This window comes from Cyprinodon tularosa, unplaced genomic scaffold (genome assembly GCF_016077235.1).
Source record: "Cyprinodon tularosa strain WSP-4 unplaced genomic scaffold, ASM1607723v1 ctg789, whole genome shotgun sequence".
Taxonomy (NCBI): Eukaryota; Metazoa; Chordata; class Actinopteri; order Cyprinodontiformes; family Cyprinodontidae; genus Cyprinodon; species Cyprinodon tularosa.
This window is the reverse complement of record NW_024039550.1, coordinates 981,754-1,270,111: the sequence shown is the minus strand read 5'-3', so window position 1 is coordinate 1,270,111 and position 288,358 is coordinate 981,754. Positions and strand designations below refer to the sequence as shown.

Below are 288,358 nucleotides of genomic sequence, written 5' to 3'. Positions count from 1 at the left end.
GCCGAGCTGAATGCGCTGGTTTGGTCTGCCGGCTTCCGTAGCGTCGTGAGCGCGCATGTGCGCGCTTTCAGGAAATCCTATACACTACTGTTTATGCTCTAAAAACATTCTAAATGACTTCGTTTCGAGTAAATTCTGGATGCTACCCACTCAGGACACTTGGAATACATTGGACGAGCAGTATGGAGGAATATTGACACTTTTTTTGTGGACTTTTATGGACCTTTCTGTCTCGGTCACCATAGACCTCCATTATTTGAATGTCAGCAGACAGCAAGAAGCCTCCCAGATCTCCAGATGCATTTGAGATATCAAAAAAGTACTCCAGAGTGTTGTTCAGCATGGGGGTGAGTAGAAAATGAAGGCTAATCATGTTTTGGGTGTACTATTCCTTTAATTGCTAATTCCATTCTCCTGTCTATCTCTGCCCTGTTGCTCATTACCACTTATCTTATCCACCTGTTTCCAGCTCTTATTTATGCTGCCTGTTTTCCAGCCACCAGTGCCAGATTATTCATGCCTAGTGTGAGATACAGTAGTGCTGTTTGACTACCCGATCCTGACCTGTTTCTGCCCTTGGATTCCTGAGTTTAGGTCTGCCCCTGCTTCGGTCAGTTTTTGGCCGGCTCCTATCTTCAGACTGCTGTTTGTACCTTTGTTACCTGCTCTGCAGTCTGCCTCTGGACCCTCCTGCTCTTTAGCGTCTGTTGGCTGCTCTGCTCCGCTCCTGGAACTCTCAGGGTGGCTCCCGCCACATGTTGTGGAGAAGTCATCCAACTGACTCCCACTCCTCCCACTGGACATGAACTGAACTTAGAACCATTTTAGTGATTCACATGCTCGTTATAGTTCCCTGTCTCAGTCTAGTAATCACTAACCTGAGTTTCTGTTTCTGCAGAGAATCCAGCAAGCTGGTCCCAGCTGATGCCTTGCAAATCCAGAGCTTTTTTTAATAAAGCAACTTTCCTTTAAACTAACCTGTTCTCTCTGTCTGAATTCTGGGTCCAATTGTCTGAGCCATGAGAAAATTTAACTATTAAATGTCAACTGCTCTTTTTAACGATTAATTTTAAACAGAAATAGAAATAAGAGTAATACATAGCAAAACAAACAGGAGGAATAACAACTAAAGGAGAAGTGTGTCTGTCTTTCTGAAGCTATTCTGTCTCTAAACCTGCCTTATACTCTCTACATTGTTTCCTCCAACATTTATACTCAATAACTCTTTGATATAACTCTGGAAAATTAAAGCAACACTTAATTTCCCATTTGTCTTAATAAAGTATTATTTTTGACTTTCTCCAAACAATTATGAAATCTTAAATTCTCAAATGCTTCCAAGCATTCCCTTTAGCCAAGTCAATACAATGTGTGAGTGTTTGCAATCTGGAAAAATATGTGTCATGTCGCTTAGTTTCCACACAACAGCTGTTTGTGCTGCAGAGGGTGGTGGCGCTGAAGGATCTGAGCATCACTACAATGTTCACATTCTTTTTTAACCTAGATTTTAGCTGTAACCCAGCCAGCATTCCTCAAGGCTGAGGGGGGGAGTACGAGACCCACTTTGTAGTTAAATGTCAAGTATGTCTGGGTTTTACAATTACAAACAGAGAAAAAAAAGAAAAAACGTGATCAAAGCCTGTGCATAATAGATTTCTCCTACTGCAGATTAAACTAAATATACACAATAAATAATATGATGCAGCACAGTCCTTGGGTGGAGCAGTGGAGTTAAAACTTTGGTGTTTAAATCAAAGCTTTAAACAAAACCCAGGAAATCTTCTTTTGATGAACTAAAAGAATAATCACAAGTAATTTTGTTCCTAACCACACCTATTTTTTATGAGTGCTTCATCTTATTGTCCTTTGCAACTCAAATAACGCTTTGTAACTCATCAATAATCATGATGCATTAACTACATTAGGCCCCGGAATAAAAGGATGCAAGCCAATAGATCTAAATACGCCATACAGTTGCAGAACTGAACCACATGTATGCAAAGGTTAGGCCTATCACTAGTCCTGACCTCCTCGAAAGGTTATTAGTTAGAACAAGCAGCAGCATGGCTGCATTCTATTGGCTTAGAATAAGTGACTTTAGCTTGCAGTATGATCTACTTTTGATTTCAGTAGTTTTTTTTTCTCAACAGATTTTGTAGCTTGTAACTTTGGAATGGAGGCCAGAGTTTCAAAATTACTTTTTAATATGTAGCTCCAGGTCAGCAATGCGTTCCCTGCTGTAATGCTCCTTTTTTAGGGAAGCCTTGAAACAGGTTATTTACTCTACAGGCTTAATAAGCAAAGGGCCTTTCTCACTCTGTGCCAATTCTTGGTTCATATTCCATCACCTGTTCATATTTATCCTATGGCTGTGAGGCACAACAGTGTGTTGGACCTTATATCTCACACCTAAACTAAAGAAACACAAATATCAGTACAAAAAAAGTTATTGATAGATGGATAGCTATGCTAGCTAGCAGTCAGACAGTACCTCATGACGACCACCAGATTTCCAGATGGAAATCTTTTATTTATTTTATTGTTGAATCTTGTCCTGTTTAACCAATCATATCATTTGCGTCTGTAAGGATTTTCTTTGCAAATAATCCTGTAGAAATGGTGACTCATTGTTCCTTTCAAAACGTAATCCTACAAAACAAAGTCTGCAAGTCTTGACTTGTTGACCATGACCAATGTTCTGTTGGGTTAAATCAACATATGGTCCAATAATGCAAACCACACAGCCACTAACTGGCAGCTATGGAGCCATTAATTCACACTGTACCATACAGTCCCAACCTGTTCAGTCCCAGTTTAACTCAACATTAATCACCCCAACATGCAGCTGATGAGGGTAAACAGTTGAGGTGGCACTTTAGCTCTAATCTGTCCATCCGTTTGTTGAGTTAGAAAAAAAAGTTAAAATGTTTTTGTTTTACTTTGAAAACATTATTGTTTTAAGAGAAACCTCGGTCTACAAATAGTCTTGGACACATTGACAATCTCCATTGTCCCCTTCAATTAACCACAAAAACCTTTATAGAGAATCTCAAACAACCATCATTAGCAAAACCAAAATTCAATTCAATTCAATTCAGTTTATTTATATAGCGCCAAATTCACAACACATGTCATCTCAAGGCACTTTACAGTTCAACCAGATCATACAGTCAAATTGATACAAAGTTTTCTATCTAAGGAAAACCAGTTGATTGCATTGACTCATTGACTCAAATACAATCCCCCACACTAAGCATGCTTGTAGCGACAGTGGAGAGGAAAAACTCCCTTTTAACAGGAAGAAACCTCCAGCAGAACCAGGCTCAGTGTGAGCGGCCATCTGCCGAGGCCGACTGGGGTTCAAGGAGACAGAAGCAGAGATACAAAAAGCAGCTGTAAAAGGCGGCCCCGTCCAGGAAACACACAGCCAGGCAGACGAGCTCCAAGGCAGCTCCCATGCCAGAGGACGAAGAGAGCACATCCACTCAGTCACGGTCAGAGAAACAGGACCACACTGGAAAACAGGCCGATCTCCAACATCTATTAACAAGGGTGTTGATAGAAGCAGCACAGCTGATGTTTTTTTCCAGGATGACGTCACAGCCAAACAGGAACAGACGAGGCAAAGCTACTCTGAGGAAAAGCAGAGAGAGCAGAAGGTTAGAGATTGAACTAACAGATTCTGCAGAATAGGAGAACAGAGAGAGAATGAAGCAGAATGATGAAATGGGGGTCCCTATGTCCTCCAAAAGTCTAAGCCTATAGCAGCATAACTATAGAGATAGCTCAGGATAACCTGAGCCACCCTAACTATAAGCTTTATCAAAAATGAAAGTTTTAAGCCTAGCCTTAAAAGTAGACAGGGTGTCTGCCTCACGGACTAAAACTGGTAGTTGGTTCCACAGGAGAGGAGCCTGATAACTAAAAGATCTGCCTCCCATTCTACTTTTAGAAATTCTAGGAACCACTAGTAAACCTGCAGATTGAGAGCGAAGTGCTCTGTTAGGAACATAAGGAACAATCAGATCTCTGATATAAGATGGAGCTTGGCCATTTAAGACTTTATATGTGAGAAGGAGGATTTTAAATTCTATTCTTGATTTAACAGGAAGCCAATGAAGAGAAGCCAGGATAGGAGAGATATGATCTCTCTTTTTCATTTTCATTAGAACTCTGGCTGCAGCATTTTGGATCAGCTGAAGGCTTTTAACTACAGTTTGTGGACTTCCTGATAGTAAAGAATTACAATAGTCCAGCCTTGAAGTAACAAATGCATGGACTAGTTTCTCAGCATCACCCCTGGACAGGATATTTCTAATTTTTGCAATGTTCCTCAGATGAAAGAAGGAAATTCTAGAAACCTCTTTGATATGGGATTTAAATGACAGGTCCTGATCAAAAATAACACCAAGATTTTTTACTTTATTATCTGAAATCAGTTTAATCCCATCCAAATGAAGTGACTGGCTAATCAGTTTCTTTTTCAGAGACTCTGGTCCAAAGACTATAACTTCTGTTTTGTCTGCATTCAGAAGCAGAAAATTAAGAGTCATCCAGGTTTTTATGTCTTCAAGACATGCCTGTAATCTATGTAATGGGTTAGCTTCATCTGGATTTATAGACAGATATAGCTGGGTATCATCAGCATAACAGTGGAAATTAATCCCATGCTGTCTAATAATTCTACCAATTGGGAGCATGTATAAAGTAAAGAGAATTGGTCCTAGCACTGATCCCTGTGGTACTCCACAGGTAACCTTTGAGCGTGTTGAAGATCTATCATTAACATGAACAAACTGAATTCGATCAGATAGATAAGATTTAAACCAGTCTAGTGCTGTTCCTTTAATTCCAACAAAATATTCAAGTCTTTCTAAAAGAATATTATGGTCAACTGTATCAAATGCAGCACTAAGATCCAACAGGACGAGCACAGATACAAGTCCATTATCCAAAAGCAAACATTAGGACAGCTAAAGACTTCCAGATGCTCGGACTAAAGTGCACATACAAAAACCTCCACTGTCCAAGGTTTTTTGCCTCCATAGTCAAACGTAACAATTTTCAAAATTACTTTGGACATATTCCTATATATCCCACACTTTCTGTCAGTGGGATGAAGGGGAATTCACGGTAGCTATGGTGAGCTAGTTTAGTGTCAGATGACGTTTCTTCTGTCAGAGATGCACACAGTGGCTGAAACACTTTGCGTCCTCCGTCCTGCTCAAAGCAGCGCCGTATGTCAGCAATGTGTCACATTTCCAGCACTTTTAACACCATCAGATCAGCACTGCTGAGGGGGGAGCTGGAGGACGGTGGCATGGATAGACTTCTTGCTGCTTGGACCATCAACTACCTCACCGAACATCCTCAGTATGTGCGGCTGCACAACTGTTAGAGGTGGCAGTCAGCACTGCCAGCGCCCACCAGGGCACCATTCTGGCCCCGTTACTCCTCATTATTTACACCTCGGACTTCCCCTACAACTTGGACAGCCGACATTTCCAGAAGTTCTCAGATGACTCAGCCATTATATGCTGTGTTTCTGAGAGGAACGATCTGGAGTATCAATTGGTCATCATAAACTTTGTGGACTGGTGTTAGAAGAACCACCTGTGTCTTAACACCAGTAAGACCAAAGAGACTGTGATCGACTTCAGGAGAAGATCCCCACCTCACTGCCCAGTGAACATCAAGGGTCAGGACATAGCAACTGTGGAGCATTTCAGGACATGATGCCAATGAATACAGTGAGCTCAGAGGGCTTCGTCAGTCTGATCAACAAGATCGTCCTGGAGATGCCACCTCCTGTCATTTACTTATAGATGGATAGATACGATTGATTAGTCAGTCACTTAACTTTGATGTGATTAAATTGATGTCAGGAAATAAAGTAAAATATCTTGGTGTTATTTTTGATCAAGACCTGTGTTATGGTTCTTATTTGTTGTTACTCTGAGTTTTCAGTTTTCTGTTATCAGTTGTTTTGTTTTTATTTTCCATGATTTTCAAGCATTCTTTAGTTACTCTCTGTTGCCCTCTTGTGATTGTTTTCTTTTCCCTTGGATTCCCTCTTGCCAGTTCCACCCACACCTGCTCCCCATTCAGCTCGTTAGTCTATCCTTTTGTTTGGTTGTCCTTAAATACTCCACCTCTGCAGTCACTCAGTGCTGGTTCCTTCTTGTTGCTGTGTTGTCTACTCTGCTCGTCTCTCCCCGGCTCCTCAGACTCGTCTTTACACTGATGTCTCCATGATTTTGGTTTGTTTTATATTTTGAGTTGGATTTCTGCCTCTGCTGCTTTTTGGTCTACAATTAAACCTTTCAGAACACATCCCTGCTTCACTTGTCTCTGCATCTGGGTCCTCAAAGCAACCTCACCACCCATTGTTGACAGAAGGAACCAGCCAACATGGACCCAGCAGAGTCAAACTTGGCAGGAAGCATGACACACTTCATGGATAACTGTCGGTTCACACTGGACAGGATTGCCACTCTCAGCCCTCCCTGGAGACGGTTATGTGCTGCAGCCGATCTAAAAAAGATTTTAACCCCCGAAACAACTCTCCTGTCATTCCTAGGGTTTCTGGACATTTTAGAAGAGGTGGAGTGGAACCACAAGGCGGCTTTAGCCCAGCTATTAAATAAACTTCCTCCACCTCAACCACAATCACCTGCAGCAGCTGCCTGTTCAACCTCTGTTTCTCCCCTGCCAAGTGCTCCCTCCAGGCGTAAGGGTCGCCGGGGGAAGAAGTCCACTCCCTCTCCGGCGGCTCAGCCTGATGCCTCCTCTCCCTCTCCGGCGGGTCAGCCTAACGCCTCCTCTCCCTCTCCGGCGGGTCAGCCTGACGCCTCCTCTCCCTCTCCGGCGGGTCAGCCTGACGCCTCCTCTCCCTCTCCGGCGGGTCAGCCTGACGCCTCCACTCCCTCTCCGGCGGGTCAGCCTGACGCCTCCACTCCCTCTCCGGCGGGTCAGCCTGACGCCTCCACTTCCTTTGGTCAGCCAGCTGCTAGCCTTAGCTTCCCCCATAACCAGGTCAGTGTCTCCCATAGTCTCAGTCGTCACCTCTATGACAAACAGCTAGTCCCATCTTCTAAAAAACTCAAACCAGGTCCACGTATTACACCCCCTGCAGTTAGAGCTCCCCATATTGAGGAGTCTCAGTTAAGGCACTACTTTTATGGGGAGAGGGAAGATCTTTTTCCTTTCCTGCCACCTCCATCAGCTCCTAGCCAGCCAGATCCCCTAACTCCAGTCCCCCTTAGCGGTCCTGTTTCCCTAGCTCCAGTCCCCCTTATCGGTCCTGTTTCCCTAGCTCCAGTCCCCCTTAGCGGTCCTGTTTCCCTAGCTCCAGTCCCCCTTAGCGGTCCTGTTTCCCTAGCTCCAGTCCCCATTAGCGGTCCTGTTTCCCTAGCTCCAGTCCCCATTAGCGGTCCTGTTTCCCCAGTGCCTGAGCCCATTAGCGGGGCAGCTTCCCCAGTGCCTGAGCCCATTAGCGGGGCAGCTTCCCCAGTGCCTGAGCCCATTAGCAGGTTGTTTTGCCTAGCGCCAGAGACTCCTGAGCCCATTAGCGGGCCGTTTTGCCTAGCGCCAGAGACTCCTGAGCCCATTAGCGGGCCGTTTTGCCTAGCGCCAGAGACTCCTGTGGCCATTAGCGGGCCGTTTAGCCTAGCGCCTGGGACCCCTGAGCCCGCTCAGAGTCATCCTGATATCCCTGAGCACACAAGTAAAAGGCTCTCTAAAATAAAGCTAAGCGGGCACTCCAAGCCTCCACGGCCCCTCAACGGGCACTCCAAGCCTCCACGGCCCCTCAGCGGGCGCTCCAAGCCTCCACGGCCCCTCAGCGGGCGCTCCAAGCCTCCTCTGAGGCTGTTCCTGTGCCGCAGTCGGCGGCCCCCTCTGAGGCTGTTCCTGTGCCGCAGTCGGCGGCCCCCTCTGAGGCTGTTCCTGTGCCGCAGTCGGCGGCCCCCTCTGAGGCTGTTCCTGTGCCGCAGTCGGCGTCCCCCAAGGTTCCTGCAGCTGCGTCTGAGACGGCGTCCCCCAAGGTTCCTGCAGCTGCGTCCGAGACGGCGTCCCCCAAGGTTCCTGCAGCTGCGTCTGAGACGGCGTCCCCCAAGGTTCCTGCAGCTGCGTCTGAGACGGCGTCCCCCAAGGTTCCTGCAGCTGCGTCTGAGACGGCGTCCCTCTCCAAAGGTTCCCCTTCTTCAGAGACAGTGTCGCCGGTGTTCCCCAGAGGCCCACCTTCGTCCTCGCCTCCGGCCCCACGGCCGGCCTCCAGAGGCCCACCTTCGTCCTCGCCTCCGGCCCCACGGCCGGCCTCCAGAGGCCCACCTTCGTCCTCCCCGGCCACACGGCCGACCTCCAGAGACCCACCTTCGTCCTCCCCGGCCACACGGCCGACCTCCAGAGACCCACCTTCGTCCTCCCCGGCCACACGGCCGGCCTCCAGAGACTCCCTCTCCTCCCCGGCCACACGGCTGAATTCTAGAGACTTTAGGTTGCCCTCGCCCACCTTTTGCGGGTTGTTTTGTTTTTGGTTTCTTGCCCTCCTTCCTGGTTTCCCCCTCCGCCCACCCTGGGTGGGTTGTTTTGTGTTTGGGCTCCAAGAGCGTCTGGTATCCGCCCTTGAGGGGGGGGTACTGTTATGGTTCTTATTTGTTGTTACTCTGAGTTTTCAGTTTTCTGTTATCAGTTGTTTTGTTTTTATTTTCCATGATTTTCAAGCATTCTTTAGTTACTCTCTGTTGCCCCCTTGTGATTGTTTTCTTTTCCCTTGGATTCCCTCTTGCCAGTTCCACCCACACCTGCTCCCCATTCAGCTCGTTAGTCTATCCTTTTGTTTGGTTGTCCTTAAATACTCCACCTCTGCAGTCACTCAGTGCTGGTTCCTTCTTGTTGCTGTGTTGTCTACTCTGCTCGTCTCTCCCCGGCTCCTCAGACTCGTCTTTACACTGATGTCTCCATGATTTTGGTTTGTTTTATATTTTGAGTTGGATTTCTGCCTCTGCTGCTTTTTGGTCTACAATTAAACCTTTCAGAACACATCCCTGCTTCACTTGTCTCTGCATCTGGGTCCTCAAAGCAACCTCAACACCCATTGTTGACAACCTGTCATTTAAATCCTGCATTAAAAGGGTTTCTAGAATTTCCTTCTTTCATCTGCAGAATATTGCTAAAATTAGACATATTCTGTCCAGGTGTGGTGCTGAGAAACTGTCTGGGGGAGTCCTGACTGGTCAAGTTTACTTGTGTTACCAATTATTTTCAGTTTTATTTTTTATGGGCTTCACTTCCCCAGTTCCACCCTGCAATCAGGATCTGCCACACCTTAATGTCATTTACCTGGAGTTGTCATTCTCCTTTGTTGTTGGCCTATTTATTTCTCAGTCATGCAGCTTCTCTTTGCCAGTTTGTCTTTGTCCTTGAAAGCCTCTTCTGGATTTGAAATTTGCTTTTGTTATCTCCCTTTCATCTCCTCTTTCATCTTTTCTTCTTTTTTCTGTTTTTCCTTTCCTGTTCTACTTACATTGCAGTGTCCACATAATCTTTAATACTCCCTGCATGAGTTATAATAAAGATTTTATGTATAAATCAAGCGGAACACTGTGGCGATAGCCGTACTGCTCCACTTGTGAAAGCAAAATCTGTTGGGCTCTCTTTTTGGCATCAAGACAATTATTCTTATTGCCACATTGAAAGACAGGACACACACAAAATAAAAAAGTGAAATAAGAGTTTATTAACAAAAATCATTCAGCTCCAAGTCAAACATATTTCAGTTTAAAACTCTTAACTAAAAAACTCAACTAAACTACTATGTACAAAGAGGAAGGGAAACATGGTTGAAAACCATATTACAGTTTAAGATGGATTTAGTGTGTAAAACCAAAGCTTATCTGGAAGAATTTGGGATATGATCAAATTAGCTTTTCACTAATTTAAAGAAATTGGAATTTTTCTGACCAATTCAATGCAAATTCATGAGGTGAATCAACATTATTTGGCGAAATAACATTTTATTAAATGATTTGCTTAATTATGAACCAATAACCTTCAGTTAATGATTCCTTACCCTCTTTGAAATAGCTAGCAGCGAATAGACATGAGGATTCCACTGAATGACTCTTGGTCATACTTGGTAATGGAAATGTAATGAGCATATGAGGAACACATGAACACTAATGTTATATGTGTTTAAACCCTTAGTAAAATAAAGCTTGTCCAAGCTTCAGCAACAGCTCAAAACGTGTTACTATAGCATAGAATAGCATAGTCCATCATGTTAGCTTTGTCTTTATCCATCAGTAAACACATGAAATGATCAACATCATAAAAAGACATATTGTTTGTTCTGTTCCTAATTGTGCCAGACCTGCAAACCTTTTGTCCATTTCCATTTGGGAAGGCTTGAGTTTAATCCAGCAGCAGCTGTGACACAACGCTATGATGCTCAGCAGCTTCGCTCATTGTAAACCAACCAATCAGCGCACAGCTCATCGGCGTCGCCAGACCCCATTTACTGGGGCACGTGCCCCAGTATAAATGAGCTGTGCCCCAGTATAAATCTCATGAATATCTGCAACAGTATTACATTTTTTTAATGCATCAATTTAGATATTTCTAACGGGAGGAGACGTATATTTCTACTCAAATGCGGAGCAAGTGTGTCGTTAACTCCAAATTGAGGATGTATTAGCGCCCCCACGTCAGCGCATGTCACTGCATGAACTGCAGGTAAATTAACGCGCTGCTCTCAACTGAGTTGGATGGGACACTGTGCGGCCACGACGCATTTTTAGTTCTGGTAATGTTTCTTACCTGTCAATTTTATTATTTTCCCAGTGAAACCAGATGATTTATAGGCTACTAACTGAAAATTACTGCATTGGTTTGTAGATGGATATCAGGAAATTCCTCACACGAAGCAGAGACAGGGAATCAGTAAAACAAGATGAGAGAGGGAGGTAAGGTCCCGTAATGAATTAGTGATTTAATGTAACCAGTTACATTAGGAACGTTATAAGTAATATGATAGATATTTACATAATTATAAATTTACGTTTTTTTTATGTTTGCTGTAGAGAATGAGAATGCAGGTGCTGGAGTAGGAAAGGGAGGAGGAGGCGAGACTGACAGGCAAGAGACAGGTGAAGGACAGGAGAGACAGGACCATGAAGGTGATGAGGATGCAACAACCAGCTTCCACAAACAAGAAGGGAACATTAGTGACTTAGGGGGAAAGCATGATGGTCCTAAACAAGTGAAGTTGTCCCACCATCCCCAGCACAAATTTGGAGTAAAAAAACATTAATTTAATTCAAAATGGTTTGAGCTTTTCCTGGTTAAAAAAGAAAGCCTTGTTATCAAGGATATGCAGTGTGTTTTCAACTTGCTTGATAACATCATATTCCCAACACTAACGCAGGTCATCCAGATCTCCCTCACAATCCCAGTCTACAGCTGGAGTTGTGAAAGGTCTTTCAGTGTGTTGAGAAGGCTCCACACTTGGCTGAGGTGCACAATGGGACAAGACAGGCTCCATCATCTTGCTATTTTATCAGTTGAAAAGGAAGAACTTTCTAAGCTGAGTCACAAGTGATTGACCACTTTGCAAAAATGATAAATATGAGGTACACTTTAATGTTAAAAAAATAAAAGGAAAACTTAGCTCAGGACGAGTTAAAATTTCCCCCGAACTAAAACTCTGTAACCTAGGAATTAATGATTACTTCAGAATGTGTATAAGGAAACTTTTTATTTGTCAAAGTTGTTGATGTCTTATTTTTTATAGCTGCAATGTTGAAAATGTTCATGTTTGTTAAAACAAATATGCTCTTATACTCATTAATATCTCAACTGGTAATTTTGGTAGGAATGTATCAGGGTTGGGCAGTGTGCTTGTCTGTATTTATGTATGGAAGGAGGGGCATATGCGGTAGGGGGCCAGTGCCCCAGTAAAGCTTTGTGCCTAGCAACGCCCCTGGCACAGCTCATCTAAATATTCAAGAGCATTCCATACAAGTAAGTAAAACCTGTAGTTTCATTCTTGGGCTTTTAACCAGGCTTGCATTAGGGCTCACAAAACAGCAAATATGCCCTTTTCAGTCCAACCAATATTACACACCCTATTTAGAGACCTTAAGGACCAGCACCAAATACCCTATAGAATCATTCTATGACTCCTTTAAATGTCAAATCATTCCGACTTAAACATGTATATAAATGTACTCTTTATCAGACCATATTGTCCCAAAATATTAGAACATTTTCATAAAAAAAAAAATCCTGTCTTGTAATCTGTTTTTTTGTTATGTTATGCAGGCCAGTTAGTTATACGTCAGCTTGTACACCTAAATTTGGCCAATCATGTATCAACGGTCATCTATCAATCAAATTTTTTTGTTATAGCATCTTGATTGATATGTCGCAGCTAATATACTCAACGGTTGAAATAAGAATAATTTACTTTATCATCAAGTTCCGTGCCAGTGTTCACGGGGATGGATGTCTGTGTCTTCAGCAGGCTTAGAGCTAACAGAACTGGCAGCGTTGCGAGGCAAGGGCTGAAACATGTACGGCTGGAAGCCTTCTACACCAAACCAAGCTTCTGCCACCCTGGCGTCCTCTTCCACAACATCTTCATCCCCGCTTTCCTCTTCTAAATAAAAAATGTATGACAGAGGAGACTCATCCACGACCTCCAACACAAAACTCTCCTCATCTTGCCCTCCCTTCCTTGACAGTGTCGTTGCTATTTGGGCCCAATGGAATTTCCCATTGGGAACCTACTAGCACTAAGTTGCTAACTGGTTAGCAAGATGCTTCCGACAAACCGGCACAACCAAACATGTTTGCAAACCTTCTGCCACAACAATCCCGCTCCCTTAATAACCAATCGATTACATTCACTTTATTCACTTGTGTAAAGTCGGGCATCACTCAGGAGAATTGGTAAATGCAACAGTTGGAACAGCCATTTCCCTACAACTTTAAGTAATTTTAAGGAAAAACAATAATATAACACAATTTGGAATAATTCTATAACATAAAAACTCTGGAAAATGTGAAGAGCTGTGAATGTTGTCTGAATGTAGTGTATTTATTTATAGAACACAAGAGATATAATAAGCACAATGTTAAGCAGTGTTTTCTATTGCAGGTTTTGCTAATATTGTGCAGCACTAGAATCCATAGAAGAAAAACCTTAAAGTAATTGTCAGAAAAGTATTTTCATCTGTAACGTTCAGGAACTGGACCCAGAATTCAAACCAGCACAAGTCAGTGAAGTTTGAAACAAGCGTTATTTAAAAAGCACACAAGAGGAGGGAGTCAGGGCGAGCTGCTCGCTCCTAAACAGGAAATTCCCTGTGGCAGAGACGACAGGTTAGTGATCAGCTGATATTAACGGGCTAGTGTGAGAGAAGCTGGATCACTAACTTGATTGTAGGACCTCAGAGCCTGGGGAATCAGCTTTGATGTCAGCGATCTGGTCCGGTAATTGATTTGACTAGGACCGGGCTTTGGAGAGGAAACCGTTGGGCGACCAACAAGCAGGCAGGTACTCCGCTCAGGGTTTTCCAAGGGCTTTATCCAGAGGGGACTGGGTCCGATCCAGATAATAACAGGCAGGCTCAGAGATCTTACACAGGTTAGGGAGAATCTGGTATTCACAGACAGGCAGGGTCAGGTAAATGAGAAGGCAACACTAGGTCAGGCTGGTAGGCAGGTCCAAGGACAGAATCAGGTCAGGCAACAGTCAAACAGGCAGGCAGTCAGAATGAGGAATGCTCGTGTTGGTGGCTTGAGTCAATCTTGCACTTGCAGCTGATCTGAACGGGTTTTATATGGGTGAAAACAGGAGAAACCAGTAAGTGCTGATTGCAGTGAGGGAGGAGTGGAACAGGTGTGCTGAATAGTGGATCAGACCAGTACCAGAGCCGAGACTATTCCTTTATCAGTGAAATATTGAAGAAAGAACTGCAGAAAAGAGTGAAGAAGATTCTTTTAATGGTTTCAAAAGGCAGCACTTAAATATTAACCTGACAACAGCCAGATGCATGTCTCGCTCCGCCTAGCTCCATTCACATACATCTGGGAACTTGCTCATTGAAAGTGATTTCCCCAACCGAATTTATGGTCTGTCCAATCAGGACGCAGGGCGGGTGTGTCCTGGAGTGGAGAAGCGACCGTGAGATTCCAAAAACAATGGCGGCTCGCATTGAGGAAGCAAGCGTTAGCATTGATGCTGCTATTTCTTCTGTGTTGTCCAATCTATCTGATATTGTTTCATTAAAAGAACATCAGAGAACGGCTTTGAAGGCTTTTGTTGGTGGAAACGATGTTTTCGCCCTTTTCCCGACCGGATTTGGCAAGAGCTTGATCTACCAAATGGCTCCTCCTCTCACAGCGTCACGGGTTAGCTTCGGTGTGAGTGGTTGAAATAGCACATCAATAAAGATGACAGACAAGTGGCTTATCCAATCATATGCAAGGAGTTTTGATAAGGCCCAGCCTTCAGTAAAGGCAATTCCTATGGCGGGTTCACAGATGTATGTGAGTGGAGCTACAGTAGGCGGAGCGAGACATGCATCTGGCTGTTGTCAGGTTACTTAAATATATCTTCTGGTCAGAATTCAAATGGGTTCTGGTCTCATTTTCTCTGTATTTATGCATTCAAACCATCTATCAGTATCTCTGTTAACAGTGGTCATACAGTGCAGAGTGTGACTAATTTCATGAAATGCAAATTGTCAAACATACAAAAAAGTAACTACAGTAACAACAGAAACATTTAATATTTTTAATATACTGAATTTTTAACATTCAGGATGTTTTAAATGTGCATCAGCTATAAGGTTATCTATCGTCCAGACCTTTGACTTTCCACCTTAGGTCTCAAATCTTGAGTTGATGGATTGATCAAAATGTTTCTTCTGTTTGTACATTTTTTAATTCACAAACTTACCTTGGGTCAAAGCATATAAGACAACAAACCTTTAAGATCTCCAGTTGACCTTGCAATTGTTTGGGACATAGGAGGAACGACGTACAAAAGCTCCTGGTTAAAAAAACTTTTAATTATCAAGCGTTTGCAATAACCATTAGTTACAACATGCAACACTAGCAAAGCTCCATGAACTCAAATTCATCCAATATTTCACCTTTGAATTGTTAGAGTTTGGCAGCTTTGCATTTTTTTTTATTATAAAAAGATTTGACAGTTTGCTTATTTAACATTTTAAATCAATTTTAGTACATTTCAGATTAGGAGTTTCTTCTGAATCCTGGTCTACCCTTTGTCATGAAACATGCCTCCGTTCAGCAGCTCCCGCTGTGGGGTCCCCTAGAGGTGGGGGGGAGATGGACTCTCCTGACCTTACTTCTGTCCCTTCCGAGTACCATGATTTGGCTCCTGTCTTCAGTAAGGTCAGTGTTACATCCCTTCCACCACACAGACCATATGACTGTGCAATTGAGCTATTGCCTGGAGCACCCCTTCCCAGCAGCAGACTTTATAATATTTCCAAGCCTGAACGAGAAACCATGGAAAAATACATAAATGAGTCTTTAGCTGCCGGAATAATTCGCCCATCTTCTTCTCCGCTGGGTGCAGGGTTCTTTTTCGTTGGCAAGAAGGACGGTTCTCTAAGACCCTGTATAGATTACAGAGGCCTGAACCAAATAACTATTAGAAATAAGTACCCTCTCCCACTACTCGCTTCAGCTTTTGAACCCGTTCAAGGGGCTACTGTTTTTACCAAACTCGACTTGAGGAACGCTTACCACCTTCTCCGAATTCGAGACAGAGATGAGTGGAAAACAGCCTTTAAAACTCCCTTGGGCCAATTTGAATATTTGGTCATGCCTTTTGGTCTAACTAATGCCCCTGCATGTTTCCAAGCCCTAGTTAACGACGTTCTCAGAGACTTCCTGAATGTATTCGTGTTCGTTTACATTGATGACATACTCATTTATTCCAAGAACCTGATCACAAGAAACATGTCCGCCTAGTCTTACACGACTACTGGAAAATAAACTTTTCGTCAAAGCTGAAAAATGCGAGTTTCATCAGTCTTCAGTCACCTTTTTGGGTTTTGTGCGCGAGGGTGGGCAGATTAAACCTTCAGAAGATAAGATAAAAGCAGTCTTGGATTGGCCTGTGCCCGAAAATCGAAAACAATTACAGAGATTCCTGGGTTTCGCCAACTTTTACCGGAGATTCATCAGAAATTACAGTCAAACAGCTCTCCCTCTAACCTCCCTAACATCAGTCAAAAGAACCTTCCAATGGACCCCCGAGGCGCAAGCTGCATTTGTTAAACTTAAAACTTTGTTTTCCAGACCTCCAGTGCTAATCCAACCCGATCCAGCTAAACAATTCATCCTCGAGGTTGACGCTTCCGACTCTGGAGTGGGTGCTGTGTTATCACAAAGACTTGACTCAGATCAAAAGGTTCATCCATGTGCCTATTTTTCTCGTAGACTTTCCTCCGCAGAGCATAACTACGACGTTGGAGACCGAGAACTTTTGGCCATAAAACTGGCATTGGAGGAATGGAGACACTGGTTGGAAGGAGCTGAGCACCCGATTCTTGTTTGGACTGATCACAAGAATCTAATTTACATCCAATCAGCTAAACAAGCCAACCCTCGCCAATCCAGGTGGTCCCTATTTTTCTCTCGCTTCAACCTCATTATTTCCTACAGACCCGGATCCAAGAATGTCAAACCCGACTCTCTCTCTCGTCTTTACTCCGTTGATCAACCCGAGTCGCCTGAACCTGTCCTACCTGCATCCTGCACTGTTGGAGTGGTTACATAGGAGATCACCGATCTTATAAACTCAGCCCTGGCTTCTGAACCTGACCCAGGTAACGGTCCTGCTAACCGAACATATGTCCCCTCTTCTGTTAGATCTCGCCTGATACAGTGGATGCATGCAGCCAAATTTTCCGCTCATCCGGGGGTGAGCAGAACAGTGGCATTAATCTCTAGACGTTTCTGGTGGCCTACTCTACATATAGATGTCAAGGAGTATGTCTTAGCTTGTGCCACCTGCGCCAGAAACAAAGCCTCTCACCAACCACCTTCAGGTCTGCTGCATCCTCTTCCAGTCCCCTCGCGCCCTTGGTCCCATATCGCTATCGACTTCGTCACGGGTCTACCCATCTCCCGAGGTATGTCTACAATCTTCACCATTGGCGACCGATTTTCAAAGTCCTGTCATCTGATCCCTCTTAGAAAACTTCCCACGGCTTTCCAAACCGCCCAGCTTCTGATCAAACACGTCTTCCGGTTACACGGGATCCCCCAGGAGATCCTTTCAGATCGCGGACCTCAATTCATCTCCCAAGTCTGGAAGGCCTTCTGCTCTGCTCTCAATTGTAAGTCCTCGCTAACCTCTGGCTATCATCCACAGTCTAACGGACAAACAGAACGAATGAATCAGCAGCTCGAGTCCACCCTTCGCTGTTTAACGTCTAGTAACCCCACCGACTGGAGTCAGTGCATTACCTGGATCGAGTACGCCCACAATTCCCTCAAATCAGCTTCCACCGGACAATCTCCATTTCAGGTCAGTCTTGGCTATCAACCACCTCTTTTCCCCGCAGACGAAAGAGAAATTTCAGTTCAGTCCGTCAACCAACACATCCGTCGATGCCAGCGCATTTGGAGAGAAACCATCACCACTCTCAATCGCTCCTCCGAGACAACCAAACGCTTTGCCGACTCTAGGAGACGTCCTGCCCCGGAATACTCAGTTGGACAGGAGGTATGGCCATCCACGCGGGACATCCCCCTCAAGGGCTTTCTCCCAGATACATTGGTCCATACAGGATTACCCAGGTCATCAACCCATCAGCCATACGCCTACAACTACCTCCGACTCTCCGTATCCATCCCACGTTCCACGTCTCTCAGGTTAAACCTGTCATCTCGAGTCCCTTGTGCCCACCATCCGACTCCTCTCCACCCGCCCTGGAAGTCGATGGTCATCCTGCCTTCACCGTCCGCCGGATCGTGGACTCCCGTCGGCGAGGTCGCGGTTGGCAGTACCTCGTCGATTGGGAGGGCTACGGTCCGGAGGATCGCCAGTGGGTTCCTGGCTCCTACATCCTCGATCCTTCATTGATCGAGGAGTATGAGCGCTCTCTGCCATCAACGTCTTCCGGACCGCCAAGAGGCGCTCGTTGAGGGGGGGGTACTGTTGGGAGCTGGAGAAGTACCACCTTCCTCCAGCAGAGCCCGCCGTGGATCCTCCTGAGCCAAGCCTTCGACGCACCTGTGGCTCGTTTCATCATCAGAGGATCCACAGTATAAAAGCTGTCTTCAGACCTTGCCTCGACGCCGCAGTGTTGAATCTAGTTGGTTAGCACCTGAGCCAAAGAACCTTCTGAGAATCTTTTATTGCCCTCTGAGTCCTGCTTGGATTCTAATCCTTTTGTGTCTCTGTTTCCAGGAAACCAGTTTTTCTCTGTGAGCTCTGGAAGAGCTTAGACTGCCGAGCCTGCCCTCTGAGCCAAACCCGAAGACTCTTCTCTGGATTTCCCATGCAGCTCTGGATTAAGAGCTGGAAACTCAAAGCCAAGGTCGGTGCCCTCATCAGAAGTAAGACGCTGAAGCAGTTATTGGACTCTGCCGAAACAAACCTTCTCTGGACCCAACAGTTCCTCTCTCTGAGCTCAAACTGGAACCCACAAGGTATAAATCTGAACTTCTCCAAACCCAAACCCAATTGCTCTCAAAGCTAACTGCTCTGTTATCTACACAGACTCCAGTGAACCAGTCCCCAGGCCTGAACCAGTTCCAGTCAATATTCCATGTGCTTGTGAACAATAAACATTGTTAAACTTTTACTCCTGTTTCCGTCTCCGTGGTGTTCTGCATAACTGGGTCTCATCAGTGAACCAATCATGACACTGACATTAGTAAGGCTAAGATTCATTTCTTAAATCTAAATGAAGCCCATCTCTAGTGTCATGTTTGGCTTAATTTGCCTAACCCACATGCAGAACACTCGGAGGCAGAAGAAAAAGTTCAAAAGGTTTATTGAACAACAAATGTGAAACAATGGATCAGGTTCAGTTAGAGGGTTGACTGGTCACGAGAGAGTTCTGTAAAGCACACAGGTTATTCAGATCCAGGAAGTGGTTTGACTGGTCAAAAGTGGGTTCACTGCAGGGGAGGACAGAGAAGATTAGCGGAGGTCCAGGAAATATTGCAGGTTGAGAGTGTGTCAGGGCTGTACCTGTTCTTGAGTGGAGCAGAACTGCAGAGGGGGGGAACCTTGAGGGTCCAGAGGCTGACGGCAGGCAGAGGGCAGAGGCGGAGGCAGAGCTTACTGAGTGCAGGCAGATCACTGATTGAGTTTCCGGTTATCTCCTGAGAGCGGGCAGGCAGATCTTTGACAGAAACTGTTCTCCAGAGAACCTCTGAGAACGGACAGGCAGATTACCAGCAGAGAAACTCTCCAGAGTTTCAGGTTTCAGGCAGGCTCAATCTGAGGAGCAGAGAGGAGAGAAAACAGATCAGGTTCAGATCTCAGGGGGTCAGAGTTACAGACAGGCTGGTTGGCTCAGGCTTGCTAACTATTACTGGCAAGCACTCTGGCACTGGAGTGAAGCCCTCCGCCTCCTTAAGTACGGATCTCCTGATGAGCAGATGAGGAACAGGTGGTGCAATCAGCCCCGGCTCCAGGAGATCTCGTACGCCCTCTGGTAGAGAAAGTGGACAGACCTCCAGATCCCAACATCTAGATTTAGTCTGTTTGCAAGAAAAGGCTAAGTTTAAGGTTTTTTTTCTCTTAGAGACAAAAGAGATAGTAACAAAACAACATTTGCACTAAAATAAAACTGTCATATAGAAATAAATAACTGTAGAAATTAATATTTCAGTCTATTAGTGCTGAACCTGGCTGCAGATATATGTGCCTGGATGGAGCTTAGATTCATCATGCAGTGGTTGGATTGAATATGCCAGGATCAGTTCACTCTCTCTCTTACCTCTTTATACAACCATTCAAGGTCACTTTAGGACTTTCTGACGATTGTGCCACACTCTGACATTTACCAACAGCCTGTTCCTGCTTTTAACAGTTGAAAGAGGAAATCAACAGAAGGAAAAGTTAATAAGGATTCTAAAAAAAAAACCAAAAACATTCTTATAAAAGCAGAAAGGGAAAATACATTCAGTAATAAGCTTTCTTAAAGGTTAAGTCCAGCAGGGCATCAGTCTGTCACAAGAACAGTCTCCCTGTCATTGTACTGGTTGACAATTTTAACACTCCCATCAGAGATGTCCAAAGATAGGATAAGACAGTTTGAGTTTTCCTAAGATGAGTTGTCATAACCATTGCAATAGAGCAATGCTATCTAATAAAGATGATTTCCGCCAAGCAGTGAAGTCTCTGAGCTATGGTCCTTGATCTGGTTAATCTCCACTGGGATACGATAACAGAATCCTCAGCAAACTTTAAAATGTTGCCTGGACATGCTGGCTGCAACAATCACAGGCCAGAAATCAAGTTCCTGCTGAGCTCCAAACTTGAAGGACTGAACTCATCTCCTCTTTACAATGAGAGCTTTGAATATAGCTGTGAAGCACCCTGACTGAAGGTAAAGCTGTGGTTTGGCTGTATATCATACAATAAAATAATGATGCAGATGCTGAGCTTGCTATCCTATTTATGCATGTATAATTTGAATCATTCCAGATAATGCCCAGATGCTGCATGTTGTTGTTGTTAGATGTATTTCCTGTCACCATGGTGAACACATGTGACTTTTAATAGAGGTTTAATCTATTTTGGAAAAAGTTCATACATTCCATTTGCCTATTAATCTGTTATCTTCTCAAACACAGTCTCCTCCCATTCCAGTGTAAAATGGGCTTTATGTCAACCTATCATGAAGTCTATTTCGGTTTTATTTGATAAATGATTTTGTGTTTATAAAGAATCTTTGTTTATGCCCCGCAGTCTTTTGGCTCACTCACATGGTGGTTTGGAAGATATTTATCTACACCTCTGCTCCAAAATATTGATGTGAGTTCCTCGATTAGCTCTGAAAGCAACTATTGTATCCCACACAATGGGCTTCTTTGGGGTCATCTTTGGACACTTCCCTGGACTTCATGCAGGAAAGCCCCTTTCAAAGAACAAGCTTCATTATTCTGTGTCCGTGGGCTTCTCTAGACAAGCCAAAACAAAAGCTCTTTTAATTGGAGTTTTATTGAGGATTAAACCTTCAGGCCGTATTTTACACTTGAGATTTCAAAGGCTTAAGGGACTGACAGAAGGCTGACCAAGCAAAGGTTTGGTGTCCTCGTTCTGCTCTAATGTTCTGCTCAACAGGAACATTCTCCTTGCTGCCACAGGAAATAAGCCTTAATTAAAGCCACACTAAAATCTTCTACATTCTGCTCAGCACAGCACTTCAGTTGCTTTCCCGCTCCATTCTCGGTGACACAGATTTTATTGTGTCCTATGGTATGGCTGCAATATGTTATATCAGGAGAAGGGAGATAATTCTTTTAGCTCTGTCCTTAACAAGCCACCATGCAGATTTTATTTCCTGTTTTAAGATTACAAAGTCAGTGTTTGGAGTATTTCAGCAGATCTGGATTACAGATGGACAGTAAAGGGGAAACCACTTGTCATCTTAATGGTCTTATTATCTGTTTGAGACAGGCTGGTGGCCAAAAAACTCAACCTTTTTTTTTTTTTTCCAACAACAATCTAGGTTTTGATTTGAAAAAAAGATTTGGTGCGAATGTGTGCACCTCTTACATTCTTCTGGCGCTGCGTAGGCATGTTTGCTTTTCTTGTTTTTACTTTCCTATGCTTTATATGTTGGAGCAGTAATTGGAAGAAGGTGATGAAATAAAGAAAACAAGCAGATTCCTTACTGGTTATGGAACATGAGGAATTCATTGTCAAAGCTTTTGTTAATAGAAATTTAAAAGGAAATGACTATTTAGAAATATTTTTCTGTCATGAGATGCTGGTTGCCTCACTTTCTACTTCAAAGGTTTTCATGCTCCATCAGAACATTCAAGCTTCCTTAGAGATCACCCCATGCAAAATATACTGCGGGTAAAACATTGTTGATTACTCTGCTGCCCCTAGCCCTGATGCTCTTCTTTGCTAAACTATACACACTTCAGGGCAAACCAACTTGTTTTAACATTTAAAGATAATTTGCAATGAAGTGGAGTTCTGAACTAATGTTATGCTCTAGAGCAGGGGTCTTCAACGTTTTCCAGGCCAAGGACCCCCAAACTGATGGCACGATGAAGCAGGGACCCCCATATTGTATAAAATTGTGTTCTATCAAACTGCTCCTATAGTCACTATAGTACAGATGGAGTAATGTAACGAAAGTAATTTCTCCCTGGGATTATTAAAGTATTTCTGATTCTGATTCCTCGTTGATGGGACAGGTGTTGTGAATGAAATGGTGCCCAGCTTGAAAGAGTGTTAATGTGTATTTAAATACATTCAATTAGTGGAAAAAATTGGAGGGTGGAATATAAAAAAAAAATAATTCTATTCAACCAAAACTTGACGTGACCCCCATGCAGTACCTCTGTCGACCCCCTAGGGGTCACGGACCCCTTGTTGAAGACCTCAGCTCTAGGGTTATGGGCACTGCCATTTAAGAAGTAGTAGAGGACTCTCAATGTCGTATGTTGATGCTGAAATAAGCAAAATATGAATTCATGGGGGTGCACATCACAGACAACCTCACCTGGACTGTTAACATCACGTCACTGGTCAAAAGGGCACAGAAGAGTTTGTACATCCAGTGGAGGATGAGGAGAGCCACCTGCCCCCACCCATCCTCATGACCTTCTGCAAAAGCACCACAGAGAGCGTTCTGACCAGCTGTCTCACTGTGGGGTGTGGAGGCTGCAGCGCCTCAGACTGAAAGAACGTGAGAAGAGTGGTGAGAACAGCAGAGAAGATCATTGGGGCTCCTCTTCCCTACGTTAAATTTAAAATAGAAAGGAGAGCGTCTAGAGCAATTTTATTGTGTGTGATGGAGAGAATTTTACAGTACGCTGGGCTCCTCTAGAGCAGTCATGTGACGAAACACAACTGTGACGCCAGTGTAGTCAAACGTGCTCGAGCGGGTGTCATGAACCACTACTTCACGTATTGCAAAGCACTCTGAAAGGATGGTTAAAACGTCATTACAATTGTCTATTGTACTGCTGCCAATTGCAGGAAAGGCTTTGGGTCAGGAAAAGGAATGTTTAATTATCTGGAAGACTCGGTTTTCTGACAAATTTTGATCCGTAAAGTAAATAGATTAGACAAAAATCAACAGGACAATCTGTGGCGTCCTAGCCGATACAGAAAACTATTTTCCACCAGCAGAAAAATAGCCTTTTCTACTGGTAACACATGTCTTATGTATTTGCATACGGAAAAACGCAGTCGCTTAAGTAATTGAATGTCAACTATGCAGCATGGAGTGCCCTAATTCCTAGTGAAGATTACAAAGCTCCAAACATTGTGGTTTCAAATCCGGTTGTGTTGGTAGTGGCTGAGGTATAGTGGTGGCGAAAAAGGGATAGAGGTTAAAATTAGGGGATGTGTTGGGATTGGACCGAATGCCAAGAAATTAACACCCTGTCCTGTCATTTGAGGAAGAATCTTAGATTTGTCCAGGTTTTTTCTAGGTAAGATAGAAATTATTTGCAAAACATCTACATCCGTAAGAGAGCTCCTAAAGTGGAAAAATGTTAGGAGTGTTGAAGAGCAGAGGTGTCCAAATGAATCACATTCTTTGATTAAGTAAAAATACAAATACCTGTGTAAAAATCAGAAGTACCAACTGAAATCCTTTACTGGGGTGAAGTAAAAAATACAGGTTCTACATTACCTAAAAGTAAAAAGAAGTTTTTGCTTTAAATGTTTCAAATTAACCTTTAAAAAATAAAAGAAAAACAATAAACAACAAAACCGACTCTCTCTAGTTTTGTTCTACATTAAAATTTCAGACAGCATATTATAGAACGAACTGAACAGAAGTCATGCATCAACAGCTGATTAGTTTCAAAGCTCTGGTATCTGCAGAATTGAGATTGAAATTGAAGCATAAATAGCATATAAATGTAACATACAATAAAGCGGGGATCAGGGATGCCTTATGCCTCAGAATCTGATCCATCATGTCAGTGTTTCCAGCCCCATACCTTCATCCATTTCTCTATCAGTGTGCTCAGATTCTCTTCTCATGTCTGTTTTATTGCTGCTGTTATATCATGTTACTGTCATTATGTTTGAAAGTAATGAGCCCGTTCCCAGAAAGTACAATAAGTAGTAAGTACAAAAGTTTGTGTTAAAATCTACTGAGTTACAGTAAACAGTCCTAAAAAAAAAAAGTATAAACACAACAAAAAACAACTAAATTACAAGTTACCAAGTATTTATACTTTTGACACCCCTGGAGAAGAGGACTCTTAGCGAATTTAAGAAAAACTTAAGCAGAGAACTTTATTGAAAAAGAGTAGCACTGTAAAGTGCCTTGAGATGACTTGTGTTGTAAATTCGCGCTATATAAACTACCGTTCAAAAGTTTGGGGTCACATTGAAATGTCCTTATTTTAGCTTCTGTAACGAGCTAAACTGTTTTCATATGTGTGAACATGATCGCACAAGGGTTTTCTAATCATCAGTTAGCCTTCTGAGCCAATGAGCAAACACATTGTACCATTAGAACACTGGAGTGATAGTTGCTGGAAATGGGCCTCTATACACATATGTAGATATTGCACCAAAAACCAGACATTTGCAGCTAGAATAGTCATTTACCACTTTAGCAATGTATAGAGTGTATTTCTTTAAAGACTAGTTTAAAGTTATCTTCATTGAAAAGTATAGTGCTTTCCCTCAAGAATAAAGACATTTCAATGTGACCCCAAACTTTTGAATGGCAGTGTAAATAAACTGAATTGAATTTAATTGAATGGTTTACCACCTAAAAACTAGAATAAATGAGCTATGTATATACATATACATATATATACATATATATGTATGTATATATATGTATACATATATGTATATATATGTATATATACATATATGTGGTGGACACCGATAGTAAGGGATGCCGTCAAGCTGAAGAAGGAGTCCTATCAAGCCTGGCTGGCTTGTGGGACTTCTGGAGCAGCAAGCAGGTACCGTGAGGCCAAGCGTGTCGCGGCCCGGGCGGTTGCAGAGGCAAAATCTCGGGCCTGGGAGGAGTTTGGAGAGGCCATGGAAAAAGACTATCGGTTGGCCTCAAAGCGATTCTGGCAAACCGTCCGGCGCCTCCGGAGGGGAAAGCAGTGCTTCACTAACACTGTTTTTAGTGGGTGTGGGGAGCTGCTGACCTTGAAGGAGGATATTGTCGGGCGGTGGAAGGAATACTTTGAGGATCTCCTCAACCCGACAGACATGCCTTCCGTGGGGGAAGAAGAGACGAGGTGCTTGGGGCTGGGTTCGTCCATCACCCAGGCTGAAGTCACCGAGGTAGTCAAAAAACTCCACGGTGGCAAGGCTTCGGGGGTGGACGAGATCCGACCTGAGTATCTCAGAGCTCTGGATGTTGTCGGGCTGTCATGGTTGACACGTCTCTTCAACATCGCGTGGAGGTCGGGGACAGTTCCCCTGGATTGGCAGACTGGGGTGGTGGTTCCCCTCCACAAGAAGGGGGACCGGAGGGTGTGTTCCAACTATCGGGGAATCACACTTCTCAGCCTCCCCGGAAAGGCCTATGCCAGGGTGCTGGAGAGGAGAGTCCGGCTGATTGTCGAACCTCGGCTGCAGGAGGAGCAGTGTGGTTTTCGTCCTGGCCGTGGAACGGTGGACCAGCTCTACACCCTCTGTAGGGTGCTTGAGGGTTCATGGGAGTTTGCCCAACCAGTCCACATGTGTTTTGTGGACTTGGAGAAGGCATTCGACCGTGTCCCTCGTGCTGCCCTGTGGGGGGTGCTCCAGGAGTATGGAGTCAGGGGCCCTTTATTAGGGGCCATCCGTTCTCTGTACAAGCGGAGCAGGAGTCTGGTTCGCATTGCCGGCATTAAGTCGGACCTGTTCCCGGTGCATGTTGGACTCCGACAGGGCTGCCCTCTGTCACCGGTCCTGTTCATAACTTTTATGGACAGGATTTCTAGGTGCAGCCAAGGACCGGAGGGGGTCTGGTTTGGGGAACAGCGGATCTCGTCCCTGCTTTTTGCGGATGACGTAGTTCTGCTGGCTCCCTCCTGCCAAGACCTACAGCGTGCGCTGGGGCGGTTCGCAGCCGAGTGTGAAGCGGCCGGGATGAGAATCAGCTCCTCCAAATCCGAGGCCATGGTTCTCGACCGGAAAAAGGTGGCTTGTCCCCTTCGGGTTGGAGGGGAGTCCTTGCCTCAAGTGGAGGAGTTCAAGTATCTTGGAGTCCTGTTCACGAGTGAGGGAAGAATGGAGCGGGAGATCGATAGACGGATCGGTGCGGCTGCTGCAATAATGCGGACGCTGCACCGGTCTGTCCTGGTGAAGAGAGAGCTGAGCGAAAAGGCAAAGCTCTCAATTTACCGGTCGGTCTACGTTCCTACCCTCACCTATGGTCATGAAATTTGGATCATGACCGAAAGAACGAGATCCCGGATACAAGCGGCTGAAATGAGCTTTCTCCGCAGGGTGGCTGGGCTCTCCCTTAGAGATAGGGTGAGGAGCTCGGTCATTCGGGAGAGGCTCAGTGTAGAGCCGGTTCTCCTCCACATCGAGAGGAGTCAGTTGAGGTGGCTCGGACATCTTCTTCGGATGCCCCCTGGACGCCTCCCTCGGGAGGTGCTCCAGGCATGTCCCACCGGGAGGAGGCCCAGGGGACGACCCAGGACACGCTGGAGAGACTATGTCTCTCGGCTGGCCTGGGAGCGCCTAGGGCTTCCCCCAACAGAGCTGGAGGAGGTGTCTGCGGAGAGGGAAGTCTGGGAGTCTCTGCTTAGCCTGCTGCCCCCGCGACCCGGTTCCGGATAAAGCGGGAGACGACGAGTACGAGACGAGTACATATATGTATATATACATATATATACATATATGTATATATATGTATATATACATATATGTATATATATGTATATATACATATATATACATATATGTATATATATGTATATATATGTATATATACATATATATACATATATGTATATGTATATATGTACATATATATGTATATATATATATATATATATATATATATATATATATATATATATATATATATAATGAAGAATGACAGCTTATTTCTTTCTGCATCTCAGATCAAAGACGTTTAGCTGTTCTTTGGACTCACAGTAAACCAGACTACTACTTTTTCCATTAAGGAGTTTTTGACATGTCAAATGAAGACAAAGCCTTTACATCCCAGCTACTGTGAGGACATGATGGTGCATGATGCGTACTGTATGTGCTGCTGATAAACAGGAGGCCCTGCTGATGTGAAAAGGGTCAAAGCTTTGTGTTGACCCTGAGGTTCAGGGACTAGAGCAGCATAGGTCGTGTGAATTGTCAGTACTCATCAACACAGTCAGTTGGAATCTGATTGTTCCATCCCAACAACATGGCAACATTTCATGACGGAGTTCATCATTGGCCGCACCATTAGTGGTGCACTCGTCAGACCTCAGCAAGGCACAACCCTAAATTATTACAAAACTGACCAGCTAGACTTTGATGCACCACCCCCCCCCCACCACCACACACTCTCACACACACACACACACACACACACACACACACACACACACACACACACACACACACACACACACACACACACACACACACACACACACACACACAGCTTAAGAAAAGGGAAAACCTAAAAACTCTTTCCAGAGTTGCATAACTAGGAGCCAAAGTTGGACATTTCGAACTCCCCACCCAAATTGTATGAAATCATTGCTCAATTACTATGACCCCAGGCTGCTCTTTGTGAATAATTGGGCTAATATCAAGCAGAACATTTTCACCTTAGCTTCATAACCAAACAAGACCCTTGAGACCTCTGTTATGCAGAAACCTGAAGGATTGAGTGACTTGTCATCCTCCCTTTGAAACAAGAGGGGTGAGGCTGTTATCCCCATGGCATTTATTGGTTGCTGTGGATTTATGTACAAAACTTACAACAGGATTTCACAACGGATTTTTTTATTTTATGACACAAGCACATGCTTAACTTGTTTCAATGTTACATTTTTGTTTCTATGTGACTTAAAGAAATGACTTTATTGCTGCTGACATCACTATAACCAATAAGCGTAAAAACAAAAACATTTGTGGTTATGAATCATTAATGCAGGAAACCCCAAAAAAACATTCTAGATTTGTGTAAGAGTTACATCATAGGTGTTAAAGGTTGTATTTGTCAAGCCAAATAATATGCCAAGTTGCACTTTTTTTTGCACATGCCTAATCCCTGTTTGAAGTGCAAACATTTAAATGCTCATTTACAATATATACAGTTGTTATGAAAACATTGACATAATAAAAGCTGGACATTTCATATAAAGAAACAAAAGCAGTTCTATTATACTATCAATCAAATTATGTAGGTACATAAAGAATACATTTTTGTTCAGTTTAATCAGCACATTCCTCAGATTGCCTTGTATGGTTAAGAAAAAGTAAGTATGAGGCCAGGATGATAATCAAGCTGATTCATATAAAAAGTGCGTGGTGGCAGGATGGAGCTGATGCGCAAATGATAACAAGACTGATATCTGAGCTTTGCAAGTGTTTCTCAGAAACATGCCTGCTGTAAGAGGCTGAAATAATATCACAAGTTGAATTTGATGCCAAGAAGATAAAAAATAAAAAAAGATTAGCAAGAAGAACAAAGGTTATTAAAGCCGACACCTCTCTGGATGAATCTAAACAGCAACAGGGAAGGCTGATTATTTAGTTAAATAAACAGAACCTCTGGAAAAAATTGACTCAGCACATGTTGAATGCTTGGGGTGTTATTTTACTCTGAAGCAAAGTACAACAAAAACTAAAAGGTTTCCTTCTTCCATAACTGTTAAAGTATTTCCTACCCTTGTACTTAAACCATGACTTACACTTATACCGGTACTTATATAACAGAGTTGATCATCAAAGAGGTTGTTTTGTGGATTTCTAAGGACTCAGGTTTCATTAAAGGTTCCCTGCAGCCTTTAGAGTCAGTGTTGAGACCCCTTCTTCCGAAAAAACAGTATTTCTATTGCCTGAGGGGATAATATGATAAGTTTAGAAGAAAGAAGAAGAAACAAACTAAAGTGATATGGCTGCAGCCTCGAGACCTCCCCCCTCCCCCACAGTATCATAGTGCTTATCTAATGGTGCTTGTTTGGTGAACTTAAGCTGCGTTCCCTCAGTGTTTACATCCCAAAATAAAACTCTTATTAAGTATCATCCTTTTTGTCAAGTGATGAAATGTACATTGTTACACCATATTCTGTGACTCAGCCATCATTTTTGAAGGAGGTGCTGTTGAAGAATCTCCTCACTAGTCTACTATGTACTGAACCAAACAAGACTTTTAACACAATCATCAGAAAATCATCCTTTGACTGACGGTTGTATGGTTAGTCCTGCCATGCACGGTAAGTGATTAGTAAAAAGGAAAAACATCAAATTACAGAATGGTAGCTAGTAAATAAAAACCAGGTTTGAGTCGAATCTGTTTTGTTTTTGTTAAAAACACACAAAAACCCCCCCAACTAAAAACGACTAAATGGCATTAAAGGACATTTTAATATTTTCTTACTGTGCTTGTATTCAGTCACTTGTCGGTTGAACGGTAAAAATTCGGTAAAATAATGTTTTCAGGTTTTTGTCATAGTTTGTTTTTCGAAACTCTGCAAATAAGTGTAGGGTTCAAAACTCTGTATGGAAACCTGTTTTGAAAGATATTACGCAATGCGAAACAAATTTAAATCAAGTAGAAGGTGTTAGATGAGTTCTTGATATTAAAGCTACATTCCATAATTAACATTGCGTGTAAATATTTTCTCTTTTAATTGTTTTCAATACAACCTGTGAGATGATTTCAGCTTGATCCTGCTTTTTGATCTTGTCACACTAGTTTGAGGTCAGCTAAACAATAACATAGCAGTCCTGTTCCATCCAATAATGTGGGCTTAAAGGCTGGTAAATACTTAGAATCCTGTAATTGGTTGCCATATTGGCAGGCCTACAGACACATAGGACGTGTTCACTCCTCAATGAAGTTTACCTGATATGTGACCTGATTGCCATTGTCCCATGCGTACAAAAGCTTATCCTTGGGGTTGTAGTCGATCTGGGTGGTGAAGGAGTACTCATTGGTGAAGGGTAGGCGTGGGATTGCCTCAGTATTTGTGTGGGTATCATAGGCATAGTTCACCTCTGCTTCTTTCTGGTTGTGCACATCGACAGCGTAAAGGACGCCGCAGATGATGAAGCAGTTTCCATAAGTGTTCCGCTTGAGGCTTGTTCGGTAGGTTGTTTCCTTTTTCAGGGACAGATCTCCAGGATCCAGTTTACTAATCACAATCAACTCTTGCTGATTGTAGTCATAGTCCAAAGATGGGTAGATTACCCACAGACCACTTTCGTCTATTGCAAAGTCAATATCCGAGTGTCCCCTCCATTTCCAGGGGGTGGTATCCTCGTAAACGACATCATGCAGCAGCGTCCAGGCGGCCACATATCGCATCCGAAGGTCATACTTAATGATGTTCTTGGTGAAGGCCCTGTTGTAGTAGAAAGCTCCGTTATAAACCACATGGCCAGTCCCAATCCAGTTATAGGGCAGTTTGTAAAGGTTACTCCAACGCCCTAGGACAAAAAAGACACAATATTAGTTTTTTGCCCATTTATTGCAGCCTATGGTAATACTTAATTCTCATATCACCATTCAATGCATTTTTCTTCCACCAGTGTATCATTCCTGATGTAATCTGCCTGAGTGATAGCTAATTATCTCTATATTTAAGTTATCTCTGGTGACTGGTATACTGTGATCCAAGAAAAACCATGCCTTTTCAAAAATATTTCTCATACACTCTTTTGTCATCTTCCCAGCCCCAGGCGTGCTCCCTCCCTTATTGTAATGCATCTCCTGAGACTGCAGGGCCTGAGTTCAAGTATGAACACCCGAAACCAAAAGTGATGTGCCAACACAAATGCAGTAAAAATATTTGCACATGCCCACTCATTCGATATAAAAAGATTATCTCTAAACAAATTAGGAATAATCCCCTCCTTTGGCAGATTCTTCCAATACATCAGCCTGTCCTGAGCCGAACTGCTCAAACATGTGTCAACAAGTTAACAAATTTGTGTTAAATTTAGATAGAATGCATAAGATAGAAGTTCTCCATAGAGTTGCTATTTTATTCCAAACTAACCCCCGTAAACATAGCCATCAAATTCAAGCACATTTTTTATTGCCTTGGTTTGGCTTCCAGAATTTTCTGCAGGGAATTACATCTGGCATAAAAACTCTCTGAGTGTGAGTATGTATCCTATGTTTGGATGAAGCTGAAGAAATCAGGGCCAATCTCAGTGTGAAACCATCAAATTATTCATCAATATATTTCAGAATTGGTCTGAATTAACACCTGAATTATATTAAAAGTGTAAACAGTAAATTCATTACTTAGGCCAAGAGAATGACAGGTCTTAAAATCCTTTTTAGAGACTAAAAAGAATGTTTTTACACCTTCAGTTAGTAAGATAAGACAAGACAAGACAAGACAAGACAAGACAAGACAAGACTTCATTGATATCAGAACGGAGTGTCTCGTCTAAAAGCAGTCATACAATAAATCAGACGGTCTAGTTGATCGTTACCACTAAGGAAATAATAGACTGACATTGCAAGCAAAGACATATTTTATGCTTTACTCACTAAGAGTTGCAAACATGGAGCTTCCCTTGCTAAGCTAATGTTTTCACAATACCAGACTGTATGCACACAGGCTTAGTGTAACAGTGATCATGTTAGTTTAGGATTCCACCCTTTAACTAACACACTTTGTACTATAGGTGTCATTTTCTAATCACATCCCATTTCCCATTCTAACCCTCAAATCTCAGGAAGTCAGATGGAGATAAACTGAGGCCTGTGAAGAACAAAAACAATGTGCAGTAGAATCCCCCCCCCAGCACCACTCACTCTCTAGCCACATCCCTGAGCATAACCGCCTCTCTTAAAGGAATAGTACACCCAAAACACGATTAGCCTTCATTTTCTACTCACCTCCATGCTGAACAACACTCTGGAGTACTTTTTTGATATCTCAAATGCATCTGGAGATCTGGGAGGCTTCTTGCTGTCTGCTGACATTCAAATAATGGAGGTCTATTGTGCCCGAGACAGAAATGTCCATAAAAGTCCACAAAAACGTGTCAATATTCCTCCATACTGCTCGTCCAATGTATTCCAAGTGTCCTGAGTGGGTAGCATCCAGAATTTACTCGAAACGAAGTCATTTAGAATGTTTTTAGAGCATAAACAGTAGTGTATAGGATTTCCTGAAAGCGCGCACATGCGCGTTCACGAGCCTACGGAAGCCGGCAGACCAAACCAGCGCATTCAGCTCGGCAAAGAACTCATGCTCTTCCTCAACACTGAAGTCCTCAGACATTTTTCTTTCGTTGTTTCTTTCTTTACACAGGTAAACAGCACATTTCTTCTATTACGCTTGCATTATCGGCAGAGCAGACTCGAATGCGCACTTTCATCTGGTTTAGTCTGCCGGCTTCCGTAGCGTCATGAACGCGCCGGCGCGCGCTTTCAGGAAATCCTATACACTACTGTTTATGCTCTAAAAACATTCTAAATGACTTCATTTCGAGTAAATTCTGGATGCTACCCACTCAGGACACTTGGAATACATTGGACGAGCAGTATGGAGGAATATTGACACGTTTTTGTGGACTTTTATGGACCTTTCTGTCTCGGGCACCGTAGACCTCCATTATTTGAATGTCAGCAGACAGCAAGAAGCCTCCCAGAACTCCAGATGCATTTGAGATATCAAAAAAGTACTCCAGGGTGTTGTTCAGCATGGGGGTGAGTAGAAAATGAAGGCTAATCATGTTTTGGGTGTACTATTCCTTTAATCCCTTTCTGCTGGATTTAGTTCAAAAGGAGAGGCCAAAGCACGTCAATAAACAGCAGGAATCACGTTACTCACCAAGATATCTAGTCATCCACACACAGCTGTGCGCTCACAACTTTACAGACCTCCTCACATGTAAGGGCGTATTAGTAAACCCATTTCCCAAAGATATATAGATCAACAACTCATTCCAAACACATGCAGATCTTCCTCCCACTTCCAAAAAGGGAAATCCAATTCTTCAGTTTATTTAGACATAGAAGTGGACTCTCCCACCCAAAGAATCTCTGAATAAAACAACACTAACGATTTCACACCTCTGCTTGGTTTTCTAAAGCATAATACAGGACTGGTTTAAATGTTCATGATTATTCTTGTTGCACAAAACACAAGTATGTGTTTAAACACAGTGAAGGTTAAACTGATGTATTAGAAAAAGGATTCAAAAGGAACTACATCCAAAAGATGGTATTTTAGGGGTGTGTCTGTTTGAACCCCTTTTTGAGGTTTAACACTGTTAAAAAGTAATTTTTTGTGGGGTATAATACAGTTAATGTGTTGTATTTTCATCTAATTGCAGAGGCAGGTCATCCGGGAGGGACTCGGAGTAGAGCCGCTGCTCCTCCACGTCGAGAGGAGCCAGTTAAGGTGGCTTGGGCATCTGTTTAGGATGCCTCCAGGACGCCTCCCTGGTGAGGTGTTCCGGGCACGTCCCACCGGGGGGAGGCCCCGGGGAAGACCCAGGACACGCTGGAGAGACTATGTTTCTCGGCTGGCCTGGGAACGCCTTGGGGTTCCTCCTGAAGAGCTGGAAGAAGTGGCTGGGGAGAGGGAAGTCTGGGCCTCCCTTCTTAAACTGCTGCCCCCGCGACCCGACCCCGGATAAGCGGAGGAAGATGGATGGATGGATGGATGCAGAGGCAGATAAAACTTTTATCAAACCAAAGAGAAATTCCGCTAGGTTTGTATAAAAAGCCAGGAGAATGTTTCTTTTTTCAGTTTTTGGTTTTTACAGCACTAGTGGCTCATTTTTAGGCTGACAGGAGAGTCAATATCACTATGAAGTGCCTTTGGTGTCCTCATCAGACTCACTCAGTCATCATGAAAATGTAGCAGAATAATGAAAGTCTGAGGTCTTATTATAAGTGGCCAAACACTTGCACACATATCAGTACAATGACAAGTCTCTTAAAATTTGTTTCCTTCATTTTATACAATTTCTTTTTATTGGATGTACGTGATTTTGGTATGTCCCACACACTGCTCGGCTAACTACAGTGTGTGTAATAAGTGGTTAAATAATACTAAATCAAAAAAATGTTTACATGGTTTTATTGTCCACAATAAGTTATTTGATAAAACAAGTCATTTTGTTAATGTATATTGTATTTTCATAAATATATTGAACATTTTGCATGTGTCCCTGAAATTGCGGTCCACCCTGTCATTATGGGGTAACTGTCCCTTTAAGAAACCCACTGATGTTTTCAGTGACATCACTACAAGCATTTTTTCTTTGTTCAATGGAGGCTGAAGCAATGGCAAGTTGCAGAGTAAGTATTTACACTTATGTTTCTTAATTTTTATCATATTATGTGTGTAGTTGGATGTTGTCAAGCTTAACATGTCCACCCTGTCATAGTGAAATATCAATTGATAGAAAAACCTATCAAAACTTTGAAATATATTTGTAAATCAGTACATAGTCAGCTTGCTGACTGTAGCATGTTGCGAAGTGAAGGTCCACCATGTGCTCATTAAATGCTAAGATTAGCCAAAAATGTCCACCCTGTCATTGTCCACCCTGTCAGCAAGCCTTCCATGACAGGGTGGACATGGTTCATGACAGGAAGGACATGTGCATAGTTTAGACCACATGCTGATAATGTTACACATATTACAACAGGTATTACACACATTTTATAACAGTACATGCTATACTTTGTAAAATTGGACAATTTGGAAAAAATTTTGGCGATATCTGTATCACCAAGCCTAGTTTGATAAGGCAAGCCTATTTTACAGGGACTGCCAATTAAAATGTGTAACGGAACATTTTGAATCGTCTTTTTCAAGGAATGAGATCAAAAGGAGCTGAGATAGCAAGGAGATATCGGGAACGTCGTGATGCTGGCCCAGACAGAAGAAGAAAGTACCTTGAAAAAGAAAGGGTCAAATGGAAAAAAGACAGAGAGACTGGAAAGAAGAAGGGTGTCAATGACCTCAGTGAGAGAGTGAAGAGGGCAAAAAGAAAGAAATGGAGAGAGGCAAAAAGACAAACCAGAGCCAGAAACAGGGCCAGTGCTTTGCTACAGTCAGAGACACCACCCAACTCCCCTGCTGAAACTCCTGAAAATCAGCGTGAGCCAGGCCCCTCCAGGTTAGATCATTGGAAGTTTAGCTGATGAGACTTATTAGAACGTTTAAATTTATTTGAAGGACAATTATCAACTGTTTATGTCCCCATAAAATGACATATGAAGGGTTCAGATGCAAAAGCCTCTAAATGCCACCTACGTCAAAAATTAGATAAAGATGGTGAATGGATGCTCTCCACACATAGTATAACCAGTATCGACAAAAGGGAAATTTCTTCTACCTCTCAACGGAACCCTACAAGTATGGCTTCAAAGAAATAATATGGAATTTCTTTGAGGCTAATCATGGGAAGGGGGCACCAGACGGTGTAGGTGGGGCCCTCAAGAGGTCAGCAGACCGGATTGTAGCCCATGGAGGTGACATTCCTGATGCCCAGAGCTTGTATGACAAGCTGAAAAGCCTGGACGTATCTGTCAAGCTGTTCTTCATCCCAGAGAGGGATATTGAATCAATGCCTGAGATACCTGCAATAGCTGCCGTAAAAGGCACTATGAGAATCGACCAAGCTATCAGTCTGACACCCGGCCAAATGAAATACAGAGACATTTCATGTCTATGTAAAAGGGAGAAAGGTATTTTGGACTGTCCCTGCTTTAATCTTCAAGAGGTCACTCTAGCTAATGTTCCTGTTTCATCTGACAAGTCCCCAGCATGTGGAAAGACACCAGATAATCCTAGGAGACCAGAAATGATTGAAGTAAAGCACATTGGAGAGTGGTGCATTGTTAATTATGACAATGAAGCATACCCAGGTATCATCATGGATGCAGAAGGGCATAGTGTGAAAGTTAAGTGTATGCAATGCCATGGCATAAACCAGTTCAAATGGCCAGGTCTTCGGGACGACATCTGTTGGTACCATGACTGGCAGGTACTTTGCCTAATACCAGAACCACAGGCTCTGAACAAGCGCTCTTTACAGATTGAAGCGTCTGCGTGGAAGTATGTGGAACAGCAACTGCAGAACTGAGCGAGCCATGTCTCTTCAGAAAGGAAGAGATTGTTTGGAGATGCTTCCAAGTGATCTTTCTCAAATATTCTGTTTTTTCAAATCACCTGTTCTCCACTTAAAAATTGTTTTCTTTTTGTTCTACAGTTGAATGTTTGACTTTCACTGTGCAGAGTTTAACGCTAGAAGGCCACATTAATGTCTAAGTTTGAGCATCTTTATTCAGTGGCTGCATGCAGGTAGAGTGGATCAAAACTAGTCTGTTCGACCAGTACATGGGAAAAGGCATTTTTTACACATTTTTTACACAATTTTCTTGCATTGTTCCTTGCATTTATGGGGCAATTCAATGACATTCCAAAACATGTCCACCCTGTCATGCCCAGGGTCCACCCTGTCATGTCTCTGTCCACCCTGTTATTTTCATGTTCTATGAAAATAAACAAATTATTTCCACACGTTAGAAAAATCTTTTGTGTGATTCCTTTATAAGCAAATAAGGGCCAAATAGTATTGTTTGAAAATTTGACCAGATATCTTTGTTGTTAGATTTTATTTAGAAAAGAAAGTGCAACTCTCGCAGATTTTATAGAGAAACAAATAATTTTCCATAATTTCATTATTATCCAAATACTTTTCCCATTAACTAAAATGTATTGTTGAGAAAGGGACTAAATAGTTTTCTGAAAATTTACATTTTATAATCACTATGTAATTACAATGTATTTACTCTGTTTTAAAATTGTCCATGACAGGGTGGACATATTTTGCTTTTTGCATGTAAATTGTCTGCTTGCAGTTAATTTATAAAAAGTGTGGGAGCTTGACCAATATGTATTTCTAACAGCATAACATATACTTAATATAATATATATGAAGTTCAATGGAAAGTCATATCTTTTTTGGGGGGGCCAGGGGAGTCTCAAAGGCACCTTATGGTGATATTGACTCAGGAAAGGGGGTATGAGAGGGGGAGAGACATGCGGGAAAGGACCACAGGCTGGATTCGAACCTGGTTGCTGCGTCAACGACGTAGGCCTCCATACATGTACATGGGTCATGTGTGCTAACCATTGCGCCACCAATGCGCACCCCAAGAGAGTGTTTCTTTTTCACATACAAGAGGGAATGAGAGTGCTTTGACCACTCTTCTCAAATATTTTCTTACTGGACTATGGCAAAAAACTGTTTATAGCTCATACCTACTTTCATCTAAAATGTTAAAGGAATAGTACACCCAAAACATGATTAGCCTTCATTTTCTACTCACACTACGGAAACATTTTTCTTTCGTTGTTTCTTTCTTTGCACAGGTAAACAGCACATTTCTTGTTCTACGCTTGCATTATCATCAGAGCAGACGCTGAATGCGCACTTTCATCTGGTTTGGTCTGCCGGCTTCCGTAGCGTCATGAACGCGCCGGCGCGCGCTTTCAGGAAATCCTATACACTACTGTTTATGCTCTAAAAACATTCTAAATGACTTCGTTTCGAGTAAATTCTGGATGCTACCCACTCAGGACACTTGGAATACATTGGACGAGCAGTATGGAGGAATATTGACACGTTTTTTGTGGACTTTTATGGACCTTTCTGCCTCGGGCACCATAGACCTCCATTATTTGAATGTCAGCAGACAGCAAGAAGCCTCCCAGATCTCCAGATGCATTTGAGATATCAAAAAAGTACTCCAGAGTGTTGTTCAGCATGGGGGTGAGTAGAAAAGGAAGGGTAATCATGTTTTGGGTGTACTATTCCTTTAAAAATTGCTGGCAAAAATGATTCAATTGAATATTCTGGTACTTGCATTTTTCACAACCAAACACTTTACATTCATTTCCTGCCACTAGGAATGGAGGTAGAACGTGTCCAAGTGATTGCCCAGATTTGGGAGCTGTTACCCGGGATTCTCAGTGCCATGGCCTGCTGGGGTTTTGCTGCTTGAAACAACTATAGAATATTTAAATGTAGGTTCATAATCCTGGGGAACTAACTGCACTGATGACATTTTGAGGTATGCTTTCTCTCTTAAAAACACTTCTTACTTAAAACTACTTTTTTCTCACTCATAACAGCAAATAAAGTAAAACCATTCTCTCGATTGCATCTGCCATTGCAGAGACTTGAGTTAAGGACTGGGCCAGGTCTTAACACTCCCAGTGACAGCAACACAAACACAGAGGCCAAGCACGGAGAACTTTTGTGATGGAGGTGACTGGTGCAGAGGAGCAGAGGTGTCTAACTGTAGAACGGGACTAGATTAAAATTATTGTAGCATTTTAAATAAAAGATAAATTATAACCATAAAGCAAACACAAATACGTATTCAAGATCAGATGCAGTACACTTAATAAACATTGGAGGGCATCAAACAGATACTTTTGGGCCTAAAAGCAGGAATGCAAATGTGTCTAACAATTTAGACAAGGGGTATCCATGGATACAGCTTTGTGATTCAACCATAAGACTGTCAAAATGACATGTATGGCAGAGATTTAAAGCTAAACCAACGTAAAAATCATCAGAAAACATCATTATGATTATTTACATATAGCACTGACTGATGTGTAGAAATAGATTATCTTTATGTGAGTGAAAATTAATGTCTACATTTGAAACCCTATAAGATTTTAAATTTTGGTGAGCTTTTGGACAAAAGTGGTAACAGGACCAAAACAGACACAAAATACTAAAAACACAAGTTAAATTAAACTGAGAAATGATGGAACATTCATCAACAGAAACACAAACAGCTGAGCTGTTTTCTGAGAGTTCAAATTTTGAATATTTTGGATGGAGAAGAAAGATGGCTTGAGAGAGGAGTGAAAAAAAGTCTTTCATATTGATAGAAAACAACTCCAAATGGAGTAGGAGGCCTCAGATTTCAACTTTTAGCCCAGGATTTAGCCTGATGTCAAGTCAGTTTCTAACAAATTCACACCTTCCAGCAGGCAACCAAATCATTTCTCAATCCTTCACCAGCTCTGAACCTAGTAAGTACTTTGCACAAACAGCAGAAACTCTTGTGGTCCGGTTGTTTTGTATTAAAACTAGGGCTGGGCAACTTAACACGTTACTTTCACTTTAATTCATTAAAGCCGAGATTTACTTTATCACATGTTACAATGCTATTAATCACGTTTAATCAGGCATATTATGCGATTAATTGTGATTAAAGATTTTAAACATTGTCCAGCCCTAATTAAAAACTTTTTGGATTAGTGAGAGGAATGTTATACATCTTTTTAAGAAGACCTGAATGATACACACCTTGTTTGAAGTTATCCAGGTTACGGAACTCCACTAGGTTGTTACCATAGTAGTAATTAGTCACATAGATCTTGGAGTCCTTAGCCAAAGGATCCTTCATCCAGGCTCCTTCGTTGCGCCCATAACTGTGTTGCTTCTCTGGTTGCTCTATGGATGCCAAAGTCCCTTCACAGTTCAGGATCTTCCCTAGAAAAACAAGCAGGAAAATAAACCTCCTTGTCAGAGTAACAACACAAAAAAAAGACTTGCAAGAAAATGAGCTTAAATGGATTTAATCCCTCTGCATATCTTTGCAGCCATAACCAACATGCTTTCTGCTGCTTAGTAGGCCAGTTTTACTGTACCTGCACATTGCTGAACACTGAAATAAACTGAATTGAATTGATCTTTCTCACTGCAAAGACGTACCTGCTCGGTGGAGACTGGGCCGACTGTTGTTGTTGGAGTTGTCCAGCACAAGAACAATAGTAGGAGCAGGCCTTTCAAACAGGGGTTTACTTTGGGTTGTAGTGGTGGTGGGTTCTGAGGGGGTTGAAGTGGTGGTGACGGTTGTTGTGGTGGCAGGGGTAGTAGTGGTAGTGGAAGGAGTGGGAGCTACAGTGGTCTCAAAGCGCTCAGCCACAGTTGCCTCAAGAGGTTCTAGGATGGTTTCAGTCCCTCCTTCCTCAGACTCGTGTTCTGTGAGATGATGGACCGGGTGTGTTTTCACTGAGTGTTCTGATTAAGAGGAATCAGAAGAAAAGAGCAATGAAGACAACAGAGACAGTAACTGGAACAAAAAGTCCTGAGGAGGAGTGCTGTCAAACAAGAGAAAAAGCTTTTAAAGCTACAGTGTGTAACTTTTAGCGACATCTAGCGGTCAGACTGCAGACTGCAGCAACATGAACATCTTCCCCCACCGCTTCTCCCCCCCAACAGTACGGCGAGCGTTACGGGACAAAATGTCTTCCACGACGTCCGCATCACCTACCTTCTCAAGTGATGAGGTTTGTTTACATAGATAATTTTACAAATAGTATTTCATTAGTCTGTGTAGGGTATAGATTTCATGTAGACTTAAGATAATAAATATACCCATTATTTTTTCTACATCGTTGTGACGTTTTGGCGATCTCGCAATCGCTAGTTTGTTGGCTCTGCGCTGCCGTAGCGCAAAGATGTCTGCCTCCATGGCTGCGAGACCCGCTCCTATGTAATTATAAATAACGAATTCTAAGGCAACGCAAATATTAAGGTTAAGAGGCTGAGCTCGTAGATGATGATAAATAACATAGTTATGTATAATATATTACATTTCTGACTGTATATCCCTATAATTATTGCACACAGTAGCTTTAACTTTTGTTCACTAATATTTAAAGAGAGAAGGGGTCAAGCATAATGGTTGGTAGGTACAGAGGTTTTTGCTCTACACAAATATTTGGACCAAAAAATATCAGGAGTATATTTGTATGAATATTTACCAAATCTAACATTTTTTAGGCGCCTTTTCATCCTTCCCCTAAACCACGAGAAAAATATTGGGATTTCATGTTGAATGGCAATCTAAGACTTGTTCAGAACCAGGGCCTCAACCTCGGAGGGGCTAATCTGCTAATATGTCCTGTGTTCAAATCTGAAGCCATCCCAAACTAAATATCATCTGTCCTGTGGTATTACCCAGAGATAATGAACAGAATCATTGGCAAAGGGTCTCCCTGGTAGACTCTGAAAATTACAGAAAACAAGTCTGACAGTGGTATGAACAAGCTTCTCTTAGTACAGTTGTGCAAGTACCGATGACTCTTAGTCAGGTTCTCTGAAGAGATGGTTATCAAGAGTGAAGTGGATTACATAGGCTAACACCTTTAACATGCAATAGATACCTCATAATGAAGTGCGCCACAGGATGGACCTCAACCATGGCCAGTTTTATCAGCAGTGTTATCACTTTTAATTAAAACTACTTAAAGGCATTGCTGGTTGTTGTGTCACAGGCATTCCAGTTTATCAGAAACTAAAAGGTGTTGCCACAAATACATTGCATTTTTATCCAACGTTTTTGCCACATGAAAACATTGGTAAAAGCTCTCAGGTCTTCTTCAAGTTAGGAAAAACTATAAAGAGTGATTGGCTGTTGGGGATGATGTATACAACTTATCAAATATGAGCTTTTAAGCTGTTTAAGTACACCTAGAAAACCTGCTGGGGGCAGTGATGGAGAGTATACATGCTGGGATACATGCATTAATCATAGAGCCTGAGGCTCAGAGCATTGACATCTATAAAACCACATGCAAACTTGATAGAGTGCACAAAATTGATCTAACCAGCTGCAATAGGAAATTAGTTTCTAAAATGAGCGTGAAAAAGGGGGAAATTTGTAGCTGCTTGTTTTATATGCAAAACAAATGCTCAATTCCAAAACATCTAAACTTAATAGGGAGTATGCAAATATAATTTATTAGTACAACAAAAAATTACCTACACCAAGGAGGTTATGTTTCAAGTTTGTATGTCTGTCTTTCTGTCTGTGTACTGGGTAACTTGAAAAGTTATGACCAGATTTTAATGACATTTTTACCAAAGGTGCACCTGAATCCAAGGAACAATAAAAAACATTTTTAAGAACAATCCACATCATAATTCTGATTTTTAAAAAGGATTCTTTAACATTATTTGGCGTAACAAGCAGTTTCCCTATAAACTAAAGGTGGCCAGCAGTGACCGTTGACAGCTTCAACATCAGACTCAATAAAGTCCAGAAGTATCATACTGAAGACAAAAACACAGGGAAGGTTCACCATGTCGCTCGAACTTTCAGTCTGCTCATCAAAGAAGAAAGCAGAGTGAGTAAAGTAGATGAGAGCAGAACAAACACCAGAGGCTGCGGAAACACGCTGTGCCTTATTTATAAACTTATGAAAGGATTTTAAGGAATTGTTACCAAAGGTGCACGTCATGCCAACTAACAATCGATTAAAATTGGATAATGATCCAGATCACAAGCAAGTTTTAGCTATAGGTGTAAGTCAGAATATCGAGGGAAATATGCTGCTTGGTGGAGGTCTACACTCTCTGGGTGCTTTTCCAATCTAACAATGATTTATGTTATGGTTCTCCACTTTTGGGACTTTGATTGTTTAGTTTCTGTATCTAAGTAATTCTGTTTTGTTGATCTATGGTTTATTTTCCATTTTGTGTTATATTTAAGCCAGTCTTTAGTTACTCTCTGTTGCCCCCTTGTGCCTGTCTCCTTTCCTTTAGCTCCCTTCTAGTCGCTTCCATCCACACCTGCTCCATATCATCTGATTACACCAGTCTTTGTTCTGTCTCCCATACATACTATCTCTGTGCAGTTCGTCAGTTCTGGTTCCTTGGTGCTGTTTTGTTGCTTCTTCATCTCTGCTCCCCACATAAGTTTTCCCTGATCTTTGCTGGTTTTTGGTTCTAAGTATTTTTTGTGTTTTTGGATGTTTGCCTCAGTTTTCCTCCATTAAACCTACAAGAACTAATATCTGCCTTACTCATATCAGCTTTTGGGTCTTTAAGCAACCTCACCCCCACATTGACAATTTAACAATTAAAATCTGAGAAAATATTTGTATTGTCAGAAGTACTAGTAGTCTTATAAGAAAGGGTAAAAACATCTGTGAGGACAGATTAATGCAGCGGGAGAAAGAAAAAGACAAACACCATGACCAAACCTAAATATTATTAGATATTTATAAACAAAACAACACAGAACATTAACAGTCACCAAAGAAGAAACCTCCATGAGGTCAGTAAAGAGTTCACATCGTGCAACTCAGGTCTAAGTTGTTATGTCTCCTGATAAAAGTCAACAGTCTGCATCACAGGCAGCTTTTTTCAAGTTCTAAACTATTTGATTCAACCTGCGTAACAGATGTGTGAGGGAATTACAGCTGAATATTTTTCTGACAGGCATGCTGGGACCACATGGACAGCAAGAAAAAAGCAAATGGTAGAAAGATTTGAATTGATAAAGCAATCATGGTTTTTAATGGTTCTTTTATTGAGGTTTAGAAATTATTTCAGAGATAAGAGGCAGCCAAGCAGCAATATGAATGTCAATATCAGAACCAAATACAAGAAGCTCAAATGATCATGTTTTAAGGGTCTGTTTAAACCCAATCTGTTTAAACTGCTATGGATTAAATTTTTGTACTAACCGAGAGAAACCCACATCTTGTTTACAGCTGACTGCATGGAGACAATATACCAGCTAATAGTTGATGAATGGAACAGCAATCTGTCTTCAGTTAAGCACATGCAAGGGACATTTTGGAAATATGTTTTTCATAGTACAGATCAAAGTCTTTGGCACAATAAAACTTTTATTATATTGTTTTTTTGCATAACTTTAATCATGATGTCTGCCTTCTAGTTGCATCACATTTTTTTTTTACATTTCAACGGTGGAAATAAATTATTTATTTATTACAGATTTCTTAAAAAATAAGCCCAACCAGAGCAGTTATATTGTCCCACAATCCATATGATGTGTTGTTAGTAAGCTTCAAAAGAAAGGACAAAAATGCCAAAAAAAAAGACTTAAACATGTTTTGTTTTGATATATCCAGGAAAGATTTCTGCACTTAAACCTGGTACCCTTTTCATTTTATTTCCTTTTGTTTAGATGATATAGATTAAATGTTATTAGGCTCTAACTACTTTTTGGAGGGATTAGATTAATAGATTAATTGATTTTATTTGTACTGTTTTATATAACATCCTTTCAAAAACAGCATTTAAGCAACATGAAGAGAACAACAGGAGATGAGCAATATGAATGTGAATGGGACAAAACAGAAACTGGAAAGAATAGATTTAAGATTTGACTATTACTATTAGACTGTTGATATAATTTTGGGCTCTACAGTAAAAAAATAATGAATTTGAAATGTCTAAAATTACATTAAGTTATGTTCTGCAATGCAATCAAATATCTACTGTTTCTACATTCTCATCCAGGAGGAACGATACTATTCAAATTGTTTTACTATTAGATCCTTGTTGCAAACAGCTGCAGTTTTGTATAATAATTGCAGTTAACAGACATTAATAAAGAAGATAAGAGAATTTAATGAATGGAGATTTCCAGTAGAGGATGATGTCTGGCTTGAGAACACTTACGGTATTTCTATATAGAGTGTCTGCTGCTCATTTTCCGGTTGTTTAACCCCGAAAACAGGCTCCTTTTTATGTAGTTATGATATCGATAATGAGGACATTATTTTCTGTGCAAATTTAGATAAAGAGCCATGACAGGAAAGGAATAAAACAAAGCCTAAAATGTAAAGAGGAATAATTAATCTAGTAAGATTATTTCCAGCTGTGTTGAAAGGCAGATAAAGCCAGAGAGTTAAGAAATGAGGCATCATCCTTAGTAATAGGTGAATGAGTGAATAAGTGAATAAATAAGTTCGGAAAAAGGCGCCATATAGGAACCTTTCTAAATAAGAACACCAACAACAATCTGCAAAAAGAAAACAGATTTTTATTTCCTTCAGCTGCATTGTAACTGTTACAAAATGTAAGTTATTTAACATTTTTGAAATTACACATGAAAGGAATGAAAGGCTGGAGCGGTTCTGCCTTTCCTGGCGATTTTAAGGGTCACTGCATCTTGTTTGCAGCAAAAGGAGCAGGTGCAGAGATTTGACAAGGATGGCTGGGCTCTCTTAGATTCACATACATGGCAGAACATAGCTTCTGACAGAACTATACATGCACACTGTGAAAACGCAGCAGGCCTAATCAGCTCTCTACAGACCTAAGGGGAGTTTAGGAAATGTTTTCTCTCCAACATAAGGTCCCTCTAGTTCACTGTAAGGAAAAACGCAAAGGATTGTCATGAACATTCAGACAATCAATTTTAGCTCCAACTATATTGGTAATAAAAAAGGGTTGATTTCCCGCACATAATAAAAACACTAGAACTGTTACAACTACTACTATTCTAAGAAGACTCTTCTACTGTTCCCTGTTGGTAGAAACCTAGTAAATATTGACCCCTGACTGTTTGCCTGCTGCCTTATGATTCAGTGTCATGCGGACTTAGAGACTATTTTAGATAAATTTCAACACCCACCATGGATCAGGCACACATGATTACAGCCACTGGAGAGAAAAAGAAACTGATTGCAGAACGTTTTCACTGTTGCTCTGTCATGATCTGCCCTTATAGCTGACCTTAATTGTTCATTTCACTCACCTGCCTCACTCTGCCCGGTCTCTAATTATCAGTTATCCTATCCACCTGTGCCTGCTGCTTCATATAGGGCTCAGCTCAGCTATCAGGGAAAGATCATCGTATGATGTTTGTCAGTTTGTTTCATTAGTTTTTAGTTTATTTCCAAGGTTTGTGTCCTTGTTCCTGGCAGCCAGTAGGTTGAGAGGATTTAGGGTTTGTCTCATCTCCTGGCTCCTAGGTGAAGACCAGTTTAAAATACTGCAGTAATCCCGGTACCATGTCTTGTCTCTGTCCCTCAACCACTCAGCATGCCTGTCTGCATCTGTGCGTTTCTGTCTGAGCTTGTTTCTCAACACATGGAACTCTGAACCTGCCTTCATGCTCTGTGAGTTCCTGGATCCCTGGATTTGTCTGTTCCTGTATGGACCAGAACCCCTGACTGGGCTGCGGACTCCTGGATTCCTGAACTGTTTCTGTCGGATCTGTATCCCTGACCTGGAGTGGATTCCTGCCTGTTCACTGGGGTTTCTGCGTCAGGGACACTCCGGGCGGCTCTGCGGCGCAGCTCATTTTGCAGTCCATCGGCTGGATCCTGCCTTCCCCGGATAGGATGGACTGAACTGTTTAATGAGGTAAGTGACTCACACAGATAATCATCTCCTGTCAGATGATCCTGGTCACTTAGCTGTGTTTGTCCCTCCACAGTGTCAGTGATTGGGTGGTACCCTGCCTCCTCCACTGCAGCCGCTGCTATCCACAGCTCTGCTCTTCTGTTCTGTTATGTTAATTTTAATAAACGTTTTGAACTTTCCCACAGCCTGTCTCACATTGAATACTGGGTCCATCTGCTCCATGACAAGTTCGCCATGATCTATGTTTAGAGAGACCAAATTTGAATCTCTTACCTCCTCTTTGGCCGTCTTCGTTCATTCTAGAGGCCTTGTAGTACGTGATGCTCCTCACGATGCTAGGCTGGTGGCCAACCACCTTAGATTTTGCAGTAGGGTCGGGCTTAGCTGGTTTTCCAGCCTTTGTGACCTCTTTCTTGGGCTTGATTGGCTTCTCTTTGGGTATCTTGGAAGCAGGGGTCTTTTTGTTTGCTACTTTTATTGCAGGCTTGGCTTTTTCATCACGAGTGTCCTGTGAAGAAAATAGGAGGGTTGTCAACGGTGCCAAAGGTAACATTGGGAATCTTAATTTGTTTGTTTACCAATTTATCTAAAACAAACAGAATATTTTGAAAAGTTAAGGTTTTTTTGGTGTTTTTTGTGCAAAATCATTATGGTTAACATATCTAAAGTCTTTGTAATTATTCTATATAATTTATTTCACTTTGTGCGCTGAGTTACTGTAATAAGTAAATGTTTCAATAATATTTCAATTAATTGAATATGACTTTAACACCAATGGTTGCTAATTTAGGATAATTTGTCTTTTGTAAAATATATTCAAACCTTTTTTTTACAGTTAGCATTCTCTTACTTACACAATGTAAAATCACCTCTACTCCTAATATGACGTCTCGCAGCAAGAAAGTTGAAAGATATTCTTTAAAAAACTGTTAAATGTATTCTATATATAGAGCAATAACTAAGAATCTGTATCAACAGATTTAAACTTGAAATCCTTAGAAAGTAATTCATTTTCAGGTAATAAACTGCACCTTTAAGATAGGAAATTGAAAAAAAATAAAAATAAATAAAGTTTGGTTACTCATCTTAACATAACTTTAGATAAAGGGGTGGTTCCAAATTGTAAAATCCTTTTAAACCATGTTTTAATAATTATGATAACAGATTAACACAAATGCAGTTGTGGTATCTTCTGTATGTGAAATATTTTGAGGTGTTTTTTTAATGATCTTAAAATATATTAAAGAAACAAATTAAAGAAGTGATAATATATGTTGAATATTAATAAATAAAGATGACTGAATATTAAAAAATGTTTAAAAATATAAAAAAAATAAGAATTGTTTGAATAATGGACATTAAATGCATAGTAAATTTTGCTCCTATCATTACCTACATGTAAAACTTAGTAAATTTGGCTCCTATCATTACCTACATGTAAAACTTAGTCCTCTACCGCTAAAAACTATTCATGTCAGGAAGGTCTCGTTTTATAAAAAGCTTAAATTGTCACTGAGCTGCTTCAAACCTGTGCTTTGCTCTCAGAGGAGTCTTTCTGCAGCAGCTGCAGGCTTAGTGAGGAGATCTCCTTCTTGATGCTCATCATGATGTTGGAGTAGTTCTCATATTTTTTAAACTGGTTGGTGAGGCTCATCATGCTGTCCCGCACATATTCGTTGTCTCGAGTTAGGTTTGCTTTGATGGACTGTAAGACAGTGGTTATAGTTTGCATTAAATTAACACGTTTTGTTAAACCCCTTCACTCTGTGTGATTGTTCTTTGTTTCCTACCTCTTCAAGGGTGTTCATCTGAGAGACAACCTTGTTGATGTAGGAGTGAACCTTTAACATATCCATGCTGTACAGAGTTCCCTCCAGGAGGTCCACCATAGACTGCAGCTGGTGAACCAAACCATAAAAAAACATCTTCAATCCTTTTTACATCATCTAAACCCCAGGTGTATATATTTATATGCAGAGATGGGAAGTAACGAAGTACAAATACTTCGTTACCGTACTCAAGTAGATTTTTCCGATATTTTTACTATACTACTTATTTTTATGGTGACTTTTTACTTCTACTCCTTACCTTTTTACACAAATATCTGTACTTTCTACTCCTTACATTTTAAAAAATTGGCTTGCTACTTTAGTTTTGAATCATTTCAATGGAGTTACCGTTATTATTTTTCACGTCATCAATACCAAATTCAATCTAATTGGATGGGAATCTACGTTGCATTTGACGCACCCCTACAAGATGAATCGACAGATTTGGCGGTATTCATTCGCGGCAAATCATTGCAGCTTGGTGGCGGTGGCGTTAGCATAGTAGTATGGACGACGACATGATTGAAAATGAACACAACGGAGATCTAGTCCTATTGGCAGACATCCATTTAAAATATAGGCAACGGCATGAAAAAAGTGGTTTCTACTTTTACTTTTATACTTTAAGTAAATTTACAAGCCTGTACTTTATTACTTTTACTTGAGTAAAGAAGTTTAATCAGTACTTCCGCTTTTACCAGAGTATTTTTTAACACAAGTATCTGTACTTTTACTCAAGTATGGAAAGTGAGTACTTTTGCCATCTCTGTTTATATGTTTGCATCTAAAGAACACCCTGCAGTACTCATGGATCACTGTTTAGTTTAAATTTTATTATTTCTCATATATCAGCCTACTGAAACTCAGAAATGTTGGTGTACTTCAGACCAGAAATACAAAGACGTGTATAATAATTTTTTTAACAGATTTGTTATCCTCACCCCAGTCCAAATAAATAGTTTTTTTTTTTTTTTTTGTTTCGGTCAATGTATGGAGGTATTCTTTTCTATTCTCTATCTAACTGGTAAATTATGGTCTCTAATTTTAACTATGGGGAACTGAGAGCTGCAGTGGTTGAAATGTTTGTTCTGGGTTATTTTGTGACATTCTGAATGAGTCTTTAAGGATAACCAATTTCATCTGTAGCTGCAAATATAAATTACAAGGAAATCAGATCTCTACATGTAACTCATCCTTCTAGGAGCAACAGGCAGAGTGAAGGAGCAATCTAAGGCTAAGGGTCCTGCTCAGGGACCCTGAGTGGCAGGCTAGCATATGCCCTCATGGAGGAGTTTTCGTTATCTCCTGAAAAGCTCTATCACTCTTCCTGCTTATGCTCTTTGGTTTCTCTCTTTTTCATCTACCCTGAACCATGTTGTCAGATATGATCTAATCATATAATTAGATCATATCTGACAAAAAGTTATGTAATTACTTGATTCTGCAGGTTTGACAGAAATCATGACAAGATGAGGTCATCTTTTGACAATGAAGATGATTTTAGTTTAAATTCAATATCGGTTTGGTGACCTGAAAGTTTCAGTGTAATAAAACAGCAGAAAGGGAAGCGATCTGTGAGGATCTGCATAAATTATTTCCTAGTTTACCGATATATCATTCATTACTTACATTTACAGTATAGAACAGATTGCAGTCGTACCCTCCAAAGGTGTCATTAATTATAATTAACTAAGGCAAATGCAGATGTGCTATGTTTAGTTTTTAAGATGTTTGGATGTTCTTTTTTTCTTGCTCCTTTATGAAAAACTAGATTAAAGGAGTCATTACCTAAAAAGAACTGTCCTTCATGTGAAGACATGTTGGAGTTGGGCATTGGCTAAAACCTGTTGGACAATTAGGAGTGTGAAAGTGGTTTGGTTGTTTCATCTTTGTTTGAACCAGAGAGTAATTTTGGTCTTCTTTATTGATTAACGTAATTTGTGGAAAGGTGCTAAGATTAGCCAACCTTGCTTTTATGACTCCAGTCTGTAATCCATCAAAACAGGCAATTCCACCTATCAGAACCTCACCTGCAGGCACCCAGTAAGTGTTGCTGTTTGTGTAATTTTTTACTTTTTACTAGAGAGAGAAATGATGACAAACCAAATATGGCAAACTGCTAATGTTTCTAATGCTACATCCAGGTGAACACACATAAAATCAAGCTAGATTCCTGTGCAGGCCTTTATGATAAAGATGAAATCTGAATGAGCTCTATTTATTTTTTCTATAAAAAACATGAATATAAGGACAATTACTGTAATATTATTGCATAACATTGCTTCGAGTAAAATGTAGTTTATTTAAATTTTTGCTCAACCTGCAACCAAATCTAATGTCTTTTATTGTTTTTGTTTTTTTTCCCAATGTCTATTCTGCTTTGCTTAGTCTTCCAGCAAATACTGTTCCCTTGACCTCGGCTGGATGAGCTAATGCTGATATAAAATTATCCAAAGACAAAACACAACATTCCTCTACACTGCATCCTACAAACAGCTTACACAAGCTTTAATTTTTTAGCACATGTTGGAAGCTTTTCAGCTCCACCACCAACCTACACTTAAAGACAAAAAACAGGTTGGGTGTAAGGAATAATCTCCACTATCAAAATGAATGAACAATGCCTCCACAACGCCCATTCATTTCTGATAACAGAAACCTGATTCCATATTATCCTGCTTATACCATAGTGACTTAAACAAAACAAATGTTTAGTCAGCTATTTATACATTATTATATTTTTTAACTTTCAACAGTAAACTCCTGTTTTTCACAAAAAGTGACTATGCATTTAACAGACGTTGATGTAACATGTTGCCAAGGTAACCGTCTCTGGCCACAGAACCTGCATCCTGGTCAGCAGCTGTTATTGTCTTCTGGAAGGTCATTACCAAGTAGCGTTTGAAAAAGCGTACAAGCTATCTGACAGGAACCCTTCAGGGGACATCCTAGCCTCGTGAGACCATCCTGATCTCGCAAGCTTTCAAGGTTTCACTAGCAGATCAGTCTGGAGACTCTCCGTTGAAGAAAATTTGGAGCCGTTCACCAAACGAATGTCCAATCAGCGTTGGCTTTGAGGCGGGTTGAGGTGTCACCCAACGAGAAGCGCAACAGTTCAGTCTAAGGAACATGGCGGCTTCAGCTGATGAAACTAGCGTTAACGTGGCTATCCAGCAAGTTTTAAGTATTTCTTCACTGAAAGAAGAGCAAAACACTGCTCTGGAGGCTTTTCTCAGAGGAAAAGATGTTTTTGCTCTTCTCCCAACTGGTTTCGGCAAGAGTTTGATCTTGTGGTTGTGTTTTCATCGTCGCTCTGTTAGTACCTCATATGCTTCGTTGATTTGATTGGTTTATTTGGCCCGTCTATCACCAACATAGGCCAATCAGCTAACCAGTATTTTCGCCCCTTCCCAAAATTATTTCAACGGAAGTTTTCCAGATGGATATGCGGAGCAAATCCATCTGGCGGAGTCAGGTTAGGAACATCCTGCTACCAGTCAGAATTAAGAACTTACACAGACACAGTATAAACCAAGTGGTGACCTTAAAACCTAAAAGTATAGCTTTATCCAAGCTGCCCTGATCTAATCTTGGTGTGAGTGGTAGCTTCGATTCCCCAGTTTTCAAGGTAGGCGCCGTCAGCTGTTGTAGCCCATCTGATTGAAAGGTTTTTTGTGTTTGTTAGTGAGAAACAGAATGGATGTACTTAAAAAAAAAGTAGCCAAGTGTTTAAAGATTTAGAAAACACAACAACAGACAAATTAGAGAAATGTTACAAAAAGAAAAGTTTGGAAAAAATCTGGGTCACGTAAAAATTACAATTAAGGCTCCTTTACAAAAGAATAAAACAAATAAGAAGAAAAGCATGTCCCTGAAGCTCCGCCTTCCTCACCTTTAATAACTCTGGGGCCTGTTTCTTCAGCTTCTCCATCTTCCACTCATTTTCACACGGGTTTAGGGAGGAGGGTGGAGCCGTGCATGAACACTTACAGTCCGATCCAGAGCTGACCGTCTCTACCGTGTAGAAGTCCTCCACCCGCACGGCGCCGCTGCGCAGCCGCTGGCAGGCATCTTTGCTCAGGGGCCGCATGATGCACTTGCAGCGGCAGTCGGAGCCCTCCGACGTCATCCTGACAGGCTCAGTCTCCCCAAATATCTAAAAGACACAATGTTTGATTTTTTTTAAACCATTTAGTAACTCGTAAGAAGAATGGAGTGGAAAAGTCTGAATGGCTAAGTTTACTAAGAGTATAAACTAAGGTGTTTTGTTCTCTCCGCAACAGAAGACCTGAGGTGCCTTTCCCAGTCATCTGAAACAGATGAAGGAAGGAAGGTGATTCTGAAAAATAAACACATGCTTCCTTTCTTTTGAATGTAAGCTGGTGTGACTCAGACAAAATCCTTAGAGAAATATATAATTAAGTCAGCCTCCCCACCAGCTGGCCTGCAGCGGTTGATGACAGGCTCTTTGGCAGACCATGGCCTACTTAATAAACAGGAGGAAAGGCATTGCCATCCGAACACAGCCTTCCTCACATTTCCTATGTTGGCATGAAGGCTTACAAAAAGTGAAGAAACCCCCTAATTCAGTTTATTGCAATGCCCCAAAAAAATGTTGAAGGGATGATTCTGCTGTAAAATGCTCCAACTAATCTGAACAATCAATCTCTTTATTTAGACACAATTATGGACCATGAACAGACAGGCTAAATTTATTTTTAACCTAAGTAGGTGTTTCCTGAATGAACCATAGTGAGCTTGGTGGAAACATGATTTTGGAGTCAGAACAAAGTAGAACAATGCACAGCATTTGCCCTTTTGGGAATCCATTGTCACAAAGCATTTACTCCCTATTGAACGTCTAATCTAGACATCAGAGAGCACGAATCAAAAGCTGAAGTATTAGACAGTTTGATCTAATATTTCAGCAACAAAACATGGTAGATTTGCTTGCAGAAAGATGTAGGTCCTAATCTTCATAAGGTTTGCACATCGTAAAAGATGTGCGAAGTGGCTCTTCAAAAAAGGTGCAAAGTGATTTACGCTTTCAAGTCAGCAAACAGCAAATGAAAACCTTTTTTTTCCTACATGTTTGCTTTGTATGCAGATCATACTCTAATAACCATAATGTACAAATTAACAGATGGAGAATAAGCAAATGTAAACATTCAAAACATACGAAGTGATTTTCTAAATCAGAAACTGGCTTCAGATGCAGTTTTTTGCCCCTCTTTTAGTACTCCTCATAGTTAGGTACATTTTTCTGCCAAAAAGTAAGCATTGGTGTGACAGCAGATGATGGAGAGATATTCTGGGTACATGTAAATCGATTTGGACTATCAAAAAGTCCCATAGTAGAATAATATTAATAAAGAAAAGAAAAAAAGGTATACACATACTGGCATAAATAAACGCAGCAGAAGAGCAAAATGACAAACACTGCATCAAAGAGGCGCACACAGACTACAGAGATTGTCAGGAATCCAGTTTGTGTTGCCTGTTTTTGTTTCCTTTCCTCCTCCACCAGGTGGTGCCCCATCCTCATTGGGCCTCCCTGCACACCTGCAGCTTGTTGCCTCATTACCTGCACACCTGTACCTTGTTGCCTCATTATCTGTGGAGTGTTACGTCCACCTGGCTTGTTAGGTGGGGTAACATTAATGGAGACCACACAAGGATTTTTAGAGTTAATGAAAAAGGAAATTTATTAAATTATATTAAGTAAAACCTGAAAAAGGATTACCTGAAATAAGAAGCCAAAACAAATTAATGCAAAACCCTTAACCAATTAGAAATAAACAAACGCAAAACAAACCTAACAAAACTCAATCATAAGGTACAAACCAAACCAACTGGGTTCTGAAGAGGGAGAGGAGGAAAAAAGCCTCCTGACTGCTGCAGCATGACAGCTTTTAAAGCAGAAGAGCACCAATCAGGGAAAAAACATAACACCTGCAGAAGGCCTGCCTCCAGGACCCTAAAAGAAAAAGCAGAGACCCACTGCAGCCGTAACACAAAGCTGCTGACTGCCACTGCCTTGGGTCCAGAGTGTTTGCCAGTTTGGGGTACTCTAGCCATGCTTAGTTTAGCAGAAGTAAGTAGCAGGAAGTCATTAGCAAACTGGATGTTTCGGACCTTCTCTCCCCTGGAAGGATCTTCTGAGAACCAAACTGAGCTAAGGATTCAAGTTTGTGGTTTGGATCAACTTTCCCCCCCAAGGATTGTCTGGGGCTTCTCTCTGAGCAGGGGATTCATCTCCACAATACCCCGTTCAAGGACCGCAGGAAATCTAAGTGGCAGTCAGTAGTGATGGGTCTGACGACACTGAAACCTCGGCGCATGCGCCGAGCAAACAAGGTGAAGCCCCGTGTCGGTGCGCGTATCTCTTTAAGAAAAACCACGTGACCGATACAGTTCCTGTGTCGCTTGATTGTGAACGCGCCAAATTGTATTTATAAACAGAAAATGTATCGACACATTTGTGGGTTTTGTTGGATGGAGATAGTTTGTGTTGTTTGCTTTACATTGGTTTTTGGCTTGTCATCTAAAACTATGGATCAATCAAGGAAGAGGAAGTTTTCACCCGTGTGGGATCATTTTGATCTTATCACTGAGAATAAGGTAAATTATTATTCCTTTCTTGTTTCCACCATTGATCATTCTTCTCTTGGTTATTCTAATTTCTTTCTGAAGAATATTTTAATTAGTTTACATGGATTAACTTTTATTTCTATTGTAGGTGAAATGTAGGATTTGCTCCCAGGTGCTGTCTTACTCTAACCGGAGCACTTCCACAATGCTGAGGCATTACCGTGCCCGGCATGAGATGGAAGAACGAGTTAATACTCCCGTGATTAGCCCTGGTGCTTCCAGAAAGCAGGCGATTGATGAGGCTGTAATGAACATGATCATTACAGACTGTCAGCCGCTTAGCCTTGTGGAAAACAAAGGGGTTCCGAGAGCTGGTCCAACTCCTTGAGCCCTCATATGTTCTGCCATGCAGAAAGGTACGTGAAACTAACTGTTATACATGTTAACAAAGTATATGCATGTTATTTGATATCAATCATTAAGCTACTCCACTTGTGTTATTAATTTTAGGCTATCAAGACCATGATTAGCCAGAGGTATGAGGAGAAAAAGGAGCAAATTAAAAAAGAACTGAAGAGTGCAGCTGCAGTCAGCCTAACAGCTGACATGTGGACATCCATGAACATGGAGGCTTACCTGGCTGTGACCTGTCACTATGTCAACAGTGAGAACCATACACTGTGTACATCAATGTTGGGAGTGGAACACTTCCCTCAGCAGCACACTGCTGAAAATATGGCCCAAGTAAAGAAAAACTTAATGCAGGAGTGGGCCATAGCAGAGAAAGTTACATGTCTTGTCACAGATGCGGCTGCAAACATGGTTGCATGTGTCAAAAAGCTCCAAATCAGGCACACGATTTGCATAGCGCATTCTTTGAATTTAACAGTTCGAAAATCATGTGACCAAATTGAGACGCTCACTGAAATCCGAAATAAAACAAAGCACATTGTAACATACTTTAGAACCAGTACTACAGCCAAAGAGAAGCTGGCACAAGTCCAGCTACAGATGGGAGGACCAGTGAAGAAATTAATCAATGAGGTGTCAACTAGATGGAACAGCACATATTTAATGCTGGAACGCATGGCGGAACAGAAGGAGTCGGTGTTGGTATCACTAGCTTCTTTAAAAAGTGATATACCTCAGCTCACTACAAATGATTATAAAATCATAGAGGAGACACTCCGTGTGCTTGCTCCATTTAATCAAGCGACAGTGGAGCTGTCTGAGGAAAAAAGAGTGTCTGGATCAAAGGTAATCCCAATGCTCAAAATGTTGCACCTCTCACTGCAACGCAATGCATTAAATGTAACCACGGAAACCGCAATTAATCTTGTGGAAAACCTAAAAAGAAGACTGCTAGAAACTCTGTGCAACCTGGAGTCATTGAGTGTAATGACAATGCCAACACTGCTGGACCCTCGGTTCAAGACCATGGCATTCTTAAGTGCGTCAAAAGCCAATGATGCAGTGAAAAGACTAAAATCAGAGTGTGCAGCAGTAATGAGAAACGCTATACCAACACAAATGGAAGATGCCCAAGCTGGACCTTCAACTCAACCATCTGATTCCAATCCAGGTATGTATGATTCTTAATTTTGTTCATTTGTATTTTAATGTTCATGCAAATCATTCCATGTGAATACTATGAATTAGTAACACAGATGCATTTTATTATTTCCTCAGATGACAACCTGTGGCACCAGCTGGACATAGAAGTCAAGGAGAGCAAGGCCAATTCAAATGTCACCACCGATGCCATTATCGAGGTACAAAGATACATCTCCGAAGAGAACACACCAAGATCACAGGATCCACTACAATACTGGAAATCGCAAAGACTAAATTATCCTACGTTGTACAAACTTGCAATGACATTTTTATGTACGCCGTCATCATCAGTGCCCTGTGAAAGGGTGTTCTCAAAAGCAGGAGAAATGGTTTGTAAGCGGCGCAATCGCCTTGGCCCAAAGATGTTAACGCAGCTGATGTTTCTAAATAAAAATGTGTGAAAGAACCTTGTTCAGTCTGTTTCCAGTCTTTATTGAAGTTGCCTGCAATTACTTTTTAAATCCAGCAGATGTCGCCATTCAGTGATACAGCAAAACAGTTTCAACACAGTGTCGACACAGTTTGGGAAATGTGCCATACACCCAATGGGGCCTCATCTGCCCATCACTAGCAGTCAGCTTCTCCGTTCACCAAGGAACAACCGCAATCTGGGTAAACCCTGTCCGCCCTCCATCAACAAGACAATCATTGGAACATCCCACACAGACTGGATTCATAAAAGACACCTTTTTCTGGAAACGTGAGTCTGCAACCTATTCCTCCTCTTCAAGTCAAAGATTCTAATTTCCCACTGAGCCTGAACTAAGCGCAGTGTCTTCCCCTCACCCTCCAGTTCCAGTTTGACGGTGTTCAGAGCAGCACTGGACTCATCTCATTATACTAAATAAACCCGTTAAACTTTTCCCTGGTCTCTCTGTTTGGTCTTCTGCATTTGGGTCAGATCTTTAATTAAATAATGACAGAGATAATAGTCTATGAAGCTATAACACCTTTTTTTTTCTCCAAAGGCAAAGTTCACATCTACTCTAATGACACAAAACCAGAATCTTTCAACTAGGACCCAAAAATTTAAGCCTGATTACCTTTGGAGATACACTGTGTAGAGATCCCTTAGTTTGACAGCCTTGCTTTCCATCCAAAATATTATTGGTTCTTGTGATTTCAAAATGTATTTTGTATGAATGAAAGCAAATGCAAAACAAAATATATTTATGTATTTTCATACACATAAGAACCACAACTATACATGAAGGAACACTAGAAAACTTTAGCAAAATGAGAAAACATTCAAAGCAAGTCTCTCTTATTAGAAAGAAGGGAATCTGGATAATTTAGAGCTGAACTATAACACAACAGAAATTACATGATAATCTAACCTTATTTTGATGCAACAATTGGCTCATAAAATGTGTCTCTCTAAATGTGAACTGAAAACAATCTCACTTGTGTTAATTGGCATGTGACTGAGAAACCTTGGCTACAGCAACAGCTCATGGGACATGATCTGGCTGAGGCGAGATGAACTGCAGGACAGATGTTGATGTGCTATGAGCTCAATGATAATTTTTATAAATGAGCTGTGCTTTCTTGACAGTCAACTTAAGCTGTACGCTTTAATCTGTTTCTCTTTAAAAATACTCAAACATAATGAGGACATTTAATGTAAATTCTAATAACATTGTGTCTAAAAACATGTAGTCATATAACACAGGCAAAACAATCCACCAATCATGCAGGAAAATATCATGTTCTGTTCTAATCTGACCTGGATCATTTCTGAGACAAGGTTAGTTGTTTTGGAAATTCAAAATGAGACATGAAAACTGTGGGGGGAATTCTGTGGCACAGGGCCTGATAAAATAACAGATAAAGAAATTAGGGCCTCTACACTGGGGCTATTGTTTATTCACATATACGGAGCCTAGAAACAGAAAAGACAAAGTGCAGATGGGATGACAATCCTTCCACAATCATAGAAAAATCTTTGAGGACCAGCGGACATACAGTGAGGAAAATAAGTATTTTAACACCCTGTTATTTTGCAAGTTCTCCCACTTAGAAATCATGGAGGGGTCTGAAATTGCATGTCCAGGTAAAGGTGCATGTCCACTGTGAGAGACATAATCTAAAAAAAAATCCAGAAATCCCAATATATGTTTTTTTTTTTACTATTTATTTGTATGATACAGCTCCAAATAAATATCTGAACACCTGAGAAAATCAATGTTAATATTTGGTACAGTAGCTTTTTTTTTTGCAATTATAGAAGTCAAACGTTTCCTGTAGTTTTTCACCAGGTTTGCACACACTGCGGGAGGGATTCTGGCCCACTCCTCCACACAGATCTATTCTAGATCAGGCAGGATTTTGGGCTGTAGCTGAGAAACACAGAGTTGGAACTCTTTACAAAGATTCTCTATTGGGTTTAGGTCTGGAGACTGGCTAGTCCACACCAGAACCTTGATATGCTTCTTCCAGAGCCACTCCTTGGTTATCCTGGCTGTCTGCTTCGGGTCATTGTCATGTTTGAGGACCCAGCCTCCGCCCATCTTCAATGCTCTAAGGAAGGAGGTTGTTCCTCAAAATCTCCCAATACATGGCCACGGTCATCCTCTCCTTAATACAGTGCAGTCGCCCTGTCCCATGTGCAGAAATACACCCTCATGCTTCATTGTAGGGATGGTGTTCTTAGGATGGTACTCATCATTCTTCTTCCTCCAAACACGGTTAATGGAAATATGACCAAAAAGTTCTATTTTGGTCTCTCTTTCTCCCAGGACTCCTCTGGATCATCCAAATGCTCCTTGGCAAAATTAAAACGCGCCTTGACAGGAGCTGGTTTAAGCAGGGTAACCTTCCTACCATGCATGATTTCAAACCATGGCGTCTTACCGACAGTAACCTTGGAAAAGATGGTCCCAGCTCTTTTCAGGTCATTAACCAGCTCCTCCTGTGAAGTTCTGGGCTGATTTCTCACCTTTCTTCGGATAGCCAGATAGTTCCTTTAAGAAGACTTTTTACAAAATCAAACCAGGGGAAAGTAGGACTTTTTCACTTGAGGAGTTCTGGATAGAGCTTACTGACAGACGAAAATGTTTTTTTATCTTAAATGCAAAATGTTTTTTTACATATCTTTTTTGCAATTTTGGTATAATTACTGCTCTAATTGGGTTGCTCTGTCAGCTAAAGGCATGTTTTAGAGTCTCTATGTATACTCCAGTTAACGATTGACCGGTTACTAAATTAATTGATGATTAATTCAATAATCGATGCATTGTTTCAGCCCTAAAAAATCATATATTGTGATTTCTTAATTTTTATTTGGTCTCCCTCACAGTGGTCATGCACCTACGATGAGAATGTCGCTCCTCTCCATGATTTCTAAGACCTTGCAAAATAGCAGGGGGTTCAAATACTTATTTTCCTCACTTAATAAAATGGGGATGTGGGATATCAGATTTGATCAGTTTCCAGTTTCCCAACTTTTCACAGCTATTGGGTTTCTTTGGTCAGAGCCGCTGTGGGCTTAGTGAAAGCAAAGTTATGATAAAGGTGGTGGAGGCTCATTAGTGCAGGAATGTGGACCAACTGACAGGGGAAGGTGCAGAGGGTGAGGTGCGTGCTGACCGCTCTGCTCCTGCAGACGTATCGAGAGGGGGTCCGCCGTCAGACAGAAGTCCTGATCCACGCTAAGAAAAATGGGACGGCTTAACAAATACAACATGAAATAATGTGAATCACCTGATTAAACTTTGTTAAATAATGCTATAGGTTCATTCGGGTGAGCTATATTGTTCAGACATTCCATAGCTTTCACATTAGGAAGAATCCAACGAGATCTACATCGTAGTCTTCCATAGACTTTGCAGCAGCTAATCAGAATGAATCAGAATTATCTTTCCATCAGACCGGTTAGTTCCTCATCCTGTCAAATCACATGTACCAGTAGGCATACCTAATTATCCCACATCTCATGCCAAGCTGACCTACCAGCATGAGAACAGGCAACACAATTTAGAGCGGCATTAATTAAGGATACAGAGTATTTAACGCATGCTTTGAGCTTTGACCCCTAAAGTGCAGTCAAGTTTTAGGTCAAAAAGCACACAGCTCAATCTGCGCAATGAGAGGAAGAAAGCCTGCATGCTGCGGGGAGCTCTATTAGATCAGCCACAGCAGCCTTTAACAGTTAACCTCCCCTGACAGGCTGTGAGGACAAATCCCAGCACAAAATGCACTGCGCTTTGAACAAAGAATGTTTCTACAACCAGCAACCTGTTGAATCTGCAGCCTTTTTTAGGCAATCAGTGATATCTTCTATCAGAGTGTTGCACCTGCTGAGAATCTCAGACAGTTATGGTAGCAGTACAGAAACTGTTTAAAGTTGCTGCCTAAGGTTTGCGTTGTCTGTTCCCAATGCAGTGCTGTACAATGAAAGATATGCTGGTGAAGATTCTCAGTCATCCAGGTGATAGTCATTCCAAAAAAGGTTGAAAAAAAGTATAAAAAAAAAACAATCTACTGGACTTTGCTTCCAAGTTTGAAGACATTTAGCTTCCCATTCAGGAAGCTTTTTCAATTCAAAATTAAAAACAAGGCTTTGTTTTTAGTAGTGTTGCGCCGATGCCATTTTTTGTTCCCGATACCGATACCCGATACCTGATTGTGCAGTATCGGCCGATACCGATACCATAATAATGTAAAATAATTACCATCATGGCTTTGTCAAGCTGCTGCCTACCTTTGTGAAGCAGGAAAAAATCTAATACAAAGTGAATCCAGTAGAACTTTTTATTGCCTACCAGGAGTGGGTGACAATAGTTGAATAAACTTATGGCTCTCAAAATGGTGTCGGTGCCCTATTTGTTGGTACTCGCCGATACCGATACCACCGTTTTAGGGCAGTATCGGGGCCCCGTCCGATACTGGTATCGTCCACTGTATAAAGCCTTAGTCCACTGTATAAAGCCTTGAACTCAGCACTGTTTCTGACATTTTGAATTTAAAAAGCTTCCTGGATGGGAAGCAAAACATATTTTCAATTCAATTCACTAAGAAGGAAATTCTATCTTCAAACTTGCAAACGAAGTCCAGTGGATTTTTCTTTTTTTACTTTTTTGTAACGCACACTGAAGGACAAAAAGCACAGACCAAAATAGTGGAAACTAAGGCAAGATTAAAGGGTCTCTTCGATTGTGTCTTGTACTTCCAAAATAACTCTGTTAAGCACAGAAGGGTGAAAGAAGGATATAAAACACACATTCCATGCACATTAAGCATGTTTATATAAAACAAAAACAACTTTGGCACGGTTCCACAGAATAATTTTACTTAAGTAAATGTTCATGTTCAGTTTATGATATGATGGTAGGAAAAAGTGCTATTATATTTTTAAGTAAAAGCATTCAGGTCATGCTCATCTTCTTACGCTGATTCAACATCCATCCATGCATCCATTTTCTGACACGTACATTTGATTAAACATAACAACAACATTTCTATTCTAAGCTATCATACCATTAGAGGCTCACACCAGTCAATACATCTCGCTTTAGGTAAGATGAGAGTCATGGATGGGGAAGGCTGTTTCCAAGAAAAAAGTATTTTATTTAGACTGCATATTCCCTGATGAACAATATAAATACATTTCCATTTAGCAAGTAAACCTAATCAAGTTTTGCGAGCGTGGATGCACAACCTCTTTAAAATCCCTCTCCCACTGCCATCAGATACTGACCCAAACATTCAGTTTGATGTCTAATCTGGGTAACAATGCCAATGATGAACAGCCATGGTGTAAGGGAGGAATCAGAAACCCAGCTCTGGTGATGAACTCTGAAGTCAGACCAAAACCTCTGGATTTAACACAGGGCTGTAAATTAGCCAAAGACAAAGTTGATCAAGCTCTCAGTGATTTAAAAGCAAACATCTACATTCCAACAGAGTCTGTTTATGGCTCCAGATACAGTCTGAAACTTTCACCATGCAGGATGCCACCAAGAAATGCATCCTGACTCACCTGACATCAGATGTGAAAAGGCACCATTCAATAATGGTGTTATGGTACTTTTCTGATGTAACAATCACTGAATTTAAATGTCTGCTCACCAATGTTTTCTCTCATTTTTTGTGTATCTGATGCAACTCTTTAACTACACTGTTATATAATAGTAATATAATTATATAATAGTATAATAATTTCATTAATAAAAAATCTTATGAAAATCACTAGAATATTTTTTTATATTTTTTCAGATCTTTGGTTCTCACTTCTCCAATGGATGTCCAGATATGCCACTTTCTGGATGCTGTTTTGATATGCTTCATTAAACCAGATCTTCTTTCACAATCAGCACAGAATGTACAGGAGTAAAAATATCAACAAACTGTGAGATCTACTTTGGCTTGTCACATCTAAGCACTGCAGCCATCTTATCTGACAATGTGCTGATTGACTCTTGATTATGATTTTGTTTCATCTTCTAATTGAATTTAGCAAAAAGTCAAATGGAGAATTGCACTGCATGGTGAACATGGGCGTCTAGAAGTGTTTGTTAGGTAGCAAGGCTGTTACACACTGGTGAGTTTCATTGTTCTGGAAGCCTAGAATGCCAAAAGATTTGGGCCGCCTCATACTCTTCTTCCTGTGAGATTTACTTGTTCAACTGTAGCTCTTTGATGGGCTAAATAAGGACATTGCTGCACTTTTTTTTAAAGGATACTGACATTCTTTTAAACATATTCATCCATCTATTTTGGTTAGTCCTGTCAGGGTTGGTGCCTATCTCTGGCAGTCTATGGGTGAGAGGCGGGACAAACCCTGGACAGGTCACCACGCTGCAGGTCAACAGAGAGACACACAACCAGACCTAAAGACAATTTAAAGAAGCCAATTAACCAAACATTCAGGATTTTGGACTGTGGGAGGAAGCCGGTGTACCCGGAGAAAACCCACGCATGCACAGGGAGAACATGCAAAAAGACCCTGGGCTTTTAATCGCACCCAGAACCTTCTTGCTGCGAGGCAACAGTGCTACCCATTGCCCCACCTCGCAACCTTAAACATATTCAACTTCAGATATTCATATCCAAATCTTAAATGTTTTATTCTTTACTGTAAACCTGATTTTATCAGGATATATAAAACTGCCATTCAAAAGTAGGTAGAACATACACCAGAACAGTTAATTCTGTTTAATTAATAAAACCGGTTTATGGCCATACCATCCTGAACATCCCCGATCTCGTCTGATGTTGGAAGTTAAGCAGAGCCTGCGATGGTTAATACTTGGATGGGGGACCCCCTGGGAATACCAGGTGCTGTAAGCTTTGATTGCTCAGTGGCACAGTGGGTAGCACTGCTTGTCCTTAGGTGTGAGTGTGTGTGTGTGAATGGTTGTTTGTCTCTGTGTTGCGATGGACTGGTGACCTGTCCAGGATGTACCCCACCTCTCAAAAGTAGACAGCTGGAGATAGGCACCAGCACCCCTCGCGACCCCAGTTGGGATAAAGTGTGACAGAAAATGGATGGATGATGTTATAAGCGGCCAAGCAAAAAAAAATAATTATGATGAATGCATCCCCTTTTCAATTTTATCATTAGTATGTGGCAGGTTCTATGTAAACAGGTAGTTAGGGAGGTTTTTAAAGAGAGCTTCTGAGAAGGTTAGTTTTTGTCAGGTACCCTGATTGAGAGACAGATGTCATGATGAAGTGACGAGTTTGTTGAAAAGGTTTTTATTGCACCAATCAGGTAACATGCAGCCTTCTCCGTAACAACAGCTGAGACGCAACATCAACCTATTCAATATTAGATCTGTTTCAGTTGGACATATTTTCAGCGAATAAACCCAACTTAAACAGAAGTTTAATTATTTACATATCAATTACTAATATTCTTAAAATAGCTTTTTGAGTCAAATTAAGGCTCTCAGAAAATAGAACTGGTTTTTCCTCTCCACTGTCGCTACAAGCATGCTTGGTGTGAGGGATTGCTTTTGAGTCAATAAGTCAATGCAATCAGCTGGTTTTCCTTAGATAGAAAACTTTGAACCAATTGGACTGTATGATCTGGTTGAGTTGTTTCTGTAAAGTGCCTTGAGATGACACGTGTTGCGAATTCGCACTTTATAAATAAACTGAATTAAATTAAAACTAAACTAGGCTTAAGTAGAGATCAAATAAAAATACAAAAATACAAATCAAACCATCAATTTGGCTCCCAAATAAAAGCTACATATTGTAATAATCCTGCCATAAGCACAAAAAGATAGCGCCCTAATTATGAGTGCGTGTTTGGTGACCTCAGCTATGAGAGGAATGAATTAAGCTGCCAATGCTGTTCCCCTGATGATGATGTCTTCAAACAGATGTTTATTAAATCTGGCAAAAAGCTGTGGAGCTCTTTGCAGCTACAGATACACACTCCATAATTCATTCCCAGACGGAAATTAATCAAACTGACAAAGGACCTTCAATAAACACATTGAGCAACTTAATGAATTATTTTGTTTTCTCAACAAAACCACAAACGTTCTCATGATTCTGTCTTTTCCACTGATTTCTATCTCAACACTCAACACACTTTACATTATACCCATCCATTTTCCTTTTTGGATTTCTGTTGTCTGCTATTTTCTTATCAATGGAAAAAAAGAATCAGAATACAAAATAAATGCAGAAATCTAAGAGATAACTTTTACGTTATGAACTGATGGGTCTGAATGAAACTATGAGGGCGCGATAGAAAACAAAATGACAACTGCAACAAGAAGAATCAAATTGAGGGCTGCCTATACCCAATCTTTCCCAGAAGCATGATCCATTTTTCCATGCGCAACCAGATATACATCTAGGTTTACATAAATAATATCATTAGGGTAATAAAATTACTTATTTTTATCCTTAACTCGCTAAAGAATGCTAATACTCAGTTTTTCTGAGACAATTTTGATGCTTTTTACATTTTCTGACGTCATCATCAAACTATTTATCATAATGTTAACGCAAAAGGAAAACATAAAACTCAAAAAGATTAGATTTATGTTTAAATCCAAAGCTGAAAAAGTTAGCTCCCGGATGTAGTGTAGGATCCCATTTCCAATACAGATCCTGCACAGATGAGTGATAAAAAAGAAAGGATTTTAAGGAATTTATATTTTTTTAGGAAATATATTATTAACCTTTAACACATTATAGTTTAGTATAGCTTACTATTTTTTGGGGAGGGAAAAATGTAATTTAGGTTGTTTTTACATCATAAAATTGAGGGCAACCCGGAAGTATATCTGGTTGCGCAAATGAGCTGATGTTATGGATTGGGTAGAACTAGGAGTTCCAAACTGACAAGCAGGAAGTGAAAGCTGATGAGATAAACACAACATTGAGGGGAAAAATAGGGAATAAATTACAAATTTGAAAATTCCTTTCCAAACTAAATCTGAAAAGTGACTTTGTAAGAACATATTTTTGCAGAACAACCCTTTGAAACTATTCCAGCTGATGGTTTATGGATTCCATGCGTACATCTAGAGATATATGTTGCACATTCAATTCAAAGATCCCGCTGTGTACAGGCAAGAGGCAGGGTCCACCATGGACAGGTCTCCAGTCCATCGCAGGGCAACACAGAGACAAACAGGACAAACAACCATTCACACACACACCTAAGGCGAATGTGGAGAAGACAATTAACCTAACAGCAATGTTTTTGGACTGTGAGAGGAAGCCAGAGTACCTGGAGAGAACCCATGCATGCTCAGGGAGAACATGCAAACTCCATTCAGAAAGGGAACCCAGAAGGGAATCAAACCCAGAACCTTTTTACTGCAAGGCAGCAGTGCTACCCACAGCTCCACTGTGCAACACTTAACAGATTTGAATTAAGTGTTGCCCAATATTATGGACTATAAATATTTGAGGAATAAAAATACATTATTTATACATTATAGTTTATTTTTATTTTTAAAATCTTTAAAATAATCCAATGTATAAACACTTATGCACTGAGTATATATATTTTTTCAGTTTATATTGATTTGCTGAAACTCTCCCAGAAGCATTTTACCAGGAGCACATTTTTCAGATCATGTTTTTATTTTGTTTAGTTTTGGCTTTCAAATCTGAAAATGTTTCATTCGTGCAACCAGAAAATAGCCACACACTGCATTGCTCTTAATATTTCTTTCACTGCGTTTGACCTTCCTCTTATAAATCCTGCCTACAAAGGAGGCCAGCTGTTTATTGGACATGCTTTACCTTCTTCTTACTTTTCCTGCAAACTATGCTTAAATATCACCGGTCAAACAAACAAAAGCTGGTGTCTGTGGACAGAATCTCCTCTGTCTGTTGCTTCTTAATACCACTGATGGGTATTTATGAAGACTTTGTTTATGCAATACATCTTTTAACTTTCTGTTTCTAAATTCAGACCAGCTTGAGGTTTCTATGTTTAGATCTGAACATTGTAGGAATTCAGTACTGACCTGTCAGGGTACTGCGGAGGATAATTCTGAGGACATTTGACTTTTAAACCTCTTCAGAAGTAGTTTGGAATTATTTTAACCTATGATTTTTTCTTTTTGCATATAAAACAGATTCCCCTTTGCTACACTGCAAAACTTGGGATGGGGGAATCATTTCCCAAAGTGACGCAGGCAAACTGCTTTACTTATATAGTCCCTGTTCAACTCAGGTAAAATTCAACCATTGATACACTGATTTTGCCAAGCTACACTTTAGCCGCTGCCGCCTGGGAAGACACAGAGACACGGGCACCATATGGCTTCTGACCACAATATGGCGTGTGCCTTGTCTTGGGTGTCTTTCCCAAGGACGGAGCGGGGGTTTGACCCTGTTATAACAGGACAAACCTCAGCACGCTATGCCACTGTTGCCCCAATGGATTACTTAACTCCTGACTACTTATATGATAGTTTTATGACACAATAAAAGAAAGCAAACGCCATAAGATTTCAGAAATTTTGTCACATTTCTTTTTCATTTACTTGAAGATAAAGTAGAAAAGCTGCATTCTGTTTAAATTTGATTACTTCAAGATCTAGGTTTCATCTTCACCACATAAACACAAAATAGCTAGAAGTCTCAATTAATTGTCGTTTTTAATCTTATTTTTCTTGGTTAGCTCATTATAATAAGAAAAGGGTCCAAATCAGAGCTTTGAAAATAAATAAAGTTAGTACATTTTATAGAAATAGGGATCCCTAACAAGCACCTCGAGCAAATTGTCGTATTTCTGTCATTTTCAGACATTCTAATCCCCACTTGAATTTTATATTTTCAGGGAACACTATACTGTAATCATAGGTGATTTTTTACTCAAAGAAGGAAAATGACTTCAGACTCGGGGGAAATCAGCAGCCATGACCGATGATCAATGAATCACATGCATTAACCTTTAACCTCTCTGACAGAGGGAATGCTCTCATCACAGTGTTAATGTCAGAATGGTTTACGGCGTTTATCTACCGATGCACAAACAACATTAACCAAAACCACAAAGAATGCGTATCACAACCAGATTTAAAGGAAAAAGGAGCTGAGACGTGGCGTGTGTGTGCGCATGGGTTCACACATGGCTGTTATTACTGCATGCTTCATGGGAATACGTTACTTTGTCAATTAGAAATCGGATAATGATACAAGTTTCCCTAAAGAATTAAGAGGGTTAACATGGAGACAGCCATAGTTGCCTTTGTGGCCAACTTCTGGAGGAGGTACTGCGGCAAACACTCAGGAAAATAAAAAAAATAAAACATTAAGAAAGTCTAAGAGGGAATGCCAACCTTTCTAGCGTTTTCTAGAAAGAATAATAGGCTTTAAACAGATCCATGATAAGATTTAACAATAGACATTTGGAAATATTTATATTAAATGTAACTACAATACAGTAAAAGCTGTTTACATTTAATACATTGTAATAAAATATGCAGATGTTGCCATAAATGCTTTCATGCTTTCTGAGTAAATTAACTCCGGTTTCTAACTGAGGCAGTTTACATTTAGCAACGGGATAAAAGCGTTTTCTAAGAGATCTTAGAACAATGCGTTACACCAGTGACAGACACTTCACTGTCACTTTAAAGTGTCCATCATTATTTTTCCACAGTGTTTTGATTTAACATAATAGGTATTAGCTCTAGGTAATATAGTAAAGAGTAGATGACAAGCCGATAACATTTTTTTATTTCAACAGAAAGCCTATGTTTGACAGCTAATAGAAACTTTCAGAGCAGAGCGACATTGCGGCATTGTCTAAATTTAAACCAGTCAAAAACTAAATAACTTGGATATTGTTGCTTTGTGTTTATTCTGTACGCTCTATTCCAGTGAGGACCAACCACGTCATCAACCCAGCATGCACAGGGCAGGAGAAAAAATGGTGACCATCAAGGATGAAACATATAACAAGGAATTTATAATTTTTTAACTTAGACAACTTTTTGTTAATGTTATTTGAAATTTCGTTTTGTACAACTTTCATTACATTTCCATTTCTTAGAGTGCAGCAGTGATCAAATGTAAACAGTGTGAGAGAAAAAACATGGTGCAAAAACGCACTGATATGGAAGTTCAGAGCATTGGATATATATGGTGCAAATATGCAGTATTTTGGTTTGGTGTTATCAGTGTGATGCAGAGTCTGTGACTTGATAGAGATTTTTTTCAACAGTTCAGTTGTCTGAAAGCAGCGGGGAAGAATCTGCTGGACCTGCATTGAATGCTGTGAAGGCAACAGTGACAGTCCATAGTGGGGGGGTGAGGGTTAATTGACGATGTTACGGGCTCGGGGCACGCAGTGCTGGGATGAAATGTAAAGTAATTCTACTTTTTTATGTATCACACATAGGGCTGGGCGATATAGAAAAAAAGCTTATCGATAAAAAAAAATGCAGATTGATCGATATCGATAATTATTGAAAAGATTTGAAACCATATTTTATGTGCAGCTCTGCCTGGACATTTTATGATATTGCTAAATGATTTAATTTTAATAAAGAACACAAACACAGACTTCCAATTAAATGTTTATTTAACCAACTTTTTTAACCATAACAGAATTGTTTTAAAGAAAAATAACTTAAGAGACCTGAGTTATGTTATTAAATCCTGACAAAGAATAAACTAAAGTGACCAGAAAAGTGACCAAAATAAAAAATAACAAACTGGTTCAGCTTAGTTTCCTGCTTTTACCTGAGTTATTACTTTGAAGTTGCTGGCCCCACAGCATTTTTCTCTCAATTGTTAGAACTACATGGGAAACTGCCCAGAACTGAATATATATATATTATTTCCCGAAATTCCCGAAGATTCCTCGGAGGAGAGCCGCGCCGGGGATTACACAGCTCGTACTCCTGCGGGTGTTGGTTGTGTTATCGGACTTCGTTTTCACTGGTTCCCGACACATTTTACAGATGACTGTGGTTTGTTTTTTGTCCGACTTGCCATAACCGAAATACTGCCAAACTGGCGAACTACAAAAACCCTTCTTTGGAACAATTTCCTCCGCCTCTCCTTGCTGCGACATCTTCATGTGCTCTGTGTTGTGGTTTGAGAGGGCAGCGCTTTGTGACGGCGTGCCTGGGTCCGCGATTGTGATTGGTTGGGAGGAAGTAGTGACTAGCATAAACCTACATGCTAGGCTACAATGAGAAGGAAGGAAAACTGCGTTTATTTATCGAACTTTTATCGACGCTCTTTTTTTCTATTGTGCCACACGTCTATCGATTGATATATATCGTTATTGAATTATCGCCCAGCCCTAATCACACATGGCAAATTTTTAGTCAGTAAAATTAAAACACATTTAAGTCAACATGATCAACTAGTAGTGGATCCATTAAAATCCAATCATTGCTTTATTCTGGTGTTTTTTAACAGTCTTATAAGATTTGACCTAGTGAACAGTCTGACCTGAACATTTCCACTTTCCTGATAGCCTTTCTTGAAAATGAAGTCGATTTTCACTTTATGTCTTCCTTTTTCCTCTTTGACATCTTCTCATGTATCCTCAGTTGCACCTGTCTTTGACAATCATGTCTTCTACTTGCACATGACCAGCATTCGCACTAAACCATTAATAATGCCAAAATCTACTTTGCTAAAATTGTTTGCAGCCAATCTTTCCTTCCAAAGGCAGATCCACCTCTGACTCTTCATAGCTACACGTGATGTCTAGAATCATTTGAAATCTTGTTTCTATTACTCTATCAAGGCAGAGGCTGCATAACATGTTAGAGCACCTGTTTGTTTGATGCCTTTATCAACATTCAACTCTGTGACTCAGGATTTACCATCCCAGCACGTTCTCTATGTCCTCATGCACAGCTGGATGCATTTTGTCCTTCATACTAGGAAAGGGGAGCAATGACCAGAAGTGTAAAAAATGTTAAGAAAAAAACTTTTGTGGTTCCAAAGCAGGTAAAATTTTCACTCATGATGTTTAAGTTTAAAATATCTATTTAATGAGACACAAGAGAAAGAATGTTCTGGTGAAGATCTCAGTCATCAAGTTCATAGTCATACCAAAAAAGTTTAAAAACAATACACTGGACTTTTTTTTTTCCAAATTTGAAGATGTTTCACTTCCCATCCAGGAAGCTTTTTCAATTCAAAATGTCAAATTAGCGTTAATTTCCAAGCTTTATAGAGTAGCCCAACAAAACCTAGTTATGGTTTAGAAAATATGCAAACTGAACCGAAATAACAAGTCCACCCCTTATAATGGGGAGTCGTTAGGGCAGGCTTGGACTGTAATCTGCGATACCGGGCATTTACCCAGTGGGCCGGTCTTAATTCTAGCGTGAGAGGGCTAGCCCTCCTTAAATCATACCGGCCCCAACACTTACTCTCCAGGAGCTCAAGAAGTAATACAATGTTAACTACCTAAATTATGCATACAGTATATGTAGCCCTTCTTTGTCATGCACATCCCGGTGACGGTTGGCATATGGTGAAATTTTCTATTTCTTCAAACTGTAGAATCCTTTCAACAAACTAAATTATAATGCAACTAAAATGCTTTCTTTAAACCAAACTATGATGTTCCTCTTATATTTGGCGAATTTATGTTTGAATATTTTCCAAAAATATGTTGCGGTGCATGATGGATTTAGCATCTAAAGGCTAACGTTTCCCGTCTTACGTGCATTGTTGCCAGGTTGGGATGTTACCCGATCTGGCAGTTTAGGATGGCCGTCTATGGGTACAAAATGTTTTTTTTAGATTAACTACCTAAGAGATCAATAGACTTTGGTTCAATTTGGGTGAGATTTCATATATCCAGGCGGTTTATAAAAACTTTTTGTGCTGGAAAATGTAAGTCAGTAACACCTGGCAACCCTGCTGATGTGGTGAGTGTGGACGTTACGCAGCAGCAGTCACTGTCCCGTCGGTGTTAATAACCAAAGCCATTAAAACCGTATTATAGAAGTCTCGGTGATGGTTGCCGTGTGATGTCGGGTGATCGGTCAATCCACAATGTGTATTCGTACTGTGTTTGACATTTGAGACGCACATGTTTCACTGTGCTTCTATTCTTGTTTTGGAGGGGTTTCAGGGAGTCCATATGTGAAAAATGCCAGGGCCGAAAATCGTTCCCGGTCCGAGCCTGCGTTAGGGTCATTGTTGGTGTGGCTGACCAGTTGTTTTGGTCCCCTGCATGGGGTTGGAGGTTGAGATGATAGGGTGAAGAAATCAACACTATCACTACATTTTAGGTTTTTGAGAGCTGGAACCTGAGAACACCCCCTCTGTTTAAGGTTGTTTTTTCTCTCTTAACATAAATGGCTTCCTTCACACCCCTTTCAAACCACCTGTCTTCTTTTTTTGTAAACATTCTGTTCCTCAAACGAATGTCTTTTGTCTTTCAGGTGCAAGTGGACAGCAGAGTCCTGTCTGGAGGAGGTAGCCCATCTGTATTGAGCCATGCGTCTGTGGAGAGGTTGTTTGGTTTCTCCAATATAAAGATCAGAGCATTCCTCACTGCAGTGAACTGCATACATCAGTCCCCTCATCTTAGGTCTTGGGGTTGTATCTTTAGGATGCACAAGCCTCTGTCTAAGAATATGGTTTGGTTGGAAATGTACTGGAAATTTGTTGTTTTGAGAAAACATTCTTGGGTTTTTCAGAGACTGTAGCAACCAGAGAAAGAAGCAAAAGGGACTGGAGTTCTTTGTGGGGCAGATTTAAACACAGCAAGTTGTCTTTGCCTCATTAGGAAAAGGGACAAAGTTTCCTGTTTAAAAAGATTTCTGGTTGTGTAAACACAGACAGCCTCAGTGTGAAAACAAATGAGAGTCACCTGTCACTTTAATCAAGGTACAGCTATTTTAAAACCATGGTTGGAAGGAAACTAGTGGTCGACTGCGTGTTTTGTAGACTTTTTAGACTTAGACCATTTTTATTGTAATTTTTTTTATTGTAAAAAGCAGAATTTTGTTTTGTACAGCTTTCAGACAGTAAATGAGCAGCAGCTTATCAGTGAAATGAACATTTCAATTTCATAAAGTGCATCAGTGATCAAATGTAAACAGCGGAATAATAAAGCATGTTTTTATAATCAATATTTTATTCTATATTAGAAGATTTTCATCCTTTAAAATTAGACCATGTTAAAACCAGCCTGAAAAATACTTTTTGTTTCTTTTTTTAAGCATGCACAGCTGTTTTCTGGTTCGACAGGGATGACCAGAGTAGAAAAAGCAAACTAGTTGCCTTTATTCTCTGCAAACATCATGGCAAACAGCAAACGGCTGCAAATTAAAGCAGATTTATATTTTTGAGCAGCCGAGTCCAGAGTTGAACTGAATATGTCTGACAAGAATTTTACAAATGTATGTTTATAAAGAACACATGTCAAGAAAAATAATGTATGTGTTGAACACTGGCGGAGAAAGCACAGACTTGCAGCTGTAATTAAAGTGAGAGGTGGTTCTGCACTGTGTTCACTTAAAGGGGCTGAAAAAAAATATTGAAAATGTTATAATAGTATGATTACTTTTGAAAGGTACAGTAGGTCATGCTTTCATGTTTTTCAACAAAAAGTTACATCTTAAGGCAGCTAAGAAGGCTCAGTTCAGACTGGAGACAGCTGTCTCCTTTAAAGAAAATATCATGTCTAACAAATATTGTCAGAACATCCTAAAGCTAAGTTTATGAGGAATTGCATCCTGATGGGCTCTCAAGCACATTATAAAGATGTTCCCCTCAATAACTTTGCAAACAGTTAATCATTAATAAGAAGAGAGATTGTCTTTGATCCAAATCTTATCATTTTTTTCCATTTTGATTTGGAGAGCACATTTTTTTTTTCAGAGTAGAGTAATGAGTGCATATTAACTACCCCCATTGTTCATTTTAGATTTTTGGCATGAAGATTTCTTGAAACTAAAACTTTTGGGAAGAGGCGATGTATTAGCACTAATGTTTTCCTGCAAAGCGCAAAGTGCACAGACCCCCCAGTCATAATGAGAATGCAGGTTTAGATCAGATGTTGACTCTGGCCTGCAGAGAGGTTTCCATCCATGATCAGAGCTCAGTCACAAGAATCCATGTTTCTTCACAACAAACTTAGAAAGTTATTATAGCGATTTGGGAAAAGAACAGAGTTTAATTATAAGCCTGCAAACGGTGCAGTAAGGGCTTTTAACTCTTTACTGACCTGCAATGAAGCTTATTTAACCTCCTTAATTAGATCTAAAGCAGATATTGGCCACCAGCAAACCAATGTAATATGCAGTCCATGCCCCCCCCCCCCCCCCCCCCCCCCCCCCTGGGTGTGTGTGTTTTATTGTAGCTGAATCAGGATGAGGGAGAGTGAGGGGTTACTGCAGCCCAGCAGCTGTACAAACACAGCCAGCCTGATATTGCACTAACCCCACTCTGTGTGCCATCACTGCTGGCTCCGGGCCTGCGCACAGTGGAGGTGTTATTATTTGTATCAGTGTCTCACAAAAGCTCTCATTGAGGGATTTTCTATTAACACAAGAAAAGACTCACAAACAGAAACATCTGCTGGGCTTAAGCAGAAAATGTGCAGGTGAGGAGATGTTTGTCCGCTTTGACACCGGGAGGTGAGGCAGGTGAGAGGTGAGGAAGCGTGTCTTTAGTTTCTAACATACAATCAGGAGTGCTGGCTCTGGAATAAAAGCTTTTTTCCCCCCAGTTTTCTTACCTTGCTCTGTGAGGACGCGTCCTTACACAACACCAGCAGACAGACCAACAAGTTCGCGTATTTCCACATTTTCTCAGGGCGTGTAGACATGAAGTGCAGAAAGTTAAAGTCACAGCGGTCAGTCCACAGGCTGGAGCGACGCGTCTATCTGAACTCCATCTCCGCTTCATGCAGGTGACGCTGTTTCAGGCGCGCGGCGCAGATCTCTGCAGGGCTCTGATGCGCGCTCTGAAGTGCGTCTGCCTTCATCCGGGCGCTTCCTCCATCAGCCGCTGTTCTCCACAGAGGGGAGGGCTTTGACGCACCGCACCCCCCTCACACAAGGTTCAAATTCTAAATCGACTTTGCGCTCTTAGATCGACTTACATTCATTTTAGTTATTACTGTAGTTATTTAGTTACTGACCTTTTCCCAAACTCTAACCATTACCAGTATATCCCTAACCGTGCAATGGGGGTCCGCCACATTAAGACCAAATTTTCACCCCCATAAGGCATGTATGGCCTCAGATGTTTAGTAAATATACCAAACGATCCTAAATATTTAACGTAAACAAGTACACACACCCAGGGCAGCTGCACACTGCTGCATTTAGGCAGTGCGCAGCAGATAAAGTAAGAAACTCATGACAAACTTCATTTTTGGTCTATAGACAGCAGCGTGAAGTGGCCCGTAGGAACAGTAATAATTATTTTATGATTTGAAAAGCTCAGGAAATATTTAAACGCCTGGAGTTTCCATTTTAAAGACATTTGGCGCCACCATCTGGCCAATTTCCAGATTACAAGAACAGATCAGCCCGCTTCCGATTTTTTGCAGTTAAAAGTTTGAAGTGAAGGCTTCGTGTTTTGTTACTTTTGATAAACATGGTTGCTTAAAAATCTAAATTTTGGTTTCACAGACAATTTATATAGAGGTCTGTAGATTTGAATATTACAGAAATATCTTAAACAGAGAGATATTTTCTTACTGCTATATTACAAACATGAGCACCAACTTTGCCAGACCTCCCCTTCCTTCCTTCCTTCCTTCCTTCCTTCCTTCCTTCCTTCCACCATTTTATATCATTTTATTATATCCTTATCGATAATATAGATGGATCCAGCAACACCGATGCATGGGCAAATGTATCAAGCTGTAAACCCCGTGCTGGTGTATCGTTTCAAGAATGTCCCATGACCAATACAGGAGCTGTTTCGAACTGACAGACGCACTAAACTGTGTTTACCAGCACATCTGTCAACACAAACCATCTGACAAATTAATCAAAAATATGGAGCAGCCCCAAGGAAAAAGAAATGTTTCAGCCGATTGGGACCATTTTGATCTGATATTTGTTTAAATCTTCTTGTTGTGTCATCCTGTTCCTCTCAGTTATCACTCAACTTGTCTAAATTTCAAATTGACTCTTAGTTTACTGTTCTTAATAAAACAAAAAATCATAGTCCACAAACATCCTTATTCACTTAAATGTTCCTGTTATATGTTCACATTTATGGCTTGCATCTACAAATATCACAATTATTTTCAATTCAAATTGAGATATTAAATAATACATCAGAGATTATTATCTAGAAAACAGGTCCCAGTGTTTAAAATGTGAGGGACGTTGTTCTGAATTTGTTACTGTTCACAAAGGTGTGCCACAAGGTTCTGTTTTGGGCCCCCTCTTATTTATCTTGAACATCAACAATGTTGAACAAAATTTCTCTGATGCTAATATGCATTTTTATGCTGATGATTCCATTATTTATTGCTTTGGGTCATCTCTTGACCAGGCTATTTATTCCTTACAGAACGTTTTTGTTGTACAGTATTCATTTATTAGTCTTAAATTATTTCTTAATGCTGACAAAACAAAGTTAATGTTGTTTTCAAATAATAGGACGGTGCCTCAAACCTTTCCAGTGGTGTCCACTCTGGAGGGGAATGTCATTTAGGTGGTACATGAATATAAATACCTTGGAATTGTAACCTTCAAACCTTTTATTGATAAACTTGTTAAGAAATTAATAGTTAAACTGGGCTTCTTCTTTCGTAATAAGATATGTTTTTCTTTTGGAGTAAAAAAGCGCATTGTCTTGCCACGTTTTTATCGAGTGTTTACCATGCTTCATTAAGGTTCATCACAAACTGTAGAGCCATGACATCACTGTGACCTGTACTCTCAGATGGGATGGCCTTCCCTCTCTACAAGAAGGCAGTGACATTGGTACAATTTTTATTTACAAGGCCCTTCTTGGATTACTGCCTCCTTACATTTGTACCTTACTTACACAGAAAAGCATGGCTTCTTATGCCCTGAGATCCAACCATCAGCTGTTGCTCACTGTTCCGTTTGCTCACACAGAACTAGGGAAGAAAGCCTTTAGCGACGCACCTCCCTGTGCATGGAATTGTTTACAAAGAAACTAGAAGTTCACTGAATTTTTTATCTTTAAATGCTTTTAAGTTGAAAGTGAAAGAATTTGAAGCAGCTTCAATAATCTGTAATTGTGTTACTTGATATGCTTTGTGTACCTGTCATTTAATTTAATGTATCTCTGTTTTTTATGTAACTTTGCTGCCTCTTGGTCAGGACTCCCTTTTTTAATCTCAATGGGATTTTTTTCCCATGGTTAAATAAAAGTTAAATAAATAATAAAAAAAAAAAAGAAAGAAAACAATGACTTAAATCACATTATATGTCATCAAATGTGTCAGTTTAGTCTGTCAAAGAGGCTGCCTGTAGGAATGTCAAATGTCCAGCAGGTGTCAGTATTCAGTAACACAGTATCAATACAGTTTACCCATGTGTGGAAATGCTTCATGACGCCTCATGAACCCATCACTAAATGCGGACATTCGGATGCCCACTCAAGTGTGGTTCTTATGGCTATTCAGCAGATGCTGCTGTTCAGAACTTTATAAAGTTTTGGCCAATTATGTCAAATTGGTTTATTGGGTTTTAAAATTGCCATCACTAGTCAAGAGGCAGAACCAAAGTATCTGACAGGGGCAAGGAAGGCAGGAGAACAATAGGTATGAGACTGGTTGATATCAGGAGATCAACACTAGGAATGCTGCATGGTCTCACACAAATGGCTTTCAAAACTCTGGAGTTTACCCATTTGGTAAAAGCCAGGAATATATAGGGCTACTCCCAGGTCTGCAGTATTGATAAGTGACGATTAAGAACATCAGATCCAGCGGTCAAGAAGAGCTAAAAGCCTTTATAAAAACAACCTTTTGTTGCTGATCACCACAGCAATCAAAGGAATGATTTATGCAGAAGGGGCACCAAACAAGCACCTTGTGCACATACAATAAAGCAAACACTTGTTTCAGGCCACATTTCTGTAGTAACACATATTATTTATTAATGCAATCACACATATTTTGGTATAGAGCTGTCCATTTTTCATGCACTGTTAAGGAAAGCTCTGTGTGTTTGCACCTTGAAGCTTTCTCTTCCTGGTTCTTTTCCTGAGAAGAGATCATTTGGGACAAACTCTTTAAACAACACTTCATAATTTATAAGTATTGAATAGCAGTGAGACATGACAACAGATTTAGACAGAAATTATAATCTTACTCAGACTGGATAATTTGCTCAGTTTCAGAAGGGTTCAACATTTCTCACAGTTAAAGAAGCATTTTATACAACCATACATCTGCCACATCATCACATCCTAACATCCTACACGTTTGTAAATTAGGAGACATCCATAGCTACAGTCTCATCAAAAATAACCCTATTTTTAGATCAACAATGCCTTATTAAAATACCAAATCTTTGCCACGTGCATAATGAAGATGACTTTCATTCCTGACAGAGGAACTGTCCAAATTAGATAGACTACTTGGGAAAACATTAGTTCTAACAAGCAACAGACAGGTATTATTTGGGTTTAACGATCTCAAACTTAATCTGTAAATATAATCCTAAAAGTGTCTATAGGAACAAAAAGGTAAATTTAATCTGATTTCACACAAACCCCAAGAATCAACAATCTTCTTGTTCCACTGTAATTTTGGACACAGTGTTCTAGCCCTATCATATTTGAGGGATATATTTTCCAAATAGTGGTTTAAATATCTCTATGCATATGTTTAATAGGATTTAGTCAGAACTAAATCACCAAAAATCTTTCTTAGTCTCATCTGGCCAGAAGGAATTTCCCCAGAAGGATGGAGGTAGTGTTGTAGTCAAGACCACAAAACAAGAGATGAAGGATTACAAAGACTGAGATAAGACCAAAAGCTTTAGAGGCTTCTAAATATCTTGGTCTTGTCTCGGTTCTCCTTGGTCTCGGTTGGTTTGGTCTTGACTACAACACCAGATGGAGTTTTATTGATATTAATCTTGGCAAATTTTTATGTCTATGTTTTAGCAGTGGGGTCCTCTTGGTCCTGCCATAGTGTATCCTCTCATTTAGACATCAACAGATAGTTTTCCATGACACTAATGTACTCTGAGCCTGTTGGACAGCTGGAATATTTTTAGAAGCTGTTCAGGCTGTATATACAAAATTCTTCTTCCATCCACTTCCGGGGCCGTCAGCTGTAGTGCTATGGATTGTAAATTTCTTAAACACACTGCAGACAAAGAAAGATTGAAATCTCGAGATGGAGACTTGTAACCTTGATCCTGTTACCACAATTTGGGTTCTCAAGTTGTCTGACAGCTTCCTTGTCCCCTTTCAGTCATCCATGCTTAGTATGGTAGGCAAAGAAAAACCAGGAAATGAATCAACTTTTCCTCTTTTTATCTGTTGTCAGGTGTGATTTTTGACATTGCCCACACCTGTTGCCAAAGTTGACTTTAAACAATCCTGTTGTGCTTAAAATAAAAGTTAGCTACCCAAAATTTTGAAAGAAGATACTCATGCTGTATGGCCCATTTTCTTAGTTTTGAATGAAATTATTTAAAATTTGCCATTTCCTCTGTTTCTTTGTGCTGTACCAATACTAAAAATGAGAATTAACAGATTTATTACAATATATGTGTAATTGTACTAACTTTCTGGGAGACAGAGCATGGTCACATGCACTTTGTTCTTGACTTTGCAGCAAACCCTCATACCAAATATGTGTGTAGCAACAATGGAGAGGAAAACTCAGTAAGAACAAACCCCTAGAAACATACACACAAAAGGAACTCAGGAGTGCTGGCCAGTACTGATGGGTTAATGAGGCATTTTGAAGCTTTTCGACACTTGTATTAATACTGTCACAGAGAATACTGACACCTGCTGGACATTTAAAGACACTACAAGCAGATTATTTGACAGGCTAAACTAAATCTATTTGATGACCTAGTACAATGGTATCATTTAAATTATTGTAGGTTATATTGTATTATGTCATATCTATCTTTAAATTCAAAATATATTTGATATTTTAATAATAATAATAATAATAATAATAATAAATCTAAACATATATCGTAACGTGAACATTTAGGGGAAAATGTGAATGAGGATGCTTGTGGACTAGGATTTTAAATCTTATTTTAAAAACAATAAGTACAATAAACAGTACATAAACTAAGAGTCAATTAGAAATTAACTTTAATTCAGATAAGTTTAGAGATAACTAAGAGGAAACGTTTGACACAAAGAGAAAATTGAAATAAAAATGCAACGGCTGAAACATTCCTGTTAGGTTGCTCTGAAATGATTGATAATTTTAATAATAAGCCGCAAAAGATGAGACATTTTTTAGCAGATGCATCATGTTGACAGATACGTTCTATGTGCTCAACGCAGGCACCGACGCATTGGTGTGGCTGAACCCGCCTCTACTGGTAAGAAATACTTTCTACATGAGAGAAAAGTTTTTTGTTTTTTTTGTACTAGTAGCTTCTGCCATTTTTTCGTCTAGGAAAGATAATGCATTTAAGAAGATGAATTCTGAGAAGGTTTTTAAGTCTGGATGTTAAAAAAAGATTAGATAGTCCTTTGAAACAATGACCTTTGGACAAGCAAGACCAAAATAAAGATGTCTAAGAATAATCTAAAGGGATGTGTTTGAGAAAACTACTCAAAGCAGATTATCACAAACACTAACTGCCAGGAGGAGAGGTAGAGAATTGATATTTTGGATTTACTTTATTTTGTTATTGAGTTGACCATGAACTCCCCTGTGTCCCCATAGCCACCTGTCAGACAGCTGAATTTTTGCTAAATTTAGGTCAGCAACAGGACAATAAATCTGAACACAGCAGCTAATCTTCCACAGCAAAGCTGAAAAAGAGAAAAATAAATAAAAATGGAAAAACAATTAGCCATACTGACTTAAACTTTAGAACTTAAACTGAATCAAATATTAGAGAGAGTGATGCATTAAGTAGCCCTTGTAAACCTTGGCTTAACTTTAGCAACATTGGAAAGAATTGTGGGACAGTATTCGTCTACAGTGTAAAAGACTGATAGAATGCTAACTTGTGAGCTCTGATTTTTAGCTGCTTAGTCTCAATATTTTGTGTTCTGTAGAAGTTAAATAAAATTTTGATAATGTGCTTCCAACTATCACATATCTTAATTCTTTATATACATTAGAAGGTATACCCCCCTCCCCCTTTTTTCCCTTCCATGTCTATATGAGCTGCAGGATAAGTTTAAATAATCAAAGTTACTGATTCTTTCAAGCTTATGTTAGAACATTTTATATTTTTGTAAAATATTGAATAAGTACATACACAAAGTTATAAGTCCTCAGTGGTGGTTCTAGATCAAATTTACAAGGGCAGCCAGTCAGGGTTGGTCATTTCTTTTTAATGTAAGCAGAGAGTAAATTAAGGAAACTAAAAAAAACAAAACAATATGTCATTGTTTAATCCAGTGGTTTCTAAAGTGTGGGACACGCCCCCTGGGGAACTCAGTATAATTACTGTGGGCTTAAAAAAAATTATACATTTTAATAGGTAATGTAGAAAATACATATTGATAGTATAGAAGCAAATTGTGTTGCCTTATGTTATTGTGACCTTAAGCTCACTTGATAACACAGAGCAAGCAGGATTGGAAGTCATGCGCCAATCTTTGCAATAACAAGATGTTTGCGAGCTGGAAGTCATGCGCCAATCTGGCAATAACAGGATGTTTACAAACTAGAAGTCACAAGTCTTGACAAAGCAGGGTCTTTTAGGCCCACGCGCATGCAATCGGGTCACAGGACAAGAACTCCCAGAAGGTTCTACAGAGCGTCCAGTCGTGCGCGTGCATCCACACAGTGCAATGTTGAAACTATATAAACGCCCAGATTTGAATGAGAGTTGAGAAAAGGTCAGATGTGTTCTGTTGAAATGTTCAGCGCTCGATAAGTGGACAGCCTGTCAATTTGATCTTTGAAATAAATGCTTCTTCTCCCGTCCTGGGGAAATCAGATGATCGACTGAAGGTGTCCTGATTTTTGACTTCTACCATTGAAAGCCACAACATTTGGTGCATTGGCCGGGAATCGAACCCGGGTCAACTGCTTGGAAGGCAGCCATGCTCACCACTATACCACAATCGCAATCCACTCCAGAAACTGTGGTGAAAAAAACCACTGGAGCCAGGGGACCAGGTTTTTGTTAAGCGGTTCCGGCGCAAGTGGAGTGACGTGAGATGGGACGGTCCACATGAGGTCACGCGAGCAACTCCAACCGCAATACAAATAGAGGGGAGTAACGTTTGGTACCACCTCAGTCACTGCACTAAAGTTCATACGAAAGACGAAGTGAAGAAAGATAGAAGTGAAGTGTGTGAACAAACAGGTGGTGACGATGAGGATGTTACTGACACTTGTTCAACTATGGGTGTTGGCAGAAGTGCTGAACGTGGTGACAGCGAAGGCAGAGATGGACTGTCGCAGTGTGCAACAGCCACCACGGAACCAGCCAATCTCGACTGAACGACAAGAAGTCCCGATCCTGAGACCTGACTACAGAAGACCAAAGACCAAGACGCTTCTCGCCAGACGACGTGTGATGACAGCATCACAGGAGGGATCCATCTCCAAACAATTAGATAAGTACAACACACGCAATGACAATCCAGACAAGCACATGCCACTATCTCTGCCAGCCAAAATAGAACATACTAGTTTTAGCCAAGGTTCAAACAGTCCAATATTTAACCATAAAATACGCACGATTAGACAAGCAGAATTAAAGTGGATATGGAAAGCTGGGATATTTGATACTGAGGCTGTCCTCGACTCTAACACTCTTTTTGAAGCAGAAGTAAAACATGACTCGAGGGTATTGTGTGGGAGAGGACAGGAAGAAGACAGAGAAGTAAGGACAGCAGGTCCCTGTAAAATCACGTTTTATATAACGGACTTTGGTTTTGATATAATAGTAAAAATAGAACCCAGGTTAGCATATGACAACACTTATACTTATAACATGTTAATGACTAACCCTAATACAAACGCGAAGGTACAAGGAGAAGGTGAACTAACTCACATAAGGATCACTGATTTAGACCGTGAAGTAACTAAGGTAAAAGGAAGAATAATGATAAAGGTTGCAGATAAAGATGCAGACTATGACCTATCAAAAAGAAACTTCATAATTTTTAGCTTGTTGCCTGGCGTTAACAGACGCCAAATGTGTGGTTCATTTGCATTCCCTGATGAAAAGATACAGGATGAAAAAGGTATAAACTGTAACCTAGGGGTTAGAAGGACCAATTGTGGTGTGTTTGTTGAAGCAGATGCGATAGCTTTCCTGGTAGGGAAGGAATATGAGTTAAGAGTAGAATCAACAGATGGTGAGAGAATAGAGTCCAGTCTTCTATGGGCAACCCCAGAAGATGAGACTCTTCTAGAGGACAATACATGCTCTCCAAATCTTCCTCCAGAGGACGACATTTCTGTGACAACACCAGGACATGGAGATCAAGTAAGACGTATAAATGCAGACCTTCCAAATTTAGAACAGCTCCCGATTTCTAGTGAAGTGCATGATAAAGGCCCATCACCCCGAATTCCCGCCAAAATAGATGACCTTCTACCTGAACGAGACGCACCTACCACAACTAGGGCGACAACCACAACCTTTAAAACAACGCCTTCCCCAAATAAGGAAGGGAGGAATGCTAATGATAATATAGATAGGTAGTATAATGATAATATAGATATAGATATAAGCAGACAGAAGTAGATCATCAATCAACACGCATCTCAGCAGATGATGTCAAACCGGAAGAAGGCGATGCCAAAACATCTCAAAACAATAACCAACCGAATAATGTAGATGACCAATTACAATTAAAAGAGGAGACTGTAGTGGTGACACTGCCACCTGTAGAAGAAGGAACAACCAGAAAGGTTGGGGGATCAAACAAGTTTGGTTGTTCTGAAAATCAGGGCTGTCGCGATTATCAGGGAGACCTTGATACATTTTATAATGCACGCCATACAGATATTGCTACCCCAAGATCTGTGAATAGATTACATGACATTAGATGGTATGGGTTTAGACCAAGAGGTGATGCTCTATGGCAGAGGGCAGTTCAGAATACATGGTATAATTGGTTATGGTATACAGCTAAGGAATTAACAGCAAATGATTGTTTAATCTGTTCCGGTGCTCCTGGAGGAGCCCCGATTGTTATTCCAGAAAATACAATTCTGTAGAATGTGCAGAGGTGCAAAGAAGTAAATGTCAAAAAGGTGAGTTTACTCCCGGAAGTGATGTTGTGTCATTCTTTAGATTACCTATGTGCGGGATAAGTTGCAGACTATTGTATGGTTCACGAAATTCTCATCAATACTTGGAAAACTGGGAGGGACACAGATTTGAGTCTTTGTGTGCTGAATTTAACCTCAGCATCACACAAGGTGCCCCACCTACTAATTATGAAATTGATTATAGTGCAGAATACGAATGTTTCGCCAGTGGAGGTTTTGCAGACAATGGAGGAATCAATGTAGGTAATACTACAGTGAAATGCAATACAACATGGGTGGTGTCATGGTTTAAACATGCAAATGTAACTCCTGTTTTTGTAGAAAAACCCATATGGTATGAAAACTTTGACTATGCGGAACAACAATGTGAAAATATAACTATGACGATCCCAACTTTGTTTTTCTTAGGAGATCAAACATACCCAGTAGCAGACAGTTACTGGATGTGCAGTGAAGATATTCTGGTAAACACCTTACCCCTTAAGTGGGTTGGACTCTGTGCCTTAGTTAGAATGAAGGTACCCATTACCCTAGTGTATGAAGGAGTTAAAGACTTAATTGGGTTAGAGAGCAACAAAACAAGATCTCGCAGAAGCATACAGAATTACAGACTTAATGAAGAGGTTTATTTGGATTTAATTGGACAGCCTAGAGGTATCCCAAATGAATTCAAAGCACGACATGAGGTCATTGCAGGACTAGAATCCATTGTGCCTTGGGTTGCAATTAATAAAAACGTTGAATGGATAAACTATGTTTACTATAATCAACAAAGAATGGTTAACTTCACAGTGGAAGGATTTATGGCAATAGGTGACCAATTACATGAGACCAGTAGAATGGCAATTCAAAATAGACAAGCTTTAGATTATATTTTGGCCAAAATGGGAGGAGTTTGTCATCTTATTGGTACCGAATGCTGTACTTACATACCTTTGAATACTGCACCAACAGGAACCTTTCACACAGTATTAGCTAAACTAAACAAGCTAAAAATAGAAATGCAACAAAATGCTGGCCATAGTGGTTTGTCCTTAAAGAGCCTGGAGCAAATTTTAGGAGAATGGGGAGCACTTGCAGTTAAGACTGGGGTGATTGTGACAATTACACTGATTGTGTTTTTTCTGCTTGTGTGTTGCATCTTGCCTATTATGAGGAGATGGATAACGATGACGGTTTACAAATGGATGACGACCGACCCGGGACCAGGGACTGCCTAACTATGAACCATCCAACAGCCGCTGCAAGAATGCTGAAGGCGTGAACGCGTACTCCTGTGTTCTTGCTTTGAAGGCCAGGGATGAGCCCTGGTAGTGAAAGAACTATATTTTTGAAAGAAGAAATCACCAACATAAATCACTTTGTATTCAGTAAAATAATCCTGACGATGTAACATTCCATTATCCTGCATTATAATCTGTATTATGCTATTATTATCCTGCATTATAATCTGTATTACTGTCTTATTATTTTACATGGTAAGCTATACATGGGCGGCTGTTTAGAGGACTGGGGACTCAGACTGACTGACTGACTGACTTACTTATTCTTTTTTCTTATTTTTTTTGTTTCCTTTTATTTACCTAGCCTTATATACTACAATACACTATAACTAAGTTCGAGTTATTTGAAATGTTTTGAATAGTTATCTTTCACATATTAAGTAATATCAAGATTAGGTTGAAGGGTTCAAACAGTGTTGGTTTCACAGATCATCGTGAGTAGCATGGTCAGGATGCGATTTGTGCTACGGCCGACGCCGAAGGAAGGATGGATGTTTGGGGGAAGCATGGGTCGATGGGATAGTTTCCTCTTACATGAGTATGAAATGAAAGAGTAAGATGCCCACAGGACGAAAAAGGGGTTTTCGATCCCATACTAATCGAATCATGGCCATGTGGAAAATGATGATCTTTCTTTGAAGGTTCACTAATATTCACTTTGTTTTGTTATTCACTTTAGTTTTGTTATTAATCATGACACTTTACTTTTCATTTAATTTGTTTTTCTCAACTTGCATCCATACTGGCCTGCGTCGGTAACACTTAGATACCGTTTCATTTATACTTTACATTCATGTAAGTGCACTTAGTTGCGTAATATTACCACCACTATGCAGCATCTTGTTGGTACTTCATTTTCAATGAACTACAGGAGGGAATATAGAAGCAAATTGTGTTGCCTTATGTTATTGTGACCTTAAGCTCACTTGATAACACAGAGCAAGCAGGATTGGAAGTCATGCGCCAATCTTTGCAATAACAAGATGTTTGCGAGCTGGAAGTCATGCGCCAATCTGGCAATAACAGGATGTTTACAAACTAGAAGTCACAAGTCTTGACAAAGCAGGGTCTTTTAGGCCCACGCGCATGCAATCGGGTCACAGGACAAGAACTCCCAGAAGGTTCTACAGAGCGTCCAGTCGTGCGCGTGCATCCACACAGTGCAATGTTGAAACTATATAAACGCCCAGATTTGAATGAGAGTTGAGAAAAGGCCAGATGTGTTCTGTTGAAATGTTCAGCGCTCGATAAGTGGACAGCCTGTCAATTTGATCTTTGAAATAAATGCTTCTTCTCCCGTCCTGGGGCAATCAGATGATCGACTGAAGGTGTCCTGATTTTTGACTTCTACCATTGAAAGCCACAACAATAGGAATGTTGAATTTTGTTGCAAAGTAAAGAAATCACTTAAACTTAAAACAATTACACTTTAAAAGAGGTAGTTGAGTGGCAGCTAGTGGTTAGGACATAAAGCTCGGATTCCTGAGGTTCTGAATTTGAGCCCCACTCCCATAGTCTGCCAGTCCCTGAGCAAGACCATTAATCCCACACTGCTCCCTGGGCATCGCACAATGGCAGCCCACTGCTCTTCAAGGTGATAGGTTAAATGCAGAGAGGGAATTTTGTTGCTCTGTACTTGTGAGGGTGTAATGACAATAAAAGCTGGAAAAAAAGGTTGTTTCATGGTTTTAAGGAGATTCCAAAAAAAGTTAAGAAAAAACCACCGGACTTTGTTTTCCAAGTTTGAAGATGTTGCACTTCCAATCCAGGAAGCTTCTTCAATTAAATTTTAAGGGGATTGTAGTCTGTTTTACTACAGTTGACTTTCTTGTTAAACTGTCAAAAAGGTCAATCAGAGGCGTGTTTGAATGCTGTATTTTAAATCCGGGGGTGGCACCACGAAAGGTGTGATTTAAAGTATGAACCACAGAGTCATTGATTTCTTGAGATAACGAGATGATTAACCTGTATGAGTAATGAATGAGGCTGACCATCAGCCCTGGATTCCCAGTCCCTCCATGCCTGCGGTGCATGTAGTTGTGCAGTCGCAGGCAGTACTGTATGTGCGCAAATAATCAGCTTTTCAATTTCCTTGTTCTTTTCACTCATTGTCAGGTAGTGGTGGACGATTGGATTGTATGGAATACAGTAGAAATAAATCTGTTTTTTAATGAAAATCTGGACTCATTTTGGGTTTGGGGGTAGGCTGCCATGACTTATACTTATAAATCCTCTCCCGCTGTTGTGGTATTGAAGGATGTAATCAGTTTTACACACAGCATTCATCTCGTAATGACAAGAACATTGCTTTTGTTATCTTTAGATAATGAGAAAATTCACTTGTTTTTCTTGTTCGAGATAACCACTGTAAAAAAGTATCCAGGGACATGACCGCTCGGCTTCAGTAGTTACGGCTTCTATCCGCGTACATTCCATCATAAGAAATTGATGAAGTATTTTACCTTCAGTACAGGGGCCATAACACCAGTCAAGACCAGTTCTGCAGTGGTTCTGGCCCCCGTTGATTCCTGTCTAGAACCGGCCACACTGAAAAAAAAGATACTTTGGATGAACTTAAAAAAATTACTGGAATTTGTTACACCTAAATTTATTACTTTATCTCAAATTAACTTTCTGATGTGGTTGAAACTATACATTTTGATTTACTAGAAATAGATTTTTTACCTTAAACCAAAGAAAGAAATTGCATTCATACCAAGTAAAACTTTAATTTATGACAAAGACTATAAACAAGTTTTATACTTCGTTAAAACTTAATTTTTCAATTTGGAAAAAACAAATTTTTTACATTACAAATAAGTATAGATTCACTTTGGAATAAACCAATTGAAATGCTGTAATTTTGTTACATGAATTTTTTTTAAGTTTTTACAACTTAAATTTCTGAATCAACACAAAGTCAATTTTCTGTTGTACCTTATTAAAAACATTACATAGTCCCAAGCTAAAGTGTTAATTTAGGTCAATGAGATTTTTTTTTTTGCCTTTTATAAGTGAAAATGTCATGACATTACAAGCCAAATTCCCAACAATATAAAACTAAAATTCACTGAAATGATTCACTGCAGATACAAATTAAAAACAGAAAAGTCTCTTTTAAATGCCATTTATTTTTGATGATTCTGAAAATACCATCTTTCAAAAGGCCAGTGCATATTTTACACAAAGATTAGGGAAAAGAAATTACATGTAAAATTAAACTAAATGTGGGTTTTTCCTATTTTCAGACCTAATGAAACTGCAAAAACATAAACCTACACATCAACATGAAAAAATACTTTCTTCACCTCTTTAAAACTTCAGAGATCCAAAGTGAGAGTATTAAAACAGGATAAACATTGCTGTCATTGCTAACATTTGAAATACCCATTAAGAGTATGAAAATGAACTTTGAACCATTACAAAATTAGGAGACCCAAAAAATTAAGAAAAAAAGGGGCTGTGCGTTAAAATATCAATAAACGCAGTTAAAGAAAGAAAAAACACAGCTAGTGCTGATGTGACTTACTGAATTTAGTATTCACATTTCAAAGGTGATATACATGCCACAATATTTCTACAACAGAAATGAATCCAATAATACAAAAAAAAAAAAATCACAAATTAAATATTTTGAATTAAATCTAATTTTTCCCTTGGATTAACCTGCAATGCCTTCGAATACAAGCAATAAAACTGCACATGCATCCAACCGTCTTTCTTTGACCAACCCCATATTTAGAGCTTGACACTCAGACTGCACACTCTGCGTGTCATTCTCTTTGGTTCAGTCTCCATGAAGACTTTCTGCAGCGCATCAAAAGTGTGTCTGAGCTCACAGCCGGTCGAAGACTTCGATGCGAGGGAGCATTAATGGCTGACTGCAAAGTCGAAAAATGGGGTTTGATGTGACGTCACGCTGTCACGTGACAAGAAAACCTAAAGTGAAACCTAAGTAAACCTAAGTGAAAATATCATTTATTTTGAATTGTTTTATTTAATTTTATCCAGGGGGAATGTCGTTTGCTTTGAAACAAACTGGAAATATCAAATTCAAAACGGAAACCACGATTTTTCATTCAACCAATTTAAAAATGCACTTTGAAGGAATGACAAAGTCTTTTCACTTTTTTCAGTGCATGTAAGTCCTCCTGGCAGACTTAATAGTTAAAAATGAGCAGTCATTGGTCATTCATCAGCATTGGTCCATAAGTTTCAAGTTGGCTCTGCACAGGGAAGAAACTGGTGGCCAAAACAGGATATAAAACTCCCCTTCCCATAATTCACTTGCCTTTGCCTGTGTTGCCTTCCAGTTAAGCAGGAGAAACTAAAACCTTCAGCGTCTCACAGCTCAGTTTATCTAAATTTATAGGACACAACAATACAGCACAGGCCACAGTGGTTCTAGAAGTAAAATTCAACAATTTTCTTTATTGTAGTACAGTTTTCTGAGTTAAACCCAGCAGTATTTTGAGGTTTTGAACTAAAAGGAATTAGATTTTGGCATCAACAGGTCTGACGTGTTTTAGTATTTACCTGCAGGTTTTTATGCCTGTAATCAAACAGATTACACACAAACACACAGCCTTTAAATCAAGCTTAAAAAACAATCCCTACAGCTTCCCTTCAATGTTTTATTCAGAATATGAGCTGAAACATCATTTTATTAAGAATGTGAACCGTTTTTCTTTATGTTTTATAGACGTGAACATTTTTATTGTATTTTTAATGAAGAACGTTTATTTACAAATAAGTTTCTTGACTTTTATTTGATCTCCCAAGCTTTGGCCTAACAACAAGCCAAACTACTTCAGTATGCAGGCCACTTAAGTCCGCCCTCCCCTCAGACCTCTAACGCACCATTCCTGGAGGGGGGTGTGGATCCAGTAATTCCCTGCTGACTGGAAACAGTTTGCTGAAAGGGATGGGGCAGCAGTCCGAGCTGTGACACAGCAAAGCTGAAGAAAAGCTTGGTAGAAATCTGAGCAGCGCAAACATTACTGTCAGCTCCTCCGGCTTCATCCTCCTGCTGCGCGGCGGAGAGGAGCAACCCTGGGCTGACTCCGGACCGGCCGGGTCCCTGCTGGAGGATGGAGATAGACAAGAGGACGAATGGGTTCGACTACCCGGAGAGAAGCAACGCCAAGTCGGTGAACGGTAAGCAGAGCGTGGCGCTCCCCACATAAACACATGGCTGCGTGTTTGGTGGCGCTCCATCAGGATCCTGCTGCTGCGCGCTCACTGCTGCGCGCTCACTGTTACCTGCTGCTGTTGCGGGGAATAAATGAGGGATTAAAAGCTCCACTTTATCTGTTAGGATTCAGTTTACTTTAAATTCATCAATTAATAATTTTTCATCTAGGTTTTTTTAAGAGTAAATCTAATAGATGCGTTTTGGTTTGTTACTTAAGGAGAGAGTAAGGAGATGAATTGGTTTTATTATTCCAAACGGTGTGTGTGTTTACTTGTTTGTTGTGTGTGTGTGTGTGTGTGTGTAGCTGCTGGGAACAGAGGTCGGAATGTTTTTATTTGGAGGTGGTCAGTCAGGCCCGAGGAGATCGTAAAAGGTGAACTTTTGAACTTGGAGAAGGCCCTGCAGCCATTAGCCTGCTAGTCGCCTAAATCCGGGCTGACATGAGTGGGGGGGGTGGGAAGCTGGCCCCTGCTCTCAGCTCCTCGCATGGAACTGATTCACCGTTTGCGAGGAAAAAACAAACCAAAAAAAAAATTTCAACACCCCCCCCCCCCACCCCCCATAATCTCCTCTTCTCTCATATCGCCGGGAAAGATTTATTGCCTCTTCATAGGACATTGTCCGGTGGTATCAGCTCCCTGCGGCCCTCAGCGGCAGGCGCCAGGTCCATGTCGGGCCCCCATGCTGGGAACTCTGAATTTATCGCCACATCCTGGATTAAAAGTGCCCAAAACACTTAATCACTGTGACACAGAGATTGCGCATGCCCGTTACGCATTTGTTAATTGTTATATTTGTTTGTGTATTTTTGTTTTTTAAAATTGAATTTCATAAGAAACTAAAACCGAGAGCCTGGTAGGTTTCGTTGCAAATGTAAAAAGATTAGAAGTTAAAATAAATAGAAATTAACATTACAGACAGGTGAAAATTAGCTTAAAAGATGCAATTTAGCTAAAATTCAGGAAAAAAAATAATATATAAATATCTATATCTATATAGATATAGATATTTATATCTATATCTATATAGATATAGATATATACCATTCTTTTCAAAATGGTGCGTTTTCTTTGCTTTTTTTCTTGTTTAACCAAATGTTTGCTCTCCATTACAGCTGATTTCCTAGGCATTCTTGCATTTACAAACTTTATTTATCCTATTATTTTATTATCAAAACGTATTTTTGGAAAAAATACCTGTTTTTTTTATTTTAATTGATGTTCTATCTATCTGAAATGCCACATAACCCCTCAAATTTTTAACCAGCTGATTAAATTTTTGCTGTTAATTAGATGATATGAGAACAATTGTCCACAGATTTCAGAAGTTTTCTGGCTTCTCGACTTTCATGTGTCAGGCTCTCAACTCAGCCCTGGGATCTTCTCCACTGGTGGTTTTATATTATTTAGAAAAATATGTAAACATTTTATATTTTTTTTATTTAAATAATCTCAATGAAAGGATCTCAGTTTTGTTCTATAGAGAAAAATAAGTCAGTCCAGGTACGATCAATATGGTGGAATAGCCCTTTGGTTAAATGTCACTTTTTTTACATAATTCATGGGACATGTAGATAAATCAAAATGCTGTACTAAGTTTTCAAAAATGTTATTTAAACTGGTTTAGCAAAAGCTAATAAATTAAAGTCCTGAAAAGTGTATGTTTTTTTTTATAAGTAACAGGAGCACTGAGAAATCATTTAGATGTTACAAACAATTTAATATCTTTTCTTATGAGAAACAAATAAATCTCTGAAGAAGGAAATCTTTTTGGCGGCTTTTAAATATTTAAAAAATATCCAAACTTAAAGAATAAATAATGAAATAAGAATGAGATCAATAAAGAATAAGAATAAAATGTGAAAATAATTCTTTTATCATTCTTTATCCCTTTACATATGTCAAATTAACAATTATGTTTTTTGCATAAACATTATTTTATTTATGAATGCTTTTATTTTATGCTAGTTTTTTTAAAACAAAAGTCTGTTATGAAGAGTGTTATCTCTTCTGTCTTCATCTGTTTAGGTTGCAGCATCTGAGCAAACGACATAGAGAAAGTTAACAAGCTGCTTGACTAAAGGCTGGTTCTGTTCGAGGAACTTCTCTAGAACCTTTGGAGATGATTTTACAAAAGCAAAGTTATCTATAGAATGAAGTACGCTAAGCATCCTCCACATTAGTGTCTTCAGTCAGAGAATTCTCCAGCACCGCTGTAAGACAGACAGCTGCAGGAGATGCTTGCCTATAGCCATCAGTATCTACAACAAAGCGCTAAAGAAACATCTTTGTGTTGTAACAACATTTAATTTCCCTTTAGGATCAACAAAGCATATTTGAAAAGTTTTTTTGATTGCAATTGAATCATTTTTCATTGCTTTTGTTGCAAATCTATCAAACTGAGAGGATGACTGAACGTCCTGAAACTTGAAAGCCAAAATTTCTCCCTTTTCAAAATACATTAAAGTCTCTACTTTTTTCCCCCTGTCTTTTCTCCCTCATTCAGCTGTTGATAAAAATAACAAGACATGTAGATTTCATACCAATTAGAAAGTAAGAACCTGAAGCTATCAGCTTCTTCTTTTCCTGACGATTTATTGGCCAAGAAAGAGAGAGCAAGCCTTCTTAGCAAAGAGATGCTCCAGATGTTTAGGTCCAGCTGGAAAAACCAAAAAAAAACTCCCGACTGCTGAATAGGATTGTTGACTGCTCCGGCCTATTTACCATCTTCCTCTATTGTTCAGATGAAACAAAAGCAACTTAAAGCTCAGGGCTGACTTCAGCTCTGCTCAGAGTCATTCCCTAACCACATTTAAGAAACAGACCTGATTTCTATTGATCCCTCTTCACACGGGACACAACCTGGCCTGAAGCGGGCAGATTTTGATGCATCTAAAGGCAATGGAGGAAAGAGACAGGTTTGGTTTGGCCTTTTGTTGTGTTTAGAAGTAATCTAGGCTGGCACACGCAGGGAAAGTGCTTTGTCAGCCTCTGCTTTGGCTCTGTGGTGCCGGTGAGGGCCTGCATGTCCCCTGGGACAGGCTGAGGAGGATGGCAGGCAGCGAGTGGGACAGGGACAGGATGTGACACCCACTCTTTCCTCCTCACCCCCTGCTGTGATGATTGAATGATGAGCGGTACAGTAGAATGGGAGTGGGTTTCTTTTGCAGCTGAAGGTGGGGGAGCGCTGTAGGGTGAGGGGGCAAACGGGCAAATGTGATCCATCATTCGTGTTTTCTTATCGACTCTGGAGTTTTTTCACGAAAGGATCATTAGATTTTCACCTTGATGTCTCACAAACATGAAATTAGTGATCAGTCAGTTCAACAAAGCTCGACAGTTTTCGAAATTAAAAGCTTAACAAACGTAAAACTCCACACTTTGCACCATGACAGTGGTTCATATTAGGGCTGAAATAATTAATCGGATTAATTGTGATTATATGATTATGGAAATAACATCAACTAATTTATTAATCAATCAATCGTTAACTGAAGTGTAGATGAGCAGCATTAATACTAAAATTGTAAAAAAAATAAATAAATTTGCATTTAAGATAAAAAAAAAAAACCCAACAACTTTAATCTATCAGTATGCTCTATAGAGAACTTTTTTAAGTTTCACCTGGTTTAATTTCGTAAAAACTATTCTTTAAGGAAGCTTTTGCTATCAGATTATTAATCGATTGATTGAAAAAATAATCAATGGATTAATCGATTTGCAAAATAATAGTTAGTTGCAGCCCTAGTTAAAATATTACCTCAACTCAGATTCATGTATTAGGACTGCAACTCACAATTATTTTGCAAATTAATTAATCTGACATTTCTGTTTTTCGATCAATCAATTAATTATTGGATAGCAAAGGTTCCTGCTCTAAGTGGGTCGTTCTATCAGCTAAAGGCATGATTTACAGTCTCTATACTCCAGGTAACGATTAATCGATTAATAAATTAGTTGATGATTATTTTTATAATTGATTAATCACGATTAATACGAAATGAATGCATTTTTAAAAACCTTTTTGGATCATAATAAAAACAAAACAAAAACAAAAATTAACTTATGACATCACAAGGCTTTTTAGACATGCAGAAATATTTAACAGGGTTTATTCTGGGAAGATCTTAATGATAAACAAATAAATTTACATGTCTCACAACCTTAGTCATATTCATATGTTATTGTATAGAATTATACTTTGATTTTAAATAAAATTAGACAAAGATTCAGAGTAAGATCTATGCATCATTTATATGCCATAGTTTGGAACCTTTAAGAATAGTAATTCATAGCATGATGAGTGCACAGCTGATGGTGGTGAAATTCTTCATTTTCTGTGGCCACAAAATGTTGACAGTTAAACTTGATTAAACATGTTAATGTCTGTAGAGACATCGAGAACCAAACTGTCGTCAAATCCTTCTGAAATTTGAGCTTGGCCTCCTTGTGTTAAATTCATTTCGGTAGAAAACTCACCATTTTAGATGACACACATCAGAGAATTGAAAGTAGAGCTTAGGACTGAATTAATTGGATTAATGGTGATTAATCAATTATTGAAATAATTAACTAATTTAGTCATCCATCAATCTTCAACTGGTGTATAGAGACTCAAAATATTAGCTAACACAGCGACACACTTAGATCAGTAATTATACCAAAATTGTAAAAAAAAAAATATATATATATACATTTTGTATTTAAGATAAAAACTTTTCCGTCTGTCAATATGCTTGATCAAGAACTCCTCAATTGGAAAAGGTTTAGTTTTGCTTGGTTTAAGTTCGTAAAAAAATCTTAAGGAACTTTTGGCTCTCTGATTATTAATCAATTAATTGGAAAAATGATCCACAGATTAATCGATTTGCAAAATAATCGCTAGTTGCAGCCCTAGTAGAGATCGACCATTACAGGTTTTCAGTCTAAACAATTACTAATATATCCTGAGTATTTAAAAGTAATTTTATATTTAGGTGCCAATTCCTGAAGATGAAATTGCTTTGCTTGTTTTACATGATTAAAATAACACATATCAGAAGTTGCTCAAATTTTAAACAAAAGTAAGCTATATATAATCAAATAATACATTACTAGATGATAGCAGATGGAGGGAGGTGCAATGCGTGAATAACTGCTTCAGCTGAGCGGATGCATGCATGTATTTGCCATTATGATATAAAAAAAGAATGCAAACATCAGTCAAACATAACATCTAGCAGATGTATGATACTACCTCTAAACGAAAGGCTGTTATTGCCTCCAACTCTAAATGTCACAATCTCAAAAGAGTATGAGATATTTACCATTGCCCAGTTTTAAGGGGGGGTTATTGCTAAACAACCTTTCTATCTGATAAAATCAAACCAAATCTCCATTCAGATCTACATAAGGGCCACCCATTTAAAGTTAAAAGGAATCAATTAAAATTTTATGTTCAAAACTGAAAAATTACAAAAAGAATATATATGAATTTCTTTGATTCAACAAGCTGCTGTGAGAAGTCGTACTGGCTAAGCTAATTTAGCCAGACTTTTAAGGTCTGGATTCATAGTTCTAGGCTCGGAGCCATTCCCTTTTAAGATGAATTAGAGCTGTTAGGTAAGACATTGTGACTTCCTCGAGCCAAAGACTTACCTGTTACTACCTGGATGCCATTATTTCTCATACTAAGGCTTTCTAATTCCAGGTGTAGCAGCATCATTCTGCAGGTACCCAATGGTGCCATTCTGGCTTCCTTTTCCTGTTCTGGTTTCTTTGATCATAACCATGAATACATATATGCTGCTGTTTCTTGACAACGCATATGTGAGGTCAGACTGATGATGCAACATTAGGGCAGATCAGCACTGAGGCCAAAGCAGATTACAAAGACTTAATGTTGTGGCAGTTATATATATTTTTTTAGTACTTTGATGTATCAGTTTGTTAAAAACAAATCTTTACAAGAGAGAATTTAAGTAGGCTACATGAGACCGGAAAATATTTACAGAATTTGTCCGTGAATGAGGTTAATCTAAATGCCTATCGGTTTTAATGTTCTATAATGGATGTAGAAATGTTGTGGTCGTGTGTGTCTGCTCGTATGTATGTGGGGCCGTGACATGTGACACATGGGGTGGGGAAGTGGCAGGTAGGTGGTATTTGAACGATGACCAGGGACAGTGGGATGTTGCTCTTGAGGCATTATTGCGGCTGCTCTCCGCTGACCTCAGCATAACCCAGCAAAGTATTTACAGCCTCCACTTGATCCGCGAGCTGCAAAGGGCCGTCCCAGCTTGGTTCTGGCAGAGATGGAAAGGCTCGAACAGCTGCTAATGGGCCGGGGGGGTAGTTCGGACGATGAGAGAGGAACCCATGTACCTCTAAGACTGTATTATATGTTTGGATGTATGAAAGGGGTGGATATGATGACACAATGGTGCTTGATCTGTAAGTTGGGCTTTTGTCAGGCTTCTGTGATATTCATCACGGAGCCAAGCTAGAGGCAATAAATGTCTTCAGTTTGAGTTTGAATTTGGGTGGAGGATGAGTTTATGGGCAGCTGTAAAACTCTGAACTTGGTATGTAGTGCAGTGAGGGCCTTCCTGTGAGGCTGCAGCTCTGATGGATACAGTTGTTGGGCCGTGGGGGTTATATAAGAGCAAGTTTGGGGTTTAGGATATTTTTTATTGTGGACAAAAGGAGGCCAGCTAAGTTTCACCTCAAAGTCTGAGTTACCGGAGAAGCGATCAGCATCGATCTACAGTTTTTATAAATGTAAACACGCTTTCATACTGTAAGTGCTGGAACCTGCTGTCACTAGCAATATGTTTGGACCAGGTTAAACAAGGCAGTATTTTTAAAGTCCACAGAAAAGGCAAATGTGTAAAAAAAAAAAAAAAAAAAAAATGCACTGATATTTTTTTGTTTTGTTTTTTCAGATGGATCTGTTGTACAGATGAACAGATCTCTATAGATCTGTATGAGTTTAAAGGATACTGTGTGATGATAAAATAGAATAGAAATAAAATAGAAAATCCCTTTATTGTCCAACATTGGGGAAATTCTTGTGCTCTTGTGTTTACAGGAAAAAGATCATAGAAAAATATGTCCCACAAGGTGGACCTTTATAAAAATGTATAATGTATAATACTGAACATTGTTTTAACTATATTAAAACACTGCACCTGGAGAATAACCAGTATACAGCTATGGACATTTTTACAGTAATGGATATTTGAAAATAGCAGAAACATCAGAGATGTGCAAAAGGACAACAGCAGGTTATTTATTTGTTGTTATTTAACTGACTAAAGTAGAAACTGTACAAAAATCAAAGGAAATAGAAAAAATAAGGAAAGTGTGGAGAAAATTTTTAATAATCAATTTCATCTTTATAATATTTGCATCAAAAATGTATAATTACCAGGAATGAAGTGGTCTGGTTTAAACTGCTGTTTTCTTAAGATAAATACCCAGAATAGCATCTTTGGAAGGGTTTAATAATTAACATTACAAATTCTACATGTTTGCTATTAAATGTATTTTTTGATAAATATAAAAATAAAAATAAGCATTTTTCCCTGACAATGAACATTTCCTCTGGTCACCAGTTAGAAACCAAGTAAGAACCATATGGTTTGATTTTTATAAAATCGATGATTAATAAAAAAACAGGGAAGTTTCAAAATTTCTGAGATTTTTGTGATATCGATTTAATATCAGAGTTGTTTGGCTGTAGCCACCTTTTCCTTGGACAGTCTTTTGGCTGCATGGACAGATTCAGATCAGATCCAGCTGATTGGATGTTTTTTTTTGCTCTGTTTGAGAGATAATTCTAATCAGATGGCTGCTGTAGTCCTCTGCTTGCTCTGTGCTATATACGGGCCGGCTCTGTGAAGCAATAAAACTCTGACCCCTGGTATGATGAAAGAGAAGTTGGTCCTTTGAGCATGTCAAGTCATGGTGATAGAGTCCCTACTCCACCTCCACCCCCACCTCCCTGACCACGGCGTGACCCAGAGCCCAGTCACGCATCAGGATCAACACTATTAATGTTGATTGGATGTATGGAACCAACAATGACGACACAACAAAAAAGTCATCTGTTGTTTGATGTCTTCAAGGGGCGAACCAAATGGCTTGATCTACACTGATAGAGGTGTTTTTTTTTAATGGGAAAATGATCTCATTAGAAAGAAATGGGTGTCGAATCAATGTCCTTTATGTTTTACTAAATAAAACAAAAGTTGTTGAAATCATAGGATTTTCAGAAAAAAACATTCAACAGTTGAATAAACATTAATTTAACTTTTCTTAAATTAAAAAATATCCATTATCTCAATCAGATAATCAGTCACTTTTTATGTAAAGCACATTTTATACAGGAAGTAAAAAAAAAAAAAAAAAAAAAAAATGCCTTGAGTAGAAATGTAAAGAAAATGGAAACCAAAACAAACAATGAGCCTTGGGGAATAAGGGGCAGAATTTGTGATAAGAGATGGATTCGGCAGATATGATTCTGTATTTGATGATGAAGAGGAGATTATTATGGAGGAAGACATCCAAATTCTAAGAATCACAGATTATGAATTTTGAACAGTGTGAAACATCAGGGTAAATAAAATGGAAAGAAAGATATTATTGAATAAAAAGAGGTTTGGTATAAACAAAGGCTGAAACAATTAAACGGGTTAATCGATTATCATAATAATCGTCAATTAATTTAGTAATTGATAAATCATGTATTGGAGTTTAGAGACTGTAAAATATGCCTTTAGGTGACAGATCCACCAACCCCTGAACAGCACATATACCCAAAAAATATAAACATTTTGAATAAAAAGCTTTTTTTCGTCTGTCAGTATGCTCTATCCAAAACTCCTCGAGTCGAAAAGCTTAAGTTTCACCTGGTTTAACTTTGAAAAAAGTCTTCTTTAAGAAACCTTTTGTTATCTGATTATTATTCGAATAATTGAAAAAATAATTGATTTCAAAATAATTACTTCTAACCCTGGTGTAATCTAAAACCAAACAAAAAAATCAGTTCATGATGCTACTTTGAATTAAAATGAAGACTCACTGAAAAGGAACGTATGAACATTTGGCGAAATTAGAAATGAATAATCTTCAAATCTTCACATTAATGAATATAAATTAGTTTTTGGGAAACGAAACAGAGATGGTCTGCTTTAAAAACAATAATAATATCAGCCTCGTCTCAGGTCTGCAGCAAGGGACAATAAAGAAAAAGACTATTTACGGACTTTCTGCTTTAATTTTAGTGTCAGCAAAAAAGCATTTCATTTCATTTCATTTATTATTTGAAAGGGGACAGTGTACATTAATAAACATTAAAACAATGTAAATATACCCGAGTTAGCTAAGGAGTGCTAATTTTCATCGGTAGTCCCCCAGCCAGATATTAAAAAGGCAACCTTAAAAATAAACACAAGTATAAAATCACAAGATTAAATTACAATACCAATTACATAAAAACATTATGGTTAAGAAGTAAAATGTATGTAAAATTATTAAAAATATATATTGTAAAATTATTTAAATACACACTAAAATTTGGCTCTCTACAATTATTTATATATATATTTTTTTTTGGGGGGGGGGGGGGGGGGGTAGATGGCTTATCATAAAGGTAAAAAGATCTGATGAGAAGCTTCAATAAAGACCATTATGATCAGCTGGATTCTGGACTTTTTGCATACTCAGATACTTTACTGGGAAACAATAATGCGCATATTTGCATAATTTCAACCTTTCTTGTTCTGTACGATTACATCATGTTTGAGAAGTTTCTGGAAAAAAAACACGAAAGCAAACAAAGAATCATTGTTTTTGTTTAAAAACCTTGGCTAAATGACATGAATATGGTTCAAAAAGCAGTTTAAAATGTTATCTTAATGTTCAGGGAGCCATTGAGAGACCCTGAAAGGGAAATAATGACTGTTGTCTATCTGGCAGCATTTCGGACAGAAATCTTTGATGGTCATAGACAACTAAATTAATTGTTGCTGCTGAGATTGTTTAGCTTAAACATGAATGTTAGTTGTCATTGTTTCAAGGTTTACCACTGCTATTCGCTCAAAAAAAAAAGATAATTGTCAGATTTTTCTATTTTTTTTTTCTTTTGAGGGAGCTGAATAAACTCTTTGCCATCCTTAGACATGTATAGACGTATCAATTATTAGGGTTATTTTTGCGTAGACAATCCATACATTTCCAACCTGTAATTTATGTTCTCTGATGAAGATTATATGGTTGTGTTTTTTTTTCTTAGTACTTCTAGGAAAGCAGTTTTGCTCCATGAACTTGACTGGTTCTGGGAGGCTAGCACCATGTGGCCACTTTTTTTTTTCTTAGACCAGAAACTCAGGGTATGACAGCACTGACATGTGGATCTGTGATGCTGTGCTGTGTTACACAACAAGGTCAAGGGTCAGATGTTGAGGTCAACTAATGACGGCAGAGCTGCCTGTTGAGTCAGCCCCTGAGTTCCATCACAATCTGTCAAATCTTATATTCAGCAGCGTGTGCTCGGGGCCTGCCAGTTCTTGACTTAAAGGCAGGAAACTTATTTGGATCCATAAATATAATAAAGTATATATTTTGTTTTTGCTCAAAACTTCTTTAATTTTAAATTTTTATTATTTTCCAGTTTTTCTTATTTTTTTTTTTTTTTTGCTGGAATTTGAATTTCAGTATTTTCTTTTAGTTTTGTGGTGAGATGCAACTAGTTATCATGGCTTATCGCCTGCCAACTTTTCTCTAACCAGTTGTTTTTAAATTTGCTTTATCATAAGCTGGACTTGACAAACTGTTAGGACCAACAGATATATTCACATTAGGGCTCAAGGAGGCGAGGCACCCTCCTTCTGTTCTAGGCCATATTACATGATTTCACGGTTTTTAAACATTATTTATTGAACAGCTATACTGCTGTTGCTTTTTTGCTGGCAACTCACTTAGGAACTTGTTTTGAGTAAAACTGTTGGTATGATTAAAACATAGGCAGCACAAGATAAGGAAAATATGAAATTAAGATTAAAGATGCACTGATCTGCTCCCTGGATCAGATATGGGAGATCCCATTCAGTGCGTTTTACATGAAGCTGTTGTTTCTATTTCCATTTCCTTTTCCGCTAAACTAACATCAGATTATATCAGCCTGCATTTAAAATCTCTAATATTGGTATGCTTATAGATGGGTATCTGGATCTGTTTTAATGTTAATCGAACCCATTGTTCTTTTTTTTCCTTCTTTCTTTATTGTCATTGTCATTACAGTGTCACATACGGTGGCCGACAGGTGCAAATGCGCAGCAAAAGAGAAAACATGCAAACAAAAAAAAGACACGCTCACAAATTAAATGCGGCAAACAAAAAGCAAATAAAATGCAGCAAACAAAAAAGAAGACACCCCCGAATGAAATGCAGCAAACAAAATGAGAGACGCAAACAAAAAAGAAGACACCCCCGAATGAAATGCAGCAAACAAAAAAGAAAACACCCCCGAATGAAATGCAGCAAACAAAAAGTGTTGAAAACGGAAGTGCTCCAGACCACTAGGGGGAGTCAAAGAAAATAGTATTCATTTCTATGGGACCAGATGCAAGATTCAGAGAAAGATATTTGAAAGAAAGTAAAGGTACGTATTACTATATTTCTTTTTAGATACGCCGTCTTTTATAATATTACAGAATAACAGAATAATGTATGGGTAGCGTGATAGACTTTGTGTCAGTCATACCGTTAGATAGATAGATAGATAGATAGATAGATAGATAGATAGTGAATTCGATTTACGCTTTTAACTTTCGTATTTTTATCTTTTTTTGATTGCTCTTATTTTTTCACAGTGACTCTGTGAAGTATTATCCTCTATAATGAGGTATTTTTCGGGGAGGTTCTGTGCTTTTTTGTGCTGTTTTTATCATGCTGCTCCCACCGGGACACGCTGCCTTTGTTTACTCCAGAGAACAGCTGATCGCTCTAATGCCGGCCGGCGTTTTAGCCAGACAGCTGGAATACCACCCGAACTCTGGAGGAAAACACGCCGTGGTTGCAGAGGAGGAAAACAACATTATCACTTTACTTGGATTTATCACTTTAATTGGACTTTTCACTTTATTTGGATTTAGTTTTTACATATGCATAGATATACGTACAGATATATATACAGAAGAGCTATATGTGTATATATATTTTATCTCTGTTTATTCTTATTTTTTATCTTTATTATATTGTATAGTTGGATGTGTGTATATATCATGTAAAACTGTAACTGGAGCGTGTAACAAAAGTAATTTCCCTCTGGGATTATTAAAGTATTTCTGATTCTGATCTACCTTTTTTAGGTGGCCATGTTTTGCTGTTTCTGTGGACAAAATCTAGGAACAATTCAAGTTTTCTGTTTTTCATGTGGGAAGAATGTGCAGATCTTGGCACAAGCTCAAGACACTGGTAAGCAGTGATGGCATAGTTACTTGTAAAAATTAACTTTAATCGATTACTTATTACTACTTGAAAAAGTAGATTAGTGATTACTTTTTTTGGAAATTCACTAAGTTACATTATTTATTTTTTTTCTCCACCACTTGTGAAAAGCTTGAACGTTGCAAATAATTAATTGCAAGTTATTTAATTATAGTAATATCAAGTATGTATCTCCGCTTATAAGGTTGAACTGAACGGGAGATTAATGGTTACAACAGCACCCACACACTCACACACACACATCTACACACACACACACAGTGCATCAGCAATATTACCTATGCTAAATAAAAATAATAAAAATAGATTAGACATATTAATGTTCTTTCTGTTACTGAAAAATATCAGCTCTTTTGATAATAATTAAGGTGATTTCTGTTTCAAACTTTTTATAGATTCAAGGATGGCCTTTCAACACTGAACTTCCAGAATGCTTTGGAGCAGCATGCTTCCATCTTCAGGCCATTTATGCGTGCAAGAGTGGAACAGCTGACATCCAAAATATTGGAGGAAATATTTGAGGTTCAGCTCAGTGAAAAGGGTAGCAGCAGACGACATGAGGAAACAAGAGTGCTAGAATTCTGGAGAGACTTTCTCCTTGACGCAGAAGGAGGACTTTAAGATTTATTGCTATATTCTGGTGTTATTGTAATATCTGATACATAAACTCATTGCTTCTTTTCTAGAACAAAAAACGGGTTTCTCTCTCCAGGACGTCCTGATGTTTGCCACCGGCTTGAACACACTACCTCCATCTTCAATTCTGCCACCACCAAAACTGATCTTTCAGGCCACTTCTCGTTTTCCTGTCAGTAGCACCTGCTCCAACACTATCAAAATACCAATGTCCAAGACGTATCATCAGTTTAAAGAAGACATGGACTTTGGGATTCAAAACTCCCCTGGGTTTGGGCTTTATTAAGGTCAAATGCATAACAAAACAAAATGCTATCTATTTAACTTGTCAAACCTGTTCAGTTATTATGACACTGTTTACTGTTTGTGTGCGACCTTCAAATTTGGATTCTTGTTTGTTTATAAGTCCACCATGTTTTTCAGTTTGATATAGTTTTCGACACATGATTCCCAACTCTGTGGATGTGCTAGGCCACACTGTCTCTGGAGGTTCTCAAAATGTGCCTGAAGGTGTTCATCTCCACATTGAATGTTGTTAGTCTCTGTCACAAACTGTCCGAATGGCTCCTGGGAAACTAGGAAACCACAGTCTGTTCCACCAAACCTAGGAATAGAAGAAACAGGAAACATTTAGTTATATTTACATTTCTTCACTAAACTGTTACTGCTCTGACTATTGTTATAACCTGTCTAAATGATTAATTGTATTTAAATTTACATTTTAGAAATTGTCATCTGAAATTGTTAGAATAAAAAGTGACATACTGTTAACACATTGTTCATTATTTTTGTTTTGGCAAATTATGTTTTAGAGTTCCCAAAGAGGTTTTAAATTAACCAGATGGTGAAGACAAAAACAACAAAAATTACCTGTGAGGTAGATGATACATCAGATCTGGTTTACCAGATGGACAGCAAGATTGTTTAACAGGTCTTATGGTATGTTTATGCCACCTGTTCTTGCATTCATCAAGATCTCTCTGTAGCATATCCATGAAGACAAACCGCACAAGGCATGTGTGCTCATGACTTCCATTGAAGAGATGTCTTTCCTTCAAATCGTTCATGAGATCCATCCAGAACTGAGATCTACAATAAACCAAAATTATAAGATAATTATATCAGCAGAAAGTAATAGGACTAGTTTCTATGTCATGAAAATAGTTAAATATATGTTGACCTACAAAGTTAAATATAAAGTAAGCAGACATCAACTGTTATACTTTAAATGTTGAGCTTCTGATTCATCCATATCAAATGTTAAACTATAAAATTAAGTTGTATATAGCACAAAAACATAATGGTCATTAAGAGATATGCAAGTACTTCATTTCTTCTGACAAAGTAGAGGTAATCGAGTAAAATTTTGCATTAAAAATTTGAAATGTTTGCTTATCCAAGAAGACTACTAAATTTATTCACCTTTTCAAGGTCTACTACTTGGTATTTATACAAAAATTACAATAAACTGTTGACAAACTCACCTTTGTTTTCTGAAATATGACCACCAGCTTTCGATGCGTTGGTTGGCTGTTGAGGAGCCATACATATGGCTGGCAACGCTCAAGCTTTTCACAAGTGGTGGAGAAAAAAAAAAATGTAACTTAGTAAATTTCCAAAAAAAGTAATCACTAATCTACTTTTTCAAGTAGTAATAAGTAATCGATTAAAGTTAATTTTTACAAGTAACTATGCCATCACTGCTTACCAGTGTCTTGAGCTTGTGCCAAGATCTGCACATTCTTCCCACATGAAAAACAGAAAACTTGAATTGTTCCTAGATTTTGTCCACAGAAACAGCAAAACATGGCCACCTAAAAAAGGTAAATCAGAATCAGAAATACTTTAATAATCCCAGAGGGAAATTACTTTTGTTACACGCTCCAGTTACAGTTTTACATGATATATACACACATCCAACTATACAATATAATAAAGATTTTAAAAAATAAGAATAAACAGAGATAAAATATATATACACATATAGCTCTACTGTATATATATCTGTACGTATATCTATGCATATGTAAAAACTAAATCCAAATAAAGTGAAAAGTCCAATTAAAGTGATAAATCCAAGTAAAGTGATAATGTTGTTTTCCTCCTCTGCAACCACGGCGTGTTTTCCTCCAGAGTTCGGGTGGTATTCCAGCTGTCTGGCTAAAACGCCGGCCGGCATTAGAGCGATCAGCTGTTCTCTGGAGTAAACAAAGGCAGCGTGTCCCGGTGGGAGCAGCATGATAAAAACAGCACAAAAAAGCACAGAACCTCCCCGAAAAATACCTCATTATAGAGGATAATACTTCACAGAGTCACTGTGAAAAAATAAGAGCAATCAAAAAAAGATAAAAATACGAAAGTTAAAAGCGTAAATCGAATTCACTATCTATCTATCTATCTATCTATCTATCTATCTATCTATCTATCTATCTATCTATCTATCTATCTATCTATCTATCTATCTATCTATCTATCTATCTATCTATCTATCTATCTATCTATCTATCTATCTATCTATCTATCTATCTATCTATCTATCTATCTATCTATCTATCTATCTATCTATCTATCTATCTATCTATCTATCTATCTATCTATCTATCTATCTATCTATCTATCTATCTATCTATCTATCTATCTATCTATCTATCTGATTATGATTAGCATTAGCATAATTGCTTTGCTAACTCGGGCAAGCATCTACGAGACCGAGCCCAGAACGGTATGACTGACACAAAGTCTATCACGCTACCCATAAATTATTCTGTTATTCTATAATATTATAAAAGACGGCGTATCTAAAAAGAAATATAGTAATACGTATCTTTACTTTCTTTCAAATATCTTTCTCTGAATCTTGCATCTGGTCCCATAGAAATGAATACTATTTTCTTTGACTCCCCCTAGTGGTCTGGAGCACTTCCGTTTTCAACACTTTTTGTTTGCTGCATTTCATTCGGGGGTGTTTTCTTTTTTGTTTGCTGCATTTCATTCGGGGGTGTCTTCTTTTTTGTTTGCGTCTCTCATTTTGTTTGCTGCATTTCATTCGGGGGTGTCTTCTTTTTTGTTTGCTGCATTTTATTTGCTTTTTGTTTGCCGCATTTAATTTGTGAGCGTGTCTTTTTTTTTGTTTGCATGTTTTCTCTTTTGCTGCGCATTTGCACCTGTCGGCCACCGTAGTCACAAGTACAGAGCAACAAAATAAATTCTCTACATTTAAATTATCCTCTAGGGGAGCAGTGGGCTGCCATTGTGTGGTGCCCGGGAAGCAGTGTGGGGTCTTTCTCTGGAAGCCAGAGTGGCAGTCCATGGGAGTGGGTTTCAAACTCACAACCTCAGGAATCCAAGCCCTATGCAACCACTTGGCCGCCACTCTTTTACCCGTTGTTGTTGTTTGCTGTTCTTTGAGTAATGTCACTGCTCAAGCCCTGCTAAACACGCAACACTACAAGGTAATCATACATACTTAAAAGTATGTATAATTCATGCTGACATTGTATCTGTTCAATATCAGCATCAGTAAATAATTAATTTCAATTTAATTTGGTTTATTATATAGTGCCAGTTCACAATACATGTCATCTCAAGTCACTTTACAGAGATAATTCAGCCAGATCATACCGTTGAACTGATTCAAAGTTTTCTATCTAAGGAAAACCAGCTGATTGCATCGACTCAATAACTTGAAGGCAATCCCTCACAATAAGCAAGCTTGTAGCGATAGTGGAGAGGAAAAACTCTCTTTTAACAGGAAGAAACCTCCAGCAGAACCAGGCTCAATCAGTTTCACAGGCGGCCTCTTCCAGGAAACACAAAAACAGGCAGACAAGCACATCCAGCCAGTAACAGTCAGAGAAACAGGACTACACTCTAAAACAGGCAAAGCTCCAACATCCACAAACAAAGGCGTTGATAGCAGCGTCACAGCCGACAACCCTCCCCAGGATGGAGTCACAGCCAAACAGAATTAGACCAGATGAAGCCACTATTAGAAAAAAGCAAAGGGAGCATAGTGTTGGAGATTGAAGTTACAAATTCTGCAGAATGGGAGAATGAAGATAATGATGAAAAAAGGGTGCTATATCAGTATTGTATTAGAAATTATAAAGGTGTACTGGTACTCCCCTATATTTTGGTTTTCTAATGCGGGATTTATTTTAGAGGCCTCGTCTCTAAAGTAACTCCATAAATTCTTAATTATCTTGTCCAATGTGGTCTACTATCAGATTCCAAGACCTGAAGGGAGACTGTTTAATATCGAGACAGTTGCCGGTTACTTTTTTGGCCGCTAAACCTAGACCAAGTAGACCAAGAGAAAGATGTGTGTCTGGCCACTCAGAAAAAACTCAATGATAACTGGCACTGAGCACTGCCAATTGACCCGTGCAACTCTAATAACTAAACCCCATTTCCACTACCCTCTGAAAACCGATGTCAGATCGAGCTTTGATCAGTTAACAGCTCCAAGCTTGGTTCCTTCCAACCATTTACACAGCACGCTAGCGCAGTTCCTCGCGAATAGTTTGCCCTCAAAATCGAAGGATTGACTGTTCAAGCCCCGGCTCTGACTTTCAGTGTTGTTGTGTCCTTGGGCAAGACACTTCACCTGCATTGTCTACTTGTGGTGGTCAGAGGGCCCGGTGGCGCCAGTGTACGGCAGCCCCGCTTCTGTCAGTGAGCCCCAGGGTAGCTGTGGCTACAATGTAGCTTACCACCATCAGTATGTGAGTGTGTGCGTGAATGGGTGAATGACTGAATGTAGTGTAAAGCGCTTTGGTCAAGTCTCCTGACTTGAAAAAAGGCGCTATATAAGTACAGGCCATTTACCATCCCAGTGACGATCTACGGTACTACTGCTCTCTAGAGGTAAACAAGCAAATCAACATGGCACCGCCCGTAACATACAGGAAGTTTGGTTATAATTGTGATATTTCGTTGTTTACGGAGAGTCAGGCGAAGAAGGCAGCCTTTTGTGAATTTACTTGATAGAGTCGGCTTTTTGGAATAGGATACGGCTAACGATAGTCTAATAAGTGGCATAAGTGTGGCACTATAGGGAAGCTAGTATTTTTATGAATGTCTGAAATTTTATGATTACGGAGGCTGACTGTAAGGAGATGACATTGTCTGCTCATGCGCTCTTTGTTATCAGAGCACGGTTCGGTTGTGTCTGGCATGGTCCGCTTCAGTTATGCATGCCATTTACACTCAACAGTTATCTCGGTTAAAGAACACTGGTTCTAAGCTTTTGTATTAGGCTTTTACTGGGTTTTACTCTTCTGATGCTAACAGAGGCATAAACTATCATCATTTTTGCCTGACCTGCCAAAGTAAATCCTAACACAAGGCCTGTTGTCCCTTAGATCTGACAAACTATGGACTAGTTAAGCAGAGAAAGAGTCTAAGAATGTTAACATCCTGCTAAATGTTTGCTTGCTTTGCATTTGCTGCTAAATGGCAAGTATCATATTAAAAAATGCAATAGTTTTCATTTCCTTGAAGTGTGCTTTAAATGTGTAGGACTATATTTCTGCTGCCGTCGGCAATAATATTTGATATGATAGAAACTGAAGATGGGTTTCATGATAAATTTCTATACTTTTATGATATGCATCAAAAACAGCAACGATTCATTTCTCTCCAACCTTTGTTAAATTATAAAGATGCAGGAAAAGTACAATTTTATGCATGTGAGCAGAAGCATAGAACTGCAACACACCAACACTTTCTGATCCCTTGTTGTCAAGTTGCCTTCACTAGTTTAAGCCAATTTCCGTTAAGTTTATATGCAAATTAACCGCATAATTCTTCTTTTGCCTCAGGTTCTCTGACTTTATTTTTTCACTGAAAGATAAAAGTGGTCTTTGAACCTTTTTTCAACAAGTGTTAAGCTTTGACAACAACAAGCTGATCCAGCTTTAGTCTTATCACAGCCAGGTGGTCGCATTACTGGCGGCGACATCTCCCCTCTTCACTTTGTTATAACCCCATCTGTTCCTCCAAGACTGTCTGAAGCAAACTGAAACTCCTTACTGTCATGCATGGATGTCTTTATTGGAGGGGGCAGGGGGATAAAGTGGTGCCCAAGGGGTAGAGAAACCCTCTCTACTCTGACCTCTCAGCAAGCATGGGATTCATTATGTCCTGCTGCTGCTGCTGCCAGTGAAAACAATGATCTATCTGTAGCGCTGCTTCCTCTCATCCATCTTGCGAGTGGGAAAGAGTGATTGATTAAGCGCAGAGCTGATGTCACACAACTAAGACCTGTTATTTTGACCTTTTTTCACCCAAAGTAATGGTCCATCTTCATTCTCTGTTCTACATCAGACACTTAATACCTTTGTGTTTTTTGTCACTGTAACAGCGCCATTAAAAAACCTGTAACATGGAGATATATGCGTAAAATGGTTCTACTCAGGTTGCCTTGTTTTCTGTTACATAGACAAACAGGCTCACACTGACTTTCTCCTCTTTACACTATTTACACAAAAGACAATGTTGGCAATACGGTAAGGTTTTGATCAAAAGATTAAATTAGTTTGTGTGTTTTTTACTGTCATTCGTCGTGTGATAAAAGACTGAGACATGTTCAAGCTGTTTCTTCATTATAAAAAGCAAGATGAGAGATTTAATCTTGCTACAACTGGCTTAACTAGGAAACATACCTGTTTGTATTGGTATCTGTCCCCCCGTGCACAGGGAGCTGATGTCACTGGCAAGCAACAGCTTCCTGTTATGGTTTTAATTAAACCCAATATTGTGGCTGGTTGTTTAGTCAGTTAAGTGTTTTTTATTTAATATGAAAAAGTATTTTATATCTAAATGATGAAAACTCAAATGTCCCAGTAAAATACTTTAAAACAATGATTAAAACGTTCCCTCTTCATGGTCTCCTCCTGCCGCTCTTATGCATGTGGTGCAGAATCCATTCCATAGACTGTTAACACTAGGCCTGCTATAGACTATTTATCTGTCTCTAATATATGTAGCCCACACTTGATTAGTTCATCCTAAACTGTTACAGTAGAAAACTGATAAAGTGGATCAAATGGATAGGATCTGTGTGTGTTGCCATGTTTCTGTTTCCTTGTGGGGAAGATTTCCAGGAATTTGGTACAATTTGGGGACTTAGGTATATAGTTTATTCCAGTAAAAATTAAGGGAGGCCACAAATAAAAGAAAAGTTCCGGAACCACTGCTCTAGGATTTGCATTATATTATAAGAATTAATATTTTGGGCTGCATTTTTTCTTCATTTAGAATAAAACAGAATAATCCTCCTTACAGTGTGGAAGTGCAAGTAAGTTATTTTTAGGGATGGAACGGTTTATGAAAACCGTCCGAACCGTTCGGTTCGACTGTCTCGGTTCGGTTTGCGTGTGTTGCGTTCGGTTCATGCGCTGCTCCTTTTTCTCATAGGTGAAGCGTTTACACTCCAGAGCAGAAGGTGGCGGTACTGCGACCAAAGCCAACCACCAGTAGTAAACAAGAAGAAGAAGCGAAGCAGCGTAGCCGGGTGTAGCAGAAAAAAATCAGTTGTTGTGGAGAATTGTGTGGGTATGGCGAGTGGGAAAGAACAGGAGTTGGAAGACGCGCCAGCAGTCTGCTGGTCTGCTGTATGGGACCACTTTGCATTTAGAGTGACCTACGATGACGGCGGAAAGAAAGTTGTGGATAAAAGTGCAACAGTGTGCAAGCATTGTGCAACACGTTTTGTTTATGCTAACAGCAACACAACCAACATGTCAGGCTAACAATCAACATATACCGAACCGAAAACCATGACCACGAAACCGTGAACCGAACCGAACCGTGGATTTTGTGAACCGTTTCACCCCTAGTTATTTTAGACCTTAATTACTTGATCAATTATTTTTTTGATTGATAAAAAAATACTTTTAGTAAACCTTTCTCAATAAGAAAATGTTTTGAATTTGGAAAAAAATTAAAAAAGATTCTCCAATATAAGCACGCTAGATAGACACTTTGTTGTAAAGTTCGTGTAACCGATTGGATGATAATAAATTATGGGTCATTTGTTCTCATACCTATTGCTTTTGACCAATGATGTTTGAGTTATGCCACTCATCAAGTCTTTTCTAACATTCCACACTGAAAAATGGAATATAAGTTCGTATCATCTGTGCTGATATCATACCTGGTTTTTATGGTATTGGTCAATACGCAACACTGCAATAGCGGTGTGGTATCAGAAATGAAAAGGCTTCCAGGACACACCATATCCCTCCATTTTAATTAAACGAATTAGGTCTTTTTGATACTTAATTCATTTATTAAATATCTTATATGAAAACTGTTTTTATTAGATAGTTGATTTGGCTTAAATTCTGCTCTAGGTGGGTTATTCTTTCTGGAAATTATGATTATTTCAATAAATGACAAATTGTTTGACCCTAATCTCCTGCAAGTTAATTAAAAAAAATGACAGCAGAGGAAAATATGCTGCATAGTCAATAAAACGCATGTAAATTGGGCTCTCTAAAGTTGATTTAAATTTGTCATTTGTTGTTTTGTGTCATAAACAGCATGTGGCAGCTTAGTCAGAGTGGGATAGAGAATATCCTATTAATGCACTTATGCATGGTAATTGGATAGATCAGTGGGGGTATCAAAAGGTCAAAGAAATGCATTCCTGCTACCTTTACAAACCGAATGGATTTTAAGGTTGGTGTTAAAATCCATTCAGCTGATTTGGGGTCTTCTTTCTCTTGGTGTCTTTTGGTTTATTTTTAAAAACAAAATTAGCCTCTGGGGTAACTGGTAAATAGTAATCATTTGGATTTTACATTTATGATCAGAGCTGTCCAGTTGTGGTTTAAGAGTCGCTGCTGGTTTCATTAGATAATCAGGCTGATTGTATCCTCATTTTATCATTAGCCCCTCACCTGAAGAAAAGACAAAAGGCTTTAATCATGGCTTTAAACCCCCCTAAATACTCTACAGTGTGTGCCAAGAGGAGGAAAAAATCAAGCTGACATTGTAAAGTGCTGATTCTTTATAATCTACTAGTTAGATTGTTGTTGTAACATCTGTAACTTTATTATAAGCTCTATTTATATGTTTAATTCACAATAAAACTCTGTTCAGTCCTTCTTGGAAGATCATCAAAATATGTAGAGATGATGAACTGCTACAGTGTTGAAGTATTTCGTGGTAAATGGCTCTCACTAATCTTGCATAGTATGTCCCAGTCCACAAGGAGGGAGGCGGGGGGGGGGGGGAGATGGTATGTTATTTTGATGGTGAGCTGATTGTGCTGGAGGTTGCAAAGGTTTTAAAGGTGAAAGGTTAAAGATGCAGCCTTCCTTTGTCAACAGACAATGGGCCACAGTGGAGCAGGTTCTAGCTGTATTGGCTGCTGCTGGAAACCTTTCCAGCCTCAGGCTATGACGGTCAATAAGCCGTCATGAGGATTAGTGACAGAGACCACACACTCCAGAGCTCCATTCTTTTCTACTGTGGGGCGATTATCTGTGAATATTGAAGCATTGGAGTATGGACTGAAAAAAAGACCTTGCTCTGATCTCAGTAAATTCTTGATTATGAAAACCATTAATCCAATCAGTCGCCTATTGAAATAATAGTCAACAAATGTACTAATCGATTAATAGTTAACTGGAGTGTAGATTAGCAGCAATCATACCAAAATGATAAAAAAAAGTATGTAAAATTTTTTTTGCATTTAAGATAAAAACATTTTTTTTTCTGCCAATATGTTCTATCCAGAACTCCTCAAGCAGAAAACTCTTTCTTAAAAAGTATTTTTTAAGGAACCTTTTGGTTTTAGATTATAATCAAAAAATAATTGACAGATTAATCAATTTGCAAAATGTTCATTGTTGCAGCCCTAAATAAGAGATGACCAGATAGCAGAGAAGAATAGGGCGATCCTCACGTTAAGCAGTGAGAAACTAGAGATGCGTAGAAGGCTTCTTTAGTTTTCTCCTGCTCTCAGGTAGCAAAGATCCTCTGTAACTTCAGAAAAAAAAAAAGATTCTCCTTTCATAACTCATTAGAAAATTCCACAGTCTCCATTTATACCGACTGACGACCTGCAGAAAATACAAAGATATCATTGGTCTACATTCTATAACCTGTAAATTTAGGTCAGGATGATGAGATCTTTTCTAGTAAACTAGACTGTCCACTAGAGTTGCAACTATCGATTATTTTGCAAAGCGATTAATCTGTGGATTTCTTTTTTCGCTTAATAATCAGATGGTCTAAGATTCCTTAAAGAAGACTTTTAATGAAATAAAACCAGGGGAAATTCAAACTTTACAATTTGAAGAGCTCTGGAAAAAGCATATTGACACACGCATTTTTTTTTATTTTAAATGCAAAATGTTTGTATATTTTTGCAATTCTAGTATATTAACTTCTCTATCAGCTAAAGGCATGTTTTAGAGTCTCTATACTCCAGTTAACTATCAACTGAATAATAAAATAGTTGATGATTATTTCAATAATTGATTAATTACGATAAATCTGATGAATTGTGCACCTTCATAATACACAAGCAGTTGGTGCCCAAGGACATTTGCACTTGTGGCATTATTGTTGCATGTCTTTATAAGTGTGTGTCTGTTCAGATGGAGAATAACCGAGGCACGTGTGTGTTGATGTATGCTCCAGGGAGAACATATGCTGCTGTTGACTGTGGGGCTGGCTTTAGGGAGGAGGAGGGGTGCAGCTGGCGTGTGTCGGGTCAGGGGTCTACAGCTGTTGGTAGCATGGAGGTACACTGACATATCGGGGGAGGTGAGTAGGTTGGTGGAACTAATACACCCATTGCCCGGTGGTCAGCACCAGTCTGAACATGAATGATGTAGCTCGCTGGGCGCTGTGTAAGTGAGAAGCTGCTACTTGGTGGCAGCACAGATGGCTGTACAGCTAAAGGATGTGTGATGGCGGGAGGGGGGGAGCGGGTAAAAAATAAAAGTTCTGGCACAAAGAGAGTAACTGATATGAAGAAAACAGATTGTTCTGCAGTTATGGGAGTCAAATGATACATCAGGATGGGTAACTGAAAATCTGGCTGTGTGGTCCATGGGCTTATTGGTCCATTAGCCACTATAGATTGGGCAAACTGTCCAGTTTTTTTATGTTAAAGTTAGAAGTGCGACAGAAGCTGTTTTTTATTTTGGTAATTTTTAGAAATGATCTATAAAACTATTCACTACAGGTACTAAAATAATGACAAGAATAATGACCTTCCTTGAATTAATAGATAATACAGGTGCTGGTCATAAAATTAGAATATCATGAAAAAGTAGATTGATTTCAGTAATTCCATTTAAAAAGTGAAACTTGTATATTATATTCATACATTACATACAAACTCATATATTTCAGATGTTTATTTTGTTTAATTTTGATGATTACAAATGACAACAAATGAAAATCTCAAATTCATCATATCAGAAAATTAGAATATTGTGAAAAGGTTCAAAATTGATGGCCCCTGGTGCCACACTCTAATCAGCTAATTAACTCAAACCACCTGCAAAAGCCTTTAAATGGTCTTTCAGTCTAGTTCTATAGGCTACACAATCATGGGGAAGACTGCTGACTTGACAGTTGTCCAAAAGACGACCATCGACACCTTGCACAAGGAGGGCAAGACACAAAAGGTCATCGCTAAAGAGGCTGGCTGTTCACAGAGCTCAGTGTCCAAGCACATTAATAGAGAGGCGAAGGGAAGGAAAAGATGTGGTCGAAAAAAGTGTACAAGCAAGAGAGATAACCGCACCCTGGAGAGGATTGTGAAACAAAACCCATTCAAAAATGTGGGGGAGATTCACAAAGAGTGGACTGCAGCTGGAGTGAGTGCTTCAAGAACCACCACACACAGACGTATGAAAGACATGGGTTTCTGCTGTCGCATTCCTTGTGTCAAGCCACTCTTGAACCACAGACAGCGTCAGAAGCGTCTTGCCTGGGCTAAAGAGAAACAGGACTGGACTGCTGGTGAGTGGTCCAAAGTCATGTTCTCTGATGAAAGTAAATTTTGCATTTCCTTTGGAAATCAAGGTCCCAGAGTCTGGAGGAAAAGAAGAGAGGCACTTCATCCACGTTGCTTGAAGTCCAGTGTAAAGTTTCCACAGTCAGTGATGGTTTGGGGTGCCATGTCATCTGCTGGTGTTGGTCCATTGTGTTTTCTGAGGTCCAGGGTCAACGCAGCCACATACCAGGAAGTTTTAGAGCACTTCATGCTTCCTGCAGCTGACCAACTTTTTGGAGATGCAGATTTCATTTTCCAACAGGACTTGGCACCTGCACACAGTGCCAAAGCTACCAGTACCTGGTTGAAGGACCATGGTATCCCTGTTCTTAATTGGCTAGCAAACTCTCCTGACCTTAACCCCATAGAAAATCTATGGGGTATTGTGAAGAAGAAGATGCAATACACCAGACCCAACAATTCAGAAGAGCTAAAAGCCACTATTAGAGCAACCTGGGCTATCATAACACCTGAGCAGTGCCACAGACTGATCGACTCCATGCCACGCCGCATTGCTGCAGTAATACAGGCCAAAGGAGGCCCAACTAAATACTGAGTGCTGTACATGCTCATACTTTTCATGTTCATACTTTTCAGTTGGCCAACATTTCTATAAATCCTTTGTTTTTATTGGTCTTCAGTAATATTCTAATTTTCTGATATGATGAATTTGAGATTTTCATTTGTTGTCATTTGTAATCATCAAAATTAAACAAAATAAACATCTGAAATATATGAGTTTGTATGTAATGTATGAATATAATATACAAGTTTCACTTTTTAAATGGAATTACTGAAATCAATCTACTTTTTCATGATATTCTAATTTTATGACCAGCACCTGTAAGGTGGAAAATGTTCCTCTTGAATTGTGTTCCATCGATTGGAAGCCTCACTTGTAAACGTATCCTAAAAAAAACACGTTTGTGTTAATTTTCAGTCATCCTGGTCATCGCAGCCACAAAATGGGCTTAAATTGGAAGGTAACCGAACTTTCCCTTTTTTAATTTTTTTTTTGAAGATGTCTTCACCATCCAGAAGTCTTTATCAAATCTCTTTACCTACACCAGAGCAACCTGTTTATTATTTAAGCAGGTATTGCTTAGTTTAACTCTGATCCCCTCCCCAGTTTTAGATGATTAATCTATCCCTTGTACGGAGATATGTGCCACATGCTTTTAAGAGTAATGTTTTACAAAAACATTCTCTCAATCCAAATGAGTAAACTTTTATCTAATCTTTCTTACTGAGATGATCTTGAGGTTCTATTTGGGAGTTACAATGAAGATTAGATGGATGGAGGTGGTTTAGACTTTGAAAGTACGTTGGAAGAAGGATGTTAAGGGCCGGATCTGCTAGTCAGCAGGTCTAGAGAAAGATAAAGGAAGAGATTTATGGATGGAATTAAAGACGACATGAACGTAGTTGGTCTGACAGAAAAAGATGCAGACGATAAGATAGAGACAAATGGTTCTGTATGGGGACTCCTGAAAGGGGAAAACCAAAAGATCTAATCTTCCTTTCCTGAAAAAAAAAAAAAATTGCAAAATAGCTGGTAATAAAATGTGAACATTTGCACCATAAGGACCAATGAGGTTTTAGGGCTCATCATACCACCAAAACGGCACTGGTTGAAGTCACTAATGATATTCTCAGACATGGAAGCATGAACTTGTAGTATATCTGCTCTTTCTATTAGATCTCTTTACGGAATCTTCTTTAAGGATCCTTTGGCTGTCTGATTAATAATTGGAAAAAATAATCAATATATTAATCAATTTGCAAAATAATTATAGTTGCAGTCCCAGTTAAAGGTATAGTGGAGGATTTTCGAGAATTTTTGAAAAGACCCGCCCTCTCCATTTAAAGAAAAAAGCACCATCACAGCCCTGTACCCCCTACAGAGAGGGAACGCCTATTAAAGGCTTGGGAAAGCGCGCACAAGCTCATTTCTCTTTGTGCACGCCCTGTTTAAAAGTTTCTGTTCTCATAGCTCATATAAGCTTATTGTGTACAAATGTCCTCTTTAACCTCTAAATCCCTCAATCACTATATAGAACGAGGACTATATAGTGGACTTAATATTGAACTCGGTTAACTGACCGTTTGGACAGATGATCACTACTCTTTGCTCACTGTTAGTCATGAAAGTCCTTCACTGCGTCTTCTGAGGCTTTTCTTTTCTTCTCATTCACTTCATACACTTTTTGTCTTATGACCCTCGCCATTTTCAAATAACTGCGGTGATAAAGGTGAGCTTCAGTGACTGTCTGATCTGATCATTTAGCTCAAACAACATATGTATAATAGGTATATATGTTATACTTATGATAACATAATATGTTATAAGTATAACATATATATATATATATAATTTAACTTGGGACATTTTCATTGGGGCTTATCTCTACACACTTGCTTCAGCCTCCTTAAGCTGCTAATTATTAAAAAAAACTGTTTCTATGTTGGCTCTTAACTGTAAAGGAGGGGGAAATCTCACTAATATTGTGGCAGATTCTTTCATGGTCTGGATGTTGACAGCATCTAATTCTTAGGTTTATTATGCTGATTAGCCTGATTATAAGTTATAATATTTATATTTTGTCTTTCAAAATGTTCCTTTTCCAGAACAGTGGCCCATTAGGACTGACTTTGGACATGCATAGAGTGACGGCTTTGTGCCAAGTAGTAAAAAGCAACTCCACCTTTTTGTGGAGGTTAATTCACTAAAGCAGCTTCAGTTCTGTGGGTTTTGGCGCCAGAAGAATATATATTTTTTGCAGATTAAACATCGTCTCAAACTTGTTTATTTTGATTACTAAAACTTTCCCCATGGACAATTGAAGCACAGCAGCATTTTTAGTAGTGTTTCTCAGTTCACCTCTGGCAAGCACAGTGACTTTTGTTCTCGCTCTGCAACCTTCTTTTTCTGTAATGGATTAATGGGAATAAAGCTGTCCAGATTCCCAGCCCAGGCTGTCATACCTTTTCTGTGACTGGCTTCATTCTTCAGTTTCTCAATGACTTGGTACAGTTGAACTTGCTTAAAATGGGGCACAAAATATTGAATAAGCCAGTATTTATTTCTTTTTTTAACTCCTCAAGGCTCACTGCCCTGCATGTTTTTAGATGTTTATCTGCTTCAACTCACTTCATTCAGATGATTGTAGTTCAGTAGAGCCGGTTAACCTATCGGTTTATATCAGGTGTGTGAAAGTTGGGAAATACCCTTAACATGCAGGGCAGTGTGCCTCTGGGACCAGGGTTCATAAATTACATATGGTCTTCTTTACAGATAATAAAACAGACTTTACATGTAAAAACTTCTCAAGCTGCTTTATGGTTGTACAAAATAAAAGAGGGATAACACCTTTGTCATAGCCACATGTTTGATGTATATGTATATTATTCAGCATTTCTGCAAACCAGAAAACAAGTTGAACTTGAAAAGCACAGCTGCGTAAATCAAATATTCTGTTTAAACCGTAAGAAATTGAGAACCGAATCCACAAACTCTTCTAGCACCTTTTAGTTGGAATTAGTTAATCTGACAAACTGCATATTTTCCTGTGTAGTTTTTTCATTTAGATTTACTTTGCATTCGAAGTTTGCTTTAAAGGGAGTTAAACCTTAAATTTATAAAATTAACGTTTTTCTTTTTTAAGAAAAAGATAAGCTGTAATTATTCCTTCTGATGCTAAAATAGTATATATATTTTGGGAAAGAAAGCCAGATTCCTGTCATTCCATAACATCACCTCCTTCGTTCTCTATATAACCCACTTCCCTTTGTTCCCTTGAACAGCTCATGAAATATCTGTTTCACACTTCTGTAGGTTTCTTTCAGTCAGCATGAAGCAGCTAACTGAGACGGCCTTAATTTTTTTTATTGAATTTAACAATTAAACTGGATTATATGCATAATATCTAACAGTTATTCTCCCTCTGTGTGCCTTCTCACCAGGTTTTTACAGTGACCATCCACTGGAGACAGAACCTGACAGCATGGGTAAGTTCAAACATGGATGTGCTAATATTAGTTAATTAACGTCTGGTCTTTATTGATCTACAAAATTAGGTTATCTTCTCTCCATCTTTGTTACAACATCACATGTATGTGGTCAGCACTGATAACTGGTCAGAATACAGTTTTATCATGATTGATAAGGACTGTCTTTTAAACTATTAAAGAAAGAGCTCCATCTAGTGGCAAATTAAAGTTTATAAATTAATAAAATGGCTGGATTTCTGGTTATATCCACAAGAGGGCAGTATGGCCCTAAACCCAGTAGCTTCTCTCTCTCTCTTGGGAAGAGCTGCAGCTCCGGTTTATCTAAATTTATAATCCATCAAGTGAAACTTGACTGAATGTTTGTGTCTGGAAAAATACCAACTTCAATCAACGTTAAAAAGCTTCGGTGGCAGAATCACTAATGTCTCAAACACTGAGATGTGGGGAAACGAGTTAAGCAGAGGGTCTCTGCTGTAAAGGAACTGTGCACCATAGGGATCGAGGTGAGGCAGTGGTCCAATGTTAAGGTCCAGGTTCACATGAAGTTCACTTTAGACTCCTGAGTGTCATTTCGGCACCAGGTGGCACTGTAGAGAGGGTCAGAGGTCGGACACAGTTGAGAAGCAGCTGACCTCGCCGTGACTCCTCTCTGACCTGATTGTGTGTCGTTCTCCTTGGATGTAAGCCTTCTGCTCATTCTTTCCAAACCTTTGAGAAGTAAGAGGAGGAGAAGAGGTTTGTTTCTAGGCAGTGGAAGAAAGCTGAAGAGGAGCTATTAAAGCTGCGCACACACTGAATGACCAGCATTGTTGGCTTGTAGCAGGATGAGGCGTAAATTTATGAGGCAGTGCCTGATTGGGTTGTAAACGTGACAAGGTAGGCTTGCTGCCAGGGCAGCTTTCTTTTTCTCTTTTAGGCTCTTTATGTTCCCAGGATTCCTCAGTGCAAGCTCTGGGCAAGGGTGATACTGAGGTCAAGGGAGGCTGAGGCAAGGCTCTCTGGGCCTGTAAATGCTTCTAACAGGGTGGGAATTCACAAGCCTCCATTCAGGGCCCAAAAACCCAGGTCAGGGGCCAAATAACTGAGCTGCCAACAGCTGTTTTCAACACTATGCCTGTAGATGTAATACCTGCGTTAACTTGGATATCTGGGAATAGATCGTGGAATGTGTGATTAGATTCAGGTGATAAAAAAAAAAAAAGTGCTTCTCTGATTAATCTTTGAGGCTGATGCTGTTTATGCTCCTAAACTCTGCTAATACCTTTAGTCATGCAATTATTTTCCTCTCATCTGTCTTCATACCATTTCATTTCTTTTGTTTATAGAAGATGAAAAGGTTTCAAATCATTCAAATTTTTAAGTTTTTTTTAATCCAAATATTCAACAGCTGGATGGATGGATAGATGGATAGATAGATGACATACACACACAAACACAAACACACACACACACACACATGTTGTGTCACAACATCCTTGTGGGGACCTTCCATTGACTTCCATTAATTTCCCACTAATTTATATGGCCTAACCATGACCCTTGCCCTAACCCTAACCATTACCGACACATACCTATCCCTAAACCTAACCTAAACTCAATTCACACCTTAGTCCTAAACCTAACCCCCACCCCAAGAAGAGAAACTTTCCTTGTGGGGACCAGTTGTTGGTCCCCACAAGTTCCTATGAGTCCCCAAAATGTAGCATATTCCTAGGAAATTGTCCCCACCAGGTATTAAAGACATGGCCACACATACACACACGTAAATGTTTTTTAAAGTGCAGATAGTTCATATTTTTTCCTCAAAATCATTTCCTGAAATATGTAGTTAAACTTTCTAACCATTTGGTACAGCATTTTTTTCTACTTTTAAGATTCTTGAATTTATCTCTAACAATGAGATTGTTGGTGGTTGTTGACAAATGAATGAAAAAAAAGTTTTTGTCTTATGATAGTTTTTTTTATTAATTTAGCATTAGGTTCTATTCGACTCCTACATAAATAATAAAATAGATTTACACCAATGTTCTAAGTACAAATACTTTTGTTTGTTAAATTCTTCCTTTTTTGCTGTGTTTTTTTTTTTGTTATTGTTGTTGCTTCTTTAGCTCCTCGCCCCTCCACACCCCGCTTTGACCCCACTCCAGTAGTGGGAGTGAGGTTGTCATGGTAATTTGGTTGCTGCATCTCTTCATGGTTAATCATTAGCAGCTTGAATTCCTAGTGGATTTTTTCACTGGATCCTGTTTTTAATCAATAAAATATTATTAAGAACCCTTTTCTTTAAATGATCACAAGTAAACATCATGTAGGGTTTGTCTCATTTAAGAAGGATCTTTAGTTATTTTATTAAGTCTTTATTTTTCTTAGTTGTCTTTATATTTTAAACACTCCTCCTCTTGTAATTTTGTAATCAACTTAAACACATGGTGACGTATTCAGTGTCCTTGATGCACTACACCTCTTCAGCCATTGGGTGGCAGCCTGTTCCTACTGAACCTCCTGCTAATGTTTGCTGCCACATGCAACCTGGACCCAGTGAACTCAAGGCCCATATGGAAGTACTTGGCCTGAGCCCAGCACATGCCTTTTCTTTGTCCTCACATAACTGGGCTGACTTCTGATGGCGGCATCCAAAATTCTTTCAAAGACCACCAGGTTTTTATTTCTCTTCGTGCTGCTCAGCGCAGCTGCTAAACTCTCAACACCTCCACAAATCGCCACATCTCTTTATTCCTTTGTGCCATTTATTTGACATTTAAAAGTCAATCTTACTGTTAAGCTCAAGGTGCAGTTTAACCAAAGTGAATCTTTAGTTAAGTTGATGAATTATCAACATATGAAACCAATTCTTTCCCTTTTCTCCTCCTGCGGCGGGCCCTGTCTTTTGCGCTGTAAATTTAGCACGAATGCTGCGTGTCATCCAGGAGCTGATGCCGCTGACCTCTGTGCTTTCTTTTCATTTTAGCCTTTAATAATTCATGATTAGCCTAGATATGAGTCAACGTCCCTTTTTTTTTCTTCTTCTCGCATGATTCAACTCGCGGTGGCGTTAGACTTGGGGTCAGCCTGCGGAGTGTTTCCAGGTCAGGGAGAAGTGGGTCACGCTGTTCCCAGTGTCAGTGCCTATAACTTCACAGTGTGTGATGACAAAGCCCAACTCCACAGGGATAAACACACTGAGGCTTGTGTGGCCCTAATACACTTTACGCAGAGAGCCATATCTACCCGCTGCTTCCAGATCTCTGCAGATACCGTTTCCTTCTAAGCTCTTTCTCTACCCCTCATTTATATCAGTGATGTGTTATTTCTAGATTTTAGAAATGCCGCTGATAATAAAAGCTGTCATTTTATAGCATGCTGAGACGTGAAAGCGGATTTCAAAGCCTGGATTGGGGATTTTTTCATTTATTTTGTCAGATACTGGTTTTGTATTACCTCCCTGTTTCACATATATGAACAGAAAGACTGGGAATCGTGCTCGTTTAAAAAAAAGGAAAACATTTTCAAACCATTACGCTTCCCGTTTTGACCTCAGACACCAACTGTCAGCTGAGGTCTGCTCAGAGAAACTTCTGTAGGTGTTAAAAATGTCTCACCTGGTCACATTATTCCCACAGGGCAGTTTCTCCTCCCCAGGCTCACTGAAACTGAAATATATCTGCTACTTTCTACCACTTTCAGAAATGCCCATATTATTACAGAGGGTGGATTAAAGCCAGGATTGGTTTGTCTAATTAAACCAAACACCAACCCACACAGACGCTTTCTATTTATCTGCAAACGTGAAGGTGATTTTATGAGGAGCAGTAAGCGTCTCATTGGAAGCCTCCAAATTAGTTATTTTAATATTCTTTGTTTAGGCCTGTTTTGCACATTTCCACAAAATGGAATCTGATTAAAAAGGAAAGAACAGAATTGCATAAAGGAGTCCCAAGCAGAGGGCTGAGACGTGTGACTGAAAAGCAGAGTGGAGATGTGGTATTTAACATCTGGTTCATGGTGGGAAGCTGCTCTAGGCAACTTGCAGCACTGAGGCCCCCCCACCCGCTCTGCCAGCCAGTAAAATAAGGCTGCACTCTATAGAAAGGAGTTCAATGTAGAGGTGGGCAATTTGGCTAAATAATAGACTCGAGGGCGGATTCAGGAAATTTGGGGCCCCAGGCGAAGACGGGCATGGGGCCCTCTGAGTTGAGAAGACAACACATAAAACAGACCAATTATACAGATACAGAAATTTTAGTAGAATAGACATCCATTATTTGTTCTAGGTTTTGTCCCTCTCTTCTTGTCCTTTTTCTTCTTGTTTTGTTTTGTACTCAGCTGACTTTTCATGCTGTCTTAAAATTAAAGGTTTTTTCCAAGCACTAAGCTCACTTAGCTGATTGCTCCTTCCTGTGTTTCCAAAAAGGCCAAAGTAAATACCCCAGTCCTTCTTTTCACTGTAGACAAGCCATGATCTGCTTATCTGTTCTCCATTTTTCATTTGGATGAAATAATAGCTGCATGAATCATGACAGCAGACAGGATAGAAGAGAGCAGGAGGCGGGGTTACCAATCTACTTGCTCTGGAGAGCAGAGTTTGCTGCTTTTAGATGTTGTCTCCAAAGTCTCCAGTAGCAGAAAAAAGTCACTAGATTTGGTGCAAGGAGCTTTTTTGAAATAAAATTGCTAAAAGAGAAAAGACTAAGTTTGCAACACTCCTCTTCGCATCGTTTGTTTTCAAATGGTTTGCTGCCATCCGTTGCAGCAAATAGACTGATCCAATGTGGTGGACACTGAAGGGGGGCTGAGACACGCTTAATCTTATAAGTGTTCTGATGGCACTTTAGCGAAAGGATTTTTTTGTTAAAAACAAAATTAATGTGCATGTAAACAAAGTTTTATGGGGCCCCCAGGAACTGCCTAGTATTGCCTAATGGTAAATCCTGCCCTGATTAGGCTTTTATTTCATTTTTTCAATGTAAAATAATTGTGATCACTTCATTAAGCTGTTTAATATTTTTAAAGATCCTCTACATTTCGATATGATTAAAACCTTTTGGATCAACTGATTTCTTGAGCGCCAGATAGAAAAGTACATTTCTATTATTAATCATTTTTGGCAAAATAACAATGACTCTTAATGCATATCATGTATGTAACTAGATGACAATGTTTATCAGTCTAACCTAAGAATCAATGTTAACTTCCTTGTTTTTGTTTTTTTTCTCTCATCACTCGTTCAAAACCTCCTCTGTGTGACTTTATACAGTCACATTGAAAATGTTGACCTTTAACAGGTACTGAACATGTTTTTCATGAAGCCTACATCTCTGTATTGAATGTTTTTTTATTTTTCTGATGTAGTATTAAAATCTTAAATGTTTGTTTTCATTAGCTGTAAGCTGAAAATCATCGTGAGGATGAAGGCTGTAAAACATCAGTTTGATTGGTATTCATTTCGATAACCTGCCTCACCTTGGTGCCTGAATTATTGAAATGATTGAAGGTTGAATCTTTATGTATAAGGAAGAAATTGCTGCCCTAAAAGCACTGATGCTGTTGTTTTTATGAGAAGAAATAAATAGATATTCTAAACTGTTTTATTTACTTTGAAATATGCTGTTTAAAGGTCAAAGAACTTTGTGACTCTGAAGTTTTCCCTTATTAATGTTCTCAGTTTATTCCTGTAATGCGTGAGGCTTTGCTTATTTTTTTATTTGCGACTTCCTGACCAGGCATGTCAACGAAACTGTCTCTTGTAGAGAAAATAGGGACCAAAACACGGTAAAATGTCAACTTTTAATGGGGTCATTTAATCATAGCTACGGCTGTGCCAGATTGATTCTTAAACGTTTTCGAGGTTTTCAGTAGCTGCACTAAAATATGGAGCAATTGTTTTGGTTTCTCTAAATTTTGTTTATTAAATACTCATAACAGATTTGTCTTTTTAATCAGGGATGTGTTAAAAAAAGGTTGAGTTATGAGTCGATATTAATTCTTAAAGGTTGATTAAAAAGGCATTTTCCACAGTCCATACAACTGCCATTAAATACTTCAGTAGCTGCTTTTGCTTTATTAATTTGGTGGTGAAAGTTATATTATATTTTTTTAAGAATTTATTTATAATTTATTTATTTATTTTTTTTAACTTTTACGGAATTACTTATATTATTATGTTGCTTGTTTCAGGTAATCAAGGTAAATGGATTGGAAAAAAAATCTTAATCTTCACAATCTAATAGATTGTTAAAAAAAAATTCATACTGCGCCCTTTTCTTTATATTGAGATAATTTTGAGCAAAATTTTTATTTGATATTTTTTTCTTCACAGATTATTGAGGTATACTGTAGTGGTGATCTCATGTCTGTTTACATTTTGATGTCAGATATTTATGTCACTTATTTAAAGAGAAGATTTAATAAGAAGTAGTAGTTGTTCAACTGCAATAGACAAGTCATTGTTGAAGAGGACTTTGGTTTCATTTGGTTTGGTTTCAGCATCATGAAAATAATGATTTATTTTCTGAAATGAATGTCTCTAATTAGAGCACTAATCCTTTGAATATCGTGTGGACTATACGAACAGCCTTCTGGTTATTTTTAGTCTAGAACTCCATGATACAGTAGTTTGTTTTTTTTCGTGCAAAAGCAGTTTGTGAAATATTCCCCTGCTGCCATATTCGGTAGTATATTCTGTTTAAAGAGCCAACTGCTCAAGATGACAACAGTTAATTAGTAGCAATCTTTGTAGCACCTCCTTGTTGCGTAACACCTCCGTCAGACTGATTTTGAGCATGCGCCCGTAGCACCAAAGCTCGAAAGATGAGATGATCTTCTTGGTCTGCTTCGTCGGGGAAAAAACACTTTGAGCCGTAGTGGACTAATGAGAAGACTAGGCTTTTGAGCATTTTCTCTTAGTGGTTTAATTGAATATTTTCAAGGTGCAATTGTCTATAATGGGCAAAGAATGTGGTCGAGGGATTGAAAGTCATTCTCCGATTTCAAGTGAAATCTCTGATCTGAATTACTAACCTGAAAAATAAAACCTATGTTACCTTTATTTCTTGAAATATCCATCATAACTGATCTACTCTATGGAGTGCTGATTATACTTATAGAACTCCATGTTTTGTCTCTGGTCTGTCATAGCAGAAATTAGGGTATTCATCCATTGTTTTGTTTTGCTTCGGATTTTTTTTAACCTATTTGACATGTCTGTGAGTAACTGAACAGAAGCAGTCCTGTGATCACGGGAAGTCTACGTTTCTCTCTGGCTGCATTTTCCTTGCATCTGTTGAGTCCAGGTTAAGCTGTGTCTGGCTGTAGGTGCAGCCACAGACATGACGACTAGTAGTCATGACCTGCCGGCATATTTGCTCTTTTTAAAATGGAAAAGGAAGAAATTTACTGGACTCTTTGGTGGATGAATAATCTCATTAGGACTTTTACTGATTTCTATTTGCATCTAAGGGAAAACATCTAAGGTTGTATATTTCACTGGAAAACAAAAAATGTTGCATTCTATTTTTGTAATTAGCATGTTTACAAAATTTAGTTTTGTAATTTTGCCTACATTATGCAAAATAAACTTTTTTGAGCTTTTAATTATGTTTACTGCTATTTTCACATCAAAATCCTGCACAAGGTGGTATTTCGCTTTACTCATGCATGAATGAGTAATCCTCATGAATTCGGCTCTCTGAGCAGAAGCCCTTATCAGCCCGGGAAAGAGGTCTACATAGAACTGTCATTATCTACCCCCTCTCCAGGAAGCACCTGCCTTGACTGCGCCTGCCCATTATACTACAAGCCCACTTTCTTTGATCAACAAGCAGTGATTTGAGGCACGGTGCGATCATTTCCGCTCAATGTTTGGTCAAAGTGACTATTTTAGCACTTAATCTGCACAGCGACAGCAGCTGTTCCTTTTCAGCTAATGTCTAGGCCATAAAAATGTCTGTTTAAAAAAACAAAAACAAAACAACTGTTAAACTATACTGCAGAAGCTATAGGAGGACTTTATTAGATGAGTAGCATATACAAGGAGACACTGCAAGTTTTTTTTCTTCTAGGGTGGAAGAAAATTCCCAATATTTTACAATAAATAAATACACTGTAGCCCCTAAGACAATATTTGGTCATATATATTTAGCCATATAAATTTCTATACTTGACCTTGTCAGGAATATATGACCAATTGACCATTAACCACTGTAGTTCTAATAATGCTAAAAACCATTGGGAAATTACCAAATTAAAAAAGAACTTATCAAGTGCTTAGAACTGTAAAACATAGAATGTTACTAGCCTAGCTTGGGCAGCCAGACTGTCCTGAAGTGGTGCAAGTCAGTCTGGTAAGGTTAAGACTCTCTGGTCTAAAATAGACCAGCGTAGGACCTGGGCGCATATGGTAACAGGGCAATTCTGTCAAGTTTGCTGCTGCAATGAAGGAATTTAACACTGCCTTTTATTATATCCAGAAAGAGCTGGATATATGTTTAAAATTCCAGTGACTGGCTTTCCCTTAAAAAAAAAAAGATGTATTTGAATCACACCCACACTTGTGATTGTTTCTAACCTGTTTAGTCTGGCTGTGTTATTCCTGCCTTTTAATTCGGACTCCCTCATTACCAGCTTCTTTCTAGACTGATATGCCACAAAGGGCTGGTTGAGTTTGATAATCACGATTTATTTGACTGAAATTGAGATGTTGGTTATTTAACACAATTATCCATAAGCATTAACATGAAATGATTGAACATTGACAGCGGCTCTGAAACATACGTTATCTTTTCAATGTCAAACTTTTATAGACACATTTCTCGAATGGGATACAATGTAGTGAAGTTTTTCTTTGACAGCGATTCCCTTTGGATTTTTTGTAAAGAAGGTGAGAGTGGATAATATTCGATTATAATTACTTGCGGACTGGAAGGTTTGCCTAATGGCTGCACTGGCCATGATGTCCTGATGAGTGCTTCCTCTATTCCATTTAGCCTCTGGTTTTATGACCAGCGGTAACTTTGATTCAGTCTATATAAAATGTCTAAGTCGTGCAGAGCTATAGACACAAAAAAATCAAACATTACTTTTCTTGAAATGTAGTTTTCAAAATACAGAAGTAACTTTAGGGAATTGTTTTTGATGATGTAGATCCAATGCAACTAAGTGTTGCTTCATTCTAAAGAATGGCTTTGATGCATGGAAATAAAAATTCAGGAAGTGAAAAACATTTAAATATTCCAATGCTCTGCATAAAACTTCGAAATTCAGTTTAGTTTGTTTACAAAATGCTTTCATTTCTTTTTTTTTTTTTTTTTATAAATCAAAAATCCATATAAAAAAAAAGGCTTCAGGCACTCCCAGGCCAGCTGTGAGATATAGTCCCTCCATCGTGTCCTGGGGCGTCTCTTGGGTCTCCTGCAATGGGTATGTGCCTGGATCACGTCCCAATGGAGGCATCTGGGGAGCATCAGAAAAAGATGTCAGAGTCCCGTTAGCAGGCTCCTCATGATTTGGAGGAGAAGCGTCTCCAAAACGAGCCTCTCATAAATGACTGAGTTCCCCTCCCTATTTCTAAGGGAGTGCCCATGCACCTTGAGGAGAAAGTTCATTTTAGCTTGACGTGTCTGAGACATCCTTCTTGTTCTGAAATCTGGTCGTGATCCAGATTTCATGACCATAGTTGAGGGAAAAAAAGGAGAAAGACCACCACAACAGACCAGTGCAGCATCTGCATTATAGCAGCAGCCACACCGATTAAATATCTTGGGATCCTGTTCACGAGTGAGAGGAGAATGGACCAGGAGATCAATAGTTGAAACTCCACTTGAGGCAGGAGCTCTATTTCTGAAGGGGGCAAGCAACCTTTTTCTGTTGAGGGCCATGGCCTCGGACTTAGAGGAGCAGATTCTCATCACAGCCGCGTCAGAATCTTCTGCGAACCGCGCCAGGGCATGCTGTAGGTCTTTGTAGGAGGTAAATCGCAGAACCACCTCATCCGCAAAAAGCAGGGATGAGATCAGCTGGTCCATGAACCAGAACCCCTCGGGATCTTGACTGTGCTTCAAAATCCTCTCCATACAGGTTATGAATCACCACAAAGTCTGCTAATCCAGTGGCACTGTCCCTGACCTCCAAGCAATGTTAAAGAGGCATGTCAGCCATGGCAGCCTGACAATATTCAGAGCTCTAAGGTACTTAGGCCGTATGTCATCCACCCGTGAAGTCTTACCACCAGGGAGTTTTTTTGACCACCTCAGTGACTTCAGCATGGGTGATGAATGCACGTAGTCTCTTCTTCCACCACGGAAGGCATGTCAGCCGGCTTTAGGAGATCCTTTGACTGCCCAATGCTGCCTTTTTTCAGGGTCAGCAGCTCTACTCCAACTGAAAAGTGTTAGCAAAGCTCTTCTTTCCCCTTCAGAGGCGCTGAACGGGTTTCCCGAATTGCTTTGAGGCAAACCAATAGTCTTTCTCCATGAACTCTCAGGAACTCCGGCACATTTGACCTCACTATAAGTGCTTACTGCCTGCAATGGGGATGTGAATGGAGGCAGAAAACACGGCCCACCAAACCTCCCGTGGAATCTGGGAGAAGCTCTCCCAGAGGTGGGAGTTTAACATGTCCCTGGCCGAGGGCTCCACCAGATGTTCCCAGCAGACTCTCACTACTTATTTAACCTGCCAAGTCTGTTCGGCTTCCTCCTCTTCCAGCGTATCCAGCTCCGCACCAGTCTGTGATGGGTGGACAGTTCTGCCCCTCCCTTCACCCAAGTGTCCAATACATGCAACTGAAGGTAAGAAGATATGACTACAAAGTCCATCATCAACCTCTGGCCTAGGATGTCCTGATGCACACTGCACAGAATATGGTTGAACATGGTGTTCATTATGGACAACCCATGACTTAGAGTCCAACCGCTTTCAAAGAGTGATGTTGAAGAGGCCAGGCTATGTGTAGAAGCAAGCATGACCATTTCTGGCCATTGTAGCTCCACCCATAATGAATACCCAAGGAGGTGGTGGGCCCACTGAGGGATGGCGTTGTCACATTTTCGAGGTGGGCCTGGTGAGGTCCCACGAAGAAGAACCCAACCACCAAATACTCCCTGATAAACCCCCTGCCCAGCCTTGGCTCCAGGATGGGGTCCCAGCTCAGCCGTACTGGGGAACGGCATATGCCTAGATGTCTTTGTCATCCTGGGGACTTTTTGGACCACTCTTTGTCTGACCTGTCAGCCTCTGGGCGCTGAAACCCCTCCGACGCCTTATGGTGGCAGTTCAAGGAGGGGAGCTCTTACAGAATTGGATTCAGATTCAAAGGCGGCCTATATAAAGAAGACCTGTTAATCGACTCTTTTACTGATCTTTATTGCCTCAGACCAAGCAGACATCCAAATGACAGCAGAATTCCCTATTCTATCAAAGAAGCCTCAAACATTACCTCGCATAGCTTTGTCATGAACGGCTTGGGAAGAAGAGGTGTAATATGGAAATGGAACACAAATTGAATGACCGCTGGATCGGGTGCTTCAGTCTCACCCCTACATATTTATCTGACCTTCAACGTTTCTCCATCCCAATTCACTCACTCAGATCAGCATCCCTTAGATAAGGTCCCTCTGGTGTAAACTTTTTTTTCATCAGTAATTTTCTGTCTTATCTTAAATGTTTGATTCATTGTATCTTGGCCTTTAACTCTTCAGGAAACTCAAGGACACTTTAAGATCCTTTTGAATAAAATGTATTACCATATCTATGCGTTTTTGCAATACTGACGTTTTTTTTGTTTACTTCTATGCGCAGCCTAACTGTCAACCTGCCTGTAAGAGACTGAAGCACTTGGGCTATATCTATAGTTAGATACTGTAAGAAGTAGGAAAGTTATGGATGCTTCTTGCAGGATAGCAAGTCCTGCCACCTTCACAGCTCTGGGACTATTTTAATGAAAAAAACACAACTATTTTAGCATTTAGTTGGAACATTTTTCCAAGGTAAAACTCTGTTAAAGATTGGGGAGACAAAAATGATATTGTATAATTACCATGATTTGTTTGCTTCTTTAAAGGATCAATCAAATGCTTTTGCAGCTATATATGACTTGTGTTATGATTTCTGTGATGTAACTTGACCATCTGAGGTGAAGAGGGAAACTCTTAAGAGGTAAACGCTGTTTACCTCTTAGAACCAATGCTAATGATTATCACTCAGCCAAAACTTTGATATATAATCCCAGCTGCATGCTCTGAACAAACACTTTTTATGCTGTTTCTTGGCTGATCAGCTTTTCTAATTTGAATAGATAAAGTAAACTGTAATGTAAAAGGATTTGGTTATTATCACAATGATTGTCAGAAATGATGCAGAATGTAATAATTAATATAATTAGTTACTCTTTAAGCTTGGACTGGATTCCAATGTAAGCGCACCATGAATTTAAAAGGTAACACCTTTAAATAAGCTCAAGGTTTAAACCATCTACAACATTTCTCACATCTGTTTGAGAAGAACTTGCTGGAATAAATATTTACTACAAGTTCCTGGAGTTTTATTTATTTATTTTTTTTGTATCGTCATACATAGTTCTTCTCCTGCGTGCAATTGTTAAATACATAACTAGGGCTGCAACAACGAATTGATAAAATCGATAAAAATCGACTTTTAAAAGCGTTGGCAACGAATTTCATCATCGATTAGTTGTGTCGCGCGATTAATGCGTCATCCGCCGCCGTCGTCATCACTGCCACTTGATTGAAACGCGGGAAGAAAAAAAAAGTACGGCAGAGCGAGCCAGCGCCACAGGTGACCAAAGGCTGTTTTCAAAAGGCAGTAACGTCAACTGTTCTAATGACCAATACCGCAAACCTAAGCTGCGTCTCAATTCGCAGACAGCCTGCGCTTTGTAAAGCGAAAAAAGTCGTAACATGCAACTTTTGTAAAAACAAATTAACATGGCATGGAAGCACCACTGTTATGATGCAGCACCTGAAAAGGAAACACGTTGGAGCCTTCGATGGCAGTGAAGAGAGCTGATCAGTAGGGTGAGCGGCCATGTTTGCTTCGTTTTAAAGTGGGGAAACGTAACGTTAGTTTCTCAGGTAGCTCATCTGATGCTTTCCTTACCTTGTTAATAGGTTACGACAGTGATAAGGTTGGCTACTTATTTTACTTTTAATTTCATTTGAATTAGCTTAAGCAGCGTTTATATTTTCTTTATAAATAAATTAACTTGCAAATTATGAGGGCAAGGATTTTAAAGTTTAAATCTTCTGGCAAAGATAAAGTAAAGAAGATCCTGCAATTTATGGAAGTAAAGCAGAATAAAATCCAGCAAGATCAGTAATATGTCAATTAATTATATGCCACATTCCCATGTAAATATCTGTCTTTGGAGGATGTGTTTTTTAGCACCCCTAGTTCTCTCATTTTTATTCCAAATACAATTTATAATTTGAATCACAGGGCTATTTTTATCTCTATGGTTAAGTATTTTCTCAATTAGCAACTTTAACTGCTATACTTTCCTGTCTTAAAAGGCAGAATTCTTCTAGTAAAAAAAACAACTAATTTGTTGAAATGGGGGACCTATTGTTTGAACCCCTTAGGGGCTTTTAAAAACAAAAATGCCTGTCTTTTTTTGCACTTTATGAAACAAAGTACCCTATATTTTGTGGATGTACAGCTACATTTCTCATGTAAGTTTGTGTAGTTTTAACACAAACATTTATTTTTCATGTTGCACCAGTACAGTTAATGAGCAACCTGTACTCGTGTGCTTGTTTGTTCTGTCTAAAATGTTTATTTTGGAATAAAGAGGTTAATATAAAACATATTTTTTGTCCGATTCATCGATTAATCGAAAAAATAATTGGCCAATTCATCGATTTTTAAAATAATCGTTAGTTGCAGCCCTATACATAACCGTATCTTTGGAATTATATTGCCCAATCTCTAAGATTCCCATACAGTTTTCTAACCCCTCCACAGTTGAGATTGCAGACTGTGACTCCCTGTCTTCTGTATTGAGGTATATATATTAATAGAAACCCAAACAAGACATTTATTGCTTTGATAAAGATTTTATTATAAAATCATATTAATTATGTTAACATATTTGTTCATCTAAAAAGAAAACAAATGTACGAACATTAATTTTATTTGCTTCTGCAGGCACATATAGATTTCAATCCATTTCTTCCTCCAAATGCATGTTTCCCATTTAGATAAGACCTTTTAATCTCAAGTTTACTTTGAAATTCATGTATGAAATTATGAATTTAACAAAAAAGGAAATTAATAATAAAATACATGATGTTTGACTAGATAACATGAAATGACTGAAAGCTGATTCTTTACACAGAAACTTTCCACTCATGCTCCACTTAACAATCTTTACAGAACATTGTGTTCACAGCTGCTTCTCTACTCTGATGTTTAGGCCTGTGTGATTAAACTAAACAGCTGAGCTCTGCCGCTACTGATTCAGTCCTCCTCTGATATGTCTGCCTATAAAGCCTATATGCTCTTGAAACTGGATTTGTTTTGTTTCCCACTTTATCCTCTGGAGATGCATCATCAACGGGGGTATTTGAACCGCAGTCTGCATTCATTGATCAGTGAGTTATTTTTGTGCAAACCCACCGACAGCAATGAATGTTTATTGCAGCCTTAAATGTTGAGCGTCTCTGGTTCTTTGAGCTGTGATGGTTTTTAAGGCATCAGCTGTACTGAGGTGTCTCTCAAGGTACAGTCAACGGTCGATGGTTTCCTCTTAGCACAAACTCACCGACAGCGTTGAATGTTCCCTGTGGGACCTATAGTAGCTTTGTTTGATAAGCAGCTCTTAATGTTCATTAGAAATTAAAAACATAGAAAATATGATTCATGTAAGTTAGTTTTCAGTTGTCTTAACCTTTTTGTTGCTGCTGTACATCGTCACGAGTGCAAACCACAGAATCTCCTGCCGGTCTTTGGAAACTATTTTCAGAATACATATTTGTAAATGTGTGCAGGTCTGATTAAATCATATTCTGATTTCTACAAACCTGCTCTAACTTGTCTTGTAGTTCCCCGACAGCTATCAGATTATTTGTGCTTTAAATGAGGAAAAAAAGGAGATGAAGACAGATAAATGTGCTCCACATGTTTGATTGCCACTCTTTGTCTTCCTGTGCACTTTGGAGCTGCAGCTTTGGCACGTGTGAAATGGTTCCTTGCCAGGATGTGCTGCCAGCCTTGTTCATCGCAAGAGGAGGTGATGGTAAAAAGGTTTGATTTGCTTCACACAGTCCAGCAGACATTTGAAATGCCGTCATCACCTCCTGCAAAAACTGCAGAGAAAATTCAGGTTGCTTCACCCTGCAGCACAAAGAAACAGAAGGGGAATAATTAGAAGGAAATAAGACCAAGACAGGCACATGGAAGGAAACGAATTGGTACACGTGTGATCAGAGGACTCTGCTGTGCCCCAAAGCTTAAACAAGTGAGCAGCAGCGTTGAGCTAGTTAGAGATTACTGTTCCCTTTACCCTGCTCTGAACCTCAGCTACTGCTCTGGGAATGCGGCTTCCTGTCTTCTGCCTCTTTGAGGTTGGAAAATCATCCAGTCATGTTTTATTAATGCACTCTCTGTCTGTCTGTCTGCTTTTCTGTCTCTGTTCTGCCTGCTCCCTTCAACACTGAAACAAGGATTTGGAACACCGCAACTCATTTGCTTGCTTCCTCTGATATTGAAACCTGTTTTCGAAGGCGTCAAGAACACGATGCAGTTCAATGTCATGTTGTGCGCTTCAGTTCTGGCGGATTTAGGTAAAAAGTGCAAGAAGAGGGGGGAAAAAAATCTTTGCAACCAGTTTCCTGTACTCGACATACTTTGAGAAAACCCCTGTGCTATTCTCCTTTCTACATAATAAATGATCACTTTAAGATGAGGGGCACAATTCACTCTCTCCCACTTTGACACACTTCACTGACCATGGAGGAGGCATTATTAATACCGCTCACTGTATAGAACTGCAACATTCATCACTTTCCTGTGTCCCATGAATTATGGATCAATGTTCTAATGGATGCACCATGCAAACAAAGGCAAACAAAATAGCCAAAAGAATTCATGCTAAAGTGTTTCTTTATTGCAAAGCCATAAGTAACAAAAGCCAAAGAATTAATGGACAATTGCTAAACTATTTGGTAAAAATAATTGATTCACATTAGCCTGGACACTTTGTCACATGGGAATATAATCACAATTTTAAAAATCGTAGTTATTAAATAGCAGAGAAGTTTTTTTAGTCCTATTAACTAAACGGGAGTAAAACGCATTTATTCTCACTCCAGCCCTTTAGGTGGCAGTAATGTGCTTTAAGTGGCTTTGTTGCTACACAGAAGGGAAAAGAGATTCTCGAATGAATGAGCTGGAGTAGGCTTGTCATTACCCGATCCGTACCGGAAGCACGATCCGTACCATCAGCTCATTTGCGCGTGCGCCAACAGAATAACTTCCGGTGGCAATATTTCCTTTTTCTTACTTTTTTATTCTTTTGTATTTTTTAGAGGCATGGGTTTCTTTTTGTATATCTTTGTATTTTCATCAATATTGCATTTTCTAAAAATAAAAAAACTGAAATACATAAAGTTCAATCGCCTTGTGATAGTTACTTTGACTGCTCTGAGCATGCGCAAATATACGTCACACAGCGTATATATTTACATTTGTTTAAATATTTGATTTACTCTGTACTTAACTATGCACTCCAGCAGTACTGATCCCACAATGGATTCATTTGCTACCTTTCGTGACCTGCAGTTTTTCATTGATAAGGGAACATTTCCCGAAAATTTGGATTTTTATTCCAGAAAAATGGCGTCAAGCAATACAATGGATTGAATTTAAAAAGCATCCATTTCTTCCAGAAAAGTCTTCAATATTGTCTTTACGATGTAGTTTAGTACTCTTTAATTATTTAAGGATATAAATAAAGTTTTTTCAGTACCGTAATTACATTATTTTTTGGCGACCCGGAAGTTATTCTGTTCGCGCAGGCGCAAATGAGCTGATGGTACGGATCGTGCTACCGGTACGGATCGGGTAGCGACAAGGCTGAATTCAAATTCAGGGGCTGCATCCTCCGAAGGCCAGATTTGTAGGCCGATTACGTCATAGTGCGGCATCGAGGCCTGGTTGGATTTAAAGATGACAAATGCATTCTTCTTTTTGCCCGTTTTGAAGGACGGGTCTGCTGTATCTTACGTAGCTTGGATATCCCATGATTCATTGCGAGTTCAAGCAAGCCGTCTCCTCCGTGATCAGAGGACAAAGGTACTTGGCGCCAAACAGTGTTGAAAATTGGAAGTGCAGTTTCTTCTAACACAAGTATGTGAATAGTTTAGTCTGAAATTAATGAAAATAGTTGTTTTAAACGGTAACTGAGTCAGATATGTAGCAGTTAATGTTTGGTTTATCGAAAGATTTTTACCTGTCCCTGTCCAAATGAGTTTACCTATAATTTACCTATAATTTAAACAGAAACCGTTGTGAGAAGTTTTTAGCTATTCATTCTTTTCCTGCTTTGTGTGTCGACTGTCACAGTTGCTATGCAACAGAGCGTAAGGTAAGACCTGTTGGAATTTGCGGCCAAAACTCTTCCGGACCTCAAAGGATCCAGTCCAGGTAGACCGGGTCTTTGGAGGATGCAGTCTTTAAAATCAAACACACCCTTTGACACATTTAGTCTGCAATGGCAGGCTCTGGTCAAGAGAACATTTAAAGGAACGGGAAGTAGAAATGACACCTCTTGCTTAAAAACAAAAATGGAACCAGAGTATGAAGGATGCGGTTTTTTTAATTGCTCATGCGGATGCTGAATATTTTGACATTAGTCTATCTGATCCCTGATTTTTCGCTGCCATGTTTTGGTGGGGATGATTTTTAAAGCTGATGCTGCTTTCTCTTCTTGCACATGGATTGGACACAATAATTGATATACAAGTCCCAGTTTAACAAAAATCCATTTTTTTTAACTCTCAAAACATCCATGTTGAATTCTCTTAAAGAAAAGGTGAACACATAAACACATTTGTTTGGTATCAGCTGGTTTCTCTAATCGGAACAACACCATCCCTATTGGACGGTGTCATGCAAGTTGGAAAATCAGGAAATATGAGAAGTAGTTCTGCTCTGTACTTCTAGGTATTAAAGATGAAAGAACTTGACTAAAATGCTGTTGATGGAAAGTTCTGGTTGTAAAGGAATTAAACTTTCATTGTGGGTGATAAATAGAAATAATTTTGATTAATTCTACAGTAAATTTCTTACTTATTGATCCTTTAAGGCCATGAAAAAATTAACTTGCTTGTTGACCAGTAACACTTTCATTTAGTGCGTATTATTATTATTATTATTCTAATAAATGTTCGGTAGTATAAGCATTTTATTAGATACCATTGAAACTGATGCAATAAATAGAGTTTTTGTGTTCAAGGACTGATGTTTAAACCAACACGCAGTTCTGTTAAATCTGTTAAATTTCTTTTGTAATTAGACCTTATCTAAAACCAATATATCCTATGAACAGATTGTGTCCTATGTGTAGCACATATTGGTTGCTTGTGGTCAGCGCAGAGAAAAATCCAAATAAAACTGAAATTTTGGTGTTAAAAACAACAAAAAACTACTATGGAATTTGACTCTTGGCAAAATTACAAAAATTGCCCTACTTTTCATGATATTTTTCTACCTCGATGAGGAGATCCCAGTTTCCTTGTATCCTGTTCCAAACAGACACGGTAAAAATAGTTTCGTAATTGTTTTCTTTTTTTTCCCGGTTTCAGCTTCAGTGGGTTTCCTCCTTGACATTCGTAGCTCTTGGCTGTTTGCCAGGCACAGACAGGCTGTTTTTCATTCTCAAATTGCTCCCTCTCCTTTTTTTTTCTTTTCTCAAACTTGACTGGGCTGACTTGACTTCCGCTATTCCTCTCGATAACTGGGCTTTAGGGAAAAGTTGTGGGAAATGCATGGTAGGGTGCAAACAATCGTTTGAGATGTACACGAGCACTGCCAGAAACTTTGCATAACTGACAAACTTAAAATACGTGTAATGTGCAAAAAAAAATAGTTGGGCCAGCATGAGAGTCTGACTGTGCCTGAGGCGAGCGGTAGCAGCAGCAACAGTGGGACTGAACCAGCATGAACCCGGCGTCGTCAGCACATTCCAGGGGTTGGACAATGAGAAGCACACTGTGTACTCTCCATCGTATTGCCTTGCATATTTGGCTGCTCTGTGCTGCCTGAAGCTAGCAAGTACAACACAGATGTACTTGCTATGAGGCTTCCTTTGGTTGGATTGATCCTTGTAAAAGTGTAAAAGGCTATAATTCTAACCAATATATGAAGAAGTATGTGTTGGAATTCATTTTCAGCCTACAGCCAAGAAACAGAAGTTTTAGGTTGGGCCAGAATCAGCCCATGTTTTGCTTGAGAACATATATTTTGTCATATTACACAGTAATTAAAAAATTGCATTCATATTGATATACAGTGAAATTGCATCTGATATTATGGATATATTTATTTTTGACCCTAATAAAATCAAAACATTCTAGATTTAGTAATACTTTTGGGGACATTGTAAACTATACAAGTAGTTTTCTTTGCTTCTTTATAGTTAAAAAGGGAATTTAAGTGGCTAAATGAAATATTGGTCGTTTTTCAAAATGTGTACTTTTGCGTTCTCATTTGCTCGTGTATTCGTGAAACGTCATCATCTAAGAACAGGAGACCAAGAACGGAGAAGTCTTCGGATGTTGTTCTCGCCCCTCCCTATTTACAGAGTATGCATCGGAGCAGACTTGTCTGTTCTTGAGATTGACAGCTGTCCCATCATGCACTGCGGCAGCAGCAGCTTTCAATGGAGCGCTCACAGAGCTCAGAGTATAAAGCGAAAAGTTCTCTTTTCTGCTGCAATTGTTCAATAAAAGTACCTTTTAAGATCATTTGAGGCGAGAACATTATACTTAGATGGCCCATTTACAGATTTAATGCGCAATTTAGCAGCCAGTGCTAACCATAGCCCGTCTGTAGCAGCCCTCCCTCGGCATAGACGTGTGTGAAGGACCGCTGGCTCTGATGGCGAGTTTTTTGTTTTATTTGGCAAAACTTTCATTTAATTTGTGTTTATCTGTGTTCATTTGTATTCCCCCAATAAATGAAAAAAGTACAGATTTATTATTATCTAGAGATTATTAACAGGAGGTGAAATGCAGCTGCGGACAAGCCGAGCGTGTGATGACGTCACAAGTACACTTCTGTTCCAATTGACCCATATTTATGCAGCATTCTCCCCGAGTTCAGAGTTTCCTGCATTCTTCTCGTGGACATGAGTCCGTACTCATGTTCTTGTGAATTGAGAAACGGCTATTATTAAACCATGAGATTCTTCTCTGACTAAACAGGTCTACACAGCCAAAGAGGACTAGTCACTTTGGCGCTTTTCTATGCTTGAAGTTAATGATGGATAAGATATATCACTTTAAAACTGTAGCTTTTAAACTTGCAATAGGTAACTTTAGTAAAAACCTCAGCTGGCACAGCCAGACTGAATTACACAGAGCCTAATTTAGTCCAGCCAGATCTGGCTAGACCAATCACAGCAAGAGGGATGTACTTTATGATGCTTCAGTCTCAGTGCCTTAATACAATTTTGCTAGCATAACAGCAAGATGGTGACTGCAATGGAGAAATGTTTTAGCGATTCCCTTTCTGATGTCTTAAGTTTTATGCAAAATCAAGACCTCAACAGACAGTTTTAGTGCCATTTCTTTTTAAAAGGGACGTTTTGGCTATTCTCGGCTTGACATGTTTCACGGACTACGAAATTACAGAAACAAAGTGCGGCGGTTGGAGTTTTTGGGTCATAACCATAGTTATCTGATTGGTTCTAACCTGATGACGCAGACTCTGTTAGTCCCATATTTAAAACTGAGCTATAACTGCTCGTTGCCAGACTGATACGCCATGTGTTCGTCGTATTAGTTTGGTGGGCCAGGCTAGTAAAAACATTTCTGGCATCTGCAAAAATATACAGCTTTAGGGCAGAAGCAATCAGTCAGAGCCAGTGGGAATGTCTTAGCATTGCACTGCTCACACCCCTCCCCAGGACATTGGAAATCTTAAGCTTGTACGATGGTATGCAATGTGCTGCAGCTGGGGGTCAACTTGAAGCATATGATTGAGGTTTTGTTCCTACCAGGGAATGTCCTGGCTCCTTATCCACAGGCATTGGTGGCCCTGCCTACTAGCCGAGGTGTGTCCCCTGCAGGCGCAGCTGTTAAGGGAGGGCTGTAGTGCAACACAGACTGATGGGGGAGCTACTGTACTTGTAAGCTCTCCTTGTCCAAATTCTTAGACTTAATTTGCGGTTTTCTTCAAGCTCCCTACTGCACTTCTACAACCTTGATATATGTTGGTACTCATTACCACCTTATTCCCTGTTGTATAAGAGCAATTGTGCATTGTGTTGTAGTTTCCTCTAGTTTAACTGTTTGGTTAAATGCTGCCACAAATGTGCATCGAACCCCATCATAGTCTCCATATACTATGAAAAGGACAAAATAAGTTTAAGATTTGTATTTATACCTTGTCTACTCATTCTTACATGTTCAGATGTTTCATATGCGAGAATACAAGTTTGGGAGTTAAAAAAATTATTTAAAAATTACAAACAAACACAAACTAAGCTGCTAAGCTCCTTACCAGTCGGTGGCGGTAATGTACCTGAAAGTTGTTTACCAACCAATAAACAAGAAACGGAAGTTGACAAAAATAAAACCATCAATTGAAAGCCATATCTTTGCTGAAATGATTTCAGTGCCTGCACTGCATAATGTTTGATCGATGAACCCATCCAGAGGATTTACTCAAACTAATTACTGTAATGCATCAGGACTTTTTCTTTTTTCTTTCACTTTGTATTATGCAGTCTGACAGTAGGTGAGGGGAAAGGCACACTTTCAGTTCCCGAACTTACTCAATGTCCTCTCATTCCCACTGATGACACAAATACCATGTTATCAAGTGTGTCTGTAGTCCATCCGACACTCGCAGCAACTCGTATGCCTGCTCAGAAGCACTCCAGCTGGGCCACTGCCAGCCCCTGCTCTCACATGGTTTCACCATCCTTACAATCATTATTGTACTGTATGCTGGTGCGGTGAGGCATCCCTTAATGGAAGAATGCACTCAGATCACATCTCTAAAACCACTCATGCCATGGGCCACCCTCTTCACACTAAAGCTCAATGAGATTTAGCAAACAGGCCTTAATTGCTGTGTCATTCTTAAAACAGGCTTTGAGCCGCATCGGGCAGTTTTAATATCTGCTCGCATTAAGAAGTTAATAATGAGATTAAGTGGTTCAGCTGGGTCACTTATCATCACACTACTGCTTTTTCTGTCAGCCTTCAAATGGAGGATAGACTGTTTAGCTTTTTCATACCAGTGCTGGACGGCAGCAGCCTGCGGCAGAAACTAGATATGTTGATAAAAATGTTACTTCAAAGATATTTGTTTTTTTTCTTCACAGGGATAAGATGTTTAACTAGGGCAGCAACCAACCATTACTTTGCAAATCAATTAATCTGTCGATTATTTTTTGAACGATTGATTAATAATCTGATAGCCAAAGGTTCCTTAAAGAAGACTTTTTGCTAAATGAAACCAGGTAAAACTCAACCTTTTCTACTCGTCGAGTTCTGAATAGATCATATTACCTGATTATTTTTTTCAGTCTAAACCTTTAATATCCAGGATTAAACTGCTCTTTACATCCTTCCTTCTCTTACCATTGACTACAGGCTCATTTGCAGGCTCGTTCTGTGACCAGGCTATCCCCGTCTCTGCTCCCAGCGCCTGTCTTAAAGTCAACCCTGGCTCTTCCGATTAAATGTCTTTCATTGGTATTTTCAGGCTCTCTCCACTCTCCTACTCCTTATACCAGTACCATCCAGCTATGAGTGACATGTCTTTGTGCCGGCTCTAGTTTCTCTCATCTTTTCCCCTCTCTGCTCTGCTCCGTTGAACCCAACCTTGACTTCATTGATCACCTGACATCTCTCTGACGCTGGTTGACTTATCCCCTCCCTTGGCATGTGTGAGCGCACTGCAAGGTATATTTTACTATTCTTTTCTCCAAAGCTTTGTTGGCTCATTTTAGAGTGCTCAGACTGATAAATATGTAACCCTGGCTCTTTTTTTGCCAGTATAAAGGATCCCCATCAAAGCATTGTGAGAAGGCCCTTTGTGGTTGTCTCCCAGGATTTAAGCGTGACGTTTCTCTGGGGCCGGCTGATGCTATTATTTTCTCTGCAGCAGTCTTCATCCCGGGTCAAACTCCCTGCCACAAAGTTCACACCAATTAGCTTGTAAATTGCGTTAAAACAAATCATAGCTCGTTTCATTTCTAATTGAGAAATCTTTATAGATCAGAAACATGCAATAAGCCTATGTGGCAGCTACTTGGTACATGATGCTTTTTGTCTTGGCTTAAACCATCTAAACACGCAATGATCTGATGAGAATGCTGATGCGCGTTACTATCAGTTTCCCATTTTACCCAGTGTTTTGTAGGCCATGATCAGACTTTCCCCATCTCACCGATCTGTTCAGCCGTCAAGAGAAAGAGAGCCGGTGGGGCCAACATCACAAGCACTCATTTGGATTGAATGTTTCTATTATCAGTTTATTTAGTAGGGTGAGAAATAGAGACTGACCTGGATACTGGTTAACTTTTATTCTGTACTACAGACCTTTTGTAGACTGCCCAAAAAAAAAGGAAGGGGCTGTGGTGTGTAAGACAGAACAGGCTCCCTACATTAGTTAGAAGCTTCTAGTAGTTGCTTCCTGATTTTACCTATCTGTCAGAAGTCCACTAATATCCCCTGACTCAAACAAATGGCCAGAATACGATAGACTTTTCAAACGGTACCTTGTCATTTGCGCTGATAGGTCTAGTTTGTTGGAATCCTGCTGGGAGTGCTGCAGAGTCAGCGCCAAAATGTCTATTATTGTCATTTCCTCATTCAGGAGGATCCTTCAAAGTTAATGACTCGCTGCAATTGGCTGTGATCCCTTAGATATGAAACTTAACCCATCAGATTATTTGATTGAATTTTCTCTGTAAAGCATCTTGAAATGACCTGTGTTGGCACTGTATAAATTCAATTGACTTGAACTGAATTGTTTTTGTAGCCAGACTACACAAAATGTTTTTCTCGAACTACGTTGCAATAGAGCCTTTTCAATCCCATGAAGCCACATTCTAGTTCTAAAGCCTGGTTTTTGCGTGATGCATCCAAGAGGTCCCGTGGCCAAATGGCCTAACTTTAGCTTGCACACACCTCTGCACGGCCTGATTTTCCGCTCCGCCAACCTAAAGAAATCTGTAACTGCCCGATAGCTCCGCTGTGAAAGACATGGTAACCGATTGACGGCTCCTACTAGCGAGGGTTCACAAATATTAACAGCTATATATATCTTGTGATTTGGCCCATAATTACGATCAACAGATTGTGGAAAATCTTAATGAGTAAACTGTAATGAATATTGTCACTCCTGGGAGATGAGAAGAGGCTTTGAAAATGTTGGGAACCGCATTATTTTGTTGTGTTGTAAACTTGCAGTCTGTGCCGTAAACCTCTCTGCACGTCTCCTTTTAGTGTAGATTTCATGCATCAAGCATAACTGATCCTTTAGAACATGGGTGGGCAATTCCAGTATCCTGCAACTATTAGATCCAGACTTGGTCCAACACACCTGGAACAAATGGCTGACTTACCTCCTCAGTTAGCAGTCAGTTCCTCCAGAGTCTTCTCAATCATCTAATTACTTTATTCAGGTGTGCTGAACCAAAGGCACATCTAAAAGATGCACGATACTGGCCCTCAGGAATTGGAATTGCCGTTTCCCGTGCTTTGCTCTGCACAGGAAACTGAGACCTCTTTGATAGTTTCTACTCTGCTGATCGGATGCATAAACTGTATCGATACATTATGTCCCAAAGTTTAACAGCGCAGCGGCTTGGATCTGCTGATCCTCTGTGCAGCATAGTTGTTGAGGATAGTGCTTTAGAGAGTTTCTCTTCAGAATCAACCCCTCCCTTCCTTCTCATGCCTTCCCCCCACCGTTACACACACACACACACCAGCTGAGGAAAATCTCTGCTGAATTCATGTCTTCTTTCACATTTCTAAGAGGCGTAAAACCTTTCTGGATTAAAGAAGGTAATCTGACAGGCAGAAGATTGTATTAGCTGAAATGTTGGCACAGCTTTTAATTTCTCGTACTTCCACCTCCACCAAGCCGCCACCCCCCTCAGCCTTCCTCTGCTGCTGACCTGCCGGATGGTATTATCATGTTTTGCTCTTGAATTACAGCAAAAAAAAAAAGGCACCCAAATCTTCCCTGCTCTTCAGTCCCTCTCTCTCTCATGTTTTCTTTCTCATATCTCCTTCTTACCTCTCTCTAGGCTCTCCCAGCTGTGACAGCACACACTCAAGTGAACCAGTGAATTATCATTTGCTAATCCTTGCTGATTACGGAGCTTTCCATGCAGCTCTTATCTGCTGCTGAGCCCGCTTTTCACTCCGAAGCTGCCAATTATTTTTCGGGCAGCCCGGAAAAGGATAGATTTCTTTCTGTCAGCCAGCTGCACTTCGCTGCCAGTTTCTTCTTCCTTCCACCTAAGCAAGCTGTATAGGCACGCATGCGGCAGGTGGGCTGGCTGAGGGTATGTATTTTAAGCCCCATGCGCTTGTTGAAATATCATATTGGGAGATTGAGTTCAGGATTTGTTTGCAATTGAAAACGCCTTAATTCTGAACACCCATTCATCTGTCTAGAGAGAACTTTGAGTATTTAAAAGGTTGCTGAAGAGGAAGGTTGTTAAATAATCCCAATAAGCCATCCGTATCACACACATTTGGGTTTTTTGGTTTCAAATAGTTAAAAAACAATCCACTGGACATGTTGCTTCCCTTCCAGGAAGCTTTTTCAGTTCAAAATTTTATAAATTTTTTATATCAGTACCAAGGCCAACATTTTGTTTGCGTTCTTCCAAGAAGCGGAATGGCAGTGCAGCACTGTGACTCATCAATGCTCCTTGTGGGTTGGTGCTTGGACCATCAGAGGGGTACAGGACGGAGTGAGAGGCCTTGCCCAGGGGGGAGGGCAAGCAGATCACAGCATACTCAGCTGATGCGGCAACCAATCGTCACAATAATGGGAAGTGACGTGCACATCAGAGCAATGTGGGTCAGAACGCCAGACGACCAGCCCGCGGCCTGTATCTGCTCTGCCTGTCTAATCTCCTGCAGTCCGACCAGACGGGGCTCTATAATCGACCCTGATATTCACTGAACACACATTACCATCGCCCATCGCACTCTCAAGCACAGACACGCACGAGGAGCTCCCAGGAATCTCTGTGTGGTGGAAGTGGATCGGTTTGGATTCATCGGTTCTGGATGTCCTTCTGTTTGTGCAGAACGCCTTGTCGAGGCCCCACAGACGTTCCGGGCAGACCCGAGCTAAATTCAGTTTGCTTAATGTGCAACGAATTCAAATGTTACCCTTCACTTCATTATGGTCGCTCTTTGATGTGACAACTGTTTTTCCACCGTTATCCACGCCTTTGTGGGTTCTGACATATTTATGAGAACGGCTAAAAATAATTTCAGACTTCTCTGTATCCGCAGTGCGATGCAGACACTGAGCTATGATTTTTTCTCCCTTTTTTTTGTGTGTGTGTGTGTGTGGGGGGGGGTCAGATGGACACGGAACTTAATAGGATTCCCATGAAATGGTCAGAGGGCTGGCGTTGGAGGGGTGGAAAGATGGGAAAGGCTGGGGAGGGGGCAGCAAGCAGCAGTGAACTTTTGTGTTTGCTTATCACCTGGGTACTGATTTTATAATCAAAAGGAAGCCCAGAGGAAGTGACAGATCAGGCTGTTGTTGTGTTTTTCTCCACTTTTTTGTTTAAGTGTAAGAGGAGCTCAGAAGTTCCGCCTTCCCAGAATCTGCTTCTCCCTGATCAAAGGCTGTAATTTCCTGTTCGTTTCAGGACCCCATCCCCCAACTCGGGGCTCTAGTTTGCTAATCCCACCCCTCAAAACTACCCTGTATACACACACACACAGCCACCCTAGCCCCTACTATGGGCCCCTCCTGCTGGTGTCCCGCACGCCTGTGCTTATAGGTCTGCTCCACTCTGGGGCCAGGGACCAGGAGGCTCTATGCTTTGTATCAGAAGGGCCACGACTGCGCACCAACAAATCCTCATTGTCCTGCGTTAGAGTGACGACCGGGGAGGAGGAGGGGAGATGGACGGCAGTTGGGTAGGCCAGGGAGGCATCTCTGTCTGGTTTCTATTCAAATCCAGGTATCCACTGTGAGGATAGCGAGGGGGGTGCAGAGGGGCTTACACGTCTCTTCCAAATCGAGGAGCAAAGTTCAAGCAAGCCTTAATTCTGGGCATTCTGGGCCTGCATTAACTTCTGCTTGTGTCGGGGTCTCAGAGTTCCTTTTCTGAACTTAACAGCTGATCAGATAGTGATAGTGGATTTCTCAAATCCACGTTGGCCCTTAAAACGCTGCACAGGCATGTCGGAGACAAAATAACATAGAGACCCTCAGTTACCTCCATAAAGTCCAAACATTATCAGTCTGTCAGCAACGGACTTTGAATACCTGCTTTCTTTCAATAAGCAATCGCTCCTTGAGAACACAGTGTTTTTATCCAACATTTAAAGACAAAACACTCAATACGTCCTCAGCTGTCTGTGAACTGTTGTGGTCCCAAAGGCTCTGCAGACTGGAGCCCAGGAGTGCATGACTTCAGAAAGAATCCAGGGCCGGTCGGTGGTGAGGGCTTGAAATATTTCAGAGTAACAAGACTCTACATGTACTGGCATTTCAGAGGGATTCAACATGAAAGCGTTAGAAGTGCAACATGCTTTTTTTTTTTTTTTTTTTTTTTTACTCCAGTTTCTGACTTCATGTAACTAAATCCATGGCTTCTGGAAATCTGCTGTTTACTCATGACTAATTATAGAATAAAAATATCCGCCAAAGTTATTATAGTAGATTAGTTTGGTGTGTATTGTTTTTACACTCGGCGGCAGCAGCATCCTTTGTGAACATCTGTGATGGGTTTTTGTTGGTTGTTATTCCTTTTTGCGCTTAGCTGTTTTTCTCCCTCTAAATTTTAGGAGTTTACGTTCAGCTTTTGTCCAAACCTCTCAAAGAAGACATTGGCATTTCCCAGCATTTCCTGTCTCAGAGAATATTCCAGACCTATTGACCACCACATAAGCCAGTGGGGGAAACCAGAGAAAAAGGGGAATAGAAAATGACAAGCTCTGTGAAAATGTCTGTTTCTCCTATTCTTCCTCTTTTGTCACGGTCTTTATTTAACCTCCTCCTACGATGAGGCTTTCTTTGGTTCTCTTTCTTCTGCGTACCCAAACTCCTACAAGTGAGTTCTGTATGTTTTAAAGAACACTTTTGTTCTTCGTTTACTTATTTAAAAACTGCTGGGTAAAACTGTTGCTGACATCATTGATAATGAAGAAACTCATCAGATTTAACCATGTTGCCAGAGGGGTGGAGGGAGCGGGGCTTCCGAGCATGCTGGGAGTTCTCATGAAGCGAAACGTGGTCACCCCCAGAATTCCAGTGGCAGCTCCAACCTTGTGCCACAGTGTTAAAGGATGACGCCCAACCCCTCACCCCCCCGCCCTCTGCTCACAGAGCGGGGCAGAAGCTGGCTGACCTGTCCCTCCGCTGCAGCCTCTAATGGCTGACCTGCCCCGTCTGGTCGGCCCTGCTTGCTTTTGTCTACTGTCTGGCTCAGTTCCTCTCCAGTCACACGTCGCTACCGGCTACCGCAGCCTGCATTCCCACGGAGTGGACAATGAACAGACTCAAAATCCAACACTTCACAGTTTCACTGTCTTTTCACACATATAACCTTTTTTAAGTGTCCCATGTTTGAGTTCTTACACATACTGAACATAAACTCTCGTTACAACACACACACACACACACACACACACACACACACACACACACACACACACACACACACACACACACACACACACACACACACACACACTCTTTCACTCACAGTAGGATAAGTAAAAACATTCCTGCGGCAAATAGAGATGAATTTCTCTTCATTAGTTAACATTGGCAGAGATCAATGAAGCTTTTTTATATTCACTAAGACAGTGAATAGGTTTCTTTTATGTAGAAATGCTGCTGTAAAAAATTAAGAAGTGATATCTGGGCTACATTTTCTGGCATGGAACAGAGAAATAAGCCTTGAATAAAAGCAGTACAGATACATACCTAAAGAGTGGCAAAAAGTTCAGTGTCTGGAAACTGGCAGTGGGACGGCAGAGAAGACGAGCGAAAAGTGTCCATATTCAGAGGGAGACCTCATGTACGACCTGCTGAAAAGTTGCCGCTGAAATGGGTTGAACGGGTTCCTCTCCCTTCCTCCCTCCCCTTTCCCTCTCTCTCTCTCTCTGTCTCTGCGTTTCTCCTCTCAGATGGGCGAACACACACACTCTGTTGCACACACACACACTTCTGAAATGCAGGCTCTCAGTCTGATCTCTCATGGCTCTAGTGGGAAGTCAGCCAGTAGTTTGCAAATACAACTGCCTTCCAAACCTCTATTTTTCTCTCTGTCTTTCCCTCCCCCCCTTATTGTCATTCCTTATGTACATCTACATAAATAAACAAGCAGATGCATTCCCACATGCACTACCTCCCACCCACGTATAGACGCACACTTTTACTCACAAAAGTCTGGCTACAGCTCAAGTTATTGAACTGGCCCACATTTTCTTGCATGCACTATATATGAGGCAGTTGACTGACAGCCGCACACATAGTCATGTGTGGGTCCAGGGCTGCTGTGATTGGTTAGAAGCCTGGGAAACTGTGGCGCGAGGGGGGAATTGGGGCATCCTGTGATTGGTCTGAGCTCAGACCATTGAAAGCAAAAAGCTTCTCCTCTGAATGGTTGCCTAGTTGGGTGGAGTTAGAGGGGTGCTGTTGGAAGGTGGGGGCCAGATTTGCTTAACAATCCTGACAGCTTATCATCTTTAGAAGAGCGTTAACCGTTATGGATGGGCTGATCAAAGGCTTATGTATATGCACTGCAGGTGTATTCTGTTATATGATAACTGGGAGAGAAAATGACCCCATTTTCTTCTCACCTGCAAACAGGTAGATTAAATTAGGAAGCAGCCGGAACACTAGCTCTTCAATAAAAATGATGAAAACCAATTGGTCTTAATGTAATGAATCTACCAGAGTCTAGAAAAACAAAACAAAAAACAAGCCTGAACATTTTTGGTTGGGTTGAGCAATTATCTCCTGTCCTTCTGAAGTAAAGGATCATAAGATATTTAATTGTTAATGGCTTTTCTGGCACATAATATTAAAGGCTTAATAAAAATCAAAAATGAGGTCATGATGCTTAGTATTATAATGAGCTTTGATGATCCCTTTCTTCCGCAGAAACGCATAGATCCTTTTTTTTCCAACAATACGTCTACAAGTATAAATAACCGTGGGCTTAGTGTTTCGTAGCAATAACCAATCATATTCATCTTTCACTTCACACAATATATTTTTTATTCTGGTCCATAATGTAGTTGCCATTTACCCTTTAGCTCTTGGACAGTTCTAGTAGTATATAGACTTTATTGTTACTGCAAGGTGCCCTGGAGTCACCTGCTCCACGCAGCCCTGAACCACCATGCATGGCAGTAGGAGGTTTTGGTGCTTATGTCATTTTGGATTTTCACCAAATGACATAGACATTGGTGTACTTAGTTTACTATCCACAACCCTTCTCGTGTTGTTCTGATCTCTTCAATAAATTGTGGCTAGTTCTGTGTTTCCATCCAATTGTCATGCAAATTTTGAGCAAACTTTTAAAATGTTGTAAATAGGGGTGTAAATAATTATCGTTTTGTATCGATGCATCGATCCAAAAGCCGACGATCCGATGCATCGATACGTCCGCAAGATAATCGATACATGTTTTTTTTTCCTCAGTCCTATTTTTATCCATTTGCTCCTGGACGTAATTCTCCCTCCCGTGGTGCGGTGGCGCTAAACCTATTTTGCCCTCCTACCTCGCTTCCTGGTTATACTCTTACAGCAGTGTGTTGCAGCAAGCTTGACACAGACATTTTTAAATTATGCTCATTATTAAAGCGTGGTCTGTGCTACACATTGTGGGTCTAGATACGGCCGAGGCGGCGAGGAAGTGGGGACGAGTTTAGTCCGACGACGGAGGGACATGAGGGCCAAAAAGAGCGGAGATCCAGGTAGAAAAAGTGTCTCAGCGTTCTCGCGCACCTCGCTCTTCCAGCAGGTCAAACTTCACGAGTTGTTTTCCGCAATTTCGGTCATAAAAACAAAACAAGCTGGCCTCTGCGGCGCTGTTTGCGGTCAGCTACAATTTGGAAGAGGAGCAGCGGAGCGTCTCTCAAGGGGGCGGTGACGTCGACACTCTGGAGCCGAGGTATTTCATTGAACTCATTACACTAATTTATCTATTTTATAGAGTATTTGTAGAGTATTTTTGCAGTATTTTTTGATGCAACTTTACTACTTCTGTTATTTGCTGTTGTTTCTAAAAAAAAATGCATAACGATATTACAACTTTCATTGATTTATTTCAAACTTGAAACTTTGTTTAGCCTGTAAGGTGTAAAAAAAATAATAATAATAAAAAAAATTTTTTTAACCGATTAATCGAATCGAACCGTGGTGTATTCTTGAGTATCGAAAATAATCGAATCGTTGGGTCACGAAATCGATACTGAATCGAATCGCCATGATGGATGTGATTTACACCCCTAGTTGTAAAGCCGGGTGTACACTATGCGATATTTTCAATTGATTCATGCAGCTACAGCTCAAACAGAACCGCAGGGTTTAAAAGTTTACAGCTCACAATGAATGTTCTCACACTGTGCGGCCCAACGCCTTGATGCGATCTTACGATGGTAGACTGAATTCCAAACATGTTTGATTTTCTTCTGACCTACTGATTCCTGATCGGGAGTTGGTTCTAAGAGGCTAATTGTCCCTCATTACCCCCTGTATACTACACGATGCACAATGAGGCTGAAACTTGAAACGATCAAACAATTCTTGCATGACTGGATAATCGGCCTGAAATGGCAAAAAAATCTTATAGTTTATACCCTGCTTAAGAGAAAATGCAAATTGAATGTATTTACATTTAGCTTTTATGAGCGAATTAACTACAACACAAATTGTAATTTTGTCAGAAGTTGACTTTCCCCATGTCTGGGATAAACATTAAGCTAGTTGTAAATAGGGATAGGTACCAAATTCAGTATTTTTATTGGTACCGACCGAATTCTTTCTTTGCTACAAAGTAACTATTCATATAAAATGAAACCGGTACAATGTTCCAGTACCTAAAAACATCAATATGACAGAAGAAGAAAAGGTGTGTGTTCGATTTCAGTGGCTGCATCGTTTAAGGACCCCGTCTACCTGGACTGGGTCCTTCGAGGTCCGTGGAAACAAGGTGGAAGAGTTTGGCTATGGATTCTAACAGGTCTAGCGTTCTCTGGCTTTTACCGTCCGTACGCACTGTTTCCTAGCAAATGTTGCAGTTGACACACAAAACACAACGTCTCACTACTGTTTTGTGTGCTAATAGCATTTTTGAGGAGCTTCAGCAGCAGTACCGTTGTTGTGAATATCAAAGTCCCCACACTGCACAGGTATTAGAATCTGTGCTTAAATGTCAGCTAAACCCATTTGCACAAGGACGGACAAAACATTTCCATAAATCAAACATTACCCCATATCTGACTTAATAACCATTTAAAACAACAATTTTCATTAATATCAGACATAAAGATTTACATACGATGAGGTGGAAATCTGAAGATAATTAAGTCCTCTCAGACATCCAACACCACTTGATGTAAAACATCAGATTCAAAAGGGTCGCAGTCACAAGGCATTAATGCGACCAAAGGAGGGCATCAAGGAAGTTCGGCAAACCCTACACTTTGTCGGGAGAGATGAACAAGCTAGCTGAGCAATTTATTTACAATACCAATAGGGAACACCAAAATGGTGGAGGCATGGCCATATATATGTGCTCTGCCTTAGAAGTGGGGCGATGGTGGCGTTGGATGTAGGAGTTTGCCCTGAAATCGAAGGGTTGACGGTTCAAGCCCCGACTCTGACTTTCAGTGTTGTTGTGTCCTTGGGCAAGACACTTCACCTGCATTGTCTACTGATGGTGGGCCCGGTGGCGCCAGTGTACGGCAGCCCCGCTTCTGCCAGGGCAGCTACAATGTGAGTGTGTGCGTGAATGGGTGAATGAATGTAGTGTAAAATGCTTTGGTCAAGTTACCTGACTTGAATAAAGGCGCTATATTCAATTCAATTCAGTTTACTTATATAGTGCCACATTCACAACACATGTCATCTCAAGGCACTTTACAGTTCAACCAGATCATACAGTCAAATTGATACGAAGTTTTCTATCTAAGGAAAACCAGTTGATTGCATTGACTCATTGACTCAAATACAATCCCTCACACTAAGCATGCTTGTAGCAACAGTAGAGAGGAAAAACTCCCTTTTAACAGGAAGAAACCTCCAGCAGAACCAGGCTCAGTGTGAGCGGCCATCTGCCGAGGCCGACTGGGGTTCAAGGAGACAGAAGCAGAGACACAAAAAGCAGCTGTAAAAGGCGGCCCCGTCCAGGAAACACACAGCCAGGCAGACGAGCACCGAGCCAGTTCCCATGCCAGAGGACGAATATATAAGTACATGCCATTTACCATTTACCAAGTAAAAAGAATACAAGTATGTCAACAGCAGTGAGCAATGTTATGGCATGTATCACTGTGAATATTGAGATGGAAAAAATTATTAGCATAGTATCTATGGAGTACCATATTCAAAAATAGAACTCTTCATTGATGCAATGGAAACCAACACAAAAAGAGTAAGACATCTCAATACAGATGTTTTAAAGGCAAAAAGGCATAGTCCTACTCAACAGTTTATTAATTCAATGTATAGTGTGATACTGTATCAGAGAATAACAAGACCAACAAGAGTTACCACGCACAGTGCTACAATAATAGATAACATCTTTACCAATCTAATCCCTGAAAAAATTTTGTGGAATTCTTACTAACGATATAACGGACCATTTATAATTTTTTATGTTCCTAGCGGGCAAGCAAAAGAAAACTTATAAGAGTTCAAATGTAGGAAAATACAAAATAGTAACAACTACTGCAACCATATGTGCCCTGAAGCAAACCCTTGAATTCCAAAACTGGGAAAATAATTCGTAAAAATTATGTAAATATTGCCTAAGTTAATTTCCGGTCTGCCCTTGAATCATGTCTCAATGAACATTGTTCTATTATAATACAAAATATAGTCAAACAGAAAATCATACACCATAAATACCATAACCCATGGATGACAAACGGCTTATTAAATGCCTGAAAAAAGAAAAATACTTTGTATAAAAAACAATTAAAAACAGAATGAAATAATCTGAAAATAGGTATAAAAAATACAAAAATAAACTAGCTGATATTATGAGGAAATGCAAGAAGTTATTACAGAGCTTTACTTGATAGCAAAATAAAATAAAAACAACAAAGAGCTTTTGGAGGGTTCTGAATTAAATAATCAAAGGAAAGCTTAAAAACTCAGCACGAGTGGTTTATTATACTGGGCAGATATGAACACATCATTGCAAGCACAATGCATGTGATGACATCATAAGCCGCTACAGTAAATAAAGCAAGCATGACTAATAGAAAGCCTTTGAGAGGAGGGCTACAATTAAATCTGAGGAAGCATCTGGTTTATCGCAGGATTTTTCACAAGAATGTCCAACTTTCAACAGCCTCAGCTCCAAAGCTATAACTTCATTCTGCACAGCTAGCATCTGTTAGCAGTTCGCAACATGAGGCAGCATCATAATCTTTCTGTCCCACATAAACGTGCCTAATGTTTTAGATGATATTTGCATTGTACTGAAAATAAGTTGTGTTAAGTACCAACACTGATTATTAGGCACAAGTTATCGTACCGTATCGGTTCAAATGTGAATGGTATTATTCCTAGTGATCTTATTTTAACTTTTAGTGGCAAAGTTAAATGCTCTCAGGAGATAGAGGAAAAAAATTGTAATTCTGAAAGATTCCGACAGAAGCTGATCAGTTCCGTGAGGTAAATATTTTCTACGTCAGAACTTATTATGGAAATTTGTTTCCATCTACCATTTAGTGCAATCATTTAATTTTACCAAAGTATATACCATTTTCGATACAACAAGGATAAAAACAAAGACTCCAAAATTCCACAGAAATATTTTCATTAATAAATAAAATACAATAAATAAATAAAATAAAGGTTGTATGCTGTGCACATATTAAGCAAGCTTGATAAAAAAACTTATAAAATTAAAATTAAGTGTTCCTTCCTTGGCTATGCTTTGCACGCATAACAATGACACTAGCCAAACCAGGTAAAAAACAAAAATTATTCTCAGCAGCTGCACCTGTTACAGAAAAAAGTCTGAAACCGAAAAGTGCACAGAATTATTCAATCACACTTTCCTCTATTTTCCTCTATTCTGCACTTTAGATGAATGACTGCTTAGGTGCCACTGATGGTGGCACTGTATCGATACTTAAAAAAAAAAAAATATTGTATCCGGATACAACATTTGAGTATCGATACTTTTTTGAGTATCGATACTTTTGACAACCCTAGAAGATGCGCCAGCAGCACTTTATAGGTCTGCTGTATGGGACCACTTTGCATTTAGAGTGACCTACGATGACGGCGGAAAGAAAGTTGTGGATAAAGGTGCGCAAGCATTGTGCAACACGTTTTGTTTATGCTAACAGCAACACGACCAACATGTCAGGCTAACAATCAACATATACCGAACCAAAAACCGTGACCACGAAACCGTGGCTTTTGTGAACCGTTCCACCCCTATTAGCAAGTGTGAAAAGTTATTGGAAACGCTGCCAATTTGGAATCATTTTTGGTTATTACCACACACCCGAAACAAATGGCTGAATTACTCCCTCAGTATGCAGCCAAGTTCTCGAGAGTTCTGCTTATTTTTCAACTCGGGCTTGTTGAAGCAAAGATGCATCTTAAAGGAGTCGGACACCAGAACTCAAGGGTTGAAATTGAGGAATCTTGGTCTGGGACAATTGTTCCCAACTTTTTTGGGCGAGCAACCTCCTATACCTTACCCAGGCCCCTTAATTCCCCCCAAATCAAATCAAAAGCTTTTACATAGTTTTTTAATCATAAATTTTCTACAAAATTATGACTAATTTTAAGACTTTAATGTTCACACAAAACACTAATTTATAAAGCTGTAGAGAAAAGTTGCAGCCGAGTCAGCTTGCATTTACGCGTTGTGACAAATTACTGTGATCCCATTTTCAGGCTGTAGGTGTTTGGTTTTAGAAAAAGAAATGATTTTACGTTTGTTTTCATATGTTTTGGCAATACTGTATTGCAGCCATGTCAACAAAACAAACTTGTATTGAAAATATTTTAATCTGTGTCTGGATTCCTTCAGGTGAAGTCTGATGAAGAAATATCCCTCATGTAAATGTTTAACCACTGCAATAACGCTGTGCTCAAGGTGTATCCCTGAAGAGATCATTCATTTTCCAGTGTTTACACAGGAAATGATGTGTGGGTGAAATATACATGATACTCTGACGTCCTGTTCTGCTGTAGACAGCACAGAGTTGGCAAAAACTGGAAAGAGAAGAACAGTAACAGCTGATACAGCTGCTTTGCCATGCATATTTTAATTTGGCAGACCCCAGTTTTAGTTTAAAGTTGAAATAGTTCAAAGTTTATGTTGTATAAACTATACTATATACATTACTATATTGGTGCATATTTGGCATACATTTTACCTTCAAGCACACACTTCCCAAAAGAACCGCAGCACCCCACTTTGGGTCAGCACTCTGTATTGCTCCAATCTCCCCCAGGGGGTGCCACAGTTCCCGTTTAGAAACTGTAGGGTTGATTACGATTACATCAAAATGTACCCCCACACTCCTGTTCCTTCGCCTCCGTGGGGTCAACCATGAGAACGCTATCCCAGGTAGGCAAGGATCTACAGACTGCTTTGCCGAATCCAGACAACCTTTAGCATTTATGTCATCACTAAATGACGGAATTGCACATGGAGGATGCTTGTCAAATTGGGACTACAGCCTTCCTATAAAAAACTACAGAAAATGCAAGTTATGCAAATGTAGCAAACTGCTGAAGCTCCCTATTATAAAGGCATAAGATATGAAGTTGTTTACATCAACATACGTCACACACAACTGAAGCAATAATGTATTACTCTGAAACTGTATAAGGTGGGCTAAATTCACAACACATGTCATCTCAAGGGACTTTACAGTTCAATCAAATCATACAGTAAAATTGATTCAAAGTTTTCTATCTAAGGAAAACCAGTTGATTGCATCGACTCATTGACTCAAATACAATCCCTCACACTAAGCATGCTTGTAGCGACAGTGGAGAGGAAAAAACTCCCTTTTAACAGGAAGAAACCTCCAGCAGAACCAGGCTCAGTGTGAGCGGCCATCTGCCGAGGCCGACTGGGGTTCAAGGAGACAGAAGCAGAGATACAAAAAGCAACTGTAAAAGGCGGCCCCGTCCAGGAAACACACAGCCAGGCAGACGAGCACCGAGCCAGCTCCCATGTCAGAGGACGAAGAGAGCACAGTCAACCAGTCACGGTCAGAGAAACAGGACTACACTGGAAAACAGGCCGATCTCCAACATCTATAAACAAGGGTCTTGATGGCAGCAGCACAGCTGATATTTCTCTCCAGGATGGCGTCACAGCCAAACAGGAACAGACGAGGCAAAGCTACTCTGAGGAAAAGCAGAGAGAGCAGAACGTTAGAGATTGAACTAACAGATTCTGCAGAATAGGAGAACAGAGAGAGAATGAAGCAGAATAATGAAATGGGGGTCCCTATGTCCTCCAGAAGTCTAAACCTACAGCAGCATAACTATAGAGATAGCTCAGGATACAGTTACTGCTTTCTGTAGGTGAATTAGCCTAAAAAATGGTACAACAGGCTCAGCCAGCAGGTAGAAATTATCCATGGAACAATAAAGCTTGGGTAAAAATAAGAAGTCCTACTTTAAAACAAAGCCCAGTTTTTGGCTAAAAGATGCTTCCTCTTGATGTAATGAGTAGAGCATCACTTCGAAATTATAAATATAATTATGTATAAATTATATCCATTAAATCGATATCGATAATTATTGAAAAGATTTGAAACCATATTTTATGCGCAGCTCTGCCTGGACTTTTTATGATATTGCTTAATGATTTAATTTTAGTAAAGAACACAAACACAGACTTCCAATTAAATATTTACTTAACCAACTTTTTTAACCATAACAATTGTTTTAAAGAAAAATTACTTAAGAGACCTGAGTTATGTTATTAAATACTGACAAAGAATAAACTAAAGTGACCAGAAAAGTGACCAAAATAAATATCACAAATAAATAAATAGAATACCCTATTTGGGTGGGAATAGTACACCACCAGCTTGTGGTAATTAAAAGATTGTAGGACTAGGCTACCATGTAAACTCCACTCAACAAGAACAATAACCCAAACAAAAATTAACTCACTCTTTAGTCTAGCATTTCTATGGGGTATTTTTTCTCACCCCTATTCTTCTAGAGGTGCTACTGGCACCTCGTTATGGTTCAGCTTAGTTTCCTGCTTTAAACTGAGTTATTAATTTGAAGTTGCTGGCCCCTCAGCATTTTCCTCTCAATTGTTGGAACTACGTGGGAAACTGCCCAGAACTGAATATATATATATATATATATATATATATATATATATATATATATATATATATATATTCCCGAAGATTCATCGGAGAAGAGCCGCGCCGGGGATTACACAGCTCGTACTCCTGCGGGTGTTGGTTGTGTTATCAGACTTCGTTTTCACTGGTTCCCTACACATTTTACAGATGACTGTGGTTTGTTTTTTGTCCGACTTGCCATGACCGAAATACTGCCAAACTGGCGAAGTACAAAAACCCTTCTTTGGAACAATTTCCTCCGCCTCTCCTTGCTGCAACAGCATGTGCTCTGTGTTGTGGTTTGAGAGGGCAGCGCTTTGTGACGGCGTGCCTGGGTCCGCGATTGCGATTGGTTGGGAGGAAGCAGTGACTAGCATAAACCTACATGCTAGGCTACAATGAGAGGGAAGGAAAACTGCGTTTCTTTATCGAACTTTTATCGACTCTTTTTTTCTATTGCGCCACACGTCTATCGATCGATATATATCGTTATTGAATTATCGCCCAGCCCTAGTTTCCAGCTATTCAGACACACCAATAAATGTTAATATCTTTGCAGTACAGTGAGTTATGTAAATAAGTATGGAACATGACACAATTTTTCTCAGTAAATATATTTTTAGAGCTGCTGTTGACAGAACATTTTCACCAGATGTTCGTAGCAACCCATACAATCCAAACATACAAAGAAATCAAACTGTAGATGTCCAAAGATTAAGTTATTTGTAATCATGTGGAAAAGTTTTAAACATGTGAACACCAGCTGAAATCTCTCAGTAATTAGAAACCAATCCTGCCTTATTCAGCGCAAATTATCAGCTAGTTCAATCCAAGATGATGACCTATAATAAGTGTCTCTGGTATCACACAAGAAACATCTCATGACGGGTAAGAGTAAAGAGGTTTCTCAGGACATTTGCAACCGTAATGATGGCACTGCTTACAGAAGGATTTCTAAACTCCTGCAAGTTCCAGTGAGCACTGTTGGGCTAATAATCAGTAAGTGGAAAAAACATAGTTTCACCATAAATCGCAAGATTTTTGACAGAGAAGTGAAAAGCATTATCAGAAGAGTTGTCCAAGAACCAAAAACCACTTGTGAAAAGCTCCAGAAAGACCTGGAACTAGCAGGTACAGTTGTTTCACAGAAAACGATAAGTAATGCACTCAACCGCCATGGCCTGTATGCACGCTTACAATGCAAGACTCCATTGCTGATGAAAAAGCATATTGAAGCTTGTTTAAAGTTTTCTGCACAGCATTTAGACAAACCTTTGAAACACTGTAAGAATATAGTCTGGTCAGATCAGACAAAAATGGAACTCGTTGGATGCCACAATACACATCATGATTGGAGGTCAAATGGCACCATACCAACAGTGAAGTTTGGAGGTGGCAACATCATGGTGTAAGGCTGATTTTCAGCATATGGTACTGGCAAACTTCAAATAATTGAAGGAGGGATAAATGGAAAAATATACAGACATTCTTGTCAAATGACCAGGAGGATGAAGATGAAATGTGGGTGGAAATTTCAGCAAGACAATGACTCCAACTACAGAGTGAAGGAAACTCTCAATTGGTTTCAGTGAAAGAAACTAAAGCTGCTAGAATGGCCCAGACAATCACCTGACTGGAATAAAATAGAAAATTTATGGAAAGAACTAAAGATCAGAGTTCATAGAAAACCCCCACAAAACAGTGAAGATTGGAAGACTGTTTGTGTGGAAGAATGGGCCCAAATCCCACCTGAGTAATGCATGCGACCAATTTCTCCATACAGGAGGCGTCTTGAAGCTGTCATTGTCTTGTTTTGTACAGTGTATTAAATACATTTCAGTTAATTTGTTCAATACTTTTTCTTTGTGTCATTCCACATCAAACCACATCTACGGTTTGATTTCCTTGTATCTGTCGATTGCTATCAATATCTGCTGAAAATATCATGTGAATAGCACCTTGAGAAATATTTTTACAGAGAAAAATTGTGGGGTGTTGAATACTTATTTTACCCGCTGTATTTCTGGGACTATTTCAGACACAAACTGCCTTGAACATGTCTTCTGCCCTTGATAAAGCATAGGGCTGCCATTTATATTAGCGTTTTTACTCTTGCATCCCGCAATGCATTTACATTTGTGCCATTGCTCTGTTAAAATTTACACAAAGGAATCCCAAAATTATAAACACATCCTGAAATTATAATTGGTCAGTTTAAGTCAAATTGGTTATTTTATTTCAGTTTTTGAAAAAAAAACACTGAAATAAACAAAAACAAAAAGAAAAAAAAAAAAAAAATATATATATATATATATATATATATATATATATATATATATATATATATAAAAATCTGTACTTTCTTTCCAAAAATAAGGACAGTTTTTGTCTTTGAGTTTTCCTCCCCCTTAATTCCTATTGAATGATGTTGGCATACAGAGCCCTGAAGCATGGCCTAATGGTTTGATTCACACCTGATTAAATCACTCTGACCTGAATAATGTTCAACGCTCCGTGCTCGGCAGCAGCTGCCACACTAATCTTTTGTTCTGCCTTAACAAAATGCTGCTTTGCCTCCTAGTTATCCCGAGATGGTATTAAAGTGGATATCTTGGCAGATGTGAAGATGGCAAAGTCAATCCACCCATCCATTTCTTCTGCCCCCTCTCAGAGAATGTGGACGCTGTGTACTCACCTGGATTCTAAGTGGGAATGAGTGACTCTGAATGTTACATGAAATGGGATTGGTCACCATCATGGTGTGATTTAATGACAACTTTCAGTGTAAAATAAAATAAGAAAGAGGAGTTTTCCCGTTTTTATGGAGTTTGCCAAATTCCCCTTTTGAACAGCTGCAATGATTACAAACAGGGCAATCAACCTAACATGCAGGTTTTTGGACTATGGGAAGAAGCTGGTGAACCCGGAGAAAACTCATGCAGAGACGGGGACAACATGCAAACTCCACACAGAAAGGTCCTGGTTCCCCCCGGGACTTGAATCGAGAACCCTCTTGCTGTGAGGCGACACCGCTAAACACCACTCCACCGTGACGCCCTTTTGCTGATTATCATCTGTAGAATTCCTTTCAATTTAATTTGGGACTTTTTTTTAATACTCATGTATGCCTGTGAATTTTAAAATCTAACTGCTTATGTTTGCAGCATCCTTAAAGTCATAGGGAAGTCATATTTACATGTCAAATTATTCTGGTTTAAACATGTATTTAAATGTACTCTTTATCAGATCATATTTTGCCAAAAGTTAGATAATTTCTATAAAAACAAAAATCCTGTCTTAAAATCTGTTATCTGTAATCTTTTGCAGGCCAGTGAGTTATACGTCAGCTGGTATGCCTAAAATCGCCCAATCATATATCAACAGTCATTTGTAAATTTTTTTTTTTTTTCGGTCATAGCATCTTGATTCATATGTTGCAGCTAATATATGCAACGGTTGAAATAAGAAATAAGAATCCTTTCCTTTCCCATTGAGTTCCGTCCCAGTGTTCACGGGGATGGACGTCTGTGTCTTCAGCAGGCGTAGAGCTAACAGAACTGGCAGTGTTGCGAGGCAAGGGCTCAAACATGTACGGCTGGAAGCTTTCTACACCAAACCAAGCTTCTGCCGCCCTGGCGTCCTCTTTCACAACATGTTCGTCCCCGCTTTCCTCCTCTAAATAAAAAATGTATGATGGAGGAGACTCATCCATGACCTCCGACACTAAACTCTCCTCCTCTTGCATGTTTCCGCTGTCCATAGCGTTCCTTGTTAGTGTCGTTGTTACTTGGTCCCAATGTAATTTCCCATTGGGAACCTACTAGCACTAAGTTGCTAACGGGTTAGCAAGATTCTTCCGAGAAACCGACCACAACCAAACTTGCTTGCTTACAACAATCCCGCCCCCTTGATAATCGACCAATCACATTCACTTTACTCACTCGTGTAAAGTCGGGCACCACTGGGGAGAATTTGGAAATGAAACGGTTGGAACAGCCGTTTTTCTACGAATTTAATAGAATATGTGTTGACAAGATTAGTTATGCAGCACAGTTTATTAAGAAGGTAATTCAGTTGGCTTTAGTTTTAACATCTTAACATCCACCTCATTTTGGGTAATCCTCGCCTATTTTGCATACCCAAATGGAAAAGCAAATAACTTAGGAACTGTAAGCCCAAATTACATGTGCAATACATTATTTGAAAGCTAACACCTAGTTTCTGAATACCAGTCACAGCTGAGCAGGTCTGACTGAGCACAGCCATGTCTGATCTGAGGAAATGACAAACAAAGAAACATCTGAATTCAGTAGAGAAATTATGTCGGAAGGTGTGATATGTTTAAAGACTGAGGAGGATCTAGAGGGGAGATGCTATTTCCACGCATTTTGATGGATCTAATGTAAAAAAAACTCTCAGAAATGATCATCTGCAGAATGATGAAGGTGCAACACATTGCAAAACTAACCAAGATATTGATGCTTAGGATGCAATTTAGTGATTAATGACTTTATCTAAAATTGACTGATCTTATTGAATGACTACAGATTAATTGGTAAGCAGCCATTTAAAAAAAAAACAACAAAAAAATCAAGAGGATCTTTAAAAACATGAGGGATAAATAAGGATTATTATTTTTTTTATTTTTTTTATATGATTTAAACAATTTATTGTGCCAGGGGTATTAAATACTAATGCTGATTTTTTTTTCTCACCTTAATAGACTAGAGATATTTAGAAGGTATAACACACAGAAACTTTTAAAGTAACTGAATAAAAAAAAAAAAGAATAAAATATGTGAAGCACTTTCCATTTCAATTTCCATTAGAAGTCATTAGAAGGCGCGGTCTGTCGCTCTGTCAAATTATTTAAAACTTTATTTCAATGAAGCGGATGCTAACTGTGATGTAGCTCTCTGATTTTAGTATAATCCAGCATTTAGTGTTGGGGGAAACTTTGTGCTCCTAGTAGGACCTTAATATAGGGGTTAAATGGGCACTACGTAGTTTTTTTTCTCTAATTTATTATACCTTTATTTTTATAGGCAACTCATTAAGAACAAGTTCTTCTTTGCAGTGCGGCCTGAGAAGTGGTATAACCACTTGGTAAAAGGGAAGTAGAGTTAAAATAAATACAATACATTAGTAATACATACATCAAATAGAATTTAAAACATGACAACCCAAAAATGCCTTGCAGCTGCAAGTGTCTGTGAACAAGGATTATATAATTGTTTTGATGGATGAAATTGAAATTAGTCTATCCAGTTTAAGAATATTTGGCAGAGCGTTCCAGTCACGAGCGGCAGCAGATTGAAAAGACGCAATACCAAAAGTAGAGTTAGTTTTGGGAATAAGTATTTGTACATGAAGTGAGGACCAGGTGTTGTAAGTGACAGGCTTTGGTGATGATTTAAAGAGACATTTTGTAAGTTTTTACTTAAATGTATCTCTCCAACAGCCATTTTATTTTACCTTTTATGACTAAAATGCTGATGCAGCAATAAGACTGTAGCCTATTGTCCCTGAATTTACTTTGGGTTGGAAGGTCCTGCGAAGTTTTTGCAGATTTGACATAAAGAGCTTCTATGTTAAAAGGCTCCAGTTCAGCAAACAATGGAACAGTTATAATTAAAATGGATTCTGGTGATACTAAGTAGCGAAAAGCATCTAGCTCAGCTCAGAAACCAGTGTCAACTCCAAATAGGTGAAAGAAGTAAAGAAAAACCTTGTCAAGTGTGAGTGCGCTACGAGAACGAGCAGAAGAGAGGTGCAGCTCTGTGTGAAACTCTGAACTGCCTCTTTAAGGAGTTTAAATGTTTATAGTTACAGACAGAATATCATAAAGTGAATTCTGCACCCTGCCACCATTCAGCAGTGTAAGCATTAATCTCGGTGGCACATCTCTTATGCTTAAAAGCATTACTTTTCTTGCACTGCTGAAGAATCAGCAACGGCTCTAGTGGATTACAACTTTAAAGAAATTGTTTTAAAGCAGACATCATCTTTAAATTGGATTTAAAAAGAACTAGCCTAATAAACTCTTATTCCAGAACTCATTGTTAGTAGATTATTTGTTTGCATACCTAATATGTACATATTAGTAATGATAATAAAATAATAATCTAAAATAAGTATGATCAAATCAGGAGATCAGTTTCTAAGGCCAGTAGTTAAAAAACATTTTTTTCTAGATAAAAACAGAAATGCTTCCAGAAACGAGTTCTGCTCATAGCGCAGGTATCTCAGGGACCTTGACAAATTCATAAATATTACAGCTGCATCTATCATAAGCAGATCATTATCGGAGCATTTTCGTTGTTGTTTGGTTTTACTTGTTTTCACTTTGATCTTTAAATTTGAATTTTGTTTCACTTTGTAGATTGAAGAATTTAAGTCGGGCACATTTCATATTTCACTGATAAACTCTATTTTACAAACTCTATTTTACATGTAGATTTACATATTTTCTTGAAAGTAAAGATATGATTTCAAATAAAAACTGCCCTTCACCAGATTTTCAATAGATGAATAGAAAATGCTCCTTTTCATATGGTTTATTGAATTAAATTAATAAAAACTGTAAAGTAAATGCATACAGCATGTTTAAATTTACCCTGCACTACAGACTGTAAAGATAAAATGAAAACCAGGTAGGTTGGTTGTACTGCCGTTTGGCGCTGTCTGCTCTGCTATCTGATGTCAGCTGTTCTTCTGAATCTGCTTTGTCTCTCCGATAGTGACTGAAATCTGGAAAAACATCAGTTTCATGACTGTTATCTGTGCTGTCGGCCATTGTAACAGCAGTCAGTTTACCTGCCAGGTTTCCCTTTTCACATCATAAACCAACACTTCCAATTGGTAACAGTACTGGACTTGGTTTCCAAGTTTGAAGTTCCTTGGATGGGAAGCGAAAAGTCTTAAAACTTGAAAACCAACTTCCACTGGATGGTTTTTAACTTTTTTTGAATACCCAAGTGATGCTTGAGTCAAAAAAGAGAGGCTGAAGTAAAAATGAAGGAGAAAAAAACAAAACAATGGATGGATAGAATTATTGATACAATCTTTAAATTGGACAAAATGGTTAAGAAAATGGAAGGAAAGTTAGACTGGAAATTTAAATAATAAGATTGCTCTAAATAAATCTTCATTTTAAGACAACTGCTTTCTGGGAGTTTATTTCAGATTCGTGGAGCATAAGGACTAAATGCTTTTTCTCCGTGTTTGGTTCTGGTTCTGGGTATGCAGACTAGAACCAGAAGACCTGAAAGCTTTGGGTGGTTGAGCCCCTGACAACAAATAATGTATTTTAGAGCTGATCCATTCAGTGATTTACAGACTAAGAAGTTTTTTAAAAGTCTTTTCTCTGAGAGACTGGGAGCCAGTGTAAGGATTTTAACAAAACGTAGTTCTAGTGAGAACATCCTGGATTAACTGCAGCTGTCTGATCCACTTTTTAGGAAAATCTTTGAATAAAGCTCCACTGTAATCAGTTCTACTGAATATTAATTGATCATGAATAAATTTTTGAAGATGCTGCTGAAATATCAGTTCTTACATCCTGGAGATGTTCTCCAGGTGATAGAAGGCTAACTTTGTTGCTGCCTTATGAGGCTCTTAAGGCTCGGGTCTAAGTCCATCACTACACCCTGATTATGAGCCTGATTGGTGTTTTCTAGCTGGATTAACCGAAGGTGTCTGTTAACTTTTAAATGCTCTACTGTACATATACCCAGTGCTTAAATGGGTTCATAGCCACCTGGTGAACTTGTAATATACAGCTGGGCGTCATCTGCATAGTTATGAGTAGGGGTGGGTGATAAGCAAAAATATCATATTGTTTTATTTTAAAATATAACTCGGGCAAGTTAGCTCAAATTTACAAAATAATATTTCTATTCATAATAAATTCCGTAAAAATTCAAAAAATATCAACTGGACTTGGTTTTCAAGATTTGAAGATGTTTCGCCACCTCTCCAGGAAGCTTTCTCAATTTAAATGTGAAAGATTCCTGGAGAGGTGGCGAAATGTCTTCAAATCTTGGAAACCAAGTCCAGTGGATATTTTTAAAATTTTTTACGGAATGACTATGACCTGGATGACTGGGAACCTTCATCTGCATATTCATAATAAATAAAAATTATGTAACTCATCTATTGCAGCAAAAGCTTATTTCAAGAACCATGAAGTAATTGAAGGTAAAACAAAATTGGATGTATATTTAAATGAATCTATTTAAAAAAAAAACTGACATCTTTTCACCTAATAGTCCACCAATAATTTATAGGCACATTTGATTGTGTAATGAGATGTTTAATGTTACATTTATTTACTTAATTACATTTGTATTTAATTTTTTCTACTTTAAAACCTCCATAGTCACATCCAGCTGCGATGGATACTCTACAGCAGAGGTCACAGACGGATCCGGACCCACCTGCTGGATAATCCGGACCCAAACGGATTTAAAACATTTATAAATTACTGCACCTTGTCCAACCACAGTGTCTAAGCGTCACATCATCTCTTCTGTTAACACGGTAAAGCCATCCGAAACGTCCGGCACCAGACTTCACATGATATAGATTACCCAATGAGCTGTCAGTCTGGGTTGCTGCTGCTGCTACTTTTAGACACCGCAGGCAAACCTGTGGCAAGCCGGGCGATGGGAAAGAAGGAGAAGACGATGAGAAAAAGAGAGCAGAGAAGGTGTGGACTGCTGGAAGAACTGCGGTGAACCGGTGAAAGAAAAGTGAAATGGTCAAGCTCAATTATGCTCAAAGATGACCCTGCATATTCAGAGTATGTTTGACTCAACCTGCTGTGAAGCAGGATTCTCCACCATGAACATATTCAAAAATAAATATGGATCCACATCCTTGATATGTGCTTTAGAATGGCTTAGTCTCCATTCAAACCCAGGTTTAAAGCATTGCAGGTCAGCCTAAAGCCCACTGCTCTTATTAAGCCATAAAAAAGAAAGGAAAAGGAAAAGAACACGGTCAATTCAGGGATTTTATAAAAAAAAAAAGTGATTCCTGTTAATGTCCATTTACCAAACCGAAAGATTGTTGTTCTCTACTTCAAAAACAATTTAGATTTTAAAATGTAAAAACTTTTTAATTTTTATATTTTTTTATTTAAAAATTCAATGTATAACATGGATGCATAAACACATGCATTTTATCTCAGTGTTAAATGCTGTTTAAAGTAACGGCTTATAATTAAAAATGTCTCTGCAACCTTTACTAGTTTATGATTTTCTTTATTTGGACCCCATTGATTTTTAAATCAATGGTTAATTGGTACCCCTGCTCTACAGCATTCATTGACCTTAACAACATAGGCTAAATTCAGCCAACTTTACTATTAATGTTTTTTGTATTTCATTTGAAAGATTATATTGGCAAAGCTTTATTCCCAACTTAAAACCAGCATGTCGCAATTACCACCAGCTGGTCTCATAGGGAAGGAAGTGTTCAAGGATTTAGCACTTCAAGGTTAAAACATTCTGGAGCGTTTTCAGCTATTAGAGTGAGTCAGTTGATGAAAAGCCATCATTTCTCTCTCTTTTTTTTTTTTTTGTATTTCCATGGCTCAAATTATCTCCTCCTTTCATGCTAAGCTCACATTATCATGTTGTTCTGTATCAAACACAGCATCTCGGGAAGAGATCAGCTAATTATTCTGGCGGGCTTGTCTCTAAAACACTTCTTTGTTGTGCTAATGCATGCTCTGAGATAACATCTCCATCCATAACCTTCTCCACATGTAAAGATAACCTGGAGGGGATGGAGTTCTGGATTGTAGGACTCATATTGCCGGTTGTGGGGGTTGAACAGGGCAATGTTGCAGCGTTTTTTTGCGGCATTGCCTGCCGTCATTTCCTGTGGCTTTTCCACGCGTCTCATGGCTCTGAGGAGGATGTTGAGCTAACTTGGAATCTGGGTGGCACATCTCTTATGCGCAAACTGTGGTTTTGCAGCTGCACCTTGCTGTTGCAGTGTAATGGTTATCCTGACTGCCTTCTGATGCGCAGTGGTATGACTGGAAGCGCTGAACCAGGTTTTTTGTGCCTATAGCTGTTCTCAGGGAGTCGTGCTTGATCTTTCTAAGCCACATTCGAAACTAGGTCACTGTGCTGTGTTGTCAGTCGTTTCTCTAGTGTATGTGTGCGTGTAGAATAAAGCTGCAAAATGGGCTTTTACATAAGCATGGGATGGGTTCCAACATTTATACAGTGTTTTGCTGTTGCAGAAATTCGCTTAAACTGCAGCACTACGTCTGAGATGCACTTCTTTTGCAATGCCGTGCTGAAAGAAAGCAATATAGAGAGAAACAGAAGGAGGGAGCAAAAGAGAGAAAAAATTCTCATCCTTCGTTTAGATCCTTAAGAACGCTTGGGAAGGCAGGATCTTATTACCACAGCAAATTTGCAATGTGCATAGTGGAGAAGATTAGATGCGTCTTGCCTTTGAAGTGTATTTTCCAACCATTGTGCGATGGCAAATTCCATCAAGTGTCTGGTGGTGGTGGGGGGGGGCTCTGATAAGAGGAGCGGGTTATAAATGCAGCAGCATTAAAAGCTGTCATTTTAGCAATAAGATGAAACACTTCCAAATGCTAGCTAAATGGAAGAAAAAAAATTCCCTCATTTCAGCAGTGTCATTCAGAACTGTGTTTGGGAAAAGCTTCAGCTTTTTAAAATCGCAAGGTGCTTCAGAGTGTGAATAGGTGTCAGAGTACACAGAGTGGAGTATGCAATGCATATACTTTTTATGGCAAAAGAACTAGGTCACACAAATAAAATCAAAGTTTTATTTTGCCCTGTTTCAGATTTGGTGTCCTCTTTAGACCTGCATGGTGGTACCAAAGTCTGCAATGCAGCTAAATAATTCAAGCTTGATTTTATTTGATACCGAGCTTCATTTTACTCACTCTTCTTTGCAATGACCTTTAGTATCCTTGGACTTTTAGCTGTTAAGGTGGGGTAGACTCCATCTAAAATGCTAAATCTATCAGGGCTTAGGCAATAAGATTAAATGTGATTAATCAATTATTGAAATAATTGCCAACTAATTTAGTAGTTGAATTATTAGCAAAACAAAATATGCTGGATGATGATGGGGATGATGTCATATTAAATTAAAAGTTCACAGGGTTTATACAGGAATAAGGAACTCTAATTTAATGCTATTAGAAATAATTTTAATGCCATCAACAAGTATCATGTAAACAAGTTATTAGTTTACATGAACTAAGGAGCTGTAAGCATACTTCCATGACTCAAGTTTGTATGGATGTATGGATGGATGGATGGATGGATGGATGACATAGCCACCCTAGTTGGAAGACACGCCAGTAGCACTTTATAGGTCTGCTGTATGGGACCACTTTGCATTTAGAGTGACCTACGATGACGGCGGAAAGAAAGTTGAGGATAAAAGTGCAACAGTGTGCAAGCATTGTGCAACACGCGTTGTACTTTACAAGACATAATAGATTTTCCTAACAATCAACAAATACCGAACCAAACCGAAAACTGTGACCACGAAACCGTGAACCGAACCGAACTGTGGATTTTGTGAACCGTTCCACCCCTAACACACATATAAATATACCTATATATTTGTTTTCAATTTTACTTTTAGTTTTTAGAAGATTGGTCTGATCAGTTAATTAACTTTTTTTAAGCCAAGTCTGTTTTAGTATTAATAAAGTTAACAGAAGGAGGGAGCAAAAGAGAGTAAAAATTCTCATCCTTGGTTTAGGGATGAGAATCCAACATCAAACATCACAGATGTTTGAGTTCGGCGTATTTTCCAGTGTAGTCATGTTTCCCTCGGTTTCAATCAGATCATCTGACTACATGATCCGGTGGAGTTGTTTGTAAAGTACCCTGAGATTACATGTGTTGGGAATCTGCGCTATATAAATAAAATTGAATTGAATTGAACACCAGGTACACAAAAGCACCAAAAATGAAGCAACCCTAAAAACTAAAAAGGTTTGCAAAGTAGAGACTACAGACATTTTTCCCTCTTAATGTTTTTTAAATGTATCGCAGTGTTTGTGAGCTTTTAAGATTTCACTCGCAGATCAGTCTGGAGACTCTCCGTAGAAGAAAATTTGGAGCCGTTCACCAAACGAACGTTCAATCATCGTTGGCTTTGAGGCTGGTTGAGGTGTGACGCAACGAGAAGCGCGACAGTTCAGTCTAAAAAACATGGCGGCTTCAGCCGATGAAACTAGCGTTAGCGTGGCTATGGAGCAAGTTTTATCAGAATTACAGAGTATTTGTTCACTGAAAGAAGAGCAAAACACTGCTCTGGAGGCTTTTCTCAGAGGAAAAGATGATTTTGCTCTTCTCCCGACTAGTTTCAGCAAGATTAGCCTGGCTGTTAGTACGTCATATGCTTCGTTGATCTGATTGGTTTATTTGGCCCGTCTATCACCAACATAGGCCAATCAGCTAACCAGTATTTTTGCCCCTTTCCAAAATTATTTCAACCGAAGGTTTCCAATGAATTTGCTGAGCAAATCCATCTGGCGGAGTCAGGTTAGTCACTACCTGCAGTATTAGGAAATCCCCGAATATTATCCTCTGGGAATATTTAGGCCAAGATCGGAACTCTCTGAGAATCTTTGTGAATTCAGGTCTCACAATATTATAAAGCTTTATTTTGTTCAATGTTGTTGAATGTCCACCTATTTTAGTCATTTTTCATTAATATTTTTAAAAAGCTGATTAGTTATTTGTGTCGCTCAGGTTACCATTATAAAATAACTTATACCAATAGGTTTGGGTCATTAAGTATTTTTCATGTTCTATGCTTTAAGTTTGGAATGACAGTAGTTTGACAGCCTGAGCTATTTTAATGATCCTGGGAGAAACTAATACTGGCCCCTTCCTAATGATACCTGCAGCCTCCGACTGATGGCAAAGGGGAGACTTATTTTTTTACAACTGAAAGGGGCCATTAATTTTTGGAACCTTCCTAAGTACAAATTTTTTTGTGGACTAGTAGCTGTTAGTTAATTCATTTTTGTTTTTCGATTTACTGAAAGCACCCACCTGCATGTAAGCGTTAGCCTTGAATGTTGAAAGAGGAATTTAGAATTGTGACACTTTAGAAAAAGTTGAAAAGGACTGAGATTCATATAGATGCTGCTGGACTCTGATCAGACGTTCCGCTGCATCCTCCTCAGCACTTTGACCTTCACTTGAGCAGAGTGGGCTCTGAGGGGTTTGATGTCGGGATGGGGCCGATGTGAGGGGGGAGAACAGCAATGTGACCCTTCTATTCCTAAACCCCCAACCCGCCTGTTATCCTGCTGAACCTAAGGGGTGAAAAAACATCCCAGGGGGAACGGCTGAGGAGTGAAACCCCAACCTGGGCCTCTACTTGATACTGTTACAGCTGCAGACCAAACACAAACAGTGCAGGGTGGCTGGAGGTGTCTCACTATGCTGAGAGACACACTGCTTTCTCCATTGGTCCTGCTTCAGTCTTTCTCTTTAACTTATTGTAGTTTAGATCCATGAAGGTCAGGGTTGTTTGTGCTGTAAACAAGTCGGCTTATATTCTAGTTAATTAGTCCAAATTATTTTCCCCTTTATAAAAAAAATTGCCTTTGATCTAAAGTGTAATTTGATAAACTGCTCTCGCCTTGTGCAGCAGCATGCAATTATAAGCTTGTGGTTTAGCTCATCAGTTTGCCGTGCATGTCCCACTGCAGAAAATAGCACTTTAGACTCTATAACTTAGTGTACATGAACTTAAGTAATGCTTATTGCTGGCTGTCTCCCCTAATCAGATTTTTCTTAAATCTGTTTAAACTGGGAATCTGTTATTTGTATTAGAGTTGGGGATTAGAAAAAAAAAATCCACACAGCTAGATCAGTGCAGCATTAAATTTATTTTTAGATTAGCCTCAAAAAGTCTGAGCTCGCCAAAGTCGGAAACGTTGTTTAAACCATCCTGAAGGATGCTGTCTGCATTGGATTGAACTTTTTAAACTAAAAATAAATTAATTTAGATTTTGAATCTTTTAATTACTTTAGTGTGATTTTTTTTTGTGTAAAACTAGGCTTCTTTTATTGATCTCCTGTAATATATTTTTTCATTTTCGTTGACAATCCTACAGGGAGAGCAAAGTAAAAGCAGCATCATGTTTATGCGTGTCATTACAAGCTTCTACTGGAAGCACTTAGGATAAAATCCTGTTTACAGTTCCATGGAAAAATGTCCATGCTCCTTGATCTTAAATTGAGGTTTTTTATATAGTGTAAATTCACAACATATGTCCCAGGTTTTTTTTTAACTGTGGTGGCAAATTACTGGGGTGGGAGGGATCAAAAAAATAATACTTAACTATGTCTCTGTCGTTAAAATATCTTTAAGATGTTATATACCTTATCATTACTTTGTTAAATACTTCACTGCATACATCTGATTTTACCAAAAAGAGCGAGAGGTATGCACATTAGGGCGTTAGCAGCGATTCAAGTTATTTGATAATCAGGTAATTATTTTTTGGTGCAATAGTTTCGGAGGGAAAAAAAAGGAAATATATGAATATATTTTTTATTGTATTTGTAGTCCTGCTTTTGTAATGCAGGGCTGAATAAACATCATCTTTGCTCATGTTGTACTTGCGCATATTTTAACTGTGGGAAAAGGCAGCAGGTCTCCGTTCTGCTCTCTTTGCTCTGACTGGATGCAGGGCTTTCAGGACAAGGCAGCTGCCTGTGAAACAGCCCCTACACTGTAAAATTTTTTGCCCTTTTCAGTCCAATTCTGCAGTCGTGCAAGAATTTTTTGATGGGTCTGACCTTCAGCCTGATTGTTTGTTGTGTATTATACAGGGGGTAATGAGGGACGATCTGTCTCTCACGACCACCTCGTCATCAATTCAATTTAATTCACTTTATTTATATAGCACGTTATCTCAAGGCACTTTATAGTTCAGCCAGATCAACACTTTGTAATCAGAGTATAGCATTAAGTTGGCTAGGGTCACTGTCACTACTGTTAGCATGAGTCGCTACCTGGACCCTACAGAGGTTGCACAGGCAGTCCAACTCCTCCAGGATGTCACATCAATACGTGACATTGCCAGAAGGTTTGCTGTGTCTCCCAACACAATCTCAAGAGCATGGAGGAGATTCCAGGAGACAGGCAGTTACTCCAGGAGAGCTGGTCAGGGCCGTAGAAGGTCTACAACCCATCAGCAGGACCGGTATCTGCTCCTTTGTGCAAGGAGTAGCAGGAGGAGCACTGCCAGAGCCCTACAAAATTAACTCCAGCAGGCTACTGGTGTGAATGTCTCTGATCAAAAAATTAGAAACGGACTTCAGGAGGGTGTCCTGAGGACCCGACGTCCTCTAGTGGACTCTTTGCTCACTGCTCGGCAGCATGGAGCTCGATTAGCATTTGCCACAGAACACCGGAATTGGCAAGTCCGCCACTGCCGCCCTGTGCTGTTCACATATGAGAGCAGGTTCACCCTGAGCACATGTGACAGACGTGAAAGGGTCTGGAGAAGCGGTGGAGAACGTTATGCTGCCTGTAACATCGTTCAGCACGACCGGTTTGGTGGTGGGTCAGTGATGGTCTGGGGAAGCATATCCATGGAGGGACGCACATATATATATATAGGCTAGACAACGGCACCCTGACTGCCATTAGGTATCGGGATGAAATCCTTGCACCCATTGTCAGACCCTATGCTGGTGCAGTGGGTCCTGGGTTCCTCCTGGTGACGACAATGCCCGGCCTCATGTGCAAGAGTATGCAGACAGTTCCTGGAGGATGAAGGAATTGATACCATTGATTGGCCCCCACGCTTGCCTGACCTAAATGCAATAGAACAACTGTGGGACATTATGTCTCGATCCGTCCGACGCCGCCAGGTTGCACCTCAGCCTGTCCAGGAGGTCAGTGATGCCCTGGTCCAGATCTGGGAGGAGATATACCCCAGGACGCCATCCGTCGTCTCATTAGGAGCATGCCCCGACGTTGTCAGGCATGCATACAAGGACGTGGGGGCCATACAGATTACTGAAAACCATTTTGAGTTGCTGCAATGACGTTTCAGCAAAATGGACTAGCCTGCCGCATCGTTTTTTTTCACTGTAATTTTTGGGGTGGCTTTGAATTCAGCCCTCTGTAGGTTGATAATTTTCATTTCCATCAAATGATCGGTGGCATCGTTTTGTTCATAACACATCATTTTTTCCCCCCATGGAGATGTGATGTGTTTTCAAAGTGTTCCTTTCATTTTTTGAGCAGTGTATATGTATAAATATATAAATCAGCAATAACATAAATTGGACTGCTAGTTGCATCCTTAGTGAACACGTCTATTTTTTTTTTCATGAAACTAAGCATTTCCTTTATAGTTTAGTACATTTCTATGGTTTATCTAGTGTACTGCCCCCTGTCTTATTGGAGAATACTGCTTAGCGACAAGTACATTTGCCCACTGCATTTGCTCAGGATCAGAAAAAAGAAGAAAAATAGATATTAATTATTGTATAAGTGACCAAATAAATAGATAAGCCAAATTTGCTTGTTCATTGAGTGTTTATTTTTATGTATTTTTAGATCAGTATATGGTCTGACGTATATTTTGCAATTATATAAGAAGATCATTGCATTTATTTATATTAGATTTTCTGTCTGTTTTATTGGTGCAGTGTGTGCATCATTTAAAGACTTCAGGAGCTGTTTTCTTTGTTGAGACTGAATGTCTCTGTGTTGAAAGCTGAGATTTCTCCCAGGTGTTTCATCTCTATTTCCATATGTGCAGAAGAAAAAGCATCACTCACTTCTTCTGTTTTTTTCTGTTCAGACCGAACTGTAGCAGAGCTAAACATACATCTATAAAGGCTCCTGCAGATGAAATAATTCATCTGATGCTTTGATGAGCAATAATGGCCCTAGCTGGGTATAATTCATTTGCCCCAATTCTGTTTTGAGATTATGTTTTCCACAAAGCATCCCACCATCTCACTTAATACCTCTCCTCCCTTTTACCGCTCTTTGTACGGTTGTAAAAAAGGGCCTATTTATTATTTAAATCCTTCCATAATTCATCCATTCCTCACCAATGCACCCTCTGTCGTTAGTTCTTCGTCTAACACCAATTAGCATGAGCGCTACATGCATGTGTGGAAAACGGCGCAGAGAACGGAAGCGTGTGGAAAGCGGCAACAGCAGCCCATTCCGATGGAGGCTTTCTCACTCTCCTTCCTGTGATGTGATCACGGCTGACATATTGAGTCTAATTTGTAGCCTAAAGATCCAAACAGCTGTGGCCTATTTTTATTAAGCTCTTGTTTGAGTGATGTCACGTTTTTTTTGCCGTGTAGGGCTGCCTCGCTCACGGCGCTCGGTGTGAGGATGTCAGGAGAATTTCACTGAGCTGCTGATGAGGAAGGCAGGGGTTACGGGGCCTTTAGATAAATCGGATAAGTCAGCTAAGGCAGTTATGGTGTCGTTTGTAAGACATCTTTTAAACATTGTTAACAATTCACACGTGTTGTTGCTGCTTCTGTCGTGGCCTCGGCATTTTAAGAAAATAATTATTTTGTCACGATTTTGATTGGTCCAGAATAGGAACAGCAGCTGTTCAATAGAGTGAACTTTAATTGATTAGTTTTGTAAATGAAAATGTGCAAAAAATGCACTCCAGAAAAAAAAAAAAAGGTTTTTAATAAAAGTAAATTAAGACCAACTTTGCAGTTTTCTCAGATATTATGCTTGTTAAAAAAACATATGTTTTATAACTTAGTTTATGTAATAGAAATTCTTTAAAAATTAAACAAAATAAATCTGTGAAAGGAAATAATTGAAAAAAATATGAAAGAAAATTGAAAAAGAAAAATAATTTCGAAACCTTATTTGAAAATGAAAAAGATAAATTTAATCTGAGAAAACTGAGTAACTTTTTTTTTATTAAAAGTTTTGATGTTTGTATTTTTTGTGTGATTTTAAGGCTCTGGTGGTCTTTATTATTGTGGTGTTTTCCACATGTCCTCCCCCTTTCTCTTAATCCCACTTCATGTCCTTTCAAAGGTCAAAAGGTCAGGATTCTAACCGCTAACGGCCACGGCGGGACCATAGCTTCCATGGATCGGTCACTACCGTACCATTAATGTTTTTTTTAAAGTTTTATTTTTAGATTGCATTTTTATTCCTATTTAAAAAAGTCTTCTATGATTGCCACAACAATAAAAAAAGAAATCACTCCTTAAGAATACCTTATTTAAGGAATTCCTCTGTGTTTATACCTTTAAACTTATTTTACTTTGTTGAAAATCTCTGCATGAAGATTTTCACTCCCAACGTACACGTTACCCATCTCTTCTCCGCCACGCTACTTCAGCAATAATTAATCATCAATTTGATTCTGTCAGTTCTTTATTTAAGAAGGCTTTTAGATTATAAAGATGGAGGAAATTGCAGATGTCTGACCCAGATGTTTTTAAGGACGTTCTGTCTGAGCTTATTGTTGCCCGGCTCACCCAATCATAGTATAAATAGAAGCATGTATGTGTTGGCTAAGTCCATTTGACCTAATGTTATTTGTTTGTGTGTGTGTGGGGGGGGTGTTGGAGTTCGGACATTTTGCTGGTCCTCACAAGCTAAATTTTTGCTGATAGTTAGGTTTATGGCTAAGGTGTCAATTGGTTTGGGTTAAGGTGAGGTATGCATTGATAATGGTTAGGTTTAGGGTCAGTTTTAGGGTTAGGGCATAGAAAGGCTTGAAAATGACTGAAAATTAATGGAAGACAATGGAAGTCGACACATGGTCCTCCCTAAATATAGCAGAAAGAGTGTGTGTGTGTGTGTGGTGGTGGTGTGGGGGGGCACACTAGGGAAGCTACTCTATTTACTTCTTGACTGTTTATTTATTTAGCTCAATCAGTCCCAACACAGCAGCATGTTGTGAGGGAAAGTGTAGGTTAATTTTTGTCTTTCAAGTAAAGAAAATGGTATTCACTACTTTATTGGTATATACTAACAAAAAAAAAAAAAAAAAATGGTATGCTTGGTCACCTTTCAATTATCTGAACATTGATTCCAACAATGAGATTTGGTGGGAAATAATAAAACGTTGGTGTTTGTTGTATTCCGGAGAGCGACCAACATTGGGGATGCCCCCAGAGTAACATTAATGCTTGCATCAGTGGGATCTGATCTGTGCTCAGTATGCATACCCGTCACTTTTTTCAGAGCAGGTCCCTGCTTGTCAGAACGTTTCCCGGCACATAGACATAACATTACTGATGACTAATTGTATAGTCTCACAGTTCAAGTATGCCCAGACATTCCGACTCTGTTGATCATGAATATTGATAAAACCTTGGTTTCTCTTTCCACAGATACAATCAATGAAAGTAATCTGGGTAAGTAAAAATACTTTTGTGTTTTTATGAAGTTCTGCATGATGAAAGCTATCTGTTAAAGTATCAAAAAATCTGAAATTCCAAGTTAGAGTTGTTTTTTTTCTACTGCTGCCATCTCCTGTGTCACTGCTGTTTTTATTCCTTTGTTTACTAGTAGGGCTCTGCACTGCCACTAATCAAAAATGCCTTTTTTTTTCACCAACAAACATTTTGGTTGCAATTTGATTCCAATTCTGCTCTGAACTATCCCCAAAGATTTTTATTGTTTTTATGTCTTAAATGCTTTCTTATCCAGATTCCATTTTTGCAAGACTGTCCTGCTGCTTGGAAAACTCTTTACTGCTAGCTCATATGCATCGATCTGCAGAGTAGCTACTACTCACTTCTCTTGTGTGTAGCAGCAACCCATTTTTCGTTTCATAATTCGTAGTGTTGTAGGCAAGACGACATCAACCGAGACCAAGGAGATCTTTAAGGGTCCAGACCAAGATCTGTAAGGTCATGGTTGGTGTGGTCTTGACTACAACACTACTTACTCTCTTTAAATGTAAAATAACCAAAGAGTGAGTGCTGCTGTGATTTGAAAATTACAAATATGAAAATAGTGGATTTAATTAAATTAAAAATTTAGAAACTGATATTATCTTTAGATCATCTAATGCTGAGCTTGGGCTCTTTTTAACTTCTGACTGTATTTCACTACATGTACTAGGGCTGGGTAAAAAAAAAATGGATTTAATTGATTTTGAATCGATTTCTTTACGTTTTTGCAAAATCGATGTCTAGGGAATGAGATCGATTCATTTTATAGTGACCCGTGTGACGTTCACATTCAAATGAGCAGGAAAGATGCATTCAAGATTACTTTAAGCCAGACAGCTGCAAATAGGTTGACTGAAGACACAACAAATGGAGGCTGACCAGCAAACACTCTGTAGTTGCTACAGACAAAGCTGCAAATATGGTTTGTGCATTGAAGATAATGTAGCTCATGCATGTCTGCTGTGTCACATCTGCTTGCTCGAGTAAGGCTTCACTTTTTCATTTTTCACAAACAAGTTTGCACTTATGAGACAGTTTTGTTCACATCTCAACTTTGAACTATCCGATTTACAAGTTTGCACTTTGTGTTTAATGTGACAGGAAAAAACTAAATACATGAGTATTTTGAAACACAGCTGAACCACTTTCATTATTGTAAAAACAGATTGAAGCAAAATTAATTGATTTAGAACAGTATGAATCAAAACCGAATCGATTCAGTACTTTGGCGAAAAAATACCCAGCCCTAATATGTACAGAGTATATGTACTCTGTGTATATACTCAGAGTATATATATCGTAGCATATGTACAGAGTTAGATGCCAAGTTAGATGTCATCTTTCACAGGTTTGGAAAGATGACTTTATATGTTATCAAAGGGGATTTTGCTCTTTCTAAAAAAGAAAAAAATAGAATCTGCTTTTTCACTGCCCAGGTATCCTAATTAAAGATGGGCATCTGGCTACTGCTGTTGCATTTACACATCAGAATTCAGTGGAAGAATATCCTGGACTTAGCTGCAGCTCTGCATGTTTTGCATGGATTATCCTGACATACTTCTACTTTCTCCTTTTATGACGCATTTTACCGCTTTTCTATTTAAAACTCTTTAGTCTCCTAAGAGTTTAATACATTAGTTCACATATAAAGAAATTGTAGTTGTGTAGGATTTTTTTTAATGTTTGTTATTTAGGATATACATCAAAATCCAAAATAAAGAATTATATGAAGTTTAAAATAGAAATGCAAAAAAAATAAGCATTTGATTGAAAATCAAAGCATGACTTGATGTTTAAACTGCCATTTTCTAAGTAATTTTTTAACAAATCTTACATTGGTGGTATAACCTAATTCTCACTACAGAAACTCCATGAAATCCTTCATAATACTTTGTACCCAATTAGATGCAAAACTTTACCCCGCCTACACAGACCCACAACCATTTCTGAGATTTAGAAACTGTCCTAATATGTTTCTTTTTCAGCCAATCTGTGTTTTATAGTTTTTTTGTATGTTTTGGGACGTTGTCATCCTAAAGGCCCATCCATTAGCCTTGTTTTGAGATTAGATTAAGGGTCTGTGCTCATACCGGGGAAACAAGTAGAAAACTGTGCTATGAATACAGACTTAAAATGTCAATAAACTTCTGTGATGACTGTTAATGCTATCCATCAGAAAAGACTTTGGCAGGACAGAGCAGTGACCCAGAAATGGAGGAAAACTATGTGTTCCTTCATGCAGCACCTCAGTTTTGCAAATATATGCAATTCTTACAGCTAGAATATCATAGCAAATGTTTAGAAGAAAGTGTTAAAGTAAATTTTGGAACTTCTTAATTCTAATTTTGATAATGTTAGAGGATGCAACCTTTAAGCTGGGGGAGATCCACCGCCTGCTGGCAGCAGTGATGTTAAGCAACAGAGGAGACAGGTGCTTGCTAACTGCAAAGGAATGTATGTTTTCTGCATTTCGGGTCAGACTGAGGCCGATTTGTATTCACACCTGAAGCGAACTGCACTGGAGTCCGTTTGAAAGCAGACCACGACCACCTCAAAAAACAAGTCTCGCTCCGAACTAAAGGGGAAACTGACTGGTTTGGTTACAGTGAACCAAATATGGCAGTTGAGAAAAAAATCCAGAGAGGAAAGGGGTTCTTGTTCTAGTCGGTCCCTCAATGAAGAAAACTCTTTCTGTAATACTAAGGTTAAAAAAAACGAAACAAGCCAAAGCCTAATATTTTCTACGGAAGAGGATTAGGGCCACTGGAAAAAAAAAATGTTAACTGATTTTTAAATTTTATTTCAGTTTATTTTGGGGGAAAAAGTCAGAATTCTGACTTTAATTTTAGAATTCTGACTTTTTTCTCAGAATTCTGACAGCTATCAAGCCATAGCCATGTCTGTTTTAGAGACTAGCTCTTTTGTCTAATGACCTTCTTCTCCTCCATTAATGAGAGAATTCTGAGAAAAAAGTCAGAATTCTGAGAAAAAAGTCAGAATTCTGACTTTTTTTCCCATGTTAAACTGAAATAAAATTTAAAAATCAGTTAACTTTTGAGGAGGTAAGTAAGACACTTTGCCAATGGAACAAGACAATTTCCTTTTAAAATAAGAAAAAACAATTTTATTGTATTATTTCAAGTAAATATTATCTAACTATCTTATATTAAGAGTAAAAATACTCATTCCATTGGCAGATCATCTTATTTATCTGCTCAAATTAAGGGTAAATATACTTAATTTAAGCATTTTTTACTTATTTCTGGATTGTTTTTGCAGTGTAGATTTTTTTACTCTAACTTGTTTATTTGCTCTATGATTAAAGCACAGGATGTATAGATGCTGTAGGAGAAAATGTCTTTGTTTGTTATCCTAATGGCTACAAAATTTTATTTAAAAAGAGACATAGTTCACTACAAAGATGTAAATGTTACCAGATTATATCTCAATCTAATTCTCATCTCAGTTTTTTTTGGCAGGTCACAAAATAAATCAAATTCCACTAGAGTCATACAAAGGACAGACGAGCAGATGAGTAAACACTCATTCAGTCAATAGTTACAAAATTAGTCCCCCTGTTAAAGTGTCTATTGAAGGAAATTAAAGTTTTAAAATAAAGCTTTGAGATGTCGGAAAACTGGTAAAATAAAAGTAAAGTCTTATTTTAGGATTTTTCTTTTATTCATCTGCGTATGCCGTCAGTCAGGTATGTGCCTGTACTGATTCTATTATATGATTAAACAGAAAGAAACTGTGGGCTAAAGCATGGAAGTTTGTTTCCTGGTGAAATCCGCCTCTGTGCTGCCTCCTAATAAATCCTTGTTGCTTTAATCTGCTTGAAGTAGAAGATGAGAGGACTTTACTGCAAAATGCCATTTCACACAGTGTCAAATACGCAGCACACTTTTCCTAATGCTCTTGTATAATATTCCTGAGAGGGTTGCCGTATAGAAGCTTGTCTAAATGTATAGTTTCTCAACATGAAATGCATGTGGATACATTCTCATTTTTATTCTCATTAAAGGCTTTTGCTACAACAAACTATTTTTCATAAAGCAACATATAACTTGTTAGAGACGTCTTATTGTCACGTCAGTAAGTTTTTAATACAAAAACATGACAATTGGTTAAGTACAGAGAGAATGTTGGATCCTAACATCCGCTGAAGTTACATACAGTGGACAAAATGGACAGAAAATGAACTCTAGTACTAGGGGTGTGGGAAATAATCGTTTTGGCAATATATCTCGATATTCGGCTGCCCAATATAATATCGATCTTTCACTTCTTAGTATCGGTTTAAAAAAAAAAAATGGTTACATAAAACATTGATGGGAAAATGGGCTACCTCTGCACCACCACTCTGGCAGAAAGCGCTGTGGAGCCCTTTAACTGAGGGTGTAGCACCAAATATGTATTTGAGGCAGTCACAGTGGAAGAAAACCCCAAACAACATGGATAATAATACCTAATCAATATTTTCTGATAAAAATATACAGCACTTGCTGTTTTATCTCATCATTTGATTTTGATAGCTGGGGAAAATATGGCAATATATAGTGATACTGCAATATCATGATAATATCATATCGTGACCCAAGTATCGCGACATGTATCGAATCGCAACACTCATGGCAATACTCACCTCTATCTAGTACGAGTAATTCTAACTCACAAGAATAATACTCAACACTGGAAAAAAATCGAAATCTAGATAACTTGTTTTTTCTTAAAATAAGTATTTGTTCTTGGATTTAGTAGGTAAAAGAGAGATTTTGCCAATGGAACCAGACAATTTACACTTACAATAAGAAAACACAATTGCATTGTCTTATTTCAGGTGCATTTTATCTAATTTTCTTATTTTAATAGCAAAAAATACTCATCCCATTGGCAAACTATCTCATTTACCTACTCAAATCAAGTGTAAATACACTTAATTAAAGACATTTCTACTTATTTTTAGATCCTTTTCCCAGTGAAATAAAAGTAGGAAGTGCTGTAAGGTAAATCTACTCCAGAAATTACTTTAAAAGAATAAATATATTACTTACGTAATCTGCCTACAGCACTAGAGTCATTTGGAAACAATTAGCTATACTGCTAAAAGTGTATATACAGTAACAGCCATTCAAAATGGCCCTTCACAGTCAAACTCCAGCCGAATGGCAACCTACTCTCTTCCAACTCCCAGCAAAATCCCATCCAACTTCCAGCCACTGGCCTTCTCCTGGGAGTGCATTATTTTTTACTCTGACTCCACCCTTCCACTGTATTACAGGGTCTGACCAGGAGATGATGCTTCTCTTTAGATCTTAATGTTTACAAATCATGACAGAAAATTTTAGTACAAAGGTTAATGTTTAAAAAGGAATTGTAGAGGACCAGCCAAGGGCCTATTAAGGAAAGTGGAGAATTTTTAAATGGCTACTACTGTATAAGACTTCTTCTGGACACACAAAGATGTAGCTGCTGCATCCTCCTAAATACTGTCATCAGTGTTTGTTTCTTTGGCAGGCATCCATTAAACTTTTTGCTACAAAGAGACACCAAAGAAATGCCAGTGCAGCTGGTCATCCGATGACCCGAAACTCTCACTCATCTTCCTCATCTCAGTCGGTTAAGACAGAGCATGTCTGTGACATCATCGTCTCCCTGCTGAATCCAGGGCGACTACTGTCCCTGCCTAACTGATTAAAGGTCTTCTCTGAGCATAATGACAGAATTGTGTTCTTGTCAGTTCCTGCTGTTCAATGTGGGTTAATAGACACGTTAGCCCACACAGCATGTCATTAGCTCTCCACCCGTAGCCCAATCAGGGGCAAGTCTGTCATTTTGATGCTAAATCACAGGGCAGGAGGTTCCAAGGATCAGTCACACACCGGCACCCTGAAACTCTTTTGCTTGTGCCCACTCTTCCTTACCATGCTTAATATTCACCGTCCTACACATTATGTATTAACACCAAGGAATTACTGCGACACGGAATGGCGGAAGCAAATGGAAGCCAAAGAGCGGCGCTTTGATGGGCAGCTGATGCCAAAATCATTTCATCAAAATCATAATTCTCTCATTTTTAACTGTGATTGGATGATTCATGCTTATCACGCTGATGATTAGCAGCCTTGCGTCGCATCCATCAGAGCTCAGGCTAATCTGCTTTGATTATTAGCCTCTAAGCCTTCCTTCCATGCTGGGTTTGTCGAGCACAGAGTGATGAGAAATTACAATCTTCTCATATTTGTATTAATCTGTCTATGCTTACTTGTCAAACTGATAATTGCATTGCCCATAGTGTAGTTAGCCCCCATAAACGTGTTTTTGCAGTTTTCCTGCAACAACATAGAACAGTTTCTTAATTCCAACATATTGCACCAGTCATTCGCTGACAACATCCAACCCACCTTTTACCCACAGGGTCCAGCCTGCTAAACATGGAGTCTTTGCATGTATAACAAAAAAATAAATAAAAAAACTCTTCACAGTAGTTGTAAATGTTATTAACTGTTCACTAAGCCAGTCTGAAACATTGAAACATTTTCATTGAATTAAAGAGGCAAAGTAACAAAAAGCCATTTATTAAATTTCCTTAACTAATCATTAGCAAGTGTGAAAACATCCATATAAGCAGGAGTTTAGACATTTTTCTAGTTTGAGCAGTACAGATGTAAGATGACTTTCTGAATTTCTGTCAAAGACAGATTTTTTTAGTAATCTCTGAGCTATGCATGTCCATTATCTGAAATAAGGTAGTAAGATCCAGATGAGCCGTGTTCTGCGTGCTCCTGTTCTCCCAGACTATTGGCGAGAAGTTTACTCGGCGAGAACACAAGTACGTACTGGCATTCTTGTGAATTGAGAAATTGCATAGGTCTGATCTACAAAAGATTAGCAAAACATCATATTTAAGATGGATTTTGTGGATACTTAGAGGCAACTGTCATCCAGCTGAACTCAAGACACCAATGTCAACTCCGCGTAAGGGGGAAAAAAAGTAAAACTAAAAACCATGTTAAAGGAAAAGTCCAGAGCAAGGAATACTCAGTGGATCGTTATCTAACCCTAAAACTAATACGTTCGCAGTGATTTAATGATGAGATGACAAATGTATATATTAGACGATGAGGAACAAATGAAATTCTTCCGTTTATGTATGGTTATTGGCTTGCATTTACAGATTTTGATACTAAACATCTGCATCTCTGCTTCTGTCTCCTTGAACCCCAGTCGGCCTCAGCAGATGGCCGCTCACACTGAGCCTGGTTCTGCTGGAGGTTTCTTCCTGTTAAAAGGGAGTTTTTCCTCTCCACTGTCGCTACAAGCATGCTTAGTGTGAGGGATTGTATTTGAGTCAATGAATCAATGCAATCAACTGGTTGTTCTTAGATAGAAACCTTTGAATCATTTTGACTGTATCATCTGTAAAGTGACATGTGTTGTGAATTTGGCGCTATATAAATAAACTGAATTGAATTGAATTTATTAACCCATAGACATATTATGATATATATTTTGTTGGCTGAAATCGGTACTTCTCTAAAGAATACAGAGATGCGCAACACAAAAGTAAGATTTGGACTTTAGAATGTAACATTAAAAAAAAGATATGTAATTGTTCCTATTTATTGATTGTAGCATGTATTGTGTTTATAAATTATGCGCTGAACTTTCTGTGTATTTTTTTCCTATTTTTGGCGTATATATGGCATATTCATGACGAGTCCAGAGCTTATGTCGACACGATAAAGCACGGCAGCGTAATGGGCATTACGAAGCATCAGTTAAAGCCGCGAATGATACAGCCCTCCAAAAAAACAAAGAAAGAAGGTTTGCAGTCGCAGCAGATCAAGCATCATGTCTGCTAGGAAGTTTGTAAGGTTGTGGCCATGGATGTGAACGCAAGGAGGATCCATCACACTCACCTTCTTGCTCACCCTATGATGGGGCTGCAGACTGGAGGAGAAGTTACTCATAGGTTTTGAAAAAGCTAGGTACCATGACTTATTAGTAACTTACACTTAAAGGAATAGTACACCCAAAACATGATTAGCCTTCATTTTCTACTCACCCCCATGCTGAACAACACTCTGGAGTACTTTTTTGATATCTCAAATGCATCTGGAGATCTGGGAGGCTTCTTGCTGTGTGCTGACATTCAAATAATGGAGGTCTATGGTGCCCGAGGCAGAAAGGTCCATAAAAGTCCACAAAAAACGTGTCAATATTCCTCCATACTGCTCGTCCAATGTATTCCAAGTGTCCTGAGTGGGTAGCATCCAGAATTTACTCGAAACGAAGTCATTTAGAATGTTTTTAGAGCATAAACAGTATTGTATAGGATTTCCTGAAAGCGCGTTCACGGCGCTACGGAAACCGCGGCAGACCAACCCAGACGAAAGTGCGCATTCAGCTCAGCAAAGAACTCATGCTCTTCCTCAACACTGAAGTCCTCAGACATTTTTCTTTCGTTGTTTCTTTCTTTGCACAGGTAAACAGCACATTTCTTCTTCTACGCTTGCATTATTGGCAGAGCAGACGCTGAATGCGCACTTTCATCTGGTTTGGTCTGCCGGCTTCCGTAGCGTCCTGAACGCGCAGGTGCGCGCTTTCAGGAAATCGTATACACTACAGTTTATGCTCGAAAAACATTCTAAATGACTTCGTTTCGAGTAAATTCTGGACGCTACCCACTCAGGACACTTGGAATATATTGGACGAGCAGTATGGAGGAACATTGACACGTTTTTTGTGGACTTTTATGGACCTTTCTGTCTCGGGCACCATAGACCTCCATTATTTGAATGTCAGCAGACAGCAAGAAGCCTCCCAGATCTCCAGATGCATTTGAGATATCAAAAAAGTACTCCAGAGTGTTGTTTAGCATGGGGGTGAGTAGAAAATGAAGGCTAATCATGTTTTGGGTGTACTATTCCTTTAACTTATGTCAATGATCAGATAACTTACCTGTAACTTATGGTCCACGTATGAACACAATGTACTTCAACATGCTCATAACTTATACAAAACGTACCCTTATCCAACATATGCCAGCCTGATTCTAGCCAGATTCTCCATACATCAGGCATTTGCTGGTCTAAATCATCAAGGTGTGACAGGGGCTTTGGTTCGACATCAAAGGTTGCATGTTGGATTTCTAATTTCTAACCCAAACAAACACGTTTTTTGCCTCTTATGTTTTAGATCTGGTCATACAGTATTCTGTATACTATATTCAGACCTGTTTTCTCATAGTTCAGCTCTATTATTGTTTAAATATGGGTGTTCTTCGTTTTTTCATGACTGTATTATACTATATAAAAATATCTTATTAAAAGAGTGGGTTTTTCTCAGACTAGAAATCTTTCAGACAGGCACTGCCATGAAGATTGCCAGCCTGTATGGAGCATCTGTTACATGTATGCAGAGTATATAGGAATTATTCTACCCTGTTTCTTCACATAATAAAGAACTTCTGCTCATTTTTACAGCTTATTGGTCACAGTGGGCTTTTAATACCATCTACAACTTGCCCTGCAGCAAAAGCTTCATGGGAAATAAGCTGAGCATGAAATATTTAACAAATTTTCAAGCCTTTGGCTCCAAAAGTAGATAAAGAGAGGATCCAGTTTTTGATCCACGTCAGCCAGATCTTAGCAAAGCTGTGGGCCGATCCTTGAGTCGAAGGGGGCAAGCTGATAATTACTAAGTGAGCGTGATCGTGTTATACAATGCATGCACATCTTTGCTCAGTGCCATGACCTTCTCTGCTGAGGATTGCGTCTTCCTAACTTTGCCCTTTTACTGGGGCATGTTGTGTAAGTGAAGGGGGCACAATGTGAATAATGCTGTTATTTGTGCAACAGCCTTTGCTGAGTGGAGAGCTAACTGGAGCCGTTCGGCAAGGTTCACGGCTGTTATTCCTACAGGCCATGAGCGTGAAAGGAGCTAATGCCATCTGACAGTTCTGGAGCAAGAAGAGGAGGGCTGGACAGAAAAGGAGGAGAGGGAGAAGGGGGGGGTGCTAAGAGATAGAGCGATCAAGAGGGGTTGGGGGCTGTTGGATGAGAGAAAAATAGTGGATGAGCTTGATATGGACAAAGCAGGGCTGAGGAATAAGGGAAGGGCTGAGGCAGCGCTACTATGAAGACCTCTATTGTTATTTGCAGTAGAAAAGGGCCTCTGAGATCAGCTGCTGCTTATCAGCATAAGCGTACTTTACATGTGTCCCAAAATGTTGGAAAAACAGACATGAAGTGAGCCCTGTAAAGATGTAGCCTCAGGTCATCTTTTCAACACCTACTTGTGCTTTCAGGCGCTGCGACAGACTCTATAACGGCTGCCATTTTAAAAACTCTAAGAGCGAATCCAGCGTAGAGGTTGAGGATTGTTTCAATACCATCCCCAAAATGAGAGGATGCACAGGCACCCTGCTGGCCATTTGCTGATGCGAGAAACTGCTTTGTCACCTAAAAAATAAGAGCTAAATGAAGTTGTACTTGTTTAACGCTGATGGAAAGCGGAGGGCTGGCTGTGAAAATGGACAGATCAAGGGGAGAGGGAGAGGAAGTGAGGTGGGATCCCATTGTAATTTGACAGGCTCCAGTGCCGCTCTGGCTTTAGCAGCTCTTCTTTTGAAGGAGGCGTATAGCAGACACCCTGCTGCCAGCCGAACCTGTCATTAGAAAGATGGTAACAAGACACAGTGAGGTGATGTTTGTTGTGTCTCACTTACTTCCAACGCTCATAAATCTGAGATGTTCATCCAATGCTGGTTAAAAGCATATGGAGAGAAAGTCACCCTTTCAGTCTCGCATAGTTCTTTCTAATGATTGTTTACTATTGCATTTTTTGTGACTTATTTAGTACAGTTCAAAAAATATTTTAGAATTTATATTAGGAAAAAATAGGTGACGGAAATTTGAATCCATTAATTTCTATTAGTTGATAAAGATTTTTACATTTTTAGCATTTTAAAGCAATCAAATTTGTTCACATCCAAATTCCCGAGCCTGGAATGTTTGTATGTTTCTGGCACGACTGTATCTGACGCACAAGCCGTAGCAGGATCCAGTTTTTATGACACAAGGGTTGATTCTTGCTTTAAAAAAAACAACCGGGCTGGATTTTGGGAAGGATCATTTCCCTGCGCAGGTTGTGTAAAAAGACGTTTGCTTAGCGCTGCATATCACATCTCAGTCCAAATACGTTTTCTTCTAGAATTAAAAAGGATTCAAACTATACAAATCACAGCATGGATGGTTGGTCTCAGGAACTGGCTTAAGGATAAAATAGCAGCTGTTAAAACTACAATGCAGTGGATTTTATTTTAATTCATTATAGCTCTGTTGTTAGTATTAGAATATTGAATCTCTGTTGCAAATGTTAAATTCTTAAAAAGGCAAAATTGGTGTCCTTGTTGCTTATTTTCCTATCTTTAATAAATTAGATGTTTCTATAATTATTGCTTCACATGCTGTTTAAATATCTAAAGAATTTTGTTTTAAAAAATGTTAGAGGGTTCCTGAAACGATGCAATGCTGAATAATTAACTTTGTAGCAAACAGATGGGTGAGTAACCTAAATTACAGATTTAAAACCAGAAATCTCTATTCAATAGTTTAGGAGCAAAAATGACATTTATTTTGTTGCTGTTGGGTTTTTGATCAATGTTATTTACTTGATTGTCAATATCAGTCAAGTTTTACAACTCGTTTTCATTTGTCTGGACACCCTTAAAACGAAGAAGTTAATCAAAAATTATGATTATTTTCAACAAACTTTGCAATTTCAATTTTATTGCAATTCTCTTTTGCTCTAAGCAAAAGCATGTAGGTGTTTCACTCTAGGGTTTCAGTTTTTTCGTCACTTTGAAAGCTTGCTTGTCCAGAGTCCACTGTTGCAGGACTTCATTGTAACCTTTGCACGAAAAAGTTCTTATTTCTACCACCATACATGGATCTGTCTGCTACCTGATACTCTCTCTTCCCTTCTTTGTTGCAAAACACACTTTAAGTGCATAACCACCAACTAAAGGGCTGGAGGAAGAAATTTAGTTTTACTCTTGTTAACTGTAATGTGATTAAAATTTAGTGCCTCTGCCATTTGAAAATTGCCTTTTTTTAAATTGTGATTATATTGCTAATTTATGTTTGTAAATTTAACTTTAGTATATTGTCAAACTTTTTTAAATATTTATTTTCTTTTTATTACACTATTTGCCTGCACTGTTTGGTTTTGTATTGTTTTGAGCTGCTAAAATGTTGTTATACCCTTAAGGAATAATAGTAAATAAAGCCTTAAACGTAAACAAAAAATGCAGTAATTGATGAGCCCTAATTGTTACAACAAATATTGAATTAAACCCAGCTTTGATCAGATCCCACATGTTGACCAGATAATACAGTGTTTATGCACTCCCCCGTCCTTTAAGGTGTTGAAATCTGGAAAATTCTAAGAACACCTTGTCTTCACCACCCTGTATCAATGTTCTCATCGATTTTTCATCCACAAGAAAATCTATGAGATCATATCCTTTCATGTAGTTTTTATTTTTAGAGTAGCACGGCCATTCTAAATATAATATATATATATTTCTTAATTTTTTGTTCATTTGGATGCATGTTTGAAGTCACTATTGCCTCCTCATCATTATTAGAAGGCTTTTTGACCCATTTGACAGAAATTTTAAAATTAGAAATAATTTCATCCACTTTAATACCTTAATTCAAGCTCAGAAAAAGTAACAATGGAACAGATGACCTCAACCAGACATGTTGTGCTTTTTTGATTATTCTAATGAAGCTTTTTGTGCCAGAACTGTCTTTTAAAAATCATCAGACAAAACATATTTTCCAACAAGATTTGGGAAAACAACATCCATGCATGGAAGTTCATTTCCCATCCGTGGCCTCTGACCTACAGCTGTTGTCAAAATCTCCTATCATGTTTAACTTTAACTATGCTGAATGTTGGATGTATACGAAGGTAAAACAGAGAAAACTTGTCCAGAGGATGTTTCCTCTGCAGCTCTTAGAAAAACCATTGGCTTCCGTTCTGAGGCTTTTCGGGTGAACCATGAGATAAACTTTGTGGTGGGGGTCTCTGCTTTGAAGCTGATTAAAACCTGCTTCATGTTTAAGTCCGTCTACATTTTTTCATGATCTTTGTTTGGGGTTTAGTGCCACAGTTTGTGCATTTATGTAAAAAATCTAGTAAATATTCCCCACTCTGAGACAAACACGTCTTGTTTAGTGTAAAATGAACTCCAGCAACCTTAAAGAGCAACATTCACCTCTGGATTTATGGACAATGTTCAACAACCACTGGAATACAGGTGCTGGTCATAAAATTAGAATATCATGAAAAAGTAGATTGATTTCAGTAATTCCATTTAAAAAGTGAAACTTGTATATTATATTCATACATTACATACAAACTCATATATTTCAGATGTTTATTTTGTTTAATTTTGATGATTACAAATGACAACAAATGAAAATCTCAAATTCATCATATCAGAAAATTAGAATATTACTGAAGACCAATAAAAACAAAGGATTTATAGAAATGTTGGCCAACTGAAAAGTATGAACATGAAAAGTATGAGCATGTACAGCACTCAGTATTTAGTTGGGCCTCCTTTGGCCTGTATTACTGCAGCAATGCGGCGTGGCATGGAGTCGATCAGTCTGTGGCACTGTTCAGGTGTTATGATAGCCCAGGTTGCTCTAATAGTGGCTTTTAGCTCTTCTGAATTGTTGGGTCTGGTGTATTGCATCTTCTTCTTCACAATACCCCATAGATTTTCTATGGGGTTAAGGTCAGGAGAGTTTGCTGGCCAATTAAGAACAGGGATACCATGGTCCTTCAACCAGGTACTGGTAGCTTTGGCACTGTGTGCAGGTGCCAAGTCCTGTTGGAAAATGAAATCTGCATCTCCAAAAAGTTGGTCAGCTGCAGGAAGCATGAAGTGCTCTAAAACTTCCTGGTATGTGGCTGCGTTGACCCTGGACCTCAGAAAACACAATGGACCAACACCAGCAGATGACATGGCACCCCAAACCATCACTGACTGTGGAAACTTTACACTGGACTTCAAGCAACGTGGATGAAGTGCCTCTCTTCTTTTCCTCCAGACTCTGGGACCTTGATTTCCAAAGGAAATGCAAAATTTACTTTCATCAGAGAACATGACTTTGGACCACTCACCAGCAGTCCAGTCCTGTTTCTCTTTAGCCCAGGCAAGACGCTTCTGACGCTGTCTGTGGTTCAAGAGTGGCTTGACACAAGGAATGCGACAGCAGAAACCCATGTCTTTCATACGTCTGTGTGTGGTGGTTCTTGAAGCACTCACTCCAGCTGCAGTCCACTCTTTGTGAATCTCCCCCACATTTTTGAATGGGTTTTGTTTCACAATCCTCTCCAGGGTGCGGTTATCTCTCTTGCTTGTACACTTTTTTCGACCACATCTTTTCCTTCCCTTCGCCTCTCTATTAATGTGCTTGGACACTGAGCTCTGTGAACAGCCAGCCTCTTTAGCGATGACCTTTTGTGTCTTGCCCTCCTTGTGCAAGGTGTCGATGGTCGTCTTTTGGACAACTGTCAAGTCAGCAGTCTTCCCCATGATTGTGTAGCCTATAGAACTAGACTGAAAGACCATTTAAAGGCTTTTGCAGGTGGTTTGAGTTAATTAGCTGATTAGAGTGTGGCACCAGGGGCCATCAATTTTGAACCTTTTCACAATATTCTAATTTTCTGATATGATGAATTTGAGATTTTCATTTGTTGTCATTTGTAATCATCAAAATTAAACAAAATAAACATCTGAAATATATGAGTTTGTATGTAATGTATGAATATAATATACAAGTTTCACTTTTTAAATGGAATTACTGAAATCAATCTACTTTTTCATGATATTCTAATTTTATGACCAGCACCTGTACAAGCCTCTTCTGTTGGCGGAAACCAAACGGCATCAAAGGTGGTTTGGGTTCTCTGGCGGCAGATAAGAAGATTAGGAGGCAGAGCATCCCTCAGCAGCCCACATCTATCGAAGAAAATGGCTGCTGCTGCCTCTAGGGGCACATTGTGATCCACTTTGATCAGCCTCTGGCTGTTTGTGAGTGAACAAGTCAGCTCAAGCTGCTAATCCATCTTTCTCTTTGTCTTCTGAAGGAGAGCTCTGCAGCTCTGTGCTTATATGACACTGCCCTCTGGTGACGAACTGAAGCACTGCTGCAGTAGATAGACATATTCCTCCCTATGAGAGGGCAGTTTGATTTGATTTTATCCTTGGAGTCTTCAGACTCTCTCTTCTTGCACATCATTAAGAAAATTCTTTCCAGCATTTTCAAAACTTTCTTTAAACTGGCAAACATTGTGAAACATTTCATACCTTTCTCCTTGAAATAGGGGAATTCTGGAAATCTTTTAATTTATCTTTGTGATACTTGTTGCTGCTGTAAACTGCTAATAAACAGGTGCATTTCTGACTCCTTCTATGCTAGATTGAAGCCATTTCTTCATACCTCAGCATGCAGGCTGTGCTTTTTATTTCCAAACAGGTTTTTGGATTGTTTTTGAGATCTCCAAATAAATTATAATTATAAAATTTTTTCTTCTGCTTTGAAAGGCTTTAAAGGGCAACTGTAAAAGGCCAATGCCGCCTTTTACAGTTGCCTTTTGTATCTCTGCTTCTGTCTCCTTGAACCCCAGTCGGCCTCAGCAGATGGCCGCTCACACTGAGCTTGGTCCTGCTGGAGGTTTCTTCCTGTTATAAGGGAGTTTTTTCCTCTCCACTGTCGCTACAAGCATGCTTAATGTGAGGGATTGGCTTCGATAAATGAGTCGAAGCAATTAGCTGGTTTTCTTTAGACAGAAACTTATACATTTGACTTTATGATCTGGTGAACTATAAAATGCCTTGATGACATGTGTTGGCACTATATAAATAAAACTTAATTGAATTGAATTTATCCAGAGCCAAGTCTCAGAAGTAGCACTCTAGGCTGCTCTAGCAGTCATAATTTATAATTATGCTATGTATTTTATGATGTACCGTACAAACTCTTTAATGACTGGTTATTCTTCAGAATTTCACTTTCCGTTTCACTGACGTGTCTCCAGTTGCAGAAAAGTCTCAGAGGAGAAGGGTGTCGGCCCTTCCACATCTGTGAATTAAGTTAATAGTGAAAGTAAAAGTGTTTAACACTTTTAAAAGTGTTTCTAACTCCTAATCCTGGAGGTTGATGACATTTGGCTGAAGGATCGATCTCCTGTAGTGGTCTGTGTTCCAGCGGGTCTTATGGAGCCTATAATTTTAGGCACTGTTGTTGAAAAGGATCTTCAGGAATCTCAAATGTTGTTTTTATAAGTAACATAATGGTATTACTCCAGCCTTTTTAATGGCTTTACTGCTTTTCTTAAGGCCTTGATAATGTAGCCTAAAATAAAGAGACTACTCTACATAACTAGAGAATATACTGTATGCTGCATCTTGCTGAACCACGGAAGGACTGAAGCTTCCCTCGGAGGTCTCGGCTGTGTCCCTCTGCCTTGTATGTCTTCATTGCTGTATACCCAGTCCAATCTGTTATTTACTTAAAAGCTGAGACGTAGGTTCCTTTTTACCACCTGACATCATTCTTCACAATAGAAAGTGTTTTGAAGATCTACAGTCATTCCCTCTGTCCTCTTCACATTCAAGGGAAGAGTAGTTTCCAAGCCATGCCTCAAAGTGGTCCACCATGCAACTTGTTCTTTTTCTGATCCCTGACTCTGGAAGTATTGGAAGTCTGAGGTGAATTGAATAAAATGAAGGGAGTGTTCCTTCCTGTGACACTGGCCTGGGGATGTTAGGTACTTGGTTTTCTTCACTTTTGGAAACTCATCTAAAATGGTTAAAGTTCTGCTTCATCAGCCCACCGGCGTCTGTCAGTCTGACAGCCAATCAGAGCCAGTCTGGTAAATTCCCAGTAGACTGTCATGTGCTGTTTATTGAGCTATGGATTCTGTCTGGCCACACTTGCAGCTTTAATGGCTATAAGCTTGTTAGTTAGCCTGCCTGTCAGTGGTACAAAATGCAACCTGCTTGGAGGAAAAAATCCTCAGTTTATATGCTGAAGACATTTTATTTCTCTCCATTATTCATTCTCACTTTCCATTTTCCTCCAGGATAGTTTAGAGAGGAACAGAGTTCAGTTTTATTAGCTGCTCTAGTTTTATTTGTTGGGCTGTTTTGAACACACAACTAGCTGGAAAATAAAATGTTCTCTTACTTTGTGCTCGGAGCAGAAGAAACAATATCTGACAAGCACATTACTCTGGTTTAGTTATGAGGAACATAATACTTTTATTCTGCTGCACTTATACCAAACAGGTCTTAGTAGTCTTTCAACCTCTGTTGTATAGTAGAGCAAATAGTGCTATCAAGACATTGGCAGAGGCTTAGACTGATCCTGAAACAACCCGGCTTTGGGTTGGTTAAGTATTTGAGGAGGTCAAAGGTGAAACCAAAACTTTATCACAAGACTGAGAAGAGGAAGGACTCCATTCTTCCTGGCTTTTTTCTCTCTTCCAAGGATTTTAAGAATTCATTATCATCTTTTAGTCAACTGTTTCATCCCCTGTGGTTGCTATTCTTAATACGGTATTATTAGACACAACCTGTCTCTAAGGAAAGTTCATATTATTGGAAAAAAACAACCTGTCCTATTAATGTCTGATTGTAGTCATTGCCCAGAGAAAGCTCACCCTTTTAAATTCTGTTTTCTTGATCTCTGGCGTATATAAATACTTTATATATTTATCTTTTTCATCATCAGGATTTAAACAACTTCTTTTTGAAATGTTATTGCTTTGATGAATTTGCCTATAATCAGCATTATTCCTTTTTAGATAATTTATTGAATATTACTGTTGAACAGAATTCATGATATTCAAATAGTATCTTTTTTTAATAAGAGTGACGTTCTAGAATTGAATCTTTATGTCAAATGCATCCTCAATAAACGCCCTGCCTGTTATTGAATATTTGAAAACTTTTCTATGCCACTACATGGCATCCTATCCTACCCTTCAATTTAACTTAATTATTGTACTTTGATTCCCTTGGGCCCATAGAAGGGGGTTGGTAGCCCAGGGCAGCATTAAGACAAGTTGCCATAGGTATCATGAAAATCTTAATACCATACCAGCATCCAGCAGATGCTTACTCATTGTAAAACCTTTTTAAACACTTCAACAAGCAAACTTGATAACTATAATTTGTTACAGTAATGCAGCTAGTGGACTTAGCTGCTCTCAACATCTGGTGAGCTTTGTCATCAAACAAAATTCCCCCTGTCATAATAATGAAAAGTATAAAAGACCTTTTGGGGGTGCGTTCTCAGGGGTCATTAACATTGGTCAGGTCAGCTCGGTTTAATGTGCCCTTTGGAAGTTCAGGAAAGAAACACTGCATTGATCAGCTGGTCACCAGGCCCCTGAGAAGCAAATGCATCTGGGAAATGTAACAGGGATCATTGTAAAGCTAATCTCCAGGAGTGGAACCAACCTGGGCACTCTGAGGTCGGCTGCCATCACCTAAAACAAACAGCTAAACAGAGAGAAATCTCAGAACTTAAAAGCGGTTATACCCTGATAAGCAATTATTTGGACCAGTTTTCTACCGACATCTTACCAGTTTCAGAACCAACTGGATTAGTGATTGCTGCAAATCTGTGTGAAAAGGATATTTATCCATATATTTCCAATTATTTGTTTTCTTTAACTCTTAAAAACCAATTATGTTCTGTTTGTAGCCTTTATCCCAGTGTTAGTTTATACTGTGAGAGCTTCTGCAGTCAGATTGTTGTATTTTACAAAAGACCCTTTAGGAAAGAAAAAGGTTTTTTGTTTTTTTTTTATTGCAAAATCTATAAAAACAAAAACCCTAAATATTTCTCCAATATTTTTTTTAATCTGTTAGAATTCTTTGATGCAAACCAGTTATCTTGAAGCCAATCACGGGGTTGCTCTTTCACCACCCAATCATCACTGGTTCTATGTCTATTTTTGATAATTATGCATTGAAATTGCATTTTAATTAATAATGTCGTATAACCGTAAATGATCATCAGAAAGTTTGAATTAATAAAAAAAAGTTGGTCATTTTGTCACTGAGTCAGTTTGCCGTATTAAGGTTTGTTCAAACATTTTTAAAAGCAAAACGACACCAAGTAAGATTAATACAAAGCAATAGTTGATACCAAGAAAAATGTATTCACAAGATGTAGAAACTCTGAGTTTGACATTTTCATATATGGAGAATCTAGCAACAAGTTCACCCAATAGTTGGGGCTAAGATTAATATTTCAGAATCTTCAGGCTCCTCATAGTGTGCTAAACTATCTGATAAAGGAGGGACAACATGCTTGTTTGCAAAGATGGACTTAAACAGAACATATTTTCATGGACTGTGTCGTTTTACACTAACCTGACTCCGGAAACCTTCGGTTGAAGTAATTTTGGGAAGGGGCGAAAATACTGGTTAGCTGATTGGCGTATGTTGGTGATAGACGGGCCAAATAAACCAACCAGATCAACAAAGCATATGACGTACTAACAGCCAGGCTACTCATGCCGAAACCAGTCGGGAGAAGAGCAAAAACATCTTTTACTCTGAGAAAAGCCTCCAGAGCAGTGTTTTGCTCTTCTTTCGGTGAAGAAATACTCTGTAATTCCGATAAAACTTGCTCGATAGTCACGCTAACGCTAGTTTCATCGGCTGAAGCCGCCAGACTGAACTGTTGCGCTTCTCGTTACGTCACACCTGAACCCGCCTCAAAGCCAACGCTGATTGGACGTTCGTTTGGTGAATGGCTCCAAATTTTCTTCAACGGAGAGTGTCCAGACTGATTAGCGAGTGAAATCTTGAAAGCTCGCAAGATCAGGATGGTCTCACGTGGCTAGTTTTACACTGTTTGGAAGCCCTAAAAAGGGGCTTCTCACAGGGTTTTGAAACAGTTTGGCAAAATTCACACCAAGTGCATCATTCCAAAGGTTTTGTACCAGCTGTTAAGCATGGTTGTGGAGGGCTGATGATTTGGGCTTGTTTATTAGTCACAAAGCCTGAGGCCATCTGTCCCAACAGCAGGCTGACTGATTTTAGATCCGACTGCAAGAGGAGGATTTCACACAGAGCAGCAAAGCTGCAGTACAAGTGAATAAAGCAAAAATGCAGCCAGGCGTGTTGCTGTGCCGCAGAAAAAGTCCAGATCTCATCCTGACTGATGTTGTTGAAAACTTGAAAGGTTGCGTAGAAAGTTAAGACATTGTTGTAAAGAGCTTTTTGGTTAAATAATTCATGGTATGGTGTTTAGTTTTAGTCTGTTACTGGAACTCTTTTGCATTTAACTCTTAATATATTTTTATTACCAGGCAACCAGCTTCACATGTCCTGTTAAACATTTTGGTAAAATGTGTACTTGATTTACTCTGACTGTATATCGGGGGAGGAAAAGTGTGGCTCACGCCTGTTTATCTTGAAGCTCTTTGTCTGTAGAATGAAGAGGTTTGTGACAGTGTGTTGGTGGAGGGGGAAGGGAGCTTAAACACAAGAAATGCCCTTTGTTACTCAACTATTGAAGGAAATTCTGAAAGCTAAAGAGCAGCCTTTTTAAGCTGACATTATCTTTATTAAAACCTATTGTAAGCAACTTTAGCTTTTTTAAAGGACATTTTAGGATGTATGAAGGAGATGAAATGGAAATAAAACATACAGGGGTCAGACTGTAGATGTTTACATAAAAATAAAGTACTGTAATGCGACAACTTACTATAGGATTTCATGTCAGATGACCAATATATTTAATTGTTAACACATATAACAACATTTAAAAGATACAGGAAGCATTTATTTCTTAATTAGAGTTTGAACTTATCGGCTGAAAATGAAGGATAGGAGTTTCAGGTAGAATTGCCTTTTAGCACCGTAAATAATAGATAAGCAGACTAGCAGGATGTAGAGCCATAGGGGTTTCATGTTAAGCCTGAGGTAACTCCGCTCACTTTGAAAAAAAAAAAACAGTCAAAACTCTGACTTCGCCTGATTTTAAAGGTCAAAGACAATATGGCTGATCATCTTTGTCATGGAACAAAAAGTCACAAAAGCAAATGATACCCTAAGCACAATCCTTCTAACAGTTAGCTTCTCAGATGGAAGGAAGTACTGTCTAATATTATAATGACCTTTATTTGTCATTGCAACATTCCAACAGCCCTTGTCTTATGCATTTAACCCTTCCTGGGCTGCCTCTGTTTTGCTAAGGGGCTGAATGTGACAGTTTATGAAATTCAGATCAGGGAACTTGCAGCCTTTCCAGGACACAATCCCTCAGCTTTAACGGTGCTTTCCATCTGTTTTCAGAAATTTCGATTTCTGAACTCAAAGTTTGAAATTTCAACAGGACGGTGGCCAAAAGTTGGAATTAAACCCTGAAAAGCAACATGACCATGCCAAACCTTTACATTCAAAATGACTGCTGCTTGCTTTGAAACTAGAGAATCCGTGTATCATTCGTTCTTTCTATTTTCAATTGCCAATCAAAAAACAAAAAATAAAAAATTGACTGGTTATTTTGTTTTTTGTTTTTTATGGTTAAACCAAAAACAAAAAAAGTATTTGTTTTTCATATATCAATTCTAAGCTCAGATCAAGAATACGAAATGGAAAAACGGACAGCAACGCAGAATTTGATTTTAATATTTAATCGGTACAGTTTACGTGACCCGGAAATAGCTCTTTGCGCAGCAGTTGGGGTAATGAAGTGGCTGCCATGGCGACGCTAGAACCACACATGTTGATCGAGAAGCTGTTTGTTGTTGCTAGTTAAAAGTACAGTGCACAGAAAAGTTTCAAGAAAAAAGTTATACCTGGAAAATCCTGCAAATTTTCTCCGTTGTCATGTCCTCCTCCTCAAGAGTCACATGCTTGGATCCTCGAAATAAAACGTAACTGTCCATGGCTGATAGGTCCGACTGCCTTATCTGGTGCAGTTTGATCGAACGTGGTGGGGGTAAGCCAATTGTTTTTTTAGCTAACACTCCACCAAACTTCCGGGTCACGTAAACTGTACCGATTAAATATTAAAATCAAATTCTGCGTTGCTGTCCGTTTTTCCATTTCGTATTCTTGATCTGAGCTTAGAATTGAAATATGAAAAACCAATCCTTTTTTCGTTTTTGGTTTAACCATAAAAAACAAAAAATAAAAAATTGACTGGTTATTTTGTTTTTTGTTTTTTATCGTTAAACCAAAAACGAAAAAAGGATTGGTTTTTCATATTTCAATTCTAAGCTCAGATCAAGAATACGAAATGGAAAAACGGACAGCAACGCAGAATTTGATTTTAATATTTAATCGGTACAGTTTACATGACCCGGAAGTTTGGTGGAGCGTTAGCTAAAAAAACAATTGGCTTACTCCCACCACGTTCGATCAAACTGCACCAGATAAGGCAGTCGGACCTATCAGCCATGGACAGTTACGTTTTATTTCGAGGATCCAAGCGTGTGACTCTTGAGGAGGACATGACAACGGAGAAAATTTGCAGGATTTTCCAGGTATAACTTTTTTCTTGAAACTTTTCTGTGCACTGTACTTTTAACTAGCAACAACAAACAGCTTCTCGATCAACATAGTGTGTGGTTCTAGCGTCGCCATGGTAGCTACTTCATTACCCCAACTGCTGCGCAAAGAGCTATTTCCGGGTCACGTAAACTGTACTGATTAAATATTAAAAACAAATTCTGCGTTGCTGTCCGTTTTTCCATTTCGTATTCTTGATCTGAGCTTAGAATTGATATATGAAAAACAAATCCTTTTTTCGTTTTTGGTTTAACCATAAAAAACAAATAACAAAATAACCAGTCAATTTTTTATTTTTTGTTTTTTGATTGGCAATTGAAAATAGAAAGAACGAATGATACACGGATTCTAGAGCTGCCACTAAAACTAATTTTCTTTTTTTTTTTTTTTTTTTTTTTTACAAAAAAAATTATGATTTATTGAACCTGAAAATAGCATTAAATTCCACTGGAACATTCATTAAAAGTAAACACCTACAAAATTACACTGAAATCATCACCAACCACATTTAAAAACCAACCACTGATGCAGAGGATCAGTTCGCAATAAAACAGCAACAATTAAAGGAGTCGGAGGAAAAGGAAAGTGTCCATGCAGAAGAATCTGGGGTTCTCACGTTTCTTCTAAATGCAAACTAAACAATCTAATAATGAGGAAAATCCCTTTAGAGGCTGGTTATTCACGTCTGGCTTCATTTTAAGGGAATAGTTCTGAATCTTTGAGGCGAGGTTCTGATGGTGAGCAGCAGCAGATCCGACCCCATCCGGCCCGCTGTTCTGTCAGACCAGCGTACCCCAGTCAGACCAGCGTACCCCAGTCAGACCAGAGTATCCATAGTCAACACGCAAGATTTCAGATTTGCGTTTATCCCTTTAGTTTTCTACGAAAACACAAGGTCAGATCGCAATACGCTAAAAAAAAACACCAAAAGTAAGTAATGAAATATATATTTTTTTGTACATTACTTAAGGAATAAGAGTTTAAAGATTAAATTTCATGCAAAACTAAAGAGATAAACTAAAGGCGATAAACTGACTATGCTGGTCTGACTGGGTATGCTCATCAACAACAAATTTTCTAACGACCAATCTTCAGACAAAGTTTTTGATTAGTCGACTAATCGTATCGGCTAATCCCCCCCCCCCCCCCCCCGAAAAAAAAAAAAAAAGAAATCATGGGGTTGGCAGAATGGCTAAGTGGTTACGCCAAGTAAAAAAAAACAAACAAAAAAATCACATTTGCTTTGTGTGCATGTGCTCATGATAAACCATACTTCACAAGATTTATAAAAAGCACATGTTAACTAGGCGTTTAAACAGTAAATCAAAATGTTATGTGGTAGTTTCCTGTTCAGTGTGTTTCCTTGTATCGTGGTTGTGCTCCCGTTATTCTGTCGGATGAGCATACCCAGTCAGACCAGTATACACATAGTCAATACCAGTTTATCCCTTTAGTTTATCCATTTTGTTTTGTACGAAAAATAGACTTTAAACTCGCAGGCGTGTATCTTGTTAGTGATGTACAAAAAATCTATTTAATTACTTACTTTTTTTTTTGAAGGGTACGGCGATCTAACCTTATATTGTCTTGGTATTATACATGAATAAAAAGATAAAGGCCCATCAAAAGTCGTTTAAAGTCTATTTTCCCCGCAAAACTAAATGGATAAACACAAATCTGACATCTTGCTCTTGCGTATTGACTATGGGTATGCTGGTCTGACAGAACACTGTTATAAGCCGACAAAGACTAACAGTGTACAAACCACTCAATCACCAGCTACCCGAAAGTATTCCCATACTTTGGATATTTTTGATATTCTAGCAGATGTCTCTGTCCTTGATTTAGACTCACCCCACTGCCATTTTCGTATTACGCTCAAAACCAACAGTAACTGAAACTAGTGCCATGGAGCGGAATTACCTGAACTCGAATGAGCCGTTTTATGGAAGTAAATATGTGCCATCAGAATTTGAATAAAAAATACCTCTGAAATTTGAATGTTGTATATTAGTGCTTACTTTTTCAGTATTAAAATAAATTTAGAATATATTTTTAACCTAAAAAAAATTCAATGTCATTATTTGTACATTAAAAAAAAAATTCAGTGTAATTTTTTTTACATGGTTGCAATTTTCAGTTATTAAAAAAATTCACATTCCTATTTCAAAGTGATAAAATTTTCAATATACATATTTTTCACAGTTTAAATTTTCAGTGTTAAAAAATTCAGCATATAAAAAATTCAACTTTTCAAAATTCAAATGCAATATTTTCGTTGTTCTCCATTTCAACTTGCTCAAATTCACTGTCTCAAATTCAGCGTCTAAAAATTCGTTGTAAAAATGGCCAAGGTTACTTCAGGTCACAGACATTAGCAATGGATGTCCGATTCCAACATCCACCTAATCACGTGACACAACCGTCATATTGAAGAAGTACCAGTATCACCCAGGCTGGCGACCATGGAGGCGAACTCAAACCCAGCGGTGAGTTTAATGCTTTCATATTTCTGTAGTATATTTTATTTTGCGCATGAAGTTTGATACATTATCTTAAAGCCTGATTTAAAACACTGGTTTGGGCCGTTGTTAATCTTACACCGTGTAGTGCCGGCATATTACTTCTCGCTACCTCCGAGGACCCCCCCCCACCCAATTTCCCCCGTTTTATTTCAAAAAGAAATACCACTTGCGCCAAGTCTAGAATCTTTAAAGAGAACTGATGGGTGGTGACTTTCTGGGTTGTTTGTATGTTGTCTTAGGTGAGACAGACAGGCAGTCGATGCCTACTGTGCTCTTCTCCCATTAAAATTGTAGAAACTATATCAAGCACAAATAAATCTACAATTTGGTAGGTAACTGGTATTTTGAATGATGTTGTAATGACAATAAATGTCTTAATTAATTCATAAATGAAGTCACCTAACAATACAGTAGCTGATCAGAGTGGGGTCGGAACTGTTCACAGCCCCTCTTTGAAGCACACAAGGCAGCCATATTAGCTTACTACATTAGCGGTAGCATCTCCTGAAAAATTATGACTTTACTAAGACTGCCTGGAAAGGTGGTATTTCTTTTTGAAATAAAGCGGGGGAAATTGGGGGGGTGGGGGGGAGGTGATGCTCGGAGGTAGCGAGAAGTAATATGCCGGCACTACACGGTGTAAGATTAACAACGGCCCAAACCAGTGTTTTAAATCAGGCTTTAAGATAATGTATCAAACTTCATGTGCAAAATAAAATATACTACAGAAATATGAAAGCATTAAACTCACCGCTGGGTTTGAGTTCGCCTCCATGGTCGCCAGCCTGGGTGATACTGGTACTTCTTCAATATGACGGTTGTGTCACGTGATTAGGTGGATGTTGGAATCGGACATCCATTGCTAATGTCTGTGACCTGAAGTAACCTTGGCCATTTTTACAGCGAATTTTTAGACGCTGAATTTGAGACAGTGAATTTGAGCAAGTTGAAATGGAGGACAACGAAAATATTGCATTTGAATTTTGAAAAGTTGAATTTTTTATATGCTGAATTTTTTAACACAGAAAATTTAAACTGTGAAAAATATGTATATTGAAAATTTTATCACTTTGAAATAGGAATGTGAATTTTTTTAATAACTGAAAATTGCAACCGTGTAAAAAAAAATACACTGAACTTTTTTTTTAATGTACAAATAATGACATTGAATTTTTTTTAGGTTAAAAATATATTCTGAATTTATTTTAATACTGAAAAAGTAAGCACTAATATACAACATTCAAATTTCAGAGGTATTTTTTATTTAAATTCTGATGGCACATATTTACTTCCATACGTTTGCTCAGACCAAAATACATAGGCGACAAACAGGCAGACAAAAAAATTGTCATGGATAAAAAAAATATCAGTCTACGAATTTTCATCGTCGACTAATAGCGGCTGTCATAGTTTGACACTTTGTCAATTTTATGTGTTCTATTTTTCACTGTTTATTAAATATGTTGTGTCAAAGCTTTATCTGCAAAAACAGGTAATGTGATATATTTGGGACAATAACAGATGGATAACTTTACTGGCTGAAACATCACTTCAACTTATGGCCTCTTCAGGGTCATTACAAGTCAATACACAAGTTATATATACCCAGAAAAAAACAAAAACACATAAACCAATGGGGATGGTGCTTTCTGACTGGTTAAACCAATGCCCATTAAGCCCTGTCTGAAAACACTTGAGCTTTAAATTGGACATACCATACCACACTTATGACGGTACTTAATTATCACAAAAATATAAACATGCAAAAGCAAGACACCACAACCAAAGCAACACTAAAAATAATAGTATGATGGAAAAACTGGAACACCAATAACCCCCAGATTCCACAAACTCCGTCAGCGCTCCGCTCCGCCCCGCTGACGTACGTCGTGCGGAGCGCTTGTCTTTCATGGAAATCAATGAGAGCTATTCCACATCCACCGCTACTCCTCCGCACGTCTCCGTCCACGTACGTCTTCTCCGTCCGTTTTGAATTATCCTTATCTCTGTTACAAAAATCTACAAATATATATATATATTTGGGCAGAAACTGAACATATGCTGGATGATGGTGGGATTTTTTTAATATGCCATATTAAATTAAGCGCTCACAGGGTTCATACAGGAATGACTGACTCTAATTTAATGCTATTTTAATGCTATTAGAAATGATTTTAATGCCATCAACAAGAACCGTGTACACAAGTTATCAGTGTACATGAAATATGAAGGAGCTGTAAGCAGAGTTCCAAGACTCCTGTATGTATGTAAACACACACACACATATATATGTATATATATTCTCTAGCTTTTTCTCCGCCTCGAGCTTCCTTTCCGAACATACGGCTTTATAAACAGTTCCACGCAAATTAATAGCGATATAATATATCTGACGAAATTGTTTTTAGAAGCATTTTTATTAAAGAATCATAAATGCAACGATAAACATATTTAATTAATTTTAGTGCCAATTAAGGCCTTGATTAAAAAAAGAATTATGAATTGTAATTATTTTTAATGATCCGCGGAAACCCTGGTTCATCTGGCGCATGCCCTCTACGATCTCCAAGGAACTCAGAGCGGAGGGGACGGAGCAACAGCGGTGGCTGTAGGCTTTGCTTTGTGCAGGCGGTCTGGAGCGCAGCGGGGCGGAGCGGAGCGGAGCGCAGACGGAGCATGTGGGATTTCGGGGTTAGCCATTCCATCACAGATTGATTTCTACACATATTTATAAAAATGCCATGTATAAATAGTTAAGCTTTGAGCTCAAATATCTCCATTGACTTTAATATGACCCCCTCTCTGGCTGACTTTAACTTATGTGGTGATTTGTAATTACTCTGGAGGAGACCACAAGCTGAAACGCGTTAGTCTGCTAATAAAGTCAGTTCTAAATTCATAAAGTGTTGCAGAGGTTTTCAAATGACCAGTTTGTTGACTCTCTTCATGCACCTTGAAAGTTTAAGTTGTACCAGAAACCTTTGAATATATGCAAAAATAGCTCATAATAGACTCCTGTTTTATTGTTATTGTAACACTGGCTGCATGGGCCATACTCCAACAATGAAGAATACAAGCGTCCACAACAGGAAACTGGAGCGTTCTCAATTTGGAGATTACTTCACTCCCACTTCCCAGATGCAAGGTCAATGGAACACGGCAAAACCTCTTGGCAGAACCTCTCCATCCTGCATAACCTTTCTAAAAAAGACCTTACAAGTTTTAGTGTAGTGAAGTTAGTGAGTTTTTTTTTTTTAATAATGCCTACAGAAATCTGCATGTATGCAACACCCTAAAGTCAAGTGTTTACTTCCCGTTTCCTGTTTTTTTCTGTTAATTATTAAAAAGTATCACGTAGAACTAAATGGTGTCCATTATGATGCCTAAAGCTCAGACATCCTGACTAAGCTGCATTAAGGCCTTAAAGCTGGTGCTGGTACCTAAGAAGGTGAACTCTTGGGTCATTAATGTAGATTTTGAAGAGAATAAGACATTTTTTTATTTTTTTTACATGTTAGCTTTTTATTAGCTTTCCTTGTTTATCGGTTTCACCCATGCTGCCGTGAGTCTCTGTGAGCCCAGCAGGCAACCTCAGTCTTCTGTTAGGGTTAACTATGTATTCACACTTGCCACCTCTGTGATGTCTCTCAATGTGAAAGCTTCTTAAATGTGACTTTTAGTGCGGCCATGGTCATTAGCATTCACATTGGGGGCAGGGCCTTTGTGGGTGTGTGTGTGTTACTGGCGAGTTGTTGCTGGGAGAGTGAACAAGTGGTATTGGGTAGGGTGGAGCTATACAGAGGGTGGACCAAAAAGCTGGTTGGGTGACCGGGACAGGCTTGTCCAGTGTAGTGTGTGGTCAGGCTTAGGTAGGAAGGAAGCTGTGGGGTGTGGGAAGAGTCATGTCAAACCATTGAGTCTAGGGTGTGGCTCACTGGTGAAACACTGGATGCTTTAATCCCCTTGTCAGAGCACTGGAGGGGATGAAGGAAGGGAACCCACTGGATGGTAAGATTCAGTTTAAGGCTAATTTAACCACTGGATTCAGGGTAATTATTCTGTAACTTCTTGGATTTTTTAAAAATTGAATTATTGAGGAGTCATGTTGTTGTTTTGGAAGGGTATGTAGCTTCATTTTTAATTACTACATTAAAAAAATGCAGACTATAAACAAAAAAAATCCTGATTCTGCTTTTATTATAGTTTTTGAAGGCTTTAAATGAAGTTTGGTGGCTTAATGCCTACCAGTGTTCATTGGTTGCAGATGTAGTTCAGCACTGCAGCCTGATGCTGTGTCCAAGCTACCTTAGAAAAGTTATCACATTTTTTTGTTGATATTCAACTTAGACTTAGAAAACTTTGTCAACTTGTACTGACAGAGTGTAAACAAAACAAAATTTGTTCAGTAAAGCTCTCAAGAAATTTAAATTTCTTAAAGTGTAGCAGTGATCAAACGTAAACATACTACTGAGATATGATTTACAGTTTTTCCAACATTCAGCGTCCCCCCCCCCATTTTATTCAACATCCAGCAGTCTAATGGCAGTGTGATATGACAAAATTACAAAATAATTTAGCTTAACTTTTAGGTAATTCCATATAATATTCAACCAGAATTCCAGTCAAAGTTAGAATTCTGACCAAACTGAAGTCCAATAAGAAATCATTTATTTACCTTATTGGCTTTTGTAAAATCTTTCCCTCCACAGTAACTACTGCACAACAGCTGTCAAGATGATGCATAAATGCTTGTGATATTAGTGATCATATTGGTTATGGGCCAGTTTCTATATAACTAGGAAATCTGTATTATCTGCTTGTGGCTGGGTTGTTATCAATTTAAATGGGACGCTTTCCCAAAACGGATTTTCCACCTTTGTGGAGAATGAATCCTGGCATTTATTTTTCTGTGTCAGAGCTGCTGAGGCTTGACTGTTCTTTTTATTTTGAGAAAAAAAAAGGTTATTTTATTAACGTTGTTTTTGAAACAAAAAAAAAAATGCTATTATGCTAGCTTGCAAGCTAGCCTCATATAAGGAAAACCCACATTATAGCTAAATATGCCTTATAAAAGTGTAATCTTTATATAGGTCAGGTGGTATTTTAACAACCAAGCATTTAAAGTTAACGGAACAGACATTCAGCATCGCTGTACATCAGATGTACTTATGCTGTAGTACAGGGGTCTGCAACCTGTGGCTCGAGAGCCACATGTGGCTCTTTGGATCCTCTGCAATGGTTCCTAATAATGGCTAAAAGTGATACTAAGAACGACCAAAAAAGTTAAAAAACAAATCCAGTGGACATCGCTTCTGAGTTGGAAGACATTTTGCTTCCCATCCAGGAAGCTTTTTCAATTCACTTTCCTAGATGGGAAGCTAAACGTCTTCAAACTGGGCAACAAAGTTCAGGGGATTGTTTTATAACCTTTTTTGCAATGACCTGGATGACAGAGAATCTTCACTAGCATACTAAAGACTAATGTATTATGACAAATACCAGTCTTAGAAGCTTTAGTGGTTTCAATAAAGAATATTTGAATTCAATTTTCATGACAGAGTGACATGTAAAGAACAAAGAATATGTTTTTAAAGCTATTTTTCTTTTAGTTAACTTAGAAATTATGTTTTACCATTATTTTAAAAGCTAAAAATACAAATAAACTATGTTATTTTATATGACAACAAATTTCCTATCCCAGACATTTTAACAGAAATATTTGGTTGTGTTTTATTAAAAAGCCATGTAATATTTTGCGGCTCTTGCTACTTTTGATTAACCAGTCTTGGGGCACAATGGCTCTTTAGATATGAAAGGTTGCAGACCCCTGCTGTAGATGAACTGTGGTTTAGCCAGTTTGAAAGGCGTATATTCTATTTAATGTGAATCCAACTTCAGACAATCTCATTTATTTGAATTCTGCATTACATTCTAAAACCTATGAAGACACTTGTTGAGTCTCTCCCTCTCTACAAATACAGAGAGATAATCAAATTACATAATGCAATAAAAATCTTAAGCCTACATCAGTAAGCGAATGATGAAAAACTGTGTTTTTATGTAAATAAAACTGAAAGAGCACCAAATTAAGTTAGCTTAAGACTGAGGTAACAATTCAATTGGGACTAAAATGACCTGTGCATTCATACCAAGGCTGACCTGAATACATTTCACCACTGTGAGATCAATAAAGTCAATCAACCAAACCTACGTTATGATCTCTGTGCATTCGCCACGGTTACAGTAGTTTAGCTTAGTGGTTTGTTCAGTAAAACAATTACATATTCCACAAGGAATTTTTACTCAGTTCCACATCCATGTGCCTTGGGCGTTCTTGCTGCTCGTTATCGACACATCATTTTGGCAGAACCTTTTCTCTTTGGGACTTTCTATAAGTATGGTAGCTAAGCTTCCCATAAATTATAAATAGTTTGCACCTAAAGAAACTTAATTCTTGTTTTTTACATCTTCATAGCAAGAACAACTTTTTCTTTTGTTGCTGAATATTTGACAAGCTTTATTTCTATTTTATTATTTTTTCAACACAGCTTAAAAAGGACATACTGTCATTCTCTGGAATGGAGGTTAACTTACATCTATCGCTTAAACATTTTTTTTATTTTGCCTATATACTCCTAGAGGAGCATGAATCCACCTAAATGGATTATTTACCCTGTGAATGTATGATGCATTTTTATGTAAAATCATACAAAATTTTTTTATTTTATTTTAAAAGCATGTTAATAATGACCGCTACACTGGTTTAAAATAAAAAGTAGAAACAGGTGGAGGGTCCTTAGAGGGGACCTATTTCGTTTCCAGACCACTCAGACTTGTTTCGGCTTTCCAAACCATTCGGTTTGTAAAGAAGTATGCAACAAACATCAGCCTTAACCTCTGCCTGTTCGACTAAGTGCCTCAATAGCTTAATATCTGTGTGTTTTGTCAGCTTGGACCTGTGTTTATGCTTGAGCATGCACTTTGGTCCTCCTCAGAAGTGCCAGAGGCATGGTTGAAGCGAAGGCTAATTTGGGTGAGGGGCGGGTGGTATTGTTGCACGTCAGAGAAAATAGGGCTATCAGTTCCACTCAGATAACCTTAGCTGTCATTGGACCTCGAGCCAAGTGGTGACCTTAGGGGCTTGAACTCTCTTGGTCATGTGACCAAGCAGTAAAGTGACCAGTGGAGTTGCCTGGCTCCGGCTTTGGCCAGAGAGAAGCAGGCTGCCGTGGGAAGAGGCTGCTGAGTGTGAGAAGAGAGAGAAGAAAGAAGAAAAATAAAGATAAAAAAGGGAGACATGAGGACACAGGGCCAGTTTTTTTTGAGTCGGGTTCATGCTTGACTGAGGTCCAGGTGGACTGGGAGAAGCATGAAATGGATACATGGGAAGGTAAGGATGGCTGCTGCTTTATTTGAATGGGCCATTGGTAGATAGGGGAGGGGGGGACTCAATATCTGTTCTTATTTATTAGTAATATTGTTGTGTTGCTAATCTCACTGCTGTATAATATAAAGCTCTGTTTTGAGAAAAAGGTTGGTGTTTTTTGTTTTTTTTTTCATTAAAACTGGTTTTAAGAACTAAGACACCAAACAGGTTTCACATGTTTTAGACATGCAACCTTTGTGGTTGATTCCAGCTGGCAGATGTTCCTGCTGTGTATAGTTAATGATTTTCATCATGCAGTAATGAGCTGAGAGAAAAGCCGTGCCCTGGCGGTGATCAGGGCTTTCATTTGTTTCCAGAGGTGTGCTGTAATGGTTTCCAGCGCACCTATGTATGAATTCATCTTGTTGCATGGCTTTATGTTTGGCAGCAGTCAGCAGTGTTGGCACAGAACCTCAAAGAACAAGCTGCTGACTCGCCTTTGTGTTGCAAAAGCTTTCTTCACCTTTTGTGCTTTGTAGCTTTTCAGCACTGTTTCCTTTCAAAGTAGCTTAATTGCTTTCACCTGAGGAAATATTACCATATTTATTTGGAAGATTTAACATTACTGTCCCACCCACCAAACTGCCCCTCCCTCCTTTGTTTTACTTGTATTACAGGAGTTTGGAATGTGATCTATCTTAACTCTTTGATTTATATCACATGATAAAGGACATAGATTCACAGTGGAGGTTTTTCTTGCTATGTAGATAAAAAAAAAAGATTTTCAGGTGTTAAAACCCACTAAATGAATGTAGGTCTTGTTTGATGTTTTAGAAATTTCTTTTTGGAGGACAAGCATGTGGAAGGACCCTGTTACTGTATGCATCCCCTCCCCCTCATGTTAATCCCTCAGCCAGCATTCTTGTTTGTTTGTGTTCCAGTTGAAGGAGTGTTAACTCCATACTGTTACTGCTTCAGCATGAACACCTCCTGTTTTCCCGCAGTCGCATGTGTTGGCCAAGCATATGAGAAGGAAAGAAAAAAGACTAAAGAAGTGATGCATTAGGAGGTTGTTGGATGTGTATTGGGGGACGGATCAATGTGTGAAGATCAATTGTGGCAGTGGGGGGAGGTTAGGGACTACTGTGACTCTGCCTATTAATAGCCAGTGACAGAGGTTAGTCATTGCTGCCTCACACGCTGCTTTTCCCCTCATTTTGCTGAAACACAGCCATCTCAGCTGGCCTGATCATGCAAAGCAACCCATCAGGTCCATCATGTTGCAGATCTTTGTCTTTTAAGGGTGTGTTGTTTTGAACTGCACCCTCCTCCCAGCACAAACATCCAAACAGGCAATTGAACTCTCTGATGCATTGCTAATGTAACTTTCTTCATGCTTGTGCTTGCAGTGAAAACATTTGGCTCACTTTTCTTTATAAGCTGATAAACAAACAGTGGACCTTTTTAAATTGTCAGTTACTCTATTTTTTTAATCCTTTTTATAGCACATATCCGTAATCATTTTCCTTTGTCTCCGTAGTAAATTTAAACGTAAAAACTAAGCTGTTTGATGTTATATATCTATATATAAATATATAGATATATTTGGGCTGAATCAGTTAATCGGATTAATCTATCATTTAAATAATTGTCAACTAATTTAGTAATTGATTAATCACTTACTGGAGTATAGATGTTAAAACATGATTTTAGCTGACAAATCAACCCAATTAGAGCAGTAACTATAGCAAAATTATATATATAAAAAAAAAAAAAAACTATATAGATGTCTAAACATTTTGCATTTAGGATAAAAAAATATATATTTTTGTTTGTCAATATGCTCTACCCAGAAATCCTAAAGTGGAAAGGTTAAATTTTGTAAAAAATCTTCTTTGGCTATCCGATTATTAATCTATTGAAAAATAATCGACCGATTAAACTATTTGCAAAACAATCATTAGTTGCAGCTCTGATAAATGTGTATATATATATATATATATATATATACACACACACATATCATTATATGAATATGAGGCATTGGATATTTGCCTATAAACATTTTCAACTATTAAGATACACAATTTGGACTTATGTTGAATCAATAGCAATATTGTTTCATTTATTAATTAAACAAGAATTTAACATGGCCGAAAAACGAAAAGAGATTTAAATATTGTTTTTTTTTTTCTAGTTTTAATCTGGTAAAGGTCCACTGGTCCATCTACAACTGAATTTCAATGTTTAGGCAGAAACGGCAAACACAGGATTTGTACTGTTCAGTATAGGCTATACATTTGTGGGTATAGGATTCTCTCAGTGAGAAAGTCTCAATTGTCTCAACAGATTATCAACTGAACCAAAATCAGAACAGTTTTAAGGGAGCCTTTGAGATCAGCCTGTCAGTTGAAGTTAACACTGGTTAAATAATCTACAAGTCTTCTGACATTTCGTCCTATTTCCTAAGACTAATTAATTTCTTAATTCTTTAGGAAGGTCTCTTAAGCCGCATTTGCATTACACGCTGAAACAGGGGCGGAGCTAAATGGGGGTCCAGGGATGGCCGTGGCCACCCTTAGCAAATCGTTGGCCACCCCTGTGGCCACTCCTACTATTTTTTTCTCTTAAGTAGAATATTCAAAACATTTTTATTTTATATTAATTCACAATTACTTAACAAAAGTAATAATGCACATCAATATACCTACATTAGAGGTGATTAGAACAGAATTCCTGCTCTTTCAGAACTAGATTTTGTTATATGTGTATATGAGTCTTCAGTGAAATCCTAAAGTAAATATTTCTTTTAACAAAAACCTATTACATTATCAATTTATGTAGATATTAGTGCTTGTAAATATCAATTTAATGTAGAATGATATTGATAAAAGTAAGTAAGTAATGACGATGGAAAAGATGTTCGCTCCAGAACTCGAACCTCAAAATTTTTTGATCAAATATAGCTTTTATCTAGACGGATGTTTAAATATATGCATTTGTTAGCAAAGGCTGTAGGAAACTATAGTTTGTCTTTATTTAGGAATATGGACGTGGTGCTTGTTCCTGTTGGAATGGTGTAGATTGACCCTGAGGTTCTGGTGCCTATCCACTTTTGGCCACCCCTCAGTATTCATTGGTTATTGACTGGCCACCCTTATAGAAATGTTCTGTCTCTGCTCTGAAAACCGATCTATGCCGAGTTTGGACCGGGCTCGGATCAGTTAGCTTCTCCAAGCACGTTTTCTTACGAGCGTTTACACATCACGCTAGCACGGTTCCTCGCCTCTTAGTGACGATCTACGGTACTAAGGCTCTCTAGAGGTAAACAAGCAAATCAACATGGTGGTGCCCGTAACATTCAGGAAGTTTGTTCATAATTGTGATATTTTGTTGTAATCTAATAAGGGTTTAGAGATACAGGAAAAAATAACAGACGTTGAGGTTCATCACACTGCTAAGAAGAATCATCAATGGAAATCGTGTGGCCAGTATTTCAGCTTGTATATTTATGAATGTCTGTCTACTCATTTGGCTTCTGGATAGACGAGTCAGAGTAGCGCCATCTGACTGCGGAGTTCAGTCCGAGGTATGTTTTAGATGTACTGTGTGAGCAGGCAGATCACATTAGAGTGTTGGGCTGAACATGCATTGTGAGCTGTGAACTAACACTGTACGATGAAACCCTGTGGTTTCATCGTACAGTGGCTGCGTGCAACAATTGAAAAAATCGCAGAGCATATGCCCAGCTTTAGTCCAAACTCCAGAAGACTCAGTTGGAGTCCTCGACCATCACCTGAATCAGAAACATCCAGGCAAATCCCAGGCTGTCTGGAGCACAAAAGGGGAGCTCAACAAGCTGATAAAGATTGGTTCTGTTCTGGGGACTTTTTACAGAAATCATTGAATCTTCAATCAACATTTACAACGAATATAATTAACCCATATGACAACGTTTAATTTATCTTTGGAGTTAAAATATTGTTTTAAAAATTACTATTTCATGTGAATTAGTTTTTTTCTTCATTTCTGTTGCATTATTTTTTTCCACCCCAGATAAACCCACACATTGTCAGTTATCGATAAAAATTCTACAAACAACCCAGGGTAGTTCCAGGTCAGAATAGGGTCTTTTTGATGTTTTGTAATTTTTTTACAACTTGATTTTAGTTCCTCAAGGATGAGAAGTAGTAACCTGACTCCGCCAGATGGATTTGCTCCGCATATCCATCTGGAAACCTTCCGTTGAAATAATTTTGGGAAGGGGTGAAAATACTGGTTAGCTGATTGGCCTATATTGGTGATAGACGGGCCAAATAAACCAATCAGATAAACGAAACATATGATGTAACAGAGCGACGATGAAGAGGAGCCAATTGATAGATCAAACTCTTGCCGAAACCAGTCGGGAGAAGAGCAAAAACATCTTTTTCTCTGAGAAAAGCCTCCAGAGCAGTGTTTTGCTCTTCTTTCAGTGAAGAAATACTCTGTTATTCCGATAAACCTTGCTTGATAGCCACGCTAAGGCTAGTTTAATCGGCTGAAGCCGCCATGTTCTTTAGACTGAACTGTCGCGCTTCTCGTTGTGTCACACCTCAACCCGCCTCAAAGCCAACGCTGATTGGACGTTCGTTTGGTGAACGGCTCCAAATTTTCTTCAACGGAGAGTCTCCAGACTGATTAGCGAGTGAAACCTTGAAAGCTCGCGAGATCAGGATGGTCTCACGAGGCTAGACAAGTAGTGCTTTATCCGTTTACCCTTACAAGGTGCACTTCTTTTTTATGCCCGAAAACATTTTTAAAACATTTTTTTTTCGATCCAATGCCTTGCAGTGCACGGTAATAGATTTTAAAGGACCACTGCTACCTGGCTCCATGCTCCATACAGCTATGGAAAACTCCAGTCCTTCTAGCACCTTCTTTTGCATTCCATTCAGATGACTTTAAGCATGAACCTTTTTTGATAACTATAGTTTATAAACTTCGTTTTGACTTGATACCTGTAACTAGGAAATACGATATGAAAATGCTGTTATTCATTAAGAATCATGTTTCCATATGTGGCTGAAATTAGCTTAAAAGTATTTGTATCTTTGGACAGCATCTCTCCACCTTAATGATTTAGCCTGTAGGCCAGGTGTGTGTGTGTGTGTGTGTTATGAAGTCAACAGGTCACCATTGTCTTGTGCAACAGCCCGACCTGCTACTGCATGCATCCAACTTTAGTGATTAGCATCACTGTGTGGGTTGCCAGGAATGCTGGATCCCCTTCCCACAGGATCCTCACATACCTTCTGTGAGTGAGTGAATAAATCTTCATATAGAAACCAGTGAATTAGGGTCCAGTTAAATTTGTAAAAAAAAAAAATGTTTCATCTCCTGTACCATCCAGGTGGGAAGATAAGTTTCATAGAAGGAGAGATATGAGAAGGACTACAAAAATTTAGAAGCTGATGAAAGGGGGGAGGGAGGGTGCCTGCAGCGGAAAAGTACAGCAGAGTCCTGCAACCCCCGCTCCCCGTTTCAGCTGGGCCTGATTGTTATGGAAAGCCCGAGACAAAGCCTAAAAAAGTAAAAGAAAACACGAGTGGCAGGAATACCTCTGTCACTGGCTCAAAAGGCTCCTTTACACTAAGCCTTTGTGGAAGCATGTTTTAGATAATGCAAAGATTTAGCCACAACGCACCAGTCCTCAGCATGACATGGGTTAAAGAATGAATTAAATAATCATTTCAGATCAAAATAATACCACTTTATATTAAGTTGCAGTGTAGCGTGCAGCTAAAGATCCTGCGGCTGCAGTGTTTTACGCTGCAACAGTGATGAAAAACGAGTTGCTGTTTGTCTTTGTCACTGACTGGGACTTCTGGTCAACTCATCTCCTGATGTGTGTTAATGCTGGGAATGAAACCCACACTGACCTCTGGCAAAACAATACAGGCTTTAATGAGCATGGAGGGGTGTAGGGTGACTTTGTATACGCACGACATAGAATCGGGGGTTTTTCCACCAACGCTATAGGGAAAGGAGGAGAGGGTGGAGTTCAAGATGAAGCAGTGCTTTTATGACTGCTTATCATCACCTTAGAGGAATTAGTCATTGCGCCTTATTCATGACCTTGTGACAGATTCACGCCCTCCCTACTTCCACACTTGAAGTGGTTTGCCGTGAAAGATAAAGCAAGAAAAGAATTCCCATGTTAGTTTCAGTTCTTCGTTGCATTTTGCCAAATCCATTGTCATGCTGCCTAAGTTTTGAATACATTTTCACAGTCTTCAATTAAATCAATAAAACTGTATGATAGCTCTACCACTGAGTTTTAATATATAACATATACAGTCATCCGACTTGTTTAAAATGCATTTAAAGAAGGAAAAACTTATAAGAAGCTGTTGAAAAAGGAACTCTATTTTCTACATAGGCTCATTTGGCTGTTCAGGATTTTTTGCAGGTTTTAGTCATTTTACTAATTTCTTAATTTTATATTTAAAAAAAAATTATATCTGGGCATGCAAGTGGCGCTGTGGTTAGCGCGCACGACACGTGCAGAGGCCTTAGTCCCCGACGCGGCCGACCCAGGTTTCGAATCCGACCTGTGGTCAGCCTACTAAACGAGCCACTGGTGTCGTAAAAAATTAATAAATAAAATAAAACAATAATTTTATATCTGATGTTGAGGTTGTTTTAAAATGAGATGCAACTCAGAATATAATTTTTTATCCAACTTCAAGTTTTCTTGAGGGATATATATATAATTCTCTATAGATTCAAACCTATGTTCATCATGGTATAAGCTACATTGGACACCCTTTTACTTTTACCTGTTTACATTGAATAAATAATTTATACATCTATATCAACTAATTATTAATGCTTTAATAATTTTAACTGAATTAAAATTGGTTCCATCCAATTCGCCGATGATAACCTGATAACTTAGAAGGTGGTTGCTATCCATAGAAGGTACCACCGCTCATCTTTAGGCAGAGACAGACCATAACAGATGTGAGAGGAATAAACATTACACTTCGTGACACAATCGAAGGATTGTTTTATATTGCTTAATGGATACAGAATGCACTTTATTGGATTCTGTTTAATATAAACACTGAACCAGGTCCTTCGATGTTTAATTTTATAGAGCGACAAAACATCTTAGCCAAAATTTTAAGATTAACTACTGATGTGATGGCAAAAAAGTAGAGCATGGCTTTATGAAGAACGTGTAACATGAAATAAAAATACATGATACAATTAAGTTTTAACATTCTTTAGAAAGCAAGCATATCCCATTTATAAGCCCAACAAACAGTATAAAGTGTCACCCTCACCGATTGTTGGATTACTCTAAAAGCAGCGCTATACATCATTTATCATCCATTTAATAGACAGGAAGTGGTAAGTAAAGTCTGACAGTATGTCAGAGCAACATACCTTCTTTAAGGGATCGTTTTACATCTCTGACCATTAAGGGTTGTTAATTGTTTAACATAATTTTTTTTCGAACATTTTTTTTTTTTTAGTTAGTAATGTAATAGGTTCCCATGTTGTTATGTTTAATAAATATCTTTAATATTGTAGAAAAAAACATTTTTTTTTATTTTATTTATACATATATATATATTTTAAAAATGTGTTGGTTTTTTCAGTCATGGTAAATTGTTGAAATATAATAAGCTTGTTTTTTAACATTCAGAATATTGTAAAAAGAAAAATAGGCCTTAACTTTATGCAACAATCATTCTGAAACAGGAGAAAACTCTGTTTTTAAGAAAATGTTTAAAGCTGCAGTGTGTAAAAATGACAGGGATTTACTGTTAGAAAGGTAATATATTATACATTATAAGTATGCTATTTATTATCTATGGACTTAAAGTCTCAGTCTTTGTTTGCCTTGAAAATTGCTATTTCTAATTGCATAGGAGCGAATTTTGCATTTATGGAGGCAGATATCTTTAAGATACGGAGGCACAGAGCTGACAAAGTAGTGACTGTAGAGATCGACATTACGCTCGAATGGGACTGCAGTAAGATAGGCCTAGATTAAATAAATTTCCTACACAGACCAGTAAAACTATCTTTGTAAACAAACTTTGTCATCAAATGACAAGTAAAGTGATGCGAATGTTATGGAAGCAACTTTGTACCGCAGTGTGGGGAGCGGTTCATGTCACTGACTAATACACATCGCAGCTTTAACCGTGAATTAATCAAAAGTATTATAAACTTAAATTTTAACTGATTTATTGATAGCTTTCATCCCTAATAAAGACTTGCATATACCATCACTATTTCGCAGCATAGTATTTGCTGTTATTAGAGGCTGAGGACAAATTATTGCCTTGACATTAATAAATCTCTTTGCTCTGCTCTGTCTCTGGTGGGACGTCACTTTTGTTCCTACTGTATATAATATTATGAGTTAATAACTGCACATGCTAGTATTTAAAAAAAAATATTTAAAAAACTTTTTATTTTTAGTAATCAGTTATGACTTTTTAGGTTACTAAAAACCTAATCTGAATAGTTAAAACCAATGAGGTTTCATCCATGTTATATGCTTGTTTTTTTTTTCTCAGCATTTTACTGACCTTACCAGAGTAAAGTTTATTTAAGATTTGATGTAGGAGGAATTTCCAGGACTATGCATGTGTTCTAGCTGACAAGCAAATCTGTTCATTATGAACGGAGCACAGTGCATAGTCCAGCAAGTGAGCTGAGCTGTAAAGCTAGCTTTAGGTGTGTTTCCTATCAAGGACACTAGAGAGGACACAATCACATATTGGTAGATTGACAGCGCCATCTAGATGAGAAAATCTAAATAATAGGCATATTTAGCCATAAATATCTTCAAGGCAATGACGTTTGTTACAGATTTCATTGATTTGACAAACAACAGAGGATCTACTAAATGCCTACATAGACTAAAATATAAATTCATCCATTTTCTATCAGGCGGGGTCCACCCTGGACAGGTCGCCAGTCCATCACAGGGCAACACAGAGACACACAGGACAAACAACCCTTCACACACACACTCACACCTGGAGAACTTAGAGAAGCCATTTAACCTAACAGTCCTGTTTTTGGACTGTGGGAGGAAGCTGTAGTATCCGGAGAGAACCCACACATGCTCAGGGAGAACATGCAAACTCCATGCAGAAAGACCCCGGGGTGGGAATCCAACCTTCTTGCTACAAGACAGCAGTGCTACCCACTGCGTCACTGAGCAGCCCCTATAAAACTTTTCCTAACAACTTCTCTTAACTGAAAACTTATTTCTGGATTGACTTGTCGCCTTCTCAAATGAAGAGCGATTAACTTCAAATCTGTGCTGATATTAATGTTCATATATAAATATCCCTCTGCGTGTTTTGGTTTAAGTATATAACTTGAATTTGAGGGACTTGGAGGTTTGGATCAAATCACAGGTATACAATGAGTAAAATCTGGAAAAGATTGTTTGATTTATAGCCTTTTTTTGATGAAGTATAACAATATTATGATGACTGGTAGAAACTATATAAAATTACATAACTAATACAATGCATAAATAACTTTTACTACTGACCTACAGGGTGTCTGCACAGATATTTAATCCTCTTACATGTTTTACATGTCCAGAAAGGCTCATATTTTTGGTATAGGGGGTTGCCCACCATCTCCAGAATTCACACCAGCAGAAAAGTTGGCCCCTGTAAGAAAAATGGACCCTGTAAGAGGCTGGTTTGGGAGTCATGGACTGATCCAGGCCTTGCAATCAGGATCACATATCATCTTATAAGCAATAAGACGTGTTCAGGTTAAGAAATGTGCACATGATACATTCTAAATGTAGTCACTCCTACCTGAACGTTGGGATTTTCTTTTCACAAAATCTCTTTTGTATGCGTCAGAGGGGCATTCATCTCAACAAGCGCAGTTCAGTTCACTAATCGTATGAAGGAAATAAAAAAAAAGTTGTCCACCTAGAGCTGAACGATCTGCTCAAAATGTATAATACTAACCGTAAAGCATTAAGTATTTATATATATATCATTTTGCAATTTTCATATAATCCTGCTTTAAGTGGGTTGCTCTGTCAGCTAAAGGCATGTTTTAGAGTATCTATACTCCAATTAATGATTTCCCAGCGCTTTATTGTCATTACACTGTCACAAGTACAGAACAACGAAATGAACACTCTGCATTTAACCCATCCCCTTGGGGAGCAGTAGGCCGTCATACAGTGCCCGGGGAGCAGTGTGGGGTTAAGGGTCTTTTGCTCAAGAACCCAGAAAGGCAGTCCATGAGAATGGGGCTCGAACTCAGAACCTCAGGATTCCAAGCTCAATGCAGTAACCACTAGGCCACCACTCCCCTAAAGATTAATCGATTCCTTAAGTAGTTGACGATTATTTCAATAATCGATTAAACATGATTAATCCAACTAATTGTTTCAGCCCTACTTGAAACATATATTCGGGAATTTTAATATATCATGCTCTCCTTGAGGACCATTGATCTGCCATTATGTAGTGCTTTGGGAACTTTCTCTTGGTAAATATCTTCTTCAGGGACCTCAGGTGGCAGTCAATAGTTTTTGAACCGGAGATCAGCCTTCTCGACACCAATGTGGACTGCTCTAACCACTAGCAACAACCATAGTCTCCAACTGCCACTTAGTTTCATGTTTTGTGTTTTTGCACCTGGAAGAAATAGTAGTGTAACTTTGGTTAACAGCCAAATCTTTTGGACTTTATGCCATCTAAGAGAAGCTAGCAGGTCATTGTTTCAAGCCAAATGGACAGTTTTAACCTTAGGTAAAAACAAAAAGTAGAGTGGTGCTTCAAACGCTTACCCCAGACTGAATTCTTAAGATTGAAGTTTAACTGTTAATGAAATACAGAAAGGGGAAAACCTACTCTCTACTACAGTAGCAGCCATTACAAAATGGTCCTTCCCAGTCAAAAGCCAGCCGAATGGCAGCGAAATCTCCTCTAACTTCCAGCCACGGGCCTTTTCATGGATCTGCATATTTTTTACTGACTCCGCCCTTTCACTGAATTACAGAGCCTACCCAGGAGATAACACTTCTCTTTAGATCCTAATGTCCACAAATCATTACAGAAAGAATATTTTAGTTTTTTTTTTTTAAGAAATTGTAGGGGACTAGCTAAGAACCAGCCAAAGGTCCATCAAGGAAAGTGGGGAAATTTTGAATGGTTACTACTCTAAGTGCTTTACATAACTCCATTCCAAAATACAGCAATTAATATATAAGTGCTTTATCTTACAGCAGGTGTTCATGCGGGACACTTTACATACAGTATGTGGGAGTTTATAACTAATCTGGTTTTTGACATGCTTTTAAACTTCACTCTAAATTAGGTTAATCACATAAATGGTTACATTCTAGTCCCAGGATGGGGTCTCTGTGTGACACCCCCATTGTCTTTGTACACCAGAACTCTTAACTTAAAACTCAAACCATTTCAACTGTAATCTGTTAAGGGCTTTAGAAGACCTCTATTCCCCATGCATTATCTGGAAGAGTCTTTATTTGATATGCCCCTCAAACCTTCACTCCAGCCCCCCACCCAACATCCCTTTAATTAGCTTTGGTACCCAAACCTATCAGCCTGCTGTGAAAACCTCTTTTCTCTGGCAGGCTTAGCTCTGAGTTCAGTCCTTTGTCTCTGGTAGACCGTCCTTCTAAATAATGCACCTCCTTGGAAACAAAGGCTTAGTGGTGCTCATTTCAATATTAAAGATAATGCCATTTTCATGTGTTTATTGTTAAAATATGTGCCCTTTGCTTAGGGGGTGGTCGCAAGGTCAAACCTTTAACAACAGTTAAATGTCAGGAATCCCAAGAAGCAAACAGAAATATCTCTCTCCTGCTGGATGCTGGATTCTCAACTGTTTCATCCACACACAAAAAGTTCAGAAGTCAAATTCCTGACTGTGAAGATGGTTGCTAAAAATGCCGTGTGTACAGTTTAAACATCAGGACCAGTAAAAAAAAAAAAAACAATAGCCTTGACTTTGAAAGCTACATAGGATGGAGGGGTCTGCATTAAAAAGATTAATCTTTGAATGCGTTGCATAGGGATGTAAATGGGTCTGTCAAGGTATTTTCACATTAGCATTGCGAACAGTCTTAAATAGATGTAAGCAGCTTCAAGACTGGTTTATGTTTTCATGTTTAATTCACAAAAATTATTGAGGGACAATTGGACGCATAAAAGAAACATCAACTTTTGTAATAATAGAATAGTTAAATAATTTATTAATTTTATTTATTTATTTGAATAGGGACAAAGCACATTCATGAACATCAGCATAAAAACAAATGTAAATATGCCAGATTATAGCTACAAAGCTAGTTTTCATCCGTAGTCCCTTTCTGTTAAATGTAGGCCAGTTCTTTAAGATTTAAGACGTGCACCCTTTCTGTTGTTTTACCATTTATAAACGTTGAAACACGTTGAAGAGGATTTATCATATGAAGTTGTAGTAAATATATCTCATTGAAATGCACTGGGCTAGTCACACTTCTCACGATTCTCTGCAGCCTTGCCTGCGTAGCTCTGACTCTGTTTTAGTTGGACCTTTGCAGCAATTTAACTGAATTGAGGCCCCGTCCACACGAAGTCAAACCCTGGCCTAAACGCACACATTTTCACCAAACCAGCCTCTCATCCATACGAAGCCCGCGTTTCGGGGGTCTGTAAAGGATCTTTTTTTTATTAAGCCTTCAGAGTGGGAAGATTTTGAAACGCCGTTTTCGCGTTTCCATCTTTAAGCCCTAACCGCATTTTTTTTCTTACACGCATGCGTCATAGCGTCGCCTCTAAACACGCATGCGCGACACAGTATCACAACAACAATGGCGCCGTACTGTGTTGAATGGTTGCTGCTCATGCTACTCACCCTGCTGTCGGGCTTACAACAGAATCTTCTTCTTCTGGAATATCTCCAGGAAGAACAGAGCAATATCGACGACATAGTTCATCACCTTAATTTGACTGAACCACGAAAATGGACCCGCAGGGCCTTTTTCCGGTTTTCCGGTTTGGTTGTTGTATAAATATTACTGCGCATGCCCAACATTTCGTTGCCTGTTGTCGCCTATTTTTGCTTTGGCACCACAGCGCCACTTACAGGCCTGGCATACATTTTGCAGCGTTTTCATGCATTCGTGTGGTCAATCACATTTATTTTACGTCTCCGTCTTTACGACAAATGTTCTGGAAAATATTAGCGTTTCGTGTTCATTTTGACTTCGTGTGGACGGAGCCTGAGTCAGACAGATGATACATGGTGACAGAGTAAACTCATCTGCATTTGGGAAAATACAAAGTAAAATCTCTTAATTGCAAGGTAGACCGACCAGGATGGTCTACAATAGAAACACAGTGCATGTAGAACAAGCATGGTAGTTTGACATAAACAATCAATATAACATTTCAATAAACAATGCTCATCTCCCTGGTAGGAGCTCAGGGCTACAGATAAATGATAAACTGAAAAAGTCTTCTTTTAGTTTGTTAGACTGTACAATTTTTTTCAATCGTTGCGCGCAGCTATTGCTCACACTGTACGACGAAACCACAGGGTTTCAGGTCGGTTTGGAAGCTTTTACTAATCCTTGGTCTACCTCACTAGCATTAACTGCAGCATGCAGAAAGAAAATGGTTAAGAAATGTGTCTGCACCATTAACTGCATCAGTGTTATTTATTTGAATACAGCATTTTCCTCCTAAACAAAAAGGCAAGGAGAGCTTGCAGAGTCAGTTTTTGGAAACCGGCTTGTCTGCCTCCATTATTGGTTTTTCCATTAGAAACCAAGAGACGGGTAAAGGTCTGATTGTCTGTGTGTGCTCCGCAGCTTGTTGCATCACATCAGTCTTACATTAATCATTTGTCTTGGTTAGTTTCAGTAGACATGAGCAATGTGAAATTATCTATTTATCCCTTCTTTTGTGTTGGACATTTGTTATAGTTTAAACAATTCTTTTATTTCAATCAATTATTCCAATTTTGTGCCTTCCCGTTATGTATCTCCAATATGAAACATTTTAAATAGAAATCTGACTGTGTGATAGTCTATATAAACATGGTGGTTTATGAGAGAGCAGGGGTCATGTACATGCGTTAATGAAGCCTGGCATATTTGACAGCTTGAAGTATGCACCCAAACTTAATTCTTGGCTTCATTAGTAGGAGGTAGATGGGTGGGATTAAGAAGAGATTTTCAGCAGCTGCATTTCTCTGAAGTTCTTACAGTTTTATAGCACTTTTATGATTAGTAAAGTAGCTTTATGGCTGCTTCTTAAGCAGGATCCATCTTACTTTGATCCTCTTTAACCCCTGCGAAATACTTTATGCTCTCCTTTACTTCCTTTACTGCAGCTGTCACAAAATTTTAATTTTCAATTATCAACAACACTGTAAGCACTATTCTATATGCTTTTTTTGGCAGCACTTTTATGCCCACTCCTTATGATAACCTTGGTTTACATCCAGAGACTCTACACAGTTTTACACAAGTTAATCTGTGTTTGACCCTGAAGGTTTTTCACCTTTTGTTCTATTCCTAGGACAGCTTTTTGGATAATTAAGCTAGTTTTAAATCCAGATTGCATAAAAATATATACAAAATTGCAGTCGATATTTTCATTAAACACATTTTTAAGAGTCTCTGACTTATTTATTTAGTTGTAATCCTGTTTATATGTTTTAAAAGCATTGCTGCTTGATGTATTTTGTCCCATGTGTTCAGTTTAGGAGGGAACTTTTCAGTTGCTTGCAAACTACTACTTCTAAGTTGTTTTTGTAAATAAGGCTTTTAAAAATTAATCAGATACAAAGCACCTCCCATTTGCAAGTTTATTATCACTTTAACCTGTATTCAGCCACTTGTGTTCATTTTTAAAGGTTCATCTGTGATTTATTGCAAAGGAAGAGGGGAACATCGGGCGTAAAGTCACTTCATGAAGGATGTAACAGCTGCTGGATGCAGCGTCTGCAATGTTTAAAGATAGTCAGGGCTTCAGCAGCAGTAGGGAGAAAAACAGAGTTGATGCAATATCTGAATCAGCACCACAAAAACTGATTTTATTTATGCATTTATAGTCGTATGTTGACAAGGCTCAAATTAGAGTTGCTTATTTTAATTCTATAGTTCTATTTTCTGTTCCTTTGTCTTAATATTTTTGGTTATTATGAGAATTTGAGTTGGAATATTGTTGGACAGTGTTTATCCTATCTTTTTTAATGTTCAGTTTATGTTATGTTCTGGCCGTTATATATTGGATATCGTTTTTTTAAAGCCCCAAATATCAATATCGGTATCAGCCTTCAAAATCTCATCTAGACTTTATAAATAAACTTGCCTTACCTTGTTATACGGTTACGTAAAAAAATCATGATGTTAAGGATAGAATAGGTTTGGATGGATGTTTCAAATGTACTGATTACCTTTGGAACATTTCTTCCCTAAGTCTGTGTTGCATTAAGTCGACACAGACTTAGGGAAGAGTTTTCCCTGTTTAGCTATCCGCGCTGATCAAACTTTTCCTGGGTGCAGACAAACATGTAATTAGATGCGCAGACATTGTGGATGTATCACGCTTAAATCGAGCTTTACACATGATAATGTCTAATTTGTTGGCCAGTTAAGATTTCTCAGGGGGAGGATTTATGGAGCTCTGTGGTCAGCTGGCCCGGTATTATACATTAGCAGCCCTTCAAAACGGGCCTTCCCAGTCAAACACCAATCGAATGGCAGAATACTTCCCTCCAACTCCCAGGGATAAAACTTTCAGCCGCTGGAGTGACCCCCTCTTGCATATTTTCAGTGAGTTACAGGGTCTGACCAGAAGATGACGCTTCTCTTTAGATCTTAATGTCCACAAATCATGGCAGAAAGAATATTTTAGTATAAATATTGATGTTTAAAAGGGAATTGTAGGGGACCAGCCACAGACCCATCAATTAAGGTGGTGAAATTTTGAATGGCTACTACTGTAGAGTGAAAATGGAGAGAACTGTGTTTTACCCGCTCCAGCACTCCAAAGCGGCGAATGCAGCTGGCTCCAATTCCCTGTGAATTAGCTTTTATAAAGTAGGACGGAGCGATTTATGTTTGCAAATTAATTTTATTTTCCTTTGAACTAACCACAAGCTTGTAGATGTTTTACTCCAGGGTTTAATTGTTGTCATGACATTGAAATCTTGCTTGTCCAGAGTCCGCTGTTGCAGAACTTTACTGTTACTGTTTCCTGGAAAGTGTTTTCTGGCATGCATTAATCTGCATGCTGTCTTCAACCCTCTCTTCCCTTCAGTGTGGCAGCAAACCCATTTGAAGGATATTACTGCCACCTAAAGGGCTGGAGAAAGAAAATCAATATCTTATTTTTGTTAAATGGAATGTGACTAAAATTAAAAGCCTCTGCAATTTGGAAATGGTGTTTTGTTAAATTGCAATTATATTGCAAATGTAATAGATTTCTCAGGCTTAATATAAAGGAAAGGTTTGGGTTACCATGTACCATGTACACACAGAAGATTTCCATGCTTTGCAAGTTTCAAGGTTTCTTCATCCTAGTTTCCTGTTGAATCCAACTTTTTCACAATCATTATCTCATCTTAAAACCTTTAGCCTCCAAGGAGGTTTTTACACCAACCAACCTCCAGTTTAGAATTGCATGTTGGTCTAATGAGTTCCAATGTTAATTTTTTTCCAGATGATGCAGCTGACCAGCGTACTTGCCTTATCTGTGGAGATCGCGCCACAGGCCTGCACTATGGCATCATCTCCTGTGAAGGCTGCAAGGGCTTCTTCAAGCGCAGCATCTGTAACAAGCGCGTTTATCGCTGCAGCCGGGACAAGAACTGTGAAATGTCCCGTAAGCAGCGGAACCGCTGCCAGTATTGCCGTCTGCTCAAGTGTTTGCAGATGGGGATGAACCGCAAAGGTAAATGGGGGCCACGTCACAATTACAATTATTTCAGGACAGAAAATCAAAATCTATTAAAATTTTATTTAATGATAATAAAAGTCGGTATCTTTTTAATTATGCATCATAGATCAGTTCAGATCCTGAGGTTATGTGGCTCTTTGACATCAAGTATTTCTATTTTCCAATCAGCCACTCATTTTGTATACGATGTCTGTGTTTTTCCCTATAATCAGCTGGTCTTTTTAGATCCTACTTAAAACTGAGGGTTTGTGTCCAAATGCAGATCAGAAATGTAGACAAGCAGTCAGGATTGTAAAGTATTCTCACAAACAGCAGCGGTTAATATCATTAGGTCTAAATGAATCTGCTGATGCCATAAACCCTGTTTGCTATGGTAACAGGACAATAACTGGAAACAAAAACATTTATTGTAAAACATTAAGTGATTAAAGTAAAGCCCAAAGCTCTGGCTATGTGGAACTTAACTGTTTTATTTTCTTTGTTTTTTTTAGATCCCATTAGGAACCAGCTCTAGTACCAGCTGACATGTTTAAGATCTTTATATGAAAATCAGACTAAAATTACTAAAATTAGTTATGCCTGTTGGTTAATTTAGGTTTAATCTGAAAAGGGAAACAGTTACTTTTTCACTCATAAAGCTTCAGTCTGAACCTTAAGACCAAAACAGCCTTTTGCCTAAATGTTTGTATATTTCTTACTGCTAGATGCCTTAAAGCTATTGCTTCTTCATTAGGTTTTGTATTGTCACACGCTGCCCTCTAGTGGTAAGCATGTTATATACAATATCTGGGGCTTCCAGAATGGTTGCCCATTTACTACATAATTGTCCTGTTTTATTAAATCCAAGACTGCTTTAAGGCATTTTGGAAATTCATTGCTAATAAAAAAAAGCACACATGGGTTATGATAAAAACATGAAAGCAACAAAGAAAAATCCTATTTTAGCCACTAGGTAGCAGTCTTATACTTGTAATGTGAACTGATGTGGATTCTCTTCTTTCATTTTGGCATGCAGCAATCAGGGAGGATGGCATGCCTGGAGGGAGGAACAAAAGCATCGGGCCTGTGCAGGTAAATCAGCTGAAATGTTGGTTTATGTGACTTCAGCTGGGTTTATGCCAACACAGAACTACTTCCTGCATTCTGTCTCACCCTCAGAGCCAGCTCACATATAGACAACCTATTAAAAGCTGAGCCATTCACAAGCTGAGCTTCTAAGTGTTTGAGCGCCATAAGCTTCCACATTTCATGCAGAGTTATGAGAATGAGCCCTGACCTTGTTATATCAGCAATCGCGCAGCTGCTGATTCTTCCTATTCAGCCGTAGCTTCATTATTGACGAGAGGGAGAAGAGCTGAACGGTCAGGAAAATGTGCGACACGAGGATAAGTGGCGTAGAGGCGCTATTCAGCAAAGCGATGTGTTCGATTCTTTTCTGCTCAATTCACCAAGTCAAAACACAGAAGCGCCCACCTCCATGAAGAAATAAAAAAAAAATCTCCCTTTTATTTCTGCAATTGCACCTGAAAGGGGACCTTTCTCTCATTAATATGGAATAAATGGCCTGTTTTGGTTGATGTGCTGAATTGATAAAAGTGAAAATGAATTGACCCTGGTCGTAGCTTGGAGACCCCACATTTCCCAGGATGGTAAAGCCTTTCATCATTGCCTCCTTTGTTTGTATTTTTGCCTCCGTTGACCTGCAAGGATTCTATTTATTTAGGTGTGTATGCCACTGCATTGAACACTGCCGCACACACACGCCTCTTTTTCCTCTAGTTCCCTGTTTCATTGTGTGATTGTGTCCTTGCTCTTCACCGCTTAAGTAAAAAGCTGTTGGCTGCCAGGCAGCGCAATTCAATTAAACTGAGAAACAGATTTTCATTAAACATGTTTATATGTTTTTTTTTATTTTCAGATCACAGAGGAGGAGATAGAGCGAATTATGACAGGGCAGGAGTTCAAGGAGGATGCCCCGGAGCACACCTGGGGAAACAACGGCGACAGCGACCACAGCTCCCCCAGCAACGGGGCCTCTGAGGGCAACCAGCCGTCGCCTGCCTCCACTTTGTCGTCCAAGTGAGTCGTTCATCTCACCCACTCAACAGAGCAGTGCTAGCACTTGCCCCCATCATTGAGATAATGAGCTGGCCATGACAGCCTAACACCTCATTCCCATCTCACCCACAACTTAGTTAAGGCATTCTTAAGGCAGCCAAAGACTGCCTGAGTGTTCCCCTCCGCACTCACGCTTGGTGATGATGGCAATTTCTGAGAACTTGTTACACTATCTGCTTTCCTCGCCACGGAGACAAGCGCATTGTCTGCACTCATCAAGGACAAATATTGTCTAGGCACCGGCATGACGGCATTTATTTTAGTCTAATTTTGTGTAAACATTCGATTAATCTCAGCATTCACGTCTACTGATAGCTGTTCTCAGCAGTATGTGTTTTATCAAACTAAATCTGTGCAGAAATGATCAGCAGTCCCTGGGAGCCGGGGCTACAGTATGCAAAAAATGCTACATTTAGTCTAGAAGTTTGTGAAACCATGCAAAGATTTTTAATAAAGAATGGCTGCTGATCTGCAGTTCTTCCTTGGATGGAAATGAAAGATTAGGAAATGTTCACATCAGAGCATATCTGCAGTGAAGATGACTGTTTTAGCTAAAGCTGTCGAGAAAAAGACACTTGGCTTTGGTGAAAAGCCCTTTTAGGACCAACTGTATGAAACTGACTGTAATCATACGCTCTTCATATTAAGCTTTGACTGTTTTCTACTTCCAGCCGATCTGTAGAGATGAATGGCTACACGGCAGCCCTCAGGGACCAATACATCAATACCTCCATGTCCACACACTACCAGCTCCTGCCTCACCTCTTCAGCTATGCAGCTCAGTCAGGCCTGCTGACCCCCCAGCCCCGCAGCCTCTACCCACAGTCCCATCCTTTGGTGCTGCAGCTAATGGCTGCTGAGGACCTGTCCCCACTCAGCACCCCTATGCTCATTGAAGACGGGTGAGTAGATCCGTGCCCACCTTACTATGTCAACATTTACAGATTCCTTCTGCTTGTTTTATTTTTTTAATCACATTACAGTTTTTAAAGTGGTTAAATATGTTTACTATCAGAGACAAATAAGATGACTGTATATAAAAACCTATTTGCTAATAATTTCTTTTAAGGGAAAAAAAGCTTCCAAACCAACTTGGCCTTATTAAAAAAACGAATTAGCTTCTTATCTACATAAATAATTACTTGTAATTAAATGCATGTATTACAGAGCTGAATTTTTCACTAGTAAAAGTGAGGCCTAAAGTAGATGTATGACTGTATGTGGATTAAAATATATCTTACAAACAAAACGCAGCATGTCCCATTTAAATGAATTTAAGAACAGATAGAATTCAGCCAGTGAAATCTACTAGGATACTTATGGTTCTAGAATCCATTCTGAGGGTTTGTGACTCACAGTTAGAGCATTAATGCATTTAAAATACTGTAAGAATATATGAGAGGCTCAAACAAGAGGTCCCAAAAGAACCCAGAGCATCATTAACAGTAGGATTCCCAGAAATTCCCAGAAGGGAACCAGTTCATGAGATAACATCAATATTCATGATTCAACAGTAAGAGAGAGGATGGACAGAAACAGGCTAAATGGCAGAGCTCCAAATACAGCCACTGCAGAGAAAGATAACAATGGACATGGATTATAATTATTTTCTTACTATCTTGAAGATTCATATGGAAGATGATTAGGGCTGCTGGAAAACAAAATAACTTGTTTTCTTAATATGGGGAACAATTCAGAATTCTGAGAAAAAGAGTCAGAGTTCTGAGATTAAAGTCAGTCTCTTTTACCATATTTAACTCAAGTGAAAGAAGAAAAAAATCATTTAACTTTTTAGATTTTTTCTCTCCAGTGGCCATAATCCTCATTTTAGACAATATTCTATGGATGCATTATAATTCAATTTTATGCAAAAGTGACAGAGGGTTTAAGAAAAGCAGCATCGATGGGTAAATATGGTGGTAGTGTGATGGTCTGGGACTGCCTATGGACTTGGATACCACTGAGATGTTGTGACATTTTCTTTAACAGGTCATTCAGGCTCAGAAAGCCTCCAATGATGCTGAGTGGAAATACATTCTGCAAAGAAGAACAATTTGAAAGGCTAGCTGCCTGTTAACACAAGCGGTTTATGCCTGTTGTAGTCATTAGGTTTAATTCAAATGTCTACATTTAAGACTGCAGTTTTTCTTATTTAAAGTTGTGGTTGTCGGATGCTAAAGAAGACGACTGAAACATAAAGCAGAAACTGAATATATCTGTCAGGACTAAAGCACTTTACAACCCCAGTTATTCAACCAACACTGGTTTTATTATTATTATTTTTTTTGTCTCCCTCTTGGATCCCAGATACAAGGTAACACAAGTGGAGCTGTTCGCCCTGCTGTGTCGCCTGGCGGATGAGCTGCTCTTTCGGCAGATCTCTTGGATCAAGAAGCTCCCCTTCTTCTGCGAGCTTTCCATAGAGGACTACACCTGTCTGCTCAGCTCCACCTGGCAGGAGCTCATCCTGCTCTCCTGCCTCACCATCTACAGTGCCCAGATCTTTGGAGACTTGGCCGACGTCACTGCAAAGTACACGCCATCTGACGACGAGCTCCAGGGGTGAGTGGCGTGCTCATGAATGAGAATTATTTCTGATCCTTCTGATCCTGTTTTGTGTTATTTTGCTTCCTTTTGTATAATTTAATTTTGGAACCCAGACTAGCATCTCTGACCAGCAAAAAACATAGTATCTATAGTAACGCTGATGACCTGATCAGTGATGTGCAATGTCATCAATGTCATAGAAGTAATCACTTCTGACCCCTTGAAACATTGAACCAAATCCATTGTTTCATCGTTGGTTCTGTCTGGAACCTGGCTGCCAGCTGCAGCAGTCAGCTGTTTTTGTTTAGAGTACAGAGAGTGAAACCAGAACACCGAGTCCTTCGCTTCAAGCAGCAAGTAGGCAAGGTTAGCAACGAGCTAGCTGAGTGCTTATCACCTCATGAAGCAAATATTGTGTTTTAAGAAAGGAATAAAATAACAGGGTTCTTCTAATATTTTTTAACTTTGGAAAAATATGTTTACAAGTAAAACATGGTATAAAAAACATTTAGTTCACCAGTCTTTTCAACACAAGAGATAAAATCTTTATTTGTATTCTATATAGAAAAGCACCATTATTCTTAAGATATAGTTGAAGACAAAAAAAGATTTGCACACTCGTTATTTAATTAATAGACAAGTATTTGGCCTAAACCATCCATCCATTTTCCGTCATGCAAATCCCTAGCAGAGTCACGAGGGGTGCTGCTGCCTCATCTCCTACTGTCTATGGGTAATAGGCGGGGTGCACCCTGGACAGGTCTCCCGTCCATCGCAGGGAAACACAGACACACAGGACAAACAACCATTCACACACACACTCACACCTAAGGAGAATTTAGAAAAGCTAATTAACCTAACTGCATGTTTTTGGACTGTGGGAGGAAGCCGGAGTACCCAGAGAACCCACGCATGCTCAGGGAGAACATGCAAACTACATTTAGAAAGACCCCGTCCTGGGAATCGAACCCAGAACCTTCTTTTTCTGAAAGGGCCTAAACTCTTTCAGAAAATTAACAAACTACAGTCACACCTGGATTATTGTTTATTCAGTTTGAAGAATTCTTTTAATTTTACCAACATTGTCCTTACATTGGGTGTAATATTAAAGAAATTTAGGGAAAATTTCCTCCTTAAATCTGATGGAAAATCTGTGGATATAGCTAAATATTTTGGTAATATTTATCCTTCTAAACATGGAAACTTTGAGCTCATCACCAAAGACAAATCATAAACAATCCAAATGGAAACATGCAAAAAAATAAGAAGTGTTTGACTGCTGTGGTTCTAACAGTTCTCCACTGATTTTTGAGTTAGGTACAACTTTTTTTTGCTTTCTTTCTGGAAGATGTCCGTCTCTCTTTTTTTTTTCTATCAGTTTGTAAACATGGGGCAGCAGGGCTGTACGCTTGGCTTTTTTTTTTACCAGGAGCACTAGTAATCGTTATCACATTATTTCCATATTAAAGGTAGATCGACATTAGTAAGACAGAAAGAGATTAAAAATAAATTTAAACTAATGTTGCGCCGATGCCATTTTTTTGCCCCGATACCTGGCTGTGCAGTATTGGCCGATACCATCTGTTTGAAATATATGTGTGTGTGTGTGTGTATATATGAAGAACTGCATACTACTTGGATGTAAAATAATTGCCATCATGGCTTTGTCAAGCTGCTGCCTGCCTTTGTGAAGCAGGAAAATGACTAATACAAAGTGAATCAACTGTAACTATTTATTGTCTATCTGAAATGGGTGACAATAGTTGAATAAACTTTTAGCTCTGTATTCACCATTTTAGTGCGATATCGGGGCCCCGCCCAATACTGACATCTGTATTGGTGCAACACTCATTTAAACTTTAAGAGAAACTGATGGTTTCTCATAACTCTAGATGACTGAACTGGAACTAAGTCAGCTTTATGTTATTACATTTAAACTTAAAGACTTAACAGAGGCACATGGTGGATAGAGGTGAGTATTAGCATGAGCGTTGCGATTCGATACATGTCGCGATACTTGGGTCACGATACGATATTATCACGATATTGCAGTATCACTATATATTGCCATATTTTCCCCAGCTATCAAAATCGAATGATGAGATAAAACAGGAAGTGCTGTATATTTTCATCAGGAAATATTGATTAGGTATTATTATCCATGTTGTTTGGGGTTTTCTTCCACTGTGACTGCCTCAAATACATATTTGGTGCTACACCCTCAGTTAAAGGGCTCCACAGCGCTTTCTGCCAGAGTGGTGGTGCAGAGGTAGCCCATTTTCCCATCAATGTTTTATGTAACCATTTTTTTTTTTTTAAATCGATACTAAGAAGTGAAAGATCGATATTATATTGGGCAGCCAAATATCACGATATATCGCCAAAACGATTATTTCCCACACCCCTAATGGTGGATGAGGGAGGATTACTATTTTAGTGCAACAGGTTCAAAGAAAATAAATTATACAACATATTACATTTAAATCCCACTTTTTAGTTCCAGGGGATCACTGGCAGCCTTGCACACGGTTGGCTCGTGTTCACTGGGGAAATAAAGGAGAGTTGCTCTGCTCTCAGACTGCAGCTACACTGGATGAGGGAGGGGCTCGCTCACTCACTACTCGCTGAAGACACTAAACTCAGAGCTATCGTGCACTAGTTGCTCACCTGCCTCTGTGAGCTGACGGCTGTCTGGCGCAGGGTTTACGTGTCACGGTGCTTTCCTCATGTTTATGTGCCAATAAGGAGGTGAATGCGTTCCAACTATAGTGCCGCATTAGGTGTCGCTGGCGGAAATCTGTAAGACAACTACCACGTCTCTGGTTCCCTGAGTATTTCACTTATACAAACTTACCATTTGACTTCACCTTATCGGAAATTCATTCCCTTTCTTATTTTTTGTCTTTGTTTTTTGGAGAAAAGCCTCCTCCAGCTGTGATTAACAAAGCTACTGTTGGAATGTTAATTAGTAACTGAAGGTCTTTAATCTGGATTGTTTGGAACCTTTGGGTTGTTTGATTAGTTTAATTATCAGGAGACCTCTGTTAGGTGTTTCCTGCATTTCTCAAATAGACTGCTACAGATAAACACCAGCCCAATGGATGGATGGATAGACAAATGGCTGGATGGATATTTTTACCTTTTCTTATTTGCTCTGGCCTGACCTCGCCTATGAAAACTCTGTAGATAAAGATGAGAAAATTCCTCCCTGAGGTTCTGGCTCTTATTGTAAGCAGATATTTTTGTTATGAAAGATTTCTGGTGTTTATTGAACTGGATTTCAATGTTAAGGGAAAATGATGTTAGACCGTCAGTGTTTTTCTCTTCCATCTTTAAATTATATTTCATGCTGCATTGGGTTTGTGCTCCAGTTTAATACCTTTCAGTCATCCAATGCAATAAATGAATGTGTCGTGTGTCGACTGTATAAATTACCAGGACAGAATCAACACTGACCTATTATCCATCTTTATTAAAAGATGATGAGACAAAATGAATGTGGAACAAAATCACTTAAAGATATGAAGGAATGATGAAAGTTTTCAGGAACATTCTGAGAAGGTATGAATGTAAAAAAAAATGCATTTCTTCTATTATTTACCATTTTAAGCACTTGTTTGTGTTTATTTATTTCACAGTGCAATTAAAATGGTTAATATTTTTAATCCCTATTTTTTTATGACTGAGTACTGAAAATTAATACGTTTTTTGTCTAAATATAGCTTTAGATAACAGCCAAACATATCCAATCACACCTTGTCAGCTGATGAGAAGATTGACTTTAGCTATGCAAAATCTTCATTTTGCAGAATGACGAACTAAAAGTAGTTCGGAAAGGGCCTAAAAAAACATTTCCAGATTATTGGTGAACAACAGTTGATTCTCTTAAACTATTGCTCCTCTGTTCCCTTTTTAGCAGAGAGTAAAGATTGACCTGTAGCCCGGGTTGAACCCTCGGCCAATGGGAAAGGGGTATTGCTTTGTGTTATTGATTCTACAGCAATCCTTCACACCCATGATGTAAGCAGTGACAGTAAGGAGGAAAAACTGCATCTTAACAGGAGGAAACCTCCAGTAGAACCAGGCTCAATGTTGGTTGCCTTCTGCCAAAGCTAACTGGGGGCTTAAGGAGATAGAAGCAGACAACAAAAGGGACATAGAAGCACTGATTCATAGCTACTTTCTATGCTAGAAAAGATAATGTAAACTACCTTGACAGGTAGCCCTGTCCAGGAAAGAAACGGTTTACCAGACGAGCTCTGAGCCATTTTTAAAACCAAGAGTACTTAATAATAGATATATATAAATAGGATTGAACTAGCTAATACTATTGAATTGAAGAATTGAGAATTGAGATATAATGAAGGAGAAAGATGTAAAGTGGCCCCTATGTCCTCTGGTGGCCTAAGCCTACAGCAGTATACCTATAGAGCTAGCTTAGGATAAGGTTTTTCAAAAAGGAAAGTTTATTTACTATATTTACAAAATGAAGAGGTGGGTGATGCTTTCAGAAAGCCCTGTCTTGATCGGGGTAGGTTGTCATTTATTGTGTTTGGGGGCTTTATTATATCACCCATAGCAATGATCATGCCTCCCCCAGGTCCTTGTAACATCTCATCATTAGCACACACAGGAGATTAACTGTTCAATGTAGCCTGCTGGAGCTATGCCAGGTTCATATATCATCAAGACGGATGTAGCTATCAGGATTTCCTTGTTCCACATGACAACAACAGCGGAGACGTTCCAGTACGTGAGCCCAGTATCTATGAAAGGACCGGAGATTTCTCTCCATCGCAGCAGGGATATTATTTTTCTCAGTGAAGGGTCTGTGATGTAATCTGTGAACAGGAGGACTCCTCTGGCTAAACTATGACTAGAACTGTCTGGCATGAAAAAAAAAAACAAAAAAAACACCCCAGGTAAAGGAGGGGTGGGAGGGGATGCTGTTTTGTAAATCATGCTTGAGTTATCTGTCTGTATGGCAGACATTTTTCTAATATACGGTGGTGCTCCACCACTCCGGACAATTTTCCTTTGAGTTCAGGACTTTAAGGAGTGTCAGTTGATTTACAGCAACAATGTATAATGTGGTCATATAGATTAGAAGTTTAAGAGCCACAGAAACAGGGAGGAGATGATAAGGAGAATAAAACTTCATGACTTCAATTTGCTCTACAAATCTATGGTAGCTCAAACTCTTTTAAGCTCTTTGTGTAGACTTGACCTAATCCTTCCTCATTTCTGCGTCGTTTACTTAAACAAAATGAGTTATTAACGCTTAACTTTTTCTATAAAGATTTTCTCAATGTTTTGTTTTTGATTTTTTTTTTTAACTCTGTGACTGACAAGCATGTGTATCTGATTCACCAGTTTCAGTGAAGATGGGATGGAAGTGATGGAGAGGTTGATATATCTGTTCCGCAAGTTCCACCAGTTGAAGATCAGTAATGAGGAGTACGCCTGTATGAAAGCCATCAACTTCCTCAACCAAGGTGAGGAAGAACAGCCGTCTGTTGTTGCTGAACCTGCTCTGTAGTGGTGCACGCTATATGACTGTTGTGTTGTTGTCCTCATGCAGATATTAGAGGATTGTCCAATGTCTCCCAACTCGAGCAGCTGAACAAGCGTTACTGGTATGTGTGTCAGGACTACACAGAGTACAAGTACCCGCACCAGCCCAAACGCTTTCCTGAGATTATGATGTGTCTGCCCGAGATCCGCTGCATCGCAGGTAAGGCCAGCGAGAGCCTCTTGAGAGGTTTCATTTATTTGACCACAGAATAGCTTGGATCATGGCCTGAATGTTCCCCAAACAGTTGGCAAAGACCTGCCTTTCTTGGCCAGTGACATAAAATGAGGCAGGGGGTTTTCCTACAATATAATTCAGATGGATAAAGTTAATTGAACTTAATCTGGCCCAGATTTTAAGTGCCCAACACCTCAGTCCCATCTTACCCACAACTTAGTTAAGGCATAGTATAAAAAATAGTATAAAATAAAAAAAAAGCAAAAACAAAGTTTTTTTACTTAAGGAAAACCCATTGATTGCATCAATTCATTGAACCCCTCACACTAAGCATGCTTGTAGCAAAAGTGGAGAGGAAAAACTCCCTTATAACAGGAAGAAACCTCCAGCAGAACCAGTCTCAGTGTGAGCGGCCGTCTGCTGAGGCCCACTGGGGTTCAAGGAGACAGAAGCAGAGATACAAAAAGCAGCTGTAAAAGGCGGCCCCGTCCAGGAAACAGCCAGGCAGACGAGCTCCGAGCCAGCTCCCATGTCAGAGGATGAAAAGAGTACATCCAGCCAGTCACAGTCAGAGAAACAGGACTAAACATTACCATTCTGAATGAGGGTTTTGTACTTGAACAGTTGTTGCCAGGTGTGTAAAGTGAAAAAGTATTTCAGAGACTACAATACTTGGTGTTTTTTTTTTTTTTTTTTTTTATCCAAGCAAGATTCTTGCTTTGCAAATTCTGCCAAATCTGAATAAAAAGCCATTCATGGGAGAAATCTAGACTAAAATTTCTACTTAATCTATTGTAGTTTCATAAAAAGACAAGGGTTACACTTATTTAAAATGTTATTAAAATTGACACTGCTTAAAAATCATTTGGATATGTTTGTTGAAATGATGTGTACAATGAAAAAGGTAAAAGTTTTGAGCATTTAATCTATTAGCAAAGGCTAATAGATTAAATAGCCTTCAGCAGTAACTCTAGAATTGTTTTTAGAACAAAATCCTAGGCAAGAATTTTCTTAATGTTTTCAAAGCAGTAAAACGAGCAGCTTGCACCCCTCCCCCCCACCAAAAAAAGTGCAGAGTAAAAAAAGAAAACAAAAATGTAAAAGAAAAATCATAAGCTTTCTGCCACAAGGTGTTACATACCAGTCCGTTTACATTGACAAACACAAATTGAAAGTATTTCTCTTTACTCATTGCCTGTTCTTGAGGGCAAAGTTTGGATTTTTTTATTATTTTTATTTTAGTGAAATGCCCCCAGATGGAGGTTTGAGGACCCTAACTTATCTTTACCTGTTGTAATTCTTTGATTTAGGGTTAAACATTTATAATGAAAGTTACCGTTTTTGATCACTTGCAAACCCCTTACAAATGGAGTCCCCCCGTCCCTCAGTGAGGTCTAGAAGCACAAGATTTATATCCAGCCATTCACTAAAGATACTGCTACATGGCATAACCTCTTATTTTGGCTTCAGAATCAGAAATACTTTAATAATCCCAGAGAGAAATGACTATAATTGCTTTTGAACAATTAAATGAGCCCTTGAATGATACATTACCTACTGTAAATTAAGTTGGGGAAAAAAGTTAACAAGTCAAGAAAAAAGGTAAAAAGGTAATTGAAAAGTTAAAAATAAAAGTTAAAAAGTTAATAGGACTAGTTAATAATTATATATAGGTTTATAAACTAAAAAAATGAGTATCAGCATTAATGCCTCTAAGGTTTTTTTGTACCAAAAAAAATGTGTTTCTTTTACTTCGAGTGTTTTTCTTGAATTTCTTATAAAAGCACTTTTGTTATTTTTCTTAATATATTCGGGTAAGTTGGCATTTTTTGACATTTATTTTGCCATCAAAATATCCATATTTTTTAATGTTACAAACTTAACAAGTTCTTTTCCTTGATTCCAATAACACTAAAGGGTTAAAATTTAGATTTTCAAAGTATTTCTCTGAGTGCCCTTTAAAGGGTTAAATTAATGTCTCACTTAAGAGCCATGTGTTCTCTTTTAGTTTCCACTAATAAGACATTATCTAAGGGAGGGTGCATGTCTTATTTTTGTTCTTCAGATTAAAACATCCTCACAAAAAGAATCCGAATGCATTGTTCTATCAGTTGGAGCCAACCTGTGTTTTGTGTTCCTAACAGGGAAGCTGGTGAACGTCCCCCTGGAGCAGCTCCCGCTCCTGTTTAAAGCAGTCTTGCACTCCTGCAAATCCAGCCTGACAAGTTGCAGGACCGGCTCGTCGCCCTGCGTGACTGTGTCCTCTGGAAACTAACCTATCTGGACCGCGCGAGCCTAGGGACCGGTCTCCCCTCCTGTGAATGTGACAAGCAGCTAGTTCTTTTTTTCTTGTAATATTTTTCTTTATATATTTATTACACGACAGAGCTGAATGTATGCTGATTTACACTGTGCACATCTTCTGTACAAAACAAATGCTCAAAGATGCATTGGTCTTTGGAGTTTACAAGTGTATATCCAGTTTGCTCAATGTCTCGGCGTTGCCATTGTTAGACTAGATTTTAAAATAGCTTATTTTAATCAGACAAGGCAGCAAGACACATTTGTGATTTGTGACTACCTCAGGAAGATGTTGTTGCTATTTTCAGGTACCTTTTCTTGCTTTAAAATGAAGAGTTGCCCGGTCGAAAATCAAACCTGTGGATGCTTTGACATCTCGATCAGGGACTGAATGTTGAAATGAGCTGCAGAAATCAGAGTTGGGAAAACAGTGTTTTTATTGCACTGAAAATGCAAAGAATCCTTAAGCAGAATGTGAGCTACTTTACATACATGGACGCTCTCCGATATGCTGTATATCGGAGGCGGTCCTGTCCATTTAACATTCCATAAGTTAAGTTGGGCGTTGGTGGATCTGTGGGATCACTGTAGAAGGAGCATACGGGTATTTTTTAACAATCATAGACTAGGGATGTAATGCTTTATGCAGGGGAAGGGGAGGGTAACTAGGTTTGCTGTTTTTGTTTCTTTTCAATTCTAGACCAAAATGTTATGCAATTCTTTCTTCAAACACCCACTAATGGGTAGGGAGCTGACAGCTCAACAAAGAATAAATATATGTAAAGGAGAACTTTCTTATCAATGAAGGATCAGGATAAGAAACTAATCAATATTTAACAGAGGAGACTTTCAGCTGGACATGAATGTAGGTCACCAAAATTCCACTTTAATGCTGCTAATCAGACGCACGCTTTGTGTTCGCACAGACGTGCCTAAAGTAGGCGTGGGCCTCTGGGCTCTGTAGTCTTCAAGATCTGATAGAGCGAAATAGCTTTTTTTTAATAAGTTTTAAAACTGGTTGGATTCTCTTTTTCTTTCCCCGAACATTTCGGATAAACATCATTCCTGTGTCTTATTGTATTTTATATTTAATTACCAATCTATTCAAACAGCAGGTTCTACAACCAGAGCCTGTACAGAACTGATTAAACAGGCAACAAATGTGCAATCAAAACTTTCTCCATTCCTGCAGCTATTAGGACTTTCAAAAGGAGGCAGATGTTTTGGAATATAAGATTGGAGAAAGACTTTTTAATTCTTTAGCTAAAAGGCCAACTAAAGCAGGGAGTTGGTTTGTTCCGATGATGTAACCCGTTTCTGATCTACATCTTGTAGTTTTAAGGCAAATGACTACAGTTAGATTAATCAATTGTAGGATATTATCATTTAACAGAGCTCAGAGTGTATTCAGTGTGATTATGGTCCATGTCCTATAAAAAAATCAAGGCTAAAGTGAGGAATTTTGGTGGCCTGTGTCTGGACGACTCTCTGTGACAGATATGCACATTATTTTAAAAAGAATAGCCATAAAAAATGGTCCTTATTTTTTGAATATGAGATGATCATTTCAGACTTGCTTAAATATTCCTGATGTGTTCTTTGAGCTTTTAGCTGTCTCAGAATATGAGAACAATTAAAACGCAGGAAAGATGCTGTTCTTGCAACAAATTTCTTTATCTTTCATTTTTTTTTTTTTTGCACACACCAATGAGGTTCAGAGACCTGGACGCTTGACCATGGCTGCTACCCTCCCAGTGTGTTCCTCTCTGGCAGGTCCCCGCAGACCTGGATTTAAACAGGGTAAAGTGAGTGTTATATGTTGCATTCAGGAGTTCCTCAGTGACCGTGCTGATGTACCTGTAGTGTTAGTAGATTTAGGTTCGGGGACATCGTAGGTCCTCTTGTAGAAAATTGCTTTTTTTCCTCCCTTTTCGTCATTATTTCACTCAAGGTCCCCACCCGGCTCCCCTTTGTTCAGGGAAAGTGGATGTAGTCTGAAGGTGAGGAATGCATGGGGAAGAGGGGGAGGGGTGATTTGGTGATGGATGGCACGTGAGGCAGCGGCATCCTGGGGGAAAAAAAACACAAAAAAAAAAACATCACGGCCTCTTTGTCACCAGTTTTCACCTTTCTGTGAGTTTCTGTGACTAACACCACCTGCCCCCCCTTCAGCAGCTTCCGACTACCTCTTTCCAAATGTAAAATTTGAAAATGCATTTTACTGTGCCTCTAGTTATTTTGAATATTTTCAGGGTTTTTCTTTTCTTCTGTTGCCCCCCCCCCCCACCCCCAGTTGTTGGTAATGGGTCAAAATAAAACCTCATCATAATCAGAACCTCAAAAAACATATTTAGATCAGACATTTTTCCCTTAATTCCTTCGATACTTAACAACAGTGGGCGGATATGAACTACGGCAGGAACGGTCCTGAGCTAAAGGAGCTTTTAATGGTTAAAAAGTTTTCCTGTAAAGACGTAAGGTTTTGTTTTTAAACATTTAATTAATTAATCATGTGAACAGTCCTGCTGCTGATTTTCAAACATCCACAGAAAATCCAATTCTTTCACGTCTGTTGATCTGCAGGGCTCTCTGAGGCCTTTAGGTTTTCATGATCTCAGGGATAAACCAGCTCAAATCTGCCCGTTAGGATGGGATTTCTAAAGGGAAAATTGTCTGATACTATAATCATCAGGCTGCAACACAAACACGCTTACTGTCACTGACCTCTTGTCGCCAGCGTGTCGGTGTGTCGAATGTAGACTGCTTGATCTCCTGCTTGTGTTGGACAAAGTCTTTAGTTTCCTGTATTTGTGATTTTTAGCGTGCAGACAAGGGACAGTTCATCTGTAATCTCTGTGTTAAACTACCTCTTAAAGTTGTCATTGTGTTTCTGTTTTTTTTTTTTCTTATTTATTGCTTTTAGTGCATTATGTGTTGGGTTTTTTTTTTTACATTCAGTGGTGCTCTCAGACAAAACTACACAGTTTGCCTAGTTTTACTTCCTACCTCAACACTGCTTTTGACATTTGGCAGCTTTAACCTTAAAAACATCTCAGAGTACCTACTTAAACCTTAACTTTTTTCATTTTTTACTTTATACTAGAAAAATTTGCATCAATTCCATGTTTCCAGTCTTGCCTTCTTGTTACGATTCCAGTACTAAGATGAAAGAATGTCAATGATGCACATTGCATTGTTGCTGCAGCTGAGCTCTGCTTTACGTTTCTGCACCGACCTTATCAGAATGTTATCATGTGAATGGCAGCGCTCGCTGTATTCTCCACATCATGATACGCCCTAATGCGTTTGTGTGTGTGTAAGTTTATTTTTTTTTATCCCATTGTGTTCCCTGTTTATTGTTCCTTCAAGGTAACGTGGAGCGTTATCATATCTGGCTCTGTCAATGCTGCTTGTGATCAATTATCAATTAAAGAATGGAGCTATGGTCAAACTGACATCTTGTGTTAACGTGCTCACATGCTGTTGTGACCCTGGTGCAGTGGCACGTGAGCACAGATTCACATACGTTGTGATGATGCAGATGGTGACAACACCCAGCAGCGTGGTGTCATAACATCCACTGCTGCTATTACCGCTTTGGCCATTTTTTTCACTGATCCACTCAGCAGATATCCTACTTTTAAAGCACCAAGTAGTCCAATGTGATACCTGATTCATGTTTCTTTTAATAAAAATAATTCCTTAAAGTTTGTCACATGTTATGTTAAAATTTTTAATGAATTGGGGAACTCTTGAAATCTAGGCAGTAACGAAAGGAAACGTATTAAAAGCATGCCCATATGTGCCATGGCCCCTCAATAGCCTTTGTACTGGAGCACAAATTGAGAGGAGGATGCAAGCTTAAATGAAATGGTGACATATCTCAGGGATTAAATACATCTACACCATTGAATTGATTCATTAAAATGTCAGTTTTCTTGATAAATCTCTTGTCTGATCTTGTTACTGTAACTACCTGTGAAGAATGTGATCCATTATGTGTTTAAAGCATGTTTAGAATGTGTTAGAACTTGAAACCAAATAAATGTGAATGTTATGCAAGAAAAATCTGATTCTCTTTATTTCTTTTAATCGACAGAAGTGAATATTTTACTTAGAGATGGTCTGAAGGTTGAGAGTTACTTATAATGGAAGTACATCAGCGTCAATGTAGGTTTTATACCAGATGTCATGTTTACTAGCTATATAAATATATATATTCTCTCTCTACACCTCGGAGCAGGGGAAAGGTCACTGATTGGCTGGAGGGGGTCTTGTTTTGGAGAACCAGGATCTCATCCCTGCTTTTTGCAGATGACATGGTTCTGCTGGCTCCCTCCCACCAAGACCTAGAGCATGCACTGAGGTGGTTTCCAGCAGAGTGTGAAGCGGCCAGGATCAAATCAGCTCCTCTAGGTCACAGGTGTTGAATCTCAACTGTAAAAAGGTGACTTCTCCTCTTCAGCTCAGAGGACAGCTCCTACCTCGTGGAGGAGTAAGTGCCTTGGGGTCCTTTTCAGGAGTGAGGGGAGAATGGGATGGAGATTGATAGACAGACCAGTTGGGCAGCCACTTTAATGTCTACATTAAAGAACAACATATTTTTTTCAGCATGTTCTACTCAAAAGATTTTAATTTTCATCCATCTTCAATAACTGCTTTTCTGGCATGTGCAGCCATCACAGGGCAGCGCAGAGACACATCTAATAGCAATTTATATAGCAGAGACACATCTAATAGCAATTTAACCCCAGTCAATCAAACAGCCATGTTTTTCACATGCCTGTTTGATTGTACAGGCATGTGGAACACATTGTATGTGTTCCAGGAACCCTGGAACACATACAATGTGTCCCAGGGCTGTGAATCTAGGGCCAACTTGTTGCAAGGCAACAGTTCTACAAACTACCCAACTTGGAGCCTTGGTTAAGTTTACTTTTGCATGAATTACTGTGCAGTAACATAAAGACCTTTGGTTCTGCTACAGTGTGAGGGAAGGCCAGGTTCCTTTGATTGCAGCATTTCAGCTCATTTGCATTATTGTGTCTGTCATCGTCCTGTTGATGGTACTCCATACACTCACCGGCCACTTTATTAGGTACCCCATGCTAGTAACGGGTTGGACCCACTTTTGCCTTCAGAACTGCCTCAATTCTTCGTGGCATAGATTCAACAAGGTGCTGGAAGCATTCCTCAGGGAGTTTGGTCCATATTGACATGATGGCATCACACAGTTGCCGCAGATTTGTCGGCTGCACATCCATGATGCGAATCTCCCGTTCCACCACATCCCAAAGATGCTCTATTGGTTTGAGATCTGGTGACTGTGGAGGCCATTTGAGTACAGTGAACTCATTGTCATGTTCAAGAAACCAGTCTGAGATGATTCCAGCTTTATGACATGGTGCATTATCCTGCTGAAAGTAGTCATCAGAAGTTGGGTACATTGTGGTCATAAAGGGATGGACATGGTCAGCAACAATACTCAGGTAGGCTGTGGCGTTGCAACGATGCTCAATTGGTACCAAGGGGCCCAAAGAGTGCCAAGAAAATATTCCCCACACCATGACACCACCACCACCAGCCTGAACCGTTGATACAAGGCAGGATGGATCCATGCTTTCATGTTGTAGACGCCAAATTCTGACCTTACCATCCGAATGTCGCAGCAGAAATCGAGACTCATCAGACCAGGCAACGTTTTTCCAATCTTCTATTGTCCAATTTCGATGAGCTTGTGCAAATTGTAGCCTCAGTTTCCTGTTCTTAGCTGAAAGGAGTGGCACCCGGTGTGGTCTTCTGCTGCTGTAGCCCATCTGCCTCAAAGTTCGACGTACTGTGCGTTCAGAGATGCTCTTCTGCCCACCTTGGTTGTAACGGGTGGTTATTTGAGTCACTGTTGCCCTTCTATCAGCCCGAACCAGTCTGGCCATTCTCCTCTCACCAGCCCTTCTGGCACCAACAATCATGCCACGTTCAAAGTCACTCAAATCACCTTTCTTCCCCATACTGATGCTCGGTTTGAACTGCAGGAGATTGTCTTGACCATGTCTACATGCTTAAATGCACTGAGTTGCCGCCATGTGATTGGCTGCTTAGAAATTAAGTGTTAACGAGCAGTTGGACAGGTGTACCTAATAAAGTGGCTGGTGAGTGTAGATTCTCTCAATTTCAACCAAAACACAATGACACCATGGCCATTCAACCAGCGTTTGGTAGCTTTGGCAGTTGTAGATCCCTGATTGAAAAATAAATCTGCATTTTAACAAAGCTTGGACGAAGAAGGCTTTATAGTGCATTAAAGTTTGCAGGTAGATGGCTCTGATTGTGGACCTCACAGTGGATGTCAGACTATTTAGATCCTGTGCCTCTCTTCATCTAAACCTCTGTAAACATATCACCAGACCTTTTAGTTAAAACTTCACAAAGTGGTTTCTACTTTTACTTTTATACTTTCAGTAAATTTACAAGCCTGTACTTTGTTACTTTTACTTGAGTAAAGAAGTTTAATCAGTACTTCCACTTTTACCAGAATATTTTTTAACACGAGTATCTGTACTTTTACTCAAGTACGGAAAGTGAGTACTTTTGCCATCTCTGTTAATGATGGAGTCAAGATCAACTCCCACACCTACTGCCAGTTTCTGGAAGACACCTTCTTCAAACAGTGGTACAAGAAGAAGTCGCCATCATTCAAGAAAAACATGATATTCACGCATCAAAATACACCACAGTATGGCTGGCCAGAAATTCTAAAAGGAGAAAAAATTATCTTAAAATGTGAGATCTACAGTCATGGCCCAAAGTATTGAGAATGACACAAATATTATAGTTTTCACATGATCTGCTGCCCTCTGGTTTTCATGTGTGTATGTCAGATGTCATCACATAGAAAAATACAATTGCAATGATATGAGTAACAAAAGCTGTTAATGACTGTTAGAATGAGTTAATGCACCAAGTCAATATTTGCAGTGTTGACCCCTCTTCCTCAGGACCTCTGTAATTCTCCCTGGCATGCTCTCACTCAACTTCTGGACCAAATCCTGACTGGTAGCAGTCCATTCTTGCACAATCAATGCTTGCATTTTGTCAGAATTCCTAGGTTTTCATTCGTCCACCGGTCTCTTGACAATTGACCAAAAGTTTTCAATGGGATTAAGATCAGGGGAGTTTCCAGGCCATGGACCCAAAATCTCTATGTTTTGTTCCCTGAGCCAGTTAGATATTACCTTTGCTTTATGGCAAGGTGCTCCATCATGCTGGAAAAGGCATTGTTCATCACCAAACTGCTCTTGGACAGTTGGAAGACATTCTGGTACTATTCTTTATTTATGGCTGTGTTTTTAGGTAAGACTATGAGAGAGCTGACTCCCTTGGCTGAGAAGCAGCCCCACACATGAATGGTTTCAGGAGGCTTTACAGTTGGCATGAGACAAGACTAGTGGTAGCGCTCACCTCGTCTTCTCCGAACAAGCTGTTTTCCAGATGTCCCAAACAATCGGAAAGGGGATTCATCAGAGAAAATTACCCCAATCCTCAGCAGTCCACTCCCTGTACTTAAAGGAATAGTACACCCAAAACATGATTAGCCTTCATTTTCTACTCACCCCCATGCTGAACAACACTCTGGAGTACTTTTTTGATATCTCAAATGCATCTGGAGATCTGGGAGGCTTCTTGCTGTCTGCTGACATTCAAATAATGGAGGTCTATGGCGCCTGAGGCAGAAAGGTCCATAAAAGTCCACAAAAAACGTGTAAATATTCCTCCATACTGCTCGTCCAATGTATTCCAAGTGTCCTGAGTGGGAAGCGTGGGAAGAGTGGGAAGCGGTTAACAAGGTTTTAAACCTTAAAACTCCAGCTGAATAAATGGACCAGAATGTTACAGAATTATCACAGATTTTTATTTTAAAGCATTTTATTTAAGCTCACACAATGTCCCACTGTCAAAGGTTCTACAGGATATCAAAATGAAACTGCATCCCAAACAGCAAAATAGTCTCATTTTTAAACCTGAATATGCAAAACTTAATAAAATCCAGATGTAGTTTGTTAACAGATGAGTCAACCTGCAACAAATAGCATGCATGAATGTGAACAGCACATTGCTTAAAAACAGGTAGACCATCTTCGATCTCCTGAATGCACTGAGGGAATCCTGGCAGTGACTGATGGTTGTCTTTGGGGCTACTGATTGCATCATGTGTGTGGAAAGGGCCAGGGGTCCAGAGGGCATCACTTTATTTCCTCAAGGCTGACGCTGAGGCTTTTGACAAGCTGTCCCGGACCCCCACCCCCCCAACCCATCCCTTTATCCTACAACACCCATCCCACCCACCTCCCACCACCAGTGCAACATTAATGAGATCAGGGCCAGTCAAGGCTGCCCACCCTCCTGGGAACACCAACAGCACTGAGGGGAGCTACAGGGATGCTGTCGGAGGATGGCTTTTACACATGATTATGTAAGAGTGCACGAACCGAGCATCACTATCAGCTATACGATGATCATCGTTCATGAGATGTCGTTATCAGTGTGCATGGTGTTTATTTTTCCAACGGTTTGATCCGCCTGCTTTCACCTTGGCAAACGCCATCAGACACTGCCCTTCACCTACACCAGCCCCTGTGGTTGTGTTATCTGTACTTAAAGTCCAGCATCCTTTTTCTTTTTGATAAAGCACATGGATATTTCAAACTGAGATAAGATTCCTGGCCTCAGACTTCCATCACAACCACAGCTTTGATGAGAATCAGGGATAGAAATCAGCAATCTCTCCCTAATTAGTGGTTAAGCTACAACTCTACAGCTTTATTCATTTCACACTTGTTTTGTTATGGTTTAGTTTTGAAAAGATGCTTCAGTAAGTTGACCATATCAAAGGAGTGTATAATTTCAGATCAGAGGTTAAAGCAGTGTGAATCTGAACAGATTTAACCATTATGCAAAAATATATTAATTACGGTATGGTGGAATTTCTGTACAGCATGTTTATATCTTTAACTCTATGGGAATGAGTAAAATGTATCTGACTACCAAGGGCATGAATTAAAAAAAGGGGATAATACAAAGTGAAGCTAATTCCAGGCTTTCTTTGAGAAGTGGTATACAGTTCAATAAAATCCTACTTTAAAGGGACAATTCTGCCTTTTTTTCAACTTTTCACATGGAAAACTTCCATTTGTACATGTTCTGCTTCATTGTATTAACATTCTTATTTTACGAGAGTAGAAAAAATAAATGTAGATGAATTATTTAAGCCAGGCATACACTGTAGGATATTTTCAATCGTTGTACGCAGCTACAGTACAGCTCAAACTATACAAATAAACAGCAGGGTTTAAAAGTTTACAGCTCACGATGTATGTTCTTGCACTGTATGGCCCAACACTCTGATGGGATCTAACTGCTCAAACTGCACGTCCAAAAACCATACATCAGAGTCAGCGCCAAGAGATGGCAATGGGCGGACTCATCAATCTGGAAGAAGAGGTTCAAGTAAATCGGCTCGTAGCTCAGTAGGATTTACCAAGAATACCTTATGACGGCCAACTGAATTTCAAACGTTTGATTTTCTCCTGACCTTACGATTTCTGATCGAGAGGTGGTCGTGAGAGGCTAATCGTTACCCCCTGTATACTACAAACGGCAGGACGCATGATGAGGCTAAAATTCTGACATGACTGGAAAATCAACCCAAAAAAGGCAAAAACTTTACAGTGTATACCCGGCTTTAGCTGATGGCTTGTGAGAGAGGGACAAACATAAATGTGGTTTTCTTCCATTTTAAAGCAATTGTAATCTCAGAACTCCCACAGCAATTTATGTGAATTAAACTAGAGGATCACTTCTTTTCATGCAAAAGGTCAATCTTAGGGCATAATGTTTCAGCTAGATATAATTACAATTTCCATGTCCTTGAAGCTTTGAACATCTTACAAAGGCCAATCTCAAATCTAACAACTGTGTTCTCCTTTGCAAAAAGGTGTCCAAATGATCTGAAAAGTCATTCCCTTAAACTTTCTTGGTGACAAGAGGTAGCATCAGTTGTTTGGAATAACTGATGGGGATACCTTATACATCACCAAGTTTGGAATAGTTCACCAAGGTGAACAAGGACTTGTCTTTAAGCAATTGTCTTAATTCAGCCAAAAGAAGGATTTTGAAGCCTAAATAGTCCGCTTAAGGACTATTTAGGCTGATATTCTCATACACGATTTTCTTGAAGAGAACTGTGTCCAGGCTCAGAAGAGAGAAGACAGTATTCAAGCAGATAGACAGTATGATACCTCCAAAAGGTTATTTAAGGTAACGGATCTACAATTATCAGCGAGGGCATCTAAGGCAGAAGCCTCTGCAGGAAAAGAACACAGGTTAGTGACCACGTCCATCTGGCGGAGGAAGAATATGAAGGTGTGAGTCACTTACCTGGTCTTAAAGTTCATTCCAGGCCCAGAGGATGAGGTTGGTTCCAGCCGTTCTGCTGCCAACAAGATGCGGTGGAAGCTTCCCAGAGAGTCACAGACTTTGAAGAGCCGGAGGCCAGAAAACAGGCAGGAGATCAGACCCGAACAGATGAAGGAAAGCAGATAATCCAGAGGGCAAAGCCGGTGTCTAGGAGTGAACCAAACTGAACATTTGTTTTTTGTGTGTTCATACTGAATATTGTGCTGTTTACAAGCAGATAATGTAACATTTGATTATCACTTACCTACACATGGAAGTTTTCATTTCAATTCAGTTCAATTGACTTTATTTCTATAGTGCAAACTGACAACACTTTATCTCAAAGCACTTTACAGAGACCGTTCAACCTGATCATACAGTCAGATTGGTTAAAAGTTTTCTAAGGGAAACCAGCTGATTGCATCGACTCATAGACCCTTCAGCAATCCCTCACACCAAGCAGACTTGTAGCAACAGTGGAGAAAAAACCTCCATCAGAACCAGGCTCAGTATGAATGGCAATCTGCCAAGGCCGACTGGGGTTCAGGGAGACAGAAGCAGACATACAGAAAGAAGCAAGATACAAAAGGCAACTGTCAACCACCTGCATAGGTGGTCTGGTCCAAGAAATACACAGCCAGGCAGACGAGCTCTGAGCCAGCTCCCATGTCAGAGGATGAAAGAGAACACATACAATTAGTCCCCATAAGAGAAATGGGACTACACTGAAAAACAGGCCAAGCTCCAACATCTATAGTTATATACAGGCAGAGGTGTCAAGTAAGAAGAACAAATACTTTGTTACTGTACTTAAGTACACTTTTTAGGTATCTATACTTTACTCCGGTACTTATTTTTCTTCTTACGTTAAGTATCTGCACTTTCTATTCCTTACATTTTTAAAACAAACGTTACTCATTACTCTTGGCTTTGGTTTAATGCAGAGGTCAGCGGACCGTGGTCCAGATCCAGACCCACCTGCTGGCTAATCCGGACCCAACCTGATTTAAAGCATTTATAAATTACCACATGTTGTCTGACGACAGTGTCTAAACATCACTTGCGTTGTTTCTCCTTTTACCCTGAAATCCCACATTCTCTGTCTCCGCTCCTGCCCGCAGAGCTCCAGACCTCCTGCACAACGCAAAGCCTGCAGCCTCCACTGTTCCTCCCGTATTGCTCCGACTTCCTCTGAGCTTTAGGAGAGCATGCGCGATATTATTATTAAATCCGTTGGAGAAAAACTCACAAAAATGAATGCTTAATTTAATATGACACAATAAAAAAATCCCCATTCAGCATCTAGCATAGTGGTTTCTAATGGAGATAAGAAATCTGCTTCGTGGTCTGTTGAAGTACCAATAGTTTGCATCCAATCTTTTAAATAAATGCTGTTAGTTTTTTTGAAATATATAAGAATTATGCTCTAATTCATAGTTACCGATCTGTTATTACTATATTTTAATTTGACAAACGGGATCTTCTTGCCGGTCTTTTTCCTGTTTGGTGCGATTGCAATAGCGGATCTTGACCTGGCCGGACCGGAGCGGAGCCTGAACATTTAGAGTATGTTTGGCTCAACCTACTGCTGTGAAGCAGGATTCTCCGCCATGAAAATGATCCAAAATAAATATTGATACAGGCTAAAAATTTGCACTTTGATATGTGATTGAGAATGGCTTTGCCTCCATTCAAACCCGGGTTTAAAGCCTTGCAGGGCAGCCTAAAGCCCACTGCTCTCATTAAGCCATAAAAAAGAAAAAATGGTCAGCTCAGGTGTTTTAAAAAAGTATGTGAATCAGGAAATTGTTTATATACTAAACTGAAAGATTGGTGTTCTCTACTTCAAAAAACACTTTAGATTTTAAAATGGAAAAATGTTATATTTCTTAAAATATTTTTTCATTTAAAAATTCAATGTATAAATGTTAAATTCTGTTTAAAGTAACAGATCATCAAAAATGTCTCTGGACTTTTACTGGTTGAAGATTTTCTTTTTTCTGACCCGGCTGATTTTTAATTGGTTACCAATGGTTTAATGTTTATAAATATTTATTTCACGTCATGTGCTCCATCCAATGCAGATCATTGGCTCCATCCACATCTAGTGAAAACTAGTGTCATTGGATGAGTCATATAACGCAAACACTCATTGGTTAGCTAAAGGAAATCATCAGAAGCAAGCAGGTGTTCTTCAAACTGCAAATTGTCTATGCCATGCTACAATATCGGATTCAGAAAAAGATGATGAAATGTCTGAAAGGTCGGACACAGGCGAGAGCGTATCGGGAGATGGAGACCAACAAGACCTCCCTCATTCTTGGCCCTATCTCAAAGAATCTTTCGAAATAGTTGAAAAATTGAGCTTTCAATTCATATAGTGGCATCTGGCTGTTTTTTTAAAAGGTTACTTCATACTTTTATACTTTAAGTATACTGTTAAGTAACTGTTAAGCACATACTTTTTCACTTTTACTTGAATAAAGAGATCAAGTGGGTACTTCAACTTTTATCAGTGTTTTTAAACTGCAGTATCTATACTTCTACTTAAGTAACAAATGTGTAAACTTTTGACACCACTGTATACAGGTGTTGATGGAAGAAGCAGAGCTGATATTTTCAAGGAGCACCAAGGGTTTAGATTTCCTTCAACATTTCTTTTTCAGTTGTGTTTTTGCTCAGTAATAAAAATGTGTTCTACCTCATTTTAATTGGTACTGGAAAAGAAAACCATCTTTGGCTGTTGATCATCAGTTTTTAGAAAAGAGCACAAATGAAATACCCACAGATATTTTTGCAGGGACAGTGTTTGGTTTTAATCAATATTTTTATTCGGGGTGTGAAATATGACTATGTCAATATTGTCGTTTGTTGTTTTAAAAATGTGGCCCTGAGATGTTCTGCGTCACTTTCGTCTCTCTTGCGGAACAATTCTGACATCAAATCTGTAAAACTCTCCAAACAGCAGCAGCTGAATCAGCAGCTAAACTTGTTTAGAGAATAATTTGTTCACTCTAATAGAAATACATAATGTTGTCCCTTGCAATGATTAGCTCTATGCTATAAGTCAGGAACTCATTGCCGGGTCAAGCTGATAACCCAGTTTCACATAGACTATAAATAATCCTTATTTTCCATCCATTTCCCTCAGAAGATTTAAATTCTAAAATGCCTTTTTAAAGATGCAAAGAGGTTTCCTACTTATCACTGATATATTGCCTTCAAACTGTTACAGCCAACATCATAATGTTTATACTACCTTGCATAAATATTCATAGCCCTTAAACTTTTACACCTTTACACACTCATTTAACAATTACAAACATTAATGATTTTGATTGGGATGGATTTGAATCATCCATCCATCCATCCATCCATCCATCCATCCATCCATCCATCCATCCATCCATCCATCCATCCATCCATCCATCCATCCATCCATCCATCCATCCATCCATCCATCGACGCTCCTTCTGGATGAGTATGTGCAACAGTAGTTATTTGCTTGCATTGTATCATTAAAGGGTTTCTGCAGAGGCTGACTTGGGGCTCAAGGAGAGAGAAACAGATATACAAAAGGAACATAGAAGCACTGACCTATAAATATGATCTATGTTTGAAGATAATGGTAAACTAGTTCCATAGGTGGTTCGGTCTAGGAAAGACACTGTTATGGTGGAGTCACACCAAAAGCATTCTGGGTGTCAGAACATCTGATAAACATGCAAGGTGTATGGTGGATGGCATCAGTGTTGAGAGGTGCTCTATTGCATCCGAACGTCAGGATAAGCGTGTCCCAGTGTCGTCCAAGCTCCATCCAAGCGTCACCCAAGCACAATCCAAGCGTTGTCCAAGTGTCCTCCAGGCGTCGTACAAGCGTCGTCCAAGTGTCATTAAAGCGTTGTCCAAGTGTCCTCCAGGCGTCGTACAAGCGTCGTCCAAGTGTCATTAAAGCGTTGTCCAATCGCCATCCAAGCATCGTCAAGGCGTCATCCAAGCTCGATCGAAGCGTCTTCCAAGGGTTGTCCAAGCTTCATCCAAACATCGAACCAACACCATCCAAGCGTCCAATGCTGGAGTTCAGTGGAGTGTCAACCAATCCCAAACCATAACATATCAAGTGTCATGTTTGGTTTAACTTGTCTAACCCACATGCAGAACACTCAGAGGCAGGAGAAAAGTTCAAAGGTTTATTAAGGAGATTGTACACATTCAATGAACAGATCCAGTGGGAAACTCGTCTGGTCACGAGTGGGTTCTGAAAGGCACACAGATAAATCAGATCCAGGAAGAGAACGGACTGGTCACGAGTGGGTTCACTGCAGAGGGGGACAGAGGAGTTAGTGGAGGTCCAGGTATTTTGCAGGATGAGAGTGTGCTGGGCAGTACCTGTTATGGAGTTGAACTGAGCAGCTGAGGGGGGGAACCTTGTGGGTCCAGAGGCTGTCGGCAGGCTGAGGGCTAGGCGGAGGCAGAGCTTAATTTGAGTGCAGACAGATCACAGATTTGAGTTTCCTTCCAGTATCTTCTGAGAGCGGGCAGGCAGATCTTTGACAGGAATTGTTCTCCAGAGTTTATCTGAGAACGGAGAGGCAGATCACCGGCAGAGAAACTCTTCAGGGTTTCAGGTTTCTGACAGATTCAATCTAGGAAGCAGAGAGGAGAAAACAGATCAGGTTCAGGTTCTCAGGGAGTCAGAGGTTCAGACAGGCTGGTTGGCTCAGGCTTGCTAACCGTTACTGGCAAACACTCTGGCACTGGAGAGAAGTCCTCCGCCTCCTTAAATACGGATCTCCTGATGAGCAGATGAGCAACAGGTGGTGCAATCACCTCCGGCTCCAGGAGATCTCGTACGCCCTCTGGTGGAGAAAGTGGACAGACCTCCAGATCCCAACATCAAGCCTGTTTCTGCTGGGGGTTTTTTCTTGTTAAAAGGGAGTTTTTTTCTCTACTGTCTCTACAGCCGTGCTTGGTGTGATTGATTGCTTTATAGTCAATTAGTCAAGGCAATCAGTGGGTTTACTTTAGATGGAAACTTTTAACCTTTCTTACTGTTTGATCTGGTTGAATTGTCTCTGTAAAGTGCCTTGAGATGACGTGTGTTGTAAATTAGCGCTATATTAATAAACGAAGAGAATGGTTGAATTGAGAATAAATGAATTGAATTGAACCAGTCAGAGAAGTTAATCCAGGTTGTCTGGAAGACAAAGACTACATGCAAGCCATGTACTGCTATAAGCTGTTACTATTTTCCTATGCTTTGAACATGCTGTTGCTTTCTGTGGAGTTTTCTTCACTCGCCAGGGGATGCTTTATCAGAAAGTGAAAAAAAACGAGACAGGCGGGAAGTCAAAGTTGGAAATTAATGTATAAGAAAGCGCTGATTTTCATTTAGCACATGAAAGCAGCAGACACGACAGAATTTCTTCCAAACCCATACCCACTCATCATGGAAACAACATAAAGAAGTTCATATGATGCTGCATTTTAGTTAAAGGCCATTGATCTAGCAGCGCAGGAAGGATATGCAGCTTCTTCACGTAGGCTTTGGTGAGAATGAATTAATGGTTGGCCGCTGGAGATGGAAGTAGTAAGAACTCATTTGATCTACAATCACTAATAGGTTTTTGAAAGGGTGGGCTGCTGCATGAAGAGGACACCACAGCTTCAGAGCAAACCTTTCCCTGGGATGACAGGAACACAGAGAGCAACACTGTTTCGAACAAGAAAAGAATAGGACAAAACATAAAAGCTCAACAACCGGACCATCAAGCATCCAGAGCTTCTGACCTCAAAATGCACAAGCATCATATATAAGGCGCTGGATGCCTTTTTAATGCAAATGGGGCATCAAACCGACAAGCTCTGAGCCAGTTTTCATTACGAAGGAATGAAAGAGAGCACACACATTGCTGAGCCCATAGCTACTGTATGTCGAAGAGAAAAACAGGACTAAGCACTGAAAAGCCATCTGCAGTTGAAGGAGTTGATGAAGGCAGCCCAGCTGATATTTCTCTGTAGAAGAGTGGCCAAAATACAGCCAAACATTTTTAAAAAACATATATATGCTTTACAATATTTTTATTTTTAACCCATATTATTGTTTTTATCAATAGTTTTTACAAAACAATTGGTTTAACAAATCTGCGTGATTATTTTGACACTTGGCTCACTCAAAAGAGGTGCTTGAGCCAACATGTTTTTAAAACAATTAACATTATACAAATTTTTCCATTGCAAATGTGTATGTATATAGTTATACATATGCATATATATATATATATATATATAGATATATATATATTCAATTCAATTCAATTCAGTTTATTTATATAGCGCCAAATTCACAACACATGTCATCTCAAGGCACTTTACAGTTCAACCAGATCATACAGTCAAATTGATACAAAGTTTTCTATCTAAGGAAAACCAGTTGATTGCATTGACTCATTGACTCAAATACAATCCCTCACACTAAGCATGCTTGTAGCGACAGTGGAGAGGAAAAACTCCCTTTTAACAGGAAGAAACCTCCAGCAGAACCAGGCTCAGTGTGAGCGGCCATCTGCCAAGGCCGACTGGGGTTCAAGGAGACAGAAGCAGAGATACAAGCAGCTGTAAAAGGCGGCCCCGTCCAGGAAACACACAGCCAGGCAGACGAGCTCCAAGGCAGCTCCCATGCCAGAGGATGAAGAGAGCACATCCACCCAGCCACGGCCAGAGAAACAGGACCACACCTGAAGACAGGCCGATCTCCAACATCTACAAACAAGGGTGTTGATGGAAGCAGCACAGCTGATGTTTCTTTCCTGGATGACGTCACAGCCAAACAGGAACAGACGAGGCAAAGCTACTCTGAGGAAAAGCAGAGAGAGCAGAAGGTTAGAGATTGAACAAACAGATTCTGCAGAATAGGAGAACAGAGAGAGAATGAAGCAGAATGATGAAATGGGGGTCCCTATGTCCTCCAAAAGTCTAAGCCTATAGCAGCATAAATATAGAGAGAGAGCTCAGGATAACCTGAGCCACCCTAACTATAAGCTTTATCAAAAAGGAAAGTTTTAAGCCTAGTCTTAAAAGTAGACAGAGTGTCTGCCTCACGGACTAAAACTGGTAGTTGGTTCCACAGGAGAGGAGCCTGATAACTAAAAGATCTGCCTCCCATTCTACTTTAAGAAATTCTAGGAACCACTAGTAAACCTGCAGATTGAGAGCGAAGTGCTCTGTTAGGAACATAAGGAACAATCAGATCTCTGATATAAGATGGAGCTTGGCCATTTAAGGCTTTATATGTGAGAAGGAGGATTTTAAATTCTATTCTTGATTTAACAGGAAGCCAATGAAGAGAAGCCAGGATAGGAGAGATATGATCTCTCTTTTTCATTTTCATTAGAACTCTGGCTGCAGCATTTTGGATCAGCTGAAGGCTTTTAACTACAGTTTGTGGACTTCCTGATAGTAAAGAATTACAATAGTCCAGCCTTGAAGTAACAAATGCATGGACTAGTTTCTCAGCATCACCCCTGGACAGGAGATTTCTAATTTTTGCAATGTTCCTCAGATGAAAGAAGGAAATTCTAGAAACCTCTTTGATCTGGGATTTAAATGACAGGTCCTGATCAAAAATAACACCAAGATTTTTTACTTTATTATCTGAAATCAGTTTAATCCCATCCAAATGAAGTGACTGGCTAATCAGCTTCTTTTTCAGAGACTCTGGTCCAAAGACTATAACTTCTGTCTTGTCTGCATTCAGAAGCAGAAAGTTAAGAGTCATCCAGGTTTTTATGTCTTCAAGACATGCTTGTAATCTATGTAATGGGTTAGCTTCATCTGGATTTATAGACAGATATAGCTGGGTATCATCAGCATAACAGTGGAAATTAATCCCATGCTGTCTAATAACTCTACCAATTGGGAGCATGTATAAAGTAAAGAGAATTGGTCCCAGCACTGATCCCTGTGGTACTCCACAGGTAACCTTTGAGTGTGTTGAAGATCTATCATTAACATAAACAAACTGAATTCGATCAGATAGATAGGATTTAAACCAGTCTAGTGCTGTTCCTTTAATTCCAACAAAATATTCAAGTCTTTCTAAAAGAATATTATGGTCAACTGTATCAAATGCAGCACTAAGATCCAACAGGACGAGCACAGATACAAGTCCATTATCTGAGGCCATGAGAATATCATTAGTGACTTTCACCAGAGCTGTTTCAGTGCTATGATGAGCTCTAAAGCCAGACTGAAACTCTTCAAAAAGTTCATTATGGTGTAAGTGGTCGCAAACTTGTTTGGCAACTACTTTCTCAAGAATTTTGGATAAGAAAGGAAGATTGGATATAGGTCTATAATTAACCAAGTCATCTGGGTCAAGAGACGGTTTCTTAAGCAGAGGTTTAATTACAGCAACCTTAAAAGCTTTAGGTACATATCCCTGTAACAGAGATAGATTAATCACATCTAAAATGGAGGAGGAGATCAAAGGGAATACCTCCTTAAATAACCTGGTTGGAACTGGATCTAACATACAAGTTGAAGGCCTAGATGAAGACAATAATTTTGCTAATTCAGAAAGTTCAACTAGATCAAAGCAGTCTAAACCCGGTTCAGATTCCATGACTACCTCAGGTACAATCGCGGATAGAGGAGTGCTTATGATCTTATTTTTAATAAGATCAATCTTATTTATAAAGAATCCCATAAAATCATTGCTGTTAAGAGCAGGTGGAATGGACGGTTCAACAGAGCTATGGCTCTGGGTGAGTTTGGCAACTGTATTAAAAAGAAATCTAGGATTATTCTTATTCTCCTCTATTAATGAGGAGAAGTATGCTGCTCTTGCTTTACAAAGGGTCCTCTTATACAGCAGTAAACCATTTTTCCAGACTAGGAAGGACTCCTGCAGGCCTGTGGAGCGATATTTTCTCTCCAGTTTCCTAGCATTTTGCTTCAAAGTACGCAGCTCTGCATTAAACCAAGGAGCAAGCTTTCTATTTTTAACGGTTTTCATTTTCAAAGGAGCTGCGTTGTCTAAGGCAGTACGCAGAGAACTAGCAACCCCATCAACAAAATCATCAACCTGTGAAGGGGAATAAGCTATACTTTTGCACTCTGCAGCACTGCTCAGCGACACAGAGGAGAGAAAAAGTGAAGCCGCTTCTTTAAAATTTATAACTGCACTATCTGATAAAGATCTACTAAAATTGAACCTTCTTTTGGGGGAGGAGAACTCTGTTAAAGTAATCCTGAAGGTTATTAGAAAGTGGTCAGAGAGGACAGGGTTGTGAGGAAATACTGTTATTTCTTCACATTCTATGCCGTATGTCAGCACAAGATCCAAAGTATGAAGATGAGAATGTGTGGGACTATTCACATTTATATGTATATATGTATATATGATATATATGTAGATAGATATATATAGATATATACGGTATCTATATCTATATATATATATATATATATATATCTATATATATAGATATATATAGATATATATCTATATAGAGAGAGTTATATATGTACCTGTTTATATTATTTTGTGTGGTTTGTTGCATATATATATAAAAATGTTTGTATATCTGGAGCGTGTAACAAAAGTAATTTCCCTCTGGGATTATTAAAGTTTTTCTGATTCTGATTTTAGCATTTGAGCTGATGAGGTCAAACACTAAGATTTACACCAATGGGGCATTTTAGTTTGTTGAGTTAGTAAGGCATGTTGTCCACCACATTATGAGCTGCCTTCGGTCCCCACAAGGAACTTCTGAAAATCTTTTAAGGTGGTACTGGGCAGGTGGACTTTAGAATGACATTCACAGAATAAAGGATAAAAGGTGTTATTTTTGGGGCTGAGAAGTAAAAGTCTAAAACCAACAAAGAAACCTGTTTTTGCTCTGCTCTGTGCTTTTAAAATCATTAAACACCCTTGCAAAGATATCTATTACTACAATTTCTGTTTTATTTACAGTTATGGTGGGAAATAAGCACACCCTATCTGTGCTAGCATTAAAGCTTAAATCATCTCAGACTTAACTAACAAACAATGAAGAAACCAAAACAGGGAAGCTTGTGAAGAAATAAGTACACCCCAGAAATTCAAGTACATTTAAAACAGACACAAAACCTTGGACTTGAGACAAGGAGTAGTTTCTCTTTACTGGGACTGTATTAGATTGCGTACATAATTAAACTCCGTCACAAACATGATGAAGCTGTTTTAAAAGGTAATAACCAAGCCTTCCACCCAGCCCAGTTTGGTGTTGGCCCTCATATTTACGTCAGTCATGTCAAGGCCAGGACTGGCTGTGCAGCTTGGCTCACAGGCTCCTTTTTTTGCCGGCTGCTGGCTCATGTTAACAGAGCTCGCGTGGTGCACCACGCTCCAGAAGCGTGCCTTCACCAGGTGTGGTCCTCCTTTAGCCCTCTGCTCCCCCCATCTCTTTCCCATCTTTTTCCCCTCGACCCTGACAAGCTGAGACCTAGACACTGATAATGGGACAGCAGGCAACCATTCCTGACCCGTTCCAAACTGACACTTTTCCAGGAGGGCGATAACCTTGTTCCTTCACATTTCTGAGCCTTCATTACAGCTTCTCCCCTCTTCACTTCTTCCACTAGCAATGGACTCCAAAAAAAGGCTCTGCTCAATATTTAGACTTATTTAGGACTGAAAAGAACAAACCCATCCAGGTTTGTGGGGATTCATATTAAAAGCCTTAAATTAGGGAGTCTGGAGAGGGTCATTTTTAACCTAGATTTTTTTTTTGTCCCAAACTAGAAAATCTTAAGGTTTGTGCACAATGCCACCCCTCTATATAGGAGGGGGAAAAAATCAGAAAAATCTGAGTATTGTATTTTCTAACTGCTACTAGCTGTACTGAGCAGAATTCTATAAATGTGGCTTAAAAATCCTAGCTTCTTTTTCAAACAAGACATTTTAACACTTAAAAAAGATTTAAATAACATTTAAATCTGTGGTGTAAAATAAGATCTCTTGTTACATGTTTCCTATGTAGTTAAAACTGAGGTAACTGAGTGCATTGTTAACACTTGAAGAGTTCTTCCTGACACCACAAATTTAAGAGACATTGTGCCTATAGTCAGTATTAAGTTTTATGAGTTTTAATGCTGTTCATACATAAATCTGCACATTACAGTGTCTACAGTATAATACAAAAAAGCAAGCTCAATATCACTGATTTTTGGGATAAGGGAAAAGATGGATTCAATATTTTCCAAAAATAATCAAATTATTCATAAATCTTATGCCTTCAAATATGACAAATGTTTTGTTGATGTAAACCTGTTAAGGCACAGACTCCCAGCTTCAACATTTTAATGAAATTTACATTTCAAGTGGACCTGAAAGAGAACTCTGTCAACACCTTTAGCTAAAAATAATTTTTAACTCTATGTTGTTACTTAGGTCTTATAGTTATGTCATGTTTTTTAAATCAATCAACCAGTGTTAATTTCGTCAACCAGGATGATGATAAAAATATTTCGTCAATGCCCCCTTTTCCCGTGACGATGACGCACAAAAATTGTTTCCAGAAAATAAAAACATGACTCCTGTTAAGGAGACCAAACGAAATTTACGAGCCATGGACGAATAGATATTAAGAAATTAAATTGTTTTTAATAAATTTGTAATTGTTAATATAAGTGTTTCTTGAGCTTCATAGAAGATTACACGTTGTTGCCCTGTTTGTCCCTACACAGCACCTGTCCCACAGTGCCTCGCGCTGCTCAGTCAGTTGTAGCACAGGGCTTATACTCCTAGATAAACTTTGCAGTCATTGCGTCGGGTTCAGATACCGGTCTGGATGTATGGAGCCATTTTGTTTACAATGCGAAGGAAAACACAGGAGGAAGGATGCCACCAAAGAGTCTGCAGCTTAAAAATGGCAGGGAAGAACACAACAAATCTCAAGCAACATCTGAGGTGAAAAAATGCTGCCATATAAGAGGGTAAGGAATGGGTGGGCCTGTAGTAGTAGTAGCCAAAGAGCAGAAAGCCCTGGAGAACTCAATGGCAAAGTGGATTGGGCGTTCTGGCCTGGCTGCAAGGACAGTTGAGGATGAAGACTTGTGGATATTATGAAATAAGCCGACAAAAGGTTCAATGTGTACAGTGTTATATATGTTAAAAAAAGAGAATCAGTGTGTGAAGTTTTATTCTTCAGTGTTATTGTCAAGCGTTTAAGCAACTGCACCCCACGCTTGAAAGGGCCGGACCCATGACTTTAAGAGTATAGCTGGATTTACTCAGACAAAGCAGTTGAGACTTTTTCCATTCTTTTTATTTCCCCATATTGTGGTCAGTCTTAACAGCAGTCAGGTAAAAACCTTCGGACAGAAAGACAGTTATGCTTGTTAGTGAACATATACTATTGAGGACACACAAACTATAAATGAAATCAAAATACTTGAATCAATGTAATCTTCATATACACATGACAGTTTTACAAAATGTACCACAATATTGCACCTTGCCCATACATTTAACCTTAAATACCATACAGCACAACCTGATAAAGCACAACAAGGATACACATTCCCAAATTATTTACACCACTGCAGACAGTTTCAAATCAAGGAGCATAAATCAAATGAGGAGGACTCCAATCAAATTACACATATTTAAAGACAGTAGCAGTAAGATCCTATAAAATTCAGATTTCTTACCGGCTGCCTCTTCAGTTTTTTGACATATGCCCTCAATTCTCTGCAACTACTTTTGAGCACGAGTCTCTCACACAACTTTCAAGAAGATAGCAGCTGCTTTACTAAGTGTCATTTGTGCCTTCACCAATGTGAAAGCACTTCAGGTGTGCACATTAATAGCAACCACCCTGGGCTGCCACCAATTAGCAGGTCAGTGTAACAGTTATATAAATAAAACAGAGAAAAAGAGAAGCTGTGTGTGAAGAATTTGTATTCTGTACAGTTTGATATACACTACTCAAGAAAATTAAAGTAACACTTGTAATCAGAGTTTAGCATTGCGTTAATTAAACTTCTGGGATATTGATTTGCTCAGGTAAGTAGCAGGGGGGGTTGGTAATCAGTGTCAGCTGCTTTGGTGTTAATTAAATTAACAACAGGCTCACTAGAGGACAAAACAACGGGATGACCATCAAAACAGAAATGGTTTTACAGGTGGAGGCCCCTCCTCATCTTGTCTATCTCTTTTTGACCAGTTTTGCATTTGGCTAGGGTCACTGTCACTACTGTTAGCATGAGGCGCTACCTGGACCCTACAGAGGTTGCACAGGCACTCCAACTCCTCCAGGATGGCACATCAGCACGTGACATTGCCAGAAGGATTGCTGTGTCTCCCAGCACAATCTCAAGAGCATGGAGGAGATTCCAGGAGACAGGCAGTTACTCCAGGAGAGCTGGACAGGGCCGTAGAAGGTCTACAACCCATCAGCAGGACCGGTATCTGTTCCTTTGTGCAAGGAGGAGCAGGAGGAGCACTGCCAGAGCCCTACAAAATTACCTCCTCTAGGCCACTGGTGTGAATGTCTCTGACCAAACAGTCAGAAACAGACTTCACGAGGGTGTCCTGCGGGCCCGACACCCACTTTCTTAAGTATGAACTGCCGCTTTGAGGTTTTTCTAGTCAGGTTTCCTTGCTCACCACAGTACAGAGACCGCCCTTATCAAGGTGTTTAATGACATGCGTATAAATACAGACTGTGGAAGAACCACAGTGCTGGTACTATTGGACCTCAGTGCAGCATTCGATACTGTTGTTTACTCCATCCTGTTAGAACGCCTGGAAAACTGGGTCTGCCTCTCTGGTACAGCTCTCAACTGGTTTAAATCCTACTTAAAGGACAGGGACTTTTTTGTATCAGTAGGTAACTTTACATCAGAGATGACAAAAATCACATGTGGGGTTCCCCAAGGGTCCATCCTGGGTCCCCTCCTATTCAATATCTACATGCTTCCTCTTGCTCAGTTAATTAAAAACAACAACATCAGCTACCATAACTATGCAGACGACACACAGCTTTACATCACCATGTCACCAGGTGACTATGAACCAATTCAAGCACTGAGGAAATGCTTAGAAGAAATCGATGCCTGGATGTGTCATAATTTTCTTTAACTGAATAAAATTAAACTGAAGTAATAATCTTTGGACCAATAGAGGAGAGATTTAAAGTTAGCACACAGCTTCAGTCGCTTCAGCTAGTAACCACTGATCAGGCCAGCAATGTAGGTGTAGTACTGGATTCAGACTTGAACCTCCAAAAGCATTTAAAGACAATTACAAGGTCGGCTTTCTATCACCTGAAGAACATTTCCAGGATTAAAGGACTAATGTTTCAGCATGATCTGGAAAAACTAATCCATGCGTTTATTTTTAGTCGAATTGATTACTGCAACGGTGTTTTCACAGGTCTGCCTAAAAAGTGGATCAGACAGCTGCAGCTGATCCAGAACGCTGCTGCCCGTGTCCTCACTAAGACTAAGAAAGTAGAGCACATCACCCCAGTTCTAAAGTCCTTCCACTGGCTCCCTGTATCTCAGAGAATAGACTTTAAAATCCTTCTGTTAGTCTATAAATCTCTGAATAGCTTAGCACCTAAATACATCACAGACTTGCTATCAGTGTATCAACCCTCCAGACCACTCAGGTCTTTTGGCTCCAGCCTGCTCTGCATACCTAGAACCAGAACTAAACATGGAGAAGCAGCATTTAGTTCCTATGCTCCACTTATCTGGAACAAACTTCTAGAAAACTGTAAAAGTGTCAGGAGCTCAGAGCTTTGGACCCAGAATTCAGACGAGACAGACAGTGAAACTTGAAATAAGTTTATTGAACAAGCTGCATGCGGCTGCTCATCAGCTGGCGTGGGTTCACTGGATACGCTGCGGGGATATGGACTCAGATAAATATCTCAGAAGCTCAATCGGGGAATTATAATGAGCTGAAGGTCACCAACCTGGCAAAGTTCAGTCTGAGCTCAGAAGGAGGAGTGAAGTGCGGAGGAGCTGAGCTCCGCAGCGTGACACTGAGCCTGAACCAGAGATCCAGAAGGGAAGAGGAGCAGTGACCAGCAGTAGCCAGAGCACACAGAGAAAACGAGGGATCCAGGAGGGATAATCCAAGCCGTGGTCAGAAGACGGGTCCAAGGTCGGCAACAGGTAGAATCCAGAGAAACAGAAACAGGCAAAACAGAGCAGAGCAGGGGCGGCCAAAACTCAGAAGTCCGGGGGCAGAAACAGGTCAAAATCACGCAGAACACACAGAGAGAAACGCTGGAACTAGACAGGCTGGAAGCTTGAATAATCTGGCACCATGGGCTGGGAACGTGTGGCATAAATAGGAGAAGAAACAGGTGGATCTGATAAGAGATAATTAGGCTGGGGAGGAGCAAAGCAGATAAGAGGAAAAAAGAGTAAAACCCAGCCTACAGTGCCAAGATCATGACAAAAAGTGCAGAAAGTTTGAGGCCCCGTCCACACGAAGACGAACCCTGGCCTAAACGCACAAATTTTTCACCAAACCAGCCTCTCATCCACACGAAGCCGGTGTTTCGGGGGTCTGTAAACGATCTTTTTTTTATTCAGCCTTCAGAGTGGGAAGATTTCGAAACGCCGTTTTAGCGTTTCCATCTTTACGCTCTAACTGCATATTTTTTTTACACGCATGCGTCAAGCGTCGCCTCTAAACACGCATGCGCGACACATCACAACAACAATGGCGCCGTTGCTGCTAATGCTACTCACCCTGCTGTCGGGCTTACAACAGAATTTCTTCTTCTGGAATATCTCCAGGAAGAACAGAGCAATATCGACGACATAGTTCAGCACCTAAATTTGACTTAACCACGAAAATGGACCCGCAGGGCAACCATGTATAAATATTAGTGCGCATGCCCAACATTTCGTCGCTTATTTTTGCTTTGGCACCACAGCGCCACTTACAGGCCTGGCATACATTTGCAGCGTTTTCATGCATTCGTGTGGACGCTCACATTTATTTTACGTCTCCGTCTTTACGGCAAACGCTTTGGAAAATATCAGCGTTTCGTGTTCGTTTTGACTTCGTGTGGACGGGGCCTTAGTTCCTTTAAATCAAGACTAAAAACACATTTGTTTAGGATTACCTTTGACTGTTCTAGTTAAACAGTTCAACTGAAACATCATTAGTTCAACTTTTTTATTTTCATTACTCCAACTGTTTCTCCAATGTTCTTTTTTGTTTCTGCATTTCCTACTTGCTTTGATTCTGTTTTATTTTCCTATATTTAAATCATGTAAAGCACTTTGCATTGTCTTTGTACTGAATTGTGCTATACACATTTTCCTTGCGTTGCCTTGCCTCTAGTAGGCCATGTGCTCACTGCCCGGCACCACTGGTGCCCTCTGCTTTTCACAGATGAGAGCAGGTTCACCCTGAGCACATGTGACAGACGTGAAAGGGTCTAGAGAAGCGGTGGAGAACGTTATGCTGCCTGTAACATCGTTCAGCATAACCGGTTTGGTGGTGGGTCAGTAATGGTCTGGGGAAGCATATCCATGGAGGGACACAGACCTATACAAGCTAGACAACAGCACCCTGAATGCCATTAGGTATCGGGATGAAAACCTTGCACCCATTGTCAGACCCTATGCTAGTGCGGTGGGTCCTGGGTTCCTCCTGGTGCATGACAATGCCCGGCTTCATGTGGGGAGAGTATGCAGGCAGTTTCTGGAGGATGAAGGAAGTGATACCGTTGACTGGCCCCCACGCTTGCCTGACTTAAATCCAATAGAACACCTGTGGGAGATTACATTTCGATCCATCCGACGCCCCCAGGTTGCACCTCAGACTGTCCAGGAGCTCAGTAATGCCCTGGTCAAGACCTGGGAGAAGATACCCCAGGACACCATCCGTCGTCTCATTAGGAGCATGCCCTGACGTTGTTAGGCATGCATACACGCACGTGGGGGCCATACAAATTACTGAGTCATTTTTTTTTCACTGTAATTTTTGGGGTGTCTTTGAATTCAGCCCTCTGTAGGTTGATCATTTTCATTACCATCAAATAATGTGGCATCCTTTTGTTTCTAACACATCACCCAGTCCATATCAGTAAAAATAAACAGCATGATTTTTTTCCCCCATTGAGATCTGATGTATATTCAAAGTGTTCCTTAAATTTTTTTGAGCAGTGTATATGTTAAAATAAAGCAGTGTGTGGAGAAGTTCTATTATTTACAGTGTTGACTAAAATGTCAAAAATGACTAAAATGACTAAAATATGACTAAGACTAAAATAGATTTTCATCATTTAGACTAAGACTAAAACTAATTCGGGAAGGCAATGACTAAATATGACTAAGACTAAAATAGATTTTTGTCATTGTGACTAAGACTAAGATTAAATAAAAAAAAAAAAGCTGACGAAATTAACACTGCAATCAACCCACCACAGAGGGTTGCTCAGTGACGTACCTGTAGTGGGTAGCACTGCTGGCTTCCAGCAAGAATGTTCTTGGTTTGATTACCGGCCTGGGATCTTTCTGCATGGAGTTTGCATGTTTTCCCTGAGCGTGTGTGGGTTCCCTCCGGGTAATCAGCCTTCCTCGCATAGTCCAAAAACCTGACTGTTAGGGTATTTGGCTAGAAATTGTCCTTAGGCGTAACTGTGTGTGTGCATGGTTGTTTCTTGTCTCTGTGTTGCCCTGTGATTGACTGGCAACCTGTCCACTGTGGACCCTGCCTCTCGCCCATAGATAGCTGGAGATAGAGGCACCAGCACACCTCGCAACCCCAGTAGGGATAAGTGTGACAGAAGGGATGGATGTTTCTTAGTTCTTATAGTTATGTACACGTTTTTAAATGAATCAACCCACCACATGAAAATGTATTCAGCTGGTATTTCTTTAATCCTGTTCAGTTAATACAAAACAACCAATTTTGCATTTAATCACTAAGATGAGCAATGAAATTTAGAAATAGAAAAAACAACACCGATTTGAGAAACAGTCAAAAAACAGCTGCTTCTCAAGAAACAAACAAAAACTAAACTAAAATATATATATCTTTTAAAACTAGAAAAGTAAGTGCAGAAAACTTCCCCCCGATTTTATGATTTACACCTATAGTTAAAACTCGCACTTGATCTGTATCCTTACCAAATTATAATGAATTGCTCCTTGGCAAGAGGTGCACCTCCTTTCATACGTTTGTTAAAAAAAGGCACAGCCAGTGTCTGCAGCCTCTGGTGTTTGTTATGCTCTCACTTTCCTTATTTACTCTGCTTTCTTACTAGATCAGCAGATCAAGACTTGAAGCGAGGCATGGCTCACCTTTCCTGTGTTTCGTCTTCAGTATGACACTTCCGGACTTTATTGAGTCCTAGTTCCTGCATCCGGATTATGATGTTGAATATCACCATAATGTAATTAATTGTTCCTTGGACTGAGCCGCACCTTTGGTAAAAATGTCTTTAAAGTCCAATAAAAACTTTTCAAGTTATCCTGTACACCAGGCATCCCCAAACTCGGTCCTCGAGGGCCGCTGTCCTGCAGGTTTTAGAGGTTTCCTTGCTCCAGCACAGCTGATTTTAATTGAAAGCTGATTAACAGGCTTCTGCTCTACTGCATTCATGATAATCAGCTGTGCTAAAGCAGGGAAACCCTTAAAACCTACAGGACAGCGGCCCTCGAGGACCAAGTTTGGGGATGCCTGCTGTACACAGACAGACAGACAAACAAATATACAAAAACTCCCAAAAAAAACATGACCCATTTGGCGGAGGTAATAAAAAACTTCATAAAGCCCATCTGACAGAGTTTTCGCAATATGAGGTAGATGAAACAGAACTGATGGTGGTGGTAAACTTGTTGGTAAAGAGAAAATACTACACTCAAAACAACTGGACTAAAATAAATGCTGAAATTTTGCACAACACTGTGAGAAAATGTGTAAATTACCATACTTAATGACCAAACTGAATGAAATACATTGTGAACTAATTAAATCTTTAAATCAATGGCAAATCATTGATTTTTTTTCCTCCCTCCCCTCCTGCACACTTTTACTCCATTCTCTCCTTTTCTTTGTCATAAACTCTTCTTAACCTCAGACTGGTTATTCCTTTTTTTTTTTTGCTCCTTCTTTTGTAAAAATTGCGTGTTATTCCTCTTTCGCTCCTTCAGTGATAACCATTCTCTGGCCATTCTAGCTTGAAATACATACCATTCAGTAACCAGTATACTTCCATGAGATAAGCATACACTTCCCTAAGGAAAGAAAACTTATGTCTTTAATGTTGAAGGACTAATACAATCATATTCAAGTCAGCACTGTCAGGTAGAAATCCTGATGGTGTTGTATACCTGATATTGAGTACCAAGCCCCAATGATGCAAGAAAAACTGAATGGGAGAACCTCCGACCTAAGATCAAGTTCTCAAAATAGAACTTGCTAACCCCAACATCGGTTAGCAAAGTTAATGGAGGTGCTACCAGATGATCTCCTGGATATTGTGAATACAGCAGTACGATATTTGATATAATCACAGAACCAGTACAGAAACCTATGAGCTGTTATACAGTTTAGCATTAGTGATCTTTAAGATGCTTGGCCAAGGTAACAGTAAGAGCATCCACATTGGACAATGTCCACCATCGAGGAGAAGGTTGGAAGCCAAAATCAAGCCAACTCTCAAAACTCCATAGGGGCTCATCTGGCAAAGGAATGCTGCAGAAATACAAACACATGGCATGAAATTGGCACCCAACCAAATGCAGGTATATTCTTTATTGATGGGGGACATTGTACATCTATCTGCCACACTGGCATGATGCCAATAAGACAACACAAAACACTGAGCAAATGTTGTGTCACATAGCCTATTGTTTTGTTTAGCAAGCCCCAGTCTTTTCTTGGATTTTTAGACACAATGTGTACACATAGCTGCTGTGAAGAGGCAGCAGGATGTAACCGACCAAAAGAAAGATGAGGAGGAGGATGATTCTAAAATAATTTGAAAATTATGTTTTTATACAAAGTGGAAATGGATGACAAGCTTTGGGACTGGTTGATGTCACAACAGAGGAGATGCAATGCACGAAAGTAGAGGAAGCAGGGATATCTTCTTTTCCTCCTGTTTTGAGGTCCCAGAGCTCTTAATCAATGCTCTATGAAATGGTTTTTCTGTCATTGCCTGACCTTGACATTAGATTTAAATACGATTTGTGTTCTGTTAATGACATTGTTATGATTCCCGCTGCTAAACAATGGGACCCATGGTTGGATATTCCTAATAATGAAACATCTCCAGAAGGGGATGATCCCAGCTAACTGTCAGCAAATGGAAGCTGTCACAGCGCTAAACTGGGCACATGGATCTGTCATGATCTGGCCTGTTTGCTCTCCCTTAATTAGTAATTCCTCTCACCTGCCCTCTTCCTTCCCAGCCTCAATTATAATTTATTCCCCTCACCTGTTTCCTGTGGTTTATATTCAGTTCAGCCTGAGCATTCAGTGCCAGATCATTGCTTGTCTTTCTGTCAGTCTTTCTGTTCAGTTTTTATTTGGTTCATGTCCTGGATCCTAGCTGCCAGTGGAAAGAGGGTTTTAGTGTTTGTCTCGTCTCCTGATCGTCCACTGTTCCTCCCCTGTGGAGTCCTTTGGGTTTTTGGCTCATTATGGGGGGAGGTTCAATTTTTATCTAAGTAAGCCTGGCTCCAGGGTGTAGACCAGTTTAAAGTCTGCTTCAAGTTCCGGTTCCTACATCCTGTCTCGGCTACCCTCTTCCACTGTGCCTGCCTGTCTGCACCTGATCCTGTCTGCTCCTGTGCGTGACCACCTGGTCATGCTTCTGGTCCCAGTCTGACTTTGAACCCTCCTGGAAGCCTGTGGATGCCTGGAAGTCTGGATCCTGCCACCTGTCTCTGTTCCTGCCTGATCTGGACCCTGCCAGTTCCTGTCTGTTCTGGATCCCTCACCAGGATCAGCTTCCAGCATCACCCCTGGGACTGCAGCACTGGGGACACTCTTGGTCTGGACTGTTAAACCAGGTAAGTGACCAACCCAGATAATCATATATCAGTTTATCGTGGTCACTTACCTGTGTTTCCTCCCCCAGAGTGTCTGAGATTGGGTGGTGCCCCGCCCCCCGCCTGCAGTGTCAGCGAGCCACAGCTCCGCTTTTGTTTTGTTTTATTTTAATAAACCTTTTGAACTTTCCTACTGACTGTCTCTCCTGAATACTGGGTCCATCTGTCCGCGATACATGACAGGATCAACACATGACAGAGGTGCAGAAAGAGTCAAACGCCAACTGCTTGCTGACAGAACAGACACCCGGGACAGCCAAACCAGTTGAACAGAACTGTGAACTGCCTGGGCTGATTACAAGAAAGCCTATGACCCAATGCCAATCACACGGATAGCCTTCTGTGGAAAATCATATTTTAGGCCACCACAAGGAGCTACAGCAGGAACATTGGATTATAATTCAAGCTGGAGAAATGTCACCAGACAATGGACAAGACAATGGAAGGTAATTCACACAGAGAGGATTTCATTTGCAGAAGGGAGAACAACAGATGTAGCAGAGAGCTACAAGGGATTTGGAATACCACAGGTACATGGCAACCATATAGAGGCTACAAGGGAACAGTACCTAGTACCTGCAATGAGTAAGGCAAGTTCAGAGAAGTCAGTTCAATGGGAAAAAAAAAATAAGGTCCAGTCAATCAAAAGCCTTGCCTTAGTAATGATCAGATACCATGGGTAATAAGCGAAGTACATTCAGGCTACTGATGTCAAAACCAGAACCTACTCAAAATGCACGGTGGATTCCACCCCACATCCAGTATCCACAGACTATACACTGAGCACAAAGGCTACGTTCACACTGCAGCCTGAAGTGACTCAAATCTGATTTTTTTGGCCAATATGTGACCTGGATCTGATCTTTTCATGGCAGCCTGAACAGCACAGATCCGATTTTTTCCAATCTGACCCAGGCCGCTTGGCTATGTGGTCCTGAATCCGATACGAATCTGATATTTTCAAATGCGACCTGTGTCTGAACGGCCAGGTCGGATTCATCCGACCTGAATGTCATTAATACCCAACAAAGGTCACTATTCTGCGTCTTGCTACGCAGAACGAACGTACAAAACAACAACCATGGCATATGATGATGCGGAGAGCAGTATTTATGTTTAAACATATTGAAAAGATTGTGTTTTTATGGTTGGAAAAGACCGCTAGATGCGTGCCGGCACTACCATCCATGTTTACTTCATGGAGCATGCTGGCCTGTGACGTCATTGCGTCCTCTAGTGCACATGCGGGACACTTGCGTTGTATGACTGCAGTTCACACAGGAGATCACGTACAAGTCGCATATATTTGGAAATTTGAACGGCAACGCAAAAAAAAAAATAATATTTCACAAAAAAATCGGAATTGAGCATCAAGGCCTGTAGTGTGAACGTAGCCAAAGATGAAGGCAGAGGGCTACTGAGCATCAGAGCCACCACTGAAGATGAAACATCCAAGTTCCAACAATATATCAGAAACATGTCCCCAAGGGATGAAGTGGTTGCATACACGCGTAACAAGTATCCGGTTCGGTCCCCACAGCCAGCACTCTGGATCCCTGAGCAAGGCTGTTAACCCTACACTTCTCCCCGGGCGACACACTGTGGCAGCCTACTGTGGGAACCCACTACCACCCAAGGTGATGGGTTAAATGCAGAGGTAAATTTCTCCAATGTGAGATCGATAAAGTTAATTAATTAGACAATAAAGACACTGATATCCCAGGATGAACCATACTTGTAAAGGATGATAATTCTCTTTCAGCTGCCTGAGTTATTTGGATTTCTTTTGTTGTCATATGAGATGGAGGTGATGGAGGTGTCTTATTATACATGAGTTACATGGAAGATGTACCTCTAACTGACCTTTGCCATGACAACATGACAATCAAATATGCAACAGTGGGGACATCCTCACCCATCCCTTAGGGGGCAGTGTGCAACTTTACTGCTATTTTTTAGGAGTGTGTGTGTGTGTGTGTGTGTGTGTGTGTGTGTATGTGTGTGTGTGTGCGTGCGTGTGTGTGTGTGTGTGTGTGTGTCTGTACAACTGCAAAAGTTCTCAACAGATTTTAATTACATTTTTACCAAAGGTGAACCTCGGTCCAAAGAACAATCCATTAATCCATTTAATAAACAAACCCGATTCAACCTTTAGACAGGACAATCTAATATAAATCATTCTAACAAATCATCTAAAGGCCTCTAAGTGCAGAGCAAGCCCCTTATTTTCAACTATTTGTGGTTTCCGTAAGGTGTCTTCCAAGGCCCCTGACCACACAGATGAACAATAATCTCACTGAGACAGAAAAACAAATTTAATTAGATAAATAACTATATTTTTAGTTAGTTCTTGAATATGCTTTTCTTGATAAATCACTGTCCAGCACAATATGCAATAAATTATCCTAATTTGCCGTGTCTGTTGCTGCATCTTTAACAGCAAGGTTTATATTAGGATCTCCCTTATGCTAGTATTTGGAGCTCATATAATTAATTTTTGTTTTTGTTACCTTTGAAATTGGTTTATAGTTAAATACCTGACTTATCTTCGACATAGTGCATACAAACATCTGCCAAGGAGTCACATATTTCAGAGCAACACAGGAGACATTTATTTCCTTAATATTATTGGAATAAAAGGACATTGCTAAAAGACAGGTGGAGGACCTGCCTGACTAAAAACATCAGTGTGTCTGTCGTCAGATGCAGTATAATTGATTTAGATCATGCTGAAAGAAGGACATAGGACATTCATATGCAAACACGATGTTTTCCCCACATACCTCGATAAAAGTTGTTCTATAGGAATATAGTTTTGTTTTATGTAAATATAAATCCAAAAAGGAAAATACTTGAACTGTTTCATTTTACATCAGCGGGATGCTGGAACAGTTAACTGTATGTTTTACTTTGCTTCTTCATTGTGAAACATAAACAAAGTTTACAGTCTCTAGAAAAAAACCTTAAAAACTAGTACACAGTTTTGGCAAAACTAGTATAAACCATAGATTCTTTTGTCCTTTACCAAAGCATAAAAACACACAAAAATTTTTTTTTGATAAGCTAATTTTAGAGTTTTAGTTATAGTTTTTTAGAACATCGAAGAAATTGAATTTCTTTATGTCTTGACATTTAGATTCGGTAAATCTTTAACATTTTCCCCGTGTCTATAATAAAATCTCTGCAGAAATCGTCACACTGTGTTTTGCTCCTCTGTTCCTCCTAACAGAACTTTAACCCCACCATAATGTGAAAAAGATTTCAGGCTCTTATTGTTAACTTTAATAGGCAGAAATATAAAATTTTATGTGATGCAATAGCATAATGCTATGTTATTTGCTTGAAATGAAAACCTATATTTCCTTATACAAACCTCTGTATCATGTCTTTGAATGAACTTAGCGACAACATAATTACCAGGGTGGCATCTGAACCGACACCCCCGAGAGGTGAAGGGAACTGATCAGCTCACTTGGATTTCATTGAGTTCAAAATTTTCTCACTTTGTTAGACAACTAAATAGATTCACAGTGGCTTTTCATATCCTGTTGTTTTGCCCTGGCCTTAGTCAGATATCTGCAGGTTTGTAAAGGCCTCTTTCATAACAGCTAATTACCAGCCAGCCCGCTGCAGCCTTGAAACTGACTGAGACTCTGGCATAAATCTACTCTTAAACATCTGGTGTGCAGATAACAAGTTTCTCCAGCATTTACTCTGCAAGTAAAAAGTAAAAAAAAGAAGAAAAAATACCCCTTAAACATGTTAATCAAAAATAAGTGTTCAACCATCTTATATGTTAACAAAAAATAGTCAAAATTTAATTGTCTTTCCAGTTTTTCTAGTTGAGAAATATCGAAAACATTTTCAATTAAATAGTGAAATGACCGAAATGTCAAGGACAACCTGAAAGGAACTGGACATGGCTGGCATCTTGGTTTCTCACGCGGTGAACACGCTTAAAGAATAGTAACAAAAACAGGTGTGCATTTACTTAAGTCATATTACTCTGCAACCTATTTAGAAAAAAATTATAAAAAACAAATTCTAAAATCAATATCTAAATTAATGAGTGCTCATCTAATTTAACCATTACCCCCACTTGTATTTGCTATATTTCTTGTCCGTTTCTGTCCGCTTAGTCTTTTAATCAATTGCAACTCAGAGTTCACCTCTAGTGACGTTTTCTGAATTTATATAGAAAGCTGTTTCAGGAAGTGTTCCTTCATCTCCTTAAAGGGTTGGAGGTGCCTAAATTCAGTAGTCAGAAGAAAAGGCAGAGTTTTAGTTCAAGACACAGAGACACACTCACCTTATGGCAGTTTAGAAAGGATAATTAACCAAACATTCACATTTCCGCACTGTAAAACAGAGCAGGAGTAACCGGACAGATGTCATGCATGTATAAGAATGGAAAAATGCTGCAGTTCCACAACAATAAATATAGTTTGACACAGAACATAAAAGTCAATCAAATGGCTATAAATACCATCTAATATCTAATTGAAAAAAAAAAAAAAAAATATGCAACCTGCATTCAAAAATTTGCTGGTCATACTGCATAGTTTAAAACCAGTGTCTAGACCAGGAATCAACTCAATTTAATGCAGTCAAAAACTGCATCCCATTGATACAAGCACCTGCTTTGTCTGTCTCTATCAAAGGTGTATCCATCCTCTCGCCTAAAGACTGGTTGGAAATCTGCACCATCCCCCCTGTGACCCTGTGATCAGCGGGTTGAGAGGATAAATAGATATATAACTACAAACTTTAATGGACTTTATCGAAATGTGTAACACTAAGTTACACATTATCTGTGAGTTTGAAGGAGAATGACAAACTGCTTTCAAAACCTTTAATGCAATAATGAGTGTGTTGAAAAAATAACACAATATGAGTTATAACAACACTTAAATTCCCTTTGGGATTAATAAAGTATTTTTAATTGAAAAGATCTGAATATATTTGCATTCAGATCCTTTATTATGATATGTGTACTCAGTATCTTCTCCTTTATCCAGGACTCAGCAGAGGCACCCAGACTTCCTGAACCTGAGCTGACTCCTCCTGTGGAGGAGCAGTGGCTTTATTCCGAACTACCTCCCCGGATGGCCGGGGTTGTTTCCCTTCTGTATAAATCCAGCTGTTCTCTGTGAGCCTCAAAGGCTTGCTGGACAATTTTAATGATTAAAAAGCATCATGAATCACAACAAAGGCCAATAAAACAGCAGAAAGGTAAGGGGGATAGTTATTAAGAAGGATAAAGTAGCATTAATGTGAACACAATTCTGGAGGATAATCTTCCCCTTTCCAGCTGAACAACAACACTTAAAAATAAAGCAACACTATAATTAATTAGTTTAGAAGCATGTGTTACAATCTAGAGCAACACATGAGTTTTGGATGTGATCAGCCGTTATTAACGATTATCATCCCATAGAATGTCTCAGGCTGTGCCTCCTCTACCTTCTATTAGGTTTCTTATAGCTGATAATGTGCAGTTTATCAATGATAACAGCTGCTTCTGTAACGTTTAATGTTTCTATTTACCTACTTTATACTTTTTACCTACTTTACTGACAATCTACCTTCTTTATAAAGCCTGCATTTTACTTTGAGTGAATTCCACATGTTTCTGTCACACGGATTTAATGTTGTGTAAAAAACAACCCGGTTGACAGGATATGAGATTTCTTTGGAAGCGGTTTAGATGGCGATTAAACTTTTTTTTTTTTTTAGATGAAGAACTACTAAAATTATGTTCAGATTACACATAAACACATTCATTAATTATGTGGGTAAAAAGAAATTACCTTAGAGTTAGGATTAGGATTCATTCGTGTAGGTAGGACATAGAATGGCACAATCTGAAGCCATTCTATGGGACTAATAACCACTAATGATGGGATAATAACATCCAAAGCAGCCGATCTAATTGAGCTTGTGCCGATTCACAAATAGGAAACTTTAAATGTGCAGGACTAAACCATCAAAACACTTACACCCTGCAAATGCAGCGAGCAGTGTATTCAAACCGTGCTGACTCATCGGTTCTGAATGAAATTACATCATGTTTTTTTCTACTTATGAAGGATGCTCTGACAGAGCAGCTTCCTTAACACACTGAACATTTTTTGTTGTTGTTGAAAATAAACCAAACTCACTTTTACCTTTTAGATGCCTCCAAGAAGGAGTCACGGTAAAGGTGGACTGCATGCAAATGCATGCTTTGCACCTAAATATCCTACACAATAGAAGTGTTGCTCCATAATATGAGTTTCCAATAAGTTGTATTGAAGAATGTGGTTGTCAGCTGAAAAGGCAAATAAGTTCATGCTTTTGCGAGGCATTGTGTATGTAATAAGTGCAAAGTATTATCAGAGTTTTAAAATGGTGTAGATAATGAGAGTGAATTTTTTTAGTTTAAAACTAACAGAAAAATGTTCCTCTTGTAACTTTGTTAGAGGATCCTAAGTTTTTATAGTTGGCATCTCTTTGAGAGGAATGATTACTTGTGTGAACCAACTCTAGAAATTCTCCAACAGGGGGCATGTGCCCATCAGAGTTAGTGGGCAGCAGTGATGAAAGGCCCTCTTCGTGGAACCCACCATTGAGTGCAAGTCTAGTACATGTCAGCCTTGAGTAGCTCTGAAAGACATGGTGTTACAGGGATCAGAGGAACACGGTTGGGTTTTTTTTTGTGTGACCTTGCTGGATGACTCTGAGGAAAACCCCCTGCCAAGCTTGCTTTCTCTCAATGCTATTGTAGTCATTCTCATTAATTTCCCTTTTCTAAGTGCTTTTTGTAGTTGCGCCCTGGCTTTGCCAAGGTCACACATAAGGGCACTAAACATTTGGTTGGTTATAGCAAAATCTGTATATCCTGCTTCAGTTACAGTAAGAGAAAATGATGCATTACATCTTTATGTCGTGGACTGGCTGTGAACTATTCAGCAAAACTGGATTAAGCAGAAAAAGAGGTTAAAGTTTAAAATATGATACTGATGGTCTCAGATAGTTTATCATTATAGAAAACAGAAGATCAAAATATTTGTACAGAAAATTGAAATGTATGGGAAGATACAAAATATCACAGTTTTGTTAACTGGAAAGCTTTTTCTTTTTTCAAAATTCTTTTTCTTTTATACAGACAATTTCATTGAACTGGATTTCATTGACCTGAAATGGCCTTTTTGCCTTCTCAGCAATGCGGTTGAGACAAAAGACCACTTATATTGAGCCTTTTTCTGCTGTAACTAAATGGACCAAATTTATGTAACCATTTTTTTGTCAGATTAACCACTCAAAGCTCTTTACACTATAGTCACATTTATACAATCACACTCACTGACTGCATGCATTGACATAGAGATATGCAGATCTTCTGATTGCAATGGGGCGACTCTATCCATGACACTAAAGCCCCTTCTCTCTTCCAGTTAAAAGGACATCCTATCTCTTAGCTGTTCTTGTTCAGGATTTTGGACTGAATTTAAACAAAAGCTTGATACAGTCTCCTGGTTTCTTTAATAAACTTTCAGTAATTCCCATTTATGTCTGAATTGGTATCTTAATCAGAATCTGATTTTAAATAAATGCATATTTAAAGAAGATTGTAAATATCTGGATATAAACAGGACCTGTTTTATTCTGTTAACTGATTTTAGATTACCTTAATTGTGAACGGTTTATATAAATAAACAGAACTAAGCTGAACTCCATTGGATTCATCCTTATTTTTCTTAATCTAAACAAAATACATAACTTTTTAGAATAAAATAGTTGATTTTGACCCAAGAGCAGAATAAGTTGGGAAGACCTTTGACAGAACTGGAATATGATCTCCTCCAACTCAACTACTTAGTTTTAAAGGATTGATATTAGTTATATGAAAATATAAATGTACCTGCTACTGTCACAGTTGGGTGGGGGTGTTTGAGGACCCAAATGGTAGGTAAAAAATGGTAAAAAAAAAAAAAAGATCAGGAGGCAGATGTGATGCAGATTTAATAAGGCAACTGAGGCAAAAATCAAAAAATTAAAGTACAAAAATCAACGACGCCATCCTGGAGAGAAATATCAGCTGTGCTGCTTCCATCAACATCCTTGTTTATAGATGCTGGAGATCGGCCTGTTTTCCAGCGTAGCCCTGTTTCTCTGACTGTGACTGGCTGGATGAGCTCTCTTCATCCTCTGACATGGGAGCTGGCTCGGTGCTCGTCTGCCTGGCTGTGTGTTTCCTGGACAGGGCCGCCTTTTACACCTGCTTTTTCTATCTCTGCTTCTGTCTCCTTGAACCCCAGTCGGCCTCAGCAGATGGCCGCTCACACTGAGCCTGGTTCTGCTGGAGGTTTCTTCCTGTTAAAAGGGAGTTTTTCCCCTCCACTGTCGCTACAAGCTATCTTAGTGTGAGGGATTGCATTTGAGTCAATAAGTCAATGAAATTAAATAGATAGAGGAAAACTTTAGATAGAAAACTTTGAATCAATTTGACTGTATGATCTGGCTGAACTGTAAAGTGCCTTGAGATGACTTGTGTTGTGAATTGGCGCTATAGAAATAAACTGAATTGAATTGAAAAAACTAAAAAACATCAGGGAAAAACTCAACTGGGGAGGCAGTGATGAGGAAGCAGCAAAACAACAAGAAACCAGCACTGAGTGACTGCAGAGGTGGTGTATATAAGGGGAGCAGAACAAAGGGTGGGCTATGCGCTGTATATGGAGCAGGTGTGAGTGGAACCAACTAGAAGGAAGCCAAGGGGAAAACAAACAAGTGCAAGGGGGCGAGAGAGTAACTAAAGACTGCTTGAATATAATAGAAAAATAAACAAAAGAAGAAACAGAATACCTAATAACTGAAAACTAAAAACTTGACAGTTATACTATTTTCACACCAACAGGCATTTTGTTTAGTTGCGACCAAAAGAGTTAATCTTTAAAAGACTCAAGCAAGATTAACAACAACATAGGTGAGGCAAAAACATTACTCGGGCCTCTAACTGTTTGTATGTGAAACAGTTCTGCCAGCAGCATTTAAAGAAAAAAGAGTTTGTAGAAAACCGATTAAATCTTTTTATTTTCCCAAAAATCTTAAAACAGCACATCCGCATGAGATAGGAAAGAAAGATACATATATTTTTTTTTGTCCTAAAAGGTGAGATACACATTTAAAAGTCATGTTCAATTTTATGTTTGGTTTTTACATGTACGTTCAATTAGATCCTTGTAATTTTTTTTTCTCTCTGCACCTGGCCACTTCCTACATCCAAATGCCCCACTGCTCCTCACCAAAGTTACACAATACAGTAGGATTACTGTAGGTGAGGTGATTCATTTGGTATTATTTATTAAACTGAGCACGTGAAGCATTTGTTGGAATGTTCCAAAACCATTGTCTCATGGTTGCAATGATAAGAACACAAATGCAGAGATGCAAGTAGGCAGGCAGAGTGGAGTCTGAAGGAATCTAATTAACAGATAATTTACAGAATCAAGGACAAGCAACTGGGACAATGGGAACCAGTATGGGGAAAACAAACATTGAAACAGGCAGTCAACAGGACATGGAACGCAAAAAGAATAAAGCTGGAATTGGATTGATGGTGACCATTAAACAGGAGCTGAATAGAGAGGCCAGTTCATCAAAACAGATCTAAAAACCAAAGAAAATTGATGCAATGAAGGTTATTCCCCCCTGGTGACACCTAAGCTTTGGAGCTTATTCCCAATTCTTATGCAAACACTCCTTAAATAAGATATTAAATAACATTAGAGGACATTGGATTTATTTTCTGTTTAGCAGAAAAATGGTGCAAATTTTAACAAAGCTGGGCTAATATAAGATTAATTAAAAATACAAAGAGCTGAACACAAAGGTTGAAGGTTAACAAACCTATTAAAAAACCTTAATAAGAATTTTAAACCAGCCCAAACATTTAAAATACAAATAAGTACTAAAATCAGAATAAATAGGAAGCCAAACAAAAACATGCTGATTATAACAACACATCTTACAGCACAATTTAATTGATCAAACAAAAGAATCAATATCAACAGCTACATTGATAACATCACTGTTGCTTTAAAGGCAACGTCTGGTCATATTCTGAACTCAAACTTCTGAAAGTACTTTAAATAGGAAATTATTACATACTGTTCAATAAATGATAAGTGATTTTATATAAGAATAATTTAATTTGAATGTGCTTTACTGGAGACATCCATGTTTGTCAAAGAACACTACTGCCACCTGCTGGTTTGTGACGTCACGGTGCGGTATCGGCTGTTGTTCAAGTCCCAGTGCTGTATCTGGTGTTTGTCACAATGCGCTATTATCCAAGTCATCTTGAAAATGCATCGGGCAGAAATATAACAAGGGCAGGCAGAAATAAATGCCGGCGAAGAAATAACTAGGGTAAAAAAATACAAAAGAAGAATAAAACAGACAAAAATATTATAACATGCACATAAATAAATACTTAAAAATATTAGTAATAAAAAAATAAAGTTGAAGATTATAAAGGACAAAAAAATAAATAAGGTAAATATTACAAAGGCAAATAAATAAAGAAGCTAATTGAAAGAGTTATATATACATTTATTTCTCACTGTATTATTTAATTTCTACTTACATTTATTTGTTTATTGTATTTTTGGTGGCAATTAATTGTATGCTTATTTATTTATTGAGCATTTATTTATTTCTGTATTATTTTTAAATATGGCAGAGTTGGTCCTCCATACTGTCATGATTGGTTCTGAATCAAACCCACATGCAGAACACTACCAGGAGACAGATGAAAAGTTTAACAGAGTTTATTTAATGTTTGCACAAAATTAGACTGCGTTCAGGAAACAGGTCCGGGCTGGATTCTCAGGCGTCTGCAGAGATGACAGTTTGGTTAACCAGGTGGATAAGAAGCATTGTTTAGATTTCTGATTGTTGCAGATTATACCTTGGAGAGTTTCAGGCTTTCTTCTCAGAGGGGGGGGGGGGGACCGGTTGGGTCCAGAGACTGTTGGTTTGACAGAGTGCTCAGCAGGTGCAGCGTCTTACTTCTGACTGTTGGATCATACCTTGGATTGAGGGGTTAGCTCTCCTTCCGAGAGCAGCAGGAGGATTTCAAAGTGAGATCTTCAGGTTTGGCTCTCTAGGGCAGGCAGGCAGATTCAGGTTAAGCTCTCCCAGAGCTTCACACGAGAGACAGGTTTTCCTAGGAGCGACAAGACAAAGGCTGGTTAGAATTCAGTTTTCTCTAGGGGACAAAATTCAAAAACAAGGAGGCTCAGGTTCGCTAACCAAACTTAGCTAACACTGCGGCGTCGAAGAAAGGTCTGGCATCTGCTTAAGTAGAGGGGTCCTCTAATGGGCTGACGAGCTCCAGGTGTGCTGGTGAGCTCCAGCCCAGAGAACCCACGGCGCACTCTGCTGGGGAAAGGTGGAACATCTCCAGATCCCAACACATACACATGGGCATTGTCAGTTTCACTATAGCTCTGGTGAATTTCAATCGTGAAGTCCTCTGGAAATCTTCAATAATTGTTGTTGATTGCAGATGTGTCTAGTAGTTCCCATTGATTTTGCTTGTAAAGCGGGGAAAATGGCGCTAGGCTTACCGCACCGTGACGTCACTGCCGGAAGATGGCAGGAGGGAGGGGCTACTATATTTGGGCAAAAATGGCTGCTCCCAGACTCAATGATAACAACGAAAATGATTGTTCTTTATTTTTTTTTACTGATTAACGCTTAATTTGTTAAATCACCGCTAACATATTAGTTTTAGGTATAAATAATGATCCATTCATTATTCCTTGCTGACCGAAGTTTTCCTTTAAACCAGGTGAAACTAAAACCTTTCTGCTTAAGGAATTCTGGATCATAGACTGGACTTTTCCCTTAAAAAAAAGAGCCTGTTGGGTGGCATTACCACCACCTTTTACCAGCCCCTTTTTTATAATGCAAAATTATTTGATTTCAGAAAAGGAAGAGTTATTTGCTCTGCATGTGATGCTTAGATAAACACTGATAACAGTAAGTACATTTTTTTGTTGTTGTTGAAATTATACATTTTTTGGCTTAGCTGCATTATTCACTAATTAGTGAATCCACCCACAGTCTTTATTGAAGCTGCTGAAAATATTCAGATAGTATTGTTTGGAATATAAGTCTGGGATAGGAAAATTATCCAAAAAAACACAATCAAAATCTTTAATGATCAGTTGTATTTTTTTATGTGCTTATGTTCCCTTAAAACAACAACAACAAAACAAAAACTGTATGGAAGAAGTCAATGTTGCTTTCTAGCTTTCTTTCTAAGTTTCTGTTTTTCTTTAACTTTGTCTATCATCTTTATCAATGTTTCTCTCAGTAAGACAAACAAGAGGCACTCATCTGTATTCCTCACTGTTGAGCGATACATTAACTTTCCCGCAATCTACAATCTCTCAAGATATCTTTAAACAGAGCAAGTCATATTCATGTAGCTTTCACCCAGAGTGATTACACCACTATCTGCTTTTATCCACAAAGATCCTGCCACTGCAGCAGAAAATATCTGTGGGTGTGGGGGCATAAACTGCAAAAATTATAAATGATGAAGTCAAAACAGCAGTCTGGCTGTAGCCCTTCCCCTTTATTTTTTGTACAAATATATCTGGGAGACAGAGTCAGAGCTTGTCTGGTGCAGGCCTGTGCTGAGCAGTAGCCACAGCACACTTGCAAAACAAAATCATGCTGGAGACAAACAGGAGATAGGATGGTCTCCCCTTACCCCCCCACCTCATAGCAGAGGCATGCTTTCTGCCCCTGTGCTCCATAATATTTGTAGGAGCACATGTAGGCTGGGCGAGGACCTTGTTGCGACTCTGAGGGGTCAGAGGTGATACACATTGATAAATAGGAGCTGTCCTCTGGCCATCCACCCTTTGCTGAGCAAACACTCCAACAGCAGATGATGTGATCTGTTGGGCTTAATGAGCTATGTTTGAAAATGTCCACATGTATGGGTTTCTATAAAGAACACAGCATCGTGATCACCTGCCTAACAATGTTTCTGCACCCTTTTGTTAAAAAAAAAAACAGATCTGATCTGTTAAGTCATAAATATCATGAGGGAGTGCTGTTCTCACTGGAACCAAAGTTGCAGTAGGAACGCCTTTAAGTTCTGCCATCAGTGGGGTGTAAAGGAAAAGTTGGGATCCATGATCAGAACACCTTATTCTGAGATCTAGGTCAGGAACACACAGCCCCAGTAAACTGGACTGAAGCCCCTGGACTGTAAACACCACCTCAAAAGGGCACAGAAGTGCTTGGACTTGTTGCGGAGGATGAGGAGAGCCCACCTGCCGCCCACCCATCCTCACCACCTTCTACAGAAGCACCCTAGACAGCTGTCTCACTGTGTGGTGTGGAGGCTGCAGCGCCTCAGACTGGAAGAAAGTGAGAAGAGTGATGAGAACAGCACAGAGGCTCATCAGGGCTCCTCTTACCTTCATTAAAGTAATTTCATCCCAGCGCTGCATGTCCAGAGCCCATAACATTATCAGTGACCCCTCACCCCCCCACCATGGACTGTTCGCACTGCTGCCCTCTGGGAAGAGGCTTCGCAGCATTCGGTGAAGGTCCAGCAGATTCTGCAACAGCTTCTTCCCCACCGTCATCAGACTGCTGAACATTGAAAAAACTATAAATAATGTCACAGACTCTGCATCATATTGATAACACCAAACCAAAATACTGCATATTTGCACCATATATGTTAATGCTTAGAACTTCCATATCAATGTGTTTTTGCACCATGTTTTTTTCACCCACTCTGTTTATATTGATCTCTACTGCACTTTATGGAATGGAAATGTTCATTTGATTGCTAAGCTGCTGCTCATTCACTGAAAGCTGCACATACAAAATTTCAAAATAAAAGTTGTCTAAGTCTAAAAATGTCACTCTATTGGTCATCATTTTGCACTTCACATGTGTTGGAGGTGGACAGATGTTAGCATTGGTAGCCTAACGGGTACCAATGTGCACTGAGGGGTGGCTGAAAACTGCTGATCATGATAAACCAACAGGAAAATAATGAATGTGCCCAACATTTATGCTTTCCTAATAAATCACTGAAGACAGACCAGATTTTCAAGAGCACCTTACTAATAGCAATACACAAATATATATAAATTAGTTATGGTGAAATTAATACATTTATAGTTCTACATAATAAATACAATATTTGGGTTGAGCAGTTATTCTTTATCTTTTATTAAATAGACGATAACTAGATGAATGCAGAGACAAACTCTCCTACAAAACCTAAAAACAAATTTGTAAAAGACAGCAGGATTTTTTTTTTAATTATCCCTCTTTATTTGTAGTATATTGTTGTGAATATTTTTTGCTGTATTTCTGTTGTCAGGTTTTGGTTAATTTACTAAGTTTAAAATGTTAAAATAGGACAATTGAAATGATAGCATCCTCGTTGCCAACTTCTGGTTTAGAGCATCTTGTTCCCGAAGTGCTGAATTTCATCCACATGTGTTCGATTACTTGCCCGGAGTCTTTCTGCAAGGAGTTTGAATGTTCTCACTATATATGTGTAGATTCTCTCCAGGTACTCCGGCTTCCTCCCACAGTCCAAAAATATGACTGTTAGATTAAGGGGTGTCTCTAAACTGTCCTTAGGTGTGAGGCTGCATGGTTTTGTGTCTCTGCGTTGCCCTAAGACAGACTGGTAACTGGACTGGATGGATGGAAACAACAGATCACCTGGTAAGGGTGGCCACAGGGAAGGCCAGTGATTGGATAGTGGTGGCCATGGCCCCCCTGCCCACCCAGCTCTAGATCCACCCTTGCTGCTACGCCGCCCCGTTTACAAGACTCTGCGCTTTGTATTCTGGTACCTTTGTTACAAATCCTACAATCACTTCTTTGGTTGGTTCCTATAGTTACAATGTGCATCAATAATTCTGACACCAATGACTTTGTTACCTTTTTACCTCTTTGTCTTCCTTGGACCAATCTTGACTTGATTTGTATATAACTGTGTCCCTGGCTTGTTGGAGAGCTCCTTGGTCTCTTGTTTAAGCCAGGCATACACTGTGTGACATTTTCAATCGTTGCACGCAGTTACAGCTCAAAATGTACAATGAAACCGCAGGGTTTTAAAGCTCACAGATCACAATGTATGTCCTCACACTGTGTCTAGATGCTCTGATGCGATCTACCTGCTCACACTGCATGTCCAAAAACCACACGTCGGACTCAGCGCCGAGAGATGGAGCTGGTAGGACTCGTCAATCCGGAAGAAAAAAATCCCTTGTTTGCACATGCGCAGTGCTCGAAGTTCTTGTAAATAGACTCTGCTTCAACAGCAGGATTTGCCCACAAACACCTCACGATGGCCGACTGAATTTCAAACATGTTTGGTTTTCTCCCGACCTTAAGATTCCCGATCAGGAGGTGGTCATGAGAGGCTGATCACCCCCCGTTACCCCCTGTATACTGTATACACAACGCAGGACACACAATGAGGCTGAACCTTCGAAAAAATTCTCTCACGGCTGGAGAATTGGCCTGAAAAGGTCAAAAGATCGTACAATGTACGCCCGACTTTACTGGTAATCCCTTTCAGAAAGCAAGGGCTCATGCTCCAGTATAGACACATATGACACTTAGATGGCGTACACCTGGACACATTATTTGACGTTTAAGGCTTTTAAGGGGTTTGATATGTGCACATTACACTTTTTTGGCAGTTTTTTCCTATTATTATTATTATTATTATTATTTACATATTTTGCTTCTCATTTAATTTAACCAATTTAGGCTATTTAGTCCAGATTCATCATGTAAAAAACGATTTGAGAATGTTTGAATAATGGGTTGAAATATAACAAAAATAGGTTAAAAGGCAAGGTGGTAAATACTATGTGAGGTATTGTACATTGTGACCAGCCCACAAAAGTATTAGAGGTTCCCAAACATTTTTTCTTAAAAGAAAACATTACAAGGAAATGATAACACCACAATATCTGGATTTTTTTTTTTATGTGAATCCACTTGTGTGAAAGAGTTTTATCTGTTAGACTAAGTATCCTTTATTTTTCTTCTTTTTTTATTTTTA

General features: G+C 39.3%; 2 protein-coding genes, 3 long non-coding RNA genes and 1 other non-coding gene across 9 annotated transcripts; 2 read left to right on the top strand and 4 right to left on the bottom strand.

The window, feature by feature from the left end:
• Positions 1-29,803: 29,803 nt before the first annotated feature.
• On the bottom strand, positions 29,804-75,017 carry olfml2a (olfactomedin-like 2A). The gene is made up of 8 exons (XM_038271035.1): positions 74,747-75,017; positions 52,280-52,543; positions 48,349-48,456; positions 48,087-48,263; positions 46,832-47,066; positions 40,139-40,447; positions 39,731-39,916; positions 29,804-30,841 (listed from the first exon to the last, which is right to left on the bottom strand). Exons 1-8 carry the CDS (start codon positions 74,834-74,836, stop codon positions 30,237-30,239), a joined length of 1,974 nt encoding a protein of 657 aa, XP_038126963.1. The 5' UTR covers positions 74,837-75,017; the 3' UTR covers positions 29,804-30,236.
• A 7,157-nt stretch (positions 75,018-82,174) lies between these two features.
• On the bottom strand, positions 82,175-82,246 carry trnag-ucc. Its single transcript has one exon. It is a non-coding gene; the product is annotated as a tRNA-Gly (tRNA).
• Positions 82,247-90,782: 8,536 nt separating this feature from the next.
• On the top strand, positions 90,783-244,776 carry LOC119773849 (nuclear receptor subfamily 6 group A member 1-A). Of its 3 annotated transcripts, XM_038271030.1 has the most exons (11): positions 90,783-90,849; positions 120,002-120,046; positions 178,437-178,460; positions 227,757-227,987; positions 229,009-229,064; positions 229,912-230,072; positions 230,783-231,013; positions 232,419-232,673; positions 238,032-238,153; positions 238,240-238,392; positions 240,552-244,776. In XM_038271030.1, exons 1-11 carry the CDS (start codon positions 90,783-90,785, stop codon positions 240,680-240,682), a joined length of 1,476 nt encoding a protein of 491 aa, XP_038126958.1. In that variant the 3' UTR covers positions 240,683-244,776. The 3 variants fall into 3 exon arrangements, with proteins under 3 accessions (XP_038126958.1, XP_038126959.1, XP_038126960.1); XM_038271031.1 differs by lacking the exons at positions 90,783-90,849; positions 120,002-120,046; positions 178,437-178,460 and adding an exon at positions 207,506-207,665 and having other exon boundaries at positions 240,552-240,688; XM_038271032.1 differs by lacking the exons at positions 90,783-90,849; positions 120,002-120,046; positions 178,437-178,460 and adding an exon at positions 210,787-211,047 and having other exon boundaries at positions 240,552-240,688.
• On the top strand, positions 102,357-104,353 carry LOC119773851. 2 transcript variants are annotated; one of them, XR_005279461.1, is made up of 4 exons: positions 102,357-102,529; positions 103,239-103,344; positions 103,773-103,918; positions 104,064-104,353. It is a non-coding gene; the product is annotated as an uncharacterized LOC119773851 (long non-coding RNA). The 2 variants fall into 2 exon arrangements; XR_005279462.1 differs by having other exon boundaries at positions 102,358-102,529; positions 103,773-103,899.
• LOC119773850 lies at positions 104,365-105,947 on the bottom strand. The gene is made up of 4 exons (XR_005279460.1): positions 105,722-105,947; positions 105,498-105,581; positions 105,024-105,102; positions 104,365-104,617 (listed from the first exon to the last, which is right to left on the bottom strand). It is a non-coding gene; the product is annotated as an uncharacterized LOC119773850 (long non-coding RNA).
• On the bottom strand, positions 134,100-149,935 carry LOC119773852. The gene is made up of 2 exons (XR_005279463.1): positions 149,438-149,935; positions 134,100-135,394 (listed from the first exon to the last, which is right to left on the bottom strand). It is a non-coding gene; the product is annotated as an uncharacterized LOC119773852 (long non-coding RNA).
• Positions 244,777-288,358: the final 43,582 nt, after the last annotated feature.

Excerpts from the sequence above, each read along its gene's own strand:
- LOC119773849 (XM_038271030.1), top strand. The coding sequence starts at position 90,783 with ATGGAGATAGACAAGAGGACGAATGGGTTCGACTACCCGGAGAGAAGC. Across the intron at positions 178,461-227,756 it reads AATCAATGAAAGTAATCTGG|ATGATGCAGCTGACCAGCGT; the intron begins GTAAGTAAAAAT and ends ATTTTTTTCCAG. Across the intron at positions 238,393-240,551 it reads CGAGATCCGCTGCATCGCAG|GGAAGCTGGTGAACGTCCCC; the intron begins GTAAGGCCAGCG and ends TGTTCCTAACAG.
- olfml2a (XM_038271035.1), bottom strand. The coding sequence starts at position 74,836 with ATGTCTACACGCCCTGAGAAAATGTGGAAATACGCGAACTTGTTGGTC. Across the intron at positions 47,067-48,086 it reads CCTCTGAGAGCAAAGCACAG|GACACTCGTGATGAAAAAGC; the intron begins GTTTGAAGCAGC and ends TTTTCTTCACAG. Across the intron at positions 40,448-46,831 it reads CGAAGACGGCCAAAGAGGAG|AACACTCAGTGAAAACACAC; the intron begins GTAAGAGATTCA and ends CCTCTTAATCAG.